The 288,358-nt window shown below is 43.0% G+C and overlaps 7 protein-coding genes and 1 long non-coding RNA gene across 11 annotated transcripts; 3 read left to right on the top strand and 5 right to left on the bottom strand.

Annotated features, from left to right (window-relative positions):
• The first annotated feature begins 62,096 nt into the window (after positions 1–62,096).
• Positions 62,097–116,176, top strand: ZBTB20 (zinc finger and BTB domain containing 20). The gene is made up of 3 exons (XM_066175257.1): positions 62,097–62,280; positions 81,101–82,708; positions 87,853–116,176. Exons 2-3 carry the CDS (start codon positions 81,121–81,123, stop codon positions 88,269–88,271), a joined length of 2,007 nt encoding a protein of 668 aa, XP_066031354.1. The 5' UTR covers positions 62,097–62,280; positions 81,101–81,120; the 3' UTR covers positions 88,272–116,176.
• A 20,354-nt stretch (positions 116,177–136,530) lies between these two features.
• Positions 136,531–147,012, top strand: DRD3 (dopamine receptor D3). The gene is made up of 6 exons (XM_066177360.1): positions 136,531–136,812; positions 141,794–141,906; positions 143,119–143,261; positions 144,338–144,534; positions 145,408–145,753; positions 146,567–147,012. The coding sequence occupies exons 1-6, from the start codon at positions 136,531–136,533 to the stop codon at positions 146,761–146,763; spliced, it is 1,278 nt and encodes a 425-aa protein (XP_066033457.1). The 3' UTR covers positions 146,764–147,012.
• Positions 147,013–147,605: 593 nt separating this feature from the next.
• LOC136285848 (uncharacterized) lies at positions 147,606–150,214 on the bottom strand. The gene is made up of 4 exons (XR_010719574.1): positions 150,125–150,214; positions 149,554–149,592; positions 149,289–149,380; positions 147,606–148,939 (listed from the first exon to the last, which is right to left on the bottom strand). It is a non-coding gene; the product is annotated as an uncharacterized lncRNA (long non-coding RNA).
• Positions 150,215–156,386: 6,172 nt separating this feature from the next.
• QTRT2 (queuine tRNA-ribosyltransferase accessory subunit 2) lies at positions 156,387–169,724 on the bottom strand. The gene is made up of 8 exons (XM_066175256.1): positions 169,432–169,724; positions 168,381–168,436; positions 167,067–167,143; positions 164,203–164,412; positions 163,051–163,250; positions 160,359–160,510; positions 158,761–158,875; positions 156,387–157,708 (listed from the first exon to the last, which is right to left on the bottom strand). Exons 1-8 carry the CDS (start codon positions 169,722–169,724, stop codon positions 157,447–157,449), a joined length of 1,365 nt encoding a protein of 454 aa, XP_066031353.1. The 3' UTR covers positions 156,387–157,446.
• Positions 169,725–169,763: 39 nt separating this feature from the next.
• CCDC191 (coiled-coil domain containing 191) lies at positions 169,764–190,659 on the top strand. 3 transcript variants are annotated; one of them, XM_066175252.1, is made up of 16 exons: positions 169,764–169,850; positions 171,897–172,038; positions 174,337–174,465; positions 175,003–175,181; positions 175,701–175,924; positions 176,714–176,867; positions 178,672–178,862; positions 179,596–179,842; positions 181,178–181,632; positions 182,125–182,219; positions 183,744–183,826; positions 184,867–184,968; positions 185,964–186,107; positions 187,172–187,324; positions 187,706–187,860; positions 189,376–190,659. In XM_066175252.1, exons 1-16 carry the CDS (start codon positions 169,764–169,766, stop codon positions 189,506–189,508), a joined length of 2,673 nt encoding a protein of 890 aa, XP_066031349.1. In that variant the 3' UTR covers positions 189,509–190,659. The 3 variants fall into 3 exon arrangements, with proteins under 3 accessions (XP_066031349.1, XP_066031351.1, XP_066031352.1); XM_066175254.1 differs by having other exon boundaries at positions 169,784–169,850; positions 179,596–179,701; XM_066175255.1 differs by lacking the exon at positions 169,764–169,850 and having other exon boundaries at positions 171,944–172,038; positions 174,337–174,448.
• Positions 190,660–193,744: 3,085 nt separating this feature from the next.
• Positions 193,745–201,026, bottom strand: ZDHHC23 (zinc finger DHHC-type palmitoyltransferase 23). Of its 2 annotated transcripts, none has more exons than XM_066175250.1 (4): positions 200,861–201,026; positions 199,960–200,655; positions 199,080–199,247; positions 193,745–198,443 (listed from the first exon to the last, which is right to left on the bottom strand). In XM_066175250.1, the coding sequence occupies exons 1-4, from the start codon at positions 200,965–200,967 to the stop codon at positions 198,176–198,178; spliced, it is 1,239 nt and encodes a 412-aa protein (XP_066031347.1). In that variant the 5' UTR covers positions 200,968–201,026; the 3' UTR covers positions 193,745–198,175. The 2 variants fall into 2 exon arrangements, with proteins under 2 accessions (XP_066031347.1, XP_066031348.1); XM_066175251.1 differs by having other exon boundaries at positions 199,080–199,238.
• A 990-nt stretch (positions 201,027–202,016) lies between these two features.
• GRAMD1C (GRAM domain containing 1C) lies at positions 202,017–253,463 on the bottom strand. Its single transcript, XM_066175249.1, is given in 19 exon segments — positions 202,017–202,252; positions 203,935–204,040; positions 204,873–204,983; positions 205,472–205,529; positions 207,021–207,200; positions 207,890–207,993; positions 209,585–209,727; positions 210,830–210,948; positions 211,745–211,891; positions 218,380–218,539; positions 222,271–222,391; positions 223,581–223,699; positions 229,981–230,061; positions 231,229–231,324; positions 233,084–233,187; positions 235,934–236,018; positions 251,863–251,991; positions 253,187–253,318; positions 253,320–253,463. Coding segments are annotated over 19 exon segments (2,217 nt in total). The 3' UTR covers positions 202,017–202,174.
• An 11,782-nt stretch (positions 253,464–265,245) lies between these two features.
• On the bottom strand, positions 265,246–276,511 carry LOC136285847 (phospholipase A2-like). The gene is made up of 4 exons (XM_066177358.1): positions 276,391–276,511; positions 273,094–273,259; positions 268,594–268,700; positions 265,246–265,561 (listed from the first exon to the last, which is right to left on the bottom strand). The coding sequence occupies exons 1-4, from the start codon at positions 276,431–276,433 to the stop codon at positions 265,398–265,400; spliced, it is 480 nt and encodes a 159-aa protein (XP_066033455.1). The 5' UTR covers positions 276,434–276,511; the 3' UTR covers positions 265,246–265,397.
• Positions 276,512–288,358: the final 11,847 nt, after the last annotated feature.

Below are 288,358 nucleotides of genomic sequence, written 5' to 3'. Positions count from 1 at the left end.
GCAGGGAGAATGGAAGCAGGGCAGCGGGGAGGGGGCGGGTGGGAGAAGAGCCGGGAGTGTGTTACTGTGTCTCCTCTTTGTGCACCCCTGGGGGGGGTTACCCAAGTTCATTTCCAGCAGGTGGATTTAGACAGGGAGTTACTTAACGCTTGACCGCCAGTTTTGAAAAAAAAAAGGAAAAAAAAAAAAAAGAGGGGAAAAAAAAAAAAAAAAGACCTGCTTCCTATGTCTATTAAAGGAAGCTCCAATTTTTTCCCTCTCTCTCCTCTCTCTCTCTTTCCTCTCTTCCTAACCAGACAGCGGGAGGGTTTCTGGCTCCTCGCCAGCCCAAAAGCCTCTAAGTGTTTTGCACTTGTTTCAGGGAGCCCGGGGATTTTTTTCAGCATTTTCACTAGAGAACAAAGAGTTCTTTACAAAGGAAGGGGGAGAGCGAGCTTAACGCCTGAGATATGTTTTTCTATTTTTATTAGGGATTTTTTTTCCCCCTCCAAAAAAGAAAGAGAGGGAAGCAAAGCACAGAATGTGTGGCAGCAACAAAATAGATTGAAAGGAAATGCAGTTCCCTTACCTCCAAATTATAATTTGGAATTAATAAGAACAGGAATGGAAGGGGGACAAGAAGAAGTGAATTTGGTATGTCGTTCTTTTCTCCCTTTTTTAAAAAACTCTTCCTTTAAATTCCAATTGCTGTTTTGCCAACTTACCTAGCTGCTTTTTTTTTTTTGCCTGGTTTTTTTTTTGCCTTTTTTTTTTTCTTTCCCCCCCCCTCCGGTGTAAAAGTTATACTGCAAACAGTTTCTGTTTACTTAAAAAATCAACCAACAAATTTTTACCAGGGGGGAAAAAAAAAGAGGGAAGTGGGGTGGTTTCGGTAAAAAAGAACCAAATTAGTGGGAACAGAAATCTTTCACTTTCTGTCACTTAGAAAAAAAGTTGGTAATGGCTTGTTGAAGCTAGGATCCTAAAATACAGATGGGGCACTAACGTCTGTGTCCACGGACCCAGCTTTTCCCTGACCATCTGTCTAAAAGTCACCTCTCATTGGCAGCTCAAATGATTAATCGGAGCTCAGGGATTTTTTTTTTTTTTGTTTATTTGTTTGTTTGCTTGTTCCTCCTGTTTGGTGGGACCTTCTTTTAAATGGCTCCATTTCACCTTCTGAGTTCAGTTCTTCAGTCGAGCCCCAGATTGAGGGTTTCAGGATAGACTTTCTTGCACTGTAGATTTTTTGTTCTTCTGAATGTGTTTCTTATAGATACACTCTTTGTCTATTTGTACGTGGAAAAGGCACATGTAATATAGAAGGGAATAGCATATCACATTTAAGAAGATGTTTGATCTGAATTTTATTGCATACAGTGTATAGCACACAGGATATCTTTTCTACAGCATCTACTGTGCAGAGGTTAGGATGTTTGAGAATATATACTGTTGCAAATTCAGTAGCTTAAGGAAGTGCTTTCTTTAGCCAAATTCTGCCTTCCTTCCTATATTGATTTGTATTTTCCTGGCTTTGACAAATTGCCAATGTAAGAACAGCATCTTATAGCAGAGGTACAGAAAACAAGAGAGGAAACTGTATGTTATATGCCCCCTGAAAATCATCAGCACACAATACACAAAACTAGATCAAATTATTACAGAGTTACGATGACTGTTTCTGGCTGCACTACAATACCTTGATTTTTGTTTTCATGCTGCAGGCTTTCCTCAGAAGAGGTTGTCTGTTACAGCTTCGTAGGTATCGCTTATGTGTTGTAACAGTGTTTTTTAAGCAACACCTATGCATTGTGTAAATGCATATGGGGAATAATTAGTCCATTTACATCTCCTCATATGATGAGGGGGAGAAAAAAATCCATCTTTGGGCTCTGCTTGCACCGCTTTAGGAATCCCTGTACAGGATACAGCCTGTCCCTTGCAGAAGTGCAGGGAAGCTGTCCATGACAAGTGAAACCACCAGTTAAAACACAGTTTTGTTTTCATACCAGTATCTAGACTGGGGGCTTGCACCCCCACAGCTTCATTAGCTGGGACCATTCCCTCTCCAGAGCTGTGGTGTGCGCAGCCCTCCCAGCAGCAGTTGGAGACTCGTCACAGGCTGAAGTCCCCCGCTCCGTACAGGTTCCTTTGCTGCAGGTAATCCAGGTGTTCTGCCTTTCCATGGGCAACAGCAATAGTGGTGCCAAGCTAAAAGTACTTAGCGGGCTCCCCAGTTTAATGTGGAATGCTTGGATGAGAGGGATGGACCACCATAACAAATAGAAAAACTTTTGGCAAATTACAGATGCCTTTCTTTTACTTAAAATCTGTGCTTTCCTCATTACTCCAGAGTTTTCCCAACTCCTGATATTTTTCGTGGTCTGAATATCTTCTGTGACTTTACTCTCTTGCTCTCTCCAAAAAAAGAAAAAAATAAAAAATCACAGGAAAAGTAAGCAAAAGAGAGCAGAAATGGGACTTGGCCTTTGAAGTTTTCCATAGGATAAGCAGTCTCGGTATTTTTCATCCTGAATATTTTTTCTTCTCCCCCCACCTGACCTCTCCATCCTCTCTTTATTTTTTTTTCAAATCTATCATGATTTTTGTGAGATTTTTGTATCTGCAACCCTGGAGATGGTGATGTAAGAGAGAGGTCAAAACAGAGCTGAAACCTAGATTTAGCCCCCCTCAATCTCAACTAGAAGGCATCTTCCAGTGGCTGTCACTACATCCAGAAGTAGGGAGAAATATGATAACTGTCTTTCGGGGACTCCATGGACCTGACCTGAGAGTAACACATTCACAGTACAGGAGAAAAGAGAGAGAGGAGAAAAAAAAATTTTAAAAAAGGGGGAAAGAAAAGCTCTTTGAGCAGTAACACACTGGCTCTTTCTTCCTGCAGGCAATCCGCTCCAGCTCCTGGCGACGTGTCCTGCACTATCAGATATCATATGACTCTTTATTTGGACTCCCGTTAGCAGTATGGGCCTGTTAGGAGGCTGTTTGTTTTCTTTTCCTTTCATTTCCTTCTCCTTAGTTCCCCCCTATTTTATGTGTGCCCATGTGAGCATATCCCCTTTATAATCTCTCTTTTTGTGCTGAAGCTTTATAGGAAAAAAAAAAAAAAAAACCAACAACAACAACAAAAAAAACTTAATCATTTCCCGGGGTTGTTTTTAATCCTCTGCCAAAATTGAAGTTCATTGTCGAGTCGTAAAAATAAATAACACCTTTCAGCTTTACTTCTCTCTTTCGCTTCTTCCTGTGCCCTTTCTGGCACTTCTCGGTGTGTCCGTGCGTACCCGTACGTGTCTGCCTGTCTCTGCTGCCTGAGGGGGGGAACTTGGGATACACCTGTGTCAGTCTAAGGAGTGCAGAGCTGCCTGCTGCCGCTCTTGCCATGCCGTGCCGTTCCTTTCACTTTCATAAACTTCCCTCTGCTTATTTATTTATTTCATTTGGACACCTTTCTCCACACCAGGTCTGAAAAGCTGTCAGGCAGCGATCCCTAAGCGGGGCTTTTCTGCATTTAGGTGAGCAAATGGAGGAGGTTAAGGCTGTAAGGAAATGAAACGTTGTGCTGAAGTTAGAGAGGATGAAGTGCGAGTCAGAAATTAGACACGCTTTGTGTACGCCGCCCATAAAAGTTTCCTGCACCAGAACTCTGGTGCCTAATAATAGGATGGGGGGAGCCAGACAGCAGCTAACAATTGGAGGTGTGTAGCAAAGTAGCCTTATGGCAGCAGCATTTTTGATACTGAGTCACATTTTAGTTAAGGGAGAGAATATTTTTCCCTGTTTGTGCTGTCTTCAGTATTATATTGTTCAGACAAACACTGCTGCAAAACTTTTTTGTCTGAAAATGCTAAGTCACGTCAACAGAAACACTGAATTGAAATCAAATTTACTAAATCGTTGCAAGGAAAAAGGTCGGTCTTTCCAAAAGCGAGGTAATGTTTTGTTTTGATACTTTCCTATGCAATGTTTTAATTTCTCTTAGTGAACTAAAGATTTCTGTTGAGAATTATTAAGAATTGATTTTTAAAGGTGGGGGGAAGGAAAATCCTTAAAGCATTCCAAAATAAGAGGTATTGAAGGGAGGAGATTAAGTTTTATCAAAGGAATTTAAAGTGTTCAGGTTTTTGTTTGCTTCAGTTTTTTGCAACATGAATCGTAATATACTTTGTCAAGCAAACCTTGTAAATGAGCTTTTTACACGACTTTGCTCCCTCTGTAATTATTGCTGTATTTTTATGGAACTCGGCGTTTTATTTGTCCGAATTTGGTAAGATCAGCAAAGCCGAAATCCTGTTTGCACTGTAGAGACACAAAGGAGTTACTGATACTTTCTGTCAGAGGTGGGTGCTTTGACCAGCCAGTCCTTCTACCAAGTTGTGCTGCTCAGCAGTGACTGTGTGCAGGCCGATCGCCACACTCCGGGGGAAAGTATGGACAGATTTTGGTGTGTGATTTATATACATTTGGGGCTGATATTCCTATTAACACAGCTGAAGAACTGTAACTTTAAGCCCTTCCTCTCCAGTGTATACTTAGGCCAGTGTACAAAAGCGATCTTGTAAGTGAGGGAAATACAGACCAGAGGTTTTTTTGTTAGGAATCCAGAAACAACTGCATTTCAGCTGTACTGTATGTGTGTAAATTGAGGTTGCTCTGCTAGTTGGTAGTGTTTCTTACTTCTCATCTAACACACCTTCCCACTGAAGTCAGTGCAAGTTTTCCTGAGAAAAGGTAATGAAAAACAGAGCTAGAAGATCAGGATTTAGAGTGGTCCCCTTGAATCAGTGTGGGAAACCAGAAACCCCAGAGTGTGTCCTTGTGCAGGACAGCATCCCTCTGGAGCCTGCAGGGTGCACTCGCTTTAGTGGAGGTGCTAGAGCTGAGATGACTCCTGCAGTCTGAAACTTTATTTGTATATGCCTTCAGTTCCTCCAGATAAATACCAATGTCTGCTTCGCTCTTAACAGCACACCATTTATTCTTATTTTGTTTCTGCCAGTTGTCCCAATGAGGGGTAAGAGGCTCTTTGACCAGAGACAACATTTTTCAGGCTTCTTTCTTTTCCTCTCCTCCTTGACCAACTTAAAACCAGCTTTACTTTAACGTTTCACGCTTAGGCCCGTTCATGCTCCTGAGGAAGCAATTACAGACTTTGTTGGAAGAAATCTGGTTTTGGAGTAAGTGTTACAAACGTTTAAGAGTTGTGTGTTCTGCATGCACGGTACGTGATGTTCCCTGGTACTCGACGCATGCTCCAGTGCTCTGAGCAGTCCTAGCTGTGGGTATTGTATTTATTTGTCAGCTCATTCTGGTAGCCGCCCATGAATTTAGTTGACTTGACAATCAGTAAACAGCTCCACGATAAGGCTGAAGTTTGAGAGCAATGTTAGTGGGAATTAAAAGGCTTCTTTCAAGTTTTTGGCCATTTCAGTGGATTGTTGCTCAGCATCTTTATTTATAGGAAAAAAACCCCATGCTCTTCAGACTTCTTCAACGTCATCTCTGCAGAGTAGATTCTTTCATTTCAAAGATGTTACAAGCTCAAATAATTATAAAAGGCGTATTTAGCTACCTCACAAAATAAATATAGCAAAGAGGTGCAGAGAGCTGAAAGCCAAGTGCTGCAGCTAATGCCTGAAAGTGGTGCTCTGGGCTGGTCAGAGAAGGACAGGCTCGCTGCTGCTGAAGTTTTGTTAGCATAACTTGGACTTGGTGGAATTGCACCAAAGTTGTGTTTTGACTTGGCTTAACTTCACTGCTTTCATCTGACTTTTTTTCTAAGCCAGCCCAATCCAGATCTGTTCAGCGCTCGGGAGGGTGATAGCCAAGGGACAAAACAGCTTGTCTAACACATGTCTCTTTAGTGCACCAGTGTGTTCCTTGTGAGGCCTCAGACTGGATCACCACTGTCAAGAGAAATGTGTTTTCCTACAGCGTAATAAGTTGTCCTGCTGCTTTCAGATGTCAGAGATCCCCAGTTCAGCACTTGGTGAAAAGGTCTGCTCTCAGAAGAGGTTTCCCTTCCATTTAACATTTCATTAGTGCATGCAAGTCATGTAAATGTGATGTGGCCAGTAGGAGCAACAAATTCTGGTTTTATTTTTGCCAGGATGTATGTATTTATTCTATGTTTGTATTGACGTTATGGTGAGATGGTATTTCAACCTAAACACCAATTTCAGTGGCTTACCACTAAAAAATGAGCTGAGTTGAAATGTCAAGTAGTTGTTCCAAGCTCAGAGGTGAAGCTTATATTGTTTTGGAAAGTATGAGGAAAGTCATGGTTACTTTTTTCCTCTTTTTTCTTTTTTAATGTGTTGGGCAGCCACACTAAGACAGGAGCATTTTCTGATTAACTAATTACTGAAACCCATTAATTTTTCCATTCTCATTCTATTTTTAATTTTTCTTACTTCTTCAATACAAAATGAAAATTATAAAGAGCTAATTTCCTTAAACTAATTAGACTTACAATTTTAATCTCGCAAAACCCAGGAAATTCCAAGCGATGTTTTTTTGTAACTCTGCCATGTTGCACATGCCTCTCTCCTCTTTGAAACCCTTGTCTTGGCCTTCAAAAAATCCTGGGAAAACACTCAACCCTTGCCTGAGCCAGCCTTCTTGGTCCAAACTCTCCTGAACTTCTGGCACTGCTAGGCATCCAGATCCAGATTTTGTGATTTGAGCTCATCACTTTTGAAAATAACAACATGGAATTTCCAGACATTTCTTTGTAAGAAATTAAGGGTTTAAAACAAAACAAAACAAAAAAATTTTAATATTTAGAATGAGTCTCTTTCCACTGAAGCCAGCAGAAGCAGAATCCACATCCTCTGGCTAAAATTTCTCATGGCACCTTCCAAAACTTGATTCTTGCTCAGATGGCCTTTTCAGTTTTGACCATCTGGAGAGCACTTAAGTTAGTTACATGGAATATTCTTTAGGCAGTCCTCTGAATAGGACTCCTAAAACTCTTTGACCTGTTAATCTCAACTACATATCCCATCAAGCCAGCGTGAGAAATAATTTTTGTTCCATCCTCCCAGAGAAAAGGGTTTAGTGATAATTTCTTTGGCTGGAGAATCCGGAAATACCAGTGAAAGCTCTTTGTAACGAAGATGCCAGAGTCTTCTTCTGTGAGATCAACTGTTCTAGATAGATAGATATAAAGATAGATAATCTTTTTTTTCTTGTTAAAATGTATCTCCACAATTTTCAGAAGCCACAGAAAATTATGAGTCCCACAATAACCTTGTACAGCTGGAGTGTGCTAAGCAGAGCAGATCTGAGGCAGACATCGCTGCTAATGAGAGAAGCCACCAAGTTGGTTTCAGGCTTTAGTTTGTGCTGTTGCCTGCACACTGCTGAAGCACCAGGATCTACCCTACAAGGAACCTTCCTCTCTGTAATCATTTTTAACATCCTGATCCAATTCTTTAACTTCTATTTTCCTTAAATTCTCAGCAAAGTCATCTCTGTCTGACAAGCATGGCAAAAATGGACCTTCTCTAAGTAGTCTCTACTTCTCGTACAGTTAAAACTTCCATCCTTCATAAACAACAAAAATAACAATAGCATCAGAAGAACATATATAGTAGAAAGTTAAGGGGAACATTGATTTTCAGCCTATTCATTTTGTTTTCCTCATGTCAGACACTAGGACTTTTTTGGTGCTTGCTTTGGAGAACCTTTGTGAAACTCGGTAGAACTGCACCAAGCAAAGTCAGCTAGTGAGAAGCAATCTTGTTTCTGATCAAAATGAAGTAATGTGCCAACTAATGATGACAGAAACCTGGAGAGCTCTAGGTGCTCCTTTATATCAGAGATATAAAAATAGAGATTCAGACTGCTGCTAAAAATTGCATAATGTCCTGGCTAAATTTCAGTGAAGGCAATTATATTTGGCCTCCTTGAATTCCCTCCGAAGTGTCAGTTGTGCAGGGCAATATTCAGCTCCAGACCTGAACCACACTGTAAGGGTTTGGAGCACGGTTAAGCAGCTGCCACCTCCCACTCTTGGGATGGTTGTATTAGCTCAGCGTAAAGTAACCACTTTGCAATTTGATCAATGACTGACTCGACAATGACGACAAACAAGACCTCTCTTCCATACCTTCATTTGTCTAAAGTGCTTATTATAAAATCTGACAGCTTGGGTCTCTTCCCCTCAATGATTTGGTGATATTTGTAAGAACTATCTCTATTTTGCAGATGAGGAAACTGAGGCACAGAAATGTTTGAGTGACTTTTCTAAATGCACACAGTGAATCAATGACAGATCCAGGAGAATAACTTGGGAATCCTGGTTCTCAGTCTCATGCTCTAAGCACTAGGAAACACTACCCCTCTGAATGTAAGTTATTGTTATTAAGATGTGGTTTATCTTTCATGTGAGTCGCCATCTGTTATATTGCCTACTTGCTATTAGTTACGAAAGCTATTCAAATTTTAAACTGTTTTGCATTCTCACAGCTACTTAAGCCCACAGTAGACTTTTTGACAACAGTAACAGTGCTTCTCATGTGAAAGAACTGGACAAATATTAACTCATGTTTTTTCAGTAAATTTTTGCAATGCCATAAACCCACAGTTTAGACTGAATTTAAACAGACCTTGAAAAATCCATGTATTTGATGCTGATTGGTTCCACGTCTGTCAGTTGTACTTCAGTTAAGACATGACTGTATATTCTCATAGATGTGATTGAGAACATAACTATCCAAATTGTAATTTAATGTAAATTGAGTCACGCATAACTTTATGTGTCTTGGGCCTAACAGCTCTGTGGCTGCTTCGGTCCTTTGAACATATAGTTGGACAAACGTATTAATCTTGGGCTCTTAGTGATGCTTCTGGGGACCTCAGTGAGCCAAGGAGAACTAGGCAGGTGTACTGGAGGCAGTCTAGAAAAGCCCTGAGCAGGAGCTGGGGCAGGGACTGCAGCTGTAAAATGAGAAAAGACTTTTGAAAAGTAGAAGTTACTCTGTTTTTTCTTTCAGTGTACAGGTGAGTGCTAGGGGAATACGTCCATTTAGATCCTCACAGTCACCATTTTTAAAGGAGCTGTGAAGGCCAGGCTTGAGAAAGGGTAACCCCTGCAAGCAGGGAGAAATAGCCTTGTAGCTGAAGAGGGAAAAAATTATCCCAAACTATCCAATGTCTGCTAGCAAGTGGAACAACAGGGACACTACCAGGAAGAGTCTGAGAGAGACTGGACACTGACGCCTTTTGATCTCTGAACATGACCAAGCAGAAAGGGCACTTCCAATAGTCCTGACTACTTACTTTTACCAGATACAGTCTACTGAATTTCTGAAAGCACTTTTCTCTGCTGAGCTAGAACATATCTTTCAGAAAAGCAGATAATCCTAAAGTCTTTAAGTAATCAGGATATGTGGGCATTCAGGAATGACCACATATTTAAGACAATTATTCTGAAGATTTTTAAGTCTGTGCTACTTGTTTTGAGTCTGAATTTGACTCAACCTCAGCTATGCCTTTGTCTGATGTATTAAGGAGCCCTCTACTGTCAGAAATCTTCTCCCCGTGCTTGATATTAATAAAATTTGCTGGTCTGGTTAACTGGTGGTAAACTTTTGACATCCAGAACAGAGTTAGAGGGAATGGGGAGGTGACTAATGGAATTTGAAGTGAGAGGTGAAGAGTTACTGGTGGCAGAAGAAGTGGGTGAATAGAGAAGAGAAACAGTATGCAAGGAGAGTGGGTTTCTACTTGAATATATAAGGCAGAAATGAAAGAAATATGTGGCTGAAGTCAATGATCTGGTTATAAAAAGGGAAGGAGATGGGAACAAAAGAGAAAAGGTCTTGAGAATAGGCACAGAAAATAATGTGAAAAGAGAAGCATAGTAAAGCTATTAAAGAGAGGAAGAAGAAACAAATTTAGTCCGCAGTGGTCAATAAGGTCAAAACAAATGGTGAAATATCAGAGTATGTTAAGAATGTAACAAAAAGTAGCAATAATTCACCTTGGATTAGGGCTTCTCAAGCAGCGGGTACTTTCCCATCTCACAGGAGGCCAGCGGGCTTAGCTCATTATGGCATTGAAAATGCACTACTTAATCTGAAGGTTAGAGAGGGGTTGGTACAGTTTTGAAAGGTCTGAACACATTCAAACTTTGTGAAAAAGACTGGCCAAATTTTCTGCCCAAGGCCTCTCTGTGCTCAGGATTAAAACTCCAATGTTCAGGGCATAACGAAAGGGGGGCCTAATTAGGCAAGAGAAAGCTCTTCTGACACACATAGCTTTTGCTGCTTTTTTTTTTTTTTTTTTTCTCTACCAACAAAGGAGCAAAGAATAGGGTAAAACTTTATTACGGTAAGTGTACTGTTAAGTTTTCTCCAGTTGTTTCTCTTCCAGCCCTCTCCAGAGCAACACCTCTCTTTGCTCTGGTGGCTGGGACATCACGAAATGGACTCGTTCCTCACCCGCTGCCCACTCATGATGCAACCTGGGACAGATCACTTAGCCCCTGCCTTCTAATTACTCCAACCAACTCTAAAACCAGCTGGTGGTTTCCTGTCTCAGGGGCAACTGAGAAGATGGCATCAGCATGGCCTGTGAAATGCCTTCAAAATAATTAGGTGTGATTGGCAAGGTTGCCTCTGGATTTCACACCATTTAGCATGAAGAATTCTTGCATCTTCAAATATTGTAGCATTTCACTCCTGTCCTCCTTCACCTGTGAAATATCTCTGGTAATGCTCATTATTGAGTGTGAGTGTAATGAGGGTTTCATACTTGGAAGATATTAGTGTTTTCCTCTTAAAACTTGATAAAATCCTCTGGCCCAAGTAAAAGTCTGGTTAGGTTTTTTTAAGAAAGAAAAAAAATATTTTTCTGAAGGACATTGGTTTGCTTGTGAAAATACATGACAGGTCCTAACTAATCGGCCAAATAGAGTAAGAGAAATTAAAATTTCAAAGTTGCCATTGTAGGCCAAGCACTGAAATGGGGCTGTCTGGATCTTTCAGACTCACTTTTAGGACAATAACATGCTTTTAAGATTTTTTTTTTTAATTATTAAAAAAAAAAATCCCTTCCAACTGGTTTTGTGTGGCTGACTTGTTTCCAGTGTGAACAAAGGGCATGGAAGAAAACTCCGTGACACTTATTGCTCTCAAGAAATACATATCTGCATATTCTTGTTGATGGATGAATTACTGAATGTTGTTTTCCAATTCTTTTTTAAAAAGGCTATCCTGATGCATTTGTGCAAGCAAAGAAAAAATATTCAAAAGGACAAAAAACCAAAAACTGTTAGAAACATGAAAGTCCTTTCTAAAGCCATTTCTCCCTGTCACTGGTATGAGAAGAATTTTTATTCTCTTTAAGGCTATTTAAAATATACTTAGGGGTTGAAATAACAGAGAAGACAATCCAACGCATTCTCAGCCCTGAAACCACAATCAGTTACAGATCTTTGTTGCCACATTGCATCCAGTGAGATAGCTTACTGGAAGAACTGGTCAAAAAACCTCAATATTGATTGGAAAAAAAAAAGAAAAAAAAAATAAATTAAAATGTTCTCTTTCTCCTTCCTCTCATTCTTTTATCAAAAGAGAGAAAAAAAAAGCAAAACACTGGTTTTCCTGTTTAATTAAATGAAATCTCCATTTTTCAGTGATTTTGCTTTCTGTGAATTTTAATTGTTGTTTTTTACATGACATGAAATGCCAGGAAACTGGGCATGCAGTTAAAATTTCCTCTTTTTTTTTGTTTTTTGGGTTTTTTTGTTTGTTTGTTTGTTTTTTGTTTTGTTTTTAATTTGGTTTGAAAGATTATTCTCTCAGTTTCTGCTGCCCACCTGTCTCTCTTTTCCATATTCATTCACACTCCTGCGTGGCTGACTCTGAATGGCACTTAACTGTTCACTCATTAGAGAGACCAAGTGGTGGTTCCATCACTTTGTTGATTTGAGATCATGGTAGGGACAACTCTGGATTCTAGAAATGATACAAATTCTTGAAGATACTCTTTGTAAAGCAAGTAAGGAATATGACAGCATCTCTTCTAACCAGGATGAATATCACTGCAGTCAGCAGTAGGTGTCACAAGCTGTATGGGTACATCAGTGATCTGGCATGAGAACACTTGTGTTCGTAATGTTTCTGTCACTTGCCCAGTGCACAATTTCTGACTTACCAATTTTGGCTTGTTTTCCACATCAGGACAACTTGGCACAGGTGATAAAAACTAAATTTCTTACATTTTTCTGACAGACTACTTGAGGAGTTATCTATATATATGGTACCGGTATTTTAGGTTGTTCCTGTTGGAAGGCCAACACCACTGATTTGGTCAGTGCTAACATTTATCTCCATGTTGCAAGCATGATTTTTTTTTTTTCCAAAACATTGAATAACGCTGAAATTAGGATGCTCTGTAACGACGGAATTAGACCCCATAATTTTAGAATAGATGTTGATATGGCATTGTTATCCACCCGTGGCATCTTTCCTATTAAGCCGAGTGAAATGGCAGTAGTATTAAGGAGGAAAACTTAAGCGGGTGTAATTGACCAGATGGGTGTGGCTGTTCTGTTACATTCCCACCATTTTGCATTTGAGCTGTTTATTTTCACTCTCTGGCTTTCAGTCATCACAAAAATTACCACTGAAAGACTCTTTCCCTACTGCAGGATCTATAGTCATGGGTCCACCAGTCTGCAGGAGTGACTGTGCTGTCTAGTTCTGTCTTCTTTGGTGTTGCACTTCTCCAGGTGGGGTTCTGCAGATTGGCATCACAGTTTACTCTGCTTCCAAGAAGTGCCAGACAAAAATGGGGCAGAAACTTTTCCCAGTGGGATTAGAGGGAGCTTTGAGTGATTTGACCCAGTCAACAACTGTCAGGAAGCATTGCCGCTTGAGGAAAAGTAAATGCCTCATTATTGCTGCTAGACAGATGCACCTCCATAAAACACCTGGAAGTGGTCCACAGACCACAGACAGAACGTCACTGAGGTTGATTTTTTTTTTCAAATGGGGAGAGATAGCAGACCTTGTATTTTTAGACATAAATTTTCCATCAGCTGGAGTGAGGAAGTAATCTATTGCAGTTGAGTCTCATGCAGAAACCAAGTGTGTTATGAGGTGATGTCCTTTCCATCAGATGGTGACCGCGGTGGGGGGAAGGACATCAGACTGCCTGTGCCATCACTCTGAGCTCGCAGGGCATATGTTACTTGTGGCGAGGCTGAAAGTGAGTGAGGCAACCACAGAGTAAGCTGCTAACGATGTGGATTGTGGGAAGCACTCCTGATAGGAAGCAGACAGTTGGATTGATTAGGGCAGCCCCAGGGACCAGTTGTTTTTCTTTCACCATCCTGGGGTGAAGTTAAACCTGCTACTGGTAGTAATGAAGAATAGCTAATACAGATCAGACTCTGCCAAAGTAACAACAGTGGCATCAGGAGCAGAAAGTTTTGCAGATTTGTCTGTGTGTGCACTTGCTACTGGTGTTCCTGGTGGGTGGCTGAATCATCCTGATGGCATTCAACAGGAACCAGCTGCTGAGAATATTAAAATGCAAGCATTTATTCCTCTAGAGAGACAGTAGCATCTGCAAAGTTTTCCTGTCTTGATAGTACAGATAATCCCGTGGAGTATTCTCTAGTAGTTTTTAACTCTCAATTCGTTTATACATGTATTTTAAAGCTGTAAGTGCTTTGTGTCTGCACAGAAAGGAGAGCCTAGTCTTAGATCTGAGGCCACAACTGTCCTCAGCAGGTAGTTTGCAGCCCTGTGCTCAGGCTGAGGTACCTTACATGGGCAAAAAGAAGATGGACTTTGCCTCCTTCTCCCCCGCCCACCGTTTTTCTTCACCCTCCTCTTGTCAGGAAGAACTACCTTGGAGGCTGGTATTTCATAGAAAAAGGATCCTTGGCTGCGATTCTGTAACTTCCATATTAGGGTAAGCTCTGTCTTGAAATTTATATTAGCACCAGTTGTAAGAAATCATGAAAAATGTGAAAAAGCAATTAAATGGTCTGATAGAGTAGGATGTTCAACACACCCGTTATTGTTTGTATTTATTGTTCCCAGAGAGGAATATGTCACTTCTCAAGCCTGTAAGCAACACTCCCCAGCCCTAAACTGCTTAGGGATACCTGTGGAAAGGAAACTGGGCCCTAGCAGCTTTGAGTAACCCATCAAAACCAGGGAGCACTTGGCACCCATCAGAGGCTGGCCCTTAGTCCAATGTGGTCCTAACAACAAGGGTCATAACCATAGCAAGTGAGGGAAGAGGAAAAGCAGATAGTAACAACAGTAGGGAAAAAGATGATAATTTCTTCTTTTAAATCTTTGCCTAAATCTGCATATCTCTTTTGCTTTCCTTAGAATACGTTCTCATGCAAATAGTGTGTGATTTCACATACTAACAGTGTTTACAGGACAGGAAAGGCAAAGATTCTGCCCATGGCATATGAGTAAAGGTGCAGGATTGTTTTATGGAGAAAGAAAAACCGAGTCCTTTTGCAGTGTGGCTGTAATGTTGGCACAGAGAGAAGTAACAAGCTGTAGGCAGCCAGAGCTGTGTAGCAAAAGAAAGGGTAAGGTTTATGATTTTATTTAAAAAGGAGCATAACTTGGTACACTCATCACAGCAGCATTTTATTAAGGTATTTTATCCGGATCTAAATAGCCTTGCGTAAAATGCCTGCCTAATACCTCATGGCTGTGAACAGTTTGGCTGTTTTTCTAAGCTGGTATATTAGTACATGGTGTTAAAAGAACAAACTTGCCCAAGGCAGCAAACCTCCATTCCTGCTTCCACCTTTTGTCATTTCTAGTCATCCTCAGAGCCTGTCAGGGTGCGTCAGCAAGTCTGGGTTTTGACATGAACTTACAGACACAAGAGGGACCACAAACATCACTATACAAAGTTTATTGATAGCCTCTCTCATGATGTGACAGGCCAAGGAAAGCTGTTGCAGAAGAGGTGACAGCAACAGCAGCACTTTATAGCCCTTCCTGATTTCAGCTTCTCCTTGGAAAGAGCTGTTGAAACCTCTTAGCGGTGTTAGACATATAGTTTAATCTCAGTAAGACATCACAGTGATGATGCATACATCAAAGACTCTGTTGTGTTTCTCCCTTTTTATGTGAGTTATGTTTGCTCATTTGTTTAAAAAAATAGCATAATGATTTCAATTTTAAGAGGCTTAAGCCCAAAGCTTTGGAAAGTCTTAACAAAGAATGATTTAATGAACTGGCTATTGTGTTTATTGTTGTGCTCAGCTACTTAAGTATGTCATAGGCTCTGCAATACAAACAATTAATGGTCAAGCTTCTGATCTCAAGTGCTACGGTCTTCTGCCTTCAGAAAACGAGTAGCAGCATTTGAGGTCTGTTCCCACTTAAGCACTAGTGCAATAAAAATCCAGTGGATTTAGACTAAATGCCTTGGGGTTGGATTTGTTGCTTGTTTGTTGGTACAACACAATAAAGTAGAACTTAATCCTGAATAAGAGCAGCACTGGAAAATTTCAGGAACGTACTGAATAATACTTAAGTATTTTCATCCCAACATTTCCTCTAAGGACACATCTCTCTTTAAAAAGTCATAGGGAAGAAAAGACTCTTGAGCTTTGTCTTGGATAATGCTGTGGGTGTGAGTGAGCTTTACTGAGAAGATTCATGCCCACCAAATTTAGGAATGGTTGATCTGCATTGCATACCCTGCTGTTAGACCAGGGGGCATCATATGGCTCCTAATGCAGCTCAGCTGACAGTATGATGTTGGTACCCATCCTGAAAACCACACAGGATGTGTCCCAACAAATCCTGAGGACTTCAGTTCTCCGGTGAAATACAGGCTATGAATAATCTTTTGAAATTACCAAATCACTTTTTTTTTTTCTGAAAATACTTTTGCTCTTCTGTTTTATGATTTCTATCATGTCAACTAACTACTGTTGTAAGTAAAGGCAGAGGAAGTGTCATTTTAATGCTGCTGTATTTTGTCATGGGTATTTCATATCTTCTATTTTCACTGCTTATCTGCACTTTGTATTTATCACTGCAAAATGATAATGAGAAGGTAGGGGTTAAAGAAAGTAATGAATTTTTAGAGCTGTCTATTGTCCTCAGACAGCATGATCCTCTAGAGCAATACCCCCCCACCTAGTCTAAGCAGGCAGCAAAGAGGCATTTGGACACAAATTCAGCCACTAAGAATGAAGTCAAAGCTCAGAGCTATCATAAAAAATTCCATCCTGAAAAGAAAGGAAAGGCTGAGGCTGCCAGTGGAGCAACTGAGTATCTACAGAGCTATGACTTGGTTTTTCCCTTGCTATGGCTGAAGTCAAGTTATGTCTCTGAGTTGTTGACCTCTCTGGCCACAGGAAAATGGCAAACCTGAAAACCCCATCAGTGCTGTCCATCTAGCAAGAACTGCCCCTTTTTCACCTCTTAATACTGTCACATCTGAGTAGCAAACTACACTAACTCTGTAATAAATATTATAACAATGGTTACTGCTGCATTATATTTTACTAGGAATGCTTTTCCTAGTAAATTTGGATCAGACCCTCTACCATTCTCCAGCCCAGTCCCATCAATGAATGCTTCCCCTGACAGCTGCCTGTTCAGTCAGCCCTGTACTGTGGTAAATAAACTTGCTATCAGCATAAGGTGTCCATACCAACTCCCCTCTTCATCTCTAGTCTATTTACATTCAGTGTAATTCTTTGACTCAAACCATCTCACTCACAAAACTCTGTCTCTTAGCCTTTTATTCTTCAGCTCTCATTCTGTGGGTGAAAGGAATAAACAACAGCTGCTGGAACCCAGTGGCTGAAACAGTTGAGAGTTCATATTTCTTTAGACACAGAATCTGTGAGGATTTTTGCTCCAATCTTTTTTTTTTTTTTCCCCCTCTTGAATATTTGGAAGGAGGGCCATACGTGTGCTCTGGCATGGTAACTATTCTTTGCCACCTGAAACAGTATTTGTTCATGCTAACATTTCTAAGAGAAAACATGAATTCAGCAAATATACTACGGCCACCAAAGTAGGGCTGCTGTAGCCCACAGACTTTCTTGCAGCCTGTTGACATTACCAGGATTTTCTTAAACTTCCTGGATAGTTTAAGCCCTGAGACAAGTACTCACAGAGCATGGGTTTTATAGCATCTTTTCAAGTAAAATTAATGAAGTATCCTATGCTTCCATTGTATTTTGTAGGAGAAAAAGACAAAGATGTGGCTGGAAGAAGAGTACTGCTCTTTACTTTATGGAGCTACATTGTCTTTATGCCTTAGAAAAAAAAAACATTTTCTTGCATTTTAAGAGGGGTGAAAATAAAGTGTGAAGATAAACACTTCATACCCTTAAGCTTATATTTCAAAAGGGACTTTTAAAATTCTGGGTAGTATGTTTAGAAATGTGGAATTCTGGAGCAAGTGAAATTTTATTCTAGGCCCATGGGGAGTTTTATTTCAAATCCATCTCTTTATCCAAAACCTGGTTGTGAGCAAGTATCTGAAATTTTGCATGTCAGATTGTGAAAGTCTGGCAAGACCCTACACAAGGCAAATGGGGGTGGATACCATTATACACAGTAGAACAATACTGTGTTCTTCATTAGAGATTTTGGGGAAATCTGAGTGAGCCTTCCCCAAGGTTTAGCAAACAGCTAAAGAATCCAGGGGACACAGAATAGTTTTTTGGCTTCTTGAGGTCTGTGATGTTGAAATACACACAACACTGTGAAGGATGAAGAACAAGTCAAAATGAACATTTCAGCTCCCATAATTTCTCTGAAAAAGACACTTTTGTACAGTAATTTCTCCATTAGTTTTCAGTTCTGGTTGCAAGCTACAGGGATAGACATTCATTCAAAGATGATGAAGTCTTCATTATTTTTAGAAAGTTCATCACAGCACATTTACTTGTACACTGCAAACTACTTTCACAGTTTAAACCTAAGGAGTTGTCAAAATAAATGAACAAAGTATCCTCTGTGATGCTTCAGCCTTTCTTTATTTATATTTTGTATTGTCTGTTGGACTGTTTGTTAATTTGAAAAATTCTGTTACTTGTGATGGGTCAGCATCCTCGCTGTTCCCCTTGAATTAGTGAGATCTTGTTCTTTTCCTGACTAGCTTGGCTCCCAACAGCAAACACAGTAGCTGAGACAGTTATGTTTGGGCTGGAAGAACTGCGGCCGCCTCAGTTAATCCAAAGGATTATTCCATGACAGATTACCCTAAATGAAGGTTTTCCCAAACCACCTGCTTTCTGAAAGGTCACATCACTTCTGTGCGGCTCGGAGTCAAGCCACGTTTCAGCGCTTGCAAGAGGAGGAATTTCAAAGGGAAGGGACGGAGGTGGCAGAACTGGGTGCCATGTGGTAGGCATGTCAGCAGAGGGAACGGCATGCCACACACCTGCTTGGTGCTCTGCCGTGCCACAAGTTAACATTTTGATGAGCAATTTCCATTCTGTTGTTTTCTCTCAACACATGGGGTTCAAAAAACAGTTAAAAGAAAACTGTACCCATTTGCTCATCTCAGAAGCCTGTGATTTCAGAAGAGTCTGCCAGATTAATTTTCGCATATAGAGTATTTCAGAGCTGCAACACACAGAGAAATGCAGTTTATCTTTTGAAATTGTAGTGTGATGGCCAAAGAAGAATAGGTATGCATTGCTCAAACTTCATGGAATAACACTAACTGATGGCTTATAATTGTTTAAAAAAAAAAAATCTGTTGCTGTAACCACAACCTTCAGAGATTTCTCAAGTCTATGTAATAATCATGAATACTTGCTTCTCTGGGAAGGGGTTTTTCAGCGGCTATATAAAAAAAATTAAAGGCACGCACCAATGATTTTTCTGGCTGCACATCTGTGAAGAACCTGCTTTCTATAATAACTGTACTTGAACTAGTTTTCCTTTAAACCTGAACTTGGATGATAGAATAAAATCTATTGGTCTGCTATGTTAAAACATTTCATTTTTGTCCATACTATCTCCGTAAAATCCTGTTGGGTGGGGGCAGACAGGAGGGAAAGGAGGGGAAATGTCTGCAGAATTCCACTGGCATTGCTACAAAAAGGATGTAGGTCTCACAGAGTACTCATACCCAGACGTTATATTTTAGTCAGAAATAGGCTAGTCCTTTGCTAATTTATCCTGAGCAGTAGCTGTCATGCGGTTGAGGAAAGAATTAGACATGCATTTCCTGGTTAAACCTCTAATCTGATATTCATATAGCCAATTTGGTTGTAAATTTTGGCTACTGAAAATTTTCTAGCTTGCGCAAGGCCTGTATCTGTGTAATTGGAAGACAGAAGAGATTCTCTCACTTTAATCTGATGCTTATCTCCATCCTCCTTAAGGCAGGAGAAAAGCCAAGGGATTTAGCATCTTCCTTGTTTTCTTGCAACCTACTGAGATTAACTATGGTTAGAAGCTCTTCTTGATGCATTTTGTAGCAGGATGTCCATGCTGCTACATACCTTTTGTTGCTGAAGTCTGAAGCATTAAATTATTCAATAACCCCTTGTTGTCTTCCAGGAGAGTATCAGCTTGTAAAAAGTGACATGATCAACACAAAAGTCATGCCCTTGCACCCATAGATCATGTTCATGCACTCACTAGTGGAGCTGTTTCATAGGTTTCTCAGTAACCTTTTATAGAGTTAATTTCACTGGCCCCTTTCAAGGGGTCCACTTGATTATATACCAGTAAAAAAAGATGGTATTTGAGAATGGTTGATATGCTTACAATTTTTGTAAGCAGAGACCTTGACGAGTTCCTCCACAGTCAGTCTCCTTGGGCTAAAATTTCAACCTATTACATGGGGATTTAGCCACTCATTTCCCATAAACATCAATGGGAGGCATGTGGCTAAATCCCTGTGCAACACATTGAAAATGTATTCCCTTATGTTTAAACTCATTTTGATGCAGATGCTTTCTTCTGCAGGAAGCAAGCGAAACGTAGAAGCCATTTATTTCTTTCATTTGTCTGCCCCAGATCTCCAAACTCCCAAATTACCTTCTCTTCTGCCTAGGTACCACAATATCTCACAGGATTTGCTGAGTCTGTATGTGACACCAAGTTAGAGGCCAAGCTTCAAGACATTGGGACAATAGATGCTAATTGGTATTTATTACCTACTCATGTGCGGGGAAAATTGGACAGATGACAGGCTGTCCCTTCACCCATGAGAATGAGATTTTTTCATTTCTCTCAGTCCTCCATCACCTGCTGTATCACATATTAAAGGAGGGCCCACACGCTGTTTTTAACTAGTGGTCTTTGACGATGAGCTGCAGTGTAGGATCGTTGCTTGGCTCTCGGTTGATGTGTGCTTTTGTGATGCTCTCCCCCAAGGTTCAGGGATATGCTATGAACACTATATCAAGACTCTACTAACTTCCTTAGTCAGGAAGAGGGTCTTTGAGACTAATTATTGGAGGGAGGGGAAATGAAGGGCTATCAGGATGTAGGCACAAATGTGAATATAGTATTTCAAAATCACTGGGCATGATTTTCAGTAATGGCATATGTGTGTTAAGATGCAATTTTGTGCCTGGAAAGAATTGTGTTCATTATAAATGGCAGGTGCTTTTAAAGCATTTAAATATTGCATTTTCTATTTCCACCTGCACACCAGGTAACTGGGTATTAATATGCTACTAGTTGAGCCCATGATTCATTGCAGGTGCAGTGCTTGGGAAATCAAGGATTGCATTGAGGTCCTGATGAAAATCATGCCCTCAGGCATATCTGAGCTCCATTTTGATCAACAAGCCAAAAATAAGACTTTTATTTCAATTACAGTTCGTCTGATTTTGAACTTAATGATGCAACTTGAAGTCTATTGGCTTAGCTCCTGAGACCCAGGAAGGAGGATGTCTGGGACCTTGCCTATTCAGTGGAATAGAGGTTCCCATTAAATTCACTCTGATCTCATTACATGTCTTTTATTTGGTCAGAAGCTCTATTTTTGCTCTTCCTGGCCTTATTGAATCTGTTGTTGATTCATTGTGCAGACTTGGTATTAATGAAAAAGACTGCCTCACTCAGGTCTCTCTGGAGGGTGAGATTTTCCATAGCCCTGTGTCTGTACCACGCGTTGGAAGCATAGGCTCTGATGGGTTGCCTTGTGAAACTAGATTCGAGCAGAGCTTTATTAATAGGCTGATGAGATGTATCAGCCTGGCGAGGCTGCCTGCCTCCATAATGAGCGAGGGCTGTATTTTACTTCACTTAACGAAGAGAAAAATCCTCAGCAATGCTTTTTCTGTACCCCTGCTATCCCAGCTCCACATTCCACTTTCAAAGACCTCTTTAAAGGTCTCTATTATTCCAGCTGCCTTTAGGTGTCACTCGAAGCTTTGGGTTCCTCCTGTTCATCTGTCCCTTTGTGTGCTGAGCCCTGCCCTGCCATTCAGCTGCCCCAGCAGCTTGGGGGTCCCCTAGTCACCCCCCAGTGACTGCTTCCCTCGCTTTGTGGTTGCATTGCTTGTCCACGCGAGTTGCACAACATTAGGCTGAATTAAAAGGAAAGTAATTCATTTTGGTAGCTTTTCTCATTTCGAGCAAAGTTGGATGTCAGAGGCTGCACCTGCATTATTGAATTGGAAACTCTGCCACAGGAGAGGATGGTTGTCCTACAATATGTTGTAGGCTGAAGAGCTGCATTTTTAGCTTGCGTAAGAGTGGAAGGGCTGACTTCTGTCCTGCTTTTGTCAGCCATTGTCAAGGTGTCCTAGCTTCTTTTGCTACTAAATTTCAGAAACCGTTAATCTGGTCTTTTCTGTTTCAAGATGGATCTGAACATTTTTGAGTGGGCCAAATACTTCCTTGGCCTTCTGACGAAGCTTAGGTCGCTCATATGGTAAATCATTAATTTGGAGACTACATTCCGCCTTTGCTGGGAGTTAAGAGTGGTGTTCTAATAGCTTCCTTCCATCTGGAACAGTCATAAACCAGATGGATAAGGGATTGGCACCACTTATTTTGAGTCTTTACCCAATTCACCCTGTGTAAAGGGACCTTGCAACATTTCCCAGACAATTGTTGCATGTATCCAGAATCACAAGTGAAAAATATCAGGATCATATGTGTGGGCTGCCTCTTGGGGAAAGGTTTGAAGGAGTGAGCAATAAAAATTATACCTTTCTTTAGCAGTGTTACATTGGAGTCCATGATTAGGAACCGTATGTAAGATTTTTTTGTATCTAAGTATTATTTGAACAGGTAGTAATCTAGTTTGAATTCCAAAGCTTATAGCAGCTTGGGTTAAGCCATTTCAATGCAGAATTTGTATCTGATATAGAATGAGAAGGGATAGATTTTCAAGGATGTTGTGTATATAAAGATGCTGGCATCTTCTGTTACCAGATTCATTGTTTTCATGAAAATGAATTCATCACACTCCATTTCAGTACATTCCTTTAATATGATTTAGTAAGAATGAGAATATTGCCAGAAACTAGAAGTTGCACCTATATTTATTTATTTATTTTGTTAAATTAGAAATATTATTGTTTTCATTAGTGAATGGCTGGAAGGAAGAAGTCAAGTGGTTGTGCAAATAGCATTTATTATGGAGAGTGTTTTCATTTATGATATGCCTTTAAAGAACTGCTCTTTGGCCCAGGCCACACTGCAGTGTTTAAGAATTGCTTCAAGAAGACTTCTGATGTCGCTGAATACCAGAACAGATTCATAACGGTAGCCTATTTTATTTTGGCTTTAAGAAAAGCAATGAAGGAAAGAAAGACAGTACAAGAAAGACCATAAAATCCAGATGACGAAAGGTTCACAAAGACTTCTTATGCATACCAGAGACATGGTACTGCAGAGTGCAAGAAGGAAAGCAGGAAGGTGAGTGTGCCTAAATGGGGAAAGGTGAAAGAGGTTTTTCAAGTGAAAAAAGCACTTTTCACTAAGCACAAGTCCAGGAGAAGGAGATCCCTAAGAAAGGTTTATAAATCTCTGATAAAAGTCACAGAGAAAAGGGTGCAACAGTGATTGGAAAAGCAAAGAGCAAACCCATGAAAAGAAAAGGTTCTGTACTTTAACTTGAGTTTGAGGGGGAATAGATGGGGACGTTGTCAAAGAAAAGAAGAAGGATATAAGGACAGGAATACTGAGGCATTGTAAAGAACTTCTTTTTGTTTGTCATCATTGTTTGTATTGAAGACCTTCATGATTTTCAGCCAATTAGGAGCCTTTGTAGACACCTTCTGCAGAGGGTGCAGTGGCATATTGTCTAGGATCATATTGTGTATGAATCCTAGAGCATGCAGGGAACTGGGATGAGTGGTGTTGGTGCTCCTAAAAGAAACAAAAAATCCAAACAAACCAAATAACACAATCTGTTCTGAAAGTTAGCTGGAGAAACAAGGAGATTCAAAAATTGCTCAAGTACTTTGAAAGATCAAGCAGTTGTCTTACTAATTAATTTGGCAAAGCTTGTTTTGGTAGTTTATAAATTGTTTGCCATTACAATTAAAACCATAAACAATTTTTTGTAGGCTGGTTAGTCTTTAACGACTCTTTCCACTTGGCTGGAAGAATCTGTGCATGCCCAAGTGCCTCAATGGCTAATGCCTCCTGTGCTGAACAGCCCATCCCTCTGGTCCCAGGTGCCATCTCTGTGGATGGGCACCTTTTGAAGCAGTAAATGCCAGGAGGTTCTGTCGCTTCCCGCTACCAGCTCGATGCTGGTCTGTGAAGCAGTAATTGGCAGCCAATGTTGTGTATTGCATCCAGGATCCATTTCCCAGGATATCCATGGGGATAGAAGAGATGGGGCAAATGTTATCACTACAGAAGTTAAAAATTCATTCCAGTCTGTCTTTGTGGTTTCACGATAAGGAGTGTATTAGAAGAGCCAGTTCCTTTTAGCAGTTTCTCCCTGAAATGTGCTGGAATGAGAAGTGTTCAGATGAAATCCTTTGTGCTAGCACCTCTCTCTCTTCATCTTCTGCCATTCCCAAATTGCAAATTTGTCTCAAGAAAGATTCTAAATTGAGGTAGTGGGTCAAGAAATGTGTCTCTTAGAGCAGCTCATTGCAAAACAGTTAAAATACAGCTGTGCTTCTTGTTATAAAATCAAATTAAACTGAACTATAAAAAAATTGTAAGAGAACAAAAGCACCAAAGTAATAAGCAAAAACATATTGGCATTCAGCATTAGCTCACCTGACCCTCATAATATGGAAACATCCAAACTAATCAGTTATTTGAAAACTGAAGACAAGAGCACAACCTGTTAACAGCAGTAGTCCAGTTTCCCTATAGCCATGTTTGCAGCACTAGTACAAACCAGGGAGTAAAATTTAGACTCGCACCTAGGTTTTGCTGCTAACTCCTTAAATTTGTGCTGGATGAATGCCAAAAACTCTGCTCAAACATGGGACCAACAGGAAATTAAAAGCTTTTCTCTCTTAAAATGCCAGAGATATAGGAGTTGCACATCCAGTACTGTGGTTCACAACTTCCTGAAAGCACATAGGCTGTTTTTCATTATTTATTCCAATCGGCATCAAAGTTACAGTAGTCTGGTAACAGTCTTGCCTTTTGCCATTTTGTTTCAATTTATCTCCAAGTCATCTCTTGCTAGAAACTAGAAAAAATTTACAAAAGGCCAGTTTCACTGATGTCAGTAAGAGTACCAAAATAAGAAAATCTTGTAAGGATTAGGCTCTCAGTGTTCATACCAGCTGGAAACAGGTTGGGATCCCATTCAAATGTCAGATGGTGGTGGCAGCTAGTGCTGCTTGATTTTGAAACCTGACATCTTCTACCCTGCCTGTGTTAGAGGCAATTCTGTGGCACCACAGCACAGCTTTCAGGGCTATTGTCTTGTTCCAGCACCAGTTCCAGATGATGATCCACAAAAAAACGGCTGTTTTCTCTGTCTTCAGCGCAAAGGAACAGCACAGAAACACAGTCTTGCAGAATGACATCTTTAGTTAAGAGGAACAAAAGACTGAGCTGGGAAGGTCATTGTTTTGTCTTTTCTTGCTTATGCTTGCCTGATTTCTAACTTTAGAATTAATATGCAACATATCTCCTTTGCTCGACTGTTTTCTGTGACTATTTGTAATATCTGTAAAAATTGTTAACACCTTACAAAATGTTGTCATAGCTCACCATGATGATCAGTATGTTGGAAACAGGGATCTTAAAATATGGATTACTAATGTGATCATTTGCCCCAGCTGCAACCTTTCTAGATAATCTCTAATACAACAGGATTTTAAAAATACAGCATGTGATAACAGGAGCTTCTTATTTGCTCCCTAGCAGAGCTATGAAGAACTCTGTATTTTCACTTTGCAAACCTTGGCAAAGATATAATACTGTATATGCCAATTTTTTAAAAATGATGGAATTTTGCTTTCATGCCCGGGATTAAAACTGCCTAAGGTACCACCAGTAGAAAACTTGACAGTGGGAGGAATACCCCAGAAGCCTTGGACGCTTTTTTTTTTCTTTTTTTTCTTTTTTTTAGATAGATAGACTTTAGACATTAACAGATATTATTACAGCAGGACAAAGAGTTCTCTGGACCTTTTGCTCTGAGAACTACAAAAATAAGCATTTGACATTAAATAGAACAATAAAAATACCTTCCCAAACTGTATCCTGACTTGACAAATCTCAACTGAAAGTAAATGAGATAGCTCAAATACCAATACCCTGACAAAAATGGAGGAGAGATGTTAGAATGAAAAAATGTATAATCTAGGTTAGTAATTGCTCTTTCTGGTTTTAAAAATTTGGAAAGACAATTTAGTGCACCCTGGATCATTCACTACTAGCTTGCTTAATAGATCGACACAGAAGTTTTCCAAATTTCTCTCAATTTTACAAAACACCAGTTCATTGCTGCAACCTGGAATGAAACTGTTTACAGCTCTAACTAGAAAGTTCAAATCAATTCTTGTCCATTAGAGTTAGGCATAACTGATGAAATATCCCCAGAGGAGTATTGCAAATGTATCAAGATGTCCTCCCCCATTACAGAAATGGGGAGGCATGGTGAATTACTTACCTTCTCTCTTACACTTAATGTCTCTGAAATGCTGCCAGGCAGAAAAGGCTTATCTTGTCTCACTGGGTCTAAGAGAGGTCTATGCTGTAATCTGGGATGCAGGGGAGGAAAAAAAGGTAGTAGTACTGAGAGCAGACCCAAATAAGGCTTTATTCTCAGACAGGACCAAAAAAAAAAAAAAAAAAAAAAAAAAAAAAAAGGGGGGGGGAGAGAGAAAAGCTACTCAATAACCAAGAGTGGATTCAAAATACATGCAGGAAATATCTGATCCAAAAATCAGTACTAGGGAGTTTTTAATAATGTAACTGAAAGTTTTGTGCAGTGAGCTATATAATAAATTCACTCATTAAAATATACACTGAAATAGCATTGGGGCAGAACATACAAACAATAGAAACCAAGAAAACCATGCTTAAGGATGTCTTCAAATGCCAAGGCACAGTGTGCATGGTATTGAAAGTAGCTAGCATGAACAATTTCTCTCCATCAGGAAAAGAGCCTTCAGCCTACTTTTCGCTTGCTATGAATTTGGCTCTAGGACTGTACTTGAAGTTGTAAAGAAATAAGGGAAGTCTAGGTTCTTGCATCAGGAGGCCTTTTGCATAAGGCCTTTGCTAGGGGTGTAATGAAGTTTGTGGATGCCAGACACACTTTACATTTTATAACACCTGACTGAAATGTTCCCAGTCTACTCTTGCTGCTGACAAACAAGAGTGCTCAGTTATGGGGTCAGAGTGATCTCAGCTGCATGACACAGTCTGCCACCAAGCAGAAGACAGTAGAGCAGAGGTGAAAACACAATGTAGTGAGACCTCTTGAAGACTGAATGGCAGAGAAGAGAGAAAAGGAGACAGAACTTGGCAATAGCCATGCTCCAAACTGGTCTGGGAAATTGAATCTTAATGCAGAAAAAGAGTTCAGGTTTATGAAAGACTCAATAAATATCCTGTGCCTTCTAAGCATTCAGAAGGAAATCAGAAGTACACAATTCAATAGGAAGAAGTGCATCTCCCCTTAACAGCCGCAGAAAATGCCGCCATAACTAACTTTAGTCTATGCTGCCTACAGAGAAACTAGACTTGCTTTGCATGAAAATTTAAGCAAGTCAATGAAGCACAGGGAGAAGATAGGGTCAGGAGTTTTAAATTCCCATGTGTGTTTTTTTCTGGCGTCTGGTACGTCTAAAACTCATCCTTCCAGTGAGGATGATCTCCAAGGGCGACAGGGAGCACAGTGGATTAGAGCAAGTTTGGATGAAATACATGAAATGCATCAGTTACTTGTTGTAACTGATCTCCTGATCTCAGTTACAACAAGTGGATGCAAAAGGAAAAGCAAAGGTGGAAAAGGAATAATGGAAGTGACTGGGAGGAACAAAGGTAGTATTTAAAGCAAAATATTTGTTAAGTAAAAGCACAGGGAAAAATCTAATGAGAAATGGAAAAGCTTCAAGGTCCAATTAAGTTATGTGGGAGGGCAGGAGGAAAATGGTCTTCCAAATGTTGAATCACATAGTGGACAGTGAAAGTCTTCTAAGAGTTAAATCACTGGGTTGGAATTGTAAAGTCTGATTTTAAGATTTTTGCTTATTACTTTCTTCTGTGAGCCTGGCTAGTAACATCATCTCCAAGCCTTAGTTTCCAGTCTGAAGTTAGGAATTGTCTGCATTTCAGTAACCTACAAGGACTTTATGAGACAAAATATTTTGAACGCCATGTCTCAAAAAAGTTCTTCATGAAGGTGAAGATGATGCTTCAGCTGTATGGTTCACGTAAGTTTCTAAAGAAAGAAATAGTGAGAATGTACATTACGAATGAGACCTAACTTGAGAGCAGTGGAATGTAGATTTGGTTGTACAAAATGCTCTTCCATCATAAGAGAATTATGATAAGGTGTATGGTGATGTCTGGCTCTCCTCCCAGTCTCAGGCATATTTTTCAAAGGATTTCACTCTTATCAGAATGCAGTAAACACACAACTGACTGTTGGAATCTAATGGATATTGAGGCACAAGCAAAATTCCACTCATGTCAGTAGAATATGATCTCAGCACTGCTCATAATCGGAAGAAATCATTGTTGACAAGTTAGACTTTATGTTTTATATTTTTCTCCCTAATTTTCCTTCCAAACCATAGCGTCTAAGACAGCCGCTGTTGAGAATACCTGTCAATGCATTAGTGGCACAAGGAAATGGTCTGATCACCCTACATAACTATAAAGAACCAGTTTTCATTTATGATGGATGTAGTGGTGTTCCTTCCTCCCAGCAGAAACTCTCCTGACTCCTCTGTCCAAAGCACCAGAGCCAGCTACCTCTGCCCAGCCCTCCCATACCCACTCTGGGGCAGTGTTTTCCCCACAAGCTGCTCTTTTTCATCCTGCTGAGGTCTTTGGGGGAAAACAGCTCTTTGAAATGCTCAGGGAGCATAGCACAAATGGGCCCAAAGGCTGCTTCTTACAAGGCCAAGGAATAATCATTTAAACTCCCTGCACTCCAAGATGTATTTCCCTGCTGACATTACTGTCACATACTTCTGTATACATCTTTTCTCTGGGAAGAGGGAGCTGTATATTGCTTTCAACCAATCGCCACTTCTCTCCCATTCCTTCTGGATGGAGAAGCATCAAGGATCTGAAGTGGGATTACCAGAAAACAACAAAATGCAGACACGGGTTACACCGAGTGATTAGTAGGAAGGCTTATGTTCTCACTGCTGTGATGTAGCTAGAGAATGTTTGACACCTGGTATACCATGTTTAAATTCAGGGAAATTTTCCTGGAAAGTAAGGTCTCTGATCAGTTAGATATGTAAGTCTTCCCATATTAGTGTCAGAAAGCCTTAATCCCACCCTGTTTCACTCTCTAACTCATGACATGCAATTCTTCGTGAAGTAAAATCATTTGCAAAAATATTAAGAGTTCCTTATTTCACCTATTTATATTTTGAGTCTTTAATATTAGGCCTGGCAAGACACCACAAAATGGCATCTGTGCATACTTGTCCCGATTCCATTTTATTCTGCCATATTTCTCTCCTAATGAACATTTTCAAAATGTTCAGGTGAAGATTTTTGTGGTTATGAGTACTTATGCATCATTTGGAATCTGTCCTCCTGCTTGAAAAGTTTGTCATTCAGTTAAAAACAGGAAGCATATGACTTAGATGACCAGACTCATGGTATAAATAACAAATGGTAAAAAAAAGAATCCTTCATATATTGCCAAAGGGATATATACCATTTGTCCAGACTGCTCAGCTCATGCAACTGAACAAAAACATCACTTGAAAAATAAAGACTAGGCTACCAAAATTAAAAAGGGGGTAAATTTTTCCATTCTGAATCACTTGTACAGTCAACTCTACTAATCCTTCCTGACCAGCCTTGGAGATAGGGAACAGCTGTAAACATTTGTCAGAATAATAGAATAATTGCATATATGGCTTTTCTGCACATAGCATTGCTATAAATAACATTGCTGATCTTTCAGGACCTTACAAGCCACCTTTAACCCTATTCTGCATATCCTCATTGAAAATCAAAGGAATTTTATTGCTTCAATACAGAATTATTTTATTTCTTTTCATCATGAATTGCAGAATTCGCATCTTGTATTTGTCATTGCTTCAGGAATCAAAATTGCCATTAAGGAACTCTGGACCATTTTAGTTTATGGCCTGTGCTATTGGTAAAATTTAAGTAAGGAAAGAAAGAAGAAAAATTAATTAGGGAGCAGAAGAAGAGGTTGTTTTCCTTGTGAGCATTAAAAAACTTGAGATATTAGAAACTGTACTGTAGAGGAGAAATTTGTGAGCAAAGCTACCTGCTGCAGCTCTGCTTAGGGATATTGGTGTGGTAGGAATGGCAGACATACTCATAAGATACAGATAGTTCGGCTGATATGAGCTTGGGATACACATACTCTCCATTTCCAAGTGGTGATGCTCAGCCCACTTAAAAGAGGATGCAGGGAGAAGTTTTGGAGTCCTTTGATGGAATATATCTCTATCTATCTATATCTATATCTATATCTATATCTATATCTATATCTATATCTATATCTATAGAGATATATATAGATATATCTCAGAAAAGTGCTTTAGGTAAGCTTTGGGCATAGTGGGTCTCTCTTCTGTAAGTACAGGAGTAATTGACCTTATCCCTTCATCTTCAACCAAGTTCTTCAGATATCACAGAAGAGACATCACAAAGCTCAAGGAGCGTTCAATTACTGTCAAATGCTTACAAGTTACATATGTGAGAGTATGTGTAAATACATATACAAACATGCCTGTAAATATCTATATGTAGAAATTAAATAGTTGCCTGCACATATGCATGCATGCATGAATACGTATAACTGTTGAGGTTTGGTGGGTATGTGTGCAGACATAGATACTTATATATGTTATATATGTTAAATATGTGAGATATATTCATATAGTCACTAATTCCAGTCTAGTAACAGGGTAAAAAATAAGCATGGCAAGTCTGATTAAGAAACCTGCTGTCTTTTCCAAAGCAATGACATTGACCTTCTAACGCAAAATAGAAATTGCATATGAGACAGAATTTAGGATAAAGACTGGGCCTTAGGTTTCTGTGGTTCTAATGAAGAATATTATATCTGTAGCAGAGGAAAAACCAGTTTCCTTGTCTGGGAAGAAGCAGTTGTTTGAAGGTGCATGGGTTGGAGAATTGTTTATCTAATTCTTAGGGGGAAGCCTTAGCCAACAGAAGATGCTAATGCAGGACATTCAAGTTACTCCTGTGAAAAACTGATTTACAATACATGTATATGATTCATTACAGGGCTATTTCTTTTACATACATGACATATGGTGGTTTCTGAAACTTGGTCTTGTTAAAAGCTGAAATTATCTGACTGAGAAAAGTGGTGGCTTTATAGATTTCACTGTAGGAGTTTTGAGCACTTGAGGTCATTAAACAAAAATCCTGAAAGAAGCAGATCACCTTGGAGTGCCTGCAAACAACTTATTTCTGGGGAAAACAGTAGTAGTGGATCTCATAGTCCACAGGTATTCAAGGACACCTGTCCTCCATCCTTTGGGCCTTGCATCATCTTGAAGCAGATGGATTCTTACTGAGATCGTGATGCAACAAAAGCTCTTGCTCATGTATTTCATCCAAACCTGCTCTAATCCGCTGTGCTCCCTGTGACCCTTGGAGATCATCCTCACTGGGAGGAGGAGTTGAGTGAGTGATAGTATTTGGGGCTTTGTGATGAATGTGAAAAGCCCCTTTCTGGGTGTTTGGAGGGTAGACTTGGTGTATCCATGGGTCATCTCTGTGCTGTTATAAATAGGCTGCTGTAAACAAGAGGACAAATTACTCTGACTTGTTCCAGACAGACATCCAGTACGTGCAGCTCAGCAGGCAGCCTTCTGAGTCACTGTATGCAAATGAAGCCTCCCGTGAGACTTTGCGATAAAATAGAAGAAAGCTTCTTGTTATTTCAGTAATCATGAGCCATTGAGCCAAATAAACTAAGACTGCCCATAGAGCCACCCTTAACCTGGGGGAAGGACTATCTGTGGCTCCTGCTTTCTCTTCCATCACTAAAGGCACTGGAATCCTCAGGAGTCACTGGGCCATCTTGATTCAGTCAGCTTTTGTGTTTGGTTTGACTAGAAAATGACCTCTTAAAAATGAGCCTATCCTGTGCAGTCAAAGGAAAACTTGACCACTTTTGAGTCAGAGTCACGGTCCAGACTGGCTGATGCTGTGCTTTTCTTTCTGGATTACCTAGCTACCAGAGCCCACTTGATGCCTAAATAGCCATTGAAAACAGGGCATGATGTCTTGGCTCTGGGCAAGGAACAGTCAGAAGAGTCTGAATAGACTGATCAGCACCAATAAAGAGCTCCAATCTGACTGAGTAGATATAGAAACAAGCTTTTTCTATAAATCCAAGATACAGCCATCCAGGATAGATGTGCTCACAGAGGGAGCTCGATATGTGAAATTGCAGGAATCATTTGAGAAAATGTTTGCGCAGATAAATATAATGAATTTCCTTTTCTCTCCTTTTGCTTTGTCATATTCCCCATCCATAGAAAGCCACAGTTTATCTTTTTGTCCTTAGGAACAAGGAAGCTGCCAGGCACAAATTGAAGAGCCCACACTAGCACAGAATGGAACGAAGCATTCTCCATCATCTGTACAGATCTGTCCAGCCTGTATTTAAGTTTTCTCTCTGTGCAGGCACAAATGCAATTAGGAAACCTGTGATTTCTCCTGAGCCTTGCCAGTCTGACAGCTTGGGAGAAGGAAGTGAGGAGGATGCAGGGAGTCACTGGGCTAACAGTGATCGGCAGCCGCACTCAGAATGTCTGTTCAATCAAGGAGGGTGTACCGGGCACTGAGGTCTCACTTCACAAACTGCGGCGTCTCGGCGCTTGGAGGCACCATGCTCATTGTCAATCAGGCTGTGACAGCCAGCACTGCCTCCACAGGCACTTCATTCCCCCTCCCACCTTTTCTGGAGTGGTAGGAACTGAAGATGATAGGAAACCAGGGTTAATGAAAGGTGAGGGTGTAAGACAAGAGAGTTATCCTCTTAAATGCAAGAAAAAGGTAAACACACAAATTAAAGCCCAGGTACTGTGATGGCATGGAACACTGATGGTGCCAGGAGATGTAAGTAGGAGAAATAGAAAAAACATGTATACTACAAAGTCTTGCAAACTATATATGTGAAAGTGGAGATCAAGTGGCAGGCTAAGGGACTGGCTAGAAATAAGTAAAGTAAGACCCAAAAAGGCAGATAAAGGGGCAGGCAGAAAGGAAAGTGTGGAAAAGGCAGAAACACAATGGAATAGATGGTATCATTCATTTAGACTGCATCCTCTCATGAGATTCTGTGCCCAAAAAATAGAGGTGATGGGATCTTTGAAACCGTCAAAAGAGATTAAACACACAATTTACATTAAAATAAAATGAGGTTTGTGAGTGTAACACAACAAGCTGGTCTTAAAAATTCTTCTCTGTATTCATAGCAGCATACAGTAACATCAGCATGAGCTGCATGAGTTAGAGCCCTACAAATCAAAGTTAGCATGGGCCCCAAACACTTCATTAAACTCTTATGCATGTAGTATGCAATGTCAGTGTATTGCAAGAGGCTGGGCTTTTTTTCTCAAAAGCATGTATGTGTTTGTTCCCTACATGCTGTAGATAAGTTAACATGGATGAAATTGCCACAGATTACTCATTCTAAGATTTTGGATGAGTTGCCAATTACTTTACAGTCTTCATACCATGGAAACACTGTATGTTCTGAACACATACATGCTGCATTCCTGTCCTGAATTTCACCACAGATTTGCTTTCAAAGTTGCATCTATGCATTGCTTGAGACTTAAACCAGACAAAAGTTCTAATGCATTTCTTAAAGAAATTGTGAGATAAAATTCTTTTTTGGAGGAAGTGATGGGCTGCATATAAGAAAACACTTCCACAAGTGAAGTTCTTACAAGAGAAGTGGCAAATGGAGTCACCTCAGTTCCCACTTAGCAGAAAGTTTCATTAGAGCTGAAAAGTAGCATCTGATAAGACACTTCTCTAGAGCCCCCTAACCTGTTAACAAGAATAAGAAAATCTTAAAAGCAACTTTAAGGAGTTTTACTCAGTATATTGCACATAGCAAGTACAACAGCCATGTAACAATATTGAATTTCTATGGCTTTGCCTCCTGTAGATGAATCCCAAGCCAAGTGATCATTTCAGGCTTTACATAGCATGGTATTTTCATTTTACACAGGTATCTACAATTGCACATTATAACAAGTGGGGAAGAATATGGGGGTTTTAATGTCCTAAAGACTGCAGTGTCCCCTCAGGCTGAAGCCTCCTGCTCAAAGTTTCAAAGGACAAGGGAATACAATGACAATTATACTCTTCTGAAATAGAAGGTTTATTGTGTACAGCCAGGGCAGATGCTCACTTAGCTGTAACTGAGCTGCTAAAACAAAAGCTGTGTTTACCTGCTGCTCGGTAGACTGAAGTCTGACAGATCTGTTTGCTGCAATGCGAGAGGAGCCATGAGCATGCTTTAGGTTTAATGGCACACCCCTTGATGAGTCCTGAAACACTGCTCTGGGGGGTGAAGAGGAGGTGAAAATACTCTTCCCCAGTCATAAACCATCCGTAGACCAGGAAATACTCTTTGGTTGGGAAAAGGTGCATCACAAGGGTGTCAAAAAAGTACAAGGGTCAATAAAGAACCATGGAAAAAATCTGTCAGATTTAACAGAACATTAATTCAAGCTGCTAGGCTTTAAAACGAAGCTTTTATTTAATCGATTTTGTGGGACTGTAAACTGAAGCCCAGCTGATGAATCTTGGCAACTGTCATATGATTAGTTTTTGTAAATGTAAATAATAAAAGGATGTTCCATAAAAGACAACATTTAAATTAGCCCTATTTAGAACCAGTTGCTTTTCTAATATATAGCACATGGATTTCCATTAGCATCCTTGAGATGACTTCATGCATACCCTGGGGCAAGTTTTGGCCCCAAATGTTCTATAATTATGTGCTAGTGGCTCACACAGTAAAGTCTAGATTTGGATAACTTGCTTAAAGCTGCTAGCATTTAAATTGCCACGACTTCTGGGGCCTTGATGTTAATGCCCCATTAATCCCTCTGCCCTGGGAGTCAGGTTTGCCTGCTTTAACATCTGTTGCACCAGCAGTAGGTTCACCTACACTGGCAGTGTGCAGACGGCCAGGTACACAGGGGAGGGTCTGCAGATCTCTGCTGAAGGGACTGTTCTAGCAGAACCACAGTTTGTATTGGGTAGAGCCATGCTCATTCTTCTGCCTGAAAAATTATCTTTATGTATCATATTCAGCCAGCCCAGTAAGGGCTAAAATTTTTTTTAAATGTCCTGGACTCCCATTTGGGTCCACCAGCATCTCTTATTTTAGCAGGAGTTGAGTCAGACATAAAATAGAGATTAGGTTTCTAATACCTAATATATTCTGAACCAGAAGAAAAAAAAATCTTTGCACCTTTTGGATGTTAAGATACCTGTATTTTGAAATTAGGATCTACTTGCATTTGACTGTCTTTTATTGCTCTGGTCTCAGAAATCTTAGACTTGTCAGAGATGTAGATGCCTTCTGAATATAGAAGCATGGTGTTGTTTGCATTAGTATTTGGGAGGTATTGTAACAAGATCTTTCTTATTGTGGATCCTACTATGATTATCTCTGTGGGGGATGGTTTGGAAACTTCAGCTCATATACAGAGCAAGTGCTTGCTTGCACAGAATTTAATATTTTAGCGCTCTCTGGATGACACTGGCTTCTGGGTCATTCTCAGGCATAATCTTGGAGATATTTTTTGACCTTTTGGGGGCTTTATGGGGTTTGGTTTCTTTCTTAAAGCTGAATCAGCCTGATTAGCTCTGCCACTGATTCCCTTCCATGCTTTGTCTCACTGGTTACAGTGGTGCACCCTTCCTTGGGGAAAGTCCAGTACTGTTTTGCTGGGGGGAAGAGCCCTATCTGTTTTCCCAGGCTTGGGTGGAAGGCTATGTAAACTGAGGAAAGGAGGGCCAAGATTGTTTCTGTGACAGAGAGAGGCCTTTTTTAAATGCTGGTATAAGGCAAAGTCACACTGTTCTTTGTATATGATTTTAAGCAACATTTGCATACACGCATGAAACTTCTAGGTAGGCTTTTTTAAAAAATCTTAGTAAATTTTAACAATCCCTTTACACTTAAAGAAAGTTGTCATAAGTATTGTCAAAGTGATAAAAATCACACCACTTTAGGCAGTTTGAGTCGCTAGTGACTGCAGTGTTATGCTTGGTGTTTAGAAAAGCTCTCAGCTGTCAGTCATACCAGCAGTACACATAGGGGTAAGAGTGCTGGTTTGGACAGGCTAAAGGTAATTAAAACTTCCCCTGGATAAAGACTCACAGGATGAACTCTAAAATTAGCTTGCACTTGGGGAAGTGAGCAACATTGTATTTCTACCTTATACTTCAGTGTTTTCCTAGCCAGAATGGGTGTCAGAAGTGTCTGTTAGCTGCTTAGAAGGTCCTCTGTGGCGTACTTGGGGCTTTAGGCTGCTGGCCCTGTGGAAGCTGGGGTAAGCCATAAATTACTACATGAATCTGGTTAGTGTAGAGGTCAAGTTATCCGTGCACATCAGCTGGAAAATAAACACCAAGCCTGCAGCCACCTTTGTCACAAGACTTCTTGGCACCAGGCAGACACATGGAGGGCTTTTCTTCTGTCAGGCTCAGCAGGAATTCCCTTCTGTTCTTTACAAGAACCTGTATTTGACTCTGCAGACAGACAGGTTACCATTAGTTAGCAGGGACCTGCAGAAAGCTAATAAAGAGCACAGGCTGTGGTTGGTCAATACATGAGCTTCAGAGACCAAACCAGCTGAATAAATTTCCCTCTTTGGCTGCTCAGATTTGCCAACATATTGCACAACTCTCCCACTCATCTCAGCACAGATGTTTGTAGAGTTAAGCTACAAACAGAGACCACCAATCTTTCCTTAAATCATGAATTTTTCCAGGGATAAGGGAGTAATTTTTTGCAATGGCCTGGGGACTATTGAGAATACCTGATCTGATACTGCTTCTGAAATCACTATTTCATTGGACCTCCAGCCTTGGGGCATGACCTGCAACATAATCAGTACTGCATTTATGTTTACCATTTTGTGCAGGAAGCACCATTGCTGGTACAACCAGCTGAACTTCTTCACAGATGTATCTTAATGCTGAATTTGGAGTTGGGCCCTTGAAGGTAGAGCAAGGGGAAAGTTTTCTGGTTGTCTTGACCAGTGAGGAATGTTAGCAGAACTCAGAAGCCAATATGACCTTTGTATAGTGTCACCTGAAACTTTGTGAGATGTTCTCCCTTCACACCATGGAAGGAACCAACAGTCAGCAGGGCTGTACTGGTAAGACCTCAGGCTGAGTGAAGTGTCAGGAAGGTGCTGCCTTGTCAGGGCTACATGGTAGCATAAAATCTGAAGTAACCCCTCCTATGTAAGGCCACAGGGGAGTTAAATCACTTAATGTCTCTGGTTCAAATAAGGTTGTCTTTTTTGCCCTTGCTTCCAAAAAAATATAAAACCAGAAGCCACTCAAATGAAGATACCACTAACCTAATTTTCTTTTTGATAACAAGACTACTGCAAAGACAGACTGTTCTTCTTGCTGAAAACTGTCAATAAAAAGTTTATTTCTCTGTCTCTACTTTCCCCTTGCTTCTCCCCCATAAGGTCTTTACTTTCCAGTTTAAAAAAACTAAAGATTATTTCCAGTGCAGGCTAAAATCAGTCAGGATCTGATTTATTTTGTGTAGTAACTTTGATGTCTCAGGTTTAGCTGGTGGTTTTCCTGTCTGCACTCCTTGCTGCTGGGGAGGTTATGGATAGGAAGTGATGGCAATGTTTCATCTCACTGTGTCCAGACACTTGCACTCCCTTCCCTGCCACCCCCTGCATGTCTCTGTCATACTTTTTGTCTGTGTGTGCAGCTTTTTGCAGTGTTTCAATACTCAGGTAAGTGGAGGGTTATTTATTTCTTTTATAGGCTTAAATCCGTGGTTCAATAGTATGGAAGACTGCAAGGCTCACTGTGTCTGTCTGTCATTTACTTTCTTAGGATACTTTCTAGAGAGACAAGGTCCCTTTTTGCACACTCAGGTTTCTGGATTTATGACACAAGCATTTAACCCTTCCATAGACCAGCCAACTCATGATTCAGGAGGTCACAATATGCTTTAAAGTCATTTCCCCAACTCCATTCTCACATCTTGTTGCCAGATCAATATATAATGCTCTTTTGATGCAATAGATTATCCAGACTGTGTGGCAATTCCTCTTTGGGAACCTGGTGCTAAAAGCTATTTCCTCAACTTGGTAGGTTTTACTCCTTGCTGTTTTACTTCTTTCTTCATATACAACTCTGCCTAATTCACAGTCTTATCCATTGAACATGAATTAAGTGTCATTCTGGTTAGTCATCTTCTAACCTACCAAAGTGTGTTTCATGGGTTTCCATATTTTTATGGATGGTTTTAGACCAGAAAAACACAGTGTACCTTGGAGTCATCGTCATCAAACTGGAAAAACAATCAAGACCTGCTCAGCCCATCTCCCCAGGGCCAATGAAGGATGTGTGCATTGCATGTCTAGTGTTTTGTTTAGGTCAGTTTAACACAGTCAAATTTCAGTTCCTTCCCTAAGGAGACAACTTTTCAGGTTTATAGTATTTGACTCCTTGGAGGAGTTTCAGCTTCATGTTAGTGGTCTTAATTTCATCTGTATACCTTCATATTATTAGCTACTCTATTTTCCTTTTTTGTTGTTGTTGTTTTGGTTTTGTTTTTGTTATTCACACCTTTCAAATATATGAAGCTTATTCTCATGCCTTTGCCCTCATCTGCTAGTCACTGGCATGTAACCAGGCTATTGCAGATGTAGCTCTTAATTTCCTTCTCTAATAGCTAAGTCTTTCCACCACACTGGTTGCTTATGAGGCTCTTCTCTGAACTGTCTCCAGTCACTCTGATGAGGAGGTGCCCAGAAACAAATGTCACATTCCAGGTGCTTTCACCTCAGAGCAGAGACAGAGACTATTACTGAATCTTGCTGTTATGTGATGTGATTACTTAGCTTTTAATGGTGATGATTTGTCTTGACTTTTCTCTGTGTGTTCAGTCTAGACTGTGGCCATTGTCTGTGGTTCTTTAAAAGATTCTCTTTAGAAGCCTCCAGGCCTGTTGATCCGAATTGCTCATTTTCCATTCAGTCTCCTTCAGCCCCTTTCCTCCCTCTTTGTCCTCAAGTGCAGCTGTCACAAAGCTCAGTATAATCCTCTCAGGGTCAGTGTGTTTCAAATACTTCAGTTAACAGTTCAGCTCCACCTGTTTTTGGAGCCAACCCGGTGAGGCCAGGATTTTTGAGGCTACTTCCTCCAGTGTGTAGGAAATACTGGCACTTACCTATAGCTAGCTAAGGCTATCCAAGCCTTCTTTGAAAATGTTCACACCAGTAATAAATCTTCATGAGACTAGGTTTTAAAGTAACATGTACACTCAGTGTGGGCAGTTCCCAGTCTTTGGGTGACTTGAGCCTAAATATTTCACTTTTGATGTTTATCTCTACAACTATGTGGAAAGAACCAAAGAGAAATGCCATGTTGAGATACTCTGAATTTTTTGAAGGTGTTTGTATTCCAGTACAAATTTTCCTTTGGCACTTCCTGTTAAAAGAACGGATGTCAGGTTAAAGTAAACAAATAATCTGAGCAGCTTCTTAAAATGCATGAAATGTAAAAGGCAAGGCTTCATTTCTCTTCAATGCTCTCCAGCAGGTAAACCTACTTTGTCCACCTGTCAGTTGCATATTTTGATCCCTTTCAAGCATTGTGGTGGTTTTTTGTTATCATGTTGCTCATTCCTTAAATATTTACTCTTGACCTGCATATATGCAGATACAAAAAAAAAGCTTTTGCTTTTTTTCCATATGCCCAGAGTGCTTTGCATTCATGTTTAGCTCTGGAACCCCCTGGGTAGCAGTACTACTTGTGACCTTTGTGCTCACTGCAGTGTCCTGACCTCTGTGCTAATTGTAGCTTGGTATTGAAAAGACAGAATTTATGTCCTTGCTAGTGAAGCCTGTTCAGGATAAGATAAGAAAAAGATGCATACCTCTCCACTGTCTGCTAACTTTGATAGTGCAAGATAAGAAAAATACGCAGAATACAGTGGAAGGCACCATGAGCTGTAAACAAGCTGCTATAAATATATTTGTGTTGAAATGCATATTGAGTTCTCTCTGTCCTATAGCTGAACAGGGTTGTGCTAGTCCTTTTGGCCTGGTAACATCACTGCTTAGGGGTTTTGGTAGATATATTCCTAATCAGTAAACTGATCCAGGCAGTTCTGTCTCTTTGAGGTTTTTCGTAACTCTTACTAGAGACAAAAGTTGCAACAGACATTGATGACCATATTTGATTTTGCAGGTCTGACTCATGGCATCTTGGTATTTTCTGTTTGTCATTTATGTCTAAGTAAAAAAGATTTGGAAAAGTTGTGTCCAAGTGGTATTAAATCAGACTAATTGTTTTGTTCTTATAATTCTCTTTATTTTAGTGTTCTTATTTTGTATCTCTCTTTCTGTCAAATATCTAGTATCTAGTTTACTCTATCAAGACCTATTCTACCATATCTACTATTAAAAAACTCAACATTTTTAGAAAGCCAGGCCTATTTTAAACACAAGCAAAACAGGTGCCCAAGGCTGTGGATTGGTGGAACAGAGAGATCAAATGGTTGGTCCCCAAAGTCTTAGAGCAAAGTGGTTTCTTGCCTGAACTGCTGTGTCAAGAGTGTGTGAACAGACAACTCTCCAAGTAGTCGTAACTTCTCATCTCTCTTCCCATCAGGCCAGCAGTGTGGTGTTGTCTCTCAGGGAATGGGCACATGTACACAACATTGCAAGTCTGAAGCCAGCCAGGGCTCCCTCTCACCATTTACATGTTTGTGTTTTCAGGGGCAACTTCTGTGCCCATTTGGTTGGGAAGCTTTACACTTTGGAAATAAAATGCAAAAAAAGACCTTATTTGTTCTCTTCCTGTGATTTGAGGAGATGGTTAAGTTGTGGGATTTCTTTTTCAAATGTTCCCCAAATCTTCACATTCTTTTTTGTCCTTCCTGCCATTTAATAATTTCCACATAAGAAACTTAAAGTGTTTGCTCAACACCCATGAATTAAGATGCATGTGAAGTTGATTTATTATTATCTTGATTGGTCTTACAGAGAAGCTGAAGCACAGAGCACTGAAATATCTTTCTCAAGGCCAAGCATAGATTCTGCAGAAGAGGTGTAAGTAGGACCCAGATTTCCTGATTCCTAATGCTGTTCTTTAAAATAAATAAATTCCCTTTTGACTTGTGAGGATGTTCTTTGATGGTGGCGGTAGCTGTATTCATATTTGTAAAATTTTTCGTTCCCTTTTTGATCTCACATGCTATTATTATTATTATTATTATTATTATTATTATTATTATTATTATTATCATCATCATCATCACCATCATCATCATTATTATTGCCAGCTCTAAACAATTTCTGTAATTTCTGTTTACATTTTGGCAGTCATGAGTATTCCTTCAAATTGGTGGAACCGTCACTTACTAAACTTCATAGCATTAAAATTGATGAGATTGAGTTGAAGCTGCTTTGACTCTTCTTTTTTATTTTTTTTCACTTTTAATAAAGGAAAATCAAACTGATATGTTCCACATTTACACCTCTACTTACTTTTACTTGGTATGATTGATGGCTCTGTTTCTTACTACTCCTTTTCTATTATCACATGTATCCATTTGCAGTGAAATACCCATCTATCTTCACTGTTGTATTTTCACACTGCAGTCAAAAACCTCATTGCCTCTCAGGCACCAATTGCAAACCCTTTTCTTTTCTGTCCTTTCCTGGAGATTTGTGTGGCAGCTCAGTCCATCTGCAGACTAAAAACCTTTGTCTCTTTTTTCCTTACTCATGCCATGAAGTCATAGCTGTCTGTGATATCACAGTGGGCTGCCCTGGGAAGTCTTGTGATATCTGAAGGAGAGGATTATAGCTAGGTTAACAAAGCAGTGGCAGGACTGGAATGATAAAGGTGTTTATCATACCATAAAGCATCTTGGTAATTAGAAATTTAAGCACAGACGTTTCCTGTTTTTTGAGGGAGAGCTGGAATTTTATCTGCTTTTCTCTCATGCTTCATCAAGGAAGTTCACATTTATAAAGCAAGAGGAATTGAAGCTGCACTTTGTTTTTCTCACTGTAAGAGGGAAGGGGAAAATGTGCAGGCAGGCTAGGTCTATAACATTGATTTGTAACCAACAAAGGAAATGTCTACTTATGAGACACAAATCAATGTAACCAGACTGTGAAAGTGCAAACAGAGATGTGAGAAAATTATTTGATCGTTAGTCTTCCTTTTGAAAAGACAGAGGGCCAAATTCTGCTCTCATTTATGAGGATGTAACTTCCATGAAAACCAGAGGAGACTTGCCAATGTAATTATGAACAAAATTTTATATGGTGTTCTTCTGATAGATGGAAGTATAAGGCATTAGAGTCAGGAAGGGGGCTAGGCAGGAAAGGAAGAATGCTGTTGTAAAGAGGATATGAACAAGGTTTTGCTGTTAATGAACTGTAGATACAGAAAACATATTGATGTTCCCTCCCATGCAGAGGTGACCTGTATGAACTGTGCACCTCCTTAATTCAGCTGAAATCTTAAAACAGTTTTCATTAACCTGAGAATTTGTTGCCATGCGGTGAGATATTTTCTTGGAGGCAGACTTGTCTCCTGAGAATTATCTAATCTTGCACATTCTAGACTACATGGTTAATTATCTAGGAAAACCCTGTATTACTAATAAAACCACTGTATTTTGAAGGTAGGAAGAAAATTTGGTGGTCTAAGTCCTTTAGGCCCATGGAAAGCAATAGATACTGATTTGGAAGTGAATCCCTTTATTCTTCCATGGCTAGTCTTTACAAAGACAATGTGCTTCCCAGGTGGGGGATTTGGCTCCCCCGGAGCTGTTTGCACCCCCAGATTTAGAATGATAGAACTGGTTGTTTTTATGCAAAATCAGTTTCTGAAGCTGTAGGTTGGCTCCATAGTAGATCTCGGTCATAAAACCGTATCAAAACCACTGAAGCTGTGTAACAGAAAACGTTGATCTAGGATAAATTCTCACACCGATTTGAATGTTTTCAGAACAAATGGATTATCTTTATGTGGCAGGCTGGATGTCAGATCAGGTGTCACTTCTCTGCGCCACTGTGACTTCAGGCTAGATTAGGTATCGTCTGCTCTCCTGCAGCAACACAAACTCCTGCTAATTTAACAGTAATGTGATCCTGTGCCCGTGCCCAAACCAGGTCAGATCTATACTGATGACTGAGCTGAGTCTGTTCATTAGTGAGGAAACTCATCCTGACTGCAGTTTCAGAAACACCCCCAAGTGGAGGCAAACTCCCTCCTTTAGCTGCATACCCTGCTTCAGTCAAGGCTACAGCCCCTCTTCAGCAGTTTCCCTGCATTTGCATGGATACCTGGATTTCCCCATATGTCTCCATCCAATTCCATTAGTGCAGTCACTGGAAAGAGAAAGGCCAACATATATATACATACATACATGCACAGTTTTAAAGGCTTGGGACTCATTTGGAGAGGTAGATATTTTTATTCTGGTTAAACTGCTCTTAATTCCTGGGGATATTGTTTTATTTATGCCACAATACAAGATTAAATCAGGCCATGGCTTCCCAACAGACAAACAAAGCGAGTCTAAACAAATTATATTTTTGAAAGCTTTTGGGATAAGAATAATTTTGAATCAAAAATGCATTAAAGTGACATTAAATAACAACAAAAAGCTTATATTCATTACAAGTTAAATTCCCCTCTACAGAAGGAGGTGCAACAAGTTCCGTCATTTTACTTTGTAAACCGAAAAATGTCTGCTTTTTGATTTTTCTGAACTACTCTTGGCCTTTTGAGATGGAGGCAAAACTCTCCCTGGCTCTTGCCCCCAACTCTCACATGTAGTGAATATTTCCCCTTGAGTGCTCTTTGTGTTGTGATATCTTGAAATAAGTGTCTTTCTGTCAGGCATTGCTCTTATATAATACATGTTGTCATCTGGAGTGAGGCACAGTTGTGCATATTTAGCTGGTTTGCTTGGTAATGCATCATTACAAGTGACCGAAAACATGGTGCAGGAAGTTGTTTGTGTGCTTTTTTCCCATTGCTTATGCAACTCCCAAGCAGAAAATATTCTTGAGAGCAGATGGTACAGAAAAGTCAATTGCAGGTTCCATTTTCCAGATGCAGAGATGTTTCATGTCTTCTCGAAGCCAGTTCAGATGGCTTTGGAAACTTGAGTCTAACTTTTGTTTAACCCTTTACTGGGTCAGCAGTTAAACAGTTTCCTACAAGAGGTTTCAGTTCTAATAAAAATAGCCTGACTGCACAAGATCCATTGTGTTCTCAGATGCTTAGCTGGAATCTGGGACATAGTGTTATGATCAGTAATTAAAATATTAATACTGCTCTTCTAGCAAGAATGCTGCAAGTTCAGCAACTGATGCATGTTCTATGGTTTCCATTCATTTCTCTCTTTCAACTTTCCAAAGAATACATTGTAACACAGAGGGGCCAATATCTGAATTTCTTACTGCTTGACAAAGGGATTACTAGATAGTGAAGGCAAATTAATTTGACTTCCTACAGAGAAGGTAAGAACTTCTTACCCTAGGGCAGTAACACAGTCAGCTCATGACTGCATGATACTGATAAACTACAGTTTACGACTCAGTAGGTTGCTTGTTTGATTTGGTTTTTTTCACTTGCTTGGGTCTTTGGACTTTTCACTGTAGTCTTATTGCTGCTGAACTGTAGGCTTTTATTTGATGACAAATAAAAGTATCAGTCCAATTTTTTTTCCCCCATTGCACCCACAAAAATCTGTGGGAGGTCATATGAGTATTGTACACTAACTTAGTGGGAAGGCATCCGTGAAAGTTGGCCAGACCAGTGCAATTGTTGGCCAGACCAGTCACTTTGTGAGTTCAAACACAGTCTAGGTTTAGTTCATGTCTGAGTTTACTATAAGGTGATTTGTAGATCCAAGGATTAATAAGAAGTAAGACACTTGATCCTATAATAACAATACCAAATTGTCAGTTGTTGTCCATAGATCCGGAGAAAACAGAAAGTAGGATTTCTCCAAAGATACTGCCTGGCATGCAGTGTGACATGCCTTGGTCAGAGGTAGGCATAGAACCGGAGTCTGAACATCTGATCCACTAAGTTTTGATGATTTTCAAGAGATTATCTGAGCTAAGATAATAGATTTAGAAATAAAAGCTGAAGGAGAACATTTTTTATTATGTCACCACCTAAGTTTTTAGCTGTTTCTTCACACATGTGTTCTATTCACGCAGTGTGAAAAGATGAACCTAAACTGAACTCTCAAAGCTGAACAAATTCAGAAGTGAAACTGACTTTCCAAATCCCTGGTTCCAACACATCTCTTAAAATGAGAGAATACAGAGGTTTCAGAGATGACTGAAACCTGGCTCTTACATTGGTAATAGCATATAATTCAAGTTTAGATGCCCAGAAATGGCAATTGATGATGAGAGGTCAGAAGGAACTGGTTTCTTTGGCAAACCTTGTGAAATAGTCTAGAACCACTCCATTTGCAAACAAGCTTCCAAGGGCAGTGGTCCCGACACCAATCCTGTCAGCATTCAGGAAGTGTCTGGATGGTGCTCAGTCATATGATTTAGTTGTAGGTAGTCATGCAAGGATGACCTCCTACTGATTGAAAGTTTAGAATTTTGTGACACCAGAATAATCTTCAGAAACTCCTTCCTTCTGTAGACCTCTCATGGATTACGAAAAGAATATTTTCAGTTTATAGAGAAGGTTCATCTGAAGATCTCATCATTGATTTGCAGCATTATCTATTAGCCTTGCAGTAATGAGGGAGTTGCATATTATCATTTACTTTTCCAAGGGGGAAACTGAGAGGTGTAAAAACAAGGGTTATTCAGAACTATGAGAAGTACTTTATTAAAATATGGGCCTTCTCTAAGAGACAGAAGGGGAGTTAACACCTAGAAAGACTCGAGCTTTCAGGACAGGATCCAACCATAGCCTTCACCATTCAATGTTCTCTCAAAACCAGAGCTGTTGGAGGTTTTTTTTCACTCCTTCTTGCTGCTTGGGCTGAGAAGCAAATTGCACATACCAGACTGGCTCTCAAGGCAATAAGTGAAAATGGCATTTTAAAATAATAGTTGCCATGTCCTGCAGCTCAGAGCTGTCATACTGCATGTGAAAAGCTCACTCCTTCCCAGAAACGAGGTGTAGAAAGTAATAGGAATATGTGTGTGTGCGTGCATGTGGATGTGTCTGGGTCACAGAATCCCTACCTGGGAATGGCTTGCTATTATTAGACATGCAGTTACCAGGGGTTATGTAAGACAATTGGAGCTCTGTTTTTTAACAGAGACGTGATTCATGCTGCTTGTAGTAACAGTAGCCACCTCCAAATGAGACAGAAAGCAGACACAGACAAAAGGCTGAAGAAATCAATGCTGGCTGAACACAGCCATCCTCCTGATACCTTCTGCTTGCAAACAGACTTCAGGTTATCAGCTGTGGAGGTTGATGCTAATTCCAAAGAATTCTGGAGCTGCTGACCTGGTGCATCTGTATTGGTGGTGTTTTGCAGGGCGTGGTTGAGGCTGCAGGAGCTGTGAGGGGTGACAGCATTGGGCACATTTTGCCATGTTCCCGGCAACTTCTCTGGAGTTCTGCAGGAGGCTGAGGGAGCTGTGAGCAGAACTAGCACTCCTACTCTATTTTCTCAGTTACTCCTGCTGGGAAAGACTGGAACCAAAACAACTTTTGGCTCCTCTGCAGTTAACACTTCTACAGACATTTTTATAGTAATGTGGAGGGAGAGTCGAGACCTGGAGTAGCTTTGAACTTCTGCCAGCGCTCTTCATTAGAGCAAATTGTGAAATCTGATTGAACTAGAATAGCTCTAAGCTCCCCTACAGCTAAGATTCCTGACCCATCTCCTGTAGTACTTCTTGCTGGTTGTGGCAGAAATCAGAATATCTGCAAGCGCCCTGATAATTTTGTTCATCTGGGCCATTTTCTTATAAGATTTTCTGTCACAAAATAGCAGGAGTAAGGTAGCTGCCAGATTGTCTACAGTCAAAAACTCAATCACCTCCTCACAGAATTTCTTTCCTGATAAGAAAAAACGTTGAGTTCAGACACTGGTGGGGTGCTTATTTACAGTGTCACTTTCCAAAAATAAAAGGTGGGGAAGTTGCTATCAGGTCCCCTCAAGTCACTGCCATTCCCTACCATGCCTCCTCTTGGAAGATTGTGGATCTCCTGCAAAATTTCATTTCAGCATCATCTAAATCATTCTGGATAGTAACTTCTGCTGTCAAGGAAGAAGATGCTGAAGATTTGCAAATGGTCTTTTTAGCACTCAGGAGACAGCCCTCCTACGTTAGCAGAACTTATCCAACAACAGAGCCAACTGCCTTCAGTTTCATTCAAAAAAGTTTTGAAATGACCAGAGAAGAGGCCTCTAAGAGCCACAGAAGAGAGCTGAACACTGAATTACAATAAATCTCAAGAGTATCATTTGCTAATACTGAAGTAAAAATAACAATTATTGCTATGTTATTTTCCTTAATGCATCATGCTGCACATACTGCACAGAAATCACTTCAGCTACTATTAATGTTAGTAATCATTCTCCATCAGCCACACTGCGTACAGTTTTAAGAGAATAGTGAAAAAGAACTCAGAGTGCCTTAAAAATGGCATTGTAGTCATATCCTGACTCTGTGTTTTCCTGGCACAGGGTGTTTAAAACCCAGATCTGAAAAACGCAGCTGGCACTGACATCTCTGCATTTCAGGCACACTTAAGAAAAATCCTGGTTTGATGCAGATGATACATAACTTTAAAAAGCAAATAATTATCACAAATATACATCACACCTCAGGACACACTGCTGTCAGTGACTTGACATTTCAAATGATGAGTTTCACAAATGCGCATAACCATCAGATTTGATTGAACAATGTTTTAGAATAATTCACATACTCATCTAGAACTTTTTCATTGTGTTTTGGCACTGAAGCATGAAACAAGAAATCTACAGTGGTTTTCTCTTTGCTTGTGAAGAAGCAAGTGCTTTGATCAGTTCTACATACTCCAAGGCTGTAGTCAGTTATTCCTCATTGGATAATGAAACTAAAGCCCAGAGTGACTCGGTTTCTCTGTGGATCCCGTGTGATATTTTATATATAGTTTTTGACATAAATCAAACAAGCTTTCATTTGTACAGTTTGAGGCCAGAGGCAGCAAACACACAGAAAGAATGGTATGGGAAAACACGTTTGTGGTGCTTTTTACCTAGTCTTTTCACTGTGTTGGTTACCGACTCTTTAATGAATGACTGGCAAGGGAAATCTTCAGAGACAGAGACAGTCATCCAAAACAACAAAAAAAAATTAGAAATCATTTTAATTTTTTCATAACTGACAGTAACACAGTTGTTTAGCTCAGCATTTGGGCAGTGGTGGTAAAAATGTTAAAACTTAAGGAAAGGATTCCTTGTCTCAGACTTTACCCCTCAGAATCCATGCAATGTGATTTTTAATATAAATCTTCCTCTAGTAAAGTCAGGTAAAAATTGTCCAAGCATTTTCATCTCCTTATAAAACAAGTCACATCATGAAATCTCAGGGAGAAGAAGGAATTTTATCAAGAAGATGCTAAGGGTCTTTGGGGAGGGGGGGTGGGGGGGAAGGAAGGTGTTCAGTTTTTCTGTTTATTTGATAACCTGGCTCTTGGTGTTTGAGAAAACCAGATGTATCAGTGAAACTTTTATTTCTTAGTTTGCTTTGAAGGGGATAGTCCTGTGACAAATGGATCAAATCTACTGAAATTTATAGCTGAAATTTATTCCACTGTCCTACATGGAATTCTACCTTTAATTAATGTAAACAGTATCTCATAGTTTCCGCAAGCAACAAGCCATGAAAAAAACCCAATATTTAATTACTTTTATCACTTACCATTTTGTATCGTGTTCCATATTCATGAAAGGGTACTTCTGACTTGTGATTGAGATCATCTTTCAGCATAGGAACCACAAGCTTGGTGGCCAGACACTGATGCATCAAGTGCTGTACCATTGTATCCAGGAGGGACAGGGATATGGCAGAACCAGCGTCAATGGTGTAAATCTTGATTAAATTGTTGTGTGCTGAGACTACACAGTCCCCGCACCTCAGTGAAAATACATTGTTTGAAAAACTGGTTACTGAAACAGGGAGGTCTATTCTTTGAGGGCATTCACTACTTTCTGCAATTCACCAGCACCTATGGGACTAAAGTGTTTCAGGGTTTATGCCAAAGTATTTGCAAGGACAGGATTTAATGAAACCAAAGCAACGTGTAGGGGAGGAGGAAGAAACTCAGCTCATTTTCTTCGTATGCTTTCATTGTTTTTGTTCTTCCTGAAAAATAATGTCCTTTCAGATTTCGTTTGACATCTCCATGATGTTGAACAGATTCGGAGAAATCACCAATATTTTGACAGGGTTCCTTGGCAATGAAATGTTCATGAAGCTCATCTGTCATGAGCTAATCTGGCTCATCTAGCCAAAGCAGTAGCTTAGGCGGATATATTACTGTAACAATTTAATTTCTACACATTTTCTTCGTCTCCTGTGATTGCAGTGATGGCAATTCATATTTCAGTTTCAGAAACATTGGTATTAATTGCAGCACAACTATACCTTTAGTTTTGTGAGAATCTTTTTAAGGTAGCAAGGCAGTGTCATGTCGTCTGAGTGCCGCCTTCTTGTCGACAAGACAATATTCTGATTGCACTGGCCATATTGAGTGTTCATGGCTTCAAAACCTGAACCTCTTACTTGTTCCCCTCCCACGAACCTTTTGAGTTTCATGCCGTAATGCTGAAGCCTTGTAACCTACAGCATCAGCACATAAATGCCTGAGGCTGTTTATACCCTCAAACTGCTTCTATTAATACTAAGTATCTGTAGAAAAGTAGCACTCAAGATTCAACAACGCTCACAGTATACAAGCACTACCCACAAATCAGTCTGTTTCCAGGTAAGGTTATGTAGGTGCAGTTCCAATGAGCACAGATGATTTACTCCATATTCCACACCAGCATCAATAAAATTAAGACTTTATCTGTTTGCCTCAGTCACACCCCACTTTAATGAACTGCTTTGAAAATTATGTGGTTTCACTCAGCATTCAGGTACAACTGTGAAGGCTCCGTAGTAGGAATACAAAGAATTCCGTGTTTTATACCCAGCAATGTTTTGCCAGAATAAGACAATTTTAAAATAATGGTCCTGTATATAACTCTACATGCACACATAAATATATGGTTACTTACATGAATACATCTATGTATGCATACAGTACTGTTTCTCCTTGTTACCACATGTGAAAATTGGTCTGACACACTGCCACCGTTCAGTCTGGCATCACAGATATTTGTATTCATTTAAACCATTAGCTGAACGTTACATTAGGGCTTTTGGTGACTTGCTTCTGCTCTGATTAGGCCTACCAACTACTGACATTTAGTTTCCTCTTCCAAGTAGCAGTTATCTTCATTTCAAATCAGGTGTGCAAAGTCCAAACAGTTGCTTAAGATTGCCAAGCATGGTTTTATCCTGCTCTGCCCCCTGCAAGGAGCTGCCAAGAGTGGAGGACGTTCTGCTTGGGCACCTGCCACACCTGCAGGAGTGGAATTTACACACCCAACACTCTGAGCATGATGACATCTTCATTAGAGGAAAACAGGCAGCACTCAGATCTTAAATGAGAGAGAATGTTCTGGGCTGAGACCTTGTACCACTGCCCCAAGAAGGAGGGGAATTCGGCTGGGGAAGTGGAAAGGGAAGTCAGGAGGAGAAGAATTATCCTTTTTGACCTGAACTCTTTGGCATGGTTAGCTGTTACACTGAGAGTACTGCTTGCAAATAGAAAGAAATATCAGAAGAATCAAGAGACAAAAAGGAGACTTCGAAAATGCCTACTCCAAGTGCCAAAATCAAACTTAAGAATTGCAGTTAAGAGCACTGAAATTCTATAGTATCAGATAAAAGGCACTGAAAGAAAGGAAAAAGAAACTGATGCATACAAGTAATAGAGGGCCCGTGAGACAAAAAGTAGGAATATAATGTAGACTTTCCTACAAACTACATTGCTATTCTGGATTTCAGTAAGTACCTCTGGGACTTCAGGGAGAGATTTTTTTCTCAAGTGCTATTGCAAACACGTCCGTGTGGGAAAGTGGCCTTTACCAGGCTAGAGCAGTCCAGCCTTTTTAAACAGTCCTTCTGTAAATGTCTAATCCATTAACAAATTAATTTCTGATTTTTAGGCCATACTGATAGTGGACATACAGCATCCCCAGTAGAATACAGAAATGAGCCATTCCCTCTTGGAAATGAAGCCTTGACTACTGTGAAAAATCCATGCTTATGGGCATTCTCATAGCATGTCCTGTGTTACCAAATTTTTGTCAGTTTTTTGGCACAAGTTCTGGCCTCTGCTGGAACGGTGGCTTTTATATCTCAGTCTATCTTGATCTCTAAGACATTGGGGTTGGATATCTACCCATAGGTAGCCAATGGCCAAACTTTATCCATACAATGTAAATGCCACAGTCAGTCCTAGTCAGACAATGTACCTTCTCCTTACAGAGAAACAGTAAAATATATCTGAAATAACCCACTTCATTAAGAAAGCTGATTCTTGAATCATGTTTGTTGCTGGCTAACACTGCTGTTCTCATCTCCTTCTTCTTGTTATGGCTTTAAGAATTTAATCCAAAATGCTACTTCCAGAGAGAAAAAGTGACAAAAAAAGAATTGAATTTAGCCTAGACAGCCCAGTCTGAAACTATATCATGACTGTGAACGCATCAATTAAAACTCAACCCACCTGACTCAAGAGAGCTGAACAATATGTGGATTAAGATCAGACATGCTAACATCCAAGGCGAGTTACTTTCCATTGCCTCATGATAGACAGCACTGTTCCAGCACAGCAAATAAGAGTAATCAGAAATAAGCTCACAAGAAGCTCATCTTTTAATTTTTTCATTACTAGGGATCAGAGGAAAGGCAGAAGGAAGCATTCTGACGATATCAGAGAAAAGACTATTGCAGGAATAAAATAAATAGCAATTAACTAAAAACTGGAGTCTGCTTGATCAGGAATCACTAAAAAAAAGTAACAGAAGATAGTGCTACCAGGTCTCAAGCAAAGAGAAGGAGCTATTTTGCTGATTGTCCTTTGCTGGTCAGACATAGGAGTGCCCCTAACAAGCAGGGAATGCTGAATGTGTTTGATGGTGTCTCTGAGCAGACAGAAGTACATCCAGCGGGAGAGACAGAAATATCCTGCAGGGAACTAATCTAGAAAAAGCCAGTTTCAGGACCAAGCAAAAGCCATAAGTTGATGTTTATAATATTTAAGTCATCTGTAAAGGAAATATGATGGTGTGTTGTGTAAAGAGCACAGTCAGGCCAGTGCTTGCTTCTGTGTGTTTTAGGTAATACAATATGACAGACCACATCAGATCAATGGTGCTGATTAATGAACCGTCCTGGAAAGGTAGCTAACAAGAAATGAAAGGGTCAAGACACAAATTTCAGGAGGGAGAAGGAGGATCAGTGCCTCAGAACATAGAGTTATGGTCTATGAACCCATTAATCATCAGCATTATTATGTAAAGCACCACATTTTCTCCTGACTTTATGCCCACTGCAACTGCACTGAAGTCAGTATAAAACTGACCTAAAGTGTACATCTTAAATCACAATCTGTAGTACATCACTACTCTCATAAAATGGACCTTCCTTAATAAAAACACTGATACAATTAATGTTCCTCACACCCTCTAAATTACCAGATAAAACTTGGAAAGAGCAAGGTGGAATAAAAGTGAGCATATATAAAATGCCCAAGTTACTATCATTAGTGGGAACATTTAAGTAATAAAGTCTGCATTTCTGGAATGCATTCATGCAGAAAATTTATCCTCCAAAATCTTAATTAAGCACACAGTACCCCACGGAACAGAAGTATAATGCTTTCCTTTTCTGGGTAGAAGAGCCCGGGTGGACAGGGGAGAAGTTATTTAAACCAATGTCACACACCGCATTACTCTGCTGTCCTGCTTGTCTCTTTTTTTGCCCTATCTTCTTGTGGTCGGAGATGCCTATCCTCTAATTTTTCCAAAGCTAAATTAAGTCTTTTACAAAAATTTGGGGTATTTCATTCTCTGTTGCAATCCCAATGTCTTAAGAAGTACCATCAGCTTTGTTGATTTTATGTACTTAAAAAGTGCCTAACTGAGCATCTCAGTGCTTTATGCTCATCACACTGGAGGAAAGAGAGGTATCTTCCCAGGCCATAGCAAAAAACATGGAGAAAAATGAAGATATTTTAAGTATTGCCTTTCACAGAGATTTTTGAGCCCAGATTTTGTAGAAGACTTCCAACAGCCCATCTCTAACAACTTGTCTGCCTGACCCTTGATGTGAAGCCAGATTGAGTGCTAGGCAGTGCTACAAGAGAGAGCCACTTGGATTGGGATCCCAGAGATTGGAAGAGCAATAATGACACAAAAAGAGAGGTGACAAAATATGCAGGATTAGTACATGCAGTTCTTAGGCTTCTCTTGTGTGAAATTAGGAGTGAAGTGAGCAGGAGTTCTGCTGAAGAAAGACTAAAGACCCAATCCTGTGATTTTTCTGCTTCTAGTACAAGTTAAAAATGCACGTTATTTGAAGTATGAGGCAATTTTTAAGGCACGTGGGATTTATTCCTTAAAAAGGTGAGCAATAGCCAAATAAAAGACAGGCTGATGTGTGGAAAGTGGATGTAAGCAGCAAGGTCAGCGTTAACAGAACAGGTGGGGCGTACATGGAGGTGGGAAGGAGAGCTTGAAAGTAAGCCACACTGAGTGTTAGCAGGGACTTAAATCTACAGAATCCTTAGGCATTGCTGAGCCTTTGAAATTCAGTCCTTGTTTCTGGTCAAAAGTGTCACTGTTCTATGTAATTCTTTCAAACTAACCTGATGCATGTGGTTCCTCTCCAAAGCCCTGGTGAAACTCAGAGGTTCAGGCTAAGTTGTAGATTTTTTTTCTCTGCGTGTTTGAATTTACTTAATTTGCAATTCAAAGCAGACTCCAAGAGGGGAGAACCTAAAAAAACTGGAATCAAAGAAAATGTTTGCTTGAGCCCCTGTAAAATGTAGCTGCCAGATTTCATGTAGCCTGTTGAAATTAGAATTTAGTATATATCTCAAACACTAAGAAACCTCATCATTACAAAATGTGTGAATTGAACATAAAACTGAATGTATATGTTGTGAAGTACATTATTACAGTGTCATCTAAAATCCTTCATTGTGTCTGTTGGTGCTCATTGGAGTGTTCCTGCTGAACGAACAGTGGGGGGTTTTTGTGTTGCACTTTCAGACATAAATTCCAACTTGCACAGTGACATTAGCTACCTGTGAAATAACAATTACATCTCTTACCATTTTTCATTCACCTTCTTGATTTCTTTGATAAAACAAATAGTCGCTTTTCTGGTCTATTCAGAGTAGGCAAGATCATTTTTTCATATTCAGTCCTGTCCACAGTGGCTTTACTGTGGACAAGACTGAATATGCTGATGTCTCAAGAGTTCTTTGTCTAAGTGAAGTGAGCAGGATTTAATTCTGTCCCTGGATGTCAACTTCAGACATACTCCCAACACACCCACAGTGAGCCACCAAAGGGTAATAAGAAGCTAGCAAAGGAGGAGTTCTCTTAGCCTAGAGAGGGATCCAAGTCCCCTCAAAATGTAAATACACCTAAAAACTAAGATCTGGATGGTGAAATCACCCTCTAATAAATACTGGAGCGGAGGTTTTTCTATGGATCCCTTTCCATCTCAGTCCATTGGTTCCAACTCTATTGAGCTCAGAAGATTTCGGAGAAAAAACTGCTGCTGAGTGGAACCTTTCCTGCAAGGCTGGCAATAAGTTACTTCCCTGGTGTCACTGCAGTAGACCAGGGGACTGATGAGAGAAAAGTGGAATTCCTGCTTTGTTATGAGCCATGCTTTTTGTGATGTAAAGACAGCAAAAGACACGAAGGAGGATTTTTTCCTTCCTTTTCTGCCTTTCAGTCCTGAGGAAGTGTTTGTTGCTGGTCGGAACACGACTGGCCTTGTTCTGCTGAGATGCACTTGAGTGCCAAGTTTGTGCTAGCTCTCCATCACTGCTCCATGCTTGTGCCATTGGAGTGAGCAACTTCTCAGAAGGAATCCTGCTGATAGCACTTTGGTGGCTAATCCTCCCTGTCCTCCTTGCTTCACCAGATTAGGTTGCATGGGCAGACTGGGGTAACTGGGGGCTGACTCTATGGTGGTTTGCAGCCAGGGCAGGAGGGGTTGAAGCGGGAATCCAGCAGTACCAGGCTGCAGCTAGCTGTACTCATAGCAGAGAATGCCAGTTAGAGTTGTAGCAAGTTTTCTTGCTCTCAGTAAATAATTATTATTTCCCCCTGACCTTTCCTTTTGATTCTTCCTGTTACAGACACAGCCTCTCTCTGTTCCCTGCCCCAATGAACGTCTGCACTAGGTCCAAGGCTTGGAGTAATTTACCTGAAGAGTGATACCATTTGGAAACCACTGTAAGTATATTTTATCTCTTATAAAAGACTTCTTGTTTAGCAAAAAAAAAGACATCTTACAAAAACAAAAACAAACTGCAGCACCTGTGAGCCTTACTGATGAGGGTAAACTAAGTTTTGCTTTTGAAATTTGCAAGGAAATATGTGGGCGAAAAGTATGTCAGTAAAAAACTGTTAAATATTTAAGTCATAGCCTCACAGCATAGTTCAGCAATGGCTGGTTTGATCTGCTGGTATCTTCTAGTTTGGCAGGTTCTCCCTGCTTACTGCTCTAGTTCGTGCTGTCTAGGTTGGTTCATCCATGTTTGCCTTTGCAGTGTTTATCTTCTTTTTTATCCTTATTACTTTTTAATGAGACACCTTTCCTCTCCTTGGTGTTTCAGGCAAACACAGATGGAATCTACTGCAACTTCTTAAAGGTTTACACTGTTCTTTCTGGGCCTTGAGATATTTATTACTTAAGGCCATTATGATTTGGTAGAGTTGACTGGATTACATAGGTAAAGTTGCCTGAGAGAATTCTGACTGCATTATGGTTTTATTATACTCTGAAATGACCATTTGTCTAATATTTGTACTTTCCCCCCCTAAATATAATAGTTTTGAATTCTTTTGATCAATTCTCAGTAATTGTCAGTATTGTCACAGTGTTAATGTAGCTGAGATGCTCTGATGTTACAAGTCAGGCAAGCTCTGTAGTCAGGACCCAACTCTCATGAGACTCATTTTGTCCATTTAGATGGAATAAATGGACAAATTTTAGGCCGTATAAACCTTACTTAAGGCCTGAAAAGGACCCAGAAATTTTCAATCTTACTTTAACTTAATCTCTGAGTTTAATTTAATTATGTTAATCAGTCTCCTGTAAGGGATTTTGGAGTTTATTTTACTTTTCTGTGTTGATTAAATTTTCCAGGCTTTTATTGCACTAGAACATTGGGTCTCTCTTGTCAATTCTCCGTGCCTCCCATTCTTGCTTTGCAGTGTTCCGCTGGGATTTCTCTTTCATATTACATTTTATGGCGATGTTTTCAGGAGTTTGTGTTTTCCATTGTATGACACAAACTTGCAATCAGAGATTTTAAACAAGCTGCCAGTCATGTAGCTGCAACGGCGTGAAGATCAATGTGGCTGCAAAATCATCAGAGAAGCTGTGTGAATATTCAGGCAGCCAGCCTGTGCAGGACTTTTAAACTACTGAAGCAACACTTCTGGTAGGAAAACTGTGATGGCTCAGGTGGTTTAAAGTGAGCTTGTCTTGGGAAGCTTCACCCTCAGCTCTGGCATTCAGTGTGCCCTGAATTTTGAGGTGAGGTCTCTGGGCAGATTTCAGTAGGTTCCTGTTGTTTTTTCAGGCCTATTTTTTTATATTCAGTGATTGTACTCATCTCTCTCTCTTTACTTTGTCAGTTTCTAAATATGTATTGTCAATGTCATGTCTGGAAGAGACACAACACTGGCAGTGATAAGCACTGATATCAGGAGCTGTGTTAGTCGCACACAGGCAGAGGAAGAATGTGCAGCAGAACACTCAGGAAAAATATTGCTTAAAATCAGACGTGAACTATTTTCACACTCTTATTTTTAGGATCTGAAAAGCTGGAGTTTGGGGTTTTTTTCCAGTTACATACAGCCTCTGAATTACTGAGGTTACAAATACACTGTGCACCAGTGAGTTAAGTGCAGTGCTTGGACACTACAGGCATCTCTGACCTGAGGGCACTTACTATAAGGTGATGCCATAGCTGTGAAGAGACGAAATAATGCCTGGAACATGGGTGGGCAGACTCAGCCAGCAGCAGCACTTACAACAACACCAGCAACCCTGTGTCACGTTCCCTCTGTGCTGTTTAATATGCGACGAACAAAGGTCTGGTTGGTGACCCAGCCCTCCCTGTATTCAGAGGCTGAAAACTGCCTCATTATTGTTCATTATGTAGTATTATTCTCATGCAGTCACATTATCATAGCTTCCCCTGAGAGCCAGGATGCTACTGTGGGCTCTGCACAGCTACACTGGTTCCTATACCTGAGCTAATTTGTTCAGTGCTAACCTGATGTCTCTGCAGGACAGAGAGCTATTCCCCTTGTAAGGGAAGGTTCAAGCATTAGCTATAGCTGCTGTGTGAGAAGTACAACATACACCGTTTATTTTTGACAGGGACCTGCTTTGCTGCCCCCGCTGTGAGAACGTGCTAACTCATCCAGGGGAAATTCATTCCAAACTCAAGTAATGGTTGCAAGGGAGGTACACGCAGAGAAATCAACTGTGGAGAGCAAGTAGAGGGTTGAGGGAGAGAAAGTTGTATGCAAGAGTGGCAGCAAGAAAGGGGAAGTGTGGCAGGGGTTTTAAAGGCATTCCAAAGCTCAGAGGTAGTAATTAGTTTCTAGATAGCTTTGAGGTTAGGACACCCAAAATATTACCCATTCTGCCTTCAACTGAAACAGAAATGAGCCAATTCTAGTTTACAGCCAGTGCCCAGATCATTGCAGCCGCTGCATCATTGTGAGCTGCCCACCATTTGAGATCTTGCTGTGTGATAGGGTGGTGTTAAGGTACGTGGAATGGAGCAAATGCCTCAGTGCAACGAGGATGCTGACAGAAAACAGTAATAAAATGATGGCAGTGATTGTACATTTTGCTTTACACATGAGCTGGCAAGTACTGATACACACAATTCTGTTCAGGGATGACAGTGGAGGCAGTTAGCCTACTGTTAGGTACTGGAGAGTATACAATGAAGAAAGAAGATAATATATTTTAAGTGGTGTAAATTAGCATAATGAAACATAACACAATAAATATAGAGGAATGCTGAAAGTGAATACCAACAAAAGGAAACTATGTGGACATAGGATAGAAAATGAAAAGTGATAGAGTAGGTAGGATGTTTAGAAATAAACTGGATACATTTCTTGTAAATCAGTAGCAAATATAAATTTGCAGGGACCCTCTGGATTTTGAAAGTGAGTGTCTTTTCTGTTCCCAGCTTCTGGGATGCATCAAGTTCATGTACAAAAGTGCCATCTCTTTGCTGTATTGTCCTTCTGCCATTCTTCACAGGGAGCAAGGATGATGATGGCCCTCTGATAATGTTAACAATCGGTTCAGTATTGGAAAGGACTGGTAATGCACCACAGGTATGTGTGGAGGAGATAAGCAGAGACCAGAAGGGAACCCCTTGCTCCAAGAGCACATTCCCAAGTCTTTTGCTTTCCAAACAGGTCAATTATTGCCCTTACTAAAAAGTAAATAGCAAACAGCTCTTTTCCAAGATTAGTATGTAGAGAAGAACATAATCATAAGAACTAAAGCAGCAAGATAGACTTACCTTTACAACTGAAATAATCACATAGGATTGGCAATCAGTGAAGTCCAAAGATGGGACATAAACAGGAGTAATTTGGGAAAGTTCCACAAACACTATTTATTACTTGTTTCATTATTTTTACTTGTTTCATTCTTGGTCCTACCTTTGTTCTTTCAGGGGTTTTGACATAGCTATAACAATTCACAGTTTTCCAAATTTAGTGTGCCATTTTTACCTTCTGGAACATGGAGATATATTAGAGAGCTTGCTGATGAAAGTGTTCATAGAAGTACTGTGGAATCAGAAAAAGAATTAGGTTGGAAGGGTCCTCTGGAGGTCTCTAGCCCAATTCCCTGCTCAGAGCAGAGCTGACTTCCAAGCTGGATTAGGTTATTCAGGGCCTTGTTCAATTAAGTTTGGAAAATCTCCAAGGATGGAGATGCCACAACCTGATTGAGTACTTAACAACTCTCCCTGTGAAGACTTATAGCAATAAGAGAGCAACAGAAGTAGACTATGTTAGGGAATGTAAGAATATTCAATTAGAATATATAGGTGAAGATCATGGCAATAGGAGCTTTCTGTATGGGTGATAAGGTAGAACAAAGAAATAGCAATATACTTACAGTAACAGCAGGATTACTGTGGCTTTGCCTTTGCTGGCAACAGTAGTTAGACACTGCAGGGTGGAGAACTTTGTTTGGGTTTCTTCATAGGTAGTTTTGATCACAGTGTCCCCAGGATTTTTCTTTTCTGGAAAGCTTTCTTTAGATCCTTAGCTGACTTTGCTGATTCCTTAGCTTCCCTCCTGTGGAAGCCGGCATTCCTTTCAGGTGGTAGTGACATGCAGCCCATGTCGGAACAGTGAGAGAAAGGAACTGCTGTGGAGAGGTGTTGTCTCCAGTCCCAGTCAGCACCACTGCTATATTCTTACCATCCTAGTGAGCAAAAGTCACCGAGTTGCAGGACTACAATGTGGAAAAGTGATGACACAAGAGCATCTTGGTAACACAGTGTGAGCCTTAGGAGTGAAGTAGGAAATACGTAGGTTTGGATAGGAAGAAGCAGGGGATGCTTTGCACAGCCTCCTTGGTGTCACTATCTGTTGCTATAGTATTTTTTAGCCTGTTCCTCTAATGAGTTGTGAAGGCCTGGGAGGCACAGGCAGGATCAGCCACAGGACAAAACATCAGTCAGAGCTTGGTTTAACAACAGAACTGTGGCTTGTGACAAGTCTTGTTTACTCAGACTAAGCCTCCGGTCTGCAAATAACAGCAGCGTCCTGCCCAGGGTAGGCACTTTGTGTGTGGATAGACCTGGAGTCAGAGGCTGTATTCCAAGGATGCAACTTGGGCTAACTCTGAGCTGAAAACAGACTTTAAATACAGCAGTTCTGCTCCGGGGTACAAGGAACTTCATGCCCTGCGCATCCAGAGTCCAAGCCTTTTTTCCCTGGGAAAAAAAAAAAAAAAAAAAAAAAAAAAAAAAAAAAAAAAAAAAAAAAAAAAAAAAACCACCAATCTGAAAGCTGCTTGGGTAGCAGTGCTGTAAAAATCCACTGGTTTATGCAGAGATTTCCTGCTGCACATGGGAATGTCCTGGGATCTGGAAACGAGATGCGTGAAGGTGTGCCAGAGTTTGTTTGGACCGTGTCGAAGATCCATGCGGACTGTTACAAACAAAACCTATGCAGTCCGTGTACTTTAAAATATATGTGCCCACATACAAGCTATAGTTTACAGCAGCAATACCACCTGCCCATCCCGCGGCGTGGAGATTCATAGTCCCGGTAATCCAGAACGCACCAGGGCGGCCAAAAAGCTGCGGGGTTACCAGTGTGCCCCCCTCGCTGGCCGTGCTTGACCAGCAGAGCTCAGCTCCCCGGCCCACCCCGAAGCCCCGGCCAGCGGCCGGCCCAGAGCATCCCTTCCGCGCCCATCACCTCCTGGAGGGGAGGGCTTTACGGGAGGACGGGTCGGGGAAGGATTTGTTTTCTTTCTTTCTGGCCCGTTTAAGCTATATCTTCATTCTAACTGCAGTCTTTCTTCCCCGCGCTGCTCCTGAGGCCGGGCCGTGCGGGTGCTGTCTCCCGGCGGCGGCCGCAGGCAATGGCGGCGGGCCGGGCCCCTATGTAAGGCCTTTATGCAAGCAGCCGGCCCCGCTCGCCCCCCGCGGGAACGGCGCTCTCCGCGCTGTACCGTCGCCTTCGGGATGGAGAGGCCGCCGCGGCCCTCGAACGCCGTCCCGGCTGGGACGCAGGAGGCCAAAGGGGAGCAGGGGCTCCTGCCCTGGCCCTCCATGAGGAGAGTCCCGGCCTGTCGAAAGGGGGGCGGGAGGCAGGACTTGCCCCGGCACTGCTCGGGTGTCGGCGGGAGATAACGGGATGACTCCAGCCTGCCCGGCTCCTGCTGGTCTCCTGCGAGAGTGACCACGGTTCTCTCCCCGGCATGCGGCGGCAGCAGCCGATGTTCGCGGGGGCCAAGCCGATTCCCGGGCCAGGGCAGCGCTGTTCCCTCCGGAGAAGGAGGGAACATCGGCATCCCGAGCCGGCGGTGCCGCTGCCTGGCTCGGGGAGCACAGAGGGAGCACCTGCACCTGTGTGGCGGAGGGGGCACAGCGAGACGGGTGCTCACTGCCCTCTTCGGAGTGCTCGCTGTGTGATTCAAAACCTGCCACTTCGCCCGGTGCCTCGCCTTCTCCAGCCGTGAAACTAAGGTGGTGGCTGACTACCTGCTTGTTGTAGCACTGAGGCTTAATTCTTTGGAGGTCCTGGATGGAGGGAGGTGTTGAGAGCTCGTGTGCTCAGTGCTCACCGACAGTTGTTTCAGGTTCCAAGTCTTGACGTTTTACTTGGATGACCTCTGCATCTCAAAATTGCCTCAGTGCTTTTCCCTACAAAGCAAGTCTCTGCACTGATTCGTCTTGAACTGGAAACTTGCATATTTGTTTGCTTTTCAGGCAATTCTATTATATTTCTGTATAACTCTTGTCTATTCAGAATGCTACAGCCTTGGTTAATATTTGTCAAACGGCGCTCTGACTGTCTAAACTACTGGGACGAGTTTCATTTTATATGTCATCAGTAGGGGCAGAATAAGGAGCTTCGTGCTTGGCCTATTTGCTGTAACACAGTCTCAGGGCCATTGCATCAGAGTCAAAACAAGGAGCAGCTTGTTTCCAAACAAGAAGTATGGAGGAAAGTCTTCTCTGCCTCCTTCCCTGTAAGGGAAAAGAGAGGCGAGAGGGGGGCGGTGGTGGGGGAAGAAAGTTATCTTTAACAGATTCTAAAAATGCCTTTTTCCAAATATGCAGTCAGTCCCTTCAAAGGTCTCTTTGTTTATTTTCAGGAAGAAACCCAAGACAGCTGAAAACCAGAAGGCGTCTGAGGAGAATGAGATTACTCAGACGGGTGCATGCAGCGCCAAGCCGGGCCTTCCCTGCCTGAACCTTGAAGCTGTTCCTTCTCTGAGCCCGGCCCTCATCCACTCTCCACATTCACCAACAAACCTGCACGCACACACAGGGTCATCTGATTGTGAGTACACCAACGTGCTGCTGGGGTTCTTGAAAACACTTCCCTTACTGTGCACCAGGTTTTCCAGCTGGATGCTCGTCCCATAATGTCATAAGCAGGACTTTCTCAGGGCTTACCTTTTCCCTTCTTTGGGAATAGCATCTAGAGCAGAACATTTTTGTGTTAAGGTTGTGATAATGCAGTCAGCCAGGGAAAGCTGAGAGCATGTTGTTAGGTCAGGTTGCTGCGTATTACAAATTAAAAAGGGAAGACCCCTCAAGCATGTCCCTGTCCAGCTAGAACTGTTGCTCCCCACCAGGTAGTCACATGCTTCTCATTACCCAACCGTATTTCCTGGCTGGGGGGTTTCAGCCTGTGCTGATAACAAGTGCCTGGCTCTGTAGCCCAGGTCTGTTAAGTTTCTACGAAGAAAGGAGAGTGTTTTGTGAAGAGGATCAGTCTGTGAGAGTCTGGAAAATCTTTGTAGGCTTGTGTGGTTGTACCAGCTTCAAGGCCCTTGTTTTGAGGGCATTCACTTTCAGATTACTCAGCATGGGTTAATTGCCCTTTAGAAAATGTTCTTCTCCATTTTGCCAAAAAATACAAAAATAAGGGAGGGAATTATTAAAACTGGATTTTGAAAAGTCATCTTACCTCGCCAGCTCTTCAAAACATTGTCATTTCACAGAAGTCCTTGCCTGGAAGTCTCTTGGACAAGAATGTGCGGGGTAATGTGAATCTCATCGCTTACTAGTTTTAGAATATATAGTTTGCCTCTTCTGCAGTGGTTTAAGATATTGTAAAATTTAGAAGACGGGGGGGGAGGGGAAGAAGAAGGTTGAGGACACCAGGTTTCAACAGCTCAGAAACCAACCAGACTTTGCAAAAGCCTATTAGAAAAAAAAAAAAAAAAAAAAAAAAAAAAAAAAAAAAAAAAAAGCAGGGCATGACAATAAAAAATCAGATTAAAAAGTATGTGTATCCTTTTCTTTTTTTAATTTAAAAATCCTGCCTCAGGGCCAAGCTTGGAAGCAGTTGGGTTATAGGGATCATCACTATCAAAATCACTTTAGCTGCAATTCATTCCTGTTGGCTTCTGACTTTATTCATTATGAGCTTCTGCTAGAGATCTTGATTTTAATAGAGCTGGTAAACATTGGGGAGAGTTTCCTAAATCTCACCTGGTGATTTGGGGAGAAGAAAGAGGTGTGAAACAATTGAACAGCAGGCAGCATGCAATTTAGTGTATACAAGAATTCTCTTCAAATTGGAGATGTCAGGCTCTTTGTTGAAGCTGGGGTGCAGTTTTGTCTTGTAATGTTTTCTGAAAAGAAAAAGCTTGTGAAAAGATGCAAAAAATGAGCAGAACAACAAGAAAAAAATAATCCTTATTTTCAAACAAAGAATCCCTTTATCCCATTCACAAAGATGAAAGAGTTCATTAGTAAATGGGATTTGAAACCTCACACTGATTTTTTTGACAGCACAAATGGAAACCCATGAAAGCAACCTTAGGACAGAGGCCAGCAGGGATTGTTGGGAACTTGGAGAATGAACTCCTGCTTTTGCTTTCTGAGGTGGCCAAGTTCAGGGTGGAGAATATTGGCAGAGGGCAGCAGGGAAGGTGGACCCTGCAGCTCTTCATGCTCTACCTGTTCTGTGAACAGTGTCTTTTAGACCTCTAAGTTTTTAGTGTCTCCAAGTCACCTTCTGGATGATGTCAAAGGTCTTTTCCAACCTAAACAATTGAATTATTCTATAAATAGGAATAAGCTGCCAGCCCAGGTTAGGTGCTCCTCTCACACTGAAAGTGTGGGAGATTTTTTTCAGAAAATGGGTTTAATAGCAATTTCAGCATTAACATTGTCCTATCTTGTGAATTGTTGAAAATTAGCTCCCAAAATATAGCTAGAGTCCTGCAAAAATTCAGGAAATGGTAAGACCTCTTGTGGTATTGATCTCTGCTAGCTGATCCCATGTACTTTGAAACCAATAGAAAATCTCACAATTATTTATGGTGGGTTATGACCTTTATCAGGCTGTATTTGTTAGGGTAGTTATGCATTTAATTAATGTTTGGCATGCCCTTGCAAAACAGCAAGAACCCACATGAACTAAAATGAGACATGATGAGTATTTACTGCATACTTGCTGTAGTTTTCTGCCGTGTTTTGTGGTATTCTTTCTTAATATTCCTCAATCCTCAGTGCTGGAATATGTTCACGGACACAAAGGATTGATTTTTGTGGCTCCCAACATTAAAAATGGGTTTCCCTGCAGTTACAAATGCTTTCTCCATACCTCTGATGTGCCCTGTCATTTGGATTGATTCTTTCCCCTCACTCTAGAATCTCTTTCTTTGTCCTTCTCTTCCCCTTCTCTCAGAGCTATGTTGCCACGTCTTTCTTCCTCTCAGCTTTGGAACCCATGGTGATGCTTTTCTTCTTAGGGCCAGCAAGACTTTCTGTCTTCCCCTCTAAAGGTATTTTTAGACAGCACAACATTGCATCTCTTCCCTTGCCCAGGCCATCCTACTGCCTGTACCCCCAGAGCTGGGCAGATACTTCATTTTCTAAGAACATTCTTCATTCTGCTGGGGAGTTTTCTAGTGGAAGTCAAATAATACAAAAATACTTTTAAAACTAGAGTTACACAGGAAGTTTGGGAAGAATTTTCTCTGAAAAGACCAGAAACACCCAGAAAGAGTCAGCATGGTAGCATTTATCAATTCTTGGAAAAATGCACAGATGTACAGATGGTTTCATAAGACCTCATTCATGTATCTGGGAGGGAAAAAAAGGCTTAGATTTTATGGACCACCTTTTCAAATCAGTTTGAAATCTTCACTGACCGTTTTGCATGCACAGTCACTTGGCTTGGCAGAAAACAACACCACATATTTATTATTATGAGAAACGTTCAGAAGCCAGTCTACTCTAAAATATCAGGGTGCTTTTTGGAATGATTCAGATCAAATTTTTTTTTTCCAAGCATAGGAAGTAAAAACTCTGTGATAGCCATCTGCTCCTCAGCTGTAAAAGGCAGAGGTGAAGAAAGCCTAAAGCAATAGTCTGAATGCCAGTCTTACTGATATGAATACTTAGCAAAAAAAAAAAAAAAAATCCTGGGTAAAATCATATGTGGTACACAGCATAATTTAGGGTTTCATTCTGTAGCATAGTATGTTCTACATGCTGCTTCTGGTGCTACTTATTCCAAATGGAATTACATTATTCCTCAAATTTGTAGGACTGGGTCTTAGATTTCTGGGTTTGAACACTGTATTTCCAGCACAGATGAATCCTTGAAGCTGAATACAGAACACAGGATGCACTGTGTCCAGTCCCATCTCTTCTAGTCTTGGGAAATGCTGATTCATGCAATACAATTGAAGAAACAAGTTAGAGGAAGAGGTGCTGCCTGAGGTAACTGTTTTCATGAGAGCTTGGCAGATAAAAAACACCATTTTGAATTAATTTGGAATTAAGTGATAGAGTGAGCTGATAGAACTCCAGCTGAGTTATACCTCTAGCTGCTCAGCTGTCACAAATGGATCTATCTGCTTACCCAGAAGAAAGGTGCTCATGCAAGGACAAGGTTCTGGAAAGGTTATAAAAAAGCAAAGGAAAGCAATGAGATTTGTGCTATTCACATTTTTTCACATATTCCTTTGCTTGTGGATAGAGAATGCATAAAGTGCTTAATAAGGTTGTAGTTCAAAGGCTGAACAGCCTCAGGTAAAGTTTCTAAAAATTTTGGTGAGAGGAAGAAGGTCATCAGGACCTGGCTGTATTTAAACTGGTTTGTTCTGCATAGGCCACTTATTTCAGGAGCCTTTCAGAAAGCATGTATAACTGTATATGTTTTGCAAGTGCCAAAAGATAAGATCACTTTGGCAGAAACTTCCACGAGTTCTCAAAGATACAATCAGACAAAAACTTCATTCAGGCTCTGATGTATGCATCTTAACAGATGTGTCCAAACTCAAAGGAATCCCACGGGAACAGTGCAACTGAATCTCTTTGTCTCTATTGATAGTTAAAGAAGTTATTCTTAGACATTGGATGGTCCATCTGTGAAGGAATTTGTTCCAGACAAGACAAAAGCAACATCTTTGCAAAGAGTTTCCATGGGACTGAGAGGCAGGTTGGACAATCACTAAAAAAACTTCTGAAGCAGTATTTATGATTTCAGAGAACACAGAATTCTTGTAGAGACCTGAGATTCTGGTAAGGAATGAGTTGAGAAGAAAAGTAAGGCATGAATATTTTTTGAAAAATCTGTTAAACAATCATTGTCAGGTTGTCGAAATAAGGGAGGACTTTCTAAAGTTATGTTTTAGCAAGGGACAGGGAGTTTTTTTGCATTAAATAGAATGTACTTTATAAACACTGTCAGTGATAGACCATATCTGAACTCTTTGCCCCTACATGCTCAAGTACCATGGCTGACTTGGTCCAATTCCAGCATTTTTCAGCTTTCACAGAACGAGAACATTGAAGCAGAGTATTTGCTTTTTTTCCTTGTAAGTGCTGATTTTTGTAGCTTCTTAGCCTTCCAGCATGACAGGAAAAGACAGAGTGGGAACCTCACAAGATTCCTGTACTCCACAGAGCATTGAGAGTGAATATGGAAACTCTGGGGTTTCATTTTCTTGAGCAGCTAGAGGATCCCACCATTCTCTTCCCATGAATTTTCCAGTTTGATTTGCCTGGGGCTTATACAGAGGCTGGGTAGATCTGAAGGTGGTTTGGCCTCTTCTTTACCTTTTAGCTTTCCTGTGTTTCTCTTTGAGGTTCTGTGGCAGGAAGAGAATGGTTACATGCCCTGATGGTCTTCCCCTTCTCCCTGGAAATTTGTGGCTGTGATTCCCTAGGAGCTGCTCTGGAGCTTTCAAGTAGTCTTCACTCTCAGTGTAGACAAGAGGGACCCTGATTCTACCAGCTTCCTTGTTTAGAAAGTCAGGCAGTATGTCAATAGTCATTTCAGCTGTATTTTTGCTAATCTATGTATGGCATGTCTGAGGTAATGCTGAATATTTTTAGGTTGTTTTTGGTGACCTAAGAAATTATGTATGTTTAGATATCTATTTTAGATGATATAATAATAATAATACCGGCCTTTTCTGTAGAAAGCTAAACTGAAAGCAGGGATATCCATAGTTCTCAAATACTGATGTCGCAACACTTAATTGTACTTTCATCTTGCAGAACATTTGAAATTTTGTTTAGTAACTGTTTGTCTTTTTAGTAGTTGTAAGTGATTTCTATGTCCCGTGCACCTGTATTTTTGTTTGTTAAATTATCAAAGAAATTTATCAGTCAGGAATAACTTGTATTTTCATAGAAGCAGATACGTGTTGCTTGAATTGTGTAGGGACAAAAGTAGGTACAAGCAGAGGTATGCAAAGCTATAAGCTGACTTCACCCTGCCTCTTGAAAAAGCCATCACAATACACTGAAGAACTGGCAGTGAAAAATGTTGTACTAGTGGTAGGAACTGGTCTCTATATTCTAATCAGTGCACTAAGTGAGTTTTGTCAGGTTGGTCTCTGGGGCTTTTCGTCTCTTGAGAAATGACTAATAGCATATGGTACTTCACTTACAAAGTCAGTGAGTATGTTTTCAGAAGCAACTGTGGAGCTCAACTTCCACTGATGCATAAATCACTTACATTTCTAACACATAGATGCCTTAGAAAATTTGTCTAATTATCCTAAATGTTGGTTCTGTTATTTGATGTCCCTGTTATACTGTCTTGGTGTTAGGTTGTGGTGTTCAGTGCTTTTCTTACTGCTCTCCATTTAGAGAACTGTCAATTGTAACATGCAGAGTCTCAGCTTTGGTTTAAAACTGCCGTGCGTGCTCCCAACTCTCGTGATTTCCGGGGACATCTTGAAGATATTTCTGCAGTGTCTCTATCCTTTCTAAATATCAGGGAAAAGGAGAAGACTTACTGCTCTTTACAGTTCCATAGCTTCTATTCTTCAGGTGTCTGGGTTGGTAATGCTGTAGTGTTTCTCCTTGTAAGTCATGCTGCAGGCAGTAAGACACACTCTAACTCTCCATTAAGATGTCTGCAGTATGTTTCTGAGTTTACTTTGTCGTGTCTTCAGAGTCAGCCCCCTCCAAAATTTTAATTACTGTTGTTTATGTTTACAGTCTTCAGTAAATCCCTCTTTTGTATATATTTCAGCTGCTTCACTCATGAAATGAGGGACTGATGAATATGTACAAATATCTATCACTGTTCAGTGTATCAAGATGTTCTAGTACTTTTTTCAATATTTGGGATTTTGTTTGTTTGTTTTTGTTGGGGGGGTTTGTGTTTGGTTCAGTTTGGGGGTTTTTTTATAAGTCTCCAGAGCAGTGCTTTCCTCTTCTCCCCTTGAGCTGGCTTACCTTCTTCCATGATACTCCATCTTGAAAATGAACCAATAATGTCAATTCCACAGCAGAGTTTCTGTAATCTCCTTGATTACCTTTACTGCTCTCATAGATAGTAGTCTTGTTAACACAGTGACACTACTACTTGCCTACCTAATCTATCAATCCACATAGTCTGCAGCACTTCATAGATACCAATCGTTGTTCTGTTAACTTTCTCTGTCTGATATGTTTAAATAATGTTTTATTACAGTATTTGTCTTTATGCTTTTAGTGAGTTTTTCTTTAAATTTCCTCTTCACCCTTCCTAATCTTTGTTTTACATCTAGTCTGCTACAGTTTATGCTCAGTTCTATTAATGTCACTTGGTCATGATTTCCATGTTTGGAAGAATAAATTTTCAGCTTTAATGAACTCTTATACCTTGTTATTTAACCACTGTAGCATTTTCTACTTCCTCATTTTTCTTTTGTTGTCGTTGGATAGGCATATGGACTCTATTAAAGTATTATTAAGGCCACCTCCCTACTGTTCTTAGGGATTTTACTTCCTTATCTTTTCCTTTCAGACCCTTTCTGACTAACTTCCTCTTCTTTTTTTCCTTTCAATAGTTGTTCTTCTCAAAGTTTCACATACCAAAACTGTCACTTTGTGATCTGCTTGAAGGATATCAAACATAATCATGCCAATCATTGTTATTTCATGTCTTAACCATACATGCTACTGCTGTCATCTCCTCTGTCTTAATTGGGTGAGAAAACTAAACCAAATGTGCCATTTCCCTAATACGGTCTTCAGAGGAGTACTTCAGTGTTTGACAGGTGACTCCTGTTTGAAGCAGCTGCATCTCCATCTCCTTTTGTCCTACTGTGGGTTGTTAAAATGCTGTGCAGCTCAGTGCTTGCCTCTCTCCTGGTTAGTCCCTTGTGTGCTGTAGGGAGACACCTTCCATGCATTGAGAAACATCAACTGGTGTAGGAGTGGCCTGGTTTGTTGCAGCTACAAGTCTCCAAAGTTACAGGTGTAAAAACACACTTGGTCACCTCCTGCTCCTTTTCACCACTGTGATCTGTTTAGCATTGAAGCTTTTTGCTCTTTTCCTGTGAGCTTCCATAGTCACTTTCTCCTCTTTTGTTTACCTGTGGTAGAGTAGCCATGTAATCTTTGTGCGGTGATCCCCCTCAGTAACTTTAGAACAAGGTATGGCCAAATGAGTATTCATATTAGAGAAAACCAGAACAATTCTTGCATTGTTCTCCACTGAACAAAGGGAGCTCTTTCATTTGAACCTTTTTTTGAACTAAAGCCTTAACATGGTAGTGGGAGAGAACCTGAAACATAAAACCAAGAGATTGTTTAATACCACCTACTAATGCTTATAAAGTGTGCTAAGAGGTGTTGCGGGGTAAAATCATGTTCACATGAAATGTGGTGTTTGATCTAGTCCATGGGTGAGAGTCAGTTGTAAGCCATCAGAATGTCACTGAACTTCATTTGCATCAGGCTGTTTGCCTGGCATCCCGGTGCATGGAGACCTTAGCGGCGTGTTCTGGCTGGCGCTGTGCATTTGAATTCCTGAGGACACCAAGTGCTATTGTTTCTAGAGGGGATGCCATTGTGCCATCTCTTCATTTATATTTTTTGTGGCTGTTTTCATTGTCCATGGAGTTATTCACGAGGCAAAAATAACCATGAGATCCAGTCTTATGTATCTACCATTCAGGAAATAGAGTACAATGAGAATTCAAGAATCTGTCGGCACAAATACCTCCTTGAGGAATTAACTGCACCTATGAAAAAGAGATAAACATATAGTAGAACCCCGACTCATCCCAGCTTTGTTGTGTTAAACACTGAAAAGATCTCTGCCTGGCTGGAATGTGCAGTATATACTCTGTATCCATCTGTGACATGTAGTGAAACGCTGCTTCTTGAAAACCCACGAGAGGGAAGTAGTATAAATTAAGAGTAATCTCACAGCAGCTATTTTTGCGTTCTTAACCAGTGAAAATGTAAGTGTAGCAATATTGTGCATCTATTAAAAATCTTGAAAGGCTCTTTATAACTAGATGATAGGAGTGATAACGTGTAATTTATTGATGTTACACAGATAGAGGAAGAAACTCACAAAGTAGCAATTTTTGTGTGAAAAGGGGTATGATACAGGAAATAAAAACAGAGAAAGGGACTTCTTGTAGTTTCATGCCTGTGTGGGCAACCATGTCAATTTTAACAAGAATACCTTGTGCTTTGATCCTATGCTACATTCAAAAGTAAAACTTCCAGATGCTATCTCTGGTGCTTTTGGATGAGTAGAGGGTAGAATGTGCCTGAAGGCAGACCTGAGAAACAACTCCCGTGCACTGCATTAGTATCACCTGTTGGTGTCTGAATGCTTGTGTATACATGTAATTCCAGGGCCTTTTCCGTAGGGAGTGAGGGGAAGAACTGGAACTGACAATGTACATTTAATGCTAGAGTTCCATCTGATCGTATCAAGCCACCCAGGAATGCTGTGTTCTTGCTTATTATTCCCTTGATTTATTAGTTTAAAGTGTTCTGCCATACATTTCTATTCCTATCAAAGCTAAGTAGGTGATTTTGGAAATAAGTCTGTTCCCAGAGATTGCAGAGGTCTCACTGAGGACAGAAACATTTCCTGTGGCCTTCAGTATTGTAGACATGAGCATGTTCTGTTTCCCACTGATATTTAAATCTGAACTATAAGCAGGCCTGAGCATTCATCCCATAAATTCAAAATAAAGAAGCCACAGTCCAAAACAGTATGAATATGTGTCTCACAATATTTCTAAGTTGAAATATTCACCAAAGCACCCAGTTGTACTAGTTAACAATTACCCTTTCACTAGTAGATAAAAAAGACGAGTGGAAAAAACAACCAAATAAGATCTAGCATTTTCATGTGATAGTTTTCCTCTACTCGGGGCTGAGACAGAGGCACTGGACAAGATAAAGGAATCTTTTCTCAGCCCTGAGGACTGGCATTTACATTTTTTCATCCACCCCTTGTTTCTCCCATCAACCATAGTTCTGTGGCCAGAACAAAATCTCCTACACTGAAAGGCTTTTCTCTGGAATCGTGGAGGAAATAAGCAGTGCTCTTCCACAGGGTCTCCCACAAAACTCAGCCATAACTGACAGCACCCTTTTCCTAACAGACTGCAACACTCATTCCCTCTAGAGGATTCTAGCTTGAATGGAAACCTTCTAAACAGGTAATTACCTCAAGAGGTTTTAATCTATATTTTCCTTTTAACCAAAGCCCACAGGCTTTCAGGCTTACTGTATTTAACCACACTCAGGTTGATACACTTTTTACTCCTTGTCTTTCTGCCTGGGGGAACACCTAACAATGCAGGGGAACATGAAGGAATTCATGGAATAGCAGTTGTCTCTTTTGGAGATGTTTTAATATATTTGCAGCTATTAGCCTTCTGATTCATTCCTCCTCCAGACACAGCTCCCACCTTCAACCCTAGACCCTTCTGCTCCCTAAACAAGTTTTCTTAGAGAGGATAGAAGTTTATACAGGCCCGCAAAGCAAGACAATCAAGTGTAATCCTTATCCACTTTCCTTATGGGGATTCAGTCTGAAATACACTATTAGTATTTAAACAAAAGCTTTTAAAGCAGGTGAAGGTATTCTTAAGGACTAGAATAATCTTTTAATCTGGACCATAGAATAGCAAAGCAAATCACCTTGTTTGCCTACATTTTCCCAATTTTTTTTTTTTCCAAGAAGCATCTGCCTAATCTTTTTTTGAGTGAGGAGTGCTCACACCAGCATTGCTGGCCCATCTCCCCCTTTCCCTGCTCAGTGACTCTCTTGCTGTGGGTCCACCAGTGAAGCATGCATTCCAAGTAACAGCACCTAACACTGGGAAGGAAAACAAACAATAGATGCACCTAGATTTTTAAAGAGCTGAACTGCCTTAAACTTATAGCCAGTTAAAACAGTTGGACCATGCTGAGGCTTGGCAGGATCATGCACGAGCTCTCTGGGAACAAGAGAGTGCAGTTGAAACAGATTTCATGTAGAACATGAAAATGTTTCCTACTGAAGAAGGGATGAGCACAGCGTCGTTTCTCTTCCTAGGAAATGGTGCCATCATGTGGAGACGTTGTTTTCTCTGTTTCCTGTTTTAAGAGGGCAGTTCTGAAGTTTTTTCCCTTTACGTTTTTAAGAAGTGCATTAAAATGCTATTTGGCAAATTTATATTTTACTATCATAAATAGATTACGACTGACTGGGGGCACGGGAATTAACACCCTTGAAGTGATATGGCCACAGTCTGTTGAAATCCCTTTTAATGCAGCTGTGATGACAGCTGCAGGGCTTCTTCTGTAATGTCGTACATGTTGCTTGAAGGTGGTGTAGATACCCTCAGAAGTATCCCCTGTCAATGCAGTTCATTTCTTTGCAATGGAGGTACAATGGCATGGCTGTAGATAGTCTGCAGACAAGGTCTGAGAGAAGAACTGAGATAAACAGTGTGCGTATGTGTGTGCCACCGTTTCACATGGAGGTATATTCAACTGGACCCCAAATACGTGCCTGGGAATAAAAAAATGGCTTTTGCCTATGCCCTCTTCAAAGTGTCTTTGGAATTTCTAAAATAGTAAGTATAGTATACAAATCAGATTTAAAGTGGGGAAAGTAAATATCCTGGCTCAAAATGTAATACTTCTCTAACTTAAAAAAGCTGAACATGCTGTAGCACTGACTTTGGTCACTGCGCTGCTATGAATTCCAGCCAGTTTTTAACTGGTGATTTACAATTGTAAGTAGGATGCCGACCCTAAAGAGGAATGGAAGAATTAAGGCACTAGAGTACATTGAGAAGAAAACTAGGTTTTTTGTAACCTGGAGTATAAAATTTGAAGAGATCTGTGGAATTAATTCTTGATATTTCTGTAGTATTCTTTATCCGAGGATGCAAAACAATCTATTGCAATTCCTTGAGGCAGGCAGTCCTGCAGGATTGGGTGCATGATGCTGTCCCTCTTCTAGGTGTGGAGCAAACTGAGGCACAGACATTGCCACTTGTGGTTGTCAGAGCAAAGAGGATTAGTGCTGATGGACACCTCCTGAGGTGTGTCAGACAAAGCACAGGAAGGTAAGGTAACTCTCTGCCTGCCCCCCAGGCCTGGAGGCTGAAGTAAAAGCTTTTGTGCTTGACACTGGGGATTTGTATCCACTTGGTATAGAAGCCATTTTATGTACAGAACACCTATGGTTTAGTCTTCAGTTTTGTATAAAATGGGTATTTCATCATTCGGTAAATGCTAAAGAGGACAAGGCTATTAACTGAATAAATCATCCATAGGAAATTTGCTGAGCATTCTCTAGTCTGCAGAAAAAATCTCCTGAAAAAAGTTTAAGCAAACTCCTTCTTATTTGCCATCTCCTTGGTGTGTTTTCTCCTTGGAGAATAAGGTTGTGTTTATGTGTGCACGCATTTCTGTCTTTCAAACAAATGTAGTTATTAGCTACAAAATTTAGAGAAGTTTGACAGCTTTCAGAACGCAGTGATTCTTCCTTCCATAGAGTGTATTACTGACACATTAATAGATGTTGTGCTGGTAAAAATACAGTACTTCCTGTTAAATGTAGACTGCTACATATTTTGATTCTAACAACAATCTGGTAGGGTTAGGGCAATTTGTGTAGTGTCATCTGGTGTTTGTTTTGGATAGATATTATAGAAGGAGATACTGATTTTCAAGATGTTCAAGCAGATGATTGGGTGAAAACTCCAGCAAACCTTTAAAGCAACAGAAAGCAAGGGCTACTCCTGGTCAGGTCTCCTGCTGAGGATACAAATGTTCTTCTGTGTTCCTGAAACTCCATAGTAGCTTTTCCTCTTGCAGGCCCCTGTTTAGAATGAGGCCAAATATTCAGAAGAATCAGTCTGAGCAGGCGTGGCTGAATTGCTCTCTGTGGCATCTTTGAGATCCACTGAGAAGTCACACATTGCCAGGTTTTCAGCATTTGAATTCTGGTCACTTCCTTGAGTGGAAGGAATGTTACTCCACTAAATTGGTCCCAGAGAGTTGGAACCTGATGCAGGACTAATGTTGTGTGTGGAAACACTAGATAGGAATTTTTGTTCTGTTAATCCAGTTTTATAGTGACTAACTTGATAACAACAGAAAATAAAGCTTTATCAGTTGGGATAAAATCAGGTCATTGACGCTGAAGAAAGCACCCATGGTTGTTGAGGTGCAAAGTTTGGAATACAAGACATTAATGTATGGAAATGAGAGCTTCCTATGGAAATTGTGGGGCTATAGTAGCTTTCACAGATTGTTATGGATGTGCTGTATTTAGACTGAACTGTTGTGTATATGAGAGTTGAGATCTTCATTCCAACATAAGGATTTTTTTTACTCACATCTTTCTTAAGGAAGATCTGTTTGGATAACAGGGCTTTGTTTGCTTGGGGTTATTTATTCTGTAAGGTCTCTAAGGAGTATCATAGACAGTGATATATAGGCAACCCCTTTATTCACCTCCCTCAGCTAGAGTACTTTATCTATGTTTGGGAACTGCATTTTACATGAAATAACGACAGGCTGGAGAGAAGATGGAAGAAGATGAGAAGAAGGAGAATACCTATAACCAGTGAGGATGATTTGGAGACCTGAGTTTGTATTTTCTAGAAAAGACAGGTCTAAAGAAGAAAAGTGAGGCACTTTCCAGTATATGAGGGAGTGCTGTAAAGAGGAAAATGGTCAGTAGCTGTCTGTTAGAGGAAGGGGTTGCATAATCAGTTTCAAAGTTAAATACTAAGAAATCTCTCTTGCTAGAAAGATAATAGACTGTCTGTCTGGGGAGGGAGGGGAAATCCACAATGCTGTTTTTGCAAACATGGTAGACAAATTTCTGAAGGGATAGTGTAAGTAAATTATTCCCACATGAGGGAAAAACAGTGGACTAGATGACTGTCTGAAGAACATAATGCATCCATTTGGTACAAACAGGAGGCCATCTAACAGCTGGTGTGGAGACCAAGGATTAAAGATTTCCAAAACTACACATGGTAGAGGAAGAGAGTAAGGACTAGAGGATACTGCTTGTCTCCAGCAGCAGCAGCAGGTTATTAGGTTTGTTGTGCTCCCAGGGACTAGTGGCTGGATTACTGATGCACAGAAAAGCACTTCCAGAAGCAGGAAGACCACTTACCAAGCCAAACTTCTACATCTTTGTCCTAGCCCAGGGTGTTCTCCCAGCTAGGGAAACACTTGTCATTCTGATAATAAGAACATAAAGAGACCATATTCTGTGTGAGATACAGTGTCTCCCAGCTTCTCCACCATCTCTCAAAGAGTGCATTCTTTGCAATGCAGGGCTTGGGGAAGGTTGTCAGAAAGACAAACTTGGCAAAAATACCGAGCTAGTTGATCTTGTCTGAGACGTCAGTGAGATGTTTTGCCAGACAATTTTCTATATTATCCTGCAGAAGATTGAGGCAAAAACTAAATCTATATCTGTCTCAACAAGCCCACCAGTTCCGAAGGATACAGAACAATTATTCTTTATTCCCCTTAAGTATGAAAGCAAGACACAGCCTTTGGGTTTCGCTCTGCTAGTCATTCCTGTGAAAGAGCACACAGTAAGTTTATAAAAAAGGTTGGATTCCAGCATCCCAGGCAGTTTTGCTTCAGGTGAATGCTGTGCTGAGCTACTGCTGAGTTGCAGTAACTGTGATGGGTTCATCACCACTGTGTTCCTAGAAATGGTAGTTATTAGTGTGCAATGAGCTTTGAGACACCGTGATTTTAAAAGACACTAAAGAAAATCAAATTCTCTGATATCCTTCAGTTATGAGCATTAAGACTTTCAGCAATTGGCTTTGCATAAAGGGACATCTAGTGGCTGTACAGAACAAAACCTTGCAAAATGCATTTTCAAGTGTACAACGTAGCCATTTGTGTGTGGCCTGCAGTGTTCAATATCCTGTACATCTTTTTGGTTCTACTACATCTTGTGTTTTCTGGGGGTAATTTGTTATGTTTTTGACAAACAAAAAATCACCATTTCGAGCCATAGCTTTCTAGCTTTATGTAGGTCTATGTATGGTAATTCTGGCAAATAGAAAACTGCCTCAAGCCATGCCTGATGTACCTCACTGCTGCACTTCCACGTTTTCTATAGCATCTTCCAGGAGTCCACTGCCTGCTGTTTCCTTCTGCCATTGCCTTCCCCTTTGGTACTGTACTTGGAGAGCTTGTCATCGTTATTGTCATGGTAAAACCTACTTTCTTTTGAATGCCCGCAGCATAAAAGTCAGCAGGAGGGGTGGATGAGATTCAGGGAAACACTAATCTAAGCATTCAGTCATGTATTACACAACAAAAGTTTTTTCCTTTCCCATCCACGTTGTGCTCCTTCTTACTAGTTGAGGATGAATTCCATGCATGTTTCTGTGAATAGCCTGACAGTTTAATCGGTACATTTGCATACGGGCAAATGAAGCTTTTTTCAAAGTTGCACAGTAATATGTTTCACCTTTATGCCATGCCAGCTTCAAATTGTATCCCAGGAGGATTTCAAATGTGCATAATCTGTGCAGTTGTCTGAGCTTTTTTCCTTTCTTTTTTTTTTCTGGCTTTTTTTTTTTTTTTTTTAACTGGCAAATGCCTATTCATTGCCCATCTGGGTAAGAATGGCCTTTGCATTTTCACACCCATTCTTTCCTATATGGTTTGTGAATACCCCTCCAATCAGAACTTGCTTCACAGAAAGGGGACAAAACCATTTTACAGGAGTTTCTCAGAATAAGTCCAATGGGATCTCTACATCATGTTTACTGGACAAAAAAAAGGGAGTACTTAACAAAGACCACTTGAATTTCACAGAAAGTTTCCCACTGTCTCGAGTTTAAAAGAGTGGCAGGCCTGAGAAGAGCCCTAGACAGGAGTCTTTTTCCTGAGCTGGGCATTCTGTGCAGTGACAAGTAGGTGATCGTGGTGTGTGCAGCTGGGCCTTGTGAGGAGCTGACACACTCTGGCTTGTCCAAGGCTCTAGGAGTCTTTGTCAGAATGTGGCATTTACTTAGAATCAAACCTGTATTGGCAAGTCTGTGTTTTGTGGACAACATCACCATTGGACTTACGGCTTAGAACAGCATAAAGTAGGGGTCAACCACAAAACCGGATCTGGACCTGGTTTCCTGCAGAGAGGGAAAGGATCTGCGTTGGACAGCAGGTTTTGCTATAGACCAGTCTCTGGAATTTGTTGAAACTGCTCTTTATACTGATGTGGCTTGTGTAGTAGTGTTCTGACACTTACACAACTTATTTGGTTGCCTGGACTTTGGATAGATATGGTTGTGTTGAATGTCAAGGAAGGTGGCCTAGAAAAATCATCCTCAAAATCTGTATTAGCTTTTTTTTTTACAATTTATTGTGTATCTCTTCCAATCACCCTTCTTCCTTTATCCTCAAGGAGTAAATTTCACTTGCTACTCAGTTGAAGAAGTGGTAGAGGATCTTTTTAAGGGCAAACTCTAATAGCAAAAAAAAATAATGCCTTTTATGAAGTGACTCAGTTGGCTTTCAGACCAGCTCCAACACCACAAGGAGCATCCTAGATCAGTTCCTATAGGCGAGCTATTCACATCACTCTTACAAATGCATACAAACCTCTTTTTTGTAGCCAGGATCAACTTCAAAAACTGCCTGTTTTCTTTAAGTTAGCTAAGGACCAAATACTCTGTGGCTACACCACTCTTGATTCCCACAGCCTGGACCTGAGAAGGGCTGTTGAAACTTACTGATGAACCTTGCCTTTCCTCCTTTCTATACGTGATTTGTGGGTAAGTAGCAGAATGCACTTTCCCTGGAAGTCTTCCAGTCTCATGATGCATATCATACCTTTCTGGAAGGGAGTTGTCCTAGGGATGCATTTTTCAGAGTTCTGCTCACAAAATTAATTTTATCTGCCAAGGAGCATAGTAACAAAGTAGGTTTCTTTTCTCAGTTCAAGTGCCCTGTCTGTAGCATCTCCAGTATGTGTAGACTATTCCACATTGTGCATGTTCAAGGTAGGATTTTGGGGTTATTGGGTTAGGCTGCTGCATATTTCTTCTTATTATCAAATACCTCACTTGACAAAGCCGAGCACAGAGACTTTGTTTCTGTGAAAATGAGTCCTAGGAAAAAAACAGGTAGTCACTGATACTACTCAAAGATAGATGGAGATAAATGGGTAGCTGTACAGTCACTTGCTATGGCCTATAGTAAGTCTTGAAAAGAGATGTCGCCTATTTATCAATGATTTTCCACTTTTCTGTTGCCCGGTACGAAGCTTTTGCCCAGGATTCTGACTCTGAGCGTAAATACATTTTGGATTCTTGTATGATCTCACATGTTTGACAGGGAAGCATCTGGAACTGCTCTGGAGACCTCTGGAGGATCAGGAAGGAGGAGGAAATGCATCTCTTCTCTACATTATTTTGTGTAATAATTGTTGCAATGCCCTTGAAGGAAAGTCTCCCAGTTTCTAAGATGTTTTTCTAGTCCTGTGGTCAGTCCCATCAGAAAAAGAAGCTCAGGTTTCCTGGCTAAGCTTATGAGCAAGACAGATGTGTTTCACAATCCCCATCAGGGTCTTAGTGATTTCCTCCTTGTTTCTGCTATGTGAGCATCCCCTCAGTGTGCTAATCACACATGGAAATTAGTAACCTTCTGGTACAGGTGGTTTACATCTGTTAACATGAGACTTCCTCAGACAGCCTGGCCCCATTGTGATTTCCAGTTCCTGACCTTTGTTCTTCCCTTTAATCATCAGCTACTTCAGAGAATTAAAATAACTGCTTGTGTCCAAGGTGGTTTCTCATCAAACCACCAGAACAGAGGGTGCTTGAGACATTGGTGGTGAATAAATGGGAGGAAGAATGCAGAGCAGGAAGTATGCCACATTTGCCTGCAAATTGCAGTGAGGGGTGTTCTACTGCCTGTGGATGAGATGTAAAGCACTCCTTAGGGTGCAGCAGAGAGACATTGCTGGGCTAAAAGGCATGTGTATGCCTTTCAGCTGCTTTCAGTGTTATTTATTTGCTCTGTACATTTGCTACACAGTGCCAATAAGCTAGTTTAATTTATTCATACTTGCCAACTTCTATTTTTGGATGCTCACACATTACCAAGTTATTGTGGCAAGAGTGGTTAGACCTTTGGTGGGAATATTCAAGACAAAATGCCTGTAATACTCATGGTGATTTATCATTACTTTTCTCATTTTCTGGAAACCAAGGTGACGCATGTACTACAAATGCCTAAAGAAAAAAGTTATTAATAGTGGTTTGTTTGTTTACCATTCAAAGGGTAGTTGATTCTTCATAATTAAAAAGTGAAACCATAGTTTCTGCCTGTCAAAATCTAAATAGATGAAAATTTGGGAAAGAACAGGAAAGGGAATGGGAAAGCATTGAAACTAAAGCAAGCAAGATGAAGATAGGGAAGAGTGCATTTGGAAATTAAGAAATTTCTTTTCAGTTACTTGTAAATTTTGAAGATCATGTTAGTTTTGCATCCAAATTGCTTAGATGCTTTTCTAAACTGTTCTCTATTTAGATTATTCAGCCAAACTAAGACAAAATCTTCCTTGGAATAAATGTCTGTAATTTTCCAGTTTCTGTCAAGTAAATAACAGCAGGAGAACATTTGTTTTTATATGATGGCATTCTGGTGCAAGTCAGAACTTGGGATACGCTAAAAATGAAGGGGACAGCTCATGTTAACTTTTTGCTTTGGGTTCTTTCAGAGAACTGTTTGTCACTATTGGGTAGCAAATGTTCTAAACCACAACCCCAGACAAAACTCTGCGTGGGATTTTAGGAACATTTGCAGCCTAAATCTTGAACCAGATTTGGATTTTACAAAGTGACTGCCAGTTTTTTGATACAAGTAACTGTACTGTGAAACACAGGATCTAAATTCCTTAAAATACCAATCTAGATTGAAATCATATTTTCATATATACTCTTTGCATTAACAAGTTAGGGTTATTACAGATTCTGATCTCTTCTGGCATAGGTCCAATCCAAAGCTTAAAATCCAGCTTTAATCCATGTGCTCAGTGTTTACAATTGGCTGGCTCTAAGCTTTTTAAAGCCAGATAAACTGATAGGAAGTCCAAGACCCAGGAGTGTGATTGGAATTCAGGTCCAGCTACACCTGTCTGCATTTGGTTTTGTCCAAAAATTCAGGACTTGAGCTTTTGGATATGAGTAGTGAATTTTACTTGTAGCCTTACAAAAAATGATGTGTTCCTATCAATGCCTCCATGTGTGGTTTTTCCAGTGCAATCAGTTTTGTTTACATAGCGGGAAGTTACCTTTGCCAGTGGTCTCACTGTGGCCCTGCGGAGGACAGGACTCATTCTGTTCTTCTTTTTCTGTTTGCTTTTGTCACCTGCTTTTCTCCAGGTAACATCAGTTGCAAGGGGATGACAGAGCGCATTCATAGCATCAACCTTCACAACTTCAGCAATTCTGTGCTCGAGACCCTCAACGAGCAGCGCAACCGTGGCCACTTCTGTGACGTGACGGTCCGCATCCACGGGAGCATGCTGCGCGCCCACCGCTGCGTGCTGGCGGCTGGCAGCCCCTTCTTCCAGGACAAGCTGCTGCTGGGCTACAGCGACATCGAGATCCCCTCTGTGGTGTCGGTCCAGTCGGTGCAAAAGCTCATTGACTTCATGTACAGCGGGGTGCTGCGGGTCTCGCAGTCAGAGGCCCTCCAAATCCTCACTGCCGCCAGCATCCTGCAGATCAAGACTGTGATTGATGAGTGCACAAGGATTGTCTCACAAAATGTGGGGGATGTCTACCCAGTGATTCAGGATTCTGGCCAAGAGACACCCAGGGGAACACCTGAATCAGGCACCTCGGGGCAGAGCACTGACACAGAGTCTGGCTACCTACAGAGCCATTCACAGCACAGTGTGGACAGGATCTATTCAGCCCTCTATGCCTGTTCCATGCAAAATGGCAGTGGGGAGCGCTCCTTTTACAGTGGAGCTGTGGTCAGCCACCATGAGACAGCCCTGGGTCTCCCCAGGGACCATCACATAGAAGACCCCAGCTGGATTACCCGGATCCATGAGCGGTCACAGCAGATGGAGCGGTACCTCTCCACCACTCCAGAGACCACACACTGCCGGAAGCAACCCCGACCTGTCCGAATTCAAACCCTGATGGGCAACATCCATATTAAACAGGAGATGGAGGATGATTATGACTACTACGGCCAACAGAGGGTGCAGATCCTTGAGCGCAATGAGTCTGAGGAATGCACTGAGGACACTGACCAAGCAGAAGGCACTGAGAGCGAGCCCAAAGGGGAGAGTTTTGACTCGGGTGTCAGTTCCTCCATTGGCACTGAGCCTGATTCCATGGAGCAGCAGTTTATGGCTGGTCTGGGCCGGGATGGGCAGCAAGAACCTTCTCAAGCAGATCAAAATGATGTCCCTGCAGATGGCACTCAGCCGCAGCAGCAGCAGCAACACGTAGATGCCAATTCTTCCTCACCAGAGAGAAGCAATGACGTTGAAATGGACAGCAAAGTGCTCACAGTCAATAACAGCACCGAAAAGGGGGCTTTGCAGCCTTCTGTCAACACATCTGTTGCCCAACCATTGCCAACCACACAGATCTACTTACGCCAGACAGAAACCCTCACCAGCAATCTGAGGATGCCACTGACTCTGACCAGCAACACTCAGGTCATTGGCACAGCTGGCAACACCTACCTGCCTGCCCTTTTCACCACGCAGTCTGCTGGCAGCGGCCCTAAGCCTTTTCTCTTCAGCCTGCCCCAGCCTTTAGCTGGCCAACAGACACAGTTTGTGACAGTGTCCCAGCCCGGCCTATCAACCTTTACTGCCCAGCTGCCAGCCCCACAGCCCTTGGCCCCGTCTGCGGGCCACAGCACAGCAGGTGGGCAAGGTGAAAAAAAGCCTTACGAGTGCACTCTCTGTAACAAGACTTTCACCGCCAAACAGAACTACGTCAAGCACATGTTTGTACACACAGGTAAGAGCACCTCCCTTCAGCTTGCATACGGAGCCACAGAAAGTCCTTCACAACTATGGACTTAGATCATGTTTGCCAACCTGCCAGCCCCCAGCACAAACAGGAGGGAGGGTTTATCCAGGGAGCTGGTGTCACTGAACACTTCCTGGCCTTACTGCACTGAAGTTGAGTCCCTGCAGAAACATACAGATCTGAAATAGGGGCCTAACTGTGCATGGTGCACAAACAGTCTCATTTCACTTGGAGTAAAATGTGTCTTGCATCCATCCAAGGAGATGGTGAGCGTTCATTCTACCCTGCAAGCTGACCAGGCAACATTAAATGGAAGAGAGGAAGCTAACAGGTCATAAGAAAAACTGTATCTACAAGGAAAGCTTAATCCCACCCCACCACGCAGGTTTCACAGCTGTGGGACGTTAAGCTCAAGTAGTGGTGAGGTTAGGGCAAATTCATTGCTGGTTGAGCTGCAGCACTAGGTCCAGTCCTGGATGTTACACACGCTGCCACATATTTTCGAGGTCTCATATACTACTGTAAGAAAGTAAATCTGGAGTTTTGTCAGAAAGTCTTTCTGTACTTCACTGAAGCTGATTGCTGTAATCCCTTGTCTCTAGGTAAATCAGAAGTATCGCTAGCTGTGAGTACAGAAACACTGGGTTCAATGAGAAAATATTGAAAGAATATATGTGGAACACAATGGAACACAACATCAGCACCTTTCTGTTTAAAACTGCAGCTGCTTTAGTACGTGCTTAATGCTCTATTGCGATAGCATAGGTAACCATATTTGCCACTGAGCCAAAGCTGTCTTTTCTAGCTTTGCCAAGTTATGTGACTTCAAAGCAAGGATATGTATGTATTTTACATGGAGGAGTTACCATGGGTTCAGGACTGTTTTGCTGGCTTTAGCCCTTGACTCTTGCTGCTGTTGGAGAGAAATTCTAGTTTAGAGAAAGAGTAAATATTTCCTTCACCAAGCAGTGGTTTTGTTTACATCAGATCTTAAGATAAATGCTGGGTTTGTGATACATGGGGGAGAACCTGGAAAAATTGCCCAAACTATGGGAGGAATGTAGGTCATGCCTCCCTATTGGATGCAATAGATTTCAATTCCATGTGTATATGTAAACTTTTAACTTCAATTTACCTGTCTTAATCACTTAAGTGAAAAACTCCTCTAGACATCTACAGCAGACCTGTACATGTTCATTTACAAAAAGATCAACTTCTCAGGACTGGTACGAAATGTATAATTGCAAGGATCAAGAATCCTGAATCCCAAGATAACCTTTGTGTTTGTTTATGTTCTCCATCTTTCTGTTGTGGATGAATAGCTAAAATGCTACATAGAAAGTTTTGGTATTCAGAAAAATATCCCCTTCAGAACACAATCAAATATATCTGCTTGCATCCTTGTTCTAAAAGCTAAAAAGACTTTTTTACAAATAACTTCACGGAGATTAGGTGTTTTATTTCCCCCAGCACCGCACTTCGGTTTTGGAGTCAGATAAAGAATAGTACTGAAAGACCTATCTAAAACATTCTTAGTTACTACAAGTAATACCAACCAAGGAAATTGATAGACATCTCAAATCATGAATTAATATTTTATTTGTGTGGCTCTGAGAATGCCCTAAAAAATGAACTGTGGTGGCAAGGAAGGATTTGGGGAGATGAATCATTTCAAAATTCATTTAGAAGCTAGCTGGCTCCTGGGAGAATAATTTCACCTTAACCAACAGAGAGCTAGGCTTCAGAAAACCCTCCTGAAAAAAATCTTTATGTGTGCAGCCTCAGAGAAAGTCTGTCTGCTACCTTGTCTAGTGCTGGACAGGATCATTACAAAAACAGAGGGGAGGCAGCTGTTCCCGCTGTCGGGGTGACTTTTCCTTAGCGCTGTTAAAAGAAGCCAGGCAGAGTGGCTCCGGAAAAGATCCACAGAAGAATTGAGAGGTTTGGGAGATGAAAATATTTTGATTAATCTTTCTGTTTGGAGGGCTCACAAGAGAGGTCATGGAGGAGTCTAATCATAAACCAGAATTCAGTAATTTAAAGGCCTCTATATCTCTGTATGTTTTTATGCTTCCAAAAACTACAGTCTGATGTAGCTTTCCACGCAAAAGAAATCGACCTCCTTTTCTGCTTTTGCATGGGTGCAAACATATTAGAGATTGCTGTTTTTCCATGTTCCATGTAGACTCACTTTAATATATCCCACAATATTGTGGAAATACGGTGCCAGAGTGTATGCAGTGTCCATACCAAGGCACCATTGCATTTTCCCACCTATCACACTGTGATTAATACTGGATTAAAGGCTGCAAAAGAATATGCCAAGGTGATCACAGCAGAGCACCAACATTGCTGCCTCCACACCTTTCTGATCTGGTGATAGGATGGTGATAGGATGAGGGGAGGTCATTTGAGGAGTGGCTGAGGTCACTTGGTTTGTTCAGCCTGGAAAAGACTGAAGGGAGACCTCATTGTGACCTACATCTTCCTTATGAGTGGAAGTGCAGGGGCAGGAACTGACCTCTTCTCTCTAGTCTTGTGATAGTACACAAGGGAATGGCATAAACGTGTCAGGGTATATTTAGATTAGATATTAGGAAAAGGTTCTTCACCTTTTGGTTGGGGTTGTTGGGCGCTGGAACAGGTTCCCCAGGGAAGTGGTCACCGCACCAAACCTGGCAGAGTTTGAGAAGCTCTTGGACAATAGTCTCGGGCTCGTGGTGTGATTCTTGGGATGGAGATGGACTTTGATGATCCTTGGGAGTCCTTTCCAATTCAGGATTCTATGATTCCATGACCTCAGGGTCAGCACCATGTATCCATTATGGTTAGGGTTCAAAGAGCCACAGAGCCTACATCACCAGGAGCACAGGGGCTGGAAAAGGGGACCGTGGCCAAGCACTGACATTGCTTCTTCCCCCTTGCAACTCAGGATATGCCATGATTCTATTATTCTAATCGTCCCCTGTTACTGTCTAATAACAACCAAATACAAAATAAATAAGCGAAAGGAAGAACATGCACATTTAATTCACTGAGCAAAGTTTCTCTGACTTGAAAATGAAGAATCACGGGAATAAAGAATCTACAGCGGTCACTTAGGAAGCACAAAAATTTGCATACAAAAAAGAAAAACTAAAGTTTCGCAGTTCTTTGGAGGGGAGAAATCCCAGGAAGGCTTTGAAGCCAAGATTAAAAAGCCACAACCCAGTGTATCTTAGAAACATAAGTAGGCAAAAATTAAGGTGTTTTTATAGCACAATCTTAACAGGGTCTAGAGTGGATGAGACCAACTTATTACAAACCATGGGACATATATTGCCCAAGGCAAAACAGACCTCTGTAAATACAGTCAGTCTCTTGTAAGTTAATCAGACATTATTCTAACTGACACTGTCATTTTCCACATCATGTGTCAAGCGTATTGGCCTGTCTACACACAGCACAGCACTGTGGGTGGCAAAGTCATCAGGACAGTAAGGATTTAGTGTTTTGAACAAGTGTTTTTTACCAAGTAGGGACAAACCCCTTGTGAGTGCAAGGAAGAGCAGCAAGTGAATTTCATTCATGGATGTCACCATCATACGTGCAAACCATGAAATAAAAAGAAACAGAGACTTGGGGAGTTAAAAGTAGGTCTTTCACATCTAATCCATTTTAATTATCTCCTCTTAAAGTTGAGTATAAGTAGCATATGGTAATCTCGCTATACAATGAGTGAATTATATATTACCACAGGCATGTCTTGGTCCCTGAAGACTGACTCTTCAGGATTCAAAACAGTGCCAAACAGACTGTAAAAAGAGGGAAGCAGGATGTCTGTGGAGAAAGAAAAAAAAAATAACAGGGGAAATTGCAGAATAACCACAGGAAAATAATTTTCTCAGTCAGTGAAACAGAGGATCATTTTGATTCTTACAGAGTTATGGTACCATCTCTATCCCTGACTGCTTTGGGGATGATGAATTCCACATGTGAACTATACCACAGGTGATTCAGAAAGCAAATTAAAAAGTAGCATTTGATGGGGCATTCAAGGTGTTGGTGGTTGTCTACATTACCAGTTCAGCAGCATATCATGAAAACAGTGCTTGATACCATGAAACATGAGATTGTGCCTTATCTTTCAGAACTCTGAGCATGAGGAGGATTTAAGAGTAGTCTGAAAAATAAAAAAAGTCATATATGCTCAGCTACGTATTTTTTCCAGTTCATCCTTGTAGTCACTGGTTTGTATAAGCATAATCAGAGTTCAATTATACAAGTTTCCATAATAAGTTTTACAACAGTCCTGGGCACACAAGGCGATGTGAAGATTACATAAGTGTTTTATTTCTCTAGTTTACCTCATAAGGTGTTTTATTTAACTGGCAGTCAAGTCATTCAAGTTTCCTATGTCTTACACTGGAAGTTTATCTGTTAGGTTGCCGTTTGCATGGTGCTGGCTGGCCTAGACAGTTCTGTGTCCTGAGGTTCCCTTTTCTGGTACTCCCTGTACATGTTTCAGCTATGGCATTTGACCAGAAAAGGGAGCAACAAATGTAAACCTCTTGTAAAGTGTTGGATTCCTCTGACAATCTCTATCACTTCTCTCCTGAGAAACTGAAAGCAATTTGACTGAAATGAGTCTGGCCCAGGTCAGCTGTCTGGTAATCACTGATTTGTCCCTGCTTTTATTGCATGCCGGTAAGGAAATGGAAGCGCTGAAAGGTGAAGTAGCATGGCTGAGACCTTGCTGTCTAGAAATGAGCATGAGGAGTAAGACAGGAGACCAGGCAGGAGAGGCTGTGCCATTGAAACTGGGTGTAGATGCCAGGACCTTTTAACTCTAGTCCTGTCTGTGTCAGTGCCTACCTACTATGTATCACCTCAGCTCCTTTTTTCTGTTTGTGCATAGGGAATTCCTCCAGCCCCCTTTGTAAAGCATTTTAAAACCTCTGGTTGCAAAAATGTCGTGTGTCAAAACACATTGATTAACAGACTTACTCTTTGTTAGCCAGAGCACCTCTCCAAAGACCCCCGTGAGACTTATCATTAGTTTATTGCAAAAGAGTTCTACCAAAGTGGTTTAATCTTACGATTTCTTGTTTTTTTTTTTTTCTGTTTGTCTCTCTCTCATTGGTAATGGGCAGGTGAGAAACCACATCAATGCAGCATCTGTTGGCGCTCCTTCTCTTTAAAGGATTACCTAATCAAACACATGGTGACACACACTGGCGTGAGGGCCTACCAGTGCAGTATCTGCAACAAGCGCTTCACCCAGAAGAGCTCCCTTAATGTGCACATGCGTCTCCACCGCGGGGAGAAGTCCTACGAGTGCTACATCTGCAAGAAGAAGTTCTCCCACAAGACCCTGCTGGAGAGGCATGTGGCTCTGCACAGTGCCACCAACGGCACGCCTGGAGCCACCGGCACCGGCGCGAGGGCCGTCCCCGCCGGCGTGGTGGCCTGCACGGAGGGGACCACGTACGTCTGCTCTGTCTGTCCAGCTAAGTTTGACCAAATCGAGCATTTCAACGACCACATGAGGATGCATGTGTCAGACGGATAAGTAGAATCTCTCTCTCTCTCTTTGTTATGAACAACAAAAATAGAAACAACAACAACAAAAAAAAAAGCTATGGCACTAGAATTTAAGAAATTATTTTTGTTTCATTTTTACCTTTATTTTCTTCCTTTTTTTGGGTTCATTTTGTTTTGTTGGTTTTTGTACTACATGAAGAACTGTTTTTGCCTGCTGGTACATTACATTTCCGGAGGCTGGGTGAATAATAATTTTCCCAACCTCCCTCGGATGGTGGCCTTAAGGCCAGGTAGTGCTTCATGAGCTCCACTGGTTGGATCTCTAGCTACTGGCCTCTAAATACAACCCTTCTTTACTACAAAAAGCAAACAAACAAAAAAAAAAAAAAAAAAACCACAAAAAAATTTAAAAAAACCAGACAGAAAAATAATAAAAAAAAAAAATCTTTTTTCTCACTTGTGAAGAGCACTACAAATAAAGAAACAAAACAAAATATATTACAAATCTACAAGGCCTACTGTCGTTATAAGTACACCGCTTGCAGTGTTTCAATGGACATGATTCACATTGCTGACCGCTTTTGGACTTCACAGTATCCAGTTAGAACTGTGGAATATTTTGCTTCTGGTTGAGCAGCAACCAGAGGAAACAAGGCCCTGCTGGTTTCCACCACGTGTCTGCTTTCTCACACACATGCATCCACAAACACACACAAAGGGCTGAGGGGAATGCGAGGCAGTGTGGCTTGGATAGTGTGGAGTCCCTGCAGGGCGAGGAGAAAGAATCAGAGGTTCCTCACCTGGATTCTGCTCCATCCCATGCTGTCTGGCGCACCCTCCCCACTGCTTTTCTCGTACCACCACCACCACCTTATAGCAGAAACCAAGAAGATTCAGACAACGAGCAACGGTGGCTTTTTTGTAATTTATTCAGTGTCTTCGCTGAGCACAGGGCCTCAGCACAATCAAGAGGGACTTTCACAGAAGGCAAAGAGAAACACAGAGGAAAATCAAAGATATCAGAGGTTGCAACCTATGGATCTAGGTACAAGAGAAGGGTTAGTTCCCACAATCTTTGCAAAAAAAAAAAAAAAAGTTGCATCAGGATTTATTCTTGTGGAAGAAAGAGGAATAAAGGGTGGGAGGGGAGGGGAATAATAATTAAAAAAAAGAGTTGTTGGGACTTTTTTAATTCAAAATTTTATAGAGGGGCAAAAGTGACGTTTACCAGATAGAATGCTGATTTTTTTAATATATTTACAACAGTATTTGTGTAAAAAAAAAAAAGTGAGATTGTTAAAAGTAATTTTTCTTTGTTTTCTTTTTTGTTTTGCATACACTGCCACTAATATCTTCTCTTTTATTATATATATGAATATATATAAAAATATATATTTTATTTTAAATTGAGACTGTTAAGGTTAGCTAACCTGCTTCCAGATAGAGGGGGGGAGGGGAGATGATCTTGATTTTTATTTTAAAAAAGAGGAAGGATGTTTTCTTAATTTTCTTTTCTAATATTATTCTCTCTGTTTTCTAATGGAATCAAGAATTACCTGGGTCGATGAGGGGCTCTGTGAAGTCATCTGTGAGATTATCTACTAGTGTTTGTGCATCCTGCAGTATCATTTGAACGGCTACTATGTTTTTTTGAATTACATGGTTCTCTTTTTGGCTCTTAGCAAGCTTCTGTTGTTTCTTTTTTGGTTCCATCTCAGAATTTATTTCTGCTGAAGGACATTTCCTTTTGAGAAAGAGATTTTTTCTAGCAATGTTCCCTTGGTTTTGGGGATGATATAAACTGTAGTCTTTCTTCTTTGAAAAAGTAATGAAAGTTTTGGAAGTGTGTAATAACTAGGATTTCCCTTCTTTTTGGTCACTGGACAAGAATTAATCTGCTGTATTGTTCTCTCATCCCTGCCTTGCTCGCTAGAGAGCTTCCATATTTGTGTGGGAATCTGATCCTGACCCCGATAATTTGTGCTGATGCCAAAACAACTTAAAACGTTACCATTGCAAATAATCTTCCCTTCATTTGCAAAAAGCCTGACTGAAGGGCCACATCCCACATTCTCTGCATAGACAAAGCTATGAAAGGAATGTAGGATCAGTGTGAAAGATTGATTCCTGATCTGCATATATATGTTGGTGTTTTGTATTTTGTTTTATTGTGTTTGGACTGGTGTTCTCCCTAGTTGTCTTCTGTGTATCTGTGTAAGAATTTTTCCCCCAAAGCCAACTCCCAAAGTACGTGGGTCCTTAGTTCAGTTGGATCAGTGTTTGACACTATCTTTGTCTTGCTTGAAATCCATGTGAAGACTTACACCAACTGCACTCTGGACTTCTTATTTTAGGCAGAGAAGAAGCACCTAACAAAAATATGCAAAAAGAAGAAAAAAGAAAATTTGCTAGTTTAGCTTTTACTTGTGTCTATATTTAAATTAAGCTTTCTTAAGTTTACAAAACTTTTTGCTTGTGAACACTGAGCATTTCACATGAGACATTCTTTTATGCTGGACAACTTTCTAAGCATTGACTTGGTAGATCTCCATATACAATTTTGCATGTTCTTTACACCTGCAGCTTCCCTATCAGATGTCTGTGATTCAGTGCAGGTAACTTCATCCTTATGTTCTATGCCTGTTCCATTACCATTTATTTGGGGAAAAAAACCTGGCAGGTGGTTCAGTCTCAGAATCTTTCTGTACTCTGCAAGGTATTGTTCAGCAGATCCTAAATGCTGAAGCCCAGATTCCTGGCTGCAATATGCAGCATAGAGAGACTTTGAGGTGAATGCCAGAGCAATTGAGTCTTTTATATGGTGAAGTCTTTTTTTGTTACCAGCTTGTTTGGGTAGTACAAGGGGCTGGAGAAGGAGCACGAGTTAGTTAACAAATATTGTTTGAATAACCACACTGGTAAAACAATGCTGGCATGTAAATCAAGATGTGAAAAGACAAAGCCCAAGACACAGTGAGGAGGAACTGATATCTGCCATTTAGACACACTAGATCCATACAGAAAATAAAGGTTCTGGAGACTAGAGTACAGAAGAAAATGAGGAAGGCAAACCAGACAGAAAGGAGTGAGGTTTTTCTCTGGGGAAAGGAGGGCTTTTTCTGAGATCTTTAGTATCAAAGAATATTCTCCCATATGAGGAACTAGTGAAGAATTTTACCCAGCTTACAAATATGTAGCTGCTCATTTGTCATCTGAGGTCTGGGGAAAAGCTGTTTAATTTGCCATTATAAACCTGGCCATTATAAAACTGTAAAACTTTGAAAAACTGTAGAAACTTTGTAAAACTGTAATCAAGATGTAGCATATTCTGGAATATACTTCTGATACCAGAAGAGATATGCCAGTAAACAGGAAATAAGAACCAGGTTCTATGTCCCCCAAAATCCAAATACTATCCAAATTTTAATCCTTCAGTTTTCATCCTTCCCTAAATCAAAGCATTATCTTTGAAATACAAATTTTTATAAGTTTTAGAAAATTTGAAGTGAATTAAAGATAAGCTGTGACTGAATGAATGAATGAATGAATGAGTGAATGATGCAAATTTTAAAAAAAATAAACATAGTTTTAAAGTAAAGCTAAGGCATACTAGATTGAGTTCTAAAACACTTGTCAAAGAATTTAGGCCTAGGTTTTCACAAATGACTGCCTGTAATATAAACTGATTTTGTTCGACTTCCAGACTTGATCTTGTAAAACATGGAGCAACTTGCAGCTTGGCTGCAAATGTAGCTGAAAGTGCTTGTCAGGTCACTCTGAATTTTGAAGCTCAAACATCGTCACCTTTATATTTTAAAATGTTAGATTCTCTTTGGCAATTCTTCCTCTCATCTTTGAAATACTTATTTGCTACTTGGAAACCACTATAATATCTCAATGTTACAAGCTTCATATATTGTTACAATATGTCTTTGCAAAAAGAATAGGAGTCACAGTGATCTGGAAGCCGCTGCTGACAATGTTGGAGCGAATCTCAGTATGCTTGAAAGGCTTCCTTCAAAACACCTGATGAAATTATACAGATGAGAAAATGCAGACTGTAGCACACATCCTTTTGTTGAGGCATGCAATATCCTGCATTCCTTGAGCTTGATTCTCACTTTCCCTAAAGCTCTCTTTGTATTGCTTTGGTAATGGAAAAGGCCATGAAATGGAACATAAATTCAAGCTTACAAATCAAGGCCTCTCTGCAAGGCAAAAGTGCAATAAAGGAAGCCTTAGAGCGAATGAGAAGTGCCTTCTCCTACTGCTGCTGAGGCTGGTGAATTGGGAATGTAGGACTGGCCAGAGCAGATCTCCCCTGTGGTCCATCTCACCCAGTACTGCATCTCTGCCATGTGGCAAGCTGCAGATGATTTGTAGGAAGATGAAAGACCCTGTGTTGCATTTTTACAAAGCAGTAAGCCTAAGGGAGAAGATTTATTATATAATCCTCATTAGCTATTTCTACATATAACATACATACAAATATAAATAAAATACATATTTGCCTATAATCTAAACACATAATAATTTATGGCTTTACCTTTTTATCCCATATAAAAATTATATATGGTGGCAGATAATTCTCATTGTCCTTCAGAGATCTAGCTTATTCATTTTTAGGTGGCCTCCATGCTGTCCTGTGGAAGTGAGTTCCTCCGGTTAATTACGACATTGTTGAAATTACTCCCTTTCAAGTTGATTTTGGTGTTCACTGAAACACCCTTATTCTTGTATTATATGAAATCACAAATCAGAGATCCCAAATTTAACTTCTCTTGCCCATTTCGCTGAGGTCTGCCTCTCTCTGGGAAGCTGAATCCACAAGGAATGCAGGACCATAAGCTCAGTGTCTGCTGATTAGCAAGAATACAGCTCCTGAGCGTGTCCATGGGTGTGTCTGGGCCGTGTGTATTAGCAATGTTCTCTTACAGTGATCTCTTGCAGGGTACTGGCAGGCACAACTCATTAATGATGGGAACCTAGCAGCACAGAAACCAGTCTGTAAATTGTAGTAAGATATTTCAGTCTGGTCCCTCCTCTCAGAAAACCCATATTAATAGTCTCTCTTAAGGGAAATAGGCGTAGGTGTTTTGCAGGAACTGCTCTGAGGACACTTTCTCAACATCCATCATAATTCTACTAGGCCCACTTCTGGCCCATGCTGTTACTTTCAAAAACAGCTCAAGCTCCCAGTAAGGTAACTGGGGAGAGTTACATTTAATTGACTTTCTAAGTAAATGAGACTTTCCTTTGCTCTAAGATCAAAGAGCCCAAGTGGAACCCGTTTTTCTTCTTTCCATTTCTTTTTCATCCAAAGGAGTTGAGTAATAACCCACATACCATCAGCACCCCACTTCTTATCAACCCCACTGACTGAGTTCAGTTGACCTTGAGCTACTTGATTAATGCTGGATCACTCACATGGTGGAGGAACAAGTTTCTTGCCTTTAGTGAGTATTATCCCAACATCTCCTGTCTCCCTTAGTAATGAAAACAAGTCCCATTGGGAGAAGGTACAAGACATACTCTTTTCAGGGGTGTTGAGTCCAGTCCAAAATCAGAAGCACCCAAGCCATTTCAAACATGCCTAGATCTATGACCCTCCTGACAGTCTTATGCTAAGGGAATCCTCCAGCTCTGACTGCTGAAAGTGACTTGCTGCTCAAAAAGAAAAAAATAGCATCAACTTGGAAAAGAGAAGGGTCCAGGTGGACCTTCCAGAACCCAAAAAGAAGGCTGGAGAGGGACTTTTCACAGGGACATGTAATGATAGGACTGGGGGGAATGGCCTTAAGCTGACAGAGTGTAGGTTTAGATTAGATATTGGTAAAAAATTCTTTACGATAAAGGTGGTGAGATACTGGAACAGGTTGCCCAGAGAAGGTGTGGGCTGTAGATGCTGGAGATTGGGCTGGATGGGGCTCTGAGTAACATGGTCTAGTGGAAGGTCCCCTGCACATGTCAGGGGGTTGGGACTAGATGATCTTTAAATTTGGGATCTTACAACCCAAACTATTCTGTAATTCTATGATAATATCAAATTAGCATCTAGTGGTTGTTCTGCCAAGAAGGACTAGACCTTGATAATCAACCCTTTCAGTTCAGCATCCAGGTCCTCTGAGCCATTGGAATAAACATGATAGTAAAGAGTCAGCAGGTAGCCTAACTGAAGCAGTATCTGATCGGCCTGAGGCAAAATAGTTGCTTTTCAAATTCCCTGATTTGTTTTCATACTGGCTGTGATAATTCATGAAGGAGGGATAAAGTGATAAGAACTTGGCCTTGAGAGGTTTTGAGCCTTCTCTTCTCCCAGAAGGTTTGTCTTCATCTGACCCCTGAACAATCAGAACTCTGCTGAAAAAAGACATATGAGGGAAACTACAGATAATATATAAAGTCTGGAATCTTGAGTTTGTAAATGCAACGAATACCTTTCCCAGCACTTGACAGTCCTGCTGACAGAAACCAAATGCAGGCAGAAAGGCCTTGCAGAGGGGCAGGTGCTAAAAATGCCATGTGTCTGCAGCATGGCCAGTAAGGCAGGCAAGTGTGTGGGCGTGGCCTGATGCTGGATATACATCCACAGGGGCCGGCTCTGGCCATGCCAAGCCACTGTTCTTGCTGCTGTTCACCTTATTGTCATGCAAGAAGTAATAAGCTCTCAGCTAGTTTCCTTTAAAGCCACTCAGTGATCCAGTTCATTTCAGCCAGAGCAAAGGAGCCCCCATGTTTTCCCGGATCACTTAGCTGGGAAATACAGAGAGTTTTAGGTATGTATATATTCTTCAAACTGACAAAACAAAAATGTGGATTACGCCTTCTCTAGCATAAAACAGAGAGGTTTGGTCCACAAGGGACACAACCTGTTTGAAAAAGAGGAATACTTAGCTCTCTTAGACCTGTTGTTATAAGGCGTCACAAGGGGGAATCTTTGTTTTGTTTTTCTAAGAAAATAATGTAAATGAGAAACAAGATGTGTTAGGTATTAGTGTATATCCATCTAATTATTCCCAGTGTTGATAACTAATCAATTATATTAGTGCCTCTAAGAATAGAGAAAATATTATGCATTCATTGTTGTTATTTCTGGTCCCGCTCTGCTGTAGATCAGGAGTACCTAAGGTGGAAAGAGCAGAGTTACACAAATACGAAATTTTGGTGAACAAAAAAATTATTTCCCTGTGTAGATGTGCCAGTATCTGGACAAATATCCTCTCTGAGTTAGAGAGGATATCTAACAATATATCTAACAGGATACTGTTGGATAATTCTAAAATTATGTTGCTAGTGAAAAAATAAGCAAAGTTAAATATTAATCAATATTTTTTTGTTATATATTTAGAAGTGTTGCTGATCTTTTTGTATTTTAGCCTCTGCAGTAGTGTTTGACTCACAGGCATTAAGAAAGAGTCCCAAATAGGAGAAGCAGAGATTACTGATGTACTGTGAATAAGATTAAAAAGTAAATTGAACCCATAACGTGCTTTAATTCGCTGTTCATGCTGCAACTGGTAACTCAACTAAAGAGTTTCTAGGTTTATTTTAAAATAAAAGGAGTCAACTATATTCTACACATCATTCTAGCAAAGTCATGTCAGGAGAAAAATAAGTAAAGGTTTTTACATTTCCCTAAAATTTCCCCTAAATTGTTCATTAATATCTTTTAAAATAAAAGAGGCCAGTTCAAGATAAGCAGAACTCTGCTGCAATAACACAGTTCTTCATGTTACACATGATCATAGTTTCCACTACCCGACCTACATGAATTTCACTGACTTCCCCCAAAGTCAGTGAACTGACATTTTTGTGCACAGCTACATATGCCCAAAGAAACTCTTCATGTTCCCTGTAGGAAAAGGAGTATAGCATTGAGGTAAACAAACCAATCATAGAACTATAGAATTGCAAAAGGCCTCTGAGATCATCAAGTCCAACCGTTGACCCAGCTCTGCTAAGGCCACCACTCAACCATGCCCCAAGTGCTACATCCACACGTGTTTTGAACGCATCCAGGGCAGTGATTCCACCTCTTCCCTGGGCAGCCTGATCCAGTTTTGCCTCTCTTTTAGTCGAGAAACTTTTCCTAGTATCTTATCTAACCCTCCCCTGGTACAACTTCTGGCCATATTCTCTCATCCTGTTGCTTATTACCTGGGAGAAGAGACTGATCCCCACCTGGCTACAATCTCCTTTCAGGTAGTTTTAGAGAGCAATGAGGTTCCCCTTCAACTCCCTTTTTTTTCCAGATCCCTCTGTGGGAGCCTTCTAAATACTTTGTTAACTGTATTTTAACACCCCAATTTGCACATTTGTCCTCAACTATTTTTCAAAAAGCAAAGAATATTAAGATACTTCCTTGGGAGGTAAATACACTACAGCCTGTGAATACACCACAGACTCATAGATAATTGCTTTAAAACAGAAACACATCAGAGCAGTATGAAGTGTGCTTTAATTTGGTATCTGTAGCAAGGTTTCATCTAAAATGTTCCCTTCTTACAAAATACGTTGTGTTTTCCTCTTTGAAAGGGTAGGGAAGAAGGAATATTAGTGAGGCATAGTGGTCTCTTCATATTGGATAGTGCTTTTCTGCTGTTTCTTACCTCCAGTTACAGCTCCCAAGTTTGTTCCTCTTACAAAGTGATCTACTTTCGATTGGTTGGTTGGCATCGGCTCCCTGTAAAACACTGGAGGGAAAATGCTCTTCCTAAATCAAATTAATAATATGGGGGTAAGGCTATGTGGTTTGACTCCAGCCTCTCCAATGCCAGTGAAATTCATGAGAGAAAATCCAGTGAAAAGCAGCTTTCAAGGGACAGATTCTGTTCTGAATTTCTATCAGTACAACCTGTATTGGCACTTTTGGGATTGCATGCATGTCACTGCACATAAATATAGCCCCTTTGAATAGTTTAGCTGTGATTCCTTTTAAGAAAAGCATAGTCCAAAAAAAATCTTTTTGCTGCAGCAATACCATTACACAAACAAAAGAACTACCAATATCCCATCACATGTGCGAACTCCTACCCACTTCAGCCCATAGGGGCATTCTTGTTTTCACTCCTCATTCAAACTTTATCAGCACCTGAGCCCTCTTTGAGCTGCAAAATTTCTTTCACACCCTTGCAGCCACACCCCAAATATCCCTCATAAATGCGCCGTCACATAGGGTTTAGGTATTACAGTACCCCATATGCTTCCATGAGTTCCCCATTAGAGCCTTTCCTGCTGGAAAATCTGCAACCAGTGAAACAAAGCATTGCTTGCTTTAGGTGTTTTCCAGACAGAACTGAAGACTTCTACATTGTTCAGTCTTCCTGCTGCTGACTTGTTGGTGATTTTTTACCAAGTTCACAGTGGCACTTGAGGGACGTGCAGAGTTCAGTTGGGTACTTATTGTTGTGCTCAACTGTCTGATTCTGCAGTGTCCTGTTTGTACAACGACTGCAGAGACAGGGTCCCCATGGTTTGTATCATGAAGCTGATTTTATTGAACAAACTGCCGGTTTATATACCTTTCAACAATAATAACAATAACAATAATAATAATAATAACAACAATATCTATGTCTCTTAGTAACATTACTTAACTATGGGCTAGTACAGACTTGTACAGGCCTGTACAGTCTTGCACCCTGATCTCTTCCTCCCTCAGGGTCTTGCCTCAACTTGCCAGGGCTTGTATCCCTCTAGTACACCTACTCCTGTAATGAGTTCAGCAGTACTTTGAGTCCTGCTTCTAAGCTGTATTCCCACACTGTTCCTACAAAACAGCAGATATCTTTCTGAGGACTTTTTCCTACAAAATGGATAGATGCCTTTCTGAGATCTGTATGTTAAATAGGAACCTTTTCTATTTCACTTTGCTGCTTCTCTTTTTGCCCCCTGGATATTGCCATATTCTTCATTAAACCATATGAAGCCCCCTAGAAGTTCAGCCCTCACTGTTGAATATATACTTGATTAGAGAAGATCATCACATTCAAGAAGCAGGATTACATTCACCCAACTGCCCAACTTTCTTTTAATTTTTCCCATTTAGTCCTTAACTTTCCATTTGTCACATAGGCTGTCGGTACCTATGGGATCTTTGAGTAAAATTAAATTATATGGCGCGCGTGTGTGTGTGTGCGTGCGTGCAGTTGTATGTCTGAGTGTGCATGTGGATGTGTGCATGTGCAGGGAGAGCCATTATCTCTTCCTGGCTTTACAGACAGGTTGCTAATTGAGTGTGTGGACATGCATGGTTTAGACGCAGGGAAGACTTTAGATGAAACAAGGATTACAGCATGAACTGTGGAGCATTAGTACATGACTCTAATGGAAAGCAAGTACACTATTCATACTATATATATGCCCACATACATTAATAAAAAGCATTCTATTAGCCAGATGCTCCTAGTTGGATGTTTGCCCAAATTAAATGTTTGCCCTCATTGAAAATGTGACCCCCAAATTTGGTCCAGGACATTTTTGTGAGTACCCATTCTGAAGGGAAGGCTGAAGTGTGCCTCCCAGAGCCTTATGTGGTCTTTCAGCCACATAATAAATAGAACAGTCCATCTCAGCAGGCTTCACTAGCAGAGAGAGGCATCCATGGGGGATTACAGCCCTGGAACAATCCTGTTGAATTCAGTCACTCATTTCCATTGAAATTCAACATGTTTACCTGGCAAAGAAATAAAATCCAAGCAAAACAACCTGTCTGTTTGCTCCCTTAAAAAGAGCAGTGAAAAATTACCAAGCGTTTAAATAGTTAGCAGCACAATATATTGATAGGCTCTAAAATATTCTAGGTCTGGAGTCGCTAGCTTCCAAAGCACCATGTCAAACAGCTCTTTCCCCACCTCATGTACTCTGAAACATGTTGATTGAGTAATCCATTTCAAATGTGCAGTCACTAACAAATTACAAGTGACATTCTCTCCCTTGGTCTTTGCCAAAATCTTTTCAGGATTGTGGTTAGTGTGTCTAGCAGATCAGTAGATATTCAGGAGGAGAAGAAATTGATCAGTAAGATTACTCAGTATGTAATCCATGAGAGCTGCAGGATTTCTAGAACTCGTTTTGCACCCATTCAGTTAGTGGGATGAATATGTTTAACTATAGCTGCCTATTTTGGTATCATGCTAGCCCTGAAAATAGCATTTTATTCTTTTAAGTCTTTTGCCTGACTAGAGGATTTTCCTTGTTCCAGAAAGGGTAATTAAAGGGTAATTAAAGATTTAGTAGGATACCTTTTTTCTTTCATTTTCAGTCATAAAAATGTGAGTAAATATTCTTCTTCTTAGATTGGTGGCATATCCCTTCCCCTTTTGAATAAGACAATAATGCAACAGTTTGGGCTGGTTGATTTTTGGGTGAGATTTTTATTTTGATTTGGGGTTTTCCTTTGGTTAAATGTACATTGTCTCTCTATAGTCAAAATGTCTGTGACTGTAACAGTATGTATTTCTTTTACTGGAGAAAATAGACTTTTTGGTTTTTGTTAACAGTACTAGTGACTTTGTGGAAAATGACAAGTTGCTATTTAGATCTGCTTAGTTAAGTACAGTACACTACAATACAGTATTTCTGAAAGCTAGAACATACAGTACACAATATATATAGCATTTCTATATCAATATATATACATAGTATAATCATTTAACTTTTGCATCTGCCTACAATCGTAGAAAAATAATTTTTCACATGTATCATTCACAACCCAATCAACTGCTGCAGCTATTTTGAAACATTTACCAATAATTATTACAGCTCTATTGTGCTTTTTCATATTATTGGCTTCTTTATTGTCTTTACAAACATTTTTTCAGGCTTTTTTAAAATTTCTATGTAGTAAGATGTAGAAAAGTAATTTTTTTTAAAGAAAAGGTAAAACAGTATTAGGCTCTACAAAAAAATTAGAGATTGTTTCCTGTTACCCTTTCATATCAGAAGAACTACTAATCAAGACAAATAAGGCTCTCTTCTAAAATGTCCTGTTATTTCATTTGTAAAAGTGTATGTCAGACTTTTCCATTCCTAGCCTTGGAGAAAGATGCTGAAAGTGCTCTTTCATTCCTTCCAAATCCTGTTTCCTTAAAGTTTTAAGATTTCCTAAAACTATCCTCTGGATGGGGTAGAAGAAACATTGTTCTCTATATAGAATGTGGCCAGGAGTTAAAAAAGAAATACCTCCATCCACCACTATTAACATTTTCCAATTGGACCCTTACTTATCCATTTGAACACCCCTTTTTCAAATGAAAATAACCTCCGAAAGTTTTAGTTTCAGTTCATAAGCTTTTCTAGGTGAATATTCCCTTTACCATCTTCACAGTACATTCCTATTGGTTTTGAATTTTGAATTTTGAGTCAGTCCCACTGGGTTTTAATTGTCCCCACAGAACTGGTAACAATTAAACTGCTGAAAAAGATGTCACTAAGGATATATCAACATCTAGATCCGAATAGCCCAGGAACAGCTGATTGACACCCAAGCCTCATGGCTTTGGGTGTCCCTTCTGCATTCTCACCTTGCAGCAGATGGTCCAGGCAGCAAGCCTTGGTTCAAAATTAGTAAGAGAGCATAGAAATTTATGCTTTTTTAATTCAGGTACATCTAATTCAGCTGACCTTCATTACTTTGATGGCTAACATATCACTCCTAAATGAAAATGTGCAAAATCAAGTGGATGAAGGTTGTGGAGGAGGTATTAATTTTGTCTCATTTCTCCTAACTGTGAAGACTGGAAGAAACAAGAGACGGTCACATCAGTTACAAACTGTTTTCACAGAGAATGAGCAAATCTGTGTCACTGCAAATCTATATAGTTTTTTTGGAGTAAGAAGAGAGAGAAAGAGTTACCTATGCCACAGCTTGGGATATTAAAAAGAGAATTTCAAGAATGGGAATTATCAAGTGCCGGCGTTGCCAACAGTCTCCTGACATCTGCCATTTGCCCATACGTGGAGGCCACTACCACATTCTTTTTCTTTCTACTTGCAGTTTAAAAGTTATGGTCTTCCAGCGGTGGTTTCTAAGTCTGGCTTTTCTTTACTCTGTGTATACCCATTTGTAAGGGAAGGAGGAGACTATCCTCTCAATATTAGTTACGCAGGTAACAAAACTAGATTATTACATGAAGGATGGGCTTTGTCCCATTAAGCCAAACAGGTGCCATTTCCCAAATTAATTCCAGTTAGCTGCTGCAACAGAGTGCTGATTCAGTGGTCCACATTTTCTGATCATGCTCTTTGCCTTTTCCTTTGACTGAATGCTGAAACATACATATTTTTGTAGAGTGTTCTCACTTGACTGAGAATGCCAGATCATTTAAATGGCTGCATACCCATTCCACACTTGCCCTGCTAATCCTTTGTAAGGTTCAGTAATTCATTTAGCATAAATACTAGTTTAATGTGTTTCTTGATTTAATTTCTTTGTTGCCTTTTATTTTTCCCAATGCTTTTTTAAACACCTCAATTCATTTTGCATGTTATACAGTTTACAGTTTATATTTTTAGGCTAAGAAGTGGTTTTACAAACAGGATGGTACCAAACAGGTAGATTATCCACACTAGAGATTGTACTTTTAGAATGCAGTGTGTACAGATACAATTGCCTAAGGGAAAGTGAAACTAATGAAATAATCAGCTGGTGAACACTATTTTAACATATCTTCTACATAAAAGACAGTCATTAGTGATTCCAGAAATCTTGCTTTTTATGAACATGTATCCTTTCTTTTTCATTTTCTGAGGAAATACTGATCTTGAGAATTGCAATGTTCTAAGAAACTCGTTTCATATGTGCATATTTTCCGCTTTTCTAAGGAGAGAGAAAACAGGAGGTGATATCAGTTTTACAGTTCTATAAATTCTTGCATTGGCGACTTTCCTTGAATGATATAAACATCAAGGGAAGACTCTGTCCAAATATTAGCTTTATTCTAGTATATGGTTTTCATTATTACTTTCATTTTCCATCTCCTCGTTGACCAAGTAGACTTCCAGGGCTAATGCAAGCAATGGTCTCACATTTCTGTGGTCGGCAGCATTTATATTCAGCTCCTTTTTGCACTTCTTTTCTTTCTTGTACAGCTTTTGAGGAACACAACAGTTGAAGTAGGTAACACTCACCACGAGAGGGAGAACCTTGTACTAGGAGAATGTTGCTCTGTGCTACTGTGCTGCGACAGAAAGGGATTTTAAAGCTCTTTGCTGCAAGGTTAAATAAGAGGGGAGTCCCCCACTTTGGGGGTGTTTACATCAAAGACAGGGGGCCTCCTAGGAGAGGGAGATGCTTGAATTCCATACAAGGGATTTGCTCTTCACCTGTGCCACTTAGAGGAAAAGATTGAATCTCCAGTTGCTGCTGCTGCTTTTTTTTTTTTTTAAATGTACGAATAACTTGTAAACAATTTGTTGTTCCTATTTATTGGTGAAAGAAGTGTCACCACATTTATTGCAGTCAGAATTACTTCTTCACAAATATCTTCAACAATCTTCATTGTCTTTTGGGGTGTCCTGTTTCCTTTTGTCATAATGCCAGGTTGTAGTTTGGATTGCTGTGAAACTCATAGGAGTCCTTTAAATCTGGAATGTATTCCCAATTTCATATGTTCTGAACAGTCAGTTCCCTAGATCCTTGCTCCAAAGTTCAGGTTCAAAGAAATTTTTACCATTGTAGTTGAATTGGAAAATTGGTGGTTTCCCGTTCACTCCACCCATAATGAGCTTTTGTTTGTCAAACATAATATTAAAAGGCTGCTCAGTTCAGGTAGGCTGTCCTGCACGACTTTGCTTGTCAGCATCACTGAGGTCCATGCTTAATCCTGAAAACTGATTGGACCAATACTCTGTGGGCCAAATTCGGTAGGCAGGACTCGCGTGCCCTTTTGTTGACTTGAGTCCATTTTCTCTGACAGAGAAAGCATACGTAGTCCTACAGAAAGCTATAGTCCTCAAATATCGTGTCATATGCATTATTTATTTAAGATGCCACAGGACTCCTCTCCAAAATTTAGCCTGTTTCTGCCCAAAGTTTTTACTCCTAATAAAACTGACTCAAGATTTGATTTCACTCCACCAGGCTGTGTGGTTATATAGTGTCTCCTTCTTGCCGGGAGACTTAATTCAGAAAAGTCCTGCAGAGCATGACAATTGCTTCCCTTTCTACAAGGCTTGGAACTTGCTTTGTTCAGAGAGTCCTAAACAGCTTTGAGTCTTTCTTTGGGTTTGATTGGCGATTGTATGTTTATCTTAAGTAATTAAATAGGGAGCCACAACAGGTAGTGTAGAGACATGGTTCATAGCAATCCCTTTTCCCTAATTTACGCCCTTGATGTGTGACTTTTCTATTGCCAGAACACTGTAAAAGCATTTGGGTACTGGATATTTGGAGTTGATTCCAGGTTTCTGACTGCTTTACCCAGAATTGCTCTGGCCATACCTTTTCTGTTATTGTAGTCATATATTCATGTGGGTAAAATACAGTTGTTTCTTTATAATATCTGATTACATAACTGCAAATTCAGACTATACATCAAACTTTCTGGTAGACCTTTTAAAAATGCTACCGCATTGGGTGTGCAGGAGAACAGATAGCATTGAACAGCATTTCAGCAAAAAGGTAGGACCCCCATGAAGTACATGTGGCTGGACAGCAAAACAAATCATTGCTGCTGATTATAGTGGCTAAATTGAAATTTGTAGACTTTACAGAACACCTGGCAAGTGTTACTCATTTTGTGTCTCATGTATGCTCGGGCACCCAGAGACAGTGGGTTAAGGTGCTGTCCCTTTGCCATGCCTCGTGATTCCATTATGTGCTCTTTATTTTTCATTATAGGCTCCTTGGTAAAGATTAACAGCAAAAGTCCTTGCAGCCTGGCATTTTTCTGGTTTAAAGGAAGATATTCAGGATCCCTGCAGCCCTATTTAGATCCTATCTCTTAGGTTCTTTCCTTGTTTCTATGCATGTGAATGAAACAGTGCACCTGCCTGGAGGGAAGGACACAGTATCTTCTCAAGAGACAGAGAAATGAGAAGATTGCTTCTTGCTTGTAATTTGGTTTATCTCTTGGTGTTTGCTTTCATTTACATTCTGGGGTGGGCTGCCATCTTCAACAAGGGACTGGGAGTGAGGGAAGAGGCAGAAGGTAAGAGGAAGCATGTGCCTGAGCCCAAATGAAGCAGCATGCAGTATTCCTCTATATATTGAGCAATTACAAGAGAGTAGTGTAGCAGCAGCAGCATTGCCCTGATATGTTCCATTTTCCATACATTTCCCTTTCTTGCTCCTCCTTCCCTGTTATGGTCTCTTACACTGTTTTAGTGGTTCCCCACGCTCCTTTCCAGTAGTTACAAGGGTTTGATGGAGGCTCTTGTGGCTGTCCAAATTGAAGTTACAACCTCCAAACTGGTGAATAACCCAAAGTCTTTTTTGTTTTCCCAAGTGATATCTTAACAACTAGCAAGCCCTGGCAGATGTTTTATTTTGTTAAAAGAGATAGATAGGCTAGGAGAGGTATGATCTGATTTGGATTCAGTAACCTGCTTGCCTTTGTAATTAGTGACCTTTGTTTTATTTTCCTTTTAAGTTTTCATTTTGAGGTACCTAAGAGCTTATAATCCTGTCATTAAAATTCCTGCTTTTCCCTCCATAGCCCTAGATGGGCTGTGAAAAAAATACTTTTTATATATATCCCCAAGTATTTGCAGGATGAAGTAGGGAGTTGTTCATCCACGTGTGTGCCTACCTGAGCAGGAGAAAACTGAAGTTAGTGTTGATTTGTCCAATTGTATTAGGGTGGCCTCAGAGAGCTGCCACTTTGAAAAGTTGATTGCACTACAGAACCTTAGCTTGGGCACTGTTAAAATAGGGACTGTATATTTGGAACAGGGAGGCTTTCTAGTGTTTTTTATCCACACACATGCCCTTTGCAAGGTGTACCCTTGCAAAGTTTGCATCAGACGACTTTGTGTAAAACCACTACTGACCGTTTTTTGCTGTATCCATTTAGTTCTCTCTTCTTTCTGCAGCCCCCAAACAATGGCTTGTCTCCTTTCTGATTTCTGTCATTTGACTTTGTTTTTGATAAACGTCCTGTCTGTTAATGAGATCTCCACATCAACTGGGAGGAGAGAAAGCAAGGCATGTGAAGGTGTGGCTGGGAGACTGCAAATCCCCCTTTGTTTAGGGGCATTCATATACTTTTACTGAGAGCTGATTTCATGGGGGCTGGGTGGGGTGGGGAGGGAGTTTGTGCTTTTTTGGTCTGGATAAGGCTTTTTATTTTTGCACTAAGTATGACTGCACTGCACTGCATTGCACTACTGAAATGTATTTACATGTGGTGGGATTGGAAGGGGCCAATTAAGCAGGAAGGGAGAAGGGAAAGGGATAGGCACAGAAAATGGGATGTACCATAAACCTGACCAGGTTGAAAGAGAAATGAGGTTACCTTAATTTTAAGCAACTAGTCAGACACTGAGACAGCTGTATTGGATACTTTCTGTTAAAATAGATAAACAAAGCACTATAATAGAAACTGAAGAGGCTTCAGAAGTTTCTGGGTGATACAGATCTTTTCTCCCCCTTTGGCAGAGAGTGTTCTTCAGGGCTGTGAGAAAGTTAAGAGAACTGCTCATTGTGTAAACCAGCGTAAGGCTTCACCATAAAGACACAAATTCCCAGTTCTAATGTCAAAACTCACATTGTTGGATGGAATCTCTTCCAGAGGTTTGACTATGATTAGCATCCCTTCAGTAAAAGCAGGATCTCCGAGCTCAAGAAGTGAAGTCACAAAGCAGACTTTACCAAAGGGGCAGGTCACTGAAATAAAGCACGTCTTTCCGAGGCTGTTATGGGAACAGTGCAATAAACAGTCATCCTGAACACTCAATTACAGGTGTTCCAGTCAAGCCTTTGGCATAGAGGAAGCAGGAGGGACATTTGGGCAAAAAAAGAGTGGTGTGGACCTTCAGTACACACAGGAATATTCCTGCTTAGGCAAAGGTGCTGTCTGGCATTTTAAGTTCTTCTCTCTGATTTCTCTCCTTAAACAGATGGTCTAGCATTGTGAAGGCTTTCAGCTGGAACCAAGTGGAATCCTAAGTTGGAAAATATTTTTACAGTCAAGATGCATTGGCCTATGCTTTGGTCATTAATTTTGTAACAAGCATACTATGAGAAAAAACTAAAACAGTAGCAATGTGCAGCAAGATCCATCTCTGCTGTAGCTCTTTGTGATCTATGAGCTCTCAAAAGTTTGTGTTGAATCTCTTCCATTAAGACTATAATTGCAACTTTAGCCAGATAGTAAAAAGGATACTGGAAAATATTCTGTAGAGAAACTGGGAGAAGAATGTAAAACACGAGTGCATCTGCTTTGGTCCTGTAGTGGAGGGATCGCTTGCCTAATGTACCACAGGTTTTCATGGACAAAAAAGGGGAGGTACTTATCTAATTGCTAAGAAAGGCTAGAGTGATTGGGGGACTAGAAATCTACTCATGCCCTGAATTTTGGCTTATATTTGAGACTAAGCTATTTTGGCTTCACTAGTACCAAGACAGTAGTCTTGGGTAGTACAGACTTTTCACAGAGTGCACAATGCAAAGCAGATTGCTGCTGCTCAGTCTCTTGGGCTGCCTCATTTGACAAAAGTGTCAAGAACTTGAAAAGCGGTGGTACTCAAGGGGCAGGTGTTGGGTGGGAAGGAACAAGTCTGGAACCAGGAGAGACTTTGGAGTTAAGGATGTGTTGTTATGGTGAGCTTTGAGATTTCCACTCTTAGATTACAGCCATCCTGGCTTGAAAGGACTGGAAGAGAAGAACTGGAGATACGACCTGATGTACTGTTTGATTAACTACTGAATGACTCTTTCCTTGAAAGCAAGCAGGACAGTGGAACATGCAGCCTGTTTCTTTGCCATCTGCAGGAACCCTCTAAGATGAAAACCACTGGAAGGTTAACTTCCAGTAATGAGTTAGTGGATGCCCAACAAAAGCACAGTTCATTTGAGAGCCAGCATAATACAGAGGCAGGAGAGCACCTTAACTTTGTAAAGTGGCATTTGCTTCCATAAAAGTCGTGACAGCTACAGAGCTGTTATAAGGGAGGAAATGAAGTCTGTCTGCTGAAGTTAATTCATGTCATGAGCCAGTACTCCTGTATTTTGCTTAGGTGAGTTTTCCTTTGTTTCCTGGTTTAAGGCAGCTGCATTATATTGCTACTGTCAGAGTGGATTTGCATTGTCAAAGAGGAGTAGAGGACTGCTCCAGTAAAAAAAGTGAAGCTGAGGGTTTACTGAGCCTACTGTGTCCAGAGTGCCTTTCCTGCTGTGGTAAAATAAAGAACTTCTGTAGGTTGAGCTGTTCCAGCTGACTGATTGCTGCATATTCCTCCCATGTGGTGTGACCTGATGGCAACCATATTTGGACAAGGAGGAACACTGCATGTTTGCAATGCTGTGATAAGATGCCATTTGCACTAGTTTTTTAGAAGTACTGCAACCTGAAGAAGTGGGCTTTGAGCCATGCTCTAAATCTGGGTTTGAATTTGAATTTAAACCTGATTCCAGGTGACTCAGTTTCAACAAAACTGTCTAATCCATGTAAACAGGAACCAAACCATTTTTTAGAAGCCAAATTCCAGCTTGTGTTCCCACTCGGTTACAGTGCTCAATCACACCAGTTCCTGGGCATAAGTGTGACTGAATAGTTTCAATGGCTTTTAAGTGACTTTTTCCTTTTTACATGGTCAGTTTGAAACTAGTTTAGCTGGAACTGCATTTAAATATAGCACAAATTCTTTTCTTTTTGCCAGCATGGTAGTATAGCCCCATGTAGACAGTGCTTGACTGAGAAACCAAGGATAACTTGAGGTCTATTTTAAGAAGCCAAAACATATGTTGCTGACTAGAGATGCCGCATAAATTAATGCCCTATTTTTTCTCCAGATGGAGAAACACTAACTTCCGTAATTCTCCTCCATTTGTCATCCTGCTTCATTGTTGCACCTTTTCTCCTGAACGAAAATCCCTTTGGCCAGTGGGCTAGATCCAAAACAGAACTTCCCTGTATTGTTTGATCATCTTATTTCTGTATGTTCTTTCCTCAATGTTGACAAGCACTACTGAGGATCAACTTGAGTTTTTTCTGGGACTGTGGCATAGTTATGGTTCAAGAAAATGCTAGTGATATTTTCAGCATTATAGTAATTTCAGAGCTTACCCTTGAGGAAAATGTCACGTTTCAGAAGTTCTGCAGGAAAAAGAAAATGCCAGGATTCAAGGTGGAGCTTCAGTCACAGTGCTGTAGCCAAGTTTGTAGGGAATGCATTTCTGGTGGCTGGCGATGCTGACATTTACAAAGGAAATTCAAAAGTAGCAGAGAACCTATGCTTTCTCATCCCTGCTGAACTAAGAGAATTTATACTAATGAAATGATCCCAGGGTAACCTGTCAGTGTTCATCACTTTTCCCCTAATGGAAGAGGCTAAGCGACTGTCACATCACCTTAGACAGTCTGAGTTTGCTTCAAAACTGCTCCCCACTGACCTGCCAGCCACGTGCCCTCTCTCACTGATCCTGGTGTCACACTGGCTGAGGACTTGTCACACCAGCCAAGGTGACCAAGAGAAACACTTGACCTCATCTAGGAGCCTTTTATCTTTTCTTTTCCTTTTGGTTTTCCATCGAACCAGGTGTGCATTTAGTGGTGAAGTAGATGTCAGGTTAGCTGTTGCTCCAGATGACAGGAATGGCAAAGCCACATGGCAGCTGAGCTACTGTTGTCCTCAAGGACATTGGTAAAGGTGAAAGACCAGGCTCTGGCTGGTGGTGTAGTTGTAAACCTATAGCTTCTTCTGCTTGCCCCTCCAAACTTGTTTTGGTCAGCTATGCTGTTGCCCTTGAATATGCTTTGTGTGTGAAAAACTGAATGCGGTTGTTCTGTTGTCTGTCTTCTTTCTTCTGCATCATGGATGTGGCACCAACTTACTCTCACAACAAGCTTGATTTTTGTTTTGCTGTTGTTATTAACATGTAATTCTACTGTAGACCAAAAAATATGAAAAGGAAAAAAATCAGTTTCAAAACAAAAAAGACCAGTGAGTGAAAGGTGAAAAATTTTGGAAGTGAAGGTGTGAGAGAAGCAGTGGTTAACTGTGTTAAGTTAGAAATCTCAGAATAGCCTTACGTATTTCTTAACCAATGCTTACCAATCGTCCAGTAGTGGGGTTAGATAGCTTTCTTGGCTCATTCGTACCTGTATCCTAATATATATATATATATATTTTATTTTTGTTTCTTTGGTATTGCTGTTGCACATCATGTTGTCTTTTATAATGCCTGATTTTTATTGTATTGTACTTTATTGGTCTGTTTTGGTTTTGTTTCCTTTTGAAGGATGGGAAAAGTTTCCTTTTTTGTTTTGAATTTTTGAGAAAAAAAATGCACTGGAAGTAAACACAAACACATTTTTCCATTTGATAAAAGGAAAACACACAGCCACGCAGTGGAAAAGGCTAAGAAAAAGCTCCCCTCTTCCTTCTTGTTATGGAAGCATCCCTTAAAAGACATAGAAAGAAAACAATCTCAGACAGAAGAAGAGAGAAGCCTTTCTGATCCTAGCTCTGCCATCTGGAGTATTCTAGCACAGTGTTCTGCAGGGTCGGGCTCCTACATGGCCAACAGGCATAAAATCCAGAACCACATGGGGCAAATTCATCCCTGGTGCAAGCAGATGTTGTTGCAATGAAGTCAAAGGAGGTACACAGAGGATGGATTTAGCCACATGCGTGCAAGATACAGCTGCCTTTCCCCATAGTACCCAACTCCCCACTGCTAGAGTTTTTTGCTGTCAAAACAGCTGGTCTTTTGGCTGTGTTAATCACATAATATCCCTTGAACATTGTTCAAGGTAGGCAAAACACTTTCCCACTGAATAAATCAGTTCTGGATGCACCTTGGTGTGACACTTTTTGCCTACCAGCTTTCAGCTGTTACCCACTCCCAGCCATGAACTGATGCGAGCTATCTCTGGCTTGCCTTTGCCAGAAAAATGGACTTGACTATTAAGCATAGTAAAACTTTTGCGTATTTAACTACTATGATCCAGAAATGGCCCTTGCACTTTTAAGGCATATGGAAACATCCTCTCTGTCTTTCAAAATGGAAAGAGTTCTTTGCAAGTGAAACGCCACGTGTGCGCACGTGTGGTCCCTGGGCTCCTGGCTCCAAATTCTTCCCGGACTTTTATGTGCCCAGCAGTGTCCTGTCTCTGTAGTGCTGGTCATTTGAGTACAGTGGGGCAGAGACTCGTGCTGAGATGAATGCAAAAAGTATTCATTTTAAAAGACAGATGATTTTCCTGTTATGCCAGCATCTTCGAATCCCCATATCAGCTGATGGGTTTCCCTAACCTGACGACTTTCAATCAGTTGTTGAAACATTGGCTTTCTCTGTTTTGTTTTCTAAGGAGGGAATGTGGGGTGGGGAGAATAATGAGGTGTTGTTTGTAACTTCACAGTCCTGATAGTTGGTTTTTATCTTCCATATTTTATGCAAAAACAGACATTATAAGTCAATAAATAATTGTGCCCTAGGTTGAAAGTTAAGTGTTCAGGAAAGGAAGAAATGGTTGGCATTTTTCTACATTTTTGTGAAGACTCTTTTGGAAAGGAAGGGTACATATTTTTGTTGTGTAGTATTTTCTATTTTTGAATGCATTTTCTTGGTACAAGACTGTTTTGTGGAATTTTTTTTCTTTTTGGTGAACACATTATTTAAAAAAAAAAAAAAGAAAAGAAAGAAAAAACTAATTGAAAAGTTTGCCCTTAAGGATATGCTGCAGTTTTGAGGTTTAACATTAATAAAACCATTCAAGGCGCGTGTTAAAAGTTGGGGAATTGTATTGTTGGGAATTTTTTTTGTAATTGTTACAAGAAGAAGTTTGTAGCCACTGCTGTTTATTTTGTTTCAGATGAGTAAGTAAAGGGATTGTTCTTGTGTTATTCTTAAAAAAAAAAAAAAAAAAGTTATTTATGAAATGTCACAAACACTGGACTGTGAGTTTGTAGGGAAGCATTTTACCACCCTGTGTCTTCATAGAGCTGTTGGTGATCCTAATTCTCATTACTCTGCCTTATGATCTCCTGAGCAAATTTGGAGAGGATGGCAGGAGGGGGAGAGAGAAACTGAATGCCTTTGTGACTCAGAGACTTGGGGGAAAATTAGGAAACAGTGTTTTGGAATTCTAAAGCTGGACCATCAGCTCTACTCCTTCTCCCATCTAACACAAGAATGAGAAAGGCTTGCAGTCACTGGAGGAGACAGAAAACTTATGGTACCTGGATGTGGCAGTGTGCAAGGGAAAAGTGACTGAGAGACGTGATGCTCATAATGACCTCTGTAAATGACATCTGTTTCTCAGTCAACTACTCCCTTGGTTTGCCCTCATCCTGCCAGTGGCTTTTGTGAACAACTCACCAACCCCACTGAAACCATGAGGTTGGTTTGCATTTTCTATTGCTGATCAAGCCTTCTTGGGCACCCCAGCAATGGGAGTGACCAGCAGGGAGCACTACTTAGTTTGATCACTGGTCTGGATTTGAGGAGGAGTAGAGGCTGAGGGTGACCTAAGAGGTGTGCCATGTTCTCAATGTTTGAAGAACAGGCTTAAAAGACTAAAGTAGTGCTCCAAGTATTCATGGGACTGGAGAAAAGGGAAAGAGGAAGACACCAACAGCCATAACAGAAACTGGAGATATGTAACTGGGCTACATTTGAGACCAACCAGACTCTTTTCCTTCCTGGACAATAATGCAGCCAAATCTTGAGACTGTCAAGCAGACAGAAAGCTGAATGTGGCCTTCATTTCTCCTGCCTTTCCTTTTTCTTCTCCCACTTCCTTTGCCCTGAGATTTCTTCTCAGTGAGCACCCGCTCCACTGAGCACTTTTTTGCCCTCCACCTAAACTGCCCTTGCTTTCAAAATGTGGGTTCAGTCAGGACTGAGTAAAATCATGTGCCTTCTTTTTCCCCTTTTGTAATTATACCAGCCTCCTCCCCTTCCCCAACTTACACATGTGAGAGACAACAAAAGGAGGCTCTTTAGAAGTGCTACTTGTCCATAGGTGTCCAGCAAAACAGTGAGGTGGTGGTGAGAGGAAGGGGAGGTGGGAGATCCTATGAGCTCCTTTCCCTTTCCACACGTAGCAGGTCTTCCCAAGGAGACACCCTCCACCACCACCTCCTCAGACGCTCCTATGTCCTACAGTGCAGCCATAGTGAGCATGTGGTGGCTCTTCTCTCCCATTTCAACCATAGCTTTGTGAAGCACTCACTCAATTTCAATTCATGCCATTTTCAAGCAGTCACATTGACAAATGCAGTTTGTGGCCTTATCAAGATGACTTAAACCGCTAAAAGAAAAAAAAGGCAACTCATTTCCCTCCCAAGGCTGGCTTGTGTCACTTCTAAAAACCCAATCCATAGCAGTTTAGACTCCTTTAATCTCAGTCCATTTTGATGATGGTGGCTAAAGTGACTAGCCTAGGACTTAAACGCTGGACAGTCTGGTCTCACATTTTCTTTGCTATTACCCCTACTGTCTGCTTGCTTTTCTCATTTTCAACTCTACTCTGCTTAATGAGGCAGCCCTAGCCTTTGGTGAAAAGTGAGAAGAGCCAGTGGGATCCTGGCACAGGGAAGGTAGTTCATGTATGTTTTAGCAAAAGAAGGATATATTAGCTGCCACAGCACATGCACATTATGATGGGCTGACTGCAGTGTTTTTAGGGCAAATGACCCCCACCCAGTTACTGGAACATCACTTGTTCCCAGGTCAGAACCATGGAGAGGAAAGAGCACGTTGGCACAATGGAAAAGCGGCTTGCAATCCAGAGCCGCTCATGGGCAGACAGGGATCCAACTGCCACCCAGTTTCTCTGCACACTGTACAGCCAGTGTCCCTGACTCCATGGAGGAGCCAAATTTGCTGGAGAAGTTTTCTGATCGTAAGAATCAGCACAAAGCAGCCCCTTGAGAGGTGTCTGTCTGTCCAGCAGGCAAGGCCAGGGGTGGGCACCCACCTGTGCTGTTGCCCTGCAGAGCAGGAAGCTCCATGCAGGCTTTCCTGGAGCTTGCCCTTCCAGAAATCCACCTGTAAAACCTGTAGCGCCTGGGCGGTGGAACGAAAAACCCCTCAGTTGCTTCCATAAATGGTCCAGTAAATGTAAACATTGTGGATGGGGTATTGGAAGTTTATTTTTTAGGCTCGGCTCTAAAGCCTGGGAGGAGCAGCATGGGAATGGTGTCATTATTCCCCCCTCTCCCAGTTAACAAGTCTGCATGTGTGCACATACATACAAGAGGAAGGGTGCACTCCTACCCATCTTTGGTGCTGATGGTCTTAAAACATTTATCCAAAGTCTACTTTTGATGCATTTAGAGAACATAAGAATAGACTCTTATCACATGCAATATTTCCCCCCAGAAAAGGAAAGGAGGGGGAGGAGAGCAGCATGGGCAGTTGGGATTGTTAGGGTTGGATTATTTTGCATCTTTTGTAAAACTGTAATTTTAACAGTGCCTTATTCCTAATAGATGCTGGCACTTGGGACACACACACACACAATAAAAGACAGATCTAGGGAGAGTCAGATGAGTACATCCATAAGACAGAGGTCATTAATCATCATAAAGGAAGCTATATTGGGAATGACACAACTGTGTCAGAATTGAAAACAGTTCAAATATTCAACCTCTAAAGCAATTTCCCTTCCACCACCTCCTGCCTTCCCTCCTTGCCAATGGTGCTGCCCAAGAATAGCTGCCTACACCAAGGCCTGTCACTGCCCCATTTGCTTTTGGTGTTGTCAAGTCCAAGGAGTTTAGCATGGTCATGCTTTTCACTGCAATCATGTTTTCCGTGGGGCATATGAATGCCAGTTATTTTGCTTTAAATGCACTTTAAAAAAAAAGAAATCAAATCAAAGCTCCAGACTGTTTCAAATACATAGGGGAAGACAGTGCATATGTGTTTGAACCCAGTTGACTTTATCTCCAGTTCCAATGTACTCCATGCAGTGTGTATGTATAGAACAATGAGTATGCATACAAACACACATGTCAACCTTAAATATCAGCAGACTAACCTTTCTCCTTAAGCTCATGAAACCAGATGCTACACAAACACAGCAGCAGCAGAGGAATTATGGTTGGGCTCTTGAAACAGATCACAAAAAATAAAAACAACTACTTGGTCCTTTCTGTACATTCAATAATTACAGAAGGAATTGGGTTGTAACCAGAATAAAAAGGAACGGTGCTAAATGAATGAATGGGCAAAAAAAATAAAGAAAGAAAAACAAAAACTCAGCCCAAAAACACAGTTAAACTTTTATACTAATTCACACATTGGGTTGGTTTGTTACTTTTTTTTGGGGTTTATATGAAAATAAAATTGCATCTAAACAAATCTACCACAAAGATAACAACAAAACAACAAAGCAAGCAAACAAAAATGCATCCTGCCCTGAGGAAGCGCTTATTTATGGAGGATGTTAGAAATCTCAAAACTCTCGGCCTTGCTCTCACATACCACATGCTCAATCAGTCCTTTTTTTAAAATGTCTGAAACTGAAAAAAAAAAAAAAAAAATTAAAAAAAAAGTAAAAAAAACTTTTTGAAGCACCTTATGTGGCTTCCCATTCCAGGAGTGGGAGCTGCCTTTTTTTCTTTGAGCACCTTACTGATGTGTTAATGCTATCTGCTGTCTTTTTGTTCCTCGTGGGCCGAGTGGCTGCTGTGAGCACGGGCAGAACGCTGCACCCAGGCACATCCATCGGCATTCCCATTCCTCGTGGTGCTGGCTGGGACACAGATGGAAATTCCTCTTTGCTCTGTGGCACGGATGGGAGCTAAATGGTGGAGGGGAGAGCACACGCTCTTGTGCACGGATGTAAGAAGTAAAAATTGGACATTTTCTTCTTGGGGCCAAAGGAATTCCCAGCAGTCAATAGATACCGAGTGAATGGGAAACTGCACCCAGGCCTAAATCCTGAAGTCTTTGTGCAGGCAGCCAGTGACGATGACCTCGAGCATTGTCCTGCTAAGGTGGAGACTTGAGGATTTGGCCGCAGGTGGCAGAGGTCCCTGCTCAAGACATGAATCTCTGCCCGTGTGATGAGACAGCCACCCACCCGCACAGCCCCGCACGCACCGCTGTGCACACACACACACACACCCCACAGCTGTACAGGCATCTCTCCAGAAACACGGTTTGTGATGATGTGAAGAGCAGGTCGAAAGTTTTGAGGGGTTAAGTTCCTTTTTTTTCTCTCATTATACTCTGTAAATGGTATGTCAGTTATCAAAAACAAGCAAATAGAAAATTGTTAAAAAAAAAAAAACCTTGCATACGCCTTTTCTATCAAGTGCTTTAAAATATAGAATAAATACACACATCCTGCCAGTTTTTTCTTACAGTGAGAGTATCCTTACCTGCCATTTAATATTAGCCTCGTATTTTTCTCACGTATATTTACCTGTGACTTGTATTTGTTATTTAAAACAGGAAAAAAAAATAAAAAAAAAGAAAATTAACTGTAGCGCTTCATTATACTATATTATTATTATTATTATTGTGACATTTTGGAATACTGTGAAGTTTTATCTCTTGCATATACTTTATACGGAAGTATTACGCCTTAAAAAAATACGGAAATAAATTTTACAAGGTTTCTGTTTTGTGTGGAAGAGTAATTGATGTTGCTAAGAATGATGTTTGTTTTTGGTTTTTTTTTTGTTTTTTTTTTTAATGTTACCAGCACTTTTTTTGTAAGTTTCACTTTCTGAGGTATTGTACAAGTTCACACTGTTTGTGAAGTTTGAATATGAAGGAATAATTAAAAAAAAAAAAGACAAAAGAACGTGGCAGGTGTCTTTGTGTGTTTCTTTGTCTGTGGAGAACATGGAAGGTGGATGGCCAGTGTCCTGTGGACCTCTCTTAGCTTTGATGGGGCATGACAGGAGTCCTGCTGGCACCCGTCTGCAGGGTCAGCCACCAACATTTCTGTGTTGGGATCATTGTCAAGGCTGAACATCAGTGGTTGATGTCGGGGCCACATGCCTGACAGTCTGGGGTACTGGTGTCCAAGATACTGCTCAGAGATAAAATCAGAGACTTCCCATTCTTCTGATTTTAAGCAACTCTGCACCAAGTCTATGAAAGCAAGACATTCCACTTGCTCAGCCCTTTCCAGCCCCCTCAGTACCAGAAATGTATTCTGCTGGTCAGTTCAGGCCCTGAAAGAGGAAAGTACTCCTTGGGAGCAGTGGGATCCACACTCAATTTAAGGGGTCTCGCGTGCCCTGGATTTCCACTTCATTACAATGACTAGTCCTCAATCTTCCAATAGTTTTCTTTTCTCTATCATTACAGCAAGTGCATTTTAAAAAGGTTACAGCAAAAGTGATGTGTGATGTGAAAACCAGGGCACAGACACTGCTGCTGAGGCTGAGAATTAGTACTGTGGCACAAACCAGAACTGAAAATGCAGCTGAGAATCTGTTCACCTCCCAAACATTGCTCCCACTTAATCAAAACCACGTTGGGTCCAGAAAAGCCCCTAATTTTGTTTCCAGGTCATATACTACAAACAGATTTACCTTAGGATAACCAGCTTTGTGCTTGGAGCAGAGTGAGGCCCCTGAGAGGAAACCGCAGTATCCTCTCTTAGCTCTTTCTCCCTGTGAAAATTAGGACCACATTTGGCCTTTTGTTTGCACAGCATGCAAAACAATGTTCTTCTTAATTTTCCATAATGGATGAAGGACAACTCAACAGTCCTGTGACCCATGAGTGTTAGAGGGGAAAGAATTCTGAAAAGAAACCATGTTGGATAAACTGCTCCATGAACAGCTACAAGGGAAGTTTTAGGATGGAACTAAAATGCTGTTTGTCAGCCCCCTTTAGCAGAAATGCCAAATTATCACAGGTCTAACTCCTCACTCCTCCCTCTGAGTCACGAGGGCAAATGAACAGAATTCAACTCTGGATACTGAGGTTTGCTGGGCCACAGGTGTCACAAGCCACAGCCTTCCCAGACATGTCCCCTGTGTGTCCCTGGTAGTGGCCACCCTGGGTGGGCTGAGACACCGAGAACCCGGGCTCAGTCCTACCTAAGCTCTTGGCTGAGACCTTGTTGTCATCTTCATTTGTGACAGACCTGGGAGGAGCTAGAGAGGCCCAGGCACAATTCATGCCTGCAACAACAGTGTTGATCTCACGTTCACACATTGTCCCCTCTCAGCCTCACCTGCACCCCTCTTCACCAAACCAGCCCATTTTTGTTGCAGTGTTCCTACTACTGACCAGAGTTGCAGTGAGTTTGGGAGATGAGATGGTATGACCACACCAAGGGTCTTAACTGTCTCAGGAGGAGGTTTGGGATGGGAACTCAGCAGAGGAGTAAGATGGAACAGAGGTGATATGCCTATAGCAACCCCATAGGCTGCAGTGCTCCTTTGTGGTGTCACACACAGTGGATGAGGGAGAAGCTCCTGCAGGAAACCTGTCACCACTCAAGGAAGAAATAAAGTCTCCCAGACTGTACCCTCACATTTGGTTGGTGGGGGAGAGGTTGCTTCCCTGTGGCTTGTCTGGGACAGGGTCGATGCAGCTGTAGGATTTTCCAGCGCACTTAGACACACGAGATATGCCTAAAATGAGAACCCTGACATGAGCCTCTAGCTGGGAGTGGGGAAACTGGGAGAACGCCTAGAAACAGGCGTCTGGGGAGCCACTGCATGTCCTCAGCAAACACTTAGAAGGATGTAGGATGCCTCACACAGCCACTTATGGGTGTGACATGCAGACATTCAATTCTACTGTCAGAGAGGTTTCCCCAGGGGACGCTGAGTCATGGCCTCAGCTCAACCCTCTTGGAGACTTGGACCTCACACCTCAGATTGTATCTGAAGATGCAGTTGAACACAGAAGCACAACATTAGGGTGGGTTCAACACTCACCTCCAGAGTTGCTAAGGTCAGAAAATTCTGGCCAGGAGATTTGTTTTAGTTTGAAATGCTCAGCCAAGAGCGTGCTGGCAGGGCTGTGCTCCAGCTGCCTGCCAGAACTGGGATGGCAAGGGAGAGCAGCCATCACTTGGGTGTGTTCAGCCAGGGTCTGGGCTGGTTCCTTGGCCCAGTCCGGGGTGCTGGGTGTGCACCACTTGTCCCCCCAGTACAGTAAGAGCCATGCGGCTGCGTGGTCTCCTCACCTCACTGTGCATTTCACTCACTTAGAAGCAGGTGGCAAATATTAGTGAGTCCTATATTCTTGAGTTATTTCATGATTATAATAATCACAGATGAGCTGAGAGCTGTCCCTTACCTGCTGGAATGAAATAACAGCCTCAATCTACCAGCAGTGCATGTACTCCCTCTCCAGACTGCAAGACTGTCAAAGGAAGTTCAGGATTGCTTTCCTGAGCTAAACATGGTCCCAAGAGTGCTCCTTGCAGGCCTTTCCCCCAAACCTCAGGCTCCTTGCAGCCATGGAACTGGGCAGTGGATGGTATCTGAAACCTCAGCTCCCCACATGTGCCTGGCACCAGGCATGGCTTGACAGCACCAGGCACGTGCAGGCGGCTCTGTGCAGGTCTGTGTGCCCAGGCACAGGGCAGAGGGCTTGGATGGCTCAGGGTGTTGACATGCAAGGGCTGCACATGCAGCCATGGGACAGGGCAGGGGCCATGACAAAGAACCCCCTCCAGAGTGGCCACAAGCAGCCAAGAGCCTTTCCCAGTCTGCCAGCAGGGAGGTGAAGCTGCGTTGCCAGTTGGCAGAGAGGGCTGAAGTCAAGATCAGTCTTTAGTTGCTGTTGTTGTTTTTTTCCTAAAGGCCCTTCACTGCAAGAGTCAATAGCTAAATGGCCCATGCAAGAAAAGGTTTAATCCCATTAATGTGCAATTGTTTGCAACGTTAAGAAAGAAATGCAGGATTTGTACCTGGAGATTTGTGGCTCAATGCTCAAACTACAGCACCACTCCCGAAGCAGGATTTTCAGGAATATTTATTTAATAATAAATATTAAATATTTATTAATGTATTTTATTTTATGCATATTTAAAGCTTCACACTTGCATATTTCAGAGTATGGAAAACGGAACATAATTTACTTTAAAGAAAGAACAGGAAACTCAAAGGTTTTTTGGGCCAACATTCTCACAGAGCTAGAAATGCCTCCTTGTGCCAAAAAAAAGGATGAATAATCCCCACAGGAAAATGTGGGAAGTTCAAGCAATTTTTATCAAACCTGCAACTTTTTGTAAGTGCTGATAAAAAAATTAAATTAAATTACAGTCAAATTTCATTAAAAATATCTTGGTTTTTTCAGAAGGGCTGCAGTCCTAATGTTCCCAGCAGATACCCTTGGGATGTGGAACAGCTGCAGACAGTGACTCTGATTTCTGTAGCCCACAGAGATTTGTGAAGTGCTGCAAGGCCAGGTCCATGGAGACAATTCTGTGACTCTGTTTCAAAGGAGGCAAAACATCTACACAGCTCCTCAGAGCAGGGCTCCAACCCCTTTTGAAAGTGGGATGTGGCTGCTATTGCCTCGCTTGTCATTGCCTTCCTGCAATTTTCCTTGGCTGACCTATGCACTGGTGAGTCTGTGCACTGAAACCCAAGGCTGAAGCACAGCAGGAGGATGAGATACCATTTCACCAAAGGAACAAAAAATGTGATTTCCTTCGGGAGACACAGGAGGATGCCCTTACACAACTGTATGGAGAGAGACCAAACAAATACTGCCACCAGTGCCCCACTGCACATCTTTTTGAGGATCAGACATATTCCCTATGGCCCTGGTAAAGCGGGGTTGACTATGCTTCAAAGCCTTGGCATAGGTGCTTCCTTTAGTAATGATCATTGTCCTCCTCACCATCATCATCAATGGCAACTGTGCAACTCATACAACACTCTGCAATGTATCCTGCAGACCACGTCACTATATAAAAAGGAAGGGAAGACATAAATATTATTAATCCAGGGAATTTAAAGTATCTGTAGAAACTCAGCTGTACCAAAAAAGCTCTCTGTGCCTAACAAACCAGCAGACGGGACTCCTTACCCACATCCACCCCACTATGGACTTCAAATTCAAACGTGGGTGGAGAAAAATATTCAGCTCACATGGCCCACTTGTGCCATTAGAAAATTGTAGGCGACAACATTTTAGCACTTCTTTCACCCAGGGACTGTCCTTGTAGCACAGCACTGATGAACCTCTCTCCAAAGCATGGCTGAGCCTTTCCCCAGCTTTAAATTCACTGGCTGTTTCACAGGGATTTCACGCCAGGCTTTTCTGCCCAAGCCAGAAGAAATGCATGATAACAGCACTGGCAGTGTTGCTGACCACAGTCCCATCTCTCTCATCTTGTCTCATTAAAATAAGCAAGCGAAGAAGAATCCTGCTATTCAGACAAATTCTGTTTTCCATATAGCCACATTGTCCATCATCAATTAGCCTGATGAATGAGGCAGAGCCAGCTGTCTGGAAAAGACTAAAAACAAAGCAATCAAAGGAAAGAAAGAAAACAAACAAACAATCAAACAACAGGAGCCAAACTTCCCCAGACAACAGCACTATCTTCCTCTTTTTTTTTTTCTTTTTTTTTTCTTGAAGGCCTGTAGCATTAAGGGACAGACTGTGATAAAAGCAACTTGCCTCCACTGCAGATGAATGGCAGCATTCAGACAAACCCCAGGATTTCTCATTCCCTATCTGAACCCTCATAACCCTCCTAGGACCGTACCTGGACCAGCAAGAATGGAGGTGCTGGTTACACACCAGCACAGCCCCCTTGGCAGGAGCAGCCAGGCCACTCTGCCACCAAGCCATGAAAGCAACAAGCAATAGCTCTCACAACTCCCACTCCAGCACACATGGCTATCACAGAGGGAATTTAGGGAATTATTTTTAAAGCTATTCTCTGAAATAAGCATAAACGAGCAGGCCACCGACCTGCAATCAGCTGCATCTGTCTGCAAATGCATTTCTAGTCCCCAGTTTAGCAGTTAGAGGGAGGCAGACAACCCCTCCTGTGTCCCCTGTGGTGGGAATAAGCCATAAGGAGACCACTCTGATGTTTTGCTGGGGAAGGAAGAGTGGAGAAGCATCTGCAAGCTCACGGCTTTAATGATGGTGGGAGGAAGAAAGTCTCTCAGCCAAACAGGTCCTCATGCTCTGAAATTTATGACCTGCCACCCCATGTCACAAAGCTCTGGGTTTTGTGGCACCTCTATGCCCGCCCCAGCTCCCAGCAGAGAGCAGCTCTGCAGCCCACAGGAGTTCAGCCTGCCCCAGGGATTTGGGCAGCAGTTACTTTGCCTTTGCCTAAGTCCTGGCCTTAAGCAAGCTGGCAAGGCACCTCTAAAGTTTGAAACTTCTTGTGTTCTCTTGGGTCTTGAAATTGCCTCAAAGCTTTACAGAAGAAAAGTTGTTAACATGTCTCTGCTAAGTCAGTCACACAGGTGAGCCCTGAACACTTGTGGCAGCCCTGCCCATGGCCTGTGCTTTGAGTCCTGACTGGACAGGCTTGCTCCAGGCTGCCCAAGGGCAGATAATCCAAACTTTCTGAGAGTGACCACTACCTTGGAGGATGGGTTTGCCAGCTGGGAGTTCTCCAGCATCAGTCAAATTATATTTTTTCTTTACTCAAATTCTCAGTCTACATCTCCTCTGATGCATTCACCCCCTCATGCTGCCAAACAAGCTCTAGGACAGGAGTTTGGGCAAAGCCGTGACAGGGGCTCCTTTGGTCCTGACAGCAAATGCAGCTTGTGAGGCTCACACCTCTCACCACCTCCTTCCCCAGGCTTGACAGAGCACCAAAACTTCACATGCTCTTAATTTTCCTGCTCTTGATTTTTTATCTCTTGCCTGCACAAGCTCCTTTTAAAGCTGAGCAGTCTTGCCTCCAAGGGGATTTACAGTCCAGCACACTGAGGTCAATAGCTTAACTTCAGAGCTGCTTTTTGGCTTCCAGGACGCTCTGTGGCCTTCGCAAGCCATGGTGTGACAGCTCAGAGCTGAGGTCTCCCAAGTGCCCCTTGGCTCAGAACTGCATTAGCAACCTGAGCTGACCATAAATACAGGCTGCTGAGTTGAAGATCTCATGCATGAAAGGAACTTCAAGACATTTAAATCCTGTTTCCTCTCCATGCTTCCCCTAGGTTTTAGATGACACCTACTGGAATCCATGTGTTTTCCCATCCACTCCTTTTCATCAGACCTTTCTTTGGTCCATTTTCAATCTGTTTACATGGATTTTGGGAAGATATTTTAGTGACTGTGTTTCATCACAGTGCCCAGGCTTATTTGGGTTTATGTCTTTGGATAGTCTCCAAAGGACTTCATTCAAGTGACTTAATTAGTAGCCATTAATAAAACGTATAAACAGCTGCTTAGGAGAAAATCAGACCATAAGCCCAAATATTTTAACAAGGCCTTTAGTCTGCAATTATATGTGAGACAAAAAAAATGTTACAAAATCATCCTGCACCAGCCTGGGGTGATGTTTGAATAAACACCAAAGAAATTTAGATGCTGGCATCCTCCTAAGTTCCTGGCACTGATGGTGTTACTGCAGAGCTGCTGCTCTTCTTGGGGCCCTCTGCACCTTGTCTCTCTTGAGTGTCTGGAATTAGGATGTCTGCAGGGAGTCAAGGGTGGCAAGCACACGTTTGTCAGCTACATGCATGGTTCATAAGCCATGGACCCTTTGAGGCCTGATCTCGAAAACATTCCTCTAAAAATATGCTCTGGAGAGAGCATACTTTCCTTCCCTTTGGGAAAGGCCACCAAGAAACACCTCTCTTTTTACACCAACTCTTGAGTTATCATCCAGCCAAAAGAGCTATAGACCTATTGGCCAGCCTATGGGAGTGATCTTCATTTGATGTGCATGTTGAACTCAGAGCTTTAACTCCCCAGATGCCCATTTGATCTATGTGCTGGTTGGAGGTCTGGTGAGAGCCAGCAGCTTTCTCTTCCATCAAAAAACCAACAGGCCAGCAGCAAAGGGCCATGAGTTCATGGGGCAAGCTCCATCTTGAGACAACTGGTGTGGCAATGTCCAGCCTCACATCCAGCCCCATCCCAGACAGGACCAAAGCACCAGCATCTCTTCCTGACTGCAACAGGAATGGGTCAGCAGCTGCTGCATGGCAGCTTAATCCTATTTTCCCCTTTTGGAGGAACCTCTCCCAAATCTAGTTTATATTTGTTATCTTCATCAGCTACATCTCCTGTGGTTTCTAAAAGTTTGTGGTGAATTCTCTAAAGTAATATCTCCCCTTTTCTGTCATTACAAATCCATGTCAGCAAACGACAGGAGACCACACCTCACTCCTATGCTCCAAAACATGTATTTCCTTTACTGCAAATGTCCTTAGTGCTTGAAATAGTTTAAACTTTCTCTCTGATATGTTGACATACTTTCAGAATCTATAGGGAAGCATACAGACAGCAAGAACTTTTATGGAAATATTTAGTACCCCAAGGAAGGCTTAGGCAAGAAATTAATTACTGTGGTTGGCCCACAGTGACAAGCACTGACCCATTGAGACATGAGCAGGTGGCAAGGATGAGTAAGAGCAGTTTAGTTCTCTCCAGTACTTCCCAGAGCGAAGCCCAGTCTTGCACAGTGCTGCAATAAACTCTGGACATTTAGAAGTTTCATAGCCTTTGGTTTTACTGAAGGAACAGCTCATGTGAATCTTCTTCCATTGTAGGGGAAAAAATGGAAAAAATAAAAAAAAAAACAACACCCAAGAAATAAAGCACTGAGAATACAGCCAGGCTTCTACTCTGGCACAGAGTAGGGACCTTGCTGAGCCCTGGTGTGACAATCCCAGGCTGGGCTGCAGGACATCCCATGGCCTCCCAGCCCAGCCGTGCCCCAGGTGTTCTGCACAGCTGCAGAGCAATGGTGGGACAGCTGTGTCACTGGTGTGAAGGAGCCCTGACCCCTCCCAGAAGGCACACTGGAACAAACTCAGACACAGACAGCTCTAATGAGGGACTGAGAAGATTAATCTTCTGCACTGAAAGAGAAAAGGTTAGAAAAACAACTAGTTCTCTCATTGCATTTGGTGTCTTGCCTGACTTTTTGGGATATATTTATAGTTAATCAATGTTGGAGCTTTTTTTCTGCGTATCTGAAAGTTTCCTTCCTTTGACTAACATGTTCATCCCATAAATGCAAAGCTCCTCCATGCAAACACACTGCTAGTCCACATCTTGCCTGGAACAGTAGCATAAGCACAAGGCAGTGGGGCAGGCACTGAGAAGCATTAATATCATCTTGTGTCTCTCCTATGCCAAAGGCAAAACCACACAGAACTAGGATTTTTATTCCTTATTTCTGCCTTTTGGAGTGAAACTGTAATCACTCCACTCCAGAGCAGGAATTGAAATTGGACGTGGGGATTGAACTTGCAGAACCAGATGATCTTTAAGGCCCCTTCCAGCCATTCTGTGACTTTATGACTGCCTGGGAGGGCTGACTGGTCTGCAGACTGCTGCAGAAAGCCAAGTGGACAAGCCTGTGGGATGACCAGTGCCTGAAATGCTCTTCAGGCCCTTCATGGTACAGAGGGGGCTGGTTCTGAAAGCACCAAAAAAGCTTGAGGTTACGTCCACCAGAGACCAGCCACAGGGAAAATTTGTGAGTAGGCAGACCAATGCAGGAACATGCATTATGGCACCTGCTGGTATTTTGGATTTGTGCTGGAAACAGCATTGCTAACACTGGATGTTTAAATTACTGCTTAGCAGCTCTTACACAGAGTTGAGGTCTTTCCTGCCTCTCACACTGCCCCACCAGTGAGTGGGTTGGGAGGGGACACAGCTGGGACAGCTGACCCCAACTCAAGTGATGAATAAATTCCTTGTTTTGTTTTGCTTCCCATGTGCAGCATTTGCTTTACCTAATAAACTGTCTTTACCTCAACCCATGAGTTTTCTTGCTGTTTTTCTTGCTGATTCTTTCCCCATTCCACTGGAGGGAAGAGAGTGACTGGCTGTGTGGGGTTTAGTTTAGGCTGGGGTTGAACCACAACACAGCAGTGAAAAAAGCCTCCTAACCATAGTCCAGTGATGACCTCTTGAGAGCTGTGCCTACAGAGCCCATTCCTGAGAAAGCCTCGCTGCAAGGATATTCAGTGGCATTAATCTTGCACCACAAGAAGACAGTGAAATTAAAAGGGAACACAAAACTGACAAAGATTGTTTTTAAACACCATCATTATCCTGTGTGAGTCACTGCCTCACCGTTATCATTGCTACCAAGTTAGATATTGATTTAAAAAAAAAAAAAACACGTGTTGTTTATATGAGTCAGAAGACAGTACACAGCTGCATTAGACAGGGAAACGAGTGCAGGATACCTTTTTCTTTCCTTGAGGCATTGGTCATGAGCAGGATTAGGAGCCTTTTCTGTAATTCTGCATTTTCTTGAGTTGCCCCTCTGGCTGAGCTACAGGGGTGCTCACCGTGCTCCTTCCCAAAGGGCTGGGCTTTGCTCTAGGGCAGCTGCCAGGATACAGCAGAGGCTGTTCCTGGGAGCACAGCCCTGGTGTGGGGCCAGGCTGTCCATAGGCTGTGGGTCAGGGTGCTCAGACCTTCCCGGTGTCCCGGTTTGCAGCCACCTGCTGCAGCTTTGTCCTTTGACCAGGACCAGGCAGAGGGGCTGCTCCAAGAGGGAATGGGGAGATGCTGCTACAGCACCACCCACTACTGTGGGACACAATCCAGCCTTGCCACTGGCAGGAGGGATAAAGACAGGGGGTTGTATCAAACACCACAGAGCACCTGCTACATGGAAAACCTCTTTTCAAATACATTTCCAGAGCCATTGTGCACCCATTCTCACTCTGAGCAGCAACACCTTGTCCCCTCATATCCCACAGATAGGCCTGTGGGCTGTCATCACTGCTCTGTCCCCTGTGCCATCACCCTATGTGCCCTGTGACAGCCTCCTAGGCCCCCCATCTCCCTTGCCATCAGCAGGAACAGTCTCTGCCCCTCCAGCTGCAGTCACCCCATGCTGTAGGTCTTGCCTACATATTGGGAAATAGGCTCCTCTTACTCCAGGTATGCCCAGTGCCCAGCTCAGGATGGTGCTCCTCTCAGCTGGCTCTCCTGGATGCTGAAATAATCCAAGTGATCTGTGCTGCTGCTGCACAGGAGCTCAGCAGGGCCCACAGACCCTCCGGGCTGGTCAGAGCACTCAGTCCCCAAACCTGCTCATGAGCTGGTTCCTGTATCTGCAACCTCAGCTCTGGGTTGGGACACATCAGACTAACTACTACCTGAGCAGAAAAGGGCTCCTCATGCAGGAATTCCCGGTCAAATTTTGAGTAGGAGCTCTAAACCACAGGAGATTTCAATTTTAAGGGGCAGGGTTTCAATGAAGGCATTTTGCTCCCCTGTGTTCTAGTTCCAGTTTAACACTTCTGAAAATGTTCAGCAGGAATCAGGCCACTGGCATGGAAAGTTGCTATGTGCAGCATAATTAAAAAGAGTGAAGAAGAAGGCCATACCTTCTGCAGTGGTGCTGGGCAAAGGAGCAGTAAGTGTTGCTGCAGGAGGAGGACAGTGAAAGCATTACAGGCTTTCAGATCTTTGTAAGAATATCTGTTGTTCATCAGATCTAGCAAGCCAGATGCTCTGGGCTCTTGTCTTTCAGGCATTTTCCATGGTGAGACATTCCCTCACAAAACCCCTTTGCTCCTCTTCATTGGACACCAGCCACAAGGAACCGCTCCATGGCTTCAAGGAGCTGTGGTGGCGCAGCTGCCTCGGCACCACAGCCCTGGGTCCACAGTACTTACTCCACAATTAAGTCCTGCTAGAAGATGGCTGAAAATAACTGCACACAGGAATTTCTAATCTTTGGCTTTCAGAGACTTGGCTTAATAGAAATAAATAAATTAGCCTGGAGCTACATAACATTTGTGCGACTGTGAGTGCACTGCAGATGACTCTGATGAAGCTGTTGTTTGCTTCTTCAGGAAAAAGCACTTAGTGCGAGGTTTTAAAACCTGAGCAGCATGTAAATGGCAGCGAGACAGGAAGATGCTGTTCTGAGCGACACCTCACACTGCTACGAGTATTCTAGTGCGCTCCAGGGATGAAGGGCAGAAAACCAGGGAGGCAGCAGCAGACTCTCAGCATTTTCTGCCTCAGCAGACAGCCCAGAATAGAGGTTGGCTTTGAAAAGTTCGCAAGAAACCATAGGTAAATCCAAGTTCATTGAGGCAAGTAGATGAATAAGACTCAGGGCAGGTACTTGAGGGGGTGAAGGAGAGAAAGGGAAGGTCTGGAGGAGGTAAGACTTCAAGGCAGACAGAAAGCAGAGAGACTTCAGTTCACAGCCAAGGAACTGCATAAGTGCTGCATCCACCCCAACAATTTTCACTTGATATCACTTCATGGTGTGTCTGTATATAGCAGTTGAAGTACCTCTGAAAGCTATAAGAAAGAGTACCAGAATGCAGCCGAATTTCTTGGCTCACTGTTGGGGCTGTAATTTTGTCGGTCTTGCCTCAGCTCAGAGTTCCAGTGCTTTTAAGTAAAAACGGTTGAGATGTTTTTAGCTTCATTGCTCTTCGAAGGAAACATGACTGGTGCAGCTGAACCATCTCAATCATACTGCAGAAAAGACTTTGACCCAGTGACCCAAGTCTGACAGGGGGAGTGGCAGCAAAACTAAAGAGGATGACATTCCTCGAAGCCCCATGCAGACCAGCAGCATGAGGAAGAACAAGGCAGCAGCCCAGGCTCCAGAAACAACTAATTTCTGAAAAAAAGTAGAAATGGAATCTTCTGCTGTTTTTCTCAAAATAGGAACTAAATCTCGTGCAGTGTTCTTGCACTACTCACAGGTCATGCCTCCAAGCTAGAAAGTCAAAATTTGGCAGAGGGAATATTCCTGGGTGAGACTTAAGTGCTTGGTGTGTGTTGTGGGGTACACAGGCATCTCAGTCAGAGGCAATTAGGACTGTCCAAGTCCATTTAGGAAGCTTTGGGTCTCCCCAGTGAGCATCCTCCCCAGGGACACAGATGTCTGCTGCTCAGTCACACCACAGCTGGAAAAGGAGAGGTGGCCAGTGCCACCGCCTGATGAGAACAGTCTGTGGGGTGACAACACTGCCACACAAAGTGAGAGGTAACTCTGGTGAACACTGGGCCAGAGGCAGGAGGGAGCCACAAACACCCCTTTCAACTCACCTGTATGCACATGTATGCTAACATCCTCTTGCCTCAGACAGAAAAAGAGGATTAAAGATGCCTGCTAGCTGTGAGATGAGCATATTCCTGTCACCAGCTGTGAGAACACCCCTGAGCCAGACAGCCAGGTTGGAGCAGGAATTCCCAGATGTACAATAAAAAGCATCAATACTGATGATGCCAAGACCACAAAAGCCCTTCAGGATAGAGGTGGTGGGAGGGAAGAAGAGGGGCACAGACACCACAGAAAGAGCTGCAGCAGCAGACTGTTGCTAAGGAGGGATCCTGTTTGCTGAGGATCCTCAGGCTGAGGCAGTGGGGAGAAATGGTAGAAGGGCGGGCACTGGTGTGAGAAGACAATAGAGCGTTAGCATTTGGGTTTGGCTCCTAGAACCCCTCCTCCTATTCAAATGGAGCAACTGTTCCCACAGCCAGCCTTGCCTCCAGGGTGCTTTGTTCCCTTCCAGTAGTGCAGAGCTCTCCTGGGCAGAAGGAAAAGAACCCCCCCTCCCTGCCCTGCCCAGAGGTGTCCATGGCAGGTGCTGAACCATAACCAGCCTCTCTGAGATTTAGGGCCCCTTTGATGAATGACTTTACAACCCCAGCTACTGAAGGGCTGTGCCTCACGAGGCATGGCAAGAGCCCCAGCAGCACAGTTCCTCAAAGAGCAGACAGGATCATTTTCTGGGGAAGGAAGGAGGGAGAGAGGTAATGACAGCCCTGCTGCTCCTCGGCTTCTTGGCATGAAAGTGTGAATGGGTTACTCTGAAAAGCATAATGACACTTTTGAAAATGGATGCCCTTTTCTCACATGGACATTTTTGCTCTCTTATCTCTTGAATCTGCTCTACCAGGATGAGCCCTTTAGACTCCCTGTGAATGGTGCAGTGTGAAGACTGTGGGGAGATACCTCAAGGTGAGGTATGGTATGATCCTCTGGCCCCCTCCACAGCCCTTCCCTCTGTCAGGCATCCCTGCAGAAGTCACCTTCCTCACTTTAAAACCCTCATCTCCTCTCCTCATGAGCAGCACCAGTTGCCCAATAGTCATGCAGAAGAAAATGGTGGCAGGATCCATCCTTCCGCTGACATGCTGCAAAACTTGTGCTCTAACATGACCAAAATTTAATTAAAGCAAAACAGGATCAAAACTGTAATTTTAGAGAGGAATTTGGCAGGATGCTGGCTTTATCCAATCAGCCTGCTTTATGGGAAACAGTGCCTGAAGTCACAGTTCTGCCAAACAGAGAGAGCTCCTCTAAACCGGATAATGCCTGAGGTAAAGCAGAAGGAAGACTTGGACCTAAAGTCCCGTTCTAATACCTAACCAGCAGATGAGAGAGTTATTATGCTACCACCCACCCTTGGAGTCAGAATGTTTTGCTGTATAAAATCCATTGCAGATGTGATTTGCATGGCAAAAATTCCCCATGGACTAAGCTCACGTCTCTGTGGACTTTGCAGGTTTGGGATGCGCCATCTCTTTGCATGCTGATGGGAGAGGGAACAGCGAAGGTAAAAGCTGGGCAGAAGGGAATCAATATCAGCAGGATCGGAATCTCACGTGAATCTTGTCTGACAGGAGCTGTGGTAACTTCTCCGAGCAGTCTGCACTGATTCTGCAAGCTGCTGTGCTTAGATAATCCTGAAGCTGACCAAGTTCCATTTTGGCCACCACTGTGAAAGCAGGTGAGTTTTGTAAAAAATTAAAGCTGTTAAGGCCAAGCAGGCATATCCTGCTCTAGATGGTATAGGTATGAATTCAAGTTTTGTTGGAAGTTTGCAGGTTATGCCAGCCAGAAAATTCTGTTTACTTCACATCCAGCAGGCAAGGTTATTTTCACATCAGTGTAGGATAAGTCAGCTTGGGAAGAGACCCCAGGAGGTGTCAGCAATCCTGCTCCAAACGGGGTCAGCCATGAGGTCAAATTAGGGCTTTGTCCAGTCAGGTGTTGAAAAACCCAATGGATACAGAATATTTTAACAATACTGTCATGAGGGTACTCTGGCTTGCAGGAAGCAGGATGGAAGATCTATTCCACCTAAGCAGCACATTTGAGTGCACCGCAAATACTGGCTGTAGTGACAGCAACTGTGGTGTGAAAGCACAATAAATAACAGGAGTGGAGGGCATAGCAACCCAGCCAGAGATGGCAAAGTGAAGAGTGAGGAGCTTGGGAATCAGCAGTAGTAGGGAAGGACAAACAGGTTTAGTAACTGGACAGGATGCTGAGACTGTGGCTGGAAACCAAAGGAAGAAACACAAGCAGAGGCTGGAGAGAGGCATGAGGGAACATCAGGACTGACAGGCAAGGAGGTGGGGAGATATTAAGAGGAAACACTGGCATTTATCCAATTTATCTGAAATTTTTACCAAAGAGCTGGAGGACAAATAGGACCGCAAAGAAGAATTAAAGAGTTGGTGTTGGAGGTGAGGGCAAAGAAACAGGCTGGGAATGAACCAGGTTTGGGAACTATGGCACCTCTCCCCTTTCTGCACATGGGGCAGAAAGCCTGTGAAGGAGTGGGAGAACCAGGAGTTTGAGCAATGCCTGTTGGCATATTCTTTCATTTTGAGGTTCTAACAACTTACTACTGACCTGTTTCTCTGCCTTGCCCCAGGGATACCATGTTGTGACAACCAAGGCCTGCAACATGTCCAGTGTTTAACAAGGGCAAATATACATCACACACTTGATATTGGGGTAGGAAGAAAGAGAGGATTTTATGAGAGAGACATTGCATTAACCACTGTATTAAAGAAGTTGTACTGTTAATAAAACCCACTGCAAATATCACAATCTAGATTGCTTATGCAATTTTAATTCAGCCTTGCCTCTGTGTGTGGTGCAATCTATTCTAAATTAAATGATCACACGGATTATTATCTTGCTCCCCAAGACCTCTGCTGCAAAGCAAACACAAGAAAGTCATTAAGTCCCTTCCCCAAAGAGTCTTGGGAAAACCAGACAAGGGGGTGTGAAGGGAGCCATTCCAGGAAGGAGGTGGGGTGGGAGCACATAAGGATAATGAGCTTCAATAGAGCAGAAGCATTTACAACTATATTATTTTTGGAGAATTACATTTGGACAAGAGAAGCTTTGATGAACACCCTATAGAAACCTTCCAGTGCCTAAAGGGGCCTACAAGGAAGACAGACAGACTTTTTATGAGGGCACAGGACAAGTGACAGGACAAGAAGGAGTGGCATTGCACTAAAAGAGGATAGGTTTATATTAGATATTAGGAAGATATTGTAAGGGTGGTGAGGCACTGGAACAGGTTGCCCAGAAAAGCTGCGGATGACCTCTCCCTGGAAGTATTCAAGGCCAGATTAGAACTAGACAAGTTTTAAGGTCTCTCCAACCCGAACCAGTTTATGATTCTGTGAGACTATTTATTTTTTTTTTTAGCCTGGAGTCAGAGTAATATTAAGAAATGAGATAAAAATAATTAAAATCAAGAAACAAGTTTCACAAGGGAGACACAACCAAGGGATCCACTGACACACGAGGCGAGGCAAGGCAAGGCAAAGGGAAGGTTTCAGCACTGGAAGGTAAAAATGTGAAGCAAAACAATGGTGATTTTGTGGTTATAGCAGTGCATTCCCCCTGCTGCATCTCCCTTACGTTCAAGGAGGCCAGGCAAGTGTCTGTTTATCGATCTGTGGTTAGCTGCTACTTCCAACAGCTGACAGCAGCAAACCCTGTTGCCGTCGTCATGCTTGTCATGCTTTGTGGCCCCATCAACCTAGAGCCAGTGCGAGCACCTTGCCAGCCACAGTTCTTTGGGAACTGCCCACAAACTACATTTAAAAGCTGCTAAAAGGAAGTTAAAATGTCTCCATTTCTCAGCCAGCCCCCCTGTGAGGAGTCATGCTCACAGGGCATCTGCACCCAGCCTGTGATTCGCACAGCCCTTGCCAGTCGGGACAAGCATCACTTTCCCCTCCAGCTTGAGCCACAAAATGCAGCGGGTGCGCTGGACTCTTCCCAAGCTCACAGCTAAAAAAGCCTCTGCTTCCCCCCTTCCTTGACTGCCCAGGCACGGTTAGAGAGTGCATTTCCCCAAAAGTGAGCAGTGTGGTTCAGAAGACGACAGAAGTTCGACTCTACAAATCTAATGTAGCATGGTAAATGTAGTCCATGTCACGCCGTTTGGGTGTTCCCAAGGGAACAAAGGGGCTGGAGAGCCCTTCACGGGTCATTTGGCCTCATAGCCCGGCAGCTATATCCTCCAGCAGGACACAAATGTGTCACCCCAGGGGCTGGGCAGTGACTGATCACACTCCTCCAGTGCCATCCACAGAGCTGCCATGGGGCAGTCACAGCCTTGGTTAAAGGCAGCGGTGCTGATTAGTCCCATCAAATCCTGTAGGGTCACTTTCACCATCCCCAGCCAGGCTAAAGATGGCACTCTCACCCCTCACACCTGACGGGTATGAGGGCTTTCCGCAGCACCTCTCCCCCCTACCACTCTCACCCACAGAGATCAGCTTACAAAGCTGCAGGCAGGAGAGATGATCCAGGCAGCCCAAGTCCCAACGCAAAATTCTGAAGTAAATTCTTAAAAATAGGTAGATAAATTCTGCTCTCCACGGGATCTTCTCTTTTCCTTGCCCACATACAAGCCAGCCTGTGGCCACCCCGACCTGTGGGTGCATAAAGAGGAAGGGCCACAAGTCATACGTGCAGCGAAGGGAAACCTCAGCCCTGCTGCTGAGCTTCCTGCACCCTCCCGACAACTCCCTGCAAGCCCCAATTGCTGGGCCAGGGTGGGTGGCGGGCACAACCCAGCCACCAGAGAAGATCCACTGGCATCACTCGTACCCCAGTGATAACAGTCTGAAGAGAACTGTGCCTCAGAGACTTGATCTCAGACCTCAGGAGAAGCCACATGGCAGAGATATGGCAGAGCTTGTAGCCCTGCCCTGGCGATTTGTGCTGTGCCTACTGGCACTGGTCCCTGGAGAAGGATGTTTCCCAATATTAGTCTCTTTTCCAGCTTCCTCCCTGCTTACCCGCACTCCTTCATCGCAGGTTTAAAAGGTAGTTCATTTAAAGACATATATATTTTTAAACCTCGCCCTTCTTAAAATCATCTCTGCTTTGATAATTTTTTCAACTGTTTTGTTGTTGTTTTGGGGGGCGGGGTTTGTTGTTATTCGGTTGGTTGGGTTGGGGGGGGGGGGGGTGGTTTTGTTTTTGTTTTAAGTGACAAGTTTCTATCTGCTGGGCAAGCATCCCTTGGCCGTGGCATCCCCCCGCGCTCGGCCGCAGCACTGCCGGCCCGGCTCCCAGCTCCCCGGGTTCCCATCTCCCCGCTTCGCCCCAGGCAGGAGCAGGTCCATCCCTCAGCAAAGCACGCCCTTGCTGCCGACCCCGGCTCCAAAATTCGCCCGGACGCCTTCCGCTGGGTCCCTTCAGGAGAAGAGCAACCTCTCGGGCACCCGAGCAGGGCACGGCGAGCGCGGCCCCGGCCCCGCTGCCCCTCTCCGGGCACGGCGGGGTCCCGGGGCAGGGGGCGGGCGGGAGGCGGTGGCCAGCCCGGTCCCGCCCCGCGGCTCCGCGCCGGGAAGGCGGCAGGAGGGAGCGGGTCGGGCCGGGAGTCGGGGGGCCGAGGACCAGGACCGGGACCGGGCTCTGCTCGGCGGCGGCGGCGCGGCCCGACGGGCCGGGGGTAAGTCCTGATCGCTGCCTCCCGCTCCCCTCCCGCCCGGAGCCGCCTGTCCCTTTTCCCGCAGCCCCCCGCCTCCCTCCCTGCCCGGTTTTCCCGGCGCCCCGCGGCACCGCCGGGGCACACGGCAGCCGGGCCCGGGAGCACTCGGGGGGCGGCGCGGCTCCCGCTGCCCCTCGGGTGCGGCAGCGGCGGAACGGCGGGAGCGGAGCAGCACCCGCGGCTGGAGACGAACCCGGAGCCGTCGCCACACCGGGACCCTGCGCTCGGACCCCGAACCCTTCCCCGCACCTGGACCTGCCATGCGGGCCGAGACGGGCACCCGGACCCTCCGAGGGGGAGACCCACGAGAGGAACGTTCCTTTCCCCCCTTTCCCCTCCCTCTGCACTTCCCCACGGCTGCGACCCTCGTCCCCATGGCAGTTTGTCACCCCGTTACTCAGGGTGGAGGGTGTCCTGGCACCCCTCTGTGAGGGTATCCAGGTACACTGGTACGTGCCTGGATTGACAGCACCCTGGCCAGGTGTGGAGTGAGCAGGACTGGGTGTGGGGGGGTGGAGGACAGTCCAGGGATGAGGAACCTGGCAGAGCTGGGAGGGATCTTGGTAGGGAAGACTGACTTTGGGATGAGAGTCGAAAATAGTGCTCATGGATATAAGAAACAGAAGACTAGACAGGAAACCCCCAGCCAAACTGTGTATTGGGATGCCTTATGCCTTCTGGTTATATATATTATGTGTGATGTTTTGTTCATTCCCTGTTCTGGCCTTGCTTATCACCTAGGCAGCTGCTTTTTACAGCACTACAGAACCAGCCTTTCCTGGCTCCAGACAATACAGAATTCCCAGAGTGGGAACTGTGTCCGTGCAAGGGACACAGTAAAGTGAATCCTGTCTTTGGGTGGCTGCAGCTCAACTGTTTTATTAACAGTCCTGGGCTCTTGCAGCAGCACTCATGCTAAAAGAGATCTTTGTGATCCAGTGGAAAGCTTAACTTCTTTGTCAGGATCAGGCAGAAGAAAGATAGAGAAGACAAGCACAAGCCATAAGAGATTGTTTCATCCCTGTTCTGAGGGGTCTGTGTTCACAGGACTTGGGGAAGTTCAGTTTCCTTCTCATTCGCTCTTGTCCTCTCCCAGCTACAAAGCATCAGGGGAGAGTGGCACCAGTTTTAAGGATGAGTATATCCCAAGGGGCTGGAGTAATTTATACCTATTGCACAGCTACTCTTCCAGGAGCGTAGCTGTGCAGCAGCTGTGCGGCACAGATGCTGCTGTTCAAGGGGTGAGGTGAAACAGAGTAATATTTATACCACTGGCATTGCAATGTTTTGTCCTTGCTTTTCATACCCATCATACTGATGATGGGTTCAGCAACAGGGGCAGTAGCAAAGGAAAAGAAGATACAAGCCATTAAATGTCATGGAACAACCTTGGTACAGCAGCTTTCATATTTCTGGATAAAAATTCTCCTCTTAAATCAAGCATGGGTGGGTTACTGAGAACAGACTTGAATCCATTGTAAGAAAAAGAAATGCAGAGCACACTGCAAGCATCTTTCCATTATTTCATCCCAAACATCAAGCTGGTTTGCTTTTCAGCACAGGAAGCACATCTTCTGGCCAGGCATGGAAAACACAGAGCACAGTATGGATGGAATGGGAACAGCACCAGCAGTCAACTCCTTTATAAGGCAGGCAGGGCTTGGGACACGCTGCAGGAAAGGAGGAATTCTGGAGGTGGTGTTTGCTTCCAGGCAGCCAGGGATCAAGAGGCTCTGCCAAGCTGCCAAGCACTCGAGTGTGTGAAGTTATTGAAGACATTTTTTGATGAGAGAAGGAAGATGATACATCCCAGAAGAAAAGATATAAGTTCCAAATTCTGGCCAAGCCCTAGTGGGTTTGGGTAACTGTGTTGAGTCTTCCTCATCATTTCAAATTGTTGTCTTTCAGGCTGCACTCTTGCCCAGCTGACTCGCACAGTGGTGTGGCTTTGGTGCATCTCAAAACCATTGCCCACTTTCCAAACTGCTGTATTGGTTGCTAAGATCCACCTTTCACATGCACACAGGAGGTGAAATCTTGCATTCTTCTCTTGGTTTAGATTCAATGAAAAACGGAACAGGCCAAGCAAGTCATTAAGCAAAGCTCTGCCCATACATGAGCAGAAAAAAGACCTCTCTGATTGGCTTGAAGGAGAATTGGTAAGTATAAAAATCATACCAGTACCCAAAGGGGGCACTGTTCTCCACAACTATTGCCGAGCTCTGATTTTCAGTCCTCTCTTTCTTTCTCTTTGCAGCGGCAGCCCCATGGCCCTCTTCACCAGAGCCAGCAGCCATCCCAACACAACAGACCCCATTCCCTGTGGGGCAAACAGCACCACAGAGCCTGAGCTGCCCCATTCACATGCCTACTATGCCCTCTGCTACTGCATCTTGATTCTGGCCATCATCTTTGGGAACGTGCTGGTCTGCTTGGCCGTGCTGAGGGAACGCACCTTGCAAACCACAACCAACTACCTCGTGGTGAGCCTGGCGGTGGCAGATTTGCTGGTGGCTACTCTGGTGATGCCGTGGATGGTGTACCTGGAGGTGAGTACCTCTCAGGAATGATTAGCAGAATTTAACCACACCACTGGAGGCGTGGTCATGTTCTTAATGAAGGCAGTAGCAACATTTAGACTGATGTGTGTGGAACAGCCCTGGAGCTGTCCTGCAGGCTGTGTACTGCTTGGGTGTGCTACATGGTATGATTAAAAAGAAATGGAATAAGTGTGTGTGTGTGGGAAGCCATCCCAGCAAGACAGAATTAGACTCTTCAGTTTGATTGCAACTAAAAAATATTATTAAAAGTCAAGTTTTATTTCAGACTGGAACAGTCTATCAACTCAAGTGCATTCCAATCCTTAATGAAATCACATTATGCTTTGCTTTAGAAAATACTTGGCACTCATTCTTGCTGTGGACAGGGTGGGATGGAGGCACATCTGTGGAGCAGCCTCTGCCCCATGCAATCCTTGGTCATGATTTGTGAGAACAACAGTAGGTCCATTTCCTAGTTGTGTTTGTAGACCCATTCAAGACTAATTTCCATCTGTGGAGCTTGGATAATTGAAGCAGCTGAAGCGAGAGTCATCCAAACAACAGAGAAAAGAACTCATACACATCTCAAACCTGAACTACCAATCCTGGCACTGCACAGTACTTCCTGTAGAACTGGACTGTTGGACTCCAGCAAGACTAAGATTTAAAAAAACAGTCCAAAGACCCCCAAAGTTTTTTCAATATTTGCTGCTGTTTATGGATCAGCGATGCCATAATTGAAGCAGAAATGGCATCATGCTTTAATACAACATGAGCCTGGGAATTGCCAAAAAATCATTCAGTCCCTAAAACCGTGTGGAATACCTATTCATTTACTGAAGGTTTGCCAAACCATACTTCAGAACTGGCCCTTATTTATGGAGAAGCTTGAGGTGGATGAATGCCTCAGATTTAAATGCCACTTGTGAAGTTTGTGCTTTACACTCCATTTTTAGAGTCATCATTGGCCGTGAAATGTGTTATTTTATCAATCATGCAGGCCAGAACTGTCTCATTCTGAGAAATCTTCTGGGAATGCTGTGACAGAGCAGCAACAGGAACATTTTATGCCTCAAAATCCTTGTCTCCACTTAAGGAAGTTTCTGGCACAGAGGTGCTATTCAGCAATGCATCTAGCAATCTTCTGGGACCCAACATGTAGGTCTGACACACCAATACTGCTTCCCTCTTCTTCACTGATCCCTGGTGCTGTGGCTGCTGAAGCTCATCAAGGTTTCCAAGACAGTGGCATCAGGGTATCCTTCCCACTGGAGTTTGAGGGCATTAAACACCATCATGCCTTGTAGTCATGGCATAGATGGCAGCATGGCTGGGAACACTCTCCTCAGTTTTCTCACAACATCCAGTTCTACTTCCAAATGGGAAGAAAGCTTCAGGGGAAGGTTGTCACTGAGATCTAATCTGCTGATACCGGAGAGGAGTCACACTGTCTCCTCATCTTGTCTCTCACATGGGAGCAGTGAGACCTAAGCTGCTTTGTGAGCTCCAGCAGCTCTGCTGGGCTGGTGTCAGAGGGAGGACAGAGCAGGGTTACTGCAGCTCAGCAGTCCTGGCCACATGAGTGCTCTTTGTACTCCCACCATGCAAACCCAGGAGCAGCCATCTCACAGCGGCAGGAGCCAGCAGCATCCCAGGCATCAGCTCTCAAACACAAAACCCTTCAGGGACCCTGCTTAGATGCACCACTACTTTCATGCCTGTCACTGCCTGATGCAACTTGGTTTCCTGCTTCCCCATCCCTGTGCTCCTCAATGTGGCATCACCTTTCGTATCTGAGTTGTGGAGATTTTGTTCTTTGTTTTAAGAGTCCAGGAGAGTGTTGGATATGCATAAGTTTAAAAAAAATAATCATTGCACATTCATAAACTGGAAACCTTCCTATAGAGTTTGGAAGTTAAAAATTAATAACACCACCATTTTGCAGATAAAGCAGACTGGTCATCAAGGAAGATGAGGTGAAAACCTGACCTGAATAGTCTATAGGGATCTTTAGCATTGTGTTTGATAGAGCCAGGATTTCTCCCTGGACACTCTTCTGCTGCAGAATCACTGAGTGGTAATGAGAGATTGTATCAGCTCTTCTCTCTGTAGTTTGCTCTCATCAACTGCAAGGGAATAATATTTGACCATCCACCTCACCCAGGCAGATGTGAGAATTCGTTCAATTGATACCTGGGATATCCTTTGAGATTCCTGGACAAAAAAGCACCAGAGGGATAAAGAGGTACTCTGCCAGCACATGAAAACCAGAAATGCAGACTAGCAGGTTCTAGCTGCTGTAGCAAAGATGATTAGAACAGAGCAATAAAAGGAAGAGCAGGAATAGAATTTTAAAATTTTTGAATAAGGCATATAATAAAAAGGCTCTTCTTCACTGTTAAATTCTGGAATAAATTCTGGGTTTATATACCCCACAGGTAAATATTAACTACTTCACCAACTCCAGCAGAGCTACTCCCGATTTTAGAAGTGGCAGGTAGAAGTGAGAATGGGTTTTAAGCCCAAACATTTTGATCTGTCAAGCATCCTCTTAGACAAGCTACAGTCTAGTATGCAGGTGTTGTGATCCGATAGCATCATCCTGAGAGGGCTCACTTCTGAGCCACCCCCACCAGCACCTTCTTCAGTTTTAATGGTTCACATTCTTGAGCTCAGCATTTTAATGTGCTCAGGACCTTGGAAGCTCCGTCAGTTAAGTGCTTGTTCATCTGCTGGGTTAGCAGCAGCTGGCTTTCATGTGAACACCTGCCACTGGCTTGGTGAAATATTCTTCAGACTCCAAAGCTCACACAGAAACTGCATTGCTTTTTGCCTCAAACTGCAGAAACATCCTTTACTGGGTCCCACTGCAATGGCTTCCAGCATTTTTTTTAAAATATATATATATATATTGAAGTGGTTAAGCAGATCACAAAATATGAAACTAAAGTAAAACCAGTGTAGTGGTTCTTTGGAAGCTGAACCTACCTCTTAAGGTCCCTAATCTCAGATGGACAGCCTTCAGTTTGCATGTCTTGTAGCTCACCTAACTGTGCAGAAAAGCTCAATGGTTTTGGATTGACTTCTTTTTCCCCTTTACTTACTTTTTTATAAGAAAACAAAGGAGAACCACCAATATCAAGAGAACTGGAGAAGAAGGCAACGTTCCCTTCTGCATTCTGCAAGCCAATTCCCATTTCCTTCCCCTGCATTCATTCAGGGTCAGAGGGTCTAATGGAAGTCTGCCTCATTCAATGCCTGATTTCTGAAATGTAGCAGCTGGGTCCAGAAGAGAACACCCTAAAGACACAGTTCACCTCAGCAAGTTTCTGCACCCCTATGTGGGAATGCTGCCACTATCAAAACTACTTAAATTTCTCAGGATTATTTCTTAAACAATTCTCAGAGAGTGAATTTTGTACTTACACAAGTGCTTCTCTCTGCAGGGAGCTGCATCCTTCCTAGGCACCAATGCTCAGGGTTGAACCACTGCCTGAGAAGCCAGGCTTACTTGTGGCACCCTCTCCAGCATGGTCTGGGATGGGTATTTTTGAATAGGTTTTGAAAATCTCCAAGGATGGATCCTGCACAGACTTACTAAGCAACTGGCTCCTCTGTCCCACTGTCCCTATAGTCAGAAAAGTAACCTTCATAACCAGTTTGCACCTTTCTTCCAGGTCGTGCCTGTTGCCTCTTGTCCTCCCAGCACACCACTGCTGTGAAAAACCCCGCTCCATCTTCTTAGCTACTTGCCTTCAACCTTTTCAATAACCTCCCTCTAGGCACTAGAGGGTTGTTGGTCTCCCACCCTTCAAAGCCATCTCTTTTCCAGGCTGAAAAATCCTGCTCCCTAATCCTGGTCCTTACAGCTGCCCCAGCCTCTGTGGGTTTTTTTGGTGGCTCTCCACTGGACTGACTACTGTTTATCAATGTTCTTCCTCTACTGATGCCTCAAAACCAGGTGCAGTATTCCAGATGTTGTCTAAATGTAAGCAGGGAGACCAGGAATGAGTGGCAGTTTCTGATAGCTTCCCAGGATCCGGCTGAAACAGCAGGATCTACAGGGCTGAAGGCTAAAATCCGGCTCTCTCCCAAGCATGGACTTTCCCCCTTTTTTCTCTCCTACTCCCCTATTCAGCACAGCAGTGGGTTTGTTTGCAGCTGAACAAGGAGGCAGCCTGTCCTCCCTCTCCTACAAGGAGTGGGCACTGGGGCAGACCACCTCCCTCGGAATCAGGCTGTCATCCCAACCTCAAGGAGAGCAGGGCCACACAGTACTTGGAGCATGTTTGTCAATCAAAAAGGTCATTGTTAAGAACTTGGTGGCTGCTCCAAAACCCACTTTTCTCCATCACCAAGACTGGCTGTGGCTAAGCTTTCACAACCACACACTTCAAATTAAAAATTCAAAACAAGCAGAGCAACAGCTTGGTAGCAACTCAAGCCCCTTTATCTGAGTTGTCTGTGAGTTCTCACTCAGATCTAATAATCTAAATCTGTAACTGAGATAGGAATTCAAATAAGGTTTTTGAGAAGCCTCAGTCTCAGATCTCAGTTTCATACATAAATGCAAAAAATTTGCAGCACTTTTCCGGCTTGCTGCCTGCAAGAGCACTCTGGCAGCTAAGCTGAGAAAGACTTTCAGCCCTTAGATTTCCTCAGATAATCATTAATCAAAGGATAAATACAGTGATATCAAATTTAAATCAATTTATCATACTAAGCCTTGAGAGAAGGGATAGCTGCTGTTTCTTCTCCTTTCCTCCCTCTGCAACAGCAAATAAAGGATTGAAATTAAAGTGAGGCTCCTTCTCCACGTCCTACTGTGTTATCTTGCACAGAGACACAGGTGCCTCAGTTTCCCTCTGCCCATCACTGTGGACAGAAACTCCTCCAGCTGCTGAGATGCTTGGAGGAGAGCAGCTCCTTACACAGAACTTGTCAGGACCTGGTGCAGAGCAAGGCTGACAGTTCTGTGTCGCTGGTGCAGGTGACCGGCGGGGTCTGGATGTTCAGCCGTATCTGCTGCGATATCTTCGTCACCATGGATGTAATGATGTGCACAGCCAGCATTCTGAACCTCTGTGCCATCAGCATTGACAGGTGAGACACAACAGCACCCAGGGGGACAGTCTGGATGTGGAGGTCAGCCCTTTGCCCCAGTGGGGCAAGGACAAAGAAGAGGGGTGAGCACAGACAGCATCGGTGTCTTCAGGACAACAAACCCCTGAAGGTCTGTCTCCACCACTACTGTCCCTGCTGTTAATGTGGCTCTGCTCACATTGTGCCAGAAGAGGTCTGCGCTGGAGGGCAGGGAGACACAAGCAATAAAACATCCCCAGTAGACAGTCAGACACATCCTCAAACTTTTTAAAGGCAGGAACCACAACTGGTCATCCAACTCCTGCTGAGTGTCAAAGAGGGTTTCTCCTTCTGGAGATCTCACTCATGAAGCTTTAATTAACAAAATCCTGCCGTATACACAGGGAGAGATGAAGATTATTGCTGTGTAATCTTGAGCTTTGCTCTGGTTTTCTGCCTTTTAAAACTGAGCCTATTTTAAGCAATGCTGAGGGCTGGGCGCCAAGACCTTGGTACATGTGATCCTACTGGGACCAAGGAGTGGGAGAAGGGAAAAATACTACATGCTGTACCTTTGTAATGTGGAGTTCAAGGATAATAATGCAAGGCAGCTCTCAATGCTGCGTTGGTCTGGTGTTCCTCCATGGGAATCTGTATCCCCATTTCAGTTTGGCTCTGAAAGATGAGACTCCTGTGCCTTCCAAATTCTTGCCCTGCTGAGCTGCATCTCCTGGGGCACCCCAGCAAATGAAGGTCCTTGACACCTGCCCCTGGGCAACCCTCTGTCTGTCAGACAGAGGGCAGATAACGCCAGACCAGGCAGCTGAGACAAAGAGTTTAGTAGTTCGTGCTTACTTCAGAGAATATTCTTTCACAGCAGTGCCCATACAACTTTACGGGCTTGCGGGTTAGGGATTTCCTGGGCTTTCTTGATCCATGTGGTAGCCCAAACCTTGTAGCCTCACATGGTTTGTGAACATAAGTTCTGCTGAGCGTTTCTCTGCACTGCTGCCAACTAACTGTGATTTCCTCTGTTCCACCCCCCAATGCCCCACTTACCATTTCCACAAATTGCTGATCCCATCATCTGATTTTCTCTGCTTTCCTCTGCTGTTTCTACACCACATCCACCATCATGTTCCCCGTGCTGCTTTCACTTCTCCTTTTAAAAACCTGGTCCTTTCCCTCCCTCCTTCCTCTGTCTCCTCTTCCCGGAGCTGGTTTGGTCTGCAGGTACACTGCAGTGGTGAAACCAGTTCAGTACCAGTACAGCACTGGGCAGAGCTCCTGCAGGAGGGTCTCTCTCATGATTGTGATAGTCTGGATGCTGGCCTTCGCAGTGTCATGCCCTCTCCTCTTTGGCTTCAATACTACAGGTGGGTGATATCCTGAGCAATAACATGCAGGAGGGGTTGGCAGTGGAGCTGCCCTGTGTATAGCCAGGTCATTTAACATGGGTCCTGCAGATTTGCCAAATTACAGGAAATTCTAAGGAACTGGAAAGCACACTATGAATGGAGAGAAAAATCCCCATGTGCTCTTGTCTATAAACTTGCCATTTGCTCAGACAGACAGTGACTATTGCTCTAAAGGGCAAACCTGCCTGCTCTACTGCCAAATCAATGCCCATCAAGGTGTTCAGGTCTTCAGCTTCCAATCAAACAATCACTTTGGGCACACACAGCAAAACGTGCAGCACATACAGCACACACACATCAGACTTAACAGCATCTTGCCGATATCAACAGGTTCAGAAGCAGTTTTGACTCTGATACAGAACACATTTCTGAAGAACAAGGATTGCACATTAGCATTACTTGTTAGAAACCTCCTTCCTATCCAGCTGGCTGTCTGCCTTCTTAACTAATCCCTTGAGGAGGGCAAACAGTTTAGCCTCCACCTTGGTAGCAGGTTGGTCTTTTTCCTTTCCCTCAGCTAGGGCAACACAGTCTCCCTGGAGGCAGAGGAGCAGGGGAGCCTTCCTTCCCTTCCCACTGAGTCACAGGCAGAAGCCTCTGCTCGCCATCCATCCTCTCTGCAGTGCCTGAGGAAGGAAAGGGATGGGAGTGGGAAATTCTGTTTCCCCCCTCTGCCTGGTTCAGACAGATAGGGGTGAATGCACACTCTGCATCTAGGCGGCTCAGAGGCTGTCAAAGGAATAGGAGAAAGGATGGGAATAGGCTTGAGAGAAGAGAACAGAGCTGTTGGCCAGAAAAGCAGGCTGATGCATGCTGGCTAATGCTAGATGGCCCTGTTTTGGGTTCATTTTAAGCATCACTTAGGTAATTGGGTAAGCCAGAGCATAGTCTGCACTCCTTAGACTGCCTTTGCCCACAGCCACCTTTTGTCTCGCTTTGCCAACGCACACCAGAGCCTCCTCGTACTAAACCGAATTAGCTCAGCCACTCCTCTCTCTCTCTCTCTCTCTCTCTCTCTCTCTTCTCCTCCCCAGGGGATCCCAGTGTCTGTTCCATATCCAACCCTAGTTTCATCATCTACTCCTCTTTGGTGTCCTTCTACCTCCCCTTCATGGTGACCCTGCTGCTCTATGTCCGGATTTACCTCGTGCTCAGACAGAGGCAAAAGAAGCGAACCCTCACCCGGCAGAGCAGCCAGAGCGCCAGCACCAAACCGTGTTTTGCACACCAAGTAAGAGCCACATGAACCCCGTAGGAGCTGTCAAAAAGGAGAGGAGTGCATCATCTCTTCTCCTCAAAGGGTTAAAACACAGGACAGAAAGCATAAGGAGGGGCATGACATATTTTCATCCCATCCCTCGCTCATACACCATGATATTTGAGACACAGAAGCTCCAGTTAAATCCTTTTCAGACCTCTAGAATGAGGATATTCCCTGTGTATCTCTGCCCTCTAGAAGTGGCAAGTTGAAAAGAGCACAACCTACTTCAATATTTCTTCAGAGCAGGGTTTTCTCAGCCATACATAAGTCTGGATAATTTCTTCATTTATTGATTTTAATGTCTTCATTTATTGATTTTTGCTCTATGAAGCTTCATTCTCAGGGCTTCACAGGCTTTAACCTCTGTTATTAAAATAAAAAACCCTCTTCATCTGACAGACTTAAGAGGTCAAAATACTCATGGTGCATGCAACATTTGTTCCACTGACCTTTCCAGATGAAATATCTGCAACCATGGGAACCAACACAACAGTTTGAAAGGAATTACCTGGTCATGCATATCCACTCCTTTTACCCATTTTTGCACAGTGAAGCTGCTTTAAAAGGGTGGGGATGCTGAGGGGAGCCAGGCCAACACAAAAATACAGATGAGAGGTTAGCAGAGCAGATATTTCTGCTCTTACTGCTCTCATGCTTCTCTGTGCTGGGATGGAGGCAAAGAGTTGTCAACTGCTGGTTCACCCCCAGGTCAGTCCAGAGGACATGGTGCAATGTAAGAGGCAAGTGAGGCTAAGGATAACTCCTGCAACTTCCCTCATCATCCTCTGGCCCAGTGAGCAGTTTGGATGTTTTTCAGTTCCTCTGTGGCATCCTCTTTTGCAGGAACACATGGAGAGGAAAGCTTTGCCAAACAGATGCCAAGGCACGTTTTCCCCGTGTCTCTCACTCAAATGCACAGGCCAGGAGATGTCTACAAAAAGGAGGTTGCTGACTGTCTTCAGCCTGCAGCGCTACCGGAGCTTCTGCCACGAGGCATCCCTCCCCAAGGCACCAGGGACCGGCCAAAACAGCAGGTGGGAAGAGAGGAGAAGAAGCACAAAGGCAGCAGTGGAGGTACGGAGGCTCAGCAATGGTAGAACCATCAGCAGCTTGAGGCTGGCACAGCAGCAGCCCCGACTGATCCAGCTGAGGGAGAGGAAGGCGACACAGATGCTGGCAATTGTCCTGGGTGAGTGAGAGCCATTCTGCCTGTCATGGTTTGGGACTTCCAGGAGTGCAGAATCTCCTAATACAATATTGAGATTTTTAAAAACTGGAAGCTGGGCCTTGGCTTCAGTGGTTACTCCTTCACAAACTCAGGAGAGGCAGTAGTGGGACATTTAGAGATCTAGAATAATGCTCCCAAGTGTTGAGAGCCACGCATGTTAGTGTTTCATTTACAGTGTTTTGTTACCCTTGTGTTTAAAATCAGTGGCCAAGCCTTAGTAGAGGGAGCAACAGCCAATACTCTTGCTTTTCCTTTTCCTTTATTTTACTATTACAAGGCTGGAACAATCCTAAGTTTCTGTACACGCAGAAGCTCTTAGATCCAATTACAGAGGGGGAAACTGAGGCAAGGAGCTGCAAGGAACCAGTTCATATGGCTGGGTAGAGAAACCAGGAGTCTGGTGTCCCTGTCACCTGCTGTGGTTACCAGATGCACTGTTACCCCCCATTTACTCAGTAGTAACAGAAATAAAGCAGCCCTCATCCTAACCCATTAAAGCAGCTGAGGCTTTCCCTCAAAGTTGTGCCCACTTGCTTTTGTCTGTCATCAGACCACTTCTAAAGCCCCATCCATTCACAAAGCTGGTCCCAAGAAGCCCAAGTTTTTTCCAGATCCCTCTCTGTCAGGAATAAACGTGGCCTTCAGTGTTTGTGAAATACAGGAACATCATGGAAATAGTGAGGGACTGGAGGGAGAGGCCACCAGTGCAGGCCCCTTTCCAAAAAGTTGCCGCTCTAAACTTATGGATTGTTTTCTGCCTCTCTCTAAACCCAGGGACATTCATAGTCTGCTGGCTGCCCTTCTTCTTGATTCACATCCTGAATGCCCACTGCCCATCCTGCCACGTGCCTCCAGGGCTTTACAGTGCCAGCACCTGGCTCGGGTACGTCAACAGTGCCCTCAACCCCATCATCTACACCACCTTCAACACTGACTTCCGCAAAGCCTTCCTCAAGATCCTCTGCTGCTGACTGTGGGGCCACACCAGGCTGCACGGGTCTGCAGCAGCCCCCTGGGAGGAGAAAAAGGCAGGGACAAGCCAGTGAGTCCCTCAGCTGGGCAGAGCCCCGGGTGTGCAGCAGATCAGCCACCACAGTGCATCGCTCCTGGGAGCTGACAGGCTTGCAGGGCACAGGCGACCCAACCGCAGATGGCATCTTTCATCTCGGCTGCCTACATGGTGGAAATGCATGTGCCCTCCCACAGCTGGAACCTCAGCCTGCAGAAGGCACTCAGCTCATGCACAGCAGTCCTAGCAAGAGGACAGAACTGGACCTCTTTGATAAGGACCCTGATCTCTTCAGTCAGGAGCCAAGCGTGAAAATTGGACAAGGAAACTTAGAAAAGGAACACTGATGGAGAAATAACAACTTTCCTGTTGTTTCCATCAAAAGGTTTGCCTGTAAAACTGGGTCAGTCTAAGTGCTTGAGAAAATTGCCCTTGTTGCAAATGAAATCTTCCCTTGTGCTGCCAGCTTGTATTTTCCTGCTCCTTGCAAGGTAGAGAGGTGGCTGCCCTCCCTCTGGTAGGTCAACTCACATGAGAAGTGCAGCGCTACCCCGGGGTCCCCTCTCCTCCTGACCCAAGGACCAGTGATAGATTGGCCACTGCTTCACTACCACATGCCCCAGTCATCAACTGGGGCCACTAAGAGAACAAGACTCTTGATAGCTGCCATAGTTTCAAACCTGTTTTTTCAGCTGGTTGCATGCACCCTGTCTCAAAACTTGCTCACAATCTCTTTGGAAGCAGTCTTCACCTGTGCTCCTCTCCTGACAGGAGCACTGCTAGATTTAGGGTTTGTACCACCTGGCTGCTGCAATCACTCCAGTTACAGCCCAAACCTAGGGGAGAGCTGTTTCACAACATTCCTCCCAGTAAGAAGGGACATTTGCCTTGGCATCAGCCCCAGGACTCTCCCTAACACCCCTTGCCAATTCTCTTGGCATCACATTTGGCATCTGTGTATCCCAGCATCCAGGAGCTGGCTAATTACAGCCCTGCCACGCTCTCCTTTCCCGGCAGTATTTTACAAAACCATCTCCAGTAGTTCCTGGATGTAAAAAAACAGACAAATCCTGATGTTCCCTAAGCTGGTCTCATGTCAGGGCACTGTAATGCTCTTCCCCTCATTTAGACAAACCTGGCATGGGCCAGAGAGCCTCGACATGGTTCTCTCATTTTGCGCCCTTGCTGTACTGGATCAGAGGCTTCAGCTCTCACTCCCAGGGCTTGTCTTAGTTGCTCTGTCAGCCGTGCTCGTTTGATAGCTTTGGGCATAACTCTGTGTGCTGCTCCTGCCTGTGTCCATGTCACAGCTTCTCCATCTGGGAAGGGCTTCCTTTCTTTCCTAGTATGAAGCCAAAGCCATTGTCCTCTGCCTCCAGAGCACACAGCAGAGCTGTAGCTGCTGCTTTGGTTTGTCTGAGCTTTGATCCTGAGGAGGATCTTGTGGAGAGCATGTGTCATCTGCCTGGGCAGGTGCCCTCCATACTGTATTGTAACTGCCTTATCTCAATAAAACACAAGTGTAATTGGAAGTTTTGCTATCTTTGTGGTGAATGTGCCTCCTTCCATAAGCCTTTTGTCCCCTGTAGCCCTCTGAACACTTTCCCTGTAGAAAATTATCATCCACCTAGACACCCACAAGAAGTCTTTATTATTACTTGCATTTTCCTTGCAACCTGGAAAGAAATCAAAGGCTGCTGTAAGCACTTCCAGTAGATGAATTCTGGAAATATGGTCAATTAGTTTCCCAGCTATGCCAGGCAGACATGCAGTACTGTTACTCCATCTGCTCAAAGATGCTGGATAGCATGGGAGGCACTCAGCACACAGGATGGTGGAGGTATGAATCAAGTGAACCAACCTGTGGACAGATTGCCACTCAAGGAATTCTCATTAAAATGATTGTAACAGAGATCACCAGTCCAGCTGCTTTGTATAACAATTGTCAGAAAGGAGGAAATGGAAAGGTCTTATAAAGGATGAGTAGGTCCTTTTCAAGATCCGGCCTAGCATCTCTCAGTTGTCAGTTTGATCTTACTTGAATTTGAACAGGTTCTTCAAAGAGTGATCCTCAAGATGATTCAGGATAGAGGTAAGAACAGGAGGTGTGGTAGAAGACAACCAGACCACAGAGCTAACTAGGGACGAGACAAAAAAAAAAAAAAAAAAAAGACAGTACAAAAGCTTCACACAATTACAAAACCTAAACTCCAATAAACTCCAAACCAAAAAAATCTCTGGCTCCCCCTCCCTCAAATGCTGCTTGAACACCATGCCCTGTTTTACTCTGTCAGTGCGAACGTAGGTGACCCCAGAGAAAACGCCAAGAAACAGAAGCAACCAAAGGGTCAAGCAGTTGATGTCCCTCCACCTTCTCCACCAAGCCAGAGAGATTGCTGAGGGCTCCCCCAAAACACACCCCACTCATTATTTACAGCAGAGTAATCTGCATTCTCCTTTTCTAACTGCTTGATGTCTCCCACTAACCTTAATTTTCTACATTTCCCTCCTCGGTGTTTTGTTTTCCCTGACTCCACAACTGGCTGGGAGAGGCGAGCTGTGACGCTGCGCTCTGCATTCTGTGGGAATACATTTACATGCTGAGGTTCACATGAGAAGAGCCTTTGGATAATGCAGAAACCTTCTCTCCTGCAGAGAGGAGAAGGGATCTCGGAGACAAGTACAGGTTGCTCTGGCAGGAGGGCTGGGCAGGGCTGCAGGCGCAGCATGTAGCCCTGCAGTCTGTGCTCACCTCCAGGCAGCAGGAATGGCACACCTCGGGTCCCCTGAGCTGGAAAACATTTGTAAACGAGCCAGTGGAGAGAGCAGCCAGGAAGCAGCTCCACCGTAGCTGAGGAGAGTTAAGACCCTTTGGAGACGAAGGAGAGCCGGCAACACATACTGGGAAGATCAGCCCCACCCCCCACAAGGTACAAGGCTGCCATCCAAGTATTGCCTGTCTAGACACATTCACAGCACGCCTGAGAAATGGATGGAAAAACACCATTTAACCCCTGCATCCACCATCTCCCAGCTCACAGAGCCATAGGCTCTGGCTCAGCTGCAGGAACCCAAATGAATGAGCCACTGAGCCCACATATCCCACAGTTTGCTATTCCACATGTACCTGGGGCTCCCCATCCGTGACAGATGTGCCACATGTGTTAAACTTCAGCTCTAGGACCGAAGAAACAGGTTACCCAAGTTACTGAAATCCTGAATGGTACCAGGCACTGAACTGAAACCATCCAGAGTTAAAACCAACTTATGTTGAGTTTTACACCATAAAATATAAACAGAGAAGAAACCATAAAACACTCTACCTTGTCAGAAGCAGCAACAGGCACCACATCATGCAAGAATGTTTAAGCGGAAGAGCACAAAGGTCTGTGGGGCAGAAGATAAAACAATCTTCCATGAGAAAAAAAATCTGAGTCCCGGGAAGGCAAGGAAGCTATGGAGGAGGAGGGTTTCACCTGCCATCACAGACCAATGCTCTGCAGGTGACACTGCTCAGTGAATATTCTGCAGGTACCTTGCAGCAGCTGTTGGACATGTTGTTTTAACAATCCTAGCTGCAGCCAGATATTAAAATCCACCTTTGCCAAATTACAAGGACAAAGCAAAGCCTTGCAGAAAAATCTCACTTCCCCAGGTAACCTTCCTTAGGTCCCTTAGAGACTGGGCCGGCCTGGCCGGATACTCAGCTGAGCTCAGCTCACCCCAGTGTGGGGCTAAGCACAGGGAGCTTCCCCCTTAGGAAGAGGAGGGACTGCACCTGGAATCTGCCTCTCTGAGGGGGATTGGAGTGACAGGGGGTTCCCAGCTGGAGCCAGCACAACCTGCTCAGGATGGCAGCTCCCCTGGAAGACAGAGCTTGGCTGCAGCTTATTGCTGTTCCTGATGTGATGTTTTCTGAAGAATGTCTAATCAATGTCAGCATTTCAAGGAAGGGTCAACAGCCTGCAGGCTGCTGATATGGAGAGACTCAGAAAATTACAAATAGGAATTGTGGACAACCCAGAGGACACTGGTAGTAATCTGATTACTTTCAGCTAAGTGTGTGATGGTTTGGTCTCAAAGTGACAGACCCTGGCAGCCTTCAGTCTGCAAACACACCTGGCTCTGAGGTGTCTCATCTAACAAGAAGAATAGGCTCATCAGTTCTTTCTCTGACCAATGCAAGTATCCCAAATCTGCATGAGCCTTTGAATGAGCCTTTGAAGTGAGTTTTTCCTCATCTAATAGTAATAATGAATTAATATTAACATAACAATGTCAACTCCTGGAAGTATTTTGCCACCTCATCTGCTGCCTTATGAGCAAAGGAAGGCTCACAAGACTGTTGGAATTCCAAGATGTGAAGGATTCAAAACTGTACTTCTTCAAAGTCAGCATCAGCTGCTATGTACCCCTTGCTGAATGACCTTGAACAGGATGTAGAAGATGCATCCCAGACCGATGCTGCCTTCCAATCTCAAAAGCCACTGATCCAGTTATTCTCTGTTACTCCCCAAATAGTCAATCTTAAGACATAGCAGTGATCTTTCTTGTTATGCCTTCCTGAAATCACTCATGCCACCTTTCCTTGGTTCCTTACTGCCTCAAGTGTCAGATCAGGAGCCCACCAGCTCTGATGCCAACCACACCTCTCCACAACAGGGATCCATTTTCTCCTAGGCCCAAGCTAGGAACTCTCCTGAGGCTCCTTCATGATTCTGGAAGTGAATCTCTTCCTGACAGACACTGGTCTCATCCCTGAACGCCTCTGGAAATGTGAGGCAAAGAAAACCCCTGGGGCCAAAGAAAAAAATTAATATAATTAAAAATTAATTTCAGTATAATGATTTAAGCATCTCGGTGAGACAAGCATCAGGCTGTTGTATCTTTGGTGATGTGGGGAAGACCCTTCTGGCTTCCTGCCCTGGGGACTCTTGTCAGTTTTAATAAGTTTTACTGCACAGCTGTGAGCGTGGCAAATTCAACAGTCCAAATAAAGACCACTTTTCACTGGACTGAAGAACAAATACTGAGGGAATCACATTTCTTTCTGCCATCCTGTGTCATGGCAGAAGGGCTGTGGTACAGGTGGACTGCTCACCTTGCTATGCCTCAGTTGAGAGGCAGCAGCTCTGCTGTCTCCCTGTGGGGGTCAGGTCAAGGGACATGAGCAGACGGTTGATGCTACAGGACTCCCTTGAATATTTGTGATGGCACTGGCTGTGGGCAGCAGGGGAGCCAGGTGCCAGGGTTGAGTCCAGCACTCAGTACCCCCATCAGCCTGAGCTCTGAAGGCTACCAGCATCACTCTGTGGCCTTTTGCCTTTTTGCAGCCATTGCTGAATTCCCTGAGCCACAACAGAGTGCTTCTTCCTCCTTAAGACGCGCAAAACAAGGGATGGAAAAAGGCACGTGCCAGTGGCTTCTGCAACTTGATGTTGGCAGTACTACCCATGGACATACTGCACAGCTCCCACGCCTTTTTGCTGGCCTTGCCAAATCCTAATCATCCTGTTTGCCTATGTTCCTTCCTCCCAGACGCTCCATCTCCTGTTCCCTTTCTTGAAGAGGCTGCATCTCTTTAAAGGCTTAGGCTGCCTGCCAGTTTGTTCTCTCTCATCCCAGTTCCCTCAGCTTTGTCTGAGGAAAGCATCTGGCTTTCCTAAGGGTTAGTTTCTTCAGCTGTTTTTCAGCACACAGTACCACTGAAGTTGACATTACTTTGTAGGTGGTTCGATTCTGGCCCAGGAAGGGCAGTATAAAAAAGCTCAAGAGAGATCTGTAGACGCTGCTGACTTCCTGCAAAATGCTGGTTGCATCAATACCTCCCCTGATTACCTCATCAAAAGGCAAGCCAGATGTTCTCCTGTGGAAGGAGGGAGCAGTGAGCACAAAGCATTGCTACAAAGCCACCTTCATGCCATGTGTTGCAACACATCTACCAGTCAGAAAGGCAGCTAGCTCAAGAGCACAAGGTGTCACACATAGAGCACAGGGATGGGTCCAGGAACTCTGGCCAAAGACTTTGGAACCACTCCTTTCTTTGTGGAAGTCTGTGCCAGGCAATTACATATAAGGGCCATAGTTTTTAGATCTTTTCTTGACCAGCACCCTGCATTTCAATCGACTCTGCACGTACAGGCAGTGAGATACACCTTGTCCTGCAGAGCCTCTGGCATGAACCATTGCCTTTCCCAGTGCATTGGCCATTCCCTTTTACAGAGTAGCAGAAGAATAGGGAAGACAGAAAGCTGGTTTATCCCGAGCTGTTTGGCAGATCCAAATGCCTTTATTTATAATTCCTTTACCTTTGGTCCTCACCAAAGAGATTTCTAGATTTTTGGGCTTCAGAAGTTTGAAATAATCTTGGTTAACCACATAACCCCTCCTCATCCAAAACTGCTTCCCGAAGAGCTCTGCAAGATGTTCAGACACACAAAGAGCTGTGAACAGAGCAGGCTTTCTCCAAAGATTTTGTAATGGCGGGGAGTAAGCAAGGCCAGGAGCTGGAGGAGCTGTGTCAGAAGCATGGCAGAGCATCCCACTGTGTTGCACCTTCACCTGACCAATGTAATTAAAACATAGAGACAACAGATGTAGATTAACCAGACAGTTCATCATCACCTCATTGAGAGGCAGGAAAGGTGTTGCTTTTCCAAGTCAGCATGTTCCCAGGGAGGAGACTGTTCTCTGACAGACACTGCTCACGTTGGCAACATCAACAGGGAAGCAAGAACATTTTGCTACATCATTTTTGTGCCAGCATCAACTTTGCCAGTCTAGATCCAACTTCTCAAAGGGATTTAAATTCATTCTCTTTTTGTTTGAAAAGTCCTGTCATGCCTATAGAATGTGCATAAGAAAGGATGGTAACATGTGCTGGAACATCTTTAAAAGTCTAAAGGAGTGCTGCATTACCAGAAAAGAGAAGAGGGCCTTAGCGAATTATGCACATCACTCCAGACTACTACAAATGAAACCATTAAACTGGCCTGCACTATTATCTATTTCATGCATGCCTTCCACATCACAGAGGAAACAGCTCTGAAATTACTGAGAGAAAGGTTTAAACATTTTATTGGAACCCTCTGTCTGTCACCTCAGGTTATGAATCAAAAACAAACAGAGTTTAGGATGGAAGAAAAAAAAAAAAGGTGCTCAATGCTTAAAAGCACCTCTGAAACACACCTGGAACTCATGTTTTTATGCATCAAAATCCCATCTGAAAACTCTCCGGACATTAGAGATGTAGAAAAAAATGGAACACCCTCGTGGAACATTTCCAGTCTTGGACAGCTCCTGTGATCCTGCAGAGCCTCAGAGGAGCAGACCTCAAAACTGTCAGACAAGGCTGGATATATACTCTGTGTGTCTCAGACACTGTGTCCTAGTGATTTACAGGATGGGGTGGATAAACAGCAGGAGGGGGGCAGGAAATTACAAACCTGAAGGAAAGGAGAAAGCTTCTTTGTCATAAGCCAGTTTGATTTTTTTTTCCTTAATACATTTCAAAGCATACCTTTGAAACTGCTGAGGAGTCTGCAACATCAAAATAGCTCTGGAAGGAGGAAGTTCCTGAGCAGAATACTGATGAAGTGGTCAGAAAGGCACACGACTTACCATGAGGCCCTGACAGTTATTCTCATAAGTGTGAAAGGTTTTTCTTTATTAAGGGGAAGATTACACTAGAAGTTGCTAAGGAAAAGACATTCAAGGGTCTAACGTTTTTGTAAGACACCATCACTTTTGTATTCTGCTCTGCTCTTTTATATTCTGCCCTTTGGGGATGGATGACAGTCAAGGATGTTTTTGCAGTCTTCTGTGCTTAGTGAAGTTAATTTAGCACAGACATTTTTCCACTCCTTATTGATTTCAATTTTCACTTCTCCATGGAAAGTTTAGCTTCCTTCATGCTGTTTTCATCCCTATATTAGGGCAAGAATTCTGTTTTTGAAAGAAATTAGATCTCTGCCTGGAAATTAATTAAAAAACTTTCTAAGTTAGCATGAAAAATGTTGCTGATTTTTTACAGTGTGAACTAAGAGGACAGACATGTTGAGATGTCATATAAATACAACACATTAAGATGGTTTCAGGGCTAGTGATGTTTGTAGCTGTGTATGTTAGATACTGAATGATGTGGCTGGTCAAATTCTGCCCAGTATAAAATGGTTTACTTTGTGCAGCTGTGGTACACCTGTGCACACACATAAAAGCTAAGCAGAGCACTGTAACAGGAAAGCCTAATTGGTAGGACTGGAAAAAGAAACATAACACAACAGTACAGGACTGGAAAGCCAGAAGAAGAGAAGGGTTATTGAGAATAGCATGTTATTGGCACTTAACTTAGCAGGCCACTAAGATCCCAGTACAGCTAAATTTATCTCCTGAGAACATCCAGGCTGGGAGATAAAGAAAAATTAATAAATCAAAGAAAAATTAATAAATCCAAATGATTCACAGAGGTGCGGCAGGACGAGGAGACTGACTGATCAAAAGTAGTCCCCAAAAGGTATAAAACAGCAGTTCCAAAACTAGCAGTAAGGTTTCCAACCTAAGAAGTATGCAGGAGATGTGAGGAGGACACAACCACAAGCACCCCTTGTCCTCTGTGTCATCACAGAGCATCCCTGACTGACCTGTTGGACACAACCATCGTTGTGACACAACCGAGTGCTGGGCCGGCTCACGCATTTCGGTGATTCAGTGTGTGGATACAGGAGTGTAAGGGAATTAGATGTTTCAAATGATTGAAATCCCCTCCCAAAAGATTTTGCACAGCACTTGCAACATTGTAGAAACAAGCACTGCAGAAACAAGCATTGCAAGGTCCCATGCACTACCACTGCATTCCTCCTGAAAAAAGCAAAAACCATTTATGTTTCATTAGAATTCCTGCCCTTTAAGTTAGGCAGACCTTCTACTTCACACTGTACACCCAGGACACCATCTTCAAGTTTCCCAGAGTTGCATCAGTTTTAACAACCACAAAGTACTACTTGGAGTGAGGACGATAATTCTGTATTTTGTGTCATTTCTGTGGCTGAATCACACTCTGTAAACTGTACGAAGACAAGAGTAGAGCAGTATTTGCACCATTTCTTCAGGATCCTGTGGAACAGAAGCGTAGTTAGTGCAACAGAGTGAATAAGTATGGAATGGTAAAAAGGACTACAACTTTGTGTAGTTGCCCAAAGAGACAGGGAAACTAAACACCCCTTATACTCTACGGTAGTCATTCTGATGGGAGGTATTAAATCTTAAAGCCTTGCAGAAATTGTGAATGGTTTTAAGGCCATTAAGTGTAGTATTTTTTCAAGTTTAATAAAGGTAGTAGAATCCTTATGGGGAGAGGGACAGGCAGCTTCAACACTTCAACACAGTGTCTTCAACACTTCCAAGTTTATTATGACATTCTTTCGAATGTCATAATAAATTCCAAATTACTTGGAAACCTGCTCCGTGACAGGATCCTACTCCTAGATTTTGTCTTCCATCAGGCTGCTAGATCAAGTTTTCAGGAGACATCTTCTTGAGTTCAAACTCTCTGGTACACCATCTCTGTCACACATTGAAGAGCCAGTGTAACAAATAAAAAATTTCTTTTATTGTTGCTTTGTAATATAAAATGATTAAATCCATGATTCCACAGTAAGGGACAGTAAAAAAAACCCAAATTGAATAAGAGGAACGTAACATAACTAAGTCATATTTTAAAACAAGGACCCCCCAGAATGTTTACTAAAAGTCCTTTCCTATGACACTTTCCATCCACAGCTCCATCTCACAGAGACATCTGTGTAGCCTGCTGCGACCAGTGCAAGGGTGGCTGGAAAGAACAGTAGAGACATTGTCACCCATGTGCTAACACGGGAGTGAAATCTGGAAAAAGTGCAGAAAATTTAGAAAAACCTCTACAGCAGGACATGTATTAAACACTTTTTCTCTCTGGTTCTAATGTCACTGAATGGGACGCCTGAGGAAGGGGTGTTCAAGGCCAGGCTGAGGAGGCAAACTTCCTCCAGGCTCAGAGAACATTCTGCACTGCAGGTGGCCTGAGAGAGGAGTACACACATAGTGCCTCATGACACTGGACACAACAGCACTACCAGCCAGTTCTTTCCAAGGACACAGATGCTGGCAATGGCTTCAAGGACAGCGTGTTAGACTGAGGTGGGATTACTCACCAAGGATATGCATGATGAGAGACTAGGACACCACTCAATTTTTCTAGAAAAATAATTACTGTCGGGTATAGAACAAGAGTCCCAAGCAGCTGCTGAGTCTCCAGGCAGCTGGATTAATTTTAAGTATATGCCCTGCTTTATCCTCAATCACAAGTTCAATTACTCTGTCCTTGCACATGGAAAACCAACAGTGAGTATCTGAAAACAAACCTATCCATACTGGTCTTACTGGTGAACTGTCCAGGCTCTTCCACCCCCCAAGAATGCACCAAACCAATTAACCAAAAGAGATGTTTGAACAAGATCGTCCTTCCCCACCAGGAAGTGAGATCTTCTTCAAATGTCTCCTTCAGGTTCCTCCAGGAGAGGAAAAAAGGCATTTTACTCCTGACAGGTCCAGCTGATACAGTCCCACTGAAAGAGGATGCAGCCTGCAACCTGCTCTGTCCTCTTTGAGCTCACTGTCTCAGCGTCGCGTTTGCCGGGCCTTGCAGCGCCTGCCTGAAGACAAGCTCCTTGAGTTGATCCAGTTTCCTGTCCCTTAAGGCATCCTGAATGGCACTGAAGAAACCAAAGTAGTGCTGGAAGTTGTGCATCATGAGCAGGACACCGGCCAGCAGCTCATTGGTCACCAGGAGGTGATGGACGTAGGCACGAGTATGCCTCTGACAGCAGTAACAGCTGCATCCTTCCAGCACAGGACCAAAGTCATCGTTGTATCTGAGGAAGAAGCAATGTTGGGTAACATCAGAGCTAAGAAGACCCATCCAAGCAATAAAGAGTACCCCTCTAACCACCTGGCTTTTGCAGGGACCTAAGCTTAAGTTCTGAGGTCCTTACTCCAGACTTGCTGACAACTCAGACCTGCACCGCTGGCACAAAGGACTTCAGATGTCAAAGATGGTTTGGGTTGGAAGGGATCATGTAGCTCCCACACCCTGCCATGGTGTGGGACCACGGCTGCTGAAAGTCCCAGGCCTCCTCGTGCCAGAAGTCACTTCAGAGCCAAAAGGCCACACATTTAAGTCAGAATAACTCTGACTACATCACAGCTAACAGCAGAGAGAGGCCTCATCTGTACCTTCCCTGGCAGAAAAGCTGCAGTGCAAGACACCTATCACACAGTTCATGAGGGAGAAAGCCACCAAAACCACAGATTTACTAATCCCACTATTCACAGAAACAGTATTCCACTCTACTGTGAGATGCACCATTTCACAGAGAGAGCAAAGCAACACGACTGTCTACTCAGACAGCCTGGAAGTACTTGTGACAAAGAGAAGGAAGGACAAGTGGTAACAATGGCCAAATTTTTGTGAAGTATCTAGAAATAGCAGAACTGCTCTGCAGCTGCCCAAACTGAGTCACAGAGTAGAGGGTCTCCATAGTTTCAATAACACCTAGTGTTATTGAACCAAGATGACCCAAGTTAGATGTGAAAGACCAAAGTGATTCGCAGACCACCTTTGTAAACCTATGGTCTTCCAGCTGAGACATAATTATGACCCCAGAGTGTTTGCTAGATAAATGGCCAGAAAAGCCCCAGCTCTAGGTCAGGCAAAAGACAGTGCTTTCAGAGACAGGCTGTTGCCTGAAAACAAGCTAGAATGTTTGTCCAACACTCTCCACTCAATGTCCAGGACTCTCTTCAGCAACTTCATGTTTTATGAAGTCTCTTATCCAGCTGCTGACCAGTTGCAAAGAAATACAAAGGACAAAAGCATCATATTTAGTCATACAGCTGCAGGTACCCTCCCCACAAACTCACATACTTTTTATCCTTCAGACATATCTCAAATGGTGTCATTTCTGGGTCAGCTTTGGAGACTTCCTCCTGGTCTTCTTGACCATTCTTCTCCAGGTCCTGGGTCCCATTTTGTGTTAAAACTGATTAAATTAAAAAGAAGAAAGCCTTAGAACAGAGAGCAAGGGCAGAACAAGGGTAGCAGCCTTAGAGCAGATATTTCTGCTACTTTCTTGCCAACTGAAAACTGCCACAAGTTTCCACCTCTTTCTTCTAGAAAGCAGGTATTTTACTTTAATCACTGTAGGTTAGTTAACACAAATACACTCTTAGATGATGAAAACAGCAAGAGACAAGTGAAAACTAATCAACTAAAACTAATCAAAAGTTAGAGCTGAAATAACAGTATAACTTTTTGCTGCTCTACTGAGCTGAATTCTTTATAAAATGTCAAAAGTATTTTGTCTGAACTGCATGCTGAATAGAATGCAATCACCTGAACAAATGGATTTTATTGAGATTTTGTTAGAGTAGACAGGCAACTCATCTGCATTCAGTCATTCTACTTTTCATACTGTGATCACTCAGGGATTTAGATGCCTCTTGTTTTTAAAAAAAAACCCAAAACCCTCAAAAAACGCTGGCAGCACTAATTCAGAAGAGGTAGGTTCCTCATCTGCCTTTTCAGGATCTATCTGAAAAATAAAGAACAATTCCATGATTTTATAGGTTTGCAATTTTATTTTGCTCTTAAGGAGAAGGAGATGTATCTGGAAATACCAATATTACTGTTTGCATAATCCATGCCTACTGTGTTTAAAACAGACACAGAACAAAACCACTGCCATTACCCAGACCCTTATAATTTAAGAATGAAGTAAGACAAGATAAAGAACAACAAACAAAGAAAAGGGTTAAAAAAATAGCAGCAAGCACAAACAAGATGTTCTGTTCTATTCAGCTGGCTCTGAATTATCCAGGCATGAAAAGCCACTAGGTTCTATCCAAGAGAAAAAATGTAGAATGTTTCCCTGTATTAAAAACACTTAATAGGCCAAAACAAAACAGCTGCTTTTTGAAACACAATTGATAGGTGCTTTAATGGGTGACACACATTCCCATCTCACAGCATAATGAGTTTTGAACAGAGCATTCTGGTTTTGATATAAACCTATGAATGCAAGGACTGAGAGGAAAAACTGCCCAAATAAATAGGAAACTTCTGACAGCTAGAAAAAAGAACTTCAAAAATATATTACTACAACAGACACAATTTAATTTAATTCTAGAGATCACTTAATAGGTCCAGCCTCCACTGCTAAAGGTAACAGAAAATTTGCCGGTGGCGTCAAACTAAAACCCCTCTATTCAGGAAGTGTTTAAGAAATATTTAATCATCACATTTTGGCTAATGAGATGTTCAGAGGCCTCAGGTTTTACTCAACCAATTTCACACCAAAGCACCCCGTCTTCCAAAGCAACACGTGGTAGCGGAATCCCAGTTTTTCCAGTGGTCACTGCATTTACTTCAGGAACAAAGCCCTCAAATACAGATTCCTCCCAAGTATGAATTATGCTTACCACAATATAAAATGTAAAAACTGTAACAACCATCAAGAAGCCTACCTGTTGCTTCAGGATCTGGATGGTAGCTGTAACTGAAAACCAAGGCACAACCTCGCTCCGTCACTTGGAAGGGAAAGAAGCTCTCAAAAATGTCCACTCCCCTTTCAATGCACTCAAGCACCTCATCCGGTTTGCCTACACCATGAATGATTCTGCAGGAGACACACAGGAAGACAAATCTACAATATTCTGGGTAGAAGCAAGCAGGTACCTGAAGGAAAAGACCTTCAGGTCATGTGCAGCACATGTAGCTTATCTCTGCAACTGCTAACAGTCATCACTCAGAATTCCATGTGCTTCCACTTCCTCCACCTCCAATGTATCCAATACATAACAGGCCCCCAGTACCTTATTTGCCCCTTGGAAGAGAGCAATAATCCCTCATTTACTGCAGAAAAACCCCATTCTGTTCATTGTGTTCGAAGTGATTTGCATCTGATTTCTTTCACATACACATAAATACAATTAGATTCACAACATCTGTGCCACAGAACACGTACTTTCCTTAATCATGTTTGTGCCCCAATGAACTACCGATTCCCAGACACATGGACCCTTTTGCTTGTTAGCTGTTTAGAAGACAGTCTAAAAAGAGTCTCAACAGGGACAGCAGTAGATGGCTGGTCAGAGATTCAAGTCCTTCAGGTGACAGACACATCCTACTGCACTTGGGAAACTGCCTGGGGGAGAACACGCTAATGAAAAACGTCATTAGAAAGAGAAAACCTCCTTGCTTTCGTCTTCCCTTCTCTTTACACTCTACCTGCTCAAATGATTTACCGAAAAACGTGGGCTGTAACAACTCCTGACATTAAGAGCCAGGAAGAGCCTGGCTGGATTGCCATCAGTGGTAACAGAGATCCTGCTGGCAGCCAAATTTAGCTGGCAGCTACACCGAGGGTGGGTGAAGTGTAAGAGAGTAGAGCAGTGCCTGCTCTCCTGCAGGTGCATGGCTGGGCTGAAAGCAGTAGAAGTTAATGCAGGGCAATAAGCTAAACAGATAATTAGGAAAATACACAGGGGCTGATAAATGAAGTCACAAGGTGCTATTTTTAGTCACTTTTCTAAGTACTGCAATTAAACTGATGAGCACGGAATAAGGATAGGAGAAGTTTACAGCATGAGTGTTTCATGTTTCAGGTTCCCCTGACAGGGAGAAAATGATATGCAGAAGTCAAAACAATAGCTCTGCATATATGATCAAAGCCTTGCTGAAACTCATCTCTGCACAGGTAAGGACAAACACTTGTTCTTGCAAGGGTTCCTACACTACTGGAAAGGAAAACAAATTTTATCAAGAGATTTCAGCCCCTTTAGGTACACGAAAGGGCTCTTCATAAAGAGTACACTCATAAGATCATATTACCATGACACAAAAAGCAGCCACTTCTTGAGTGAAACACAGAAAGTGTTTGTCTTCTAGAAAATTTCATGCTGGGGTAGAACACAGCTGAAAAACAACTTCTCCAGCCAGAATGGCAAGGGTGATTTTCAGGAGCACAGACAGCCTGAAATTCACTTGAGGTACTTTCCAAGACCCCCCAGGGGCTAACCAACTCTCTTCCTATCAAGAGGTCAGAAACGTTTGTCTTAACAAGACAAGCAAACTATTTGATAGATTAAGCAGATGCACTGGTAGCCACTGAGGTTAGCTGAGCAGATTGGACTCTAATGCTCCCAGGGGATCTTTTAAGTAGCTCAACCAGACAGGATAGCAACAACACAGCAAGCCTCCTAATTGTCAGGAAAATTCAAACCCCAGGCACCACTAAGCAAGAACAAGCTGCAACACCAGACACTGGGCTCTTGTATTTAATTTCCTTTTAAACACCATTAGATCAGAGCAATGCTCTGCTAGCAGAGGGAAGCAGGAACACAATGGGGCCCCAGTCATTCTCTTCAGGAAATGAAGAAAAAGGCAACCATATTATTTCTGTAGCAGTTGCTCTGGTAAGAGCAATCCAGTGAGCTCAACCCAATAAAGAAACCCCTCCACTACTGAACCACTAGCAAATATTAGCACAGATTTTCAAGAAGTCTTCAGTTACTGTTAGTCAGTTAAAAGGATCAAGAAAGCTGCCACTCCTGTCCAGTCCTTGGCATGGCTCTGATGGGCACAACTAACAACTCAGATACGGAACAAGCCCCACAGTGTCCAAGAAGAGAATACCTCTGTTCAGGGCCAGCCTGTACCACCCTGGGTAGTGCACACGCTCAGAGCCTCAGGGACTAGGACAGAGCTGGCTACCAAGATCATTTAGCAAGCACTGGCTGGTTCTGCCAGCACCCCTCGCTGCCATCTGCCAGTTCAGGCCAGAGAGAACTGCAAACATGACAGTTTTACCAAAAAGAAGTCCCTGCAAAATATCTCGATGATAACGTTCCTGTTTGAGCTGAACTTCAAGTAAACCATGGCCTCCAAGACCAAATGCAAGTAACCCTGACATATCCTACCTGTAACTCTTCTTAAAAACTCTTCCTCAAACCCACAGCATGAGCAAAGCCTGGTGCCAGTTGCAGCTAAAAAAGTGTTGAAGACTGCAGCCTGACAATGGTAAAATTTATGCAGCCTGGCACACACAGAGCTGTGCAATACAGCAATTATTTCCTACAGGGAAACTGCACAGCAGCCTGTAGATACTCTTCATAATAGGACAGATGGATTTCTTGGGATGTTGCCCACACAACTTACCTTGGTTTATCCTCTGGCAGCTCTGCTGTGACAGAAGCTATCAGTTTCAACTTGGTCTCCTTGGCCATGGCACTTCCCTGGAAGCCATCTAGCAGAAAGCCACCCACAGGCCGCTTGGCAGTCTCCCTGGCTGATCTGAGCCTCTCTTCCAAGATATCTCCACCTTCAATTGCCCCAAACATTACGCTTCTTTGCAGTTCCTGTCCCAGGAGAAAGCTACAAGTGTTAAGAGCATGCTCTGCCAAAGACATGAAAGACATCTCACAGCCCAGACTTCAGATGCCTGCTACTTAAGCCCCACATTCCGAGGAACTGGCCAAAACCACAGGGTTTCATCTCATATAGGACTATTCCCCACACAACACTGTGAAGTCCATGTGTAAGAAATGGAACTAGTAGAGACGTGATTCTGCTCCTTGCCTTGATACGAACTCACTGAGAATTTTGATGCCACCCTTCCCACCTCCCTACAGAAGGCAATAACCACACAATATTTTTGTACATGGCTTTTTATGGATGGGGTCTCATCAATAGATGTGTTAGTGCAAAATACAAAGCAGGTGCCATTACCCTGGCTGCCAGATGCCAGGATGTCACAGGGAATTCCCTTTCAGGAGATACAAACACCAACTCCTGTCACCTGTTTTCCCTTGTAGTGCAGACTCAGATAGTATATCTCCTTTCACTAAAAGGGAAGGAAGTTCCACTAAAAGCTGCTGGAAGAAATAAAGAATAGCACTGACTAATTCTAACAAATCCTCCCTCACTTGGAACCAAGGGGACTTCAGAGCAAAAACATGGGTTTTCTCAACTGAATAAGAAGATCCCATTTTGCCCATGCATCTAATAAGAAGCTAAGTGAAAGAAATGCATCACAACCCAGAAGCAGAAAGAAAAATCCTATAAGGTAGTTCTCCTCAACTAGCAGAGATGAGGGATGATCCTGGCGCCGAAGAGGGAGGGGAAAGAGGGAGGGAAGGGAGGCTCATTGTGCTACTGGTTATACCTCACTCTGGACTGTAAGCTGGGCACTCTCTGATACACACATGTGACACAATTTCCTACTAAACCACATCCTGGGGCTGCTCCAGGAGGCAGCACAGACCAAGAAGCACATGCAGTGATATTGCCTCAGTATCTTGGGGACCTTACCGGTGACTTTTCTTGCAGCTGAAGGCACGTGTCTAAGAAGGAAAGTGACCTATCCACAGACTTCTTGGCTCTTTTTCTGCCAGCTTCCCCAGAGATGGTGTCTCCATCAGAGATGCACTGGAACCAGTCTGGCTGGATGGCCCGCTGGATGTCCATGAACTTGGAAGCTGTCATCTCCATGCGCCCTGAGCTTCCCCACAGGGACACCGTCTGCACAGGAAGAACAGGGATCAACAGCACTTGCAAAGGACAGCAGATCTTAAGGGTGAAAGAGAGAAGGAATTGGAACACCAGCTACTGGAATTATAGCTCATTAGATAAGTTCCCCTGGAGCATGGCTCAGATAATCAGCTGCACTTGGCACAATGAATGAAAGGAAATAAATGACTGAACTGGAATTTCTAAGATACTCTTTCGTGAAACCATGCCACTTAACACTGACTTCTCCATGTTTAAAAATCTGAGATAGAGCAGCTGGCCTCTCATCACACAAATCAGTGGCAGAACTGGGGGGGGGAAAAAAAAAAAGCTTGAATTCCTACCAAACCTGTAGTCTAGTAAGCAAAAGCTTATAAAAAGCAGCAAAGGCTGCAATGGCAAATACAATTCGCTAGTCTCCTGTACAAAAAGCAAACCCAAGGAACTACTTCCTCTTCTGAGCACTTAACTCATACAACACACATGAATGCATGTGTTTATATAAACCATACAGACTGGGAAGAATACAAAAGCTGGTTAAGCATACAGCCTTAGAAGCCCATGTTATTTTAGGTCCCAAATTCAGCAACTTTAGAAGGCACTGAAATACCCAAACCGAACCAATGTAAGAAATGACATATGCTCATTAGGATTCCACACACGACCTTCCCTCTCTCCACAAGCTTCCCATCCTACCAGCACACATGGAAGCCCATCTTCCATTGTTACTCTGATACCCTCAAAAGAATTTAAAGCAAGACAAAAGCACATGGACAGAGAGGTTATCTTACCGGAACACCTCCAGGCTAGCAGATGTCACCATTCAATTCACTGAACATTCAGATTCACAAAATGTTCACATTTTAGCCTATTTTGCAGAATCTGTAATTAACCTGTGAGTGCAGCTTGGCCATTGCTTTGGTTGTATTATTGTTAGGCTTGTGAAATGCTGCTCCAAAACTTAAAAGGAGTATTTAAGCAGGTTAAGTAAAGGGCTCAAGCCCTTTGGAAGTCAGCTCTTTTCATCTGCAATTCTGTTTGTGCTTTTTAAAATGAGAATGGGTTTTCAGCCATCAGAAACAGCATATAGCTTGGAGTGTTATGGGCACTTTTTGGGGCCTGAGGGTTTAAACACATTCTCCTAGCCTATGCCAGACAGACAGATTAAGCAGTGCAGTTCTCGTGCATACTAATTTGCAAATTGAATTTCATCAGCAAAAACAAAAAAATAAGAGCAGAAGCTTTTTTTTGGTCTGGTACCCACAAAGACCCAAAAGGATTGCACAAGCATATCATGTGTCTGTTGTCCATCCATCCATCCTGATTACTTCTGGCCTTATCAGCCAATTTCACCAAATTTTAATAAAACCAGAAGTCTCCAAAGCAATAAAACTTTTTGCAAATTTTCAACTAAAAAAAAAAGAGCAACTCCAAAAGGAGTTCCAAAATTTCTATCTACAGAATACTGAAACACAGCAGCTGCATGTTATTCTGCAGCAGCATGTTGTTCAGACAGTACCTGCTGCCTCTTATCGTGACAACATCGAGGAACAGCTGGTGAAGGCAGGCAGAGTAAAGTCAGGGTTGCCCGAGCCAGAGTGTAATCACATATAGTTACCTTCATTCTGTTCTCAAGAGGAAAAAAGCTGCTTTAATAAATAAAATAGCCATGCAGCTTAGAGAGTGGAGCATTATCCTGTGATTATTTAAATCCAGCCAGTGCTAGGTTTTCTGGCACAGAGCTTTCTGTCCCATTGCTTTCAAAAAGCTTTCATAAGTATTTGTTAGCACAGATCCAGCTGCAGAAGGCCTTACAACAAGGTGACAAATATCTTCACCAGCTTATTTTAAAAACCCCAAAAAGTCTGAATCAAACTCCCAACACCCAGGCTTAGATTGCTGCTCTCACCTCAAAGCTGCACAACAGTGGGAACAAGCTTCTGGTAATTTCTTCCCTGCAGAGAAAGGACTCAGCCTGGATCCCAGCAGCAAGGAATATACGCTGACAGCTGTATGGCTGGAGTTATTCTCCATCACACAGTGACCCTCCACCAAATGCAGCCATACCCAAACAGGCCTTAGGACTGACTGTATCTGAGCAGGTGCCAGGAGCTCCAGCGCAAAGCTGTGTCAGGCAGCAGGCAGTGTGTGGATTGCACAGGCAGTGTGTGCTCCTGTGGGGTGGAACAGGCACATGTCTGCAACTGTGCACTCCTGGATTGCTGAGCCACCCTCCTGCAAAAATTCTGTCCTTCCCCTTTGCAGGGGGGAGCAGTCAGTATGTAAATACACACACAGGGGTTCAGATTTACTCTTTATCAGTGGCATAAGCATAAGCTTGTACAGCAAATACGGCAAAACACAGGTATTTTCTTTTACTGCCATTTAAACCAGAATGGCATGGTAGTCCAGAGCTCTTCTTTCTACCTGAACTGCCACTTAACTGCTCAGGAACCATTTGGGGAACATACTGCCAAGTAAGTAAGAACATGTGCAGCTTCACTTAGTTGGGGGTATGAGCATGTAAACAACAATCCTCTTTGTGCAAAGATTTATTTTGCTAATCTTGTGGCTGTCTGAGCACAGCCACAGAGATGAAAGGAGGACTGGCAGATTTCTTTGGGGAACTTAAGGTGGACCCTTTCAAGCCTTTAGAGCTACTGTACCTTGTTAGTGTTGTATCCAGAGGGGCAGGGAGTGACTGGGTCATGAAGGGAGCAGTAGAGCACAGCATCTGGCATACCTGAAAACAGAGAGACAGATCCAGAGCAGAGTTTCATGAACCAAAGCAAAGCTAACGCAAAGATGTGGCTTGCAGATCTGCAAAAGGGAACAGGGTATTGTCCCCCACACAAGTACATCCATTCTGACAAAGAAAATATTGTTCATCTATCTCTCAGCAAGCACCAAAGAAGGCAGACTTCTTCCCCAGCTTTACTAACCACCTGGAGAAGAGTGCAGCAGCAGGACAAACCATGAAACAATATCCTTTGGTTCTGCAGCCTGCATAGCTGCTTTGGGATTTATGTTTCTTCTTGATTGATACTCCACCTATTAAAATTTCCCAGACCCAACAGCTGACTCACTTGACCACTCAGCTGAAACACCGGTGACACCTGACACAATCCAAACTAGCAACAATCCCAAGGCTAGGACTTTTAAGGAAGAACAAAGCAGAATCATAGGATGGTTTGAGTTGTAAGGGACCTTAGAGATCATGCCCCATGGGCAGGGACACCTTTCACTAGGCCACGTTGCTCAAAGCCCTATCCAACCTGGCCTTGAACATTTCCAGGGATGGGGCATCCACAACTTCTTTGGGCAACTTGTTTGAGTGGCTCACCACCCTCACAGAAAAGAAGAGTGAGACAATGTATCAATTAGACAAATGAGAAATTTATCATCTCTGATAGACTGGAGGTCTCAAATGTCAGAAAGCTAGACAGTATGTCTCAGTGACACACAGCCTTCTCTTCAGAGATAGTCACTGAAACTGGTAAAGCCTCCTGGAAGTTCGGGACAATGACATTTTTCAATTTTTCTTGAAGGACTAAATTGCTCCAAAGAGGTAAAGTTTTTGAAAGTTGGGTGCAAACCTCCTTTGGAAAGCCAAACTGTAATTATTTTATATATAATGACATGCATGTCCCAAATTTTTATGTGCTTTTTAGAAAACTAAAACAAACAAAACAAGCTTTGGCAACTCTTTTTTTTTTTTTTTCTTGCAAAATGTGCTAGATTCCATACACAAAGAACTGGCTGCAAATTATAGAAATTACAGACACATCATCACTTTGTAGCCTGATTGAAGGATTTTTGGCCATACTAGTGGCCAAAGTCTTCCCTAGCACCAACCTGAGTGAGAAAATCTCTAAATGTGCAGAGCCTACATCTCTCCGCCTACTGTACAGCCTGAACATGCCCTAGTGGGATCCACTTGCATTATCTCTCAGATATACAAGCAAATACTTGTACTTTACCCATAAATTTTGCAGCTCCTTCTTTATATTCTTCCAGGACATCATGAATTTCTGCCCTGCAATCCAGATACAGGAACACATTAACTAAGCAGACAACTAAAGAGACTGGTGGTTTCATAACTAAACCGGCTTTTTTTTCCCATACTTATGCACTGTCTGACATGGAACTGGTATTTGCCATCCAGCTAACAGGCAGTGAAGCAGGGACAGATGGAATGAAACGCCAGAGTCACAGAGCTCAAGAATCACAGCTCACAACCTGGGGCACTCATAATTCTGTGGCAAAAAAAAGCTTTTACGTGCACTGACCAGGGAACACTGACTTGATGGAGAGTACCAAGTTAGACTGTGACTTTTTGGAGAGCTTCATTAATGTGTTCACATCATTCAACAACTGCACAAGCTTTACCATGTTAATTTTTCCTTTTGGTTGCAACTTAACTAGTTTTGAGAGCTAACTGCTGCTCCAGTTTTACCTTAAATGTTTTCAGGTATTGGGCACCTACCACCTCTGTGGGCAACCTGGTCCAGTGTTTCACCACTCTCATTACAAGAGATACCCTCTTATAGTTTAAACCCATTACCTCTTATCCCACCACAACAGGCTCTGTTAAAAATCTGTCTCCATCTGCCCTATAATCCCCCTTTAGGTACCAGAAGGCTGGTAAAAGGTGTCCCTGGAGCCTTCTCTTCTCCAGGCTGAACACCCCCAAATACCTCTGCCTGTTGTTACAGAAAGGATGCTCGAGCCCTCTGAGCATCTTTGTTGCGCTCCAAAGGACCTGTTCCAACAGACCCACATCTCTTATGTTGCGGCTCCAGGGCTGGATGCAGCACTCTCGGAGGGGTGTCAGTAGAGCAGAGGGGCGGAACCACCTCCCCCGCCCTGCTGCCCACCTCGGGAAGATGACCGTGAAGCCACCACGATGAGTTTGGCCTAAACACGCTAAAAATCGCGCAGCCCTGCAGCTCCCTTCCCCTCACCACTCCTACCCCGGCCCTGCACCTCCGCGGAAGGGGAGGCCGGCCCCGGCCCGGGCGCGGTACTCACAGGGCGGGCAGGGCGATGTGCGCCACGCCGGGCACGCCGCGCACCTCCCGCAGCGTGTCGTGGCTGAGGTGCGGCGCCGCGCCGGTCCGCGTGTACAGCAGGCAGCCGGGCAGCGCCAGCGCGCCGGCCCCGCTGCGGCCCAGCCCCGCCAGCGAGCCCAGCCGCCCGCCGCCCGCGCCCAGCAGCTTCAGCCTCATCCTCGCCCCGCGGCGCCGGCGACGGACGCGGAAAACGGGGATGCGGGGAACGGGGACGCGGGGAAGCGCACCGCCCCTCCCCGCGCCGGGCGTCATCACCGGGCGCCGGCGGGCGGGCGCCGCCCTTGCCTTGGCATGGCCGGGAGGGGCGGGCGGAGGGCGGCGGGGCGCGGCGCGGCCATGGCCCTCACCGGGCAGCCGCCGGGGCCGCGCCGCCCGCAGGTAACGGGGCACGGCGGGGGAGCGCGGCCCGCTCGCCCTCAGCGGCTCGGGGGGCGCCGGGGGGGGAAGGGGAGTCGCTTCCCTGGGGTCCCGCTGCCTTGGGATGGCGGGCACTTAGCTTGGCAGGGTCATGATCAGGGATGAGGGTTCCCAGGGCTGTGCTGTTTGGGAAGGGTGGGAAGTCCGCGCTGCGCTCGAGCGAAGGGCGCCAAAGCTGGCCTTGTGGAACTCGGGTTCACGAAGAGGCACGGGCGGTCGGGACGCTGTGGTTTTCCTTAGTCCCTGCCGAGGTTTGAATCGGGTAGCTTGGAACGATGGGCCAAGGAGGAATAACTCGCGCAGTGACATTGAGGATCAGGTTAGACGAGGCTCTGGGTAACTTGAGGTGGCTAAAGATCGTGGAATCATTAAGGTTGGAAAAGACCTCTAAGATCATGAAGTCCAACCGTTAATCCAGTACCACCGTGTTCACCAGTAAACCATGTCCCCAAGTGCTACATCCACAGGTTGTTTGAACACTTCCAGGGATGGTGACTCAACCTCTTTCCTGGGCAGCCTGTTCCAATGCCTGGTCACCCTTTCAGTGAAGAGATTTTTCTAATATCCAATCTAAATGTCCCATAACAAAACTTGAAGCTATTCCTACTTATCCTGTCATTTGTTACCTGGGAGGAGAGACCAACCCCCACCTGGCTACATCCACTTTTCAGGTGGTTGCAGAGAATGATAAGTTCACCTGCATTTCTCCACACTAAACAATCCCAGTTCCCTCAGCTGCTCCTCAAGACATTCAGCAGCTTTGATCTTCTCTGAATACACACCTCAGTGTCCTTGAATTTAAGGACCCAGAACTGGACACAGGACTCGAGGCAGCCTCACCAGTGCCGAGTACAGGAGGACAGTCACTGCCCTGCTCTTGCTGGCCACACTATTGCTGACACAGGCCAGGATGTCACTGGCCTTTGTGGCCACCTGCGCACACTGCTGGATCATGTTCAGCTGCTGTCAGCCAGCACCCCCAGGTCCTTCTCTGCCAGGCAGCTTTGCAGCCACTCTTCCCCCAACCTATAGTGTTGCCCGGGGTAGAGGATATGGCACTTGATTTTGTTGAACTTGATGCAACTGGCCTCAGCCCATCAATCCAGCCTGTCCAGATCCCTCTGCAGAGCCTTCCTGCCCTCAAGTAGTGCAACACTCCCATCCAGCTTGGTGTTATCTGAGATGTCCCTGCTCATGGCAGGGAGGCTGGACTAGATGACCTGTAAAGTCTCTTCCAATCCAAACTCTATAAAGAATAAGGTGTTTTGTTGCTATGCATAAAACTCAACACACAAAACTTGCTGTTGAGGAGTGCTGCAGGTTTTTGGGGCAAGTAATACAAGAGATTTACCCCAAAGCACCGTGTCCTGCACCTACGCTTGACATCAAAGAAAATGAATTCTAGGGTGAGGTTCCCTTTGTTTTGCTTCTTTGGGCACACCCATGCTCCCACCTTCAGCCTGCATCTTGTGGCAGGTAGGAGTGTGTATCTGCTTCCTCAGGCAGCATCCTGGGCCTCTGGCAGCAGCACAGAGGGAAGGAGTTCAGAAATCTGGACTGTCTGGGGCACAGGTGTTACTTGTGAAAACGCAGTGACATATCAGGACCATTAACATTTCAGAGAGATGAATATGGGACAGGAAGTCTCTCAGCCTGGCCATGACAAAAAGCTGATATCAAATTTCATAGTTGGTGGTTGCTGGGCACTAGCACAGCAGATCTCCATCCAGCCCCCAGGAGCTGGGTGTTTTCATTCTCTCTGTGTTCTCCAGTCTCTGTGTTTGGCACTAATTGCCAAATGAGTGTTTATTGCCTAAATGACTTCTGAGTCCAGTTTATGCAATCAAGCAGTTGTAGAAATGCATTTTAAAAGAAATCTATACCTTATAACAGCCATGCTGTTTTGTGTCACATTTCCTCTGATGTTTGCTATCTGGAGGAGAAATGTGGATATAGGAAGTGTAAAAATGAATATCCTTAGAAATGTTTTCCTTTCTTTAATTTAAGAGAGTGGACCAAACCTCTGAGTATGCTGTCTCTGAAGCTTTTTCCCTTCAAAAATCAAGATGTCCACAAAGGCCTTGGGGTCCTGTGACAAGTTTAGAAACTGCAGAACGGCTGCAAATTCATCGTGAGGCCTGTGAGGAAGGTGAGATAAAAATTCTGCTTGCCACAAGGTGCCTAAAATGAACTGCTCTTGATCCAGATTTGTGGTTCTGACCTGAATAGGCTCTTGCAAAGCTTGAGTTCACAAGAAACAGTTTAGGGTAAGATGGCTTTCATCTAATGGAGAATGGCGTAAGAAGGATCAATTGCAGGAGTTCAAGGCACATCTTAAATAGCATACCTGAGAGAAGGATAAAATCTCTGTCTCCTGGAGACACCAGCTCAAGACAAGGGTAAGAACTGCCCTTGAAGATACACTGTGTGCTATAGGAAACCAGGTGAAATTACCTGACATATTTCTGATAGCAGATTAGCTGTGGAAATGGAGTTGCCCTGTGTAAATTTCACAACTGTGAAAAGTAATGTGGTTTGGTTTTGATTCCCATGCAAAATTTTTCTCGCCAATTACCTAACTAAATATTCCTTTTGTAAAGCCTGCAGCCAAAAGGGCTTGCTGAAGTTTGAAAGCAAAGCTGTGGTAGATTTAAAAAACAAAAAGGAGGGAAAATATCACCCATCAGTTCTAGAAATATGTCTGCAATAGAAAAAGCTGATAGGAGACAGGATTTTAAAAGCTTAAAATTCTTCTAAGAATCAAAAGTTAGCATTACATAACAAGATGACGACACATCTTAAGATCATCTACTTCAATCCAGGAAGTCAGCTTTTTCACTTGTAATCATCAAGGGTTCAACTAACAGGATGGAATACACTTAGCTGCTTACAGTGCACTGTCTGAATGCATTATACAGCCAATGGCTCCAAAGGAGCTGTCTTTGCTGTCATGAAAAGCCTTGTCATTTCCTCTGGTGGAAAGGTTGCTTGCTTCCCTCATGTTTCTTTATTATTTTTGTTTGCCCTTCTCTGCCAGGATTTTCTTTTTTTATAGCTACCAATCCCTCAGAATTGTTCCTAGCTCAATTGGAATGTTTTCACCTGGAATCCATTAGTACAATACTTAATGGTAGTAACTACACAAAGCCCACTTTGTAAAGAAAGGTATCGATAAGAGAAGTGCCAGAAGAGTTTTGCTCTAGTTTTGAGAAGATCACAAATCCCAGTCAAAAAAGTAAACCTTCCCCCAGTGGCACATTGTTTTCTGCTCTTCTTTTTGTTATCAGATATATTTCCCTGTTCCTGATCTGGCTGGAGAGATTATGAAAGAGAATAAAAGTGATTTGAAGGACAACGAACATTAGATTTGTGTTTTCTTCAAGAAACTCACTGTTTTCAAAGAAAGTTTGAAAAAGGCTTTATTGCCTTAGAAATATTAGGGAGCATCTTCACTTTGTGTTAGGAATAGCAATTAGGAGCAGGTGCTTGCTCCTGTGCATTGGCTGTGTGTCTGACACTGTGTGATGACTCCCGTGGAGTGGCTGCTGAGTGAGATCCCAGCTCTTTGTCCATCCTCACCGCATGGATGGCTGAGGATGGCTCCGCTTCTCCTGGGGCTGCTCCTGATGCCTTGCAGTTTACAGCCCTGTGTCCAGCTTCAGGAGCAGCTTGGCCACCCATGCAGCAAGGCCAGCTGGTTTGTTGAGGCAGCAGACACGTGAGCTGACGTTGCTTTTGAGAAGAAACTCTGGAAAAGGAACTTTTTCATTTTTCCACAGAAGAATGGAGATGCCAACAGTCCACTGAAGGACTTCATACGCAGTTTTTCGTTAGGCATTTGAGCTCACCAAGGAGTACCGCATCCATCATGGGTGCATTCCCGTAGCTGCAGTCTTAACCCTGAGTCCCAGGTGAAGTTTGCCACCTGACAGATCTGTAATTAGGCTCACCACTTGTTTCTGTGGTACTTGCAAAGGGCTAACCTGTACAGGAAGCAAAAGTTTGTCCCAACAATGATTCTTTTGAATTTAACATACGACAGCCTTGGCTGCACATGTGAAAACCATCTAAGTGTCTGCAAATGCAATGGTAAAACTATGAAAGCTATCTAAATTATGAATTACCTCATGTGAATTCCATCTCCTTGATAAATGCTAGAAAATAATCAGAAGTGATCTAAATGCCTGCAGAATCATAGTAAAAATGAGGTGGAGAAGAATTCATTTCTTATTTACGTGACTGGGAAAGAGTTTGCCACCTTCTCTTCCTGTTTTTTTACAGATCAAGAAGATAAGAACAGAACTATGAGGTTTATTCAATTTTCTGTGTCAGATCAGGTTTCAGTCATTCCTAGCATGTGATATAATTATCCTAAACTATTACTAGTTTACACTTAGCCATATATTTTTTAAGCAAGTGAAGTCATCAGTCTCTTTCTTCATGGTAGCCCAGGAGCTCCTCAGTAACTGGATGAAGTCCCAGCTGCAACTGGAGCTGAGCGATGGAGAAGAGGACATTGACTCTGTCCTTCAGGAAGAGCCTTCTGCAGCTCCTCCAAAGTATGAGCACTTTGATGGTGAGAGCACTGCAAAGCAGGTCCTGGTTTCCTCTCTGAGGTTGTGCTGGGGAAGGAAGTCAGGCCTTTGGTTTGTCACACTGAAAGGTAACAGTTGGTTTGAGGTCAGGACAGTGGACTCAATAGAAACAGGATTATATGTGATTATTTTTGTCCCCCAGATCTTACAGCATCTTGCTGTAGGGCTGCATAAATGCACCTCGTAAACATTCAATGTCTCCCTTTGTAAAAGAGAATTTTTTTTTCTTTTGTGAACAGGTATTTTTGAGGCCTGTCCAGTTTATACAGCCGTTTGAGATGCTCAGAGGCAAGACAGTAAAAAATGGATGAAACATTGTTACCGCTCTAGCGTGTTCAATGGGAGACTGATTAAGGCTCTGGGGATAAATGGAGTGCAGTCAGTGTGTCCGTGTTCATCAGAAATGCATTCACGCTCTGGGGAAGTGGTCTCTTTAATTACATTAGGCTTTGTGATCTGAGACAGAAGGGTTTATTCGTTTCAGAGTAGCCTGAGATAATCTGAATTTCTCATTTCAGACTTGTGCAGCTATCTGGAATGTGAAATGGAAAGTTCCTCTGTCCAGAAATACCTCCAGCATCTTTTGCAGAGTGAAGCTGTGAACTGTGGGATAGCAAAACACCTTAGACTTGAAGAGATCAAGGAAAAAAAACAACCTGCAGATCCACGAATAATCATGGAGCTCAGACACAAGCAGGTGAGCATGCAAGGCAGCTCAGTTAAAAGGAATAAGGTGGAGGATTATAGGATTAGAGTAAATGCTCAGTGATACCTCCCAGTATTCTCTCAGAGCCTGCAATGATCTCTGACTTGGAAGCAGCTACCCAAAGATACTCTTCCACAGTTCAGCTGAAACTTTACTGCATTTCCCTGGGCACATCAGCCATTCAGCAGTAGCTTGCAAAGTCAGCTTTCACTAAAACTGTTGAGGTTTTCCCTCTTTTTCTGAAGACTGACAAGAAGAGCTACCACAGCAGTCAGTTCTGAGTTTGCTCCCATTAAGGAATATTGATTTAATTTCACTCTCTCACATGGAGTGTTTTGCTGGTCAAGAGCACAGTCTCTCCAGTCAGTGCCCACTATTGAGCAAGCCAAGAAAGGCTTTCTTGCTTAATGTGAAAGGTGGATTGTGACCCACCCTGGCAGTGTACAGTGAACTTCAAATTCTTCAGCCTCTGGTGTTTGCTTTGACTTTTGCCAATTTTCTCTTGCCCAGGTGAAAGAAAACCGAATGAGGCATCAGAAGGCTTTAGAGCTTCAGAGACAAGAAGAGTCCCTGAAGAAAGCAATTCTGTCTGAGGCCAGGCTCCGAGCACAGGAGGAGGACAAAAGGAAGGCCCTGCAGGCTAAGAAGGAGGAGGAGGAGATCCAGAGGGAAATAGTGAAGCTGCGAAGGGAAATGGCTGAGAAGAAGCACACTGTGGCAAAAGTTTGGAGAATGTAAGGAAGGGTGTGGGGGGTGTGGAGAGGTGAAAACCACTTAAAAGGTCCTTTTGTTAAATATGAGAGTGGTGGTGATCCCAAACAAAACAGCTGTTACTGACTTTGAACTCTCTCAAAACCTTTTAGTTCTCTGTTACCAACATCAGTGGCAGAGTTTTTCATGAGTGGGAAGGTGGGCTAAGAACAGTGCTATTCTCCCCTCAGCCATTACAGTATGTGCACTGAATCACAAAGTAGGAGTGTGTTTGCACCACTGTGCATTCTCTCCATCAACTCTGTGGCTGCATGCAGCCTTGTTAGGATCTAATGCCACATGAAAGCCAGTCCACAGAAAAAAAATAAAAGAAAAAACGTCTGTGTTGAAAGTCTAGTGCTTGTAATACTTTCCCTGCTATGAAAGAATAAATAGCATTCTTGGCTGAGAATTCTGCAGACATCATTTTTTTCTTCTGCTGAGCTTGTATTGTCACAGAGATGTCACTTTTAGGGATGCCATTTATTTACTTAGGCAGCCCTGTGATTGTAAATCTTCTTATAAAAGTGCTTTAATGAAATATTTACTGAAGTAATTTACTATTTTCTTCTGCCTTCCATGTTTAGGAAATGCACCAGACTGGCTAATCTCTGGGCTCCCAGACTGTTACAGAGGTGGTTTTTAAGAAGGCCAAGTTAAAATAATAAGCAAATTTCTGAGCTGTAGAGTTGGTGTTCTTACAATTGGCCAAAAAGAGAAGGTATTAGATTGCATATCATGATATTAGGTCTGTGTGTTTGTTCACTTTGCAGGGAGGGGAAGAGACAAGAAAAAACTCAGAAGCTGTCAATGCAGGAGTTGTCTGCTGTGTCACCACCCCTGGTCCTGAAGAGAGAAGAGCAAGGAGAGGAGAAACAGAGAAGGACTCAGGAGTTGCTGCGCAGGATTCACATCAGTAAGCAGAGAGTGAGCATCACCTTTCTTTATCTGAGACTCTGAGCTACCTTCCCCTGGCTGCCATATGCAAACCTGAAGTAAAAAGTCCTGGTTATGCAGAATTTTTTACTTTTTTTAAAGACCTCTAGATAGCAGAAAAATAGGAAAGCAGGGCCAAAAGTGAATTGTAAATCTAGGAGCAAGAAATCCTGAGGTGCCAACCCCACTGGGCCTGTGCTTCAAGTATTCAGTGGGACATTTCACTTAGAATTGTGGAAAATACATGGCTCTCAAGACAGATAAGACCACAACGGCTTCTGCAATCAAAAAATAAGGAGATGTAGAGGAGGAAGTGGAGTGAGATTTGTTTTCCCTCAAGAAAGGAAATAAAAGGGGGAAGTGGCAGAAAAAAGGCCTGAGAAGCCCTTATTGTGTGCATGGGAAGGCATTTTAAAGATTGCCTTGCACACTCGAGTTCAGGAACAGGGAGAGGAAAGAAATGCTGCAGTCTGGGATGAATTTTGAGCTGTGGCTGTGAGAGTTGGTGCACACCAGTAGGATATTCTGTGTCACTGCGACAGCTCTTTCAAGGCAAACAAATTTTAATAATTCCTAGTAGGGACCTTTTTGTTTCACCTTCATTATTCTGGTACTATGGTCAGCTCTGGGTTAAATGTGTATCAAATACTCACAACTAAAGAGTGATGTTTTAGTACTGAATAACTTTATATGGGCAATCTCAGCCAAGGAAATAAATTTCCTGAGTGTAGGTACGAATGCCATTCATCACATGATGTTATTAACTAATAGAACAGTCATCATCATGGATGTCTATATATCTACATCTAGAGTTTTTTTCAGCAGAAGAATCCTGTAGATTTGATGGTGATTCTCCTCACAGCTCAATCCATCTGCCATTCTGCTGGATTTGGGCTTGGCTGCTGTTTAGCAGTACACAGCCTCTCTCCAGCACAGTCTAAGCTGTGAAGATAAGCCTGTATGAAACCACAGAACAATTCAGGACTGGAATAATGTGAGAAGACACAGCTTGGCTGAGCTGAGCAATAGTGACATTTTGATTACTTTCCTAAAGCAGAAAGAAACAGCTAATGCATTGACTTTTTGTAAGTCTCCATTTGAAGATTTCAGCGAGAGAGGAATGCAATTAACACAAGGCACTATGACAAAAGGGGAGCAGCAGAGTCCTGTAAGTTGACCCACTTGGAGGATCAAAATGAACAGTGTCTGCAGTGACAGGGCTAGAATTATGGGGTAGATTAGATAGCAAATTGCTGCTCTGTACAATGTAATTTACTCCCAAAGGCAGCGAGTCTAATTACACAATAGGGGAAAGGTTTGGCATCCTGCTGGAACAAGGATAAGCTGAGGCCGTGTCATAAATTCACTCTAGGAAGTGTCTTGATTTTTGTCTAAGTTAAATTTATTTTTTAAAAGCAGCAGTTATTCACAGAGGTGTTCTTATCTGTAGTATCTTAGACATTTTCTAGATTTGAAAATATTTTCCCTGTCTCTAGAAATTGTATGTTCCTCACCCATTTCATTCCTTTATACTTGGTGAACTAAGTGTATTTCACTCCAAAGCATAGAGCCCCTTGGTATGATGTCTCTTTCTAGACCCTTTCTGCTTTCTGTAGACCTACACATGCTCTGCACTACTTCTTTTTTTTTTTAATCCTCAAGATAATTGTTGAAAATGAGGATTCTAAAAAGCATCTCAAAAAGGAAGGCCAGAATAGGCAAAGGGCAGAGAGGATCAGTATTTGTGTGACAGGCTGTGTCTTGCTCATTGGTTTTCTGAAACTCTTCCATGCAGTGCTTGCAACGACATTTCTCTGCTTGGCTGAAAGTCATTCTGGAGCACAGAATTAAAATGGGAAAAGCCAGAGCCCTTGCTGACTGGAGATGCCAACTGAAGGCCCTGCGAGCTTGGAGAAACTATACTTGGGCCCAGAAGGTAGAGCAGGAGACACAGCAATTGGAAGTTCATCTCCAAGATCAAAACAGGTAGTGCCCCTTTACTGTGGAATTCCTCCTTCTGCAGCTGTACTTGGGTACAGCAGCGATCAGGGACTATAAAAGGAGCTTGTCAGTTATCCAGCAGGAGGGAAACAGCAGCTTTTTGAGAAAATTGCTACACTGCCTGCAGTCTGCCAGAGGCGTTGTGGCACGGATGAAAAGGAGGACAGATACAAACAAGAGCTTTAGCACTTTCCAACAAGCCTGTGTCTCAGTCTCTGTAGGTATCTTTCCTAGAAAACTCACCCTGGCTCGCTTTGGATTCCAGAGAATATGAGTTGCCAAATTGATTCTTAATTAATATATTTGCTGTTTCAGTAGAAGTACAGCAGAGATCATTTTGGCCAGTGCCTTTCATTAAGGAGGCTCTTGGATGAATTCCCTTGCATCCAGAGAAAATACTTCCTTTCACAGGTGTCTGGCAGGCTGCAGTGGTGAGACACTGTCACTTCCCCATATGCAGCTGGCGGGGGAACACGATCCCTCTTCTGCAGCTATCCTGCATCCCAGAGATGCCACAGGAACTGGCAAAGTGTGAACTAGCAAAACGTAATTCAGAATAGCAGGCATCCTTTCTGCCCTCCCACTCCTCCTTGCAGGAGCTCTGTACAGCCTCAGAGGGCCTTCAGAGTTAAGCAGCAAAAAGACTCAGGAATTGATGTGGCTTCGTGCCTGTGCAGAAGCCTCACCCCTGCCATAACACAAATGCTTTCTCATTCAGGAAGACCCAACTGGCTGTGGCGCACAACCAGCGACGCCTCCTGCGCTGCTGCTTTCTGGCTTGGCAGCACTGGAGCCGAGTGGAGACAGAAAAGCGAGAGCTGCAGGTGAAGAGGGAGCAGACAAAGAGAAAGATGGAACAGCTGCTGGAGGCTGTGTCACTGGGGAAGGGTGGGGACAGGCCACGGGAAGCTAACAAGCCTGGGACAGCAGAAGTAAACCATCATCAAGATTTACAGCAAGACGAGGTAAATCCTTCGCATGTAGTTTTGCCTGTTGGCATAGAAGAACTTTTAGAAAGTATTTACTTTATGCAGTCTGAAATAGAGAGTACATTGTCCCAGAGGAAAGCTTCTTTCCCAAGATGACCCCCCAAATACCTGCCTGCAACTGTTCAGGAGAGAAGTCTAGAAATCAGAGGCGAATGTGAAGGACAATGGATAAGTTTTAAAAATAATCTCTAGTGCTGCCAGGGAACAACCCTTCATGTACTCTGAGTCGCAGTGAGGATCCCACCCCCAGATCACTTTTACTGAGAGATTAGTTACATCTTTGATGCCAGCTTAGACTTAAAAAGAATAACTTGACTGCATGACAAGAGGTATTTTTCATGCCAGTACAGCTTTCCTGCTTTTAACTATGGGAAAAAAAAAAAAGGTTGTCACTAGCTGTTTCAGGATAATGCACATCACAGGGAGGTAAGAGAGGAGCAGAGGTTGCTTCCTTAAATTGTCATTTGTCAGGTTGGATCCCCACCTTCCCTTCAGTCTATAAAATCTGTACCACATCAGTACTCTAATGTCAGTATTAGAGCTCACACACACATTACAGCTCAAGCTTTCTGTTTGCTTAAGTGTGAGCAGAAGTTGATTTCTTTCAGTGCTTATACTATCCTAGTAGGCCCATATTTTTCTTCTGCTGCACTGGTAAAATTTGTGCTCAAGAAATGGGACTGAATTAAGAGTTTAAAGTAGGAATCAGAAAGCAGACCTTGTAGCTGATGGCTCTTCAGAGAATGACCATGTGTCAGAAAGGTGCAGCCTCATTCCCCACTGTGCACCTGTTCTGTGGTAACATTTATCAAAGCTGGAAAAGAAGCATGAGGAAGCAGCACCTTGTAGACTTCTCTTCCATCTAAAGGGGACTGTTCAGTAGATCAGCTGTGTAGATCACTTCAACAACTGCTTTTAATTTTATTCTCCATCTGAGCACTGAGCAGGGACAATGCGGTTCAAAAGGGAGTGTGCTAATCCCCAAGAAACGAGCTGTCCTAAGATGTGCTCCCTAACAAAGTAGTCAGAATGTATTCTTGCCAAAGATCTTGCCTAATTAGGATTTTTTTCCTCCTGGTGAAATGGCACTCAGCTCCTTAAGAGTTCTTTTCCACAGCCTCCATTTTGTGCATAATGGGACCCCTCTGGCCTGACTGGATAAAGACAGCTGAGATTACCCTACTTCTCAGGCATCTCACTACATTTGCATTAAAAAAACCACTATGCAGGAAGGGCAGAAGAGTGCTTGGTTTTAATCAATGCCAGATTTTCCTCATTTCTTTTTTTTGTTTTTTTTTTTTTTTCTCCTAGCCAACTGAAACTTGCCTCTTACAAAAAGAGCCTGATCAGACCAGAGACCAGTCTTGTTGGAATGTTGTTCACACATCTCATTTCTACAGAAACCCCAAATTTGCCTGGGAGATTACCATTAAACATGCAGCCCTGAGTACCCAGGACGAGGCTATGTACAGGAATCAAATAGCCACAGTCCTCCAGCATTTTCAGGCACCCAGTCCAAAGACATCTCCTGCTTATGGTAGTCATTTTGAGCACCGTCATGCATTCCAGCAACGTGTGATTGAGGAGCAGAGGCAGCAGATTCAGAAACAGCAAGAGCTGATCCTTAAACTGCAGGAAAATCAGAAGCTGAACAGAGATAAAGAAGAGGCAGCAGAAGCTATGCCTGTTACCCAGACGTTTAACAATTCTGTTTCTCAAACCTGGGAGGAAAAACAATCCAGATGCAAGAATACAACACCTTTGAGGTATACGCCCTCAATAAAGCAGGGTCAGTCATCATGTCTCATTCCCACTCAAGATGAGCCAGAATTTGCAGACACATTTCAGTCATGCTAGTGCTATCTGCTGTTTCTCTCAGCTGTGACTTAGCCTCAAAGGAAGTATCAGACTGGCTGCAGTTCTCTCTCCTTCTCCCTCCCTGCACTGGCTCAACATCAGGTGTTCCATGCAGGACCCTTAGAAACAGCAACACCAGTGTCTCCCATAGTAGCAGTGGGGATTTATTTAGTTATGAAATAAGAGAGCCTCATCCTGTGTATTTGGGACCATGCAGGAGCCCTGGAACGCAGGGGAGTTCCTGTGCAAGGATGCATCATCAGTCCCATTTGAAGCAGAAGAAAGGTGTCAGGGATAATGCAGCACAATGGAGAACGGAAACTACAAGGCCATAGGTGGTAGGTGTGAGACGTAGTTTGACTACATTTAGTGAAGAATTTCCTTCCTCTTTTCTTCCATAGCCCACCTGATTCTCGTGGGCCAGAAAACACAAGGGCAGCAGTGCAAGGCAGGAGGCCCTCCAGCCGGCTGACCTCACCTCATCCCATACTGAAAGGTATTGTTCTAGATGGAGCAAACGCTATTCCAGACAACTTTTTCTCAACAGCTTGTATGGAAATGTCTGTCTTTGCCTCAGCTTTGCTGGTTGATGATACTGTGCAAGTAAAATTTTGCACTTTCCTTCCCAGTCTTCTGACGAGTGCTGTGAGAGGAGAGGGTGAGCTGTTTTCCTGTCTGAGTCAGGCATCTGTAAAACCTGGGACACTGCACACCCCTCATGTCCACACTTAATACACTGTTGTGGCACTTACTCCTAACACCTGTGGTTGTCTCTGCTGTGACAAGACTCCAAGAAAGCGTACAGGGTTTTTTGCCATCAGTCCCTTCATTATGCATCCAAGTAACACTTAAATTAGCCAGTCATTTTCATCCAACTTTGATGAGGTGTTGAGATTTCAGGACTTAAGTGCCTAGCCAAGGTTTTGTGAGACAACAGCAGCCAGGCTGGGGAAGGAGCTCCAGACCCCTGCCTTTTGTAAGGTATCTCCCCTTCTCTGGCCACACTGGAACACAATAAACATGCAACAGAGCTTTTTCATCAGTTAGCTAGGATCAGGGTTGTTATATCTCTAGGTCAAGTTCTTCTGTATCAATGCAGGGTAGCGACAGTCTGCATGAAAGGTTGTCTGGAATATGATCACTGTGATGTTTCAATAGTTTTGGGATCAGCAGACCCTTTTGGCCATGACAGCTGGGCATTAATAGTTGTCTTTCACTACCTGTGTTCAGCTCCAATGCTACCTAGTCCAAGCTGTCATTCACCTGGATTTGCCTGAACTCTGAACACCTTAGAGACAGCAAGCATATTTTCCAGAGCATTCAAGTACTTGTGTTTAAAGATCCCCAAAAAAATTCAGTAAAGAAATTATCACTGAATGGTTTTCCCTTGGCAGAGAATCCTGAGACAGCTCAGAGGAGAAAAGAATCTGAGGAAACATACTGTGGTCTAAACACTTCAATGCCTACCAGTTACTGATTGCTTCAGGTTGTGCTTTGTTTGCAACTGCAGAGGAAGCAAGCACAGGTTCCCAACTCCTTTGCATGTTCTGTGTGTAATGCCTTTGCTGATGGCCAGCAAGATCACTCCATTGCAATTTATCTTCCAGAAAAAGCATTAAGCAGTAATTTCTTACTAGTGGGACCAAGTACCTGTATGTTACTTGTGACTGATGCTGTCATGAAATTGCTTTTAAATAAGCAGTTAGAGCTTACTGGAGACCTCAGAGCAATTGCTGCTAAACCATGTGCCCTGAGCCTCAGCCCTCAATCAGGAAAGGCAGAAAGGGACAAACCCTCTAAACAATCTCATTCATAACTGAGCCTTATGGTTGTGACTGTCAGCCAAGGAGGGTGGAGAGAAGGTAATTGCCATGGTCCTGAGTCATCTCACAGACATTTATGGGTTCCTTGCTCATGACACTGCCAGCTGCAAGGGGCAGTAAGAAGCAAGTCCCTTTGTGCTGGCACTGCCAGGGCAGTGGGAGCCTGGCATAGAGTGATGCATCCTTTGTTTCTGTAGGGATGGAGGAGAGAGCGATTCAGCGGGCAGAACAGAAGAAGAAAATAGAAGAAGCCAAACAACGAAAAGCAGAGGAAAAATTGGTAAGGGAAGCAGAAAATTAAATAAAGTGTCTTTCACATCATTCCAGTTACAAGAAAAGCTGATTTAACCCCAGAGTCAGGGACTGAGAAAAGGCTCTTTATCCAAAGCAGGAGTTTTATGACTTGTGAGTAAGCAAATGTCCGTCACACATCAAAAGAAGTAGTTACTGCTACTTTTGCAGCAACAGCCCTGCTGAATCATAGGCAGACACTTCATCTTGAAATTGCAGTTCTAGAAGCAGCCTCCCTTACCGCCCCAAACACTTCTTTCACACCTCGCCCATGACCATAGCTTGTCTTTGCTGAGAATGGTAAGGATGGAAGTGCACACAGGGACCTGGCAGTGGTGGGGTTCCCTTCCCTGCCTTTCGTCTCTGGTCACGTGCAGCTTGAGGATATGCAGTCTGACCTGGTAAAAATCTGCAATTTTATAGCAAATCTCTGCTGAAGAGTGAAAATACTGACAATGTTTGTATAGTTAATACACAAATTCTGTGATACACATCCAACAGAGGAGCCTGCTTCAAGTCAGGGTATTAAACTGTTTCTGAAAACATTGCTAGTAAATTGCATTAGGATTAGAAAATGTGATCTTCAGTGTTTGGGGAAAGAAATGTTTGGGTGCCTGTAATGCTGCTTTGCATGTGGAAATGAAACTTGAGAGCAGTGCCTAGGGATTCAGAACTGACTTCAGTAATCAAGTTCTTAATAAATGACTTAGTGTGTGGTTTACTTTTTTTTAGAGGAAGAGTGGACAAATACTATAACTTAGGGCAAAGAAAGATATACATGTACATACATAGAAAAATAGAGAGAGAGAGAGAGAGAGATGTATATAAGTAGTAAAAAGGACAGTCCCTCTTCCCTGTCCCTTCCCACAGTTTACTCTTGAGCACAGATCGTGTCTAGTATGTGCAACTTCACCTGCTGAAGTTTCAGGTGCTGGTCAATATTAGAGGAATCGTAGGAAAGTTGGAAGATCTGTGTTCATAGAAAAGGTCACACGAAACAAATTGAATTTCACCTTTCTCCATTTCAAGGCCCAGCTGAAGGCTGAAGAGGAAGCACGACAGAGGAAGGAAGCCGAGGAAAAGGAAGCACAGCAGGAAAAGCGCCGGGAGGAGAGAAGGCAGCAGAAGCTGGTGACCAAATGCCTCACCTGTTTCTTCCCCTTTAGCAGGGATAGGGAAGAAGATCCATTACCCACTGGTACTCAGTCAGCAGCCAGAGTAACGTGAACTGGAGGTCTTCATTGGTAGAGCAGAGTTCCACAGTACAGCACCCACAACACAGACTCACAATCTGCCCCCTTTCTGGCAGTGCTATGAGGTGCATGCTGTCTGTCTCTTCAGCAGGACTATAGGTCCCAGCTGCTGGACATTCTCTGCTGAGATGCAGCCACATAAGCCCCTCACTGTGGCAGCATGTTCAGTCTACTCTCAGATTCCTTCCACTCTTGTCACCCCTCCGATGTACACAGTGATACCAGTCATAAACACATGATTCAGAAGTAAACAAGCCTGACAGTTATATCAAGGGCACCTTTTACTCTTGGAGCTAACCTAGGAATAGCTGCACTTCATTATTGTTACTTGAAAATGAGTTGTCCTAATAACCCAAATAGCACATTTAAAATCCTACAGGAATTCAACCTACAGCTACTGTTCTACTTGGATTGAGTGTCTTGGAACATTTGACATTCATCAATCAAAAGTAGTGTTATACAGTTAAGAAATACCCACATTCCTCCCCTGCTATTTAAGCTAGATTAAGTGGCAGGGTCCATGCATAAACTCAGAATCATTTCTGGACATGTTTTGGACATCTAAGAAGGTTTCTGCTACATCAGCACTTGTGGGAGCCACAGGTGTCATGTCTGTTACAGTAACTCCAAACTGCAGTGCTGATACACAGCCCAAGGGAATGTCCAGGAATACCATCATCTCCCAGAAGACAGTTTGCATTAGGGGACATGTTCTCCTGCATGGGGCCATGTCTAGTCTGCAGTGCTAAAGATGATGCAGATCCCTATTTCCTGTCAGGTCAGAACCTCCAGCTCCAATATGATAATCTATTGTCATTACTTAAAATCCTCTTTATCCTGAGGGAATTTAAACTACTGCTTTTTATATTGCAGAAAGAACTGGAGAAGCAGAGGAGGCTGGAGAAAGAGCAGCAGCTCCAGAAAAAGGCTAGAGATCACTATGAGAAAGTCCTTCTCAGAAAGCTGGGAATAGTGCCATGGAAAAGGCTGAGGGAGCAAGCCAAGGAAAACCTACTGGTAAGTGCTGAGAGTAAAGGAAATGACTGCTGCCATGGGAGGAAGGGAAAAAGTAGATGCAGCACTTAGCAGAAGCCTTAATAGGCTTTTAGGCCAGGTAGAGATGGAAAAAGCAAAAACTCCCCCTTGCATGCCCTGCCTTATATTAGTTCTTTAAATCAGCCCATCTGACAATAATCATGAAAAGCCATTAAAAACCTGCAGGGATGGCATCCTCATTTATAGCTGATTAAACAGGATTAAACAGAAAAAAAAATTCAAAGTTATATGACATCACCTGCCAGTTCTCTTACTCCACAGCAATGCTTATCAGTGAGATACTGCCAGGCAACTCGAGCTGCAGGAGTTTAACCCCAGCCTACCATCAGGGCTTTCACTCCCTGTGAAGCTGCTGGTACCGAGTTGGCCATTGCTGGTGGCAGGACACTATAGGTGATAATCCAACAATCTGTTCTATCCTGGCCTTATCCTCAGTGCAGAGCAGCAAGTGACAGCTTCTAAGACCTCAATGCAGGAATATCACTAATGAAACATTTCCACACCTGACTGAGTCGGCATCCCTTATCAGGGAGAGACTGATAACACTCAGCTGTATCCTGAAGATCCAGCCAGAGCCCAGGGCTAAATTGGAAAGCTTCCATTTAAGTCACTGGAACTGGAGCTACTCACAGTACTTAACCAGCTGCACACAGGTCTCCAGCTGGGAAGAAGTAGATGGATACAAGCTGTTCTGTATGTCCACCCCGCTGGTCAGCATTATGGACAGGCTTGGACTAAGCTGTTACAGGCCATGCCTCTGCCCCATTCACAATCAGTTAAACTGAGCATCTCATTCAAAAGGGTTTTCTCTAGCAGTGATGCAGCCTGGCAGAGCAAGCAGTCTTTTTCCTTATGCTGACCCCTCTCTGTGGGATCCTCTATGTTACTCCACCTGTCAGAAATCTGGATTTGAGCAGCTTCAAAAAGCTGAGATGATTTTCTAGTGCACCCAATTTTCTGTGGCTTTATACTTAGGCAGTCACCAGTTCAGTTAACCAGCTGCTGTCTCTGCTGTCTTCACTCAGGTGGCACAAAGGCACCACAGCTTGGGCTTGCAGAGGAAATGCCTGATGACTTGGCTGCAGGACACCCAGCAGAGTCTCAGGGAGAAGATGTCTCGAGCTGAGGACTTCTATTCCCATATGTTATTGAGATGGGGCTTCAGGAACTGGCTAAAGGTTGGCCTGCACCACAGTGGAGAAATGATACCAAGAGAGATGGCTGCTGCCATGCCTTCCCCTCACCACAGTGCAATTCACCCACCTGTAGTGCAACCTTGGCAGAGTTATGCCATCCCTATTCCAGCAACATTATTCCCTTTTTCAGAGACCTTCTCTCAGCCTCTCAGTCTTCATTACTCTCTTCCACACAGAATTTTCTCTTACACACTGCTCCTCCATCGTCTCATCTCTCATCCTGCTCCCTGCTGATTTTCCTCTATTCATGTGCCCACTACCCTCCACTGCCACGGTCTCAGCATTGCTTCATTTATTAGGCCAGAGGCTGGGAGAGAAAAGAAGAAAAAAAGCCATTCTCACCTGTTTCTTTGTCCTCCCCAGTACAAGGATTATCTCTCTGCTGAGGAGGAGAGAGCGAGTACCTTCCACACAGTCTGCCTCATGAGGAAGTGCTTCTGGGCATGGTTTGATCATATCATGGAGGAAAAAAGGGCCACCTGGGAGAGGCTGAAGATTGCTACTGAACACAGTAACAAGTGAGTGTTCTAGCAGTTCTAGCATTTTCTCTAGTTCCCTTACTATTGGTTCTTTCTGCTTTAGTTTAATATACCCTGTAGATTATTTTAGGGACTACTTTTGACAGGTCAGCTGCTCCCCAGGAACACATGAAACAGGTTCTATACTACTGGTGTTTTGCTTCTGTGATATGCACAGACAGCATCAGCAGAGGTTTATGCTAAGTTTCCATGCGGCCTGGAAAAGAAAGTGTAATGGCACCCTTCACAGGACTTCTAAATCTGAAAAAAAAAAAAAAGAATATAGTGAAAGCCTAAGTAAGGATAAGAAGCTGAAACTTTCTAAGCTGATTAGCAGATCTGGCCATGCAGTTTCTGCTAAAAGCTGCCTTAAGAAAATCTTTAAGTACAATTATAGCAAGCCAAATGATTGTGTAGGAATTACATAGTACATTTTTGTCCACAGCAGATGATTTAGTTCACAAATCCAAAGTTGATCAACTAGAAATCCTACTTAAGGAGTCTTTACATTTATGCCATCACCAGCCTGACTTGGCAGCAAAAACTAGAGCACTCAGTTCTGCCAGTCATGACTGGAGCTGGACACACCCAGTCCACTCCTTGTCCCATAAAATGCATTCTAGGAGGAAGAAAAAACTTGTCAAAGTTCAGCAGAAGACAGAAGTCTGTTCACCTGCCTCCTCATGGAAGCATGGTAGCTGCATGCAGTCATGAATAGGCTGTGCCTGTGCACAGCCCCAACAGGATCTGCAGCACCTTGGAGGAAGAATGAAAAAAATAAATTCACCTCTTATGTGGTAGAGCAAACCTGTTCTAGCTTGCTGTGTCAGTAAGGTCTGAATAGTGCACAGCTTAACATTAACAAGCCAGCAAACTGGAGGAACCAGGGGAAAGTCAGACCCAGGAAGAGACTGAATTCATTTTACATATCACCTCCTATTAGCATAATCACCTGACATTCTTCTTTATCTCTTTCCCCACTTGCAAAAGGCAGCTCAGACCTTGCCATAACAAACTTCCTTAGACAGGACTGTGGTTCCCTATTGCCCCTGTGGGAACCCAGGGCAAGGGCACCTTTGATGGGGTGGTTAAAATCAGCTAAGAATTAGAGCCCAGCTGCCTGCACTTCTAAGGGGTTGGTTTGGACCAAATGAACCTGCATTTTTCCTAAAGAAACTTCTTTCAGGGGCCCTGTTTATTCTTCAGAATACCTCTTTCATCTTTAGAGTGCTAAGCAAACATCAGCTAATGAATCCTGTCAGAGAGAAGAGCAAAATTCTTGGTGGAGAGGAATAGAAAAGGGCAATACGTTGTTTTTCCCCAGTATGATTGACATACCAGTGAAATGGTCTGCACGTAGATGCTTAACATGTGACAGCCCTGAGTAACAGCAAAGGACAAATCCTCAAGATCTGAATTTCCCCTTCAAACAGAAGTTCTCTTTTGATTACCTCTTACATCATGTACACATCTGCATGTTGTCACTCTGTTCGTTGTGTCCCTAATTTTTTTCAGGAGACTTACACTGAACGCATTCAAGGCATGGAGGCAGTACCCATTACTGATGAAGAAGGAAAGAGAAAGAGAAGAAAGAAGGAACCAGCTACGCAGGAGAGTAGCTGAAATTCTCCCCAACTTCCAAACATGACAGAAGAGAGTCAGAGCTGGGGAGGAGACAATAAGACCAATTCTGTTCAGTGCTATCTCCCTGCTGGCTGAAACAAGTCCAGGGGGAAGGGACTTAGCAAGTGCAGAGGGTCTCGGAGCCAAAGGAAGCTCCCTGTGGTCACTGTTGTTGCAAACAAAGCATAGGTGGAAGCTTATCTGACAATTTCACATTGCACTTCATGGAGTCATTCTCCTCAAGCCTCTGTAGGGCTGTCTTGGCTGGTGGCTATGAAACCCAGACAACCAAAGCCTAGCACAGGGTGTGTTTGAGGCCAAGGCCATTTCCACGTGCAGAGCTGCAGCAGTGACATGAATCCTCCTCGATCTAAGGAAGCACAGAACTGAACTGCACCTCTTTTTGCCTAAGCAGTAACTCGGTGCTTTTTTGTTGGCAGTACTCTGTAGGGTGACAGCTTGTCCAGAGGGCAGACAGACCTGACTGTCAGCTGACCCTTAAGCACTGCTGTGAACTTGGCCACCCACAGAACAGTTTCTAGCCAACTGTGCCAGGAAAGTTTGCATGGGAGGAGGAAAAGGAAGAGCTTCTTTATGCAAACCATATTTGCTAATGATCCAGATCACATCATTCCATATGGAAGGTCTAAAACCTGGGTTCTTTTGCAAGGGGCTGCCTTGTTTGCAGCACTTGCCAGTTGACAAGCACAGTGCTGTGATTTTGGTACCAAGTAGTGATTTCAAGTTTATGAGGCTCAATTGTCATTTAAAGCTGTTTAATATTTCAGGGTATATTGTGCAAGTCTATCGGGGCTGTTTCAGTTGATCCAGTACTTCAAAGAAAAAAAAGACAAAACTCCATGAAAAAGGCAGATTGTAGCTTTTACAGAAACTAAAGCTGACATGATTAAAATGGGTTTCATACTACTGTTTAACCTTAACCTGCAGCATAATGCAGACAGGGTGATGCTGTTCAGGTACACTATGTCTTAGCAACAACATAAGGCAGGAAGCTGGAATCACTTCCCTCTCACAGCCAGATAGGCAAAGCTCTCCAAAAGCATTTGGCAGTACTGGAAGTACTTAACACCAGAAATACAACAGTTTACTGTTATCTTGAAACAGATGATTAGTAAAACCCATATATGCACTGAAAGGTTCCAATAAACCCAAATCTGAAACGAATACAACTGAGCTATTGGTGCACGTTGTGTCAAGCTGACTGAATGGCACTGGACAGAAGGCCAGAGCCAGGGACCTGGACCAGCACTAAGTGCTGCAGACATAGTGGCATAGGACAAGGTGGGTGCCCAAGCACAGCAGCACACTCCAGAGCTTTAGCATCGGGAATTTGTCCATGTGGACACAGGGATGTGGCCAGAAAAAGGACCCTGCCCACAAAGGCAGGCTGTCAGGCAGGCTGTTGGTGCAGGTCTGAAGACAGCTGTCACTCCCAGGTACCTCCCACAGCCATCCTCTGCAACGCCCGAACATCCCTCACCTCCCAAAGGCGCGGTGCAGACCTGACCAGCAGCAGGTCAGACGAGCGCGTTCTCCAGGCGCAGGGAGCTGAAGGTGCCTGCCTGGAGTGTGGGCGAGTCAGACCATCTGGCTGCATTAAGAGGCAGATTGTGAGAGGAAGCACAAGCTGGGAGAGGCTGGAAAACTTGTGTTGCGGGGAAGAGCGGGGAGGGTTTTTTTTGCACAGGACTGAGCCAAACAGGCAGGGAGGAGCAGAGCTGGGGCTGAGCTCCCAAAGTAATGCCCCGATGCAGCCAGCAGCCACACTTAGTGCTAACAGCAATCCACTTGCTCTGAAGACATTCTTCCCCATTGGAAGTCTCTGCCATGTAGTGGCCAACGAGCTCCTGGAACTCCTGAACCAGCCATTATACTCCCATTTTTCTGCTGGAATTTTCCTCCTGACTGGGGCTTGACAATGAACACAGCAAGGAAGGTCTCTGGCCCACCCTCCATCTGGATTTATAGTGTAAAGACAATAGTGACCCAGAGGACAAAAGGTGAGAGAGAGAAGGCATCTCCATCTGGAGAGAAGGCAGCAGAGACAGGACATCCAGCCAGCCAGCCAGAGACAGGACATGCTGCAACTGTAAGGGCAGAAACAGGAGTTTGTAGCAGTAGAATGGATGTACCCACATGCAGCCTGGAATTGACCCTAGAAACAGGCTGGCTATGAATTGAATTTACATCTTGCACAGCTAAAAAGGTGCCCCAAACCACTGCCTACTGCAGATTCTTTCCCCAGCAATGCACATTTTAGCCTTAAAGCCCACAACCCCCACTCATCTCAGTGCCCCTCACCATCCATGAAAATAATGCTGCTTATGTGGAGCTTAGTTGCCTCCAAAGAACTTGAAGTACAGTCAGCACTTTGGAAACTGTCCTTTGCCTCCAATACTCTCACCTTGCAGGGTTTCCTTCTATTCCTAACAGCTTTGAAAGATTCTCCTGACAAGATGCTCCTTGGTTGGACAGTGCAGCAGTAAGAAGTCAAAAGATGATCCAGGAGCTGTGTTTTGACAGCCCTGGCCTACTGCCAGTGCAAGCATGGAGCTGAAGCCTCAGCTGGATCCAGCTGAGGGATAGGGAAGATGTTCAGGGATCAGGCACATTCATACTGAACATGGTCTAAATCAAAAGGGAGATGAGAAGCCCCTTCCCTATTGATCCACACCTGGCTGAAACAACTCAAACCTCCTTGGCAGAAGCAAGGCCGTGCCAGATGATGGACAGGATACCCCTCAAAATCCTGGCACAACGTTGGTGTTTTGCAAATTGAGGCTCCCACAGGAGGGTGACAGAGCTTGTCAGACCAAGGAAACAGCTTCAGCCTGCAGCTGTGCCAGAGCATTCCTCCTGCTCCAACACTTGGCTAGATGCAGATGTCAGTGCCTTAATGCTGGTCATCAGCCCACACTCACAGCTCAGGCACACTCCTGCCTGTCAGCTCCTTGCTTTTCTTAGCAAGAGAGGGAGGTGGCTGCACAGCCAGGCTTTCGTTCTCCTGCACAGGGGTAGGGGGAGGACTGTTACTGCAGTACAACAGCAAATACAGAACCTTGAAGTGATTGCAAACTCCTCATCCTCTATTGACACCCCTGCCCTATACAGTTCTTACATGCTTTCCCAAAAACCTTAACCATAGAAATACCGTCTTCTCATTAAATCTGTACAATGGTCACTTCTAAGTCCCCCAGGCCCTGCACAAACTAGATCTAAAAGAGTGCTTGAAATATTAAACAATTCCCTCTGCTATCCCTAGGCTGGGAGGGACAAGTTAGCCTAGGAAGGGTCCATGGACCACTGCAGCATGATCCACAGTGCACATTTTTGCAGATCTCTTACCCATTATGGGCATCTGCCCCAGCAGTGACCTTGGCCTTCTCAGCACGGGAGCTGCCACTCCAGGCATGGCCTTGCTCTGCAGGGCCAGCACAGTAAGCCACAATGGGAAAAAAATAAAAGCTAGGGAGAGACAGAATGTCTTGTGCCCCCATCAACAACACTGGAGTTAATAAAGCTGGTCATGCTTGGGTGTCCAAGTCTGACACCCCTCTGCAAACACCAGTCTCATCCAACTAAAACCCTGCTGGAAGATCCTTGTTGTCAGCAGTGCAAAGCTATCTTCAAACAGAAATAGCTGAACAGCAGACAGAAGTACTGCCCAGGCAAATCAAAGCAGAACTCTGGAACAATCAAAGGCACCTGTGATTCTACTCATTAAAAGTTATCTTGCTTTTCAGCAGCTGTCCCAAGATACCAACAGAATTAAAGGCTACATCTCTTCCCACTATCTACAAGGAGCATCCATTTCCAAATATGGCTTAGAAAAGGATTTTAAGCAAGAGATTGTTCCTTTTTGGGGTTCTGGGTGTGTTATGTGGGCAGGTGTCAGTGGGAAAGCAAGACACAGGATAAAAAGGCCAGAAACCTGCTCAGATAGTGATGCATTGCTCATAGGATGAAAGATCCCCATTCAAATTCCTACCATGAGGGAATATGCCTAGTTTCTAGGATGCTGAGAACTGCCAGCAGGTCTCTCTTTCATCTCAGTACCAACAAGCCCAAAGGTCAACTTCCACAGAAGTGGAAGAACATTTGTTCCTCAAGCTTTCCTTAGCCTGTTTCCCCCCTTATTTCCAAGTCCAGCTCACAGCTGAATAGCCATGAGATAGTGGCAGCTTCTGGTCATTCAGCTTGCCCACAGGTGTTCGCATAAATCAACAGGCCACTCCACAGATGATTTCCATTAATTTATTTTGGTTCATTTGATACCCATTTGGAAACACTGAATATGATGCAAAATGGACACAAACATACACACAACAGTCTCTTCAAATAAGCTCACAAATGTTTCACAAAGTTTCTTCCTAAAGCTCAGGTTTGAAAAAAAAATACTTTCCACTTTCTCCCAGAGCCCATCACTCTTCACATTATCATTAGGGGAATTCCATAAAGACAAGATCTTGGGAGGTTAAATTCCCACATTTCAGGAACAACCTCACCTGGCTGCAGACAGATTTTTGCTGCACAAACATCCTGGTAGTGGCAAAAAAAAAAAAAAAAATCTTAGGTAACTGTAGAATTTTTCACTGAAATGAATACAGGAAAACACATTCATAATCACACACACTTCCTGCCCTAATGAGGCAATATACATTCATATAGGAGGAAAAACCAAGCACATTATTAAGACATTAGGCAGTGAGGCAGTATCCATTTTATCTTCAGAAGAAATTTTACAGCAAATGGTTTCATTAAGACACTTGAAAGCAACCTACTTTGAAGGGAAAAAAAAAAGCACCATCATAGCATGAAGGCTGAAATATGATTAGGAGTCACAAGCAGCACCAGCTCAGGCTCACCAGTGACTTTTGTCATTTGAGGACAAGTTAAATGGAGAAACAGTCGATGTGGGGACCTGTGAGTCGCCTACAGAAAAGCACAATGCAGGAAGACACAGTTAAAGAGTGCCAAGCCACCACTTACAGGGTGTATCTAATGGTGCACTGTTCCTACTACAGACACCAAACAATGGGGTGATGGCATTCGGACACGGAGGGTGTAACACTACAACACCAGCAACACCAGAACCCTGGCCCCTAAGAGCTGCCTGGTCTGCAGAAGTCCACACTATTTGTGAAACAACAAATGCCTCTTAAAAGGTCACGGGCAAAGCAAGATAAACTAACTTCCAAAGTCTGAGTGGAAACACATCAAGGCTGGCTATTGCCAAAATCCTTCCCTGCTTTTGATCAGCTTTAAGTCCTCTCTTCAGACACAGGGAAAACTTTGAAGAGCCAGCAGGGTACTGTTTTCTGCACTGCCAGGCATACAGTTTTACATGTGAGACACTAGCCCTTGCCTGAAAGCCACACACAACCCACAAGTCCCATGTCGCATGCAGGCTGCTCCCACTGCTCCAGCCCCTAAGCAGCACGGATCAGCATCTACTAACACAGGGAGCTGACACATCTACTAACACATACAGACTGACTCTGTATGCTTAGATTTCAACATTTTTCTACCAGCATGGTCAATACCAAGCTCAGCAGGAAATTACTCAGAAAACTGTTCCTGAGCACACCAGATCACAACAGTTTGCCCTTGCAGTAACTGCAAAGGGAGCATTACTCTCCTTCCTGCTAATTCTCAGGGATGTTAAAAGGAGAGTTCCCAAGTATGCATCTGAAGGGATGGAAACTCTTCCGCCCATTTAGATGTCTTTTAAATATCCTATTACTTTATGCTTCTCATCTCCCAAAGCATTCACAAGGTAAATCCTATCAGGAAGAAGAGGTAAACCAATGCCATGCCATTAAAGAAACAGTCACCATTACTATGCAGATTACAGCCACCTGAACTTCCTATTCACTGAGGAACCAGCACTGCATTTTCCTCCTAGGAAAAAACCCCATCCTTGCAACACCTTAGTGCCCTGAATGGTTTCAGTTCCCCCTGGAGCCAGTGCAAAAAATGAAATTTACTTTAGTATTTTATGCCCACTCTACTGGAGCATGTTTGACCAAGGTATGGATTGGTTACATTAATCTCAGGTCCTTTGTTCCTAATCTGCACTCCAAATCCACGATGCCTGGGAGAACAGCCTGGAGAGAGTCTCAGTGTAAGCAGTTCAGATGAAACCTCTGAGTCACTAAGAGCTCACTGAGAGACTAGGGACAAGGCTACAGTGACAGACAGGCTGCAAAGGTGCAACCAATCTCTGCCTGTGGGAGCAAGTGAGCACCAGAAGGTCAGCACTGCCAGGGAAATGCCCTGCAATCTGCTCTGCTTTCTCCCAGCCAGGAGTAGCAGGACTCTGAGGAATCACTTATGTCACACCTACAAAAGCTCCCAGAGCTCATTCAGCTCATGGGTGCATAACTGATTCCCGTGCATGCAGCACACAGGAACGGACAATTGGCTGTCTCCACTGCAGAATTTTGTTTTGCCCAGGAGGTCCTTCTGCTTTAATCTTCCTCAGTGCCACCGGAATAAGATCTAAGAAGATCCTGCTAGCCCACAGCATCCTTATCTCCAGGACTGCCAAGCTCAACATCATCTCAGCAGGCATCACAAAATATGTATGTGCCATGGAAACATTTACAGACAGCTCAAGGGGAAGCAACTTTGTCTCAATTTGAACTCCTAGGATCAGGCTTCAAGCTCCAAACAGAAGGTCATAAAGGAACACTTTGCACAGTCCAGCAGGGTACCTTTTTATTCACTTAAGGGTCTGCAAAGTGGCCAGAACCTCCTACTGTGCTTGGTTAGAGGTAGGAAGCAAAAAGAGCTGTCCCTTTACCTCCTTATAAAGAACTGCTCACTGGATGAAAAAGGGGAAGAGGAAATAAGGGAAATTCAGTAACTGCACAGCCACATTCCAAATGCAGCTGCTCCTTAATTATCTGCTGGTTGTGAAAAGTGCCACTTGAGGAAACCAAACAGTGCAAAGAGGGACACAGTCTCTACCTTAAACTGGGACATGTCATGAGGAGCACTCACAAAAAATATGGCAGGGATCCCAAGGGACAATCCCAACCCTGCTTTCTTTTGGCACCATGCACCATCCATCTATTCTTCAAAGCTACTGCACAGCAGCACAGTGAATGTGCATCACTCGCCCAAAATCCCCCAGCTGCCTGCCATGCCCGTGCACTCAGGGGCAGCCATGACCCATGCATGCTGCACACCTCTGAAAACACCATAGCTAAGACAAAGCTCTTCTCTCTGCTTTTGCACCTTAGGCCCAACCTGCAATTCTTGTGCCATGGTCCCCAGCTCTTCCAGCCAGACCTTTCCTATTGCTGCAGGGCCAACAGCATACATAAAGGGTTTAAAACAAAAAGCAACAAAAAACTCCAGCCATGAAATCCAGAAACCACTGGACAGTAACAAAAAAACCTTGTTATTTTGGCTGAAGCTCAAGTTCAGGCCATAATACAGTTGCAGGCTGATGAGGAAGAAATAGCACTCTTGCAGAGCACATTTTAATAGGTTCATCCACCTGGCAGCACAGGTCATCTATCCCAAAAACAAACACCTCCAACACAACCTCTACCTCTCTCTATGTACCTTAGGGTTGATCTGTTCCTTGGCTTCTTGACTTTGGAAAACAGATCTACAATCAGGCAGCTCCACAGTAACTGCATTGAGAGGAGACAAGATCACTGCATTAACAGCAACACAACCAAGATGCTACCTACCAAACATGCTGCTAGCAGAATTGCCTACTCTCTCCTCTCCCACAGACAGAGGATGAAGGCAATTTCCATAAAGCTACAGTAATACCAGACAGACGGCACTCTTGTTTTGCCCTCAGAGTTCACTGTTATGTGTTGCTTCTAAACTGCTTACTTGGTGTATTTACTCGCTGTCACATTTCACAACCCATAATCAGAGCAGAATCACTTTGAGGGAGATGAGCAAAGCCTTCAAATCAATACCCAGCCTGCAGAAAGAACAATGGGATCTCTTTTCACTCATTCAGACAGACAGGGATGGATTAACAACTTTAGGGGTCAAGAGATGAAGGGACCTTACAAAGTCCTACAGGAATGTAGCTCACAAAGGCACTTAATAGAAGCATGTACACAGCTGGATGGAATCAGAGATAGTAAAAATAAATAAATAAATGCACCAGAGAGGAGAGCCCAGTGACTGCCTAGACAGTGTCTTTTAGCCAAAGAGCCTGGTTTCTGCAGGGGTCCATCTGTTATCTGTACCCAAAGTTCACTCTTCTGACATCTCCAAAATGCCGCAAGTAGGTACAAACCCAGGGATTCCTTAACCTTTACAGGAACCAGTGCACTCTCTGAAGCCCAGGCAGCAGGTTCCTCCTGATGCCAGTATTCACATCTTAGAGAAACTCAAGTTCTCAAAACCTTGTGCTCTTCTTGCTGTTTCCCACAGTGGAAAAAGGCAGCAGGCTCCTCCTCTCCCCATCTGCACATATGGCTTACTGCTTTCTGCATCCTATTGCTGGCTGACAGCACACGAAGAAACATTCCACCAGGGAAAACATCTGGTGTCGTTAGTGAGGGGAGAGCCCACACATTGACCACGAGGAAAGGTTGTGGGAGGAAGGAGTCCTGGTGAGTGGGAGGGGCTGCTCCCCTGCTAAACAAAGTCATTGAGCCATGGCACAACGCCATCTGCAGAAGGAGGGGTGTCACACGATGTCCTCGGCAGAGCGCTGTGGAGGAGAAGAGCCCAAGCTCAGGAAGTGGCCCCAGTTGCACAGGAGTCCCCTGTTATAGTGGCCAGTGTCTATCACTAACCCGCCCAGCAGCCTGCGCCCGGTGTTGTCCCGCAGAGCCAGCCGAGCTTCCCTCTCAGTCACGTTGTAGCTGATGTTCAACAGCTGGATAAGGAGGATGTATCCCATGCCAGCTGTTACAATGGCACAGTACCATACACAGGTGAACGACAGAGCAGAGCTGGCAGCAGGGAAAAAGATGGGAAGGAAGCCATTTAGTACTGGAGCAGCTGCTTTAAAGTGACTTTCCCTGGTAATCACTATCCTTTCAAATCCCTGTCTACATCTGCCACACTGATCTCACTTTGCTGCTTTCATCAGATAATCCTTAAAGGCTTTCTCAAAATTAAAGCTTCAGGGCTTACTTAATGAGAGCTTTTACTGCTAACAGAGCTACTCTTGCACATTGCTGTCACATAACCTAGCTCTTTACCCTTCCTATTGTAATGGTGCTCGGGCCTTGTTTAAGGACCCCAGAATGCTCTCACTCCACAGTTCATCAGATGCAGTAGAGGAAGGAAGAGTCACTTGTGTACCAGCAGTACTCTGCCCATCTGTGGTACGGCTGGTCTCTGAACTCAAGTCCAGCAGCTCCCACCACCTTCCCTGCCTGACAGGCCATGTGCTAGGCAGATAACTTGGAGGACACTCACTAGGTAAATAGTGAGAAATAAGAGAAAGAGAGCGCGAACATGTGGATTCCAGGCCGTCAGACCATTACCTGCACTGGGGGGCAGACATATTTAAAAGTACATCTATACATAACACACAAAAAATACTGCTCCCACCCCAGCTCTCTCCCAGACAGACATCTCACCTGTAGTCAGAATAGGCCCCGGGGCAGTAGAGCAATGCCACAAACGGAGTTCGGCCCCTACAGATGGTGTGCAGGGTCAAGGTAATCCCATACACAGAGGTGAGCATGAAGAAGGACAGTGCAAGGATGAAAGCTTGATGGTTCTGCTCTCCTACACAGCTGTTAATCCTCCAAAAGGAAAGAAGAGATTACTTTGCTTAAAAAAACAGAAAAGAAACTGTCTTGTATTTCTTCTCCCTCCCCCAACTGTCAGAGAACCTGATTTCCAAGGTGCGTCCAGTCAACACAGGCTAAGAACTTTGAAAAACGTTGAAAGAAGATTTATAACTATATAGAAAAGTTACAAACACAAGACAATAGATCTGTATGGGTAATAGCAGCAGACTGTTTGCCTCAAATTTTTAGCAAGGGTAGCATCCTTTACTGAGATACATTATATCCTACTGCCCCTTCCTTCCAGCACCACATGCACACCCAAAAGGCAGGGTTGGGTTCCCTCGCTCCAGGAGAGCACTAATACAACTTAGCTGAAGGATTGCTACTGCTCCACAGACCAAGCCTGAAGAAAAGTAAACAAATCCAAGAAAATCCACACCAAAAGCAACCCCAAAGTGATGAAAAACAGTAGAGAAGTAAAGGCAATTCTGAAGTATGCCGTAAAAGCTTTCAGCCATCAGGTCAACCGACTTAGAATGAACAGTTACTCTAACGATTATTTTAAAGAGTAAATACAAAGCTTTTTGTATTTAAAGAGTGTCGTAAGATCTTGCACATGGCAAAAGCAACTCTATTTACCAGGGACTGTAAAAAAATAAGCTTACTTTAAAAAGGAGGGAACTCAGAGAGAGAACACAGGGAGTCTCAGCAGTGCAAAACCTACCAGACACAGTGATGGTCCAGTCTCCTCACACACCTGCCACAAAGCCGGCAGTGCCCTGCTCGGGCTGGCCTGACCAGCTGGCATTTAGCGCACCAGTCCTTTTTCACACCTTCTGGCTGCTCAGCTGACATCCTGCAATAACCTTTAGCCTCCCCATTCACAGCACGACTGCTGGCAGCACCTGAGATGCCATGGAGCCCGCTGGAGCTCCCTCTAACACTCTTGTTGGGCAAACCCTGGTGCGATGGCTTCTCGTTGCCTGCTGGGATGGGAAGGTAGCCAGGGTCCTTCTTGGCTCGGGACAGGGCTGCAAGCATAAAAATTAACCCACACGTGAGAACGACCACTTGGGAATACTCCACGTGGCCCCGGGGAACCACCTCCCGGAGAAACACATAGTACATATATCCCAAAGAGAAGAGACCCAGGCTCAAGAAGAAGAGAGTCCGTTCCTTCCTCCGGTGGGTGAGGTAGTAATACCACAGCACCACGACGGGCAGGGACGTGAGGATGATAAGCCCCAGCAGGAAGTGCAGGGCGGCAACGTGGAGGAAGACGGGCAGCAGGACGAGCGGCGGCACGAGGCTGACGTTGATCTTCACGGCCCCCGAGAACCAGGGGACCCGCAGCCGGTCCGCGATGGTGTCGGCGATCCTCTCCAGAGCTCCCGGGGGCAGGGATTTGCACGTCAGCCACCTGCGAGCACAGCGCCGGCTGGCACCGGGGCAACCGCGCCCCCTGCCCCGTCCCGCTCCCGCCGCCCCCTTTCCCTCTCTCCCGACAAGTTTCCCGGAAAGCGGGACGCGGCTCCCCCGCCCTCAGGGTGGCAGCCCCGCGGGGACGCCGCCGCCGGGAGGGTGTCCCGCAGTCGGGCGGCCCCCGGGGGTCGCGGAGCCAGTACCTGTCGCAGCCGTCGTCCAGCTCCTCGCAGTCGCAGCAGCACGCCGCTATGTGGTTGCGCCGGCCGCGCCGGTCCACGTACTCGCAGCAGCAGAGCGGCTCCTCCATCGCCGCCGCCCGCCCCGTCCCTCCCGCGGGGCCGGGAGCGGCTCCCGCCGCCGGCGCCGCCTCAGGTGCCCCGCGCGCGCCGCCGCCCCCGCCCCGCGGCCCCGCCCCCGCCGCAGCGCCCGCCCGCCATTGGCCGCGCGCGCCCCGAGGTGTGCGGGGGGCGGCGCCCCCGCCCGGACCGTCCACCTGACGGCGGCGCGCACCAATGGGCGCGCGGGGGGCGGTGCCGCCGTCACGCGGGGGCACCTGCCTTAAAGGGGCAGCGCAACAGGTGGCGGCCGCGGGGCCCGGCCCCCCAGCCCCCGGCCCCCGGGGGTGGACACGGGGCCCGGGAAAGCTTCCCCCGCACACCTCTAAACCCACCCTGCACCCCGCCTCCCTGCCCCACAGCCTGTGTTTGCACCGCTGCCCGACGGGCTGAGCGCCGCCCGTGCCAGCGCAGCCCTCCAAACACGCCCCAGCCTCGAGGGAGGGGGGCCCCTGCGATTTCTTGGATTTTCTTTCTGTATTCGTCGTCTTTCCCTCAACCTGCTTAGAAAACACTTGAAGCACATGAAAAGGTGTTTCATCATCAGTGGGCACACCACGCTGAAGCACAGCCATCGATGGAAGGAAAACACCGAGGGCTGCAATTTCTCTGGGAGCGCTGGAAACATATGGCAGAAGGCAGCCTGCCAAAGCTTGCAGTATGCAAGAGACATCAAACCCTTTCCTGTTAATTAATCTCAGGCATATTTATCCTTAAGATGGTGACTTGTTTCACAAGGTCCCCATGGCTAAAAAAAGCCTATGAAGATCCTGTGGTTGTGAATCCACTAACATTCTTTTTTCTCCAAAACACTCTTCACTGATGGTCATTTTCTACGTTGAGATAAAAAGCTGCAATTTCATACGAGACAAGCCCACTTCTCTGCTGAGTTCACCAGCAGTACAACTGCTCTCCCTCACTCACCATGGGATGGATCCAAGCACTCTGCACTGTTTGGAATAATTGAGACTCCCCAGAGTAGAACGCTGGCAGGAGAGACAAGACTGCCAAGCCATGGCAATGCAGAACTCGACTTACTTCTTCCACAAACCTTTATTCTGTGCAGCTTTTGAGCTAAACAGTAAAGAGTCCAGAGGAGATAGTTACAATCCCTACCCCACAAGTCCTCACACACACATCTGTTCTTCCGATGTCTTGAATGAAAAGCCGATGTGGCTATTAACTCTCAGTCTTGCTGCTCTGTGTCCTGTTCAAGTGGTCAAAGCTTCTTTGGAGCATGGAAAGGGAAATCTTCAGCTGTGAAAATACAATCATCCCCCCCACCAATTACTTAAGTCAGTCTCCTGCATGGGTGAGTGATATCAGGAAAATAAAGTCTCCCTCCTCCTTTTCTTTCAAAGATTTCATGTGATTTCCTCCTCCCTGTTTCCATAAACAGTTGGCTTACTGTGCTCTCCTAACAGCTACGCTCTGTAGAGTTTATAAATACTAACAGTCCAGGATGATAAAGTCTTAACACCTCACCAGACAACAGCACAGAAGATAAACCACCCCACTCATTTTTAGCCACAGATAACGTTCAGTGCAAATATTCCAAGGAATATGGCAGCACAACATGAATTTTCTTTTAATACGTGGCTCTCCTAGTGCATTTTGGTGCACAAAACATGTTTAGATTATTGACCATGCTCAAGAAACACAAGGTGGCAAGCACTAAGACGTGTCAGTTCTTCCAGACAAAAAGCCTTATTCGGATGAAAAAGGTGGCTAAATTCTCACTTTTCTTTTTTTACACTGTGTGTTCAAAAAGCACTTAACACTTCAGAATTAGGAATTGTTTGGATAGTAAGCAGAGAAAATAAAAAGGGTGTGGAAACCAGAAAACTTCATCTCTAAAGAAACTTCTAGCACTCAGGCTTTTTCAAGTTGTGATCAAAGTGGTTAATTAATAGATTAATAGTAGCTGTGGATGCATAGACACCTCTGAACAAGGACTATAAAAAATGGCTTATTTTTCTAACCTCCTTTAGTACATGGAAGAAAAAAGAACAAACCATGGAAAAAGGTATATGTGAGCTCCCCCTTCAGCTTTCCTAAACTATTGATTTATTCCATCACATTAAGATTTAATAAACAAAATTAAAATAAGAACATTCCTGAGTAGTAAGTAAAAAACTAAAGCATGAGTTTACTGTCCTTCAGTTACTGAGTCAAAATTTCAGTCTAGGGATTGTAAAGATTTAACAGTCAAGGACTTCAGGATCAGAGACACACAACATCAGTATTCAACATCTTTCTTTTTTTGCGTGTGTGTGTCTGTAATATACAAGACCCTGAAATTTTAAGTTACTGTGAAGGAGGATTATCTTCTATGGAGCCTCTCAGATACATATGGTCTACAGAAATTATTTTTCACTGGAGATTAAGTGTTTCCTTGATACCCATGCTAAGTGAAGCTCTTGCCAATATCTAGAAGAGTAGTGGGGAGCAAATGCCAGGATAAACCTGAATGAAGAAACCCCATAATAAGATGGGAAAACACTTCACAAATCTTAATATGAGTGTTCTTAGGTAAGGGAATCTCTTTTGAAATACTCCAGTCTTTGCTTTGTCATGATTCACAACTGCATTAACACATCTTAAGCACTTGACAAGTTTAAGAAAATTTATGAGGTACTTACTTCTTTATCAAGTAAAAAAAACCGAAACCAACAAAAAAAACTCAAACAAAACAAACAAGCCAAAAAAAAACCTTCACCAAACAAACAAACCAACCCTCCAAGAAACAAATTCAAAGCAATCCAAAATATCAGAAACCTAAGCACTGCCTATTAACTAAACTCAAGCCTAGGGCAAAACAGATCAAGAAAACTTTATCTAGCACCAGCCCACATCAAACAAAAGCTATGATAACACAAGGGAAAAAACCTGAGTTGTTGAGAAACAAGAACATCACCAGGAAAGATTTTCAGATTTACCTGCTCAAGCATTTCAATTGAGTCTCTTAAAACTCCCTTCACATGTTTAACTTGTTCCTTATCATATTGAGGTATCTCCTCTTTTGATACAATTTCTGGGGATATGCTGAAAAAGGTTGACATTACATCAGAAACATGAAACAAGCACCTCAATACTTTTCAAAAGCAACTGCTCTCTGTCACCACTGCTCTGCCCTTGATAAAAGCACCCTCTTAAAAAAAGGCACATAAAAAGCTGCCCGCAGGTGAATTCCAATCCATGTTTTCTTGAAGCTAGTACCTCAGATATTTGCAGGCAACAGCCACCAAGAAAAAACTGTGCTCATATTACATTTACAATGTAGGGTCCACACTTCAGGGAGGAAGATCTTTCTTATGAAGAAAGTCTCTTTAACGAGTTCTGAAATGGTCACTATGAGAGGTTCCCACACCCCTTCCAGACTCAGCATCAGGATGTGGTTTCTAACTTTTTTGTTGATACTATATTTAAGAGGAAGCAACATCTTTCTGAGTACAAAAGGCACCTAACATGGAAGTTTGTGAGGGAGAGGAGATTTAGTAGGAAACTCACAGAGAGAAGCTTAAAAGCTAAAGGAATCTTTAACATTCCATTTGAGAACATGCTGGTTCACACAGGATGAACACTTCGGTTCTGTGATCAGCACTATGATATTCGCAGAAGATGAGTCACAGCAGGCTGATAAATGCAAACTAAGGTTAACATTTTTCCCAAAACAGCTTGTCAAAGGATAAATTTATTACTGCAAGATGCAGTCAGACATGTTAGTGGATTTCAGCATAGACCACAGAAGTATAGCAAGCCCCAGCCTCTTCTGAAAACTTGTCAGTGAATTTCATTGTTTATAATTTATTTCTTTAGATCAGATTCTCACATTAGCTGAAGAAAAAAGCAAACAAAGACTGTGAATTCAACTTACTTCAAAGAGCTTTCCTCCTGAAGCTGAACATGATAAAGGGACTGGGCTGCATGCTCTATCTTCGACAGTTTGAGGAACAGCGTTATATTCAGCAAGACTAACAGCAGCAAACTGTAGCAAGAAAAGCACAAAAATCAAGTTTTGTAAAAATTTCAGTTGTAATGCTACAAACACAAGATCATGACTAAAGACAGCTAAGGAAACAGAATCCTCCCAGAATCCTGGGAGAAAAAAAGGTGTGGGGCAGCACTATACTGAAAATTAATATCTATCTGAACAGTTCTTAACAGTTTCCATTAAGCTGAGTAATAGCAAACAAATAACAGTATCTCTTCTTGAATCTTTTAAAAATAGGAATTAGTAGATTCTAGATTTCATTTTTCAATAGGATCGGACCTAAGAAAACCTGTAAGGTAGACTAGTTTGACAAGTCAGTATTTGCACCCTGCATGTCATCTCCAAGTCAATCCATTCCCCTTTTATACCCACATGTTCCACTCAAATTATTTTATCATACTACATGCAAATGAGAAACAAATACAAATAAAGACCAAGATGAACTTGAGTCAAGCAACATTTTAATGTAAGTGAGTACTTACAAGACACTCATTACTACAATGATGGTGGTGGTCCTGCTTACTGCATCTCTTTTCCTTCCTATAGGGCATGGAAGAGAAGGAGGTTAAAAAGTATTAAAGAGCATTCCTAAAGGATGCTTGCAGTCAGATGTATGTCAGTGCCCAGCACTTCACACAGAATAGCTCAACAACTTCTGGTGGAAAGCAAACAGGTCATGTAGATGCCCAGGATCACCTCCAACATTCACCAAGGCATTTTTGCAGTCATCTCTGAGAAGCTGGCTGAACAGTCAGGCTCTTCCATCACAATTCCCCCTACCCACTGTGCTGGGGAGAACACAGTGCTGGGGCATGGCCACATTAAACCTAAATACCCTGAGAAGGTTGCAGTCCATCCATTAGTAACATGCATATGTGCTGCTAGTCACACACAGCAGAGACAGGCTGCAAAATGGCTCTCTCCTGCTTGTTCTCCTGCTCACATTCATCTTTCTGACAACCAGTGTCAGTCACATTTTCCTGTAACCTGTCCCATCCTTACTGGCTTGGTTTATCTATTGTCCTAAAAACAGCTTTTTGAGAGGCCATCTGCTATTCATCAGGTAACAGGGATCAGACACTGAGGGACAGAGTGCGTGTTCTCTCCAAACTGAACACCTAACACTGTGGGCACACTGATCTTTAAATATAATTTATTTTGCACATCCTGCCCTGGACAAAAGACATACATAAAAGCTGTAATGTACACTTAGAGACACGCTCATCTGAAAAGGTGGAGCAACAGTAGCAAAATTAAGTAATTACGAAGCAATTTCACATAGGTAAAGAGCCATTTACACATGCTGCTAATACGAATATTCTCTCAGTGCTATCTATACTCAGTGTTGTCTCCCTCTTTAGGGACATGTACTTGGTCCTACCTCACTGTTTACAATTCAACTTCTGTCATGGAATCCACCATTTGGTGCAAACTAGTGCACAGATGCTCTTCATCTCTCTAAGTGAAACTAATGTTGTATATGCTGGTGGCCAAGTCTGTTGTGCCTAAGGGCAGTAGAACTGCAAGAAATGCTTCAGTGACCCAGAAATTACAGCAGCATATAGGAAGCAGGCTTCTTAACATTAAAAATAAATAACCAAAACTGAGATGACAGGGCCAAGAGGCAAATGGCAAAGTTTAATCAACTCATGACCTGTGTGCACAGTTATTTGAAGAAGAAAAGCAATTTTTCAGAAACTTTACAGCTATCAGGTTTGGGGTTTTTTTTTCCTGATCCAATCTCATTTTCAATTCTTTGCAGATACAGAGCATTATTTAAGATTTTGGTTGATTTCTGTTTGTTTTAAAACAAAGTGATATTCGGCTTAATTTCATGAGATACTCATGGTAAAAGTGATCATGCATGCTCCAAATCTACTTTGTGCAAGCCTGAAGAAGCTTGAACTTGTTAAAACATTTGCTACCACAGACGAGAGTAATACATACACAAGTGCTACTCTTGCACTATTTTAAGAGTTATGCGTTCTTGAACATACCTTTTGGGAAACACTTGATATAAAAAATTCCTACCTATTAAGCTGCCCTGGGACTCTACCCCCATGTCACCAGAGGAATGTTGGGAAGAGCGTTTGGGAAGTGACTCTGCCAAACCCCGGTGTAAAGTGCGTCGCCTTCGTCTCAGAGCAAGTAATTTCCCAGAGTCTTCTATAGATTGATTAATTGCATATTCCTCCATTAGGAGATCTGATTCTGCAGTGGGAAAAAGAATAAGGTTACTGAACTGTCAAAAAGAAAGCTGAAGACAAATTGTGAGATATGCAAGGTGGCAGTGAGAGGAAGAAGCACACCTTCCAGTACATGAACTTAAAGCAGGTAATTGGCAAATTACACCCTGACCTCCACCCCTGTTCTATTTGCTAGAGGGCACTTGGAATGCTCTGCAGAGGTGGTGCACACTCAGCCCAGGCAGGATTGTTCAATGCTATGCCAAACAGCAGTTGGAAGAGCACTGCAAGACACTGTTAGACTGAGACTAGGAATTGTGTTAGACTGTGAGCCTGCAGCAGTGGCTGGCCAGGCTGTGAACAGACATTCACGGAGCCTGCCAAGTGCCACTTCTTTTCTTCTCATATGCACAATCAAGGAAATTCTTAAGAGATAAGCACGTGCAGTTGAGAATAACAGCTTTCCTGCTGCTCCTTGTGTTTCATTCTGAAAGCAATTATGGCCAGACATACAAGAGCCCCTTGTTAGCCACAAGGCTTCTTTCAGACCATGGAACTGGCAGGTACATTCATGACAGGAAGTTCTATCTTCAAGACTGCTTAGGTGTTGCCCTTTTTTCAAGCTATTCTTCGAGGGGCCAGGTTTGACAGACACAAAAACATACATAGCAAAGGTAGCCTCCTTACTCCAGCACAAAGAAGAAAATGCCTTACCAAGTTGTTTGAAGTTTTCCTGTATTCCTCCCCAGGTATTCTTCTCAATTACAGACTTGACAAGGCCCCAAGGCTGTTTTTTGTATTTCACTTCTGCAGAAACCCTAGCAAACAGAATGCAATAATGGAAGAGTGCTCTTCTAGGCGGCACAACGATAGCAGAAATCTCTTATCAGAAGCAGGCATTCAGCTTATGTCTAAAATCTGAAATATCAACTGGAACTGCCGTCACTCCCCAGCTGGACAGGACTTTCATTGAAAAAACACAAGAAACAGACAGTAGCAAAGACAACATCTCTAGCTAAAGCACCAAAATCTAAATGTCCAAATTATGGGCAACATTTTGGAATGTTTTCCTTCAGACTCAGACTACCAAATGACTTTGGTAGCATTCTCATTTTAACCACATTTAAAATGGAATTCAGGCTTCCAGATAATAAAGTTGTGATTTCTACTTTGTATGTGTACACATGATATATTACATGGGCACCTACAATAGCAGAAGGTGAAATTCTTTATCACAACTCATACATCAAGTGCTCACATCGTACCCTGAGTAGACAGAAATTAAAATCTGTCTTTCTGTGAGCATGACAGACGGGAAAAGGACATTCCTACTGTGCATTCCTCAGCTCAAGCTAATCAATACTGCTTTCTGAATAAAAATTAATTGGACTACAGTCCTTCAGAGGGATGCTTTTAACAACTGAGTGAATCCCAAAGCTATTCATAGAGGACAAAAATCCTTCATTTCAGTCAAGATCACTGACCATCCTAGAATACACTTTTTTCAACTTTTTAAGTAATCTTCCAAAACAATGTAAGCCTACTGTGTATGGCATAACAAAACTCCTTCCAAATGGAGTTTCTGAGCCATTTTAAGAACAGTTTAGTAAGGGCCAGCTGTAACATCACCATGTGCCATCCATTCTATACACATATGCGCTGTACACCACGCATACCTAGGTTTTTGCTCTTATCTTAGGGCTGTCGTATGTCTCAGAAAAAACAAGTCTAGGTCTCAAAGAAGAACAGTGATTCACTCAAAAAAAAAAAAAAAAATCCAAAGCAGTCTTTCAAAAACCTTTCTTCCTTTCTTCTCCCAGTAGAGAAGGAGTTTTCAGTAGTTTTATAGCCTGAGATTATCCAGAATAGAATCCAGGCTTGCTAACCTTTCCTGAATACTGATTAAGTTTGGGATAAAAGCTCTTACTGAAGAGAGCACCACTTCCAATGTTTTCAACAAATGGGAGAGGAAATTCAGTATCTAGACAGAGTTTTCTTGAGTACCCTCCTTGCAAAATTACGTACATTCTATCTTCCCTGCACATTCCTGTGAAACCATTCTCCTCTGCAGCCCCTTACCAAGGATGTCTGGGAAAGCTTCTAATAAAACATCTCAATTTTTTTCCAATTTCTCCCACTCACACAGCTGCACTCAAAAACACAAGGCTGGTCAGGACCCAGCTCAGTCTTGGAGATGAGTTCTGTACCTCAGAGTCAACATCTCTGTTAATTTCTCACAGCATTAATGAGATCCAACCACAGCATACATGTGACAAGAAATAAGCTGAGCTTATTTTTCAGAAGAGAAACCAACATTCTCTGTGCTGCTGGCAGATCTTTAACTAATCATCAACTCAGAATATCCCCACCTTGGCTTCTGCCCTCCCTCCGTGCACCCCCCAGGCTCACCGTAACCGGCACTTGTGACTGGATGTGCGGCTGATGCAGTATCTGTTCACAGTGTAGAAATAATCATGGTAGGGGACATCATGGGTCAGGACCTCAGCATCCACCTGGTAAGACTGACCTTTCTGGCTCTGCTTATGCAGGATCTGTCACAAAAGAAGATAAAAAATAAGAAGGTATGTTGATGGTACACAAATTTCCCCCGCCCTCTTTTCAGCCTGAGTTCCTTAGGCTGGATCAACCAACTCCAAGTGAACTCAAGGAGAGAGAAAGCCTGAAAAGCCTCTATAAAAACCAGTTAAGAATATCAAGTATGAGTGGGGTGGGAAATGAGAAGATGCCTTCTGCTAGAGCCAACACTGGCAGCTGCAGGACTTCCCCACTGCCACCTCAAGTACCAGATGTAATGCAAGGATGGCCACTGCCTCATCATCACAGCTTGTCTTTGAGACCTTTCCCAAAGCAGAACTACAAAAGGGTTGAGATAGGAAGGCACCTCTGGTGCTTGTCTTGTCCAAGAACTCAGGCAGGACTATCTAGAGTGGTTTCCCAGGAGCATGTCCAGGTGGCTTTCCAATACTTCCAAGAAAGGAGGTACCATAACCTCTATGGACAATCTGTTCCATGCTCAGTCACCCTCACAGTGAAAAAGTGTTTCCTGATATTCAAAAGGAATCATCTGTCTTTCAGTTTGTGTCCATCACCTCTGGTCCTGTCACTGGGCACCACTGAAATCTGTGGCCTTTGACGGTGAGGGCCTGACTCTGAATTTTTTGCACCATCCCTTCAGATACTTCTGTAAATTTTAAGATGCCCCTGAGTCTTCTCTGGGCCGAACATTGCCAGCTCTCAGCCATTTCTCACATGGGATGCTCCAGTCCCTTCATCACCTTAGGGGCCCTTTGTAAGGCTCTTTACCTCTCATACTGGGGAGCCCAAAAATAGACATTGAAAGCCTTTAATTGCACCTTTTCACCCTCCCCCAGTCCCGAAGAGATGTTAATACTTTTCCCCACTAGTTTTGTGGGGGTTTACAGCCATCTGTAAAGATAGAAAGCCTCTCTCATTTAATAAGTATTAGCTCAGTAATGGTGAGAGACAGCAAGCCACCCTCAGAGATGCTCTGTTTAAACTGCAGATGCACATTCAGTTCACTGAACTTTAACCCACAGTCAGAACTCTGACAGACCATAGAGCTGACCTGTCCCTTGCTTTAAACGGCACCAGACAGACGCATGCACACAGTACCTGCTTTTCTGTTGCAGTTGTGAACTTCCCACAGAGTGGATTGTTAATCGTTACAGTGTACGTCAAAGTCCTCAACTGATTGCCATTGGAGTCTCTATTCCAAGGGGTTGATACAGCATCTAGAGGAGAAGTTATGCAAAATCTCTCATAAAAATTACCTGAAGGGCATTATCTCTGCCCTATCATGTCTTAACAGTTTGAGAAAAGGAGTAGGGGGAAAGACAGAAAACTGATTCCAAATAGTTGTGGGTTTTTTTCAGGAAAAACCATACCCACATAGTCTGCTAATAAACAAAGGTGAGGCTCTGAATAGCTGAGCCTGAATCTACTGAAAGAGACTTGAGGGTGGAGAAAAAAGTAAGCAATTAAATGAAAACATGTCATTTCCCATTTGCTTTAAGTTGAATAGATTCACTTAGCATCATCAAAAGCTTTTGCCACTTTGCCTTTTAAGCTGACACTGAATAAATATTACCCTTTTTGACTTAATTTTCTGTTCTTATGGTCTCAGTGAATAAAATTTACTCATCCAGAAAATTAAAGCCTGTGAGTATCATTTAGGAGGATGCAATGATTTTTGCCTCTGTACCAGCCATACAAATTTCACTATTTCTGGGACACAATGTAATCAGAAATACCCCACAGAAAGCATCAACTTAATAACCTACTCAAAATTCAGGCATTAAGGTGCAGTTTTGTGATGCACTGAAATGAGGTTTTTACTCCAAAATGTACATACCTAGGGAAACAATAGTCTAGCTTTAAGTATTCTCTCTCATAGTGAAACTTTAAAGCTTAGAAATTCTTTTAAACCAAAGAGAAACTCAAAATTCAACTTAGCCCAATTTAGCAATTTTCAGAGGTAAAAATTTTCAGGGTAGCTTGTAACAGACAGAAGGGAGAAGAGTTTATTACCTACTATACTCCTGGAATTAAGAAACCTCTGCATGAAGTGAGAATTGGTGAAAAGGATTTCAAACATCTTGTCTGCAGTGATGTGGAAAACTCTGTTTATAAAAAGTCTCCCATAGAGATCATTGTCAGAGACAGTCTCCTTCACTGCTAAGAAACACAGAGAGATCAGGTTAAGAACAGTATTATAAAGAACCTTTATAGCATTCTAAGCATTATTACAGCTTAAATCCTTCCCAAGCTTGCATCAGCATTTGCTTCTCACTCTCAGAAACCCAGTAAGGAGAAATGCAGCAGCAGCAGCAAATGATTTGGTAGGTAGGTTGCCTTCAGGAACAAAGTCCAGAACTGATTTTCAAATACACACCACTACCACCCCTTCCCTGTGCAAACTAATAAATTAACAGCAAAAGGTACCATCCTTTTAATTTTGCCTTCAGCATTCTACTAATCCTGCAAGAAACATTGGGGAAAGAAAGCATAATTTTCATTAATATGTGTGTCTATTGTACAATAGACAAGCAAGAAGGACAGTAAAACTGTAACAGTTTTCTTCTTATGGCTGGTTTCAGAATTCTGCTTTTAACATTTTTAATACTGGTAAATGTCCACAGTCTAAGGGACCAGGCAGACTCCCAAACAGTTCTTCCCTCCACACCTACTGAAGGTGGGACACACAAGGGACACTCTGCTCCATTTTGCAATCCCCAAAAATACACAGAGGCTCAAATGCCAACAACTATTTCAAAGCCACCAAGCACCCCAGCGGCATTCTGTGGCTGCAGCACTCATCTTTGCTATTTCTGCTTCTTGGTGGTTGCTGGCATGACTCAGCTTTGTGGTTGTCTCAGCCACACTTGCAAGAGATAAGGGATAGAATTATAATCCTGGAGGGCAAGCAGTTTCCTGTGCCAATCCCGACTGAATCTGCTTTATGCTTTAGAAACAAGTCAATCCTAAACTATAATAAACAGCAAGACAAACAAGCCTCCCCCTACCACTACACATCACTAAAATGAAACAAGAAGCCCAAACGCAAATCTTGCAGCAGACAGACACAAGTCAGGATGGCCAAACTTTCAACTGACGCAAATGGATGCTCAGGGCTAGGAAAGGTCAGTGCCAGCCACGAATGCAAAGGTAGCCTGAATATCACGCTGTAGTTCACAAGCTGCCTGCAGGCTGAGGTTACAGCACTTAAAACATTACTGACTTGGTAGTAGTCAGTATCGATGAGGCAAATGCACCAACTGAACAACCACAGCAGTCCCCAGTGAAACCAGTTCTGACTGAGCAGACCTCCTCTCTAGTGCTGCTCCTAGCATGCTAGAAGCCTGTTAGAACATCTGCCTCCAAAAAAGCTCTCCTTGATCTCTTCAGGCTTCAAAGTAGGACCCCAAAAGTGAAGTATGAGTGCTGTATTTTTGTGCTTGCATAATAGAATGACTTCCTCTCTATGCTGTGTTCTGCTTATGCAATTGTAATTCCACACAATTATGAGATGGGACAGAAAGCAAACACACATTTCAAGAGGCCTATTTAACCAGTCAATATGCAGTCATTACATGTGGAATACGAATTCTGCTGTGCTGAAACATTCTGCAGGAAGCCAGAAATTCAGCCTGAGTTTTTCAGCTTATGCTCACTGTATTTCCTCGCTCAACTGAATCTTACTCTAACAAAAGGCAGGCCAAGCAAACTCTAAGTTGGACCTCATTTAACAAGACCTCAACATTACAGATCTCTCTTTTCAGAGTGTACTCCCCACATCCTCTCCTCTGCTAAGAGCCAGGAAGTTTCAGATACTGATGCTGACACCTCCTCCACATGCATCAGCTAACATGGCATCAGATACCAGGCAATTCAAACCTAGTTATTATGGTTGAGTGTTACTCAGCTGGATGTTGACATGGCCAAGGACTCCAGTACCACTAAAAAAAAAAATAAATAAAAAGACCCAGACACAAGATCAAGCCACCAGATAATCATCAGATCAGCTTTGTCAGCTATTTGTATATGTCTTAGCAAACACCAGATAACACAAGTTACCTCTGCCCCAGTGAGCCTGAGCTAAACAACTCAACTTCATGTTCACCTGAAATGCCTGAGGACAGCTACTATTTTTCTGCTGATGCAAAGTAATTTGGTAAGCTAGGGCAACTTGTGATATGCACAAAGCCCATGGTTTATGACCTTAAGTGCAGATCTTGCTACTAAGCACTATTACTCAGAGTCTGTTCTCTTTCTAATGAGTCTGAAGAAAATGCATCCACAGGTCTATACAAAACTTCCTGTAATTTACGTACACTATCTCTACACAGTTGTGTCTCTAATAGTCAGTGAAGTGCCAAGTGCATGAGTATCTATGGAGAAATACGTTTTTTATTTACAATCCTTCTCTGCTCTCAGAAGAAACAAAGGGGAGTTTAAAAACTGTTGTTAGCACGTAATTTTCAGAAAATCCAATCTAAACCTGGGTTTACCTATCAGCCCATCAGCTACTTTAAATGCTAGGATTAAAACAGCTCTTCTCCAGAAAAACTGGAAACTTTTTGGACAATGGGTCTGGGAGGTGCATGTATGCATAAATGCTGCTGTGAATTTCACAGCTGTGGAACCAAGTAGCAGGATACACCAAGAGCTTGACATGCTTCAAGTCACTTCCATCTGGGCTTCTCAGAATTTATCTGTAGAAATCCTAGACGAAGCAGTGAGTACAAACAGTAGCATAGCAATGAATAAGCGTACCCTTTATGCACTTGCAATTTGAACAGAATAGGCACCTTTAACCACTTATCTCTGCTACAAGTAAAGATTCAGGTTTGCATAGTGTTAACATTTGTTTTAACTCACACAGGTAAACTTGTATCTGTTTTTGTTTTCCACAACAGGAGGGCAACATGAAGCATTTTACCTAAGACTGGCTCACAATGCTCTTTATTAACAAAACGTTTTGTGCAAATACAGAGATATCAGTCTAACTCCTTCACTTCTAGTGCGTCCTAACCCCTCAGCAGCATACAATTATCAACACTAACTCTCTTAACCTGAAAACATTTATAGCTGAATTGGAGCTGTCTGCTAAAAGAACATGAGATTATCATTACTTTGGGTAAGGATCCCTAGGAACCCAAAACATAGAAGTAAACACACTACCCAGAGTGTCCTGGTTCAGCCTAACGACAGCAGGTCTATTCCCTCCCCCACTGCTGCCTTGCACTTCATAAGGTCATTTTCATCACTGCAAGGCAAGCTGCGAAATACTGTTTGAATATAATACCATTATGCAGCAGGGATAGTAGAGGTTTAAAGACATCTGCAGTGCAAAAAAAGAGAAAGAAAATGGAGGGGGAAGGGGCAGTAAGAAAAACATCGTTATTAAAATTCCCATCAACAACGAACAGCAAAAAGCTAAACACATACCACAAGCAAATTAAGAAAGCTGAACTGATAAGAGCAGAGGCTATCAAACAAATTAGTAACAAGGCTGATTTTTCCACTCCACAGAGTTGGGGGAGGATCAGGATTTTTTAAAATTATGTATGCAAATCTTGGCACTTCTATACCACTGGGGATAGGGAAAAAAATTACATACTGCATGAAGAATACGTAGGTAGAAGCTTTTAACCAAATACACCTGAAATCAAGTGAATAAAACCAGTTCCTAGAAGTGAACATGTTCCAGACATCATCTATTTAAAGACTGTTTCAGCAGTATTAACCATTTTCTGAGAACTCTCCTATACTTTAAAGACTAACTACAGAATTATCTTGGGGAGCTACTAGGTATTGTCAAAATGCTAGTTTTTTCCAGTTCACAGGATAAAAATCCCCACGACCTTTTGCCTTCAGGTGACTCAAACATATATCCTCTAAACACCAAAATAAGTATTTTTTTTCCAATAAAATACATCCTTTCAATATTTTGATTAAAATGCCAATAAGATAACAGGGCTACTCTTCCTTACATACACTGCATATCCAAAAGTTTGTATGAGGCGTGGGGGAAGGGAGACAACTAACACAGGGCTGAACTTAATTTCAACTATCCTGTATTTCAAACACTGTGTGCCCTACATACCACTATCTGCAAGCAGTCAAGCCTCTGCTGTGCACCACGGTGCAGGCAGTTATGGTCTCCTGCAGATCACACATTTAAGGTGGTTATTAGTACACACAGAAACAACACACTATGTCTGTCATGTGACACAAGGAGAACAGAAATGTGTGACCTCCCTGTATACAGTAGAGCCTTCTAGCAAAAAATGCTGGTTTTCCAATAGTTTGCTTCCCCCTTCTTTCTTCATTCTTCAAAGTATTTCATGTTGCTGAACATGGTCATAGAAAACCAACAAACTCCCTATATACTATAGAGTCTTAAAGAAATTATAGAGATCTCTTGGCCCCGTGTTGGAAACACGTATTCTATGCTTGAACTAAAATCCGTTTTCTGAAATTCAGAATTAAGACCAAAGATATTAATGTTTAGCTTAGCCAAAAGTTTGTCATGGCTCAGGATTTATAGTCTGACTTATGAAACTGGACAAAAACACCAAGATGCAGGTCAATAGGCCAGTGGTGCACAGTGGGATGCAGACCCCCCCATCTCCCCAAGGTGAGAACTGCTTAGGACAAGGGAATCAATGTCGTGAAGAACAACAGTCTTGAGCTTGCCCCTCACCTTATTTGCCAGGACACCTCCATGGGCAGCCTGAGTATGAGCCAGAGGACACAAGAGAAATTAACCGCATGGGTAAACCTTTGCCATGTAGGAAAGCTAGTTTCGTTTGCATGAAGGAATTCACCTTGTAAGAGTGTGGGGCAACTGCAACAGAAAACAGACAGAGAAACAGAAGAAAAAAATTCTAAGCATGAAGATTCTGAGAGAAAAAGATTAATGTTGTGAGTCTAGAAAATCCTGCTCTGAATTAAAAAAGACTAGTCTTGGGGAAGGGAAGAGAAATAAGAAAAGCAGCATGAAGTCAGTTGCCTTTTTGTTAAAGAGACATCTCCAGTTTAATATGCTTTATTTATTCGACATCACCAACGCAGGCATGACAGGGAATATTTACTGCTATCGTTTAGGCAACTAGCAGCAGGAAAGACAACAGGACTACCTTTTAATCAGTCTCACTGGAGACCTTTGCCACAAAAATAAAATCTGGAGACTAAAGAGAGACATAGTAACAGGAAGATAGGAAAGCTGCAAAATATCTAAAACATCCCAAGGCCAAAACTTTCTGCTGCTCTAAAAGATACACCTGTGAAAGAGTAAATTAATTTGTGAAGCTTGTTTAGTGTGTAGGAGTATGGCATAAACAACAGCCTGTTTAAGTAGGTATATTCACAAAAAATGATAATGCCTGACACATTGAGTTGAATCTGAACTCAAGCCAACACAGAAGCAGGATGGGCGAGCACCATCAAAGTTAGTTGAATATAAGCACATTCCCAGGCAAAAATCACAACTTGAAGGCAGCCAACTCAATCCATAACTCTGAAAGCTTTCCTGGACACATCAACAACCCCACCATAATGGCACATGCAAAGAGCTTTAGTTGTCAACTCTGAAACGGCAAGACAAAGTTTCTCAGTGAGATTAAGAACTGGCCCCAATTAACTAAACTGTTCTATTCCTGCCAACAAATGATGAAGTAAGTTCTCCTTGCACATGAAAGAAATGTACAGCTGCTACTGAGCACAGTACTACTGTTGGGGTTTTCTGTCTTTTATTTGCTCACCACCATATAACCTTGGAACCAACATACATTGTGCACATTTCGCTTTAAAGGCATTTACAGGATCCACGATTCAAATATTACAGAATATCCACCAAAGTTCAGTGAGCTGTCTGAACAACTACAGCCCTTTGGCACAGAAAACTTCTCCAGGGTAAGTGAAAATCTCACCACAGAAAGTGAGAACTTGTCAGGGGCTACTGTGGGACCACAGGACAAGCACCCACAGACCTCAGCACAAGTCTGTCATCCAGGTACCCGAGTTTCTTCTATCTTGCACTGGGTAATGAGGTATGAGTTACGAGGTTGGTATATTAGGATCCATTCAGATACTGTTTGCACAGAGTGTAATCTGCTGCAAGATATCCATTCAGGTTTTTCATCTTCAGATTATGCACAACACTCTCCTGAAAGCTGGGAAGTTGTCTTCCCTGGGCTTTCAGTAAGTTCCTCAGCTTACTCCACCAATAACAATGAGGCTCATAAGCCTTTAGAAAGTATACGTGTAAAGAAGGGGGGGGTTGGGGGGGGGAATCTTTCAGAAACTTAAGAACAGCCTGAAGTGTTTCCCCTCAGTTTCCAAGAAATGCAAAAAAAGGAAAAAATTGAAATTAACATCACCCCATTGTAAAGAAACTTTTAGTTTAAACTGTTGGCAACTCTCTACCCACCAAAAGAGAGAAAGAAAACCACCATTTCTTTGTTTTCATTCTAAACACCCAACAACTTTTTTTTCCCCCTCCAGAAACTAAGATTGAAAAAATATTTTTGCTGCAATTCTGTGAAACGAATAAGCACACAAGTTCCATAAGATCAGAAAGTTCTCTAACTTTCTCCTAAAGTGAGATGGAACACCAAAGTCATGTTGGTCTTACAGATCCCAATTGTTAAGAAATTTACCTTCTTCACTATCTGAAGCACTGCTCTTCTCTGGAAGATTTTCATTCTCATTAAGGTCCAAGGACTTTTCTAAAGACCTGCTCCTAACTAGCTTAGCAGGTTTTCTTTCTGAAGATGGAAGAGGACTCTTTATTTGCTTCTCAGTTGGGGACTCCTCCACCTGAAACAACCAAGAGAAGAAAAAATATCAGTAATCAGAGACCACAAAAAAAAGAAGTTACTTTTAAAAAAAGACAGCCATACAAAGTAAGCCACAAGTTCTATCTGCTCAATTACCACATAGTCAAGCACTAATTTCCCCCTTGTTCCTCTACCCCAGCCAACATCTCTTCCCTTTATTTAAACATTTTACTAAACCCTGGTAACAAGGAACAGATCTATTTGTATGTGCTGTTGGTACCAAGAGCTCCCTTAAATGGGACAGTCCCCTTGCACCCATGTGCACAGTTTGGGCCCCTTTCCTGCTTTGACATCGGTATTTATAAATTCATCAACCTTACACAGATTTACTTTGTATTTATCAGGTTATTTTTTTTTCCTAACAGTTTAGCAAGTGTCTAGCAGCCCAGAGGGGAAAACACATTGAAACAGGCAGGGTGCCCTTCTCTTTCAGCAAGCTTAGATTACCCCAATTACATATTTGAAAAGTTCTTATTTAGTAGGACACCATCACCCTTTGAAAAAAGAAGTTTAAAAATACTTTCTAGAGACATCCTACCTATAAAATGTTACTTCTCACAAACAAAGCAATGGGGTATCATTTGCCATCTCCAATATACAAGCAGGAAGGAAATCCCCCTGAAAATCAGTCACTGAATCAATGATGCAACTCTTAACCTTAAACAAGAACTGTCAGCTAAACATATATGCCATTGCACACTTAATGAAGTAAATCTCCAGGGAAATTGTACAGGCAAAGTTGGTGCATCTCAAAATGCCATCCAAAAAGCTTGGTTACCAGCTTTGAATCAGTTTTCATTCTAAACCTCTCCTCAAGGCCCCACTGCCACCAGTAAACACCTGGGATCAAGAGCAGCACAGCCTCCAGAAGAGCAGTGTGTGGACCACAGTAAATATGATCAGGGCTCCTCAACTGAGTTGCTCTGATTCATCTGCAAAACCATCATCCCTAAAGATTATTCAGCATTGACTCAAGAAAGCAAAAGCATCCACTGCTTGAACAGTCATCAGATACTTCCCATACTTCTTGGATTTTTTCAAAATAAAAACCTGTTACTTTTTTGCGCAACCAAGGGCTATTAGGTGGGTGGCTGGAAAAGAGGCAGGCATAAATCTGACTGCAGAATAAGCAGACAAAAGTAGTCCTTTACGGTCAAAAAATTAAAAAGGAAGACTGAATCAGAAAAATCAGATCAGTTAACAAATGTTTCTATTGAGAAAAGATGCCACGTAAGTTATACTCAATCACATAACAGGATCTAGGACAGAACCAACATCGAATGTCAAAATACCAATCAGATGAAGTAAAAAAGGAGCTAGTTGTGACAGAACAGTCTAAAAACTGACACTCTGATCCTGCACAAACACATGTGAACTCTCACAGCAGTCTGACAATAATCAGGGATACAGTGAAGTGGGGTTCCCACCAGCACCGTAAGAGCAGCCCACTATGCCATGAGCAGAGCAGGAAAACTGGGCTCAAGGCAGAAGCCAAAAGCAACAGCTCCAGGGAAAAAAAAAGCTTTACATGATGTCATGGAAGAAGAGATTCAAGCTTTTGTAATAACAGATCAAGTTTAGCACAGATTTCATAGGGGTTTGGGTTGGTTTGCGTTTGCTTGGGGTTTTTTCACACTAAAGAGTAAAGATTTTAAGACCTGTCAGCTGGAATCAAAGATGTATAATTTATTCCCTATTCTACATTTATCTCCTGAGCTAGTCCAGTACTGCTAAGCTCTGTGCCAAGGCTTTTTTTGTTTTCAGGCTGTGAACAGCAAGATCTGGGATTGGAAGGCCTCCCTACAAGGGGGGGAGGGAAGATGATGGTTACAAAAAGAGGCAACAAGGTGGCTCCCACGTTCACATGTACTGGGAGGCAGATAAGCCACGACTGGTGTTCCACACAGACTTGCCTCAATCAACTACAGACAGCCATTAACAATATTTTTTTCAAGATGGGCCAAATACTAGACCCAACCCCTCCACTATTCATATCTTCCTTTTATGAGAGCTTTGGGACTTACTTTGTCTGTCAGAGCAGTAAAGGAGAGTTTAAGCCTGTTTCCCACTAGTCTTTGGAAGGTGGTTAAGTGTGCTCTGTGTCATCACTGTGATGGCTTCTGATAAATACATTCTAAGCACTACTGCCTCCTCCTACTGCCCTTGTGGTTCTACAAAATATGCTGCAATCCTGGGGCTGTGGAGAGAGCATGGACATTCTTGAGTAATGCCAAGTGACACATACAGCTAAACAAAATCATTGTGCATTTCAGCTACCCTGAAACAGTTACACATTTATCAAGGCTGCACTTTTAGAATATAATCAAAAAGACTTCTCAGAAGCAGTTTATTCAAGGCAGAATCCTGGCATTTTTACAGACCAAATCCCCAGGCATTCCTCCTTACCGAGATGCTCAATCAGATTTAGCACCTGCAAGAGACATCTTGGGGTGTGGCTTCTTTTCCAGGCACAGCAATTATTTTTAAATGGCTTGCTCTTGCGCAAATAAAATACCCAAACTAAGGCTACCTGTGTAGATTTTTTTGTTATCCCAAACAGCCCAAATTCCAGCAGCATCCCCAGTCCTCTCAGGCCTCCCTTACAACTCTCCAAATATCTTGTTTTATACTACTAGGGTTTCCATGAGGAATACCCATCACTCAAGCATCTAAGCTTTTAATATCTGAGAAACACCAATATTGTTTGCTGGTTATAAGTCTCTAGCCATTGACTTGGATTTTGGCAAAGCTATTTAAACCCTACTTAACTTCCAGATCAGTTTTAGCAAGTGACAAAAGCCAGAAGATTTACAGGGTAGTAAAAACTATTAAAATGATCTCCCGCTTCCTTCCTTCCCCAAATTCTCCAAAGCAAAACTGGCCCTAGTGAAGCTCATAAAAAATGCATTAGTGGTTTATTTTCTTTTCCAAGATCTTTGGGATACCTAATAACCAAAAGAAAACACCTGTAACTTTTTAGGACTACAGCTGCACACAGGAGCCCCAGTAACTGTGCTAGACACTGTGCCCATCTCAGATATCACTACTAATGCACATGCTGTTCACCCAAACACATTCAGAAATTCATACAACATGAATGAACATGAGTGAGGCATTCATGCTTGTTCAGTTGTACTAACCCAAGGCACCAAGGTAAAATTAATCTGTATTATAGCAAGTGTGGGGGTTTTCCCCTTCCTTCTGAAGCATTAAAAAAAGGTTTCATATATTCACAACGGCAGACTAATTGACCTTTGAAGGCAAGGATGACAAAATGTAACTGCCCTTTAACAAGCCTTATGTATAGGAGAGACAGTAATCTAAGAGGAGATATCTTTTTAAATGACAAACAGCACAAGCAAGAAAGCATTGGAAGTGAAAAAGTCATTACTTTCAAAAAGCAGTTGGATAAAACACAAATATGGTCCCCTCTGGAACTGGATAAGAAAAAACAAGAATTTTGTTTTTGAAGGAAAAACAAACAGACCAGGGCAAAAGCTCAGCATTGTAGCCAGGCTGTGCAGCAAATTAGTGACAGAGCACTGCTGAAGCTCACACCAACAACATTTTCAAATTCAAGAAACATTCTTGAAACTCCTCAAAGACTTCTTTGGAAGTTACATCTCCATTCATCCTATGCTTACAGAAGTACAAGTTAAGCACATTTGTTTATCAGCTACAAACAGCAAGAAGGGCTGTGTCAGCACTTACTCCTGGCAACATGTTTCTGTTGAGTGACTCTCCTTCTGTTTGAAGCATGGGCTCACGAACTAAACCAATCATTTTGGGTAGTTTCTCATCCCTTTCTCCAGAATCATCACAAATGCTGGATCTGTCCAAACCAAAAAGGAAGATATCTTTGGAGATATAACCACTGAGGAATCCTAGAAAGAGTCTCATGTTATTTTTGCATTGAAAACATGGCTGCTCCGATAACATTATGAACTACCAAATCATTCTTCCCACATGCAGCTCTTCAATATCGAGCCATTTTCCTCATTCCAGCCACCTCTAAAGAAGATTCAGTTTCTGAACATCAGGTTAATAAAACCAAGAAAGTGAGTGCTGTGGGAAATGAGGAAACAGATAGAGCTTAAAACTAATTTGGAAAGAAAATGTTTTAAGAAAATGTCACAAAATATTTTTTCCTGCATTGCTTGTTACAAAGTTGCAAAGTTTGACTTTTTAACAGAAAAAAAACAAAATGTAACAAAAAACCCCCAAAACCCAAGCAAACCCCAAACAAAATCCAAATCAATCAAACAAACCAACAAAAAATCAGAAACTATTTAACAGAACATCTTTTGAAGCTTGTTATGAACTCAAGACACTTTTCCCACAAACATACTCAGATAACACAGGATTGAAGGGATATAAATTACATTGTTCACTTTTGTAGAGTCATGCTTATTTACAGAGAAATATGTAAAGTGCTGTTATTAGATTGACACTGGCAGGTCATTGTTAAGTTCACATTTGTTCAAAAAAATCAAGACAACTCTTTCAAAGAAACCACATAATTATTATTACAATTATTCCAGCTTATTATATTCTTATTCCTGCTTTGCAATTTGAGCTGAGGACAATACAAAAATAAGCTAAGACCTCAGACATCAGGAGAACAAGGCAAAACAAGTATTTCAGCCTCCACAGAGGAGGGGAAGAAAAAAAGTGTCTGAACCATAGCATGGCTTCATTCTATTCAAACCTTCCAAACTCTTACAGGGCACAGAGGTGCTGACTGGGCACCATCATGTGAAAAGACTGTTATTTAACCTCCCCTATGCTGATCCCCAAGCAGATCCAGGGAGAACAAGGTCTTCCCTTCTCCTCTTCTAAGGGGCCTCGGATGCACTGCTACTATTTTAGAAAATTCACACAGTCATTTTTTTATGCACGCTCAGTCTATGCAGTTCAGACCTTTGCTTCCTTTTACTACAGGCTCAACCTTTCTGGTAAAGCTACAGCAGCTCTTCAGTTTCTAAGGAAAAGGACGCTGCTTCTCCCCACCCTCTCCTTACCGAGACTGCCCGTTGTCCTCAGACGACGAGTGGAAGCTCTCCATCTCCTCACTGTTCAGGCCCAGCTCAGAGCCATAGCTCTGGTGCACCAGCTGCCAGAATTCCTGCTTGGTCAGCCTCTGAAACAAAGTGAGCTAGTCAAGAACCACAGTATGGGACAGTAAGGCACTGGAAGAAAAACAGCAACAAGTTTGAATTACGCCACAGCCTTTAACCTCAATTCTGAGAAGGACCGAAAGCATTCAGGTATCACATTCCGAGATTGGGTTTCAGCATTTTGGGCAACTGTACTCCTGTCTCCTGCATACTCCCACTGCTGTTCAACCAACAACATAGGCATAAGGCATAAGAAAAACCATAATTTTAAGAAAACACACACTTGTAGCCACAACTTGCTTCTTCACAGGTCACCAATATTTTCATAGATACCTTCAAGGTATCTCCCTCTTGAACTTCCCTTGATAAGGCACAACATAAATAAGCACCTCTCTGATTCTGAACAAACTGCTTAATAGATACCCACCTGTTCCCTGAGGATGCTCAGAGTACTTTACATATTGTGGGAGGCTACCATTTCAGTCACTACACTGGTGTGGAGGTCAGCCAACTGCCCACTTTGCCAAGGTGGGACAGGAGGTCCTCCCTTTGTACCACCAGCATCGTCTTTATGAAAAATAGTTGCTTTTCTTCAGGATTACCTTGACTCACCACTAGCTAAGTCTTCTCCTTCTCTACAATATCTCTATCCTGTTCCACAAATTCCCACAGCTACTGAGACATATTTAAGTTCTCTTAAATCATCAGGAGAGCTTGGAGGTGAAAGTAGCATGACACGCTCATATCTGCAAAGTAAGCAGTGAGTTTCAAAGTCCACCTCGGCTGTAAAGGGCTGGGGAGGGCGGTGTGGTGTGTGCGAAAAAAAAGAGAAAGAAAGGAAATAAAAGATTCTGGTATTTAATAGAGCTCAGAGAGCAATACCAGAGATCTTAAAACAGGAGACACCACACTGGAAAATGCGCCTCAGCCACCATCCATATTGATCAAGGGAACAAGACTGTGCTAATGAGGCAGTAACACAAGTAGTGCTTACTATTTGCATGAAACGATGACATTAAATACCCATGCATTATTTAAAGGGCCTTTAAATGATCCTCTCCACCTGCCTGCTTCACCTGTAGAGTGTTAGTTACAGTACCCGCAATTTTAGACAGACCCGGAGGAACTGACCCGCACGCAGGATGTAAATGCGCTCCCGCAGCCGCCCCAGCGCTCCCCGGGCTGCCGGCGCTCCCCGCGCCCCGTCCCGCTCCGTGACCCACCTGGCGCGTCCCGCCGGGAGCCGCCGCCGCCGCGCTCCCACTTCCTGCTGGGCGGCGGCGCCGGGGCCCGGCCGGGGCCGCCCCCCCGCCCGCGCCGGGGCCGGGGCAGCGCCTTCCCCGGGCTGCCGCCGCCGGCCCGGGGCGGGACACAGCCGGTCTCGGCCGTCGCCGCCGGGCCGGGCCACACGGGGTCCCGCTGCCCCCTCGCCCCCCGCACCGCATCGCATCGCACGGGAGCCGCTTCCCCCGAGGGGGGAAATGAGCAAAGAGCCCTACTCGGGAGACGAGGAAGGGTTTCTTCCCTCGGGTATTTTACGGCACAACACGGTTTCGGGCTTTTCAGAAAGCAGCTGGCAACAAGCACCCTATTGGCAGAGATCGGTTTCAAGGTATTTAATCCTAGCGAGGGCAAAGTAAACATTAAAATACAAAACACACAGCTATAAAGCAAGGGTCATAGCGGCTAATGCCAGCCTCCCTCTGCACGGGGGTTTGTTCCTCAGAGCAATGCAGTGCTGAAACACGTGCATCCACTTAGAGCCGGCCTTACTTTCCCCAGGCATTCTGTCTTCTGGAGCAATAAACGAATAACCACAAACAACTACCTACAGCTGTTCTTATTAAATGGCCAAAAACCAGGAGTGGGCATTACGTGGTTTCAAAATACGACAGAGGTGGATCTTTAGCTAGCACATCTTCCAACCAGGAATCAAAGGACAGAAACAAAGCAATTTTCATTTCTGTTGCCCAATATTGCCAATGCCTTGATTCCCAGTCATAATGGCACAGAGCTAATGTTGCTAATTAAATTCACCGGTATGTTCTGTCTATGGGCAAATCAATAGTTTGACGAAAGCAGGGAAGCTTTTCAGCTTCTATAAAGGAATCTATAAAGCTGTTTCATGTTGTTTTGTAAAAGCAATGTTACCAAGTTCTGCTTCTAAAACAGGATTCTCGCACTCTGCTCAATTATTCCTAGCTCAGCTAGATATAATAAGTTCTTAATGGTCACAAGCCAAGATCAAACAAGACTTGCTTTATTGTATCAGAAAGAGTCAGTTCTGAAAGCAAAGAAGGGCATAAATTTTCTGGGTCAGACTTCTGCTTCTGAGACGACAGCTTAGAGAAGCTCTGAAGCTTGAAAGGCAAAATCTAGACATGAATTACCTTGCCCATTCAAGGTGATGGTCTGCACTGAGTTTTTTCCTCAGTCCTCTGTATACAAAAACAAAGGCTGCAAGAAGCAGCTGGGATATACTTTTGTCTTTTCAAGCACAGCATAGATCATCAATACTTCGCTTCATGCCAGACAAAGTGGTGTCATGGCATAAGCAATACTACAGAGTACCACCAACAGAAGCAAAACTGATGATTTTTACCTTCTATGGACAAATGCAGAAATAAGAACAAGGCATGCCATACAGGTTGACTACACCACGCTCCTGCCAAGCAGCTCTGATACAGAACTCTGATTGTTTGCAGAACAGGGGAGGGAAACAGCAAACTCTCCCGCTAATTGCCTAATCATGAAGCTCAGAATCAAACCAAGCCTTCTTTCATCTCTTAAATTTATCTTGTTGTACACAAAGGTGCAAATAAACATTTCTCTTTTCACAACCTTCCCTGAGAAACTGCTGGGGAAGGCTGAACTGCTGTCCAGAGAGATGTTTTGCCACAAGAAGGCCAGCTGACCAGAAATTCTGGTCCCTTCTCACACCTCTAGACTTACCTGCTACAATGTCTCCTGAGACAGGTGCAAATCTCTACCCAGCAAAGCATAAGAAGAACAATAGGAAAATAAATCCAACTCTAAGGCAGAGGACTCATGGGAATTGAGACTGATTAAGTTAAGATCTTGTTCCATTAGAAATAAGGAGTGCTGTGTTTGTTTGGGATTTGAATGACCTGCCTAATTACATTTTAATTTGTTCCTTCTCCCTTAAACTTGAGGGATATTTGACACCCATAAGGTTTAAGAAAATAAAGCAAAACTGTGAATGGCCCTGCTCATACTGTCAACAGCAGCCATGAACAAACTTCTTGTACCAATCTGGAAAGCCCCCTGCAAAACAGGATTTTTGGCTGATTTTATAAACTGAAGTATTACTAAAAGCTGCAGAGGATATGGAAGCAGCTATCTGTTTTATCAAGACCGGTGTCATGTCTCTTCCTGACCTGCATTAATGATTCCTTATTTTCCATGATGCTGGATCATTTAAAAAACAATGGCAAGGTAAAAGCCTACAAGACTCCCTCCGCACACATTTTGCAACAGGGACGAAAAAAAAAGATGGAATTTTTCTTCAAAGAAAAAAAGTCTTTGCACGGACATTTAAAGAATAAAAAGTCTAAGAAAGGCCCATGATAAGAAGAAAGTACCCACTGATTCGCAGAGGAACTGAAGTTGAAGGGCACCAAACACTCTATAGTGTATTATGAGCAAGGTCTGAAAAAGTTATGAGCTGCAGAATTGTAACTGAGTTAAAGGGGACTGGGAGTCCTGTCAGAGCAGTAGTGCAAAGTTGGGGGAAAGCATCTTGATGGATGAAGTAGTGTCTGGGCACAGAATAGCATGTAACCATTTGCTGGTTTTCTTGCACAGTGCAAGTTACTTCTAATAGAAAGGCAGCCTTGTCAAAGGACTACTCGTTCAACCACATAGGACATGCAATCCTTGGGAGGTACAAGGCAAAACGGCCACCAGATGGAGATCTGGGAAAGAGTAAGAGGCTGACCCCACCGAGAAGTTCTGCAGCTGTGGAAAGCTGAAGGTCTATCAGGTAAAGCAGATTGGTCACTCCTCAGAGGTGAGGCTTCACAGCACGAAATCTACACCCAGAAGTGCTGAAGAGGCCAGGGACTGAAAATTACCTCTACACAGACATGATCTGAAGCAAATGTAATACCAGTCCCCTGGATCCAAATCCTGAAATTTGGGGATTATTCACCATCAGGTGGCTCAAACCAGCACTGTGACACCTATAGTCAGAGTTACACTTCTGATGACAACTTTATTTCATAATTTAGCAGTTGGATGTCATCTCCAGGTCTAGCAGACATGCTCCAGAATATAACCAAACTATCCACAGTCTTTACAACATTTAGCTATTTGCAGAGGAAGCATTAAACCATCTCCTTTTGGAACTGGTTCCAGAGTGAGATTTGTTTTTTGTCCAAAGCCTTACAAATTCTGATGGCATCCCTTTGATCACTGAGGCCATGAACACCAAACTGCACATACTCAGGCATTGTATACCACGGCAGGGCCTCAGGTGTATGAGACATTTTTCAAATGTATGCTGTTCCTGACATTGGAGTGGTGGGAAGAAAACAGCAAAACTGCTTGAAAACACCAAGGGCTCTCTTTTAGTATTAGTTCAGTAGACAGCTGGCATTCTAATAGTGTCACTGGATCCAGCTCCAGCAACTTCAATTTCTACTTTCAACTCCACAGTGCCCCTCTACAGCTTTATCTAGTAAAGAATACCATAAAGAAGGCTGACAGATGACTCAAACACATTCTAGCAGAGAACCAGAAGTCATTACTATGTTTCAGAAGTAGGAGCTCAACCTAACAGAAATCCTGTTTCAATAATAGCGCCAAACATACTAAATTGAAAAGCCCTACATACACCTCATGACCATGTTGCATTTTACAACTAAGAACACCAAGGAGAAATTCTCATAAACAGATTTATCTTTTAACATACTTCAGTGAGGATGCAAGCAAGCTAACAGCATGATTTGACAGAAATAATAGGGAAAGTTCCCAAGCTACTCAAACGCACTCGTTCCTAAAACCTGCTGGCTTAATTCATCTCATCTTGCATTCTGTCCATGCCTCCTGCTTCCTTATCTATCCTTTAGCTACTGCTCTAAAGTGAAAAATTGATCCTAATGTGACACTCATTTCAGTGTCACAGAGAAGAAACACACACAAAAAACTAATACTGAACAGTACAAAGCTTGTTACCTCTGTTCCAGCCCTAGGATAGGTTTGTATACCTGCACATCCATACGTTGACCCTCCAACACCACAAACTAGTCAACTGAATAACATAGAGTGCCATTTCTGACAAACTCTGCACAATGAAAGAAATAAAGGTTACTTTCAGTTGCACATTCCAGTCAAAAGGTGACACAGTACATCTTGGCTGGATTCAAGACAAGATGGTTATGAAGTTACAGTTAAATAGTATTTGATATGAGGGACAAGAGATTTGCAAGAAACATTTGGTTTGCTTTAAATAGCACTTCCCTTTATTTACAGCTTTTGTTTTGACAGAAAGTCTCTCTAGTCTGCCCTAAAATTCATCTAACAAAAAGAAGAAAGTGCAGCTACTCTGTGTCAGTAGCACAACAGCTTTAAACCTTTGGGGATCATTGCAGTGTTATACACGGAAATTTTGGTGCGTAATTGTAACTGTGTCAATATTATTTAAACAATGAGAGACATAAACAGGAAGGAATTGGTTTACAAAAATTGTCTTTTAGTGATGTTCTGCAAAAGTGTAAGTCCATTTTTAGAAAGATTAGCTTAAGTATCCACAAATTGAAATATAAATCAAGCCAACTAGCCAAAATTGCCAAAATACATTTCCATATCATACATAAATGCCTTTGTTGCATTTATTCAAGGTCAGCAGAGTTGTAATGAGTTGGCTGGCAAAGGTTTGGCTAACTTATCTGAGAAGGAGTTTTGGCCTTTTTCCTTGAAAGTTTTCACTGAGAAAACCTCTTGCCTTTTTGATCACAAATTAGGCATAGAAAATGTGAAGCAAATGCATATCAATTTAGTAACATATGCTTGAGCTCATAGTGAAGAGAAGCATGCAACCTATATGCAAAGACAAAATGCTCCTACAACAGCAGAGTTGTAGGTGGCAGTCTGAGAAGGAAAAGATGAGAATTTCGTCTGTGATCTAAAGTGCAAGGAACCAAAGCAGAACATCAGATTAGAATTCTAAGTCAGAAAGGAAAAGCTAACTTCAAGTCTCTTAATTCTCCAGAGGCACATCTGCCTACATAAGAAGAGGTTTATTTGGTTGCTTAATCACAGGTACTGATGCAGACAAGCTTACCTTATCCAGCAACACATTCTGCCACAAACGGAAGATACTGAGGTAGCTTCTGTCTCTTGCACTGAATGACGTGAAGAAAAACTGCAGAAAAAAACCAAGGTAGTAAATAAGCTCACATGTAGCTATTTTCAAGAATCCCAGAATGCTTCCTTATATCTTGAATACCCACTGTTACCAGTAACAGTTTGCCTCATTTCACATTAAACAAACCTGGGGGGCCATATTTCTCAGGTTCCACACTTTGTATCACTTTCAGTGAGTAAGACTATGTTCCCCAACATCCACACAGTTTATGAAGACACTTGCTGTTCTGGCCATGTGAATACTCTTGGCATAAAGGAAGAGCTCCTCCTCAACTTAAACACACTTAAATTTTTCCCATAGGAGGTTGAACAAATCAGAAACACATAAGCCTATTTCTTACAGGCTGCAGCTACTTCCATTCTTCTGCCACATAAGCCTTTTACTAACATTTTCACACAAGATGATGTGAAATCAAAATAACTAAAATAGGAGATCAAATTATATGCATAGTTTTCAATTTCATTTTTAAAAATCTTTCCCACTGGAAAACTGGGGTTTTTTAGCAAAGAGGTCTATCTTCCTTGTCACTGAAAGTTAATACTGGATGAATTGAGAGGGAACAGCCAAATATGATGAATCACAGTTGCTTCCCAAAGAACTTTCCCAGGTTCACTGTGGAAAGCTCTGTTCTTTGCCAAGAAATATTATTTTCAAGGCACTTATAGAAGAACTTATCACAGTGTATTGCACATAAGACTCTGCATCAGGCTTTTCAGTTTTTCAAATACACACTCAAAAACTTCATTTCCCAGTGCATGTTCTGGGGTAAATTTCTCCATTACTCAAAAGCCATGACATCACAGTCCTTTTGTTTTCAGTAGTTTTCTTCAAGGAGCACTTGAAATCCAGTGACTTTGATATTTTTTCAGTATGAAAAATATACATTCTGAATTCATGCTTGGAATTTTAGTTTTCCTTTGAATAGGTAAGACAAACTCTTACTTTTCTGGTTACTGTATCAACGCAACTAAGGGGTTTCTGCAGTCAAACTGGAGTTGAATTATCAAGCAAACATGCACAGGGATCAAACTTAAGTCTGCCTTCTAATCCCTATCACACTTAAACATTTGACAGGGAAGTTATACATGCAAATATAGACTAGAACAAGTGCTGTGTTCTGGACTCTATCATTTAGCAAGAACATAATTAAAACCAGATTTTCACCTTCTCTCCTTTTGTTGCTATTTGTATGGCATTTGGAATGAGACGAGCAGTCTTCTCCTTTGTCATGAAAGTGATATCTTTCAAAGCAATAGAAATCTAAGAAGAAACACATTTAATAAGACATATTAAAAGTAACTTACGACTAAAAAGTTCAAAGTTACAGAACATGCAAGAGGAATTCAAACTAACCCCAAACCCTGGGATGCAATTCAGATAAGATCACAAAGGCAATTACTGTCTCCACTTGCTGCTTTAACAGCATTTTAAGGTAGAAGCTGAGGTGACTTAAGTCACCTCCTCTTCTTTCACATTAGAACTAGGGAAGTAAGTGGTTCTTTCCGCTTTTCTTCCACTCCTTCAGCCACAACCCCAACCAAACACAAATCACAGATCTGGAAGTCAATCCCAACCAGAATGCTATACATAAAGCAGGACACAGATGAGAGAGATCAGATAACAGACTGTGTAGTCTCACAGAAGTTTACAATACAGTCCATTTTCAAAATTTCCTTTGCAGTCTAGTCACTGCAAGAAATTCTTCCTGCCAAGGCACGTTTGACTTGTATATTAGTAGTTGAAATGTTTCTGTTTAGACAAACATGGTCTGACTGGCTGCAAGAAGCCACTTCCTTCCAGCCTACCCCCTCTTCTCTCAAATTTAAGGCTGTGCTGCCATTCATCTTAGAGAAAGAAGGAACTTACAGCTCTAACTTGTTTTTTCCTGTGTAAGCAGAATGCTCTCCCCTTATTCCCTCTCTCTTTGCAACAACACAGCCTCCTAATGAGGTCCCAAACTTGGCTCTAGCATTGTAACTGATGAGCTCAGACTGCCTAAAGGTATTGCTGAAGATATCACTCTGCTAGACAGGCAGAAACAGGTTACCAGGATGTATGTTGCTTTGGTTAAAAAAAACCCACCCAGTCAGTCTTTGAACGGTTGATATATTCAAGGGTATAATTCCAAAGGCTTTATTTTTTAATTAATTTCACATCTAAAATAAGAAATATTCAATCATCAAACCCATCTGACCAAAGTAAGCTTGGTTTTCAGTTAAGTATTTCTACAGCCCCTCACGGTCTTAAATATACAAGCTATTTGTTGGTTGTCCTGTATATTTCACAGCACTCAAATATGAGATACTAACTTAGGCTATGAGCAGTCTCACAGTTCACAGAACATTTTGAAATGTCCATCCTCTGTTTGCTAGGTTATCTTCCTTTTCTTATTCACTGCTTCATGCAAGTTCTACAGCAGATGCAACAATTGTTTGAATGAAAGATTTTAACTCAATAACCTAATCTGACAGAAATAAAGGGCCAACATATCACGAATATCTACCTTTGCTCAAAAGCCACAGACCACAATATAAGAACTTGCAGAAGTCATTTATCAATTCCCTTCACCTGTTCTTAGATGCTAATATTTACATGTAAGGCTAAGTCAGGTGAGGTTCAATACTGGAGAGTTCTTGAATTCTCATCATCACATACCATGTCATGCCCCAGGAGTTACAATAGAAGATTATGTGCTACATTCCTTTATAGGACAACTTTGCACGGTAAGGAAAGGCAAATTGTCATCCAGAAATGTGAAAAGCCAGCTTTAGCATAATTCCTAAACTTCTTATGCTCAATGACTGACTGAGCAGGCTTACTTCAGCATTCAAATGCCTCCATTGCTATTCTTATTTTACAGAGAACACATCTACATTTCCACTCTGAGATGCAGGCTCTTTCTTCATAGCCCAGAGTTACTAGTATGAGATTGACAGGATGAGATCTGAGAGACTCTAATCCTATATCCTGATAGGATAGGACAAAGAAAAGGTGGGATTCAAGTGAGCTAAGATCTTACTGTGGTCTCCCATCGGAAAATGTTGCTGTGGAAACAGAGCCAGTTTTCTGAGAGATACAAGCGTCCTTGCAGCAGGATATCCTTCTGGAGGGCACAGGCGTAATCTGTGTACAGAGAGCAAGAGCAAGTTACTCATCCACTGACTGCAGCACAGCTGACCCAAACCTGTTAACTAAAATGAGATGGGGTATTACAATACAACAGAAAGCCATTTCTTTCACTTTTAAGAAGTCTATGAAGGCAGACTTTTATACTGGCTTGCATCCAGATCATGGCTCTGGGAACAGCCCAAAGCCAGAGTTGATAGTACATCCGTGTGAGGACAGCACTCCATCTATCAACGCCTGAGCACCATCTAAGGTTTTCAGAGAACAGGTGTCAGGCAAGCCTAGGAGTACATGGGAGAAGTATTCATTAGTCAGACTTCAAAGCACCTAAACAACAGAATACACAAACATTTTACAGTACAACACATTATACTGTCAACTCCTACGGAACAGTAGTTCATATGCTGTAGTACGATAATAGTTTTCCACTGAACAGATACTATCACTAGCTAAAACTATCTGCAGAGTGAGACACTAACAGGCAGATTGAAGCTATCCGGTTCTTGAGGCAGGGGATATTTCCTGAAGTTGACTATCATTTTTATGATACTGTCTCTGACTAAAACCTCCCTGTTAAGAAAAATATTTCATCTACAATGCAATTACCCCTCACCAGATACCTGCTAATTAAGAACAGAGGATATAGTCACACTTCTTAAAAATCTCAGAGAGCTTTCTCAATTTCAGAGCCTGAAGATTCAAACAAAAGGAATTTTCAGAAGCACTGCTGCTAAATAATTAAGATGGATCTCTTTTTGGAGCTCCAACCTAAAGAAGGCTACCTAATGTACAGAAAATACACCGAATGTATGTATTGGTGCAATATATATTATTAATTTTACCCTTAGAGGTATCTAAGAGCTTTGTATCTGGTATTGTCTGAGCCAGAATTTTGATTTTGTGTACTACAACAACATAAGAAATACACTTCTTTTTCAAATATCAAGAAGGTCAGGAGTTCCCAACATCCTAACTTCAAGCCATATCTGCATTTACAGAAGCTTTTATTATATTTTTTTAACTCTCTAGCGTTTCCCCCCTCGAATAATCAAGTGGAAATAATTTGCCTTGTAACAAAAATGAGGCATTTATACAAGTCCTTGGAGATGTAACTACAACTAGAACTACAGAAGCCTAAATCTAAAGAAGTTAGCTGTAAGTGCATGTTTAAGAACAGTCAGATACCAAAATGCTGACAGAGGAAGGGAACAGGAGTTTGAAGTTAAGGACTTGAGGAAAGCATTACAAAGAAGCTTGCATCTGACTTCTGTGGTTTTTAGAGCAGGATTCAGACCTATAAAGGTCACCACTGGGCAAGTGATGAGCAACCCCACTCTGACCTAGCTACACAAAAGAGAGTATCAAAACAAACAGAAGAGATTAGCATTTCTCGTTTTAAGTTTTCAGAATCAGTAACTTAATATGTTCCTTGAAAACATTTTCAGGTAAATCATAGTGGCACTCCTCTAAGCTGCCATTTAGACAGCCTAAGTAATTCCTTACATTTTAATAAAATAATATTTTATATAATTATACAATCTTTACATACAGCGCTCAGTGGAATAGTTGCTTATTTTTAACAGCTGATTTAAAAACAGAAACAGTATCAATTATTTAATGAACAGCAGCAAGCAATGGTTTCTTGAAGCACTGTAAAGCCTGTACACCAAGTTTCTCTACACCAAGTAAAGAAAAGTTCCTTGCTTGGGGGATGCAAAAAGTCTTTTCAAGGAAACACTGCTTTTTACGGGGTAAAAAAACTATATAAAAGTAGTGGCTTTGCTTTTCATGGAACAAATTGAGATTAACCCATTACGAAGTCTTTCTCTAAATCCTACACAGTCTCTTCTTTGAAACTGTGCTTAAGAGTTTGCTCCATGGCTTTCTGCATCAATCAAGTGTAAGGAGAAACATCAAAACAATGCTTTGAAGTAATATCCTTTCCTTCTGTTTTACATCCCTACCGAATTATTTTAAAAATGCAGAAGGCATTTCAGAGGATAACTGCCTCCTGAGGTTGGAAAAAGGCAGAGATTTAACTGCTTCAGAGCTGTTGCTGGCATACTGCAAGCATACACTGAACAGCCTGTCAATATTCGCTTCCTTAGAAGTTGCATAAAATAAGAGATGGACTTCAAACAGTCACAATGCCTCTTTTGTATGAAAATATACAGTGTATTTGTTACACAAATACAACAAAGGTGATAAAGGAGGGAATAAGGTGCATCACTATGCAAAGGATGTAGGGTTACATGCTTGTCTTCTTTGGATTCTGCAGTGGAGTGAAACAGGGCTGGAAAAGGAATATTTCAGTGCTGAGAAAAGTTATGCATCATATTGATATTCTCTGACACCTGCTTCTTTCCACTCTCATTCACCTGAAAAAGTGTTTTACATTACAACCACCCACTGTGTCACACAGTCCCAGGAGTTCACATTAATCAAGGTGCTTTGAGCAAGGCTATTAGGGAGCAAGGGGGAAGTTTTTGCTAAGGATGATCTACCTAGTTAACAGGGTCTCAAAAACAACATCCCTTTTTTTTCCCCACAAAGCAGGCAGGAGAGGAGAGGAGTATGGACCTGGCTTTCCTTGAAGGTATCTCATGCTAGTTCAAAGACAGGAGAATAGGGAGTTATCAGCTGTAGTTAGAATTTGCCATGAAAGACCCAAAATGCTTTGACATGACTGCAACCTGAAATCATCAAAGAGAAGACAAGGACTTTCGCTGTGATTACTTCTTACCTACTATGAGTCTCTCCGAGTCTGGCAGATGAGAAAACTGTCTCTTGAATTCCTCACTTCTATATTTGTAAGTGGAACTTGAGAGCTGCAACAAAGAACAGTAAAAGGTTATGCAAACAGATTTATTTTCAGCCATCAACTGCCTTCATACTGGATGTGTAATTTTATCTTGGAGAACAAATGAATCTCAGAAGAGCAATAAAGAATAGGTGGTATCTAAATGTGATCCTTACTGTAACTTTATGCTTACTTATGTAAGAGTATTTATTTGGCATAGGCCAAACGATTCCCTGTATCAGGCCAGATGCCAGTCACAAGGCATTACCGTGCTATGACAGCAAACTGCTCCACCCATGAGATGAGAACCCTTCTGGGACTAAATATTCTAGCACAGACTAAGTGAAGAGGCAGCAAGGCCACATCACAGAGGTAACAGAAAAATCAAGCCCTCATGGAGGCCAATAGAACACAAGGACACAACCTAGAACATCAATGTCTACTTGGAGTGCCACTTCAGGAATACTACAGTGCACTGGATTTTTCACCAGTTGCTGAAACTAGACCTGTAGGAATAAAGGTAATATTTTCCTCCAGTAAGAATGAATAGCAGCATCACCATCACTTCTTAATTTTCTGTCATGTTCTACAGTTCACCCCATTTTAAAGATCACTGCCTATGATTTTCTTAAGATTCAAGTTGGGCAGTAAACTCACAGCACAGAGGACTATCTTGATGGACTTTAACTCCTTACTCTTATAAACAAATGTGCCTGCCCCATTCAAATGAAGAGCTTCAGCACATTCTCCAGAAAATATTCTATGTAAAAGTCCTACTTTTCATTATCAGTTGTAAGAGGATCTTTTTTTATTATTATTATTCTTAAAAGATATTCGACACTTATTTTAGAGGCGGTCTTAACTAAATGCTGTATAAGGCCATGACTCAGCTGGACTAAAGCTATTACAGGAAGAAATCACTTTTAAATGTTTCTAGAACCAGATATAAATATACTAGAAAAGCCTCTTTCACACTTTTTTTTAGCCTTTCTAAAGTTCTTAAGCACATGGATGCTATTCTCTACTTGAGCACCTGTATTACTCAAAAACTTGACATTCACCATTAAACCTATTTCCACCATAAGATTAGTTGCTATTTATGTTTAGGGTGGGGGGAGAAAGAAAAAAGGGGGCAAAGAACCACTTTTGACTGTATGACCTTGCAGCATGCTTACTTTTGACACTCCTGCAGCATGTTAGTCGACCACTACCCTTTCACTATGTTTGTGCAAAAAATCCCAGGACAAAAAGAGATTTATCTTCAGCTTGATGGCCTTTTAAAAAACTAGAGCCAACTGTGTCCCACCCCCTCAAGATTCCCATATTTTGCTCTTTTTCACTGAGGACATTTCTGCTTCTTGCAGTTCAAAAGTTCCCTGCACACCACCCTCCATTCACATCCTACAATGGTCTGGCATCTTATAATTGTGAATTGAGCTCTTAGGCCTCAAGAACACAAGTGCAACCTCAAAGTCAAGTGTTTAAATGCATGTAACACATGAGAGAGCAAAGTTGCCCTGACACAGATCAGCTTTTTTTAAAAAAAATTAAGTAAATTTACCTTCTAGTACCATGAATAAAAGAAAGTCTTTATGTTTGACCTCTGGTTGAGTACATATTTGCTATCCAGTGATATGATGAGAACTGTAATGCAAAAAGGCAGCAAGGGATAGAGACAGAAAATACATCCACCCTATACCTTCTGAGAAAAGTAAATAAGAAGGGTTTGGGTGTAGCTAAAGAAGAACATGTTAGACATGTCTACTTGTAAGCTGTAATGCCTCCAGTTAAATTTCAGTTATTTCTGTGATTTTAAAAATAACATTCTTGGAAAGCACGTAATGTGCTGAAGTAGGTGGGCTATGGTTTCTTGGCTTGCTACATCCAGCCCTGAAATGCACACTTTTAATTGATCATCCAAGAAAGGCATCCAATATCTCCACTGCTTTGAAGAAACTGAATTCTTTGCAATTACTCTGGAAAGAGACATAGGGAAAAATGAAAAATTAACTCACATCTCTCAAGTTTCCACCTGCAGTTCCAGAGCCCCTATGGTTTACACACAGTCCTAACTCAGCTGACTGAAGTCTGGGCTTGTGTTGCCAATATCAGCATACAGGGAATAAAAGAACTGGTCTGCCATGAGAGGAAAATGAAAGTCACAATTTGTGAAATCATGATTTAGGAAGCAATGCGTTTAAGGGGAAATGTAGTTTCTCAAACATGCTGTATACAAGAGATAAGAGCTTCACGGAAGTTCAGCATTTTTGTAAGACAAAAGCAATCAAAGAAAACAGGAGCATCACAGTGTCACAAACACATTTATATCAATGCCTCAATCAGCCAGTTCAACAGGTCCAAGAATTCAGACTCAGGATTCTGAGTTTTACTTAGAACTGAATTTTTTCTAGAGCACAAAACCTGCTACAGCTTATCTTAGAAACCCCTGCTGGCATTTAGAAGTGTTGTCATGAGTGACTGGACTATAAGAAATCCTTATTAATTGTAGATTTCTACTGAGCTCTGAGGACACTTATGCAGAGTCTGCTCTGAATCCTTACCTAATCAGCAGAAAAAATGCGAGCACACTTTTGAACCTTATCTTTTCCCTACTTTGCATGAAAACTAGCTCACTTGAATCTTGAATCACTTTTTACCTACTCAGTAGGTGGTTTGGCGATTGAGAAGAGATCCCTCAAAAGACTTGAGAAACAAGAGAGGCAATTTTAACACTATTGGCAATTTCAACTTCCTTAAAGTGAAGAAAACAAGGCATTTCTATGAATACAGCATCTCTCCTAATCACTGCTATAATGTCCAACACGTGGCAGCATTTGAAACAGGTTGCCACCTCTGAGTTACAAAATCTAGCACCAAATGTTAAAAGAGAAAAAGCATAAAACAGGCGGTAGCATGGCACTCACAAGATGAAAACACCAACTTGTTATTAATACATAGAAATTTCTAAGTTTAATTATAAGTCAACAGGCAAACACTTGGCCTGAGGATAATTTTAGGCATTTATGGTTATGCTATATTTAATCACCAAGGAAATTAAGTGCAGCCAACAACTTATTAGCATTTTTCATCTGAAGCCACAAAATATACCAGCAACCTGTAAAATATCATAAACAGGAAACCATTTTCAATGACAACTAGAAAGTTTTACAGAAGACAGTTACATAAGAACCAGATATTGGAGACACATAACCAAATGATTCTCATACCTTGTTTAGAAATAGACCAGTTCAACTATATAAAATCATGTTCCAGAAAAAAAAAAAAAACCAACATGTAAACTTAAATAGAACTAAGCTGAGTTATTTATAGGATAGAAGCCTGTTTAAAAAACAGCTTCCTTTTGCATTTACATCTTCAAAGTGTAGCCACTGCAAACAATTTGAGCCATTTAGTAAACTACAGAAGAAAATTAAGCAACACCTTCTCCCAGGAGTACAGCAAAAACCTTAATCATTAGGAAATTATTTGATTGCAGATATCACTAAGCATGCAAATAAGCAATCAACTTCAGCAGAATGGTGTGCACATTTTTTAACAATCACTAATGACAGCAATAATTCTGCATTTGTTCTGTTAGTGTTTTCGCTTTGTTTTGACACACCACAAAACCCGGGTTACCTGACAATTTGCATTGCATAGTTGCGACATGCAGCTATGAATACAAGAGCTGAGATGACAGGTAAGTTGACCTCACCAGTAGGGTAATAAATCTCATATCACCTAATTTCAAGAGATGTCTCTCACTGAGCTTCAGTCTCCGCATCAGTTACCACCACACGCTCGGGGCCCCAGCATCAAACAAGCCTATAAGCAAGCCGCCCAAACTACCATTTATTTTATGCTCAGAAGCCTCACTTAACCATCAAAACATGCCCATGGAACTTATAGCTTTGCTCCTCTGTCTAACAACATGCAAATCCAGGCTACTAACTCTAAACCCCACTCAAAAGGTCACCTGACTATTCCCCAAAGACCTATACTTTCCTATGAAGTTTCTAGACATGGTCAAAAACAAATTTGGAGGTATTAGTAAGGTTAGGATAAAAGTACATTTTAACCTTACATTAGCATGTTAAAACAAACATTACGTATTCTAGCAAAAGCTGTTGCATTTCTGCTGAATAAAGATTTTTTCCCTATTCAAATCCATATAAAACCCTTCTTAAGCATCAGGAGAAAGAAAAAGAACACAGACTCCAGAACAACAACCAGTCAGAGAGAAGTCTGGATTTTATATAAGACTCCTCTATACTGTAAATACTCTTTAAACTTATCTGATACAGTACAGAAAAATATTAACCCAAAACCTACCAAAACAAACCAACCAACCAACCAACCAAAAAACCCCACCACCTAAACATACAAGGATCCTAATTCCAGTGAGGTTAAAGCCTTACTAGGGGAAATAAGAACCAAGCTAACAGCCCTGAACAAAAGCATAATTAAACAGTGTAAGGCAGACAAGACTTCACATACTCCAAGACAGATCCAGGCAGACTCCCTTATTAACACAGGAACACTTCCCATGGCACACTGAGATGATATCTCACCTGTAAAAGGTGCCAGGTCTGAGAAGCCTTTCCATCACAGAAATGTTGATCCCACTGCAGCCATTTCTTCAGTCCACAGAAGTTCATTAACCATTCAATCTTATCTATAACACACAAGGCACAGCTCTCTGGCTTTAAAACTAGAGCTGCAATCACCAAATTTCCCTTTGGAAAAGAATGAAATATATGTTTTACCTTTTTAAATTAAAAGTCACTCAGTCACTCCGGATGGAAAAATCCACCCCACCTATGGATAGTTCTTCTACTAGTATATTTGGTTAACTTAATTTTTACTTTGTGAATTATTTTTGGACTGTAAGCAAGTTACTCCTATCTCCTTCTGAGGTAGAGATTAAGCTTCTCAAGTGTATTAGCAAAAAAAGATTTTTCTTTTTCAGACTTATTCTTGTGGCTTTTCTGAATCCTCTCATTTTCAGTGTCCTTCTTGAAAGCTAGATATAGCATTGCAGGAGTTACCACAAACAGATAAATCTGAATCACAGATTGCTTTTAGGCACAGAATCACAGTGAAAGCTCACATCCACATGACTACCAGTCTGCCTTATCTTTTTGCAGTTACAGGGCAGTTTCCCACTTCTGACAACAAGCACCAGGCTGTATGTTGGAAGTGTCAGACTTGTTCAGTTTACCTTGTCACACGTAAACAGTCCAGATCCACTCCGTTACAGCCATCTATATTCACTCACCACTTCTTGACAAAATCACAGAAAAAAAAATTGTTTAAGAACAACTTTCAATCACTGAGTATTCAAAAGCTTTACTAGCCATGACTTATGTTCTTTTTTCTCTTGAAGGACAAAAGCATTTAACTTACATAGGGAAAGAACCACTCACAGGACCCGAAGACATGACATTACTTAGGGTGATTTACTGTGCTGTGTACAGTATACTGAGCTCTTTGGTTCACTTTTGTTGGTTTTGGGAGGGGTGTTATGTGTGTTTGGGAGTTTTTGTTCGTTTGTTTTTAGTTTTTTTTTAATAAGAAGATATTTGATCACATCTGCTTATCCACACAGTTGTAATTTAATTGATAGGTCATGAGAGGGATGTCAACCAATTAAAAAAAAAAAAGGAACCAAGCAACTGTTGCCAGGGTTTGCTCAGCCATTGTATTCCTTAGGAGCCTGCTTTCCAAAAGTTCTCATGCTCCCAAGGAAATGTGAACAAGCTCCTAGTCACAGTGGGAGGGGGCAATGTTTAGGGAGCTACAGCTATTCTCCTTACATTCATATGTTTTTATTTCCTTCACCCTTACCTGTGGAGAGGGGAGTCTGATAAGCACAGGGCCACTGGCAGGCACAGGGCTGTGCACTAAGGTCATTACGTCCCCACTCCTGTGTCCCAGCACCCCTCTTCTTTGTGGAGGCTGAAGAAGAAAGGAAGTCAGACATTTCTTAGTGACTGAGTAGAAGACAAACAACAAAATTCTCCTTCAGTGGCACCCAGCAGAACTTTGGTGAAAGTATGTCTTTCTTCTGTTGGAAATACAGTGTGCATAATTTAAAGAAAGGGATATTAAAATACAGGTCATTGGCAAATACTACAGCTACTGTATCTTCCAGGGGTTAGTTTGGTTGGGGGTGGAAAGGTTAGGGTGGTTAGGGGAGTGAGGGGTGGTGGCTGTGGTTTTTTAAGCCTACAAGACTTCATAAACAAGGCTAAAGAGAGAGCCCCTAGTTCTCCCAAAATGAGTGTTACTATTAACTAGTTCTCACATACACACAGGCAGGCACACTGAACTTGTCAGACAGACTATGATCTACCACTAACACCAGGAGCTTCCAAAAATCCACATAGAAACAAACTCCTCTGAACTATTTCATTATGGAGAGCTGCTGAAATATTGGAAGCCCACTCAGAAAACATTTGACACCCAGTGTCATGGAAGTGACTGAATGAGGTGCTTCTGAAAGGGAGACTGTTTCTATTTCTTTTGAAGACTGGGTACAGGACATCCAAGCACTGTGTCCCACAGGAGCAGCCCAGCTCTCACCAGGTGAGATGGACTACAGTCTCACCAAGCCATCATGGACCTGACATATGGTGAAAGCCTGCGTCAGGTCTTCCTGAAAAGCAGTCCTGGTCAACTACTGACCAGGGACACCTGATCACAGCATTTCCCCATGTGGAACATGAACTTGGCTGAACTGGAACACTGCTCTCAGAAGGCCTGGTCATTTCCTGCACCTCACCAGCCACAGTGTCCTTCCAAGAGCAGCAGTGAAGGTATCATGCTTCAGCTTCACCTATGTAAGTAACAGATATCAAAACATGATAGAGCATGGCTTTAAAAACAGCCTGGAAAATCCACAACCAAAGTTGTTACAATTATGATTTTGACAGACAAGAAAATTTAACATCCTATGAAATACTACGCTGCTAACATCAGGTTATATAATTATAACAAAGGTAACATTTTTGCGAAGAATTTTAAAACCTGGCATCCTTCCCAAGAAGAAAATTAAAAGACTTAGGAGTTGAAAATAGAAAGGTATTTCTTCAGAGAACTTTGAGTTGCATAACCAGTTAGAGATTGCATTTTTAATGTTCTCAAAAAAAAAAAAAAAAAAAAAAAACAAAAAAAAAACCGCAAAAAACCAGTAGAACAGACCTGAAAGAATTTTGTAAGAGTATTTCAGTTTAGAACATGTGAGGAACTCTCACAAATTTCTCCCTCAAGGTCACACCAGAATTAGCTCATTTTCACACTTCACTGAAATAGGGTTCAGCTGAAGGTGCTTGTTTTCAACCAGGTGCTTGGGGAACAAGCTGATAACCTTCTTATCAATTTTAAGAAGGCCTCTTGCCATTAGTAGTACTATATATTTTTTCCTGAAAAACAAGACCTTGGATTGAGAACATCCTCTGCTTATTCTGAAGCAATGGTTTTGTAGTATTCAGTACTTTTTTTTCTGCAAGTAAGTGTTTTAAAGCATTTTAACAGTGAAGCCAATGTGCTTCCATAACAACTCTGGTTTGAAGATAAAAATCTAAAGCTTGCCACGTACAGCGCAGAGCAAAGCATATGCTCCACTTCAGAATAAAACTGACTGAGGCATGAAGCTAATGTAAAGTCAGAAGACACACACCCCCTACACAAACCTCCTCTAGCTGCCTGCAGCCTGTTCCAAACTATACAAATCCCTGGCCAAAGCCTCTGCAGCTCCCCCCTCTCTCACCCACTTGCTCAGAGCTGGTGCTGGCCACCCTCCAGCAGCGCTAGCTAGCGCTCTGCCAGCCTCTGCCTGCATGCCAGCTTGGAAAACAGGCTGAAACACCCTAGCCTTGCAGAACAGGCACACAAACGCTGCAGCAACTGTGCAAAGAAAACTTACACAGGGGGTGACATTTAAAAAGTGCCCAGCTCCAATCTAAAACCACCACCACCAAAACTGATCTTGGGAAGAAGACTGCAGTAGCATAAATCACTTCAAGTTCACAAAAGTCCCGAAGGGAATAGCAGAGGAAAGTACTATCACCAGGGAAATACCAGGTTGAAGAGAAGCACTTAATGCCTGGTACTCCTCCTCTCTGCATCTCTAAAGGCTACAATCCATGAACCAGCCTCGAGAGTATATCTGCACCTGGCAACTCGGCATGGAGACAAATCTACTCTCACACAAAACTCAGCCACTGTCCCCTGTTTTAAGTCAAGCTCTTACTGAGACACCTTCTCAGTAGTCTGGGTGTGCAAATGGAGCACAAATTCTCCAAAATGTGTACGTTACCAGCCACCCAGAGCTCAGCTCTTCATAGGCACTTTGAGGCAAGGGATACAGGGTTCTGCATGCACAACAGATCTCTGCCTGCCCTGAGAGGGGAAGAGCAGGCATGCACCTATTCTGCTTTCTTTAGGCTGGCTCTCCTTTTCCACATGCCACACCCAGCACCAGTCTGCTACATTTCCACTACCAAGTACATGGAGTCAGCACAAAGAGAGAGAGCCCTCTCCCAGAACAGCCCTATTGAGGAAACTGACAGAAGAAACAGAAAAATGCACTGTCAAGGCATTTTAATCACTCGGATTTAAATCTGAAAGTCTGAAAGGAAAAGATAATGGAACACAAAGAGGCTGTATTTACAGTCATTTTGCAGCCCGGGCTGCTGGCTAGGATAAGTAGCTGTCTCTGTGCACCTAGCTGGGTGGTGGCTCTGGAGGGCCTGCAGGTCTGCTGTCAAGATCAGCTACATATTTAAATAGCAGGAACTGGTTTCACCAGAAAATCAAGGTAACTCTCCTGCTTTCCCAAAGCAATGACAGGATACATAATGGGGAATCTCCCTGGGCTGAAAGAGCAGAAAAACATTGGTAAGTATATCTGTATGGAAAAATATTAACTGGCAATTTATTTCCATCAGAAAACCAGTGAGAGGATTCAAAGTGGTCTCAGAAAAGCCTTTAGCAGAGCCTGGGTACCAGTGTGACTCAGGTCTCAAAAATAGCAGTAGCATAGACTGTTTTATAAGTGCATTTCCTGTTTGTAAGATAACACCATCTGCAGCAGATTGAACACCTGAGTGTGGACATTTGCAATTAGCAATGAGGCTGATTATTTCAGTTTCAAATATAATTATTTATATAACTGCCACCAAGCACCTCTGAGTTTGGATGAAACAAACACTTAGATTTTAAATACGAAAGTTAAATAAAAAGTTCAAGAGCTTTGGACACTTCCATGGACAAACATCTTCCTCAGTTCTGAATTAGAAGTTAAGGTGCTTTTAGCTTTAAAGAGCCAAGATGTCCCAACCTCAGATTTATTCAGCATTCTCATCAACACCTCCCTAGCTAGCAATAACATCTTTGAACCTGGTAGTAAAACTATTCCTATAATGTCCCTGACCAGAAACCATATCTCACGTTGCCTCCCCAGAACACTAGCACAAGCCTAGTTCACAAGGCTCTTAACTGCCCAACTCCTTCTCATTTTAGGGAAAAGTTGTGGATCTGTACCTACTTTCTTGACTTCATAAATGCAGCATTCAAGCATTCTTTTTGTTCTATTTTAGTAATTTTGTCTACCCCATGAAGATTTAACAAAAAGGAAAAAGGTAAATCAAAAATTTAACAAAGTCCTGTGATATCTCAACTTCTAAAACAAACTTAATACAAATAAACCAAGTGTGTTTGGATGAACTCTGCACTTACTATCTTAACACTTACTTGAGATGAGTTTGTCATCCTCCAGCACAAAGTTACCCTTTAGCTCAAATCAATTTATCTACTCCCCAGGCTAATTTTGAGTCTTGTAACTATGTTGTCCAGGTTTCAACAGCCATAAATGTACTAAGTATTATGATGCAATAGCAATTAAAAGGTCAGAAGAGATTATTTCCTTTTGGATAACAAAACACATTCCTTTCGGAACAGCAGTTTCATCTGACTCACATTTGTTTTGACGTGTGTGAAACAAGTAGCCAATGTCACTGGTTAAGGGCAGCTGTTTTTTCACCTGATCTTTCACTGCAGGCTGCCCAAGTAATACAAAAAAAATCAAACTGCCTGTCTCTAGACTTATTTGATCCATTTAATGAACACGGGGAAAATCCACATGTTTTCAGTGTGAGGAAAAATGCCTTTATACAATAAAGAAACTACAAGACATAACTTCTCAACCCATCTTCCTTACCTGCAACAAAGTCCCACCAAGATTTTCTGATGCCAAAGTAGCCAAATACAGAAGGAAATGAACAGCACACTTCAGTTGGACATTTTTCTCCTTACCCTGCCAGTAAAATCTGTCTCTCTGTAACTGCATCTCTGATCTGTATTTAAGTTTAGTAACAGTGCCCAAACAAGGATAAGAAAACATAATGAAGGGAACAATCACCATGGTAGTAATTCCCCTTGGTGCCATTTAGTTTTCAGCAACTCATAAAAGGATACATTAAATACTTTCGCTCAAGACTACAGTGAAAACCTGGAGGAGCATATTAAACCACAACGCTACATAGTTAATAATGCACGAGTGACTGTGGCCAATTACATAAACTGCTTTGCTGTAAATTACTCTGGTCATCTCATTAAGCCTGCCAGTAGCCCCACTGCATTTGAAATGCCATGGAAAGTGGCACTCACCAAGCAATTGCCCCAAAACTTCTTCTCCTGGCTGCTATCAATGACTTGGTATACCACAAAACAATCATATCTTGCAGTTTTATCTACCTGTCTTCTTTCCCATCTTATATACAAGTGGTTCACCTGTAGCAGACCTGAAAAAGCCAATGCTACACCACTACATGTTTGCAGAAACACAAGCTGTAAACAAACAAACAAAGGCAAAAAAATATTTAAAAATCATATTCCCATCTCCTAGAGTTGACTTTTAAAGCTCTCATTCTGCAACTTAAGGACTTCCCTTTCATTAAAAGGATATCACTATTCCAACTCCATGCAGATTTCCTGAACCATTTGCATTCCTAACGGTTTCGCTCCCAGTGACTAGAAAAAAATAAATAAATCACACAAATCTGAAGTGTTTTCTTTCTGACCTTTTATACTTACCCTTCAGGTTCTAGATTAATTTATATGTGTACAGTAACAATTCATGTTATATAGAACTACCTATTGCTGCAGCTGGCCAAAGCTTATTTTGACATGGCACCATTGTCAGTCTTTGTTCAGAACTGGTTAAATTTTATGACAACCAGATCTACCTCAGTGCCCCGTCTGGAGCTGCATCAACAGCAATAAAAACATTCCCAGCATGAAAATAAGGGAGAAAAACCCCTTTAGCCTAATCACCCATGTTCAGGGGGTGGTTAGAACCGCAGTTTGTCTTCCTACCAGGTTAAAACACTGCTGGCTGTATAATCAGTACTATCACAGGGCTGAAAAAAGGCACCTGTTTCTGGACATTCCAGGTAGGTAGGTAAACAACATGCCAGTCCTACAACTATAGTGAAAGCTACTTGTACTAAAGTTAGGGCATTAAAAAAACCCCAAAAAACTAATAAAAGCGCAACCAACAAAACACCAAAATGCAGCATTAATGTGCTTAAAGGTTTTTATTCTCTTTGTAGAGCTACAGCAAATAATCTAACCAATTCTCATCCTCCTTAGCAGACTGCTTCATACCAGCAAATAAAAAGGAGCAAATAAAAATCCTCCTCCAATGTCAAGAGAATTGATACATCTCCTCCACATCCCAAACATTTGGAGGCACAAGTATGAAGAAGCAACATACCAAGTATACAAGCTACTGTCACAAAGCCTTAAATATCAGCCCCAAAAACAATTACCACTTCAACCAGCCCAGTTAGCCATTCCAAAAGTGGTGGGAGTCTTCAGAGAAAGGTGGAAGGAGGATTCAAACTACTATAGATACAAGAAATACTTCATTTAACCCTACCAGTCTTGGGCCCCAAAGTGCCTCAATTTGTATCTGTGCTTCAATAAGTTATCTTCCAAATTGTGACACATATCTGCATCCCTCCTAGTGCAGGTTTGAGTCATACATGCTTACTGTATTCTTGCCATGCATACTGTCACACACTCCCAGTCTAGTTCTTTCTTGTAGAAACCAGATCCATGCATGTAAAAATTCAAAATACTTTCTTGATCTTGTGCAACCTCAGTTGCTCTTACATTATGAAAAGTAAAAGGCTTATTTTCACTTTTCACTGTATCAATTATTTGCTTCAATTTTTAAACTCCTTCACACTGACCAACTCTTTAAACTGGCATTATGCTCCAACCAATTGCCTTTTTTTAAGCCTCTTTTATTATCTTCTTTCCAACATCTCCTTTGCACCTCACCTTTTCAAATCCTTAAAGAAGCCTCCCAGATACAAGCAATCTTCTGAGATGCTCATTTGATTTCCACTCATTCCACCTACTTTTTCATTCCAAGGGAAGGACTTCCTTTCCACAGGCATTCTTCTTATTGTAGGCATACATGAACTTTCTTTGACTGTTCATTAATATAAACTAGAGTTCCCAGACACAACACCCTCATTTTTGATGCAAAGATCTTTTCCATTAGCTTCCTCATTCATCTTTACCTTCTTCACTATGGCAGGAAAATACTTAAGGCTTTCACAGGTTCCAAGGATATTAAACTGAACCATATTTCAGTATAAAGCACATAAAAAAGGATAAAAAGATGAATTCAGAATCCTGAGATGGGACTTCCAGATATAACACAATTTCCAATTATCTTTGACTTTCATCATCTATTCACAGTTGTCAAAACTGGGACTATTTAATCAACTGGAGACAAAAGCTTTACGATTTCCAATGGAGAGAGAAAGCCCCAAGACGAAGTTTGTAAGCACTTTTTTTCTTCTTTCAGTGAGTTTATAGAAGTCTAGCTTTGTCCACCTCCAGGTGGGGGAGGGAACAAAAACCAAAAAATAACTCATGACACACCATCAACCTTAAAAATACCAGTTAGTAATACTATCAGTTTAAGAATTGCTTACAGTAACAGAGAAAACTAATTATTTCTCAAAATGTCAATAAAGACATCTAAAGTTTTTTTTTAAAGAGATAAGAAAAACTCCACCCATTAGGATCCTCTTCTTCCCTCCCCGATAATTTTTCGGCCACCCATCCTTCTCCCCACTCACCATAGCCAGGAGAGAGATCGTGTCCCAGAGGCTGCCAGCCCCAGCCTGCTGCTAATTACTTGTGCTCACAGCACCTACTGAGCATTCATGATACCTGGCCTCACTTCCAGAGGCATGGCACAACTGCCTACTCCCACTCAATCCATGAAAAATTGAAGTCAAACCAGTCAGGCTCTAACATCCACATTTGGTTTCTACCATCAGCAAAACAAGAGTACATCACCCTCAGAAGAAGTCAACCCTTGGAGCAGACCTCAGTTGCTGGAAACATGCAGCCTCTCCAAGCAAATAACCCTGGCAACGAAGCTGAACCCTGGATGCTGCCACAGCCTAGTCCTGCTGTTGTAGCAATTCCTCCATTCTACTGACTCAAGAGTGGAACGAGCAGAACAGGTCCCCCACCTGCCACAGGACAGTAAGATCATCTTTGTCAAATGTTAGTGACACATGCTGCACACATTGCAACAAGCTGCCTTCCTTGCTATCACCTACACATTTACTGTGACTCAGGACTTAGGGAGTTTTAACAATTTGTTTTTAATAGTCAGCAGCTGACCATCAACCGTGCAAGTTACTGAAACATTCTCTGTCAAGAAGAGCAGAGACAGTTGCCAATAACATAACATTAAAAAAACCCCAATTTTCGCCTTGAATTTGTGACTTCCTGGTTCTTGCTGCTTTACAGTTCAGTTGCCTTGAGGCTGAGAAAATAAGCACCATGGCTTCCTACAACCAGACTGGTACAGGCTTTTAAAACTCATCAGTGACAGATGGTAAGGCTACAACATTTCCAGCCACAGCATTATCTTACAAGAGGGAAGTATTTACACAATTACTTTGTTTTAACTGCAAGGTCATATTTGCAGAACCAGATAAACACCAACATCAAACGCATACTAAGGTCTTGGAGTACAAATCAGACAATGATTTAATGATACTGGAAAACACCTCACACAGCAGCTGCCACCGCACTGAAGAATCCCACTCCCCTGAAGTCACAGGCACACATTACCACAGGAAGCAGAGTGGCACTGTGAGGACAACAATATCCTGCACTGTGCAGGCTCAAAGCTCTGCTCAAAGAAACTTCAATCCTTCAGCATGTCTCAACCCTACCAGTGCAAAGCCAATAGCACAGCTACATTCTCCATATTGAATACTTTAATTACTTTATTTTCAATCAACTGGCCTATCAAGGAAACACTGAGCTGTTAACTGCAGGTCCAACAACCTGACACCAAGACCTGAACAGGCTTATTCCTTGTACAAAATACCACCTGCATTAGTGGTTGTATACCAACCATCGAGCAGTAGTTTACACGATCTAATTTGCCACCTAACAAGAGCATGGCTGGCAGTTACAATGTCTGCACAGCATGACTTCCTATCGACTCAAGTACAGAGACACAGCTGGGTACACGCAGGACAGCCCTGGACCATCCTTGTCTCTGTAGGGATAGCGAAGAAAATACTGAACACCCCAAGAACTCACTCTAGCAACACAAGTCTGTGGCCTGATGGGATTTTATTAGGCCTGTCCCATTCCCACTGGCTCCAGATTACTACTGCTCCATTTAAGAATACACATGCATTTGGAGGGGATTTACCCTATGGCCTGAGATGCACAAACAGATGCCCTGACCATTGGGACATTTACATGTGAAGAGGAGTGATGAAAACATACAAGCTAGATTTATAAATAAGGAGTTGGGCAATCTGATCACCCCCCTTCTGCTCACAGCTCTGCCAGGGATTCCTTCTGGCCTTCAGTAGTTACTCAGTCTTCCACCTGCTAAGCACAATGAACACTGTGACACCTCATCAGGAGAGGGACAAGGTAGACCAGATGATGCTCAAGAACACGGATGTACTGAGGACACCTGATACAGAACCTGAGTCAGATTCCTTTCCTCACAGCTCTGGCACTCTAGGTCTCCCACAAGATCAGCTGTGAACATGTCTGTGGCTCCATGCACATGTGCTCTCCTTCCTTATCAAACAATAACAATCCACGCACCAAATCAACAGAAAAACATACACTCCAGGTCCACACAAACACACTGACCTTCTCTCAATGCATTAAAAAAAAAAAAAAAACTACCAAAAGAAAAGTACTGAAATAAGAACTTATTATTACCCACTCTGCTTTCAGTCAGGCATTTCCTCAGAAAGCAAAAAAAAGGCAGAAATTCTTCTCTGCTTTTCTTATTCATAAATTCAATTTTTACAGAAAACACAGGAAGCTTATTTACTCTTGTGGAAAACAAATGTGTTTACTTGACAAAAATGAACACTAGGAACGCAATTCAGAACCACTAACCACCACCAAGAATCAAAATTCAGTCATTATGCTTAAAAAGCATCAGAGCAGCAAAAATGTCTTTCTAAAAGCATAAGAAACACTGGATGGGTTCATGGCAGGAACTGGGAGACAGGACTGAGGCAGAAGCCACAGGTTCTGTCACTAACTTGAACCATGACATCAGATAAACAACTTCACCCCCTCTCAGTCTCACCTTACACTTTAGTAAGCCAGTAATGATAAAATTACCTGCCTCACTAGATGGGTGGAGAACACTTTACTAATTCATGACTACAAAGCAACTTGAGAACTGCGGATTTAAAGCTTGGACATATACACACATGTAAATTAAAATAGATATGTATTATAAATTAAAACCAAGTTTGGAGAGGGATAAAACACATTACCCAAAAGCTCCAGTCAGCACTCCAACTATACTGAGAAGGAGTCTGCATTTTCTCTGTGCATGAATTAAGAGTCTCCTCTGAATCAGCAAGCAGCTGGTTAATAAGACCATGATCCACTTCATGAACTTCCTGTGAACAAAGAAGCAAGGTATGTAATCCAGCAGTGGTGGAGAAAGGTGAAACAAGACAGTTAGCCCATTTAACAGCTGTATATTAAATGAAACCTGACATGGTAGTTTCACCAAGGTGAGTGGCATGGAGACACTTCCCACTGACAGCTTTTTCATTGTTTTTTTGTTTTCTTTTCCCTAGACTATGATATATTTAATTATGTTTTACATTTTTTATCAAAGTATTTTATTTCCTCTGCAGCCCCCCCAGCTTTCACGTTGAAGCTGCACAGACCCTTACAACTGAAATAACATCAACATGAGACATCAGTGCCTAACATGCAGCACGTCTCAGGAACTTGTGAGACCTTTCAGAACTTGAGAAAGGTCATACACGTGTAGCATTTTTACTAGAGGACTGACATATGTTACTATAATACTGATACATCAAGTGTTAGTTACACTATAAATTGCAAATAAATACAAGCCCCGCATTCAGAGGCAAAAAAATTTGAGTCATATAAATTACTATAAAGAAGCAGCACTCGTTTCTAATTCTGTAGCACTCTCCCTCGTTAGCAGTATTCTTCGCTTTGGAAGTCAGTTCTTATTGATGAAGGGAAATTGAGGCACAGATTCTCACTTCTGCCACCCCACGCAGCAAACGGTACAAAAGCAGCCCAGGGCCCTAACAAGTAACCCCGCCTGTACTACCGGAGCCGCCGGGACGAAGCAACGCTGGCTTTCAGCTCCAAACCAACTCAGAACCGAGAAGTGCTGGGCCACCCCGGGGTGCGCCCCCCCGCCCAGCGCTGCCCGGGCTAGGGACAGGCTGCGGAGGGGACAGCGGGGCGAGGCGAAGGCACAGACACTCCGGGCTACGCGGTGTGAGAGCAGAGCTGCCCCCGGGGGCTCTTCCCCGCACTCGCTGCAACCTCCACCAGTTGCTGCTCGCCCGCTCCTAAACGCCGGGGTTCGGTGACTGCCCGGCAACCCCGCAGCCGCCTCCCCGCTGGCTCTCCCGGGAGCCCAGACCGGCCGCCTCCCTCATCGGGGAGCCCCGAGGGCCACCCTGCCCCCGGCCCCGCCTCGCCCCAAAAACTTTCGGGGAGGGGTGTGCGGACGGCGGAGCTTCCCAGCGGGGCCAGACTGCCTCCGCCGCTCGTCCGGGGCCCGCCCGGGAAGGGAGCGGAGCTGCCGCCCCCCGCACCTACCTGCGCGGCGCGCCGCTGGCCCGGGGGGCGGCGGGGCGGCGGCCGGGGGCACGGAGCCCGCCGGAGGGGCGGGCGGGGAGCGCGGAGCGCGGCGCTTACCATGGAGGGAGACGAGGGCCGCGCGGCGCCCACCAGCTGCCTCCGCGGGGCGCACGGCGGGGCCGCGGCCGCCATTTAAAGGGGCCGGCGCCGGCCGCGCCGCCGACCCGCGGCGGGAGGAGGTTGCCTGGGGCGAGCGGCGCCGCTGTTCCCGGGGAGGGGGAGCCGGAGCCGTCATGAGGGGCGGAGAGCGCTGCGGCGCCTCCGGTGTTCTCCTCGTCCGGAACGGCAGCCCCCCTGCGGCTTCCGCAAGGGTTAACTGGGAAGGCTCCGCGCCGGTGGAAAGTTTGAGGGCTGTAGTAGGAAAAAACTCCCGGCTGCGGGGGGGGGCCGCGCCCGCCGCCCGCCGCCCTCGGTGAGCGCAGCCGGTTTAACAGCGAGCGCCCGGGCAGCAAAACGGCTCCCAAATCCTGGATTCGTGGCATTCGACGGAAAACACTGCCGAGAGGCCGCTCCGGGGGGGGGGCTCCTAGAGGGAGAGGGGGGAGGCTGGCTGCGGGCCGAGCGGAGGATGAGGTGACCTAAAGGAAATCAGTGAGGGGGGTTTCATCCCAGGAATGGGTCTCGTTCTTGAGGCTGCTGAGCAGCGCCGAGTGGTTTCTGCCCCAAGCTCTGAGCACCCGGAGGGCTCCGCAGATCAGGGGACCCAAGCAGAGCGATGATGGCTCGCAGATTTGATCCCTCAGCTCACCTCACAGGAAAAAGAGGAGCCCTGTGAGGTGCAAAGGAATCACATTGCTGGGTAGTTGGCTGGTAGATGATGGATGGATGGATGGATGGATGGATGGATGGATGGATGGATGGATGGATGGATAAGCAGCCGGCTGTGACAAAGATATTTCCTCCTGTTGTCCTCTTTCTCTCTACCTCTTCCCCAGGAGAAGTGTGGAGGCTCCTTCTGGACATCTCAGGGCCCTGTGATACCTGCTCACTGCTGCATTAGAAAAAGTGCCCAAAGTCCTCATAGGTGACTCCCTCTCCCAGCTGTTGGCCCAGACAGGACAGCATTAATGCAAGCAACTGCAAGTCTCCAAAATTTACAGGAGAGTGTAAAAAAGAATGTGTGTTTTGTTTCATTTTTGTTCCTTGCTTTCTTGATAGGCACCTGAAAATTGAATTTTGAGGGCTTATTTTCAACAACACTCAGGGAACCAGTTTATTTGTCTTTTTATCCAAAAACCGAATCATATTGGGTTATCCAAGTGGCAGACGCTTCATGTTCAGCTACTGGCTGCCAGCAACACTAACCAACCCCCTTTGTATTCCCTCAGTTAAAAGCTGGCTGACCTGGCACTCTGGCTCAGGCATGACCTACTTAGGGGAGGATTCACAAGAGAATTGCTAGTTCCGGATGACATGAACATAAATAGCATTTGCAGGAGCAATGGTGGTATGTTGTCTGGGCTTCCAGATGTGGGTTCCTCCCAAATCTGCCTTAAACCTTTAATATATGTCCATCACAACACACTTGAAGGGGTTTTTTTGAAGCACACCAAGCACTTGGGTTTAAATCAGGCAGTGTTAGCATTGCCTTTGGATCAGATCTGTCTTTGCATGGTGACTCCTCTGACACACAGTCACAATCAGCATTCTAAACCAGTAACTCAGTCCAAAATCTTGATCTGGCAGGTGTCTTTGACACTACTGGTTATTCCCTCCTCAAACTCTTCACTGTTTTTGGCTCCTCTAACTTTTTCCTTTCATGGATATTTTGGGTTTGCTCACCAACACTTTGGCAGTACTTCCTTCAGAAGACCCTCACAAACTTCCTTCTGAAGGGCTCTGTTGCTCTGCACTTGGTCCCAGTTCCCTTCCTAATATGATTCCAGCCTGGTAATCACAAGTCTTCCCACTCTGCCAAGCCATTTCAGAGAAATATTTGCCTCCCAGGTTCCTTTAACCATACTCCCTCATACTATGGTTCCTTTAACCATAACCTATCCTGCTTTTGCTGATTCCACTGCTTGGGGATCTGCACACCAAAGCTAAAGTGACAACTGGTGACTACAGGAATGGGCCATTTCTCTCAACATCATTTGGTTAGCCAAGTTCTGCGAATCAAGTATGGGTCCTTTTTGTTTCAAATGCAAAGAAAAGCAGAAATACTCATGTCTCTCTCAGCTGCATTGTGCTTTAAGAGTTATGGAATTGAGTCTTTACTGGATACTCAAGTACAATTCTGTTACCTGGAGAGTTTTGAAGATATGCAAGATCATAAAATGAAGTGTGCCATAATCCCTAATCCTGTAGTTGAGGGAAGAGGTGTCAGCCAAATAGTGACAATAGCCCATGCTTGGTACAGGCATAGCAGGGCTGGCAGGCCTGGGTGGTACAGGTGAGGCTTGGTGCTGCTGTAGCTCCTCTCACAGAGTCCTGCTCTGTGTGGGCCTTGGATAAACTCAGACTCATTCAGAGTACACCTCCTCACCTTGCAGATAGGCTGCCCTCTCCAGCAGTTTTGCCCTCCACCCAAGTTGCATGGACAAGCTCTACTTAAATATAAATAAAGTAGTCAACTTTTGATGAAAAAGTATTTGTTCTACACTGAAAAAAAAAAAACCACTTTGGGGAATACAGTTTATGTGTAAACACCATGTGCATATAGCCACAAAGATACTGAGTTCCTGAATTTTCCTTTTGTGGTGTATTAGGGTGATATTGTGGTGCATTAGAGTCTGGATCTTCAGAAAATTAAGCCAATGCTCTCTGGGTTCTCACCATCACTCGGGAGGGGCTCAGCAGAAGAGAGGTCTCCTTTGGAGTATCTGGATATTCTGTACTCAGCCCAAAGCTGCGGTTTGTACAATCCTAAGTGAAAAACAATGTAATATCTTCCCTCTGCTCTCAGAGCATTTTTGACATGTTCTCAGAAAAAGAGAGCAGTACAGCCGCTGGGGAAGTAATTGTTGTCACTTGCATCGTGGCTCTCATCCAGGGAGGAGGCAGAGCACTGTGAGCTCAAAGCTGTGGTAACTTTAGTAAGTGTGACATTCACTAGGCAGAATGTGAGGTCCTGTTGCTATAATACACACATAGTTTTTACCCCTACTACCAGAGGGAGAGATGGTGAGGCCATGTACTTCAGCAACCATGAGCCAGCACATTGGGAAACTCTATAGATCTGCAGTGTCTTCATTCATCTTCTTCTTGGTGGTGGGTGAGTACCAAACCACCTTCCTTAATTAGAAGAAATATAGATTGTTCGTGGAGCTTGGCTTGAGAAGTTCTTTTTTTTTTTTTTTTTTTCAAAATGCGACTTCCAAGTGAGGGCTTCCTCAGGGTGCAGGGAAATTGTATTTAGTGTTGTGTATTGTATTAAAACGTGTTTTCCTCTTTAGATACATTCCTGTTTATCTAATATAAATGTTTAGAAACAGTGTATTTGCCTGTCTTTTCCCGGATGTGTATCATCATTCCTAGAGGCTTCCTTTCTATTTTGTTTCTCCAATATATTAGACACCAGTTATTGTCACAAGGTGGTAATTCATATCCATTTCTGAAAGCCAACCTCAGCCCAGGGCAAAAGTCCTATAAATGGCAAAAGTCCTATAAATTAAGGGCAGCAATGTGCAGTCATTGATCACTTAATCATCACACAAGATGTCTGGGAGCTGGATACAGCTTGTAAAGCACCTTCCTGGCACCAGAACGGTATGAGTGTGAAACTGAGCTCTAAAGCAAACAAAATTATCTGAAAGACAGTAATTTCATCAGGAGAGGATTTTTTTTTTTTTGTGGGTTAGAAATTGAGCCCTGTTTGCCCTCAACCTCTCCTCCAGCTACTGAATGTGAATAAAGAAGAGGAGGCTAAACTGGAAAGGTAGAATTCTGCACTGACCTCCACACACCATTTTGGTTCCCCCATGCTGTTGGCAGCTGGCAGGAGAAGCTTGCAGGGTGCTTGAATTTACTCCAGGCACCAAAGACTTAAGTGAGGCTCCAGGACAGGAAGAGAGTGCAGCTGTATTTTTTTCTTTTTTGTCTTCTCAGTTCCTCTAGCCTGCATTGCATATTTGTATCTCTCACTTACGTGTCTGATATGACCTTACATGGGGAAGTACCCACCTGCAGATTACGTAAAGGGGAGGCTGAGGGCTTTAGTTGGTGCCCTGTTAGTACTGCCAAATGTGGAGTACATGGCAATTTTACAAGGAGTTCCAGAGAGCTTTCTCCCCTCATGGCTGAGGACTTCATATGACAATGACCTATTAGATCATCTAATCGTTTGTCCAGGTCTAGACAAGATCATCCATGCTGTATTTCTCTGTACCCTGTCTAGCTCAAGTGCTTTCACCACAAAGCCTTGCATTCCTCTCCATGGGCTTGAGCCCCACAACCCGAATGACAAGGGACCTACACATCACTCTGCTAATGAAGCAATTGACTTTAAAAGAGCTTTGAAGCAGAGTCAGCAAAGCATTTGGCATGGTATGCTCCCAGATGCCAAAACGATAAGGGCATTGTGTAATTGAATACCAGTGAACTAATATGTTCCAGTTTTGCAGCCTTTAAAAATAAAAAGAAAGAAGAGAAAGGGAGAAAAATAGAGGGAGCGCTGTAACCTTCTCAGTGAAACCCCCAAAGAGAGTTGGGACAAAACAGGGCAGCCAACTTCTCTCCTGTTTTAATTTTCCTAATTAAGTTACATGATTTGTATTGAATCAAAGACGTGGAATAAAACAGATGACAAGGCCAGTTATTTCATGATAGGAGATGCGTATAAAACTCATGATGAACCGAGGCAACATCAAAGCACATTGTTCCTACTCAGTTACATTCTATATGCCACTAAGTGTCTGTGTAAAAAGTATACCTTTTGCATCACTAAAAGAAATAAAAAATTATAGTTGTGTTACAGGGATGCATATGCAAGACTGGAGTTCTTGTAGCAGAGAAGAAATTTTGTGACCACTCCATGAAAACAAGGTAGCAGTAGCACCCACTAGCTAAAGCAGCAGTTATCCAGTGGAGAAAATGATTAATAAACTGAGATTTTAAGAGTACTCATTATGAAACTGCTCAAATTCACTCTAATAAATAAACAAATAGATCCCTTCAGAGTATTTGATGCACAGAACTGTAATATGTCAAGCTTTGTCAGTATTTCAATTATACTTCATATTTCCTCAAAGTATCCTGTCAAGATACTTCAGCTTTTATGACTAATGCCTCGATACTTGTACCTAACTGGACAGGGAAGATCTGGACCTCAGATTTCCCCAAGAAACTCCAGTGGGCTCATTGCTAAGATGACATATGAATGGAAGGGTAATATCTCACCCAGTACCTTTAATAAGAACTACTGATTTTAGGGGGCTGGATTCAAAACTGTATTTGTGTACCTAATTCCCAGGCATTCAATTCCCATGGGTTGGTGTTCCAGTTCTAAGGCAAAAATTTTCGCTTCGAGGTAAAAGCACAGAGCACCAAACAGCTCATAAAGTGTTTCACATGCTCTGTTGTTGCCTAGTTTCACAGCCAGTTTATGGTTCCTGTATTTTAGCATCCAGGAGTTCTCTCTTGTCTCATATTTAAACTGTGAGCTCTATACCCCAGTCTTTTGTAAGGTGCCCAGAACAACAGGGCCCTGCTGGCTGACAGAAATCTTCTACTCCCATATGAGTCATAAATAATAACAACTATGAATACAACTGTGATTTTTGTGTACAAGCTTGCCTGGAGGGGCCATTCAAGTAACTCTCAAACTGATCATAAAGGGGTTTGGTTTTCCATTGCCTCGAGAAATTTGTCTCTGGGCAGAGAGTGTCTTTTTTCATTGTGATGCTTTACCAGACCCACACAATAGCGTTTCACACTCTGTGGATGGCAATGAAAAATTCAAGACAGTAGAAAATCAGGATGCTCACTCTGGAATGGTCTGCAGTCCTTGAGAGGACACCAACTAGCTTGAAGGGAGACTGTTTTGCCTGAAGAAAATAAAACAACAGAAGAACCTTTTCCAAAAATTGGTCTGAACTCTTTCTTGGCAAAAGCTTGTTTTCAGGTCTGCTTTTCCCTCTTTTTGTGACAGCAACTATTCCTCTCATTTTCTGTGCCCAGGCTTGTTTTCAGAAATGAGACCCACTCTCACTACTCTTAGCTTAAGGATATGATACTATGATTAGCACCTTAGTATGAGAGGGGAGGTTGAAATATCTGCTACAGACATGTTCATGTTTTTCTGACAAAAGTTAGCAGGAGATGGTCCCTTCACAGAGAATGGCTGTCAGCCTCAGCTTCAGTATGGGCATAAGGCTGATGTTCTGTCCCCCAGACTGCTGATAGGATCTGCTAAGTGTTCAGTCTCTGGTAATAGTGATTCTTCCCATGATTTCAAGATTTACTGTCCTGTAAGTGAAAACGCATGCCAAAAATTCTAAGAATCACAATAGGTTTTGGGATGCAGGCAGTTGCATTAGATGCACACTTACTCACTATACTTGCCAAAATAGAACTGCCAGTGTATAAATGTACAAGCATATTTTGCTTTGCCTCAAAAGCAGTTGAGGCAGGAACATCAGGCCCTGAGACTTTTTGGGGTGGGAAGAAAGAGGTTAGTGTTGCAGATGGAAATGGGGTTGACTGGACTCTAAATTTCACCCAAAGCCATTAGACAATGGCATTCATCTTCCTTCCTCTAGTATGGCAGTAGAAAGAAGCTGATATTCAGGAAAAGACCTGTCTGAACACAAGAACATAATCTAAGCAGGAACAAGGAATAAAATCCCTATCATCATAACAGTGACTGCCCTCACATGCTATTTCCAGGAGCCATTCTTTGTGCTGGTTAGAGGTCAGGAGCAGCAGGGACATTTATCATCCTATCACCCTCAGCTGTCCTCTTCTGTCTCTCTTTCCTGGTACAGATGTAGGAGTTACTGGTGGAGGTGCAAACAAGGAGAATGCGGCAGCTGTGACTCCTGTAACAGCACAGCCTTTGTTGTTGACACCAGAGCCCTGGAACCTTTTGGTGACTCAAACACCAGCCAAGGAGAAAGCCAAAGAGGGTGAAACTGTGGTCTTGAACTGTCATCTTAACAGTCCACAGCATCCCTCCCTGACTGACCTGATGGTGAAGTGGTACAAAGAAGATGAAAAGGGGCAGATGGACCTGCTAGAAAAGAATGTGACCATCTTGCCAAATAACTCCAGGATCTTCATGAGTGGAGACTTGTCCCAAGGGGATGTTTCCCTGATTATCCTCAATGTGACAACCAGTGACCATGGTATTTATTTCTGTGAGGTTACACTTCCGGACGGGAAGGTGGTGACAGGAGATGGCACAAAGCTCAGGATCAGGAGGGCTCTGGGTAATATTTGGAGTTATTTACGTTTTTTCTCCTTGTTTTTCTTCCAAAGCTGGTCTGCACACTTGCAGAAACAAAGAAGTTGGCCTGTTTGGTGTCTGGCAGTAAGGGCCTGGAGTGTAATTGCTCTGTAGCATTTCTCATTATTTTCATAAGGCCAGCTAAAATACCTTAGCTTGTGTCTATAAACAATCACAGGTATTATTATAAGGAGGAGCATTTACACCACATAAAGGAGGAATAAGGTTATCCATAAAAATAAAGTCACTGCAAAGAGTGAAACAGTCAGACAAGTCCCCCTTGTATTCACAGCTCTGGCAGAACCCCCGTGAGTGACAGGTGACAAGGTACCATCTCAAGGAACAGCTCTAGACCTCTTTTTTTTAATGTTATTTCTCTCCAACCCACTAACTTGCATAGTCATTCCTTAACTCTGAATGACATAAGTAATCCCACGATAATCATGAGGATCATGTATAATATGATCATTATATAATTTCTGATTAACTTCATTCACATTAAAAGGAAAGTAGCATTAAAAGTGCCATGCTATGTTCTCTTAGCCTCACAGATAGACACTAGGCATATAAAGTAAAGAGGTAACTTGCTATGTCTGTAGCAGCTGGAAATGTCAAACTTTCCTTTTCTGTAGGCTAAACAGATTCCAGTCCCAAAAAGTCAAAACATTAGGAGGGATATTATCTTATTATCTAATTAACAAAAAATACCTCCTTCTGTGTCAACAGTAAATTATGCAAGAACCATTTTCCTCTTTTTCATTACCAAAGCTTCTATCTCACCAAGATTCCCTAAGCCTTTGGCCTTTTGAGCCTGAGTTACTGATTTTTATAACACTACTCAGTTTAAAGTGTAACACTAAGGCAAGCAAACTGTGCCCCTCTGCAAGGGCTTGGTTGTGTGTCTAATGAGGTCTCCTGTTGGCTTGATCTCATAGTCTCAGTAGCACACAGGTTACTCTTGAAATGTCTGCACTCTGGCCAGCATAATTGCCTTTCTGTGTTCCTGAGATGATGAAATGTATAATTTCAGCACTATGCCATCTCTGCCATGCAGAAGTCCCAAGAGCAAACAGTCAAAGAAAGGACTTCAGTGGAGCTCTCTCTGCTCTCTGGTGCTGTCTCCCTTGGAAGTAGACAGGCAGACCAATGGCTTTCTCAAAGTTGTCAGAGTAATTTTTTTCCTTTCAAAAATAAAGTATACAGGCCTGAGTCCCATTAATTCAAGCAGCAGCTTCTTTTGCCATCCCATATTGTCTAGCTGTTGAGGGAGATTTTCTGGGGTGATGGGGCTGCCCTGTGTCTAAAGCACCAGACAACATAGCAGCTTAGGAATGCTGCTTAGGAGTTCCTACATAGGAATGAAAAGAATCAGCATCTCTGTAGTGCAAGTCACTCTCCCGTGTAGAAAGGATTTCATGTCAGACAAGACATCAGCATGATCATAGTAAGCAGCTTTCCCTGCAGCCACTGCAGGAAAGATGCTGGCTGCATTTGCAAAGACTTGTCTGGAAAACAGCTCTCAAGTTACTCTGCTTTCCCTTCTCCCCCAGGCTTGTTTGGTATAGAAGAATCCATTGGAACAATCATTGGGGTTGTGGCAGCTGGTATTGGAGGCATTGTGGTTCTGATCGTTGTTTTAACCCCGCAGCTGAGGAGGTGCATCCTCTGCATGAGACAAGAGTCTCACCAAAGGTACCTGTGTTTTAACTGAAGGACAAATTAGACATTTACTTACCTCTGGTCAGACATGGGATCTGGCTCAGGAAATAAAGAGTGTGAAGGAAGCTCTAACTGAGCTGGTTCTATGTTCCATCACTTTTCCAAACAGTTTTTTGTTTATGTTGCAGAGCTTCACCAGTGGGGCCTAATGAGTTACCTATAAAGAAAATAATAGGATATTCTTTAATTGCCACTTTGGACTAAGAGTTTGTCAATGAGGTGCTGCAGCTTCTTTTAACAAAGATCCAGGACTCATTCCGTTCTTTAACGTTTATTCTGAAGGATGGTTCTTCCTCCTGCCAACTTCATCCTTATTATATCTGTACTCTTGAAGTACTTGTGTACAGAAAGTCTATGATGGCTCAGGTGTGTGAGGTGTGGTTTCTAAAGCCCTGCTTAAAGATCTTCTATTAGACCAGCTGTTAACGTTGGGGAAACCAGACATTTTCACCACATGAGCCAAAGAAATGCCCCAGTAAGAGGCTGATGTATCCAAAAGCTCGCCTGCTTTTTTCTGTTCTGTCAACTGGTCTAATTTGAGGAGACTGACACTGCATTTTGAAACAAGTTTAGTTCCCATTTTGAGCAACCCAAGATGTAGTATGCGTTTCAGAGCGAGCTCAGCTGACTTTTTGCATTCATTGAGGAGACGTGTGATTTGCACCTCTTCTCCTGGCGCTCAAAAATCTTGCTCAGCCTGATGAAAAAAATCCCCTCCCTGAAGGGCTGAGGAAAAGGGCTGCGCTTGCCATTCACTGGAGCGCTGGCGCCACCTGATGGACAGCGTGGCGGGGACAGGGACACGCCGGTAGCTCTGCTTCTCTCGCCGGGGAGGATCTTCCAGCCCTTGCTGGGAAAGCGCACTCCCTTCCATAGGCTGATGCTCTCCACACAGCATCATCCCTCTGCAAACGCTCTACATTAAGAGTTCACAATTTCTTCTTTTGCCAGAAAGCCTCGGAGGAGTTTATTGTGTTGTTCTGACTCTGTGTTGCTCAGTCATTCTCTCTCCTTTCCTTCTTGCTCAGCACAGCTTGAGGTGCAGCGTTACAGGAGCCGCTGGGATATGCAAAGCCTGCAGGTGGAACAATTTCTGATGCCCCATAAGCCAACAAATGGCGTTCTAGCCGGAATAAAAGCCTTTGCCTCTACATGTTGACTTTGGCATTTTTATTTTTGTTAGCAAGCTTCTTTTTCCTGCAGCTTTGACAGCCACAGTGGTATATTCACCATCCTCCTGCAGCAAGGAGCAAAGCAACTTTTTATGGACAAATTTGTATTATCACCTGCCGAAACTCCACTTAGTTTGGTCACTTATCTCTGATGTTAGACTCTGATGAGGCACCCTGGATCTTTCTGTGCAATTAGTTCTTATTTAAAGGTGCAGCTCAGCTGAGCTTCAGCAGAGACAGAAGGAGCCCAGTCTAGCCAGGTGCTCCAGGTGCCCGTGTTGCGCTAGCACCTACCCGAGGCAATCAGAAGCATTGCTTCTGGTGATGCAGGTGTGGCTCCCGTTTGTCTGTGCCTCCTGCCAAAGAGGCTCTTGTCCTGTTGGCTTGCTCCAGCCTAAACACTTGTGACAAAGATGCAAAGAAGGCCCACTCCTACATAGTTACTCCTGACTGAAAGAATGGGATTTTGGTTTCTCTTGCCAAAAGGAAATGTAGTGTTTCAATATAAGCCTCTAGTACCCTTAAAAAAAAAAAAAAAAAAAAAAAAAAAAGAGCCAGAGAGAGATATGAAAGATTTGCTTGACATGACTGATGTTCTCTGAAGCCGCTGTTTCCTGATGTGACAATAATTGATTCCCAGGCAGTCAGTGACTGGGGGACATGCCAATATAGGAGACCATCTTCTAGATGTATCAGAGAGCAGCATTTCAGCACTGAAGCCTGTGGAGCAGTGAGTATATTCTTTTGCAAAGTGTGGGTATGCCTGCTAGTAAGTAGAAGTCAGAAATCCTTGCTGACCTTGCAAGTGCAATAGCCCAGCATAACTCTGCTTACCCTTGAACACAGCTCAGAAGTGTCTCCAGTGCCTTTAAAGGCTCCTTCCAATCCAAATTACCCTGTGATTCTATGATTAAGAAAAAAAAAGTGCAATATTTGGTGACAGGAGATGTGATCCCACTACACCACATTCCAAACCATCTGTTTCTGCAAAGGCAGATCTTGATCATGATCATGATCATGATCAGAGCAAGATCTTCCCTTTGCTCTGCATGTATGTTATTCTGTCATGGAATCACAGACTAGGTAAGGATGGAAGGAGCCACAGTGGATCATCTGGTCCAACCTCCCTGCTCAAGCAGGGTCTTCCCAGAGCACATGGCACAGAACTGTGTCCAGACAGGTCTGGATTATCTCCAGTGAGGGAAACTCCACAACCTCTCTGAGAAACCTGTTCCAGTACTCCTGCACGGTAAAGTTCTTCCTCTTGTTCAGGTGGAACTCCTTGTCTGTCAGATCCTACTAGTTGCCTTCTTGTCCCATTGCTTGGCACCACCGAGCAGAGCCTGACACCCTCCCTTCAGTTATTCACAGACACCAATGAGGGCCCCTCTCAGTCATCTCTTCTCAAGGCTGAACAGACCCAGCTCCCTCAGCCTTTCCTCACAGGAGAGACACTCCAGTCCCTTAATCACTGTTGTCACCTGCTGTTTCTCCAGCGGGTGTCAGGGTAGTTAAAGTCCCCCACCAGAACCAGGGCCTGTGACTGTGAGGCTGCTTTAAGCTGCCCGTAGAAAGCCTCATCCACTTTCTCCTGCTCAGGTGGCCTGTAGAAAACACCCCAAACAGTGTCACCCTTATTTGTCTGCCCTTTATTCCTAACACATGGGCTCTTGACTTGCTTCTTGTCCACTCAAAGGCAGAGCTTGATACATTCCAAGTGTGTCTCACAGAGAGGGCAACTCCACCACCACACCTTTCTGGTCTGTCTCTCCTCCCCATACATCCTGGCCTGATAGAAATTCTCTCACACCATTGTTAGATCTGGAAAATGAGGAAAAAGAATTTATTCCACCACCTTCAGGTTCAAATTGTTAGAAGAAAGGTCTTAAAAAGACTACTCTGGCCCCCCATATCCAACATGGCAGGTGGGATGAGTCTGTCCACATAAAAAGTCAGGCCAGAGAATGAAGTGTGGGTTGTATGGGGCTGCTCCCCAGCACTTGGCTGCTTCTTGGTCACACAGGCACACCATTTTTTCACATCGGTCTGTCAGGTTATCTGCAAAAGAAAATGTGAGCCGAGGATGAGAGATTCTGTATTAAAGGCAAGGAACAGTTTTAGGAGGAAAAATTCCCTAGAAAAGCAGCCCTTAGGGATCAAAGGCTGTGGCAGCAAGACCAAAATGTTGTGTTGTGAGTGCATCTGACCCTCCCCTGCCCCTTCTCTGTCAACAGGTCTGACCTTAACTGTGACAAAGAGCATCAGAAAGTAACAGTTGAATGTAAATTGGCAATGCTTATAAAAATCTGCTCAGCACAGAGCACTCCCTGCTTCTAGAACTGTCTGAACTATGAGGGTTTAATTCAACAGTCAAAGCTAAAAAGGAAAATTATTTTATCTTAGCCTGAGGTAAAAATATTCCATTGTTCCTCAGTTGGTGAATTTCCCTTCTAGCTCCTCCCTCTGCAAAACAGACTGTTTTCAAAAGAAAAAAACACTACTTTGAATGGAGGAGCCTCCCAGAGGGATATTCAGAAACCTGAAGGCATCAGAGCACTCACCAGGCATCCTTCACTCTTGCTGTGTCAGTTGCTGTTGTATCTCTCTGATCACAGCAGAGGAGCCAAGGAGCTTTGCAGCAGGGCCCGGTACCTGATTTTTATGAGCCAGCAGCTAACAAAGTGATCAAAGTCATACATGGAACTATACAGAATGCAACTATGTGGCTACATTATCATAAATAACATCAAAGCCACTAGTTCAGAAGCCTACATTGCCAATGACTGAGTTTGGGTTAATGAACCTCATCCCACCTATAGGTGGTTTAGGTGCAGCTGTTGGGTTAACATTATTTCAAGGCACAGTGCCTTGTTTATTTGAGGCTGCTACTATGGGTTACCTAACAGCCACAAAACCCTGCACTAGGCAAAGTTTAACGTGCCAGTGCAGGTGGACTTCACTCCAAAACCAACTGCAATGAGTATAGCAATCTTTTTAGACTTCACTAGACTTTGATGGATCAACCCTGTATCTGAAAAATAAGAAAAGCCCATGTTTCCTAAGCTGCTCTGAATAATCATGTATTTACTGGTCAAAGTGTTTTATGGGTCAATGAGGACTTAAGGACACTTTTTTCTTAGCTATCAGTCTTGTCTGATACTTTCCCTGCCCTTCTGCTACTTGAGCTCTTCCTATGCGGTGCCAGCAACTGTTCATCAAATGTGAGTACAAAAGTCTGGCTTTGTAACATTTCTTTTAGAGAGGAATAATTTTTTTTACCAGACCCCACAACTAACAGCCTTTTCTGTAGTCCAGCTATCTACTGAATGGAATTTGCCTACAGGTGATGGCATATCTAGACTGAAGAATATGGTATTGCCAGTTTTTTTCATTTCACAAACAAAACTACCTAATGGTAGCAAAATGAGGAGAAATACCAAGTAAAACGAGTTGGTGTTTATTTTACATGATTTATGATACAGTGTCAGGCAGCAGGCATCTTATTCCTTTGCATTGAAATGACAGTGCAAACAGTTCTAACACTTCTGGACATCATTACCCTGAGCTCAGCAAGTGTGCCTGGAAATTTAATCCTTCATCTCTTTTGTTGGAATGGGATCAGACATTATACCTTCACATCCCCGTAAAACCTGCCGTACTGTAGCCTAGGATACGAAACTTGCCTTCAAAACACATTTCTATGGTTCCTTCTCACCAGGGGTAACAGGGGGAGTGAAGCCTGCTGAGGGCTTGTGGAGAACAGTTGAGTGATGCATCAGGTCTTGCCTGGACATCAGATAAGGAATTAATGAAATTCATTTAACTCCTGCTTGTTGGCCAAGTCAGAGCAACTGCAGCCCACTGCACTCCTATGTCCACTTCCATGGACTCAATGATACATCTCATATCTGCAACTTGGATTGTTCCTTCACAGCAAAGAGAAACAGGATTTTTTTCCTGTAAAATGGCTAGCAGAAAATATCAGACAAGTATGGAAATATGGGTAGGCTGGAGGGAGAGCAGTTGTGCATTAAAGTGACACATTTCTTTGCCAGCACTTTGTATTTAAAAGATTGTTCTGGAACTTGGAAAGGAACAACTGCAGATGTGCTGTGTCCCATCCCCTATCTGCTGGCAGATCTTCAGCTGCTGGTGAGGCTGAGGATTGCACCAGTAGACTATGGTTTTCTGATAAGGCAGAAATAGTCTTTTAATGTTGTAGCAAGTGACTTTGATGATTATGGAGCTAAGTTTTACTCTCACAATTTCTTTTCAAACTTACAAAGTGTTCTACAATGGATTTTACCACCAGGAGCTTTCTGGAGACTTAAAAATACAAGTGACAAATTCTAAGACTGAAGTCATCTGGTGTATGTCAAAACAAACTGTGCGAGATGCTGATGGGTTGTGACTGTGCAATTCAAACCCTCTTGATGGGGTACCAGCTGTAGAGCTGAGCACAGCCCACATTTGCTGTCTGCCTGAAGTACTCATGAGCATTTGATTCTACATTGTTCAAAATCCCTGTTGGAACCCCAGAACTTCAGGCTGGAGCCCCACACGGGCAGAGGTGCAGCCTGACATCCTATTTAACCTGTCTTGCAGCCATGCTGAGTAACCTGGCTCTTCTCTAGCAGTGCCAAAGAGGAGTAAAAAGTGGACAGTCCTGCTTGGAGGGAGGGCCAGAATTGCAATGGAAAGAGCACCCCTGAAGACCCACAGCTGTGGGAAGAGGCATGCTTAATTCCAGTGAGCAAAAATCTCCAGAAAGTTGTCTGCATCCCTGCCAAACCAAGACGGCTTGTGGGCTCCATGGCCCCCACTCCTGCTCTTCAGCCTGGGGAGATCTCAGGTTACCTGGAATGGGTTGTGCTGGGCCTCCAGCTTTCCTCCCAGCTTCTGGCAAGGAATGGGCAGAGAGCTTGGGAGAGAACAGACATTGCCTAAAGAAGCTTTGAAATCAGCTTGGCAAACACAAACCTGCCTCTGGGGCCCCCAAGGCCCTTTGGTCAGCCTGGTGCCTGCACAGGAGGGAGGGAGGGAGGGAGGGAGGGAAGAACATGTGACATGAGAGCCTTTCCTTTCCTTACCGCACTGCACGGTGTTCTGCTCACACGCCCACTGGTAGCGCTGCACCTTGGGGTTGCAGCCTTCCTTCTCTGCCGTGTCGTAGCAGCAGTCGTGCCTGTGGCAGCACCTGGGAGACAGGAAAAGAGAGAGTTTGGGTGTCCTCCCGCATCCTGCCTGCTGGCACCAGGGTGCTTTGGTCACACACAGCTCACGACAGCAATGTTCACCCCCGCCTGTCAGTACATCATCTGTCGATGAAGCAAGTATCCTGGCATGTCTGGGAAAGCTCACGTGTCTCAGGAGCCCATTAATGCCACATTTGCTCCCATGACCACCGTGCTTCTTCCTCTGAGCTTTTGCCCTCGTGAAAGCATGTGTGGTCAAGACATGGTAATCTGGCTGAAAGGGAGCAGAAATGTTCCTGTAAGTTGTGTTATTGTGGCACACTGGCTTAGACTTAGACCCATCCCAAAACTTGGAATTGGGATATTTCTTGCCTTCCTCGGTATCACCAAGCAGCTTCATCTCTTCAGTTCACCTGGACCTGCCATGTGCTCCTTGTCCCATAAAGGTTCTGAGGGGAGGCTACAAATTAATCAGTTTCAATGGTGAAATTCATATCAGTTAATTTAAGAACCTCAAAAACCATCTACATCTAAGGCATGCACCTATCTTCCCTCTGTGCACGTTTGCCCCATAGGTCACTTTTTCATGCTGCAGAGATCTAACATAGGGTGAAAAGCATCAGATTTGAAAGTGCAATTGCATTTCACTGACCACAGAGGGAATGAGGATGAGTAGCTCAGCTGATGACATCTCTCCTATGGACTAGTTAGTGAGATAATTTTCACTATCAATTACTTCTGAATTTATAGAAAACTTGACCTCACTTGAATTTTATTCTGGTAGTTTAGGGACTCAAATTCCACTGAGAAAATATTCAGCACTTAAAGACATTCTCTGCTGAATAAGAAAGGTTGTTTCAGCAGGTCTGCAAGGTCAGAGGCTGGAGCCAGAGAGCAGTGATCTCCTCTATTTCCAGAAGGCATCTTTGCAAGATCACTGTGACTCTACAGAGAAACACTCTACTAACTGGGAAAAACTGAGGCAGGCTGATTTTACGTAAAAAACCTGAAGCTCCAGCAAAGCCTAATCCATCCTCAGGGGAATGATAGGTAGCAGAGCAGGCCCATCACTAGTGTCTCATATATGGGACACTGAGCACTGGAGGCTGTGGTAGAGAGCCACAAATCAGGCTGGGCTGAGGGCAATGCCAGCTATAGAAACCACAGGTGTGTGAAGTCAAGTTGGTGTCAGTGATGGGGGAGTGCGGGGAAGAACAATGTGAAGGTAGACGGACAAAGGGAAGTGTTAGGAGCCTTTGTGCCAAGGGAAAGGAATTGTTCTTTATAGAGAGCCAGAGGGAACAAACAGAAAGAGAGGTAGGAGAAGTGAGGACAGATACTGTAGAGGGCAAAAGATGTTCTGTGGATTAGGCAAGGACAAGCAAATGAGCACTGAATTTGCACAAGCAAATGGTGTTCTAACTTGCTGTGAGAACTCGCTGCTCCTTATCTGGCTTGGCAAAACCAGGGGACGTTGCATAAACTCTGCAGGACCGCAGGATCTGGGACACAATTCTGCTTCTCCTTACAGCAGCTCCTCCTGATGATCCCCACAGCTACAGCAGGTGACAGGTAGCTTCCTCCAACACAAAGCAAGAAGACTTTTGGCTCCTATTTTACAAAAATCTGAAAGAACAGCCAAGGAAGAAGACTAAGGAATCTTATTGTTGTCCTTTGCCACCTTCAGATGGTCCCCTCCTGTCTGGAAGTGCCCTTTGCTGCACCTGGGTCAGAGTGGGGCTAAGCTTTTAATAACCTGCTAACAGTCGGTTCCACCAACACAAACAGAGGCAGCCAACACCACGGCAGAGCGCCGGTCATCAGCGATGGCAAGCAAACACAACTGTGTCACCTGGGCAGTAAACAACCTGCTCATCACGGCTGGGCTACGAGACAGCCCTAATGGCTACCGACAGCTCCGGCTGGTCCGCAGGGATCAGCTGGCCAGACCCCTGCTGTCGACCAAATGCCAATAAGGTAAGAATTTGTCACGTTGTGTTTGTCACATCAACAACACCCTCATTGCTGTTGTGTCTTTTCCTTTTGCTTTAACGTTGCGACAGAGGGGAAATCTTACTCTTCTCTTTGAGTTTGCCAGGATTTAACAGTTGGACGCAATGATCTTAGAGATCTTTTCCAATCTTAATAATCCTGTGACTTAGATGAGTCATAGATGCACCCTGCCTTTCATGGTGTTTTCAGCGAAGTGCAGAGCACCCTCAGGTCCTACTCGATAACGAAGATGCTGCAGCAATCCAGGGAAACAGAAAGAAGAAGGAGAAACAAATCTACTGACTCTGTGTGAAAGAAATGTCATTATGCCTTGAAGTGATGGAACTGTGAGAGTGGAACAAAAGGGAAAAGGTAATTACTGACACCACATCAAAGTCAGTATGTGGAATAAACCTTATAAAAGGATTACCCACTCAATGGCTTTTTTTCTTTTGCACATAAAAGAGAGGTGCTTAGAAGCACTCCAGCCCTGTCTAGACAGATTGACTGAATTACACACAAGAAAATTACTCCTTTTGTAAGGGTCTCCGTAACAAACCTAGAAGGTCAAGGAGGTGAATAACAGTATTTGTCACTCACAGCCAATATCCTGCCACCTTTTTTTTTTTTTTTTTAGAATGGCAAATATGGAAAATAATGTGGTCACTTAGACAGGTGTGGGGTACTCAACCACACTAATCATTGCAGTAGTTCTTAGTAACAAATATCAGTATTTCTCTAGCAAACAGAAAATGGAAAATTTTAGGGCTGAATCTAGTGTGGCATTGCTGATTCCTCCTAGCTAAGAACCTAAATAACACTTTTAAGTTTTTCTACAGCAGCCAAGCATTGCAGCTAAGGAATAATAATGAATGTACTTAGAGGATCAAGCTTCCCTTTTACAAACTATCTGATATTTTGAGGCATTTCCACTTGCAAAGTCTCATTTTCTGCCTTTAGGATAAAATCCTAAAATACTCTGTGGAATTTAAACAACAGCAGAAACACTGGCTGATGAACACATGGCCATATTTTACTCTCTCTTTTCCAGGAGTGCTGACTACTTGCATCTCCCAGGGTCATATAAATTTGGATGTCACTCAGCCTCTGTGGAAAACAGCTTTTAGGTCACTCTGCTCAGCTTTTCAATAAAAGCAGTACTCCAAATTAGTGAAGTCATGTTTTACTTTCAAGGCCTTATTATGAAATCTGTTAAAGGATAACAAAAAAAATAAAACACCTTACATACACTGCTGTAGACAAGCACTGTGAGAAGCACACTGTGATGAGCAGGTCAAGAGATATTACTGCAGTTACTTATCATTTATACTGTTTCATAGATGAAATATTTCACAGACAAAGGGACATGAGAGGGCTTTGGGAGTGAAACATATCCTTGCAGTAATGAAGATGTCTCCATTAGTCTTAAGGGACAGACAACTTCTCTTTCATGCCCACAGAGATTTTGAACCTTGACATCTTTTCTTCTTCCCTCTCCCCCTTCCCTTTTTTTTTTTTGTTATTCTAATTCAGCAAAATCTGGTTTTGTAGCAACCTGCAATGTTTCCAGCAGCAAGGTATTCTGGAAAGCTCAGTTTCCTTCCCAGTGAGCTGCAGACTACTTTCACCCCTACTAAAAGCAGAGCTTACTTACTAGTAGCACCTGGTCTGTTGACTGTAGATAGACTTGTGAGCTTTGACTTTGATATCTCAAACCTGGCAAGATTGCAAATACCAGGCTCAGGACACATAAAAATCCACTATCCTCAGCTTTATTCTCATTTTCTCTCTTTATGCTCATTGCACAGTACAGGAAAGAGGCCTTTGATTGCAATACCTCTGACACTTGTAGGGAATAACAAGCCCAACATCTTCCCCTCTAACAAAGAAAAGGGGAAATAACACCATGCTCTCCCTTATTGTTCTACCTTGACTCAGTGTGAACTAACAGCCAATGCAGCCAACAGGTTTGATTATTCCTTGCAACGATAAGGATTTCTTCAAGAGGATAAACAGTGATATTTGCAGTGCTTCCATTTTAGGGACCTGGCTAAAATAACCCTCCAAACACCTTGGATAACACTCCTTTTGTCAGACAGGGTGTGATCTCTATGAAAAAAAATTCAGCTATTTCAAGAAATTACATCCTGGTTTCTCCTTTGCCCTCTACCCCACATAGTACAAGGTCCTAAGAGCTTTGGTGTGATCCAGAAGGAGGTTAAGCCCTCATTCAAATCCCAAGTGATACATGGGTCATCATTCACAAATCCCCAGTATGTTCATACATACTAAGTTCCCTGCCCACAAGGCAACAAATGAGTCAGTGGAGTCACAGTAGCACAAACAGAAAAAAAGCAGGGAGATCTGCACTGCTTCTGGACACATAGCTGAGGTTTCTCTTACCAGTCTGTTTTATCTTTAGGCCAGCCTCGTCCTCCCAGCCCACAGTAGCACCCATAGCCAATATATGCCAAGGGAGACCGTCCCGTGCCACACGTTATGGCTCCAGCCAGTTCAATGATTCCTCGAGTGTGCAGCGAATGGGACTTTCCCAGAGCACCTTTCCAAACTGCAAAGACAGGACACAGTTACACACAAGGATTAAACACGCCTGCTACTGATTTTCCTACAGTCCTTAAAGGGAGATAGGTTTGGCTTTGACTAGTTGGTTGGGTGCAGTCCTGACAATCTAAATAGTAATGACATTCAGCTGGCAAAGGGTACTCTGCAGGGAACTTTGCCTGAGGTCTAGGATAATCAAAAGGTGGATGCAGAAATACCCAAGCATGCTATTTCTTCCACAGGAGCTCAATTCAAGCAGGACTTACTAGTTCTGGTGTACTAGTGTGTGATTGCAGGTGTATTGCGCCCAGGAGCAGTGTGCCTGGTCTTGCACATCACAGAGTCCAAGCTGTTAAGGTTTGCAGGGTCTGTGCCAGCATCATGCAGGGCCACCTGGCCTTCACTGCACCCCAGAGCTCCCAAACCTGGGACAGTTTTCCAGCTGTGCTATGGTCCTGACTGGGACATGAAGCAGCAGAGCACAGCCAGGCAACCAGACCTAACCAGGGCTCTGTGGAAAGAAATGAAGTTTCTATGCTGCTCAAGATTTCTTATATTATCCAAGTTTCCCCTACTATTCAGGATCTTTTAACCCATTTTCCAGGAGGCAAGACATACTGATGGTCCTATTAATCTGCACAGAGGGACAGCTACACGCCCCTGAGCCTGTAGAGTACATACTTTGTCAAGGACAAGGTGCCTCCATTAGCCAAGATGTATGTATAGCCGCTTTCTCTTGAGACTCTGGAAGTGCTGGCAACACTTCCATCTGCTTCCCTTATTATGTTCCACCTAAGTCATAACAGGTGGGCTGCTCTAATTTGGGGAAAAAAGAAGAAAGGAGCTCTGTGTCAGCTGGAGTGTGTGGATGGCCACCCAAACCAGTCTGGAGATTTTTAAGTTACAAGTCTTTTGAACAGTCTCATGATTTGGCATGTTAATTTGGAACTTTTTTAGAAACCACAGGCTCAGTCTTGCAGTAACTGTTACGGAAACCGAGAGTACCCTGCCCCTAATACTCAAACCACTGTGATGCTCAGTTGCAAACGTTGCTGCTTCTCGTACTATAATAGGAGCATTTCATGCCTGGATTTACTGTGAAGGACCAAATGCACTTTACACTGCTCTATGGGTAGGATGAAAATCCTCAGCCTGAAAGCCTGACCCATCTGCTCATCCCAACCATGCACAGCCACTCCAAAATCAAACAGGGGGACTTGCCAGCATGCTTGGATGGAGAGGGAGGTGACGCCTGGGAGCTGGGAACTCACCACTGAAGTTGCTTTGCCGCCTGCCCCTGGCTATTGCAGCACGCTTGACCTCTTCAAAGTGTTGTGCAAACATGGGCTAATTAATCCCCTAAACCACCCAAGGTCTCAATACTATTATTAAAACAGTTGCTTTCCTTTTAAAACCTAGCCTCTAATCGCCTTGCTTGGGCCTCTTCCCGCATCTCCTGGGCTAGCTTGCCTTCCAAGCCCAATCCAACTGGCAGTGAAGATAAAGGAGGGTCTCTCCTCATGAAGGACAAGGCCAGTCTTTGCTCCCTCTCCCAGCCTGACCCCTCACCAGAAGCAGGTGCCACCATTTTCACCCCAGGGATCAACGCCTCAGGCTGTCCTGACATAGCCTCTGTCTGCTTCCTGGGGCATTCCTTGGGGATTAAATGCACATTCCTGAAAAAGTAAGCGGCAGCTCACCTAAACACTACTTGAGTGTTCAGGTTTCTTGCTAAAAACACATTGGATGGGTTTTATTGAGAACTAACGAGACCACTTATTTTCCTTGTCTAAACAGCAAGGCTCCAGAGTTAGAAGGGGGCTCAGGTCTCAGGGGAAATCACAAGTAGTAAACTGCTTTGGATTTGGGGGTATAAATTATGCTTTTTCAACCTGTTGCAGTTTGCAGACCCTGAAAATGTTCCAGTGAAGACAAAAACGTCTTTGTAAAAATCCCAGCCTTCTGACAAGCAGCTTGATTTTTTTTCGGCTGTCTTTCACTGGCCTCTTAAGCCCGGACTTCTGGGCTTGGTCTGTTGGCCACTGGCTGAAAATGGTTGAGGCTGGTGTAAGGTAACTGTACCTCACCCAGAAGAAGAAAGGCCATTCTTCTTTTGGGGATATCTCTGGGGATCAAGGAACTGTAATTACAGTGCAGAGCAGCTATGAAAGTGGAGAGAAAGCCCCAAAGGAAATCGAGTCCAAAAGACTCAATTAGTGTGCTTAGGGCTGTGTGTTCTGCAAGAGGCATCCAGGCAGCTTCTGATGTTCCTGTTCTTTGAAAGCTGTCTGGGTTTCGAGCCAGCGGCACGCTGCTGCAGCTGAGAGGTCAACCCCAGCAAGTACATTTTTAATATTCAGGTGCACAGCTAATAACTTGACCAAGAACTGAAACTGCTTTCTCTGTGCTAGGCAGCTGAGCCAACATAGTCAGGAAAGCCTTGAAAAAGTCTGAGGCTCCACAGTAGCCTGCTCCTAGTCAAATGTCCCTTTAGCAGCATGTCCAATCATTAGTTAAACTACTAATGGAGCACCTTAGAGAAGAGTGTACCTGCAGAGAGGTGAGCAGGGGTGAATCTGACAACTTAGCACTATTCCCTGCTTAAACTGGCAGCCTTTGTTGTAAATGAAGGCAGGGGGTTGTTTTTTTCTTTTAAAACTCTACTGCAGGTATAACTTCAGACGTGCGAGTTTAGTGTTTTGTTGCCTCTGTGTGTAGGGGTTTATGTTAGCAGTCATTTATGGCTTTCATAAACAGAATTTAAAAAAAAAAGATTTTAAATTCAGATGTGTTGAAAACTGCTCACTCCATGGCCACTGGTATAAAAAGAAGGTATTTTTATGAAACACGGACACTACCAACTCTGTAGCAGAAAACTATTAAAAAAAGAAAAAGCCCTGTGTTTATACAGTTTATGCAAACCATAGCTGGGGCTGGGAAGTAAGGCAGGCAGGCAGCTCACTTATACCGTCCCTCACTGGAAAACTGAGGATTGTCTAGCGACACTTTTTCCCCCTCACTTGGCCAAATCACACGGAGGTCCTGGCACGAAGCACGCAAAGCTGATGGCAAGGGGAGAGGCCGTCCCTGGGCAGGGGGAGGCAGGGCAGGGCAGAGGGACCGAGAGCTGGTACTCACCTGCCTGAAGCAGCACCAGTGTCAGCAGCAGGCGGGGGCCCATGGGCAGATCGCTCCCACACTCGGGGACTCCGGGGTTCAGCTGCCGGCAGTGCCTCGCCGTGCTGCCAAGTCAGCCGAGGTGTGGTTGTACTAAACAATCCTCCCGGGCCGCTGCCCCAGGCTTTATATACACGTGGCTCTGCGCCCGTCTGCGGCGAAACACCCTCTCCTGCGATGCCCCCGGGCCCGGCGCGGCCCGCGCTGGCCCCGCAGAGGCTCCGGGCTGCGGGAGGACGGGGCGAGGGCTGCCTCTGTTTGCCCAGCATCGCCTTTGGGAGGGAGGGGCTGCTGCAAGGGCATTAGGCTGGTAGGCTCCGGGACAGCCCAAGACCCAGGCACTAAGCCGGGCTCCTTCTTTAAGCTCTTTGCTCACAGACCCTGGTTAACCTCTGAGAAGCTGCGGCAAAGTGAAGCCTTCAACCGGGCTTTCTGTGGCTTGGGCTCGCTGCTGTGGCATTCCCTTGGCAAGGATTTTCTCCTTTTATAGATCACTTCCCAGGGTATTTTTTTTAAATTATTTTATTTTAAGACTGATTATTTTCATGTTTAAAAAAGAAAAGACAAAACTATAAAAATCCAACAGAAAGAATACTGTTAAGTGCAAGTACCTAATTATAAACTGACCAAAAGAGCTAATTTGGCACCACTCTGAGGGATAAATACCCTCTTGGCCTGTTGCTGCACCTGACTAACACCAATAGATTTCTTGAAGACTCCTCTGTATGTGGGTACCAGCCACGGTAGAAGACCAGCAGCTGGGTCTAGCCCTCTGGGGCCCTGGTCACAGCAGGAAGCCAGATCCAGAGGTGGGCACCCTGTCACACAGCCTCCGCTTGTATGGGGACACAGGCAGTGTGGGCAGGAGGAATGGCCACAGTTATTTTGTCTTTGGGCTTGAAATAGCTTTAAAACTCCTGCCTTCCTTGGTACAGCAGCCACCCAACTTGTTGGGGTCTGAGCATCTGCCCCTTCCCTGGTGTGGGCATGAAGGGCAGCGTGGGCTGCTCTGCTGGAGTGGAAGAGGGCTGCTTGCCCCTTCCCAGGCACAGCCCAGGGCTATCATAGCAGCAGCCCTTGCCTGAGTTCTACATGCTAAAGCTGCGCTTCCCTTCTGAATGGCATGGGTTTAAATATTTGCTTGCTACACATTGGTAGTGGAATCAAAGGTCATCAGCAAGTAATTTATGGGGCTCCCTTCTGCTGAGTCCTGTCCCAGTGCTGCTGCCATCACTCTTTGCCAAGTGAGATTTCAAGGCACAGTACATCCTGGGTGCCTGTGATACAGGGCAAACGAGACAGCAGGACTGAGTAAATCTCATTACAATTACCAGTCTGAAATTTCCTGCCCACCACCACCCCAGTGATGGGCCATGTGCTGGCAGTAGGAGAGGGGGGAGAACAACTTGAGCACACCACTCACCCAGCTGCTCCCTGCCCTGCACTACCTCAGAGGGGCTCGGGAGGAGCTGCAAAGCTTCTGCCCTTGGAAACTCCCTTTAGTAATTTTTCCTGTATTCAATTCACAATACCAAATCATACAGAGTCATAGAATCACAGAATCACAGAATCATAGAATGGTTTGGCTTGGGAGGGAGCTTAAAAATCGTTTGAAACCCCTGGCATGGGTGGGGACACCTTCCACTCAAACAGGTTGCTTCAAGTGCCATCCAGTCTCACCTTGAATGCTTTCAGGAATGGGACACCCACATCTCTGGGATGCAAAACAGCACACTTGTCCCAGTGCCTCAGTGCCCTCATAGTAAAGGATTTCTTCCTAATATCTAATCCATACCTACTCTTTTTCATTTAAAAGCCGTTCCCTCTTGTCCTGTCACTTCAAGCCCTTGTAAAAAGTTCCTTTCCATTTCTCTTGTAGCCCCCTTTAGGTACTGGAAGGCTGCTGTAAGATCTCCCTGGAGCCTTTTTTTTTTCCATAATGAACAGCCACAGCACTGTGTCTTTATAGGAGGAGTGCTGCTACCCTCAGATAATTTTCATTGCCCTCCCCTGGTTTCCCTTGCTCCAGCAGGTTCACATCATTCTTATGCTGGATGCAATGCCTCATGTGGGGTCTCACCAGATTAGAGCAGTGAGGGAGAATCAACCAGCTGGCCACACTGCTTTGGATGCAGCCCAGGATGCAGCTGGCACTGGAGCTGTGAGTGCTCATTGCTGGGTCATGTTGAGCTTCTCATCCACCAATGGCCCCAGGTCCTTCTCAGGGCTCCTCCTGATCCATTCTCCACCCAGCCTGAGTTTGTGCTCAGGGTTGCTTATGTGTGTGAGCTACTGCTGGCAGATGTTTGACCTTCAGCACGTAAGTTTGCAGAAAGAGGAAGCTGAGGGACAGATGTGCTGTGATCAAAAACTCTATGGACACAGGGCCTGGCAGAAGTGCAACAAAGAAGCTTTGAAACACCATGTGGGGTCTGGCTGAACTACACCCTGTTAGAGTAAACCCCACCCCTGGCAGGCACCTGGCTGGCCCAGTTCTTACTTGGGGACCAAGAGGGTGTTGTGAGGAACCTTGCAGATGCTTTACAGGATTTCTGGGGTCCCCAAATCCAGAGGAACTGTCACCAAAATTATTTATTCTCATTTGGATTTATCAGAATAATTTGGATTTGAAAACAGACACTTAATCTTGTTCTTCCAAAGCCTTGCTGACTTATAAACCTGATCAAAAATGATGTTATAAAGTTTCAGATCACAAATTAATTCTATTCTTCCCATTCTCACAGCCCAAATTACAGATTAGTTTTTTGGTCCCCATTCAGCAACAAATACAAAATAAAAAAATAGAGACTCTTATCATAGCCAAATGTATCTTCAGCTTTGGAAGAAGGCTTCTTCAGGGTATTAGGAAGGGATGCCCAAATTCAACCTTAAAATGCAAAGCAGAGTTAATATATTATATCCTCATGGTTGTTTCACACCACTGACTGGTCAAGTTTGTTAATCTGTGCAAGGACTGATTACTGTTGCCTAAGTTAATCAGCCTATTTATTAAATAGTATTAAATGCTAATCATGTTCTTACTATGTTACAACAAATTCACTGAGATCATGAGGGCATTCCTAGTACTGTTTAGGAAAATAAAATTAATTCTCCAATTCCACCCATCCATGTGAATTTTTCATGTTACCTGTTTGAGCTCCACTCTCACTAGGAGCAAGAGGCAGCACATGAGAGTATTGGACGTCATCTCATCAAACTCAGACTCACACTACTGTCTGTCCAAAACTGCAGGCAAAATGAACTTGCTTTGAGCCTCAGGTCACTTGTGTGGGGATCGATCCTTCCTGTTGGGGGGCCGTTTCTTAGATAAACTGTCTCTGCTGAAAACGCTTCCCTTGGCATGTACCACCAAACCAGCTGGCCCTCAGGGGTGGTAGCACTTCATACTCTTGGGCTTGTTATTGAAAAACAGTATTTGGGAAAAGTCTTCAGCTGAAGGGGAGAAGAGATTTATAAGGAATCCACAGTTTTTAGCAAGGCTTACCCAATGAAGTTCAAGATATCAGATGTTCTTGTAGAAGTGGGCTGTCCTTCATCTCCCAGAGGCTGTGCTTCCTCAGATGAAATACCCAGCCATCACAGTGGATGTTGCCACCAACCACAAGAAGAGATCTCTGTTCAGCATCAGCAGAATCAGTGGTGCTTTTACTGTCCAGGCCAAGGGGTTTTACTATAGGAGGTAGAGGAAGCTTTCTTGCAATACCTTGAGCATTAGAGATTCCCTAAAGGATCTGCCCCTCCAAAGACCAGGAGACTGGAGACTGAAGGATACAGAATGACTGTTGGGTAGTCAGAATTAGAAGAGAAAATCAGTTCTAAAGAGAAGCAAACTCCACATTATCTGTCTGGAGGAAGAAAAGTAAATCTAAGGCTGCCACATGATTTCTGGTGACATAACCAGTTATAGAGTTAACACAGTAATGTAATATAATAAATAAACAGTCTTGCTTAATATTGTCTTGCATGGAAGGTCTGCACATATTTTAGTGCTGATAAAGCCCAGTCAGTCTTTAATGAGGAAAGACAGTACTATTATTATTGTTGTTGTTGTTGTTTCCAGTTTCTAAGTCAGCCCCAGAAGGGGTTCTAAAAGTGCCTCCTGGTTTGAGGGTGTCCAGTATGCATGTCCTTGAGTTTCACTGCTGCTGTGTGCTGGTCTCATCTGGATGGTGGCATTTCTGAATAGTGAAGCTGGGTGGCTCCAGCCTGCAGCACCCTCTCAAAGTCAGTGCCTGCTTTTGTCTGTAGTCACACACCCCCCCTCAGGTGATAAAGGTGAAAGGCCACCTCTCTCAAGATTTCACTGTCGCAGTTTTTTCCCAGCAGTCTCAGAGGGTGCTGTCTCCTGAGCTGACTGTGGGGGAACCTTCCCCTCTGAAGTAATTTGTACATATGTTGTTCCCCTTCTGCACACTTTCTTGCACTCCTCCCATGAAGGAGTGGACCTCATGGTCTGAATGTATAACCGGCTGGAGGGAAGGCAGGTGGAGCTGACAGGAGTCAGGAAATGATAGGGAGTTAAAGCAGGAAAGTTATATGATATGCTGAGGGAGCAGCAGCTTCTTCCTTATCAGCATTGCTGAATGTGGGGTAAACACTGTGGGCTGTGAGCTAGAGAAGAGCTGCACCACCCCAGCAGGCTGCCTTGCCACCCTCACAGCTGCCTCCATCCAGCCCTCATGGGGATCTGTAACCACCAAGGTCCATTCATTTCACATGAAACCCAGAGTTGCATCCCTTCACACATTCCTTCCAAAAGCCATGGAAAGAGGAGATGCAATCCACAGAAGAGAGATGGGGTGCAGGTGTCCCATTTCTGTGCAGTCACTGCAGGTGGTGACACGCCCCAGCTGCCTTCTTCTGTTGTCACTGGGATCATTAAGAATTTCCCAGCCTTTTTCTCCCAATTGTTAGTGACACTCTTACGCTGAGGCCTCCAGAAGCACCCATTTCCTTGTTTGTTCTCCCCTTTTGCTGTAGAGCAAGCAGCCAGCCTGAGAGACAGGCTCACTCTGGAACAGAGAGGTCCTGGTGTCCTCCAGGAACTGCTGGGCTTTGGTGGAACTCACACAACCCACTGCAGCTGTCAGGGGAAGAGGGCTGCAACTCCAAAAAGGTTTTCAAGACTGCAGTCAATGTCCTTTGGCCACAGATGGTCAGAAATCATAAACACAGAATGCCCTGGCAGTGCGGAACCTGCTGCCATCACCACCTGGGGACATTGCTGTTGATACAAACCAAGGACAAGTGGTGACATCTCCTTGGAACCACATTGAGCATTGCCTGTAGCAAAAGCCAGGAATGCATAATCAGCTGAACACCCTGAGATAGATGCCTTTCAATTTAGAGCCCTGGTGACATTTCCCACTTCAAAGATAAAGTAAATGGGTACAGGTTGAATAAAGGTGTCTTCTTTCAATATGACACCCCTCAAGCTTCTTTAGCCTGTGAGATCCACCAAGAGGTTTGGCTGCTTCAAATTTCATGCTTGTCTTGCAATTTAGTGTGAACTATTTAGTGTGAATCATCCAACAGGAGACCAGGGAACACACACACACAGATGAACATACAGTCTGGTATCCGAAACAAGTTCTTAGAATGCCTCTGAGTTCCCTGAAAAAGAATGACTAACATAAATGTGCTCATTTAACAGGAACCCCTGTTAGAGACAAAGCTGAAAGACCCATGACACAAATTCATACCAATGACACCAAGATTCGTGATACTAATCCAGACTCAGAAGCCCACTAAAATACTTGGTTTGATCTGTCAGTGTTTGGAAGGCTGTTGTTTAAATTCATGGGCAGTTCTCAACAGAGCAAAATGGTACTTTTTTTTTTCTTTTCTGGTTGTAAAGTTAATGTAAACAGAGGTGTGTTCATAGATTCTCCTGGGAGACAGAGGAAGGGATGGCCTGGGTGGGGAAGGCGTAATACCAATCAGCACATAAAATTCTTATTCCACCTTTGCAAGTACATTTCAACCCTGACAACTCTAAACCACTATCCTCACTCAGCTCTGCCAGTATATTCCAGTGCTGCCTATCTACATAGTCTGCTGTGCACTGTCTCCTTTAGTTTCTCATTTGCCCACTGCTCAGGCTTCACTTTCCTTTTTTTTCAATTGCTAAGAGTTTTTCTGCTTCTACACTTGCCATCTCATATCTCTCTCCTTCTGCCTTTTGTCCCAACCTACTCCTTTCACCTAAAATGTCATAAATAGCTTGGAGACTCATGTTGGTAACTGTCTCCAGCCTCAGCTAGCAAGAGACACAGAAAAGTGCTTTTTTACTGAAGGCTTCCATTCATAACAGCAGTTGGTCCTGTTTAACTCAGGGAGCACTTTGGAGCTCCGAGTCTTCCACTTCTAAGAGGCAGGACAATTAGAGACTTCCTGAAGAAAAGAGGATGTTTGTTACAGTACCTCTGCTCCATTATTCAGATGGCTAAATTAGGATGCATCGAGTGTACAGACTAATGTCTCCTATGTTTGATATCTGAGAATATAAAGAATAAGTCAATATTGGGCTAAATTTTAGCTGGTGCTGCTACTCCTACAGGAAATGTGAATTCATCCCCTGAAGATACTACTATGATGATTTGCTATCAGCTTTCCTGTAGCTCTTCTGAAGGCTGGCCATGAGCTCAAGGTTACTGTTACAGACTTACTAGAAGAAATACAGGATAGTAAAGGTTTAGCTGCTCTCTTTTCTTGACATCAACCAATGCTGCATATGGCAAGTGAAACCATGACAGCAAGCTTTTAAGCATTCCTGGAATCCCTCTGTAGTTCATCAGACCAGGATTTTCTTAACCTACTTGGAGACACACAATTAAGCTTCTATTGATTAAAGTACCCTAGAAACTCCTCCTCGCTATTTCCACACTCACAGTCTGAATTATCAAGTCCAAGTTCAAATACTGCATTTCACACAGTGGATATCCTTCCACAGGCCCTTCAAAACCTCTCTCTTTCTAAAGATATATACACATCTGCACCAACATTCATATTCACTACTCCTGCCTTGTTTTGTTACATGACTCACCACCTCTGCTGCTTTGGAAATTGTTGTTTTCTGAGTTCCATATTGGGTACATTAAAAGGTTTTCGGGGAAAAAAAAAGAGGCAAAAAACATCAGGAGAGTGAAAAGAGCTCCACACTTCAGGAAGAAGAGAGAAGACAGCTCTGCAATTTGTTCTGCTGGTACGCAATGCTCTGGGCTGGCCACTGTGGTCACCTAGTAGGTTTGTGGTTTTTTCCTGTCTGGCCAGCCCCTAGATGAGAACATGCTGCCTGTATTACCTCTCCTCTCCAGGCTTTGTGCTTTTAGCAGGTAAATGAGCACGTTTGCAGTCCCAGTGCTAGACTTCTCCTGCCTTACATGACAAGGGTTTATCGGATCAAAGTCCATGCCTCTGTGCCCAAGGACAGGCTTGGTGAGGGCTGGATGCTGCTGTGCTCTGAATGCTGAAGAACTTAATTTCTTGTGCCCTGAGACACAGCAAGGAACTGCCAACACAGGAAGCCCCCAACCCCAAGGAGATCTCAATTCTCAGCCAAGCTGCCTCTTTTATATTCAGCAAATAATTCAGGTGAAGCATTTTGATTGTGACTTCATGTAGCCTTGTGCTTACAGGTAGAGGAAATTTTCAACTTCTACCTTACTCTCTTGCCTGTTTCTCATACCAGACATAGTACTTACAGAAAATTTAAGACTGCACTGAAGGACACAGTGTATCTATAATTTTAAGTGCTAATGTATGATTAGCACGCTGTTGGTTGTGAGGTGGTGGAATGAGATAACAGGCTGTGCCTGATGAAATGTCTTATCGCTTCATGGATGCCAGTCATCACTTGGGAGTTCAGGGGTTCACCCAGTTCCCAGCACACCAAGAAACTGCCTGCAATAAGAATGTTTGAATAGTTAGCAGGAAAAAAAAAAAAAAAAAAAAAAAAAAAAAAGATCTGCAATGATAAATTGGGTAAATTGATGTGGGGTGTGTGGCCTTCAAGGTTGGGCAGCAGAGTATGTCAACTCCAGGTATCCCTAGCTAAAATGGCTATGTTCTACTTCAGTGCATTTTCTCACAGTCTAGACACTCACCCTTCCCACTTTGCTCCATTGTATGTTTGAAACTTGTGTATTTTGTCTCTTTTTGCATCTTGTTCCTATCCACGTATATCCCACTGGACATCAAGTCCCTGATCCCTATCACTGTCATATTTGCACAGTAAGCAGCATCCATCTCTGCCTGAAGGCATTCTTGTCATTCTGAACAGCTCTGATATGTGTTGCAATCAGCTCCTGAACTTTCTGACATAAGACTTATTGAAGGTTTCAGGATCTTCATAAACAAAGCTATATTGGATACTCAATCCATTTGGGATGTATGAGAAGATGAAGCTTCTCTTTTCTCCAGGCAAAAGAATGAGTGTGAACACTGGTAAAGCTTGTGCCACTTCTTTGCCTACTCACAGTTTCTCTCTGGCTTCTGCCTGGAAATTAGCTCAGGGGAAACTCTATTGATATTTACTCCTACTTCTGTTGGATTGAGGATACAGATTGTTTTGGTTATCAAACTCCTCTGTTGGGCAGGCAGTGTATTACAGTACGACAAGAACTCCAAACATGGGCTTTTTTGTGGGGACTTTCTGCCCATCACTCCTGCCTGTCAAGGTCTGCACAGCCCTCTGGAGTATTGGCCACCCCTCCCAGCTTTGTGTCACCAGTGAACTTGCTGAGGAGGCCTCTGCCCCTTCACCCAAGTCTTTGACAGAGAAGTTAAACAATACTAGGCCCAGTATTGGGGGACACCACTAGTGATCTCCAGTTAGACCCTGTGCCACTGATTACGACCCTCTGGGATTTGCTGTTCATCCAGTTCAATCCACCTCACTGTGCCCTCATCCAGTCTACACTCCCTGAGTTTGCCTATGAGGATGCTGTGAGAAACAGTGTCAAAAGCCTCGCTGAAGTCAAGTTGGACAATATCCACTGTTTCCCCCTCATCCACCCAGGTGATTGCTTCATTGTAGAACACAATCAGGTTGGTGAAGCATGATTTACCTTTAGTGAATCCATGCTGACAACTCCTGATCTTCTTCTCATCCACGTGAAGAGATGTCTCCAGAGTGAGGCACTCCATTACATTGCCAGGGACTGAGGCACTGGTCAGTTGGTACCTTGGCTTCATGTACTTCAGTACAAGGATTCTCTCTATTTGCCAATTTCTTCTGTTACTTTAGAAATACAGCTTATTGTAGGGTTTTTTCTTCAAACCCTACAATAAGAATTCCATCAAGCTCTGCTGGACTGAGTGACAGAAGCAGTCTAATTCTTGGAGTAACTTATCCAGAAGATGTTATTTGTTTTGTGCCAAAACATTAACTTTTTCTGCAGTTTTGCTAGAGAAGAGCCAAAATTACATGCATGATCTTCCACTAGCAATTACTTTGTCTGTAGATCGACCGAGGGCATCACTTGCCATTCGTTTAGCAAGTTTAACTGTAAATATATACATCTGTCAATCAAAACATATTTCTCAGTAATCACTATATTCCCTGATATTTTAACCTTTATATTTTCCTTGGCATTGCAGTTTGGCTTTCCCTGGCAGGCTGATAGTTAGGCCACTGTTTAGCTTAAATTTGGCTTGGCAAGTTTGCCATCCTCTCTTGCACAGCGCTGAGCACGTCTTCACACATTGCAACCACTGCCAAGCTATGTGTTTGCTGCTTTGTTTACTGTTCGTACAGAGATTGTTTTTTCTGAGACTACTGCTGAAATCATTTTTGCTTATCAGCTTATGTTAATGCCAGATATGACCAAAATATTGTTTTCTGAGTCACATCTTATTTCCTTTGAAAGAAAACATTTATCTCATTTTCTTCTCTGCAGACCTTTTCTGGCTACAATTATTGTACTTGGCTAGTAAAAGAAGATTTCTGAATTTGCATTTCTCACTACCTACATGTGTTGAGAAGGGCCAAGAATGATATTTTGCCCATGGCTGTAATTGTGTACTTGTGCATTTACTTTAACTTGTATATTCAGGGCTCCGTTGTGCTATTTGCTCACTTGTCTCTGTACCATCCTACAGAGGTTTAACTGGAAGCCTGATATTAACAGGCTTTGTGGAAAAGTAGGGACTGGAAATGTTCAACTGGCTGACACTTTCCCTTCACCTTTCACCTAATATTTTTGTTGGTCTTCATAGGATAATGCCTCAGACAAAGTAAATTTGTCGACCTTGAAGCAATCTGACATTCTACAAAGCAGTATAATCACAGAGATTAAAAGTGTTGATGCAGTGATCTCTGGGGAGACAGTTTTCTTACTAAGATTTACTTTGACTCAAAAACAAAGAAAGCCTCAAAGCAAAGCAAACCCCATGAGCTGAAAGCCACAACATGGTTTCAAAACAAATTCCCTATACCACAGAGTCTAGGCAAGCAACAAAGTCCCGAAGTCTCTCCTTATTTTTTCTCTAAGTGTCGGGCGATACATTGAAACAAAATTAACATCTAACAATAAATCTTAACATTTTATTTAAAACTCTTAAGTGCATGATCAACTGTAGTTTTATCAGAGTTGAACTCACAGCATTTCCTTCTAAGTTCTGAATACCTATCACATCAGTGTCACAGACCCAAAGTGCCCAACTCTTTGTGGCTTTGAGGTGCTAGAAACTCTCTTCAAATCTGGCTATTTCCAGTTGGACCAGCTCTCCTCTCCATGGGCTTACCTGCTCATGATTTTAATGTTTTCCTCTTGTTTGTTAAAGTTTGGCATTATGAGAAGATTTGTGCAGCTTTTGATAACAGATCTGGAAACAGTTCAAAGGACTCATCTGAGAGAAGTCAGTCACACATTAGAAAGAATTTTCATTAAAAAGTAAAGACACAGAGAACAAAGGGGAGCTCAAAGGGAATTCTGTCCTGGAAATCTGTGTAAAGGAAGAGAAATCTGTAACAAAGAAATCTTGCTTAAAAACCATCATTTTCAGAGGTAAATTCCAAAGAAGTCTGTGGGGAAACTGCTGATGAGTACTTCTGTGAACAAGCTGAAGAAGAATACTATCTCAGAACAGATATGACTGTGTTACTAGTATGAAGCTGTCTGCTTTCCTGCAAGGCCAGAAGGAATCTTGGCTTTATTATTTACAGTTCAAACTTATTTTCCAAATTTTGCTCTTGTCTAGTTCTCTATCACCTCTAATTTCTGATGCTTTCCTCTGATCACTTTCAGTCTGACTCAGCATAACAAACATCAAAAAGATATCTCACTGAATATCGAACATCTGCCCTTATTCTTCTATTTAATGTAACTCCCTATGAACTACTCCAGCGATACCTAAGAGACAGCAGTTCTGGACTACAAATATGTGTGGTCTCATTTCAGCCCCACTGAAATGCCATAAATGGGACAGGAATATGGTGAGATGTATCATGTAGAGTCAAACAGAGCTGCTTCATTTACAGCAAGTGATAGAATTTCTTAAAATGCTGCACCAAGGTTCCAAACAGATATGTATCAGTTACTGTGAATTTTACAGACCAGATCTGCATGGCATCACTCAAACATCTGCAGGATTTCAAGGCTAGTCTTTTGTTTGTCCTAAATCCAGGAGAGCAAACCCCAGTGCATTTCTTCCATGTTTTATAAAATCATCTAAAAAAGTCTAGATACCTAATACCTCTCATTCACCAAATAACAGTGACATCAGGGAGTAAAAAAGAAGGGTAAGATAACCATGAACTGTCACCTAGACAAAGGATTATTCTGCTTAGAACATCTTAGTAAGCACTCAGATGCCACCTTCAACAGAGGCACCAACAGTGTCCCTGTCCTCCATGAGGCTCCTTTACAAGGAACAGAACCAGTATTGCAGCATCTCTGGCTTGAAC

This window comes from Chamaea fasciata, unplaced genomic scaffold, assembly GCF_029207755.1.
Source record: "Chamaea fasciata isolate MVZ Bird 193981 ecotype frontalis unplaced genomic scaffold, bChaFas1.0.hap1 SCAF_2, whole genome shotgun sequence".
Lineage (NCBI taxonomy): Eukaryota > Metazoa > Chordata > Aves > Passeriformes > Sylviidae > Chamaea > Chamaea fasciata.
This window is presented reverse-complemented; position numbering and strand designations above follow the sequence as displayed.

Coding starts and splice junctions, on each gene's coding strand:
- ZBTB20 (XM_066175257.1), top strand. CDS start 81,121: ATGACAGAGCGCATTCATAGCATCAACCTTCACAACTTCAGCAATTCT. Junction 82,709..87,852: donor GCACATGTTTGTACACACAG/GTAAGAGCACCT, acceptor GGTAATGGGCAG/GTGAGAAACCACATCAATGC.
- DRD3 (XM_066177360.1), top strand. CDS start 136,531: ATGGCCCTCTTCACCAGAGCCAGCAGCCATCCCAACACAACAGACCCC. Junction 141,907..143,118: donor TGTGCCATCAGCATTGACAG/GTGAGACACAAC, acceptor TTTGGTCTGCAG/GTACACTGCAGTGGTGAAAC. Junction 143,262..144,337: donor CTTTGGCTTCAATACTACAG/GTGGGTGATATC, acceptor TCTCCTCCCCAG/GGGATCCCAGTGTCTGTTCC.
- QTRT2 (XM_066175256.1), bottom strand. CDS start 169,724: ATGACGCCCGGCGCGGGGAGGGGCGGTGCGCTTCCCCGCGTCCCCGTT. Junction 163,251..164,202: donor AGCTGCAAGAAAAGTCACCG/GTAAGGTCCCCA, acceptor CTCCTGGGACAG/GAACTGCAAAGAAGCGTAAT. Junction 158,876..160,358: donor TCCAGATCCTGAAGCAACAG/GTAGGCTTCTTG, acceptor TAATTTAATCAG/TTTTAACACAAAATGGGACC.
- CCDC191 (XM_066175252.1), top strand. CDS start 169,764: ATGGCCGGGAGGGGCGGGCGGAGGGCGGCGGGGCGCGGCGCGGCCATG. Junction 181,633..182,124: donor AAGAATACAACACCTTTGAG/GTATACGCCCTC, acceptor TTTCTTCCATAG/CCCACCTGATTCTCGTGGGC. Junction 182,220..183,743: donor ACCTCATCCCATACTGAAAG/GTATTGTTCTAG, acceptor TTGTTTCTGTAG/GGATGGAGGAGAGAGCGATT.
- ZDHHC23 (XM_066175250.1), bottom strand. CDS start 200,967: ATGGAGGAGCCGCTCTGCTGCTGCGAGTACGTGGACCGGCGCGGCCGG. Junction 200,656..200,860: donor CTGGACGACGGCTGCGACAG/GTACTGGCTCCG, acceptor CTGTGCTCGCAG/GTGGCTGACGTGCAAATCCC. Junction 199,248..199,959: donor CTGGACCATCACTGTGTCTG/GTAGGTTTTGCA, acceptor TTCCTTTTGGAG/GATTAACAGCTGTGTAGGAG.
- LOC136285847 (XM_066177358.1), bottom strand. CDS start 276,433: ATGGGCCCCCGCCTGCTGCTGACACTGGTGCTGCTTCAGGCAG. Junction 268,701..273,093: donor CCTAAAGATAAAACAGACTG/GTAAGAGAAACC, acceptor CCTGTCTCCCAG/GTGCTGCCACAGGCACGACT. Junction 265,562..268,593: donor GCAGAACACCGTGCAGTGCG/GTAAGGAAAGGA, acceptor TTTCTTTTGCAG/ATAACCTGACAGACCGATGT.